The sequence below is a fragment of the Pleurodeles waltl genome, chromosome 1_1, assembly GCF_031143425.1.
Source record: "Pleurodeles waltl isolate 20211129_DDA chromosome 1_1, aPleWal1.hap1.20221129, whole genome shotgun sequence".
Lineage (NCBI taxonomy): Eukaryota > Metazoa > Chordata > Amphibia > Caudata > Salamandridae > Pleurodeles > Pleurodeles waltl.
The window spans coordinates 608,129,659-608,418,016 of NC_090436.1; positions in this window are offsets into that span (position 1 = coordinate 608,129,659).

Below are 288,358 nucleotides of genomic sequence, written 5' to 3' on the forward strand. Positions count from 1 at the left end.
GTTGAATGGTCTTTAACTGACATAAAACATTGCATGGAAACAGGACTAAAGAAGTATAAAGAAACATGCAAACAGTTACATGGCGTGAAGAAAGTAAGCCTCAAGGTAGGGGATGTTGTGAAAGTTAAAAAGAAAAGGATGAATTGTAAAAAAAGGTGAGAATATTCGGAACCTTTGAGAGTGATCAAAATCTTGTGTAATTCAGTATTGCTAAGCAATGGGAAAGTATGGCATGCTAAGAGGTTGGCATTTTTAAGGGAGATTACAGGAGAAGTGACAAAATGGAGAGTAGGAAGAAATCTGTGAATTATGAATGGGTGGATGAAGTACTAATGGAAGAAGGTGGGAGTGACAGACAAAAGAGCAACCATTTACAGAGAAGTGATACAGGTCAAGGGATTAGCAATAACATTAGGAGTTATAGCACTACAGATGAGGCACCCTGGGATGAAAATGAGATAATCACCAGCACTAGGAATGCGATCAGACAGAAAATAACTAGGTCAGGAAGGTTGAGTGTGAAGCCCAAACATTATGATGAGTTTGTTTCAGTAACAAATACCATAGATTAATCTAATATTTTAGGGATTCCTTGTCCCTTTTCTAATTAAGTGGTTCACTTCACTTTATATTAAAAAAACAAATGTAAGTAAATGTTTTCCTAATCCTTAGGAATGTTAGTTTTATTTGTTTTATTCTTTCTAAAAGGGTGGAGATGTGTTTTGTTCTACTTGATCGTGTATTGTTGTTTTATTATACATGTTGCTCGTTGTTTTATTATACATGTAGCTTTAAAAATTAGAATGTTAAGACATTAGAATGAGTGAACTCACAGATGTCATGATGCCTGATATGGAATGCTGTGTGGGAGTCGGGTGTTAAGGTTGAGCTGAACAGTTGGGTTTAGGCTGGTGCCAGGGGTTTGAGCTTTATAAGATCAAATCCTATTTTGAAAGTAATCTTTCCGGAGTGTTATTTGAACACAAGATAAAACACTCATATATCGTGATTTTACATAATGCTCTTTACAATAAATGTCATAATTCTACATCTATCAGTGGAACCTCAGCTCTTCATGATTAATTAGAACAGTAATGACTCTGCTTTATCTTGCAGTCCAAAACCCTGGCATAAGATATTTGCAATAAAACGTTGCAGGCACTTTATGATGCTATGAAACCATGTAAGGTTACATTAGCGTAGATCTTAACTAGGAATATGTGTGGTGATGATGTGGCTAAAAGCCATCCCATTGGTTTTCAAGTCCCGGTAGGTGATGGAAAAGGTTCCAGTTTTCTTTTGCTTTTTATAAGGGGTGGAGTATGGGAGGTGCTACCTGGAAATTGTTTCATGTTACTTGCAATTCAGTCACTTGGAAGTGTATTCACTAAAGCATTTATGAAATAATGATATAGTAATTAGAGATGGGCATAACCTGTGTAATCTGTTGTAGCGTAATTCAGCCAAATTACAGATAAATTATGGGAGATTACATGGAAGTACATGAGACGCATAACCCAGCATTTAGCATTATTTTCTTATTACAAAATGCACCCTTCTGTCCAAAATGGATCAGAGGATGTGACTGCACTAAAAACAAATAGTGCTAAATGCAGCACAACAGGTACAGCAGCCTCTTACACTTACTAAATTCATTGTTCCTGTGGTAGGACTTATTGTGCCAAAATACTCATATTTAACTCCAGCATCGTAAATGCCTAATTTTCAGTAATTTTGTATCGAAAGAGTAATGTGAAATTACCAAAATTACTCAGATTACTTGAGCATAATAAAAATTTCGCCCAGGCCAAATAGTAATAAAGGAGTACTCTTATATTTTTATATGCCTTTGGGAATCAGCACAAAACATCAAACTCCCTATTTCTAAAAGTGGGAAGAGGGCACATTCCTTTCCATTTGTTCTGTTTGTGAATATTCCATGAATATTCCCACTTTAGATGTTTTTAGGTGTAAGAGTACATAGAAGTGTATTACAGAACTAGCCTTATGTGCATTAGTGAATTGCCCCATAGTATTTAGCGGCGGGGCCTGGCTCTTATAAGAGGGAAAGGAGGTTAGTCAATGTTCTCCCTGCCTGCTCAGCTAGGAAGCATTCAATCCTGTGACCATGGCATTTATGATAGAGTTTCAAATGGCTGTTGAAATGGTATGTTAGAATGTTGTGTGAATGTATGTTTTTTTTATTGTGCCTTTCTGTGGTAGATGTGGGTTTGTACTGTGTGGAATAATGATCTTGTTTCAATTTACAGAGCCTACACCTCTTTGAATTGTTGATGAGAATATCGGTGTGTTGAGGGGCTGCTTCCTTCTCCACTCACAAAACTCTACTACAGTTCAGATCAATTGGTTCCCTTCTCTTATATCTTCTCTTTTCCCATGGAGTACTACGGTGCAGTGGTGGCTGCCATATATGTAAAGTGGCGGTGCAGCAATAAAAACATAATAATAAACAAGCATTTTCAATGCAATGGGTCTCGCGTTTGCTCATGTTAGAGCTGATCGCGTTGTAAACTCCAAACCCGACTTTTCACCTATCGGGCAAAAGGGCATTTATGTACATAACCCGAAAAAGTGAATTTAACTATGTAAAGCGCTCGACTTCTGCCAAGTGAAATCGCGCTCGTAAATTAGAGAAAAAGAAGTCCACGAGCCCGATGGAAAACAGCGAGCCTCGCATGTTTTCTGTACTTGGTCGTGACGTTGACAGGGCTCCGAGCCCTTTTCTAAACACTAAAGCGTCTCGCTGTGATACGCATGCGCGAGCGCATGCAACGCAGGCTCGACCCTAAAAAACGGGCACTTGCCTTATTTACTTGCCAGAACGTCCTCCTCTCTCCAGTGTCTTCTGTTTTCAAAGCTCCGGACCCAGGAAACTGCACTAACTAATCCTAGCGCTGCACTCATGCTGTTAAACAGCATAAGACATGCATCAGGATTGAAGGGAGCGGGCTCTCAGCGCTCTCGGGAGCGCTGGAGGCTTGTGCTTTCTCCAACCCCGCTGTTATAAGCCAGCTGGGTTGGAGAAGTTTAAAGTGCACATGAGTATGGCTCTTAAGTGTGCCTGTTTTGCTGTGATCTGTGTAGTGTCCTGCTGGACACGTTCTAGTGTTTTGGCCAGCCTCTCTGCTGAGGGCTGGCCTCCCACATACACCCCACACCCACCCAGCACAGGCGTCACCGGTCAGGTGACCCTGGCAATAAAAGGGGCCGGGCGCACGTGCCCAGGGCCAGTTTCACCCACTAAGAAAGCGAGTCCGTGTGTCTCATTTTTAGTAGCATGAGGGCCTAGGGCCCCAACACAACATTGGCGACGAGGATGTCTGCCCCACGCGTGAGCCGGCTGCAGCTGTTGCGCTGCGAGGAGGGAAATGCATGAAGTGTTCCCTTACTTTACATCTGTAAAGCACCTCACTGCAGCACCCACCTGCCACAAATCCCGAAAGGCAGAACGCAGCCGAGAACACCGCCGACACCCTGCCTGGCATGAGGTGAGCCCTGTGGATGCCAGTGTGGCACCACCACGGCGGGAGAAATCTGAAAAGGGGGTAAAGACTGCTGCGCGCTGTCCCCGCTCTCCCGCTGGGATAAGGGAGACCGAGCAGCAGTGTGAAAAGGAACGTAGCTCTTAGGCTACCGCCATAAAGTCACAGCACGGTGGACCGCAGCACTGCCAAGACGGCTGCGGCCGTGAAAAGAGGAGCGCGACGGTGCTGACATGCACCAGCCAAGTGAAGCACCTAGAGCTGCCCCCCAGCAACACGGGTCGCAGCATCAGGGAAGGCTGCCGCGGCCGGGACAACGTGCCGGGATGGTGCTGTTGCGCACCGAAAGCACACTGGAAAATGCCCAAGGCCCCCGCCCCATACTTTCCCAGTAACACGACCCGCAGCGTTAAGGGAGGCTGCTGAGGCCACGGAAGGCAAAGGTGCTGCAGCGCACCCAGAAAACCCATAAAACAATAGCCGGGACCGGCCGCCCCTGCCCCACCCCCAAGAAGGTAATGCAGCCTGCTAAAAGTAAAAAGAAGTGCCCAGGGCCGCCTCCCCCTTCACAGAGCAGCGTGCAATTTTGCCTGCCTCTGCCCACGAGGCTAATGTTTGCTCAAAGAAAGAAGCAAAGTGCCCAGAGCCGCCCTCCTGCTGCTGCGTGGTCAAAGAGCACATCGGTGCACACACGCACCGAAAACAGATTGAAATACAAGGTGCAGACACGCACCAAGGGCAAGGAAAATTGCCCAGGGCCGCGCCCCCACCTCATAGAAAGGAACAAAGAATTGAGGTGCTGACACGCACCTAGAGAAAACAGTGCCCGGGGCCCCCAAACCACCCACAGAAACTTCGAGCTGCCTGCCTCTCTCAACGAGGCTGTGCAAGAAAAAAAAAAAACTTTTACAAGGAAAAAAGAAGACAGAAAAGTGGTGGAAAAAGAAAAGACACTTACCTGCAGCTTCTGCAGCCCCCTCCAGAGCCCCCTCCAGCCTGGATCCTCTCCGGTGTCTGTCTCCAACAACCGAGGCACAAGAGGAAGAAAGAGTGTCTTTCAAGCATGAAAGAAGTGCACTACTGACATCCAGTGGCCAAAGGTGGCACTGCAACCTATTTTCTATTTTAAAGGAAAACAAGATTGGATGAAGGCAAGTCTACAGCAGCACTTTCAGAGAGTGACTGCACAAGACCAAGATCGCGCCCCTTGACGGAAACGGCGCAGAAGAAGGAAACGGCGAGGAAGGACGCAACGCGAACGACGCTGCAAAAGGGAAGGCGAAGACTGCAGCTGTCCCCGCCCACCTGCAACAGTGAGGAATGGACGTAAGTGCCACGTGAGGTATCGAAGAGAGCGCGCATGGTCGGCGCAGCCACTGGCGGCCATCCACTCCCATCGCCGAAAGAACGCCACGTCTCAGCAGTGATGGAAATCACCGCAGGACAAGAAAAAGGACATGCCAGGCGCTAACAAAACGCCCAGAAAAAGAGACTATGTCACATGCGCAGAGAGCTGCGCCAGAGAACGTGACGACTAAGACAACGCCCGCGAAATTGGAGAGAGCACCCGAGATCGTGACGTAACGCGCGGGACAAGAGGCCGTGCCAGCCGGCTTTTCAGCAACACAAGACGGCCACCGTTGGCCCATCACACAGAAGGTCATCAGAAGCGGCCAACCCTGCAAAGCACACGCAGGTTCAAGCAAGACCCAGTGCCAAGAAAGCACTGCCTTGAGGCGCAAGCACTGCGCCCTCAAGTGAAGAGGAAGCGGAAAAGAAAGTGACCCTATGTCACTGCCCTGCAACGGGCCAGTGACTCAGCAAGGAGTGTCCTCCCACACACTGCCTCAAGACGGAGTCGGCAGAGACTCGCAACAGGCAAGAGGAGAGTCGCACAAGGAGTGTCCTCCCCCACACTGCCTCAAGACTGAGTCGGCAGTGACTCACAACAGGCAAGAGGAGAGTTGCACACCCTGAGTGGCACGACGCCACCACTGCAACACGGGGATGAGCCCCTAGTCCTTCGGCAGGACAGGACCTTCGAAAGGTCCACACGAAAGGAAGACAAGTGGCCAGACGCCACAACAAAGGAGAAGAAAGCGTGGCGTAGCACCACGCTATGAAGGAGGAAGAAAGGAGACTGTGTGACATCACCTGTCACACTGCAACACCTGACGACCATAGAAGAACAAGAACGGAAGATCAACAGGGTGGAGAGATGGAGGACTCCCACAACAAAGGAAGAGTGCACACACGGACAAGACAGCCACCGGGGTGCGATGACGTCACTGGAGACAGCTCGGCGGGAGTGCCAAATGTAAGACGCCATGCGCGAACCGCGTACTTACCCCACACGTCAAAGGTGACCATCCAAGCCACCTGTCATCGGCTGTTTGAAGCAGATGGCACCACTGCTAGCTAGCATCTGCACTTGAGCAAAAGAAAGACTGCACTCGCTGTGACGAAGTTACTCCAATCACCCTTACTCCAGCAACATCACTTGTCGTCCAGGTCTCCCAATGGCAAATGTCATCATTGCCATGTGCATCACGGTATCCATCAAAGGAGCAGTTAAACAACCAGAATGGAGTCCTACACCTCTGCTTTAATGCTCTGAAGAACTATTCAACCAATGACCAACTGCTCGCCCTATCGGTATATCCTGCTCTCGGTGACAAGAGCAAGTTGTGACCCAGATCCATCTACACCTGTAATTGCACGAGCGACTAGGCAGTGGCTCCTAGGAGGTCTTGCAGCTGCCCTATGTGGCACACAAGCAGCCCCAGCGCAGATCACAAGCAGTCCCGTGACAACCCAGACAAGGGTCCTCTCAAGCTTGAGAGAGGACTGGACATTGCCCCACCGATGAAGTCAAAGAGACAAAAAGGGCTGTGCAATGGAGACTCCCAACAGGTCACAGCACACCAAGACTGTCTTCAGTGAATTAACATGACACCAACTAGACACCCTCCTGGCAACGTGATAGACAATTGCCCTGAGTCCGTCTGAGAGCCCGCATGCACCTGATCCATGTCGGCAAGCGCCCTGACCACGGAACATCCACCCTTGTGGTTGCACGAATGATTTGACCATGGCTCCTGTCGGAGAGCCTGCAGCGGCCGGCAGATGGCCCACACGCAGCCCAGCACAGTCCATGCCGATCCCGTGGCAAACCCATCGAAAAGGCCTTGAGGAAGTTCCATAGTGAAGAATCCAAAACCGAGAGGTGGCCTGGAAGCAACTCTGCCATCAGAGGGTCAGAACATACAAGGGCTTCAGAGGAGGACCTCACAACATCCAAGATGTCATCCGTCTTCAAGGGATTGGCCTTCGTGAAGCTAGGATGTCTTGGCAAGCAGAATCACAGTGGACTCCACCAACGCTCGTGATGCACCCAATTTGGGTGATGCACCCAATTCGAATGATACGCCCTGTTTGAACAAACTGAACTGTAAACACCACCAGCCTCGCCACGAGTGCCCACAGGACTGAAGCACGGTGCATCAGTGGACATTTGTCCAACCATCTGACTGTCAGAGTCCGGATTTCTTCCACACTGTGTTCGTGCCCGGCTGTGACTGGTTAAATCATGAACTCGTGCAGAAGGATCCGGGTGCTCCCAGCTGCACCTGCCCACGGCAATCCTGCGGCCTGCCTTCTCGAGGCCGAGAGACTGATGGTGGTGTGTTTGTTACTGTGTTTTTCTCTTGCAGGTTGGACTTTGTTTTTGTTCCTCAAAGTTTTGGAGGAATGTAGTGTCCTGCTGGACACGTTCTAGTGTTTTGGCCAGCCTCTCTGCTGAGGGCTGGCCTCCCACATACACCCCACACCCACCCAGCACAGGCGTCACCGGTCAGGTGACCCTGGCAATAAAAGGGGCCGGGCGCACGTGCCCAGGGCCAGTTTCACCCACTAAGAAAGCGAGTCCGTGTGTCTCATTTTTAGTAGCATGAGGGCCTAGGGCCCCAATACAACAATCTGTTGTCATGTGTGAGAAGTATCATTAGAACATTGGAATGCTTGGGGCTCCATTGAAAACAATGGAGTGCTGCGGGCTTTTACTGGCCGGTAAAAGCCCGCAGCGCCAACATTCCAATGTTCGCTTTGTTCACAGCAACAGCTGTGAACAAAGCCTCACGGAGCCCGAGGGGATTTTAATCCCCTCGGGCTCCGTGAACATTTTTTTTTTTAACAGAACATTCTGCCCTGTGTGGCAGAATGTTCTAATAGCCTTAGAACCCGCCGTAGCGGGCTCTACCGGCTATTAAAGTCTCTCTCCCTTGTTAAATGCCCTCGCCTTCGGCTCGGGCATTTAACGCGGGGAGCGGGACTTTAATAGCCGGTAGAGCCCACTACGGCGGGTTCTAAGGCTATTATAGACCCCCGTGCATATCATGCACGCCTGAGTCAATACAAGCGATCCAGTAATTGGACAGTGGGATACGCTGTTTCTGCACGATTCCTGGTTGTGAGTAAGAGAGACATGAGGTGAGATCTAGACTACGCAGCCTTGATATTTAGTAACCACAACACTTGATGGCAGCCGCCGCAGATTTTATGAGCAAAACCTTGGGCTCCTACGCTTTTTTTAAACAACTTAATCCCTGATAAACATTGAGATCGTACCATTGATAAATTTCAGCATATGGCTATTGACGAAGCCGCATGCGTATCTAATATTATTTATTGTGAGGTGTCAAACGATTAAACAAATTCGACGTTACTGTCCATGCTGCGAATAAACGAAACAAGTAGGTCTTCAGACGAAACATTTCGCATTAGCTTCAGTCACGCGCCAGCGGGGGTGCCCACAGCTGATTCTAGACTGTGTGGAGACTTCTGAAGAGTGTGCAAGCCGGCTGCTTCTGCGCCAGAGAGATACGGAGGCGTGATGATTAAAAACCAAACAGGAAAATGCAACTTTTAAAATCTATTTGAAGCTGACAAGTGGAGATCAACAACGTTCAACAAACTTTAATTTTAGTCTCCATAAATACACATAAACGACGCTTCCCATATATATTTATTTCTATAAGGCCTGTTTGCTATAAGGCACACTCAGTAATGTATGTACAGTAACATGACAACTGAATAATTGAGTGCTAAACGTTGCACTTCTTTCTTTTAGCGAGGACCACAATATGCAATTTGAAAAACAGTTTGCTCCAACAGAAAAGGAACAAAGGGCAAATTAGCTAACATTTGGGATCATCGCAAATATTGTCAAATTGAATGAAGCCAGAATATACCCGATATATTGTTCTGAAATGTTCAGGATGACACAATGTGCACATAAATAGGCATGTTAAACGTGACAACAGTGCAATGTTTGGCTGTTGTAAAGTGTACAGGTTTGCATGCTCCGCTCACAAACTTTCTGAGGCAGGACGTGAAAGAACCCCTGGGGCTTAACATTGCCACCATGCATCTTGGTGCTCAATGACCTCTACTGATTCTCAGGAGAGGCTATTTATGAGTTTCTCACAGCAGTGCCATCGTACATCTGGTGCGTTGCTTGAAAGGAATGTCTTGGAATTCCAGGAATAATGGTCACAACCACCACCAAACACATGGTGAGAACGCTTCAGGCCCATTTCTGTAGTTTCTCTTCTTTCAACAGACCTTTTTAGGAGTTCTGAAAGATAAAGGGAGTCAAGGTAAACACTTTAAATTACTCAACAGTGTAACCTATTTGGTCACACATTAAGGGGCACGTTTACAAGCCCCTACTGCCACCTTGCGCCACCCTAGCTTTTTTTTTTTTTACGTTAAGGTGGCATTAAGGAGCCCCTATCCCGCGCCATATTTACAAAGTGGCACAATGCATTCATTGTGCCACTTCGTAACCTCTTGTGCCACATTATGCCTGCGCCAGGCATAATGTATGCAAGGGGGGCATTCCCCAGCAGGGAGGCCTGAAAAAATTGAGCAGTGAAATTTACAAGATTTCAGTGTGCCACTTTTTCTGTCATTTTTACAGACACTCCTGTATTGGCCTATGGGCCTCCCTGTGCTTTGTTGCACTAGTGCCAACATTTTTGGAGCTCGTGCAGCAAAGTGCCACAACAGCACCAAAACTTTTGATGCTGTTGTGGTGATAACCGCCATGGTGTACCGTATTGTAAATATGGATTTAACCATGGTGTTGTTAGGGGGACACGGGGAACGCAAGAATAGTGCCTTATCGGGACTGAAGTACCACCTTCTTGTAAATATGCTCCTAAATCTCGGAGTTGGAAATTAAAGTAAAAAGGTTTATTACAAATTTAAGGCCAAACTTATGTAAATGACTGCCAAATGCATGTTATATAAGTACAGAATCACCAAAGGTGAAGTAAAGTGTCGAATTAGGTTAATTCGTACAGCCATAAGGCATACATGAGTCTCAGTTGCAGCAATACAAAAGATGAGAAACACAATCTGATGGTCAGTATACAGGTCAATCATCTCTTGTTTAATCAATTAAAAATAAAGTTCATCTAAATGCTCTAACTAAGATATAGGGGAAATCCTAATTATCTCTCTGGGAATATAGGAAGATGGGAATAATTGGAAAGTGTCAGAGTAACAGAAACCTCAGTAGAAGTTCTGATAGAGAGGTGTGCGTAGCATAAAACCACTTAACCATATTAGAAATAAAGAGGTCTGTACCTCCTTAAGTCTCAGGAGAATCCTCTCTCGCCAAAAGGTAAAGGGGTCTGCTGCTGTTTAACTAAATGAATATCAACTTAGACCTCATAGAACCTTCGAGAATCCACGTCATCAACACCAGTAGTTTTCCATCTTCAGTGCTCAATTGGAATTAGCATCTTTCATCAGACTTTCATCTCACGAAACATACATCAGGACAACCTTGGATATCTCCCAGATCCTGGTGCACACAGGGGAGTTATTCTTCGTCAGTTTGTTAGCGCTCCTTGTCGTTGCCAACATATACTCACATACCCTGCTATCTCAAATACACAACATGCCTTTCATCAATTGTAGACTCGTGCAGACGCACCTGCTATTTTAGAATAATACAACATGAGCAAAACTCCACGATGAGGGTTAAGCATAGAAAAAACAACATTTCAGACCTTCAGTTGAGCTAACTTAGTGGACGATTCAATGCACAATTGAGATACTTGCATTTTCCTTCATAGATGTAACACAATTATGAATAACTGTGATTATACATCTTTCAATCATAATACCATAATCCAGGTACATAAATATAAATGCACACAGGTGTTATATTTCAACCGATTAAAGTCATTATTAAAACATTCATATAAAATTATTACTTTTCTACTTGTGAATGTACCTTGAATAATATGATTCTGATACACCACATGATATTAATAACATTAAAACACACAATATATGTTTTTTGATTACACATTTTGTGCCACTCCTGCAGCGCATAATGACACAGTCAAAGTTATGGATTCTCAATACTCCTCTAATGACGAATCCATGGACTCAAATCACAAAAATGCTAAAACCCCTCAAGTGAGACTGGCTAAAACCTTGTCTTTTTCATCATTTTCCATCTAGATTCTTCCAGACACTTCATATCATCATAATATTTACACTGATTTGCTCCAAATCAGCATCCCCTCTCTTTCTCTTCTTTACCTGTCCAACCTTCATCCTCTGGAAGATTATGAACCCCACAAACAGAATTATTGCACATATGGCAATAACCAAAAAACTCAGCTTCCTAGGTTTCCAAACCATCTGCCTACAGCAGCAAATCCATCTCCAATAGCCTCCCAGGCACCTGTTACTTTCAACTCCTTCAAATCCTTAGTCAACTCAGAAATGTTCTGAATATATACCTCCAAGTCCTTACTTTAGTCTGTGATTTAAGAACAGCATTGGTGATCCTTTAGTATCTGCCTCTGCCCTTTTTTGTGAGTAAAAGATCAAATTCAAGACTGTTCAGCAAAACCATAGATCTTATCCCTACCATCTTTGTATTCACAAACAATAAGGAATTAGCTGTATTAGATGCCAATTCATCCTCTATGGTAGACAGCTTCCTAATCGTCAAATCATTCAAGATCATTCCCATAGGCGGGATCAATGCACCAAAAATATTTCCTATTACCTCTCCAGCACTAATACCTCTGCTAGTTCTAGGTTTTGTATCCCACACAGGATCATTCAAATGCTTCTCCAGGAATCACAGGATCCTTACACTCTAAATAGAATTCATTCTTTCCTCTTACATCAAAGGTATGTTCACATTCACTCTCTATGAATAGTGGCTCCAAATAACTTTGATCAATGTGAATTTGCAGCTTTCCCTTGTGTTGCCAATCTAGGGTTAACACTGGTGTATTTCCTTTCACTTGGTGTTCAGTTTCCTCTCTTTTCCACTTATGGTGTTTCTTAAGATCTTTATCAGTTCTGATTTGGACTCAAAATCTCTCCTTCTATCCTCCACTAAATTAAAAAATGTATTCTCCACACCAGTCATTGAACGAGTCAAACTGTGTCTGTGTGTATACGCAGTGTCTAATACCTTCAGAGATACAAAATAGCTTCCTGTTATTTCTGCACCTTTAAAATAAGGATTTCTTTTAGATGTTTAAACATGGGAACTTCTAAAAGGACTAAATCATAACATAAAAAATAATATTGAAAACTATCCTGCTATAAAATATACTCAACAGGAGACTACAAGAAACTTGATATGTCAAAGGAGTTTGATGGTAAGTGATGCCCTTTGAAAGGGAACCAGGTAATTGCATACAAAATAGCAATACCTTGCGCCCATAATATCAATGTATTCATAAAGCAATCTTAAATATGTGTTTGCAGAATAATCTCCTCTGGAATCATCTATGTGCAAAGCGTCATCCTCTAATCTATATAAATCCCTACTTCTAGGACTCAATGTTTGCGGGGGAACACTAGAGAATACCTCATTTGTTGCAGATGGTGTAGGAAAAAATACCCCTATCAATAAAATAACTACAAGGAAACAAGCAATAATGCACCTAATATGTATCTATATCTGCAGGTCTGGTTAGCGTCCATGATTTCTCTAAAATCAGATCTTAAAGGTGAAACAGAGCAGCAACAGTTCTACCTGTGCAAAGCGGCAAAACAAAGTCCAAGTGATAAACACCAGCAGATATATTGATCTGAGTTCTCAGTATCCTCAGGAATCTTCTGAGGTACACATTCTTTCAGCAGATTCCATTTTCCCCTCTCTTTCTTCTAGGCCAATGGTCTCCAGCTTCCACTCAATTCCTTATAGCACTGGGTCCTTCATCAAGGTCTGAATCTGAAGTTAGCTCATTTGCCACTACAGGATGAGACTCTCCTGTTTTGGATTCAATTGTAAAAATCTCCAAACTCTCCTTAGGCCAAACGTGCTATTTTAGACTCTGTTTGTTCCCTGACAGCTTGAATAACCTGCTCTTGTTGTCTCTCTGTTACCGCCAGTACTTGCTGTCACATTTAGGGGATATTCAACTCTGTGAGGATAAGAAGCATGGTGTAGGAAAGTACCATCTTCCTTGGCATGTTTCTCCCATTTTTACTTGTATGTCAGTATGTTTTTGCCTGTCTCACTGGGATCCTGCTGGTCAGGACCCTAGTGCTCATAGTTTATGGCTTAATGTGTGTGTCTATATAGTGCTTGACTGTTTCACTGAGGCTCTGCTAATCAGAACCTCAGTGGTTATGCTCTCTCTGTTTTTAAATCTGTCACTGTAGGCTAGTGACTTAATTTGCTAATTTCAATTGGCACACTGGACTCCCCTTATAAGTCGCTAGTATATGGTACCTAGGTACCCAGGGTATTGGGGTTCCAGGAGATCCATATGGGCTGCAGCATTTCTTTTGCCACCCATAGGGAGCTCAGACAAACCCTTCCACAGGCCTGCCATTTCAGCCTGCGTGAAATAAAACACACGTTATTTCACAGCCATTTTCACTGCACTTAAGTAACTTATAAGTCATCTATATGTCTAACCTTCACTTGCTGAAGGTTAGGTGCAAAGTTACTAAGTGTGAGGGCACCCGTGCACTAGCAAAGGTGCCCCCACATAGTTCAGGGCCATTTCCTGGGACCTTGTGAGTGCAGGGACGCCATTACACGTGTGCACTACACATAGGTCAATACCTAAATGTAGCTTCACAATGGTAACTCCAAATATGGCCATGTAACATGTCTAAGATCATGGAATTGTCCCCCCATTCCAAATCTGGTATTGGGAAGCCAATTCCATGCATCCTGGGGGCTGCACTATGGACTCCCAGTACTGCCAAACCAGCTCTCTGAGGCCTGCACTGTAGCTACAGCTGCTGCCACCTCACATCAGGATTCTACCCTCCTGGGGTCTGAGCAGCTCAGTCCCAGGAAGGCAGAAGAAAGCATTTCCTCTGAGAGCAGGGTGTTACACCCTCTCCCTTTGGAAATAAGTGTAACATGCTGGGGAGGGGTAGCCTCCCCCAGCCTCTGGAAATGCTTTGAAGGGCACAGATGGTGCCCTCCTTGCATAAGCCAGTCTACACTGGTGCAGGGACCCCTTGTCCCCTGCTCTAGCATGAAACTGGACAAAGGAATGTGGAGTGACCACTCCCCTGTCCATCACCATCCGAGGGGTGGTGCCCAGAGCTCATCCAGTGTGTCCAGGCTGCAGCCATCTTGCTATGCAAGGTGTGGGGGCACTCTGGAGGGCTCTGAGTGGCCAGCACCAGCAGGTGACGTCAGAGACCCCTACTGATAGGTCCTTACCTGATAAGGTAGCCAATCCCCCTCTCAGGGCTATTTAGGGTCTCTCCTGTGGGTTCTCTTCAGATTCTACTTACAAGTTTCCAGCAGGAATCCTCTGCAACTACTACTTCATCCTCTGACCTCGGATCAACCGCAGCCTGCTCCAGGAACTGCTGTAACAGCAACAAAGTATCCACAAGGGACACTTTTCTTCTGCAACTTCAGCTCCTGCCAGCAACTGCAACAGTTTCCACGGTGTGCACGCTCTGAGGACTCCCTGTCTTCATCCTGCACCAGAAGGATCAAAGAAATCTCCTGTGGGGTGACAGAGTCACCCCCCTGCCCATGCAGGCACCTTCTAAGACTACGACAGGTACTCCTGGACTCCTCTCACAGCGACCAGTGTGCTCCTAGAACCACAGAGGGTGGACTCCATTGACATAGACTGTCCAGAGGTCCTGCTGACACAATTTGGAGGAGGTAAGACCTTGCCTTCTCTGAGAGCGACAGTACCCCTTTGCACCGCATCTTCTTCAGCTCCTGGGGCCCCTGCGCACTATTTGAAAACTTCCTTCATGCACAGCCTAGCCCAGGCCCCAGCACTCCATCCTGTGATGCTCAACTCAGTGAGTTGTTCCCCGGAGGCATGGGACCTTCTTTTGTTGTGCTGCACCAACTGCATTTTTCACCTCATTTGTCCCCGTGACCTGGGACTCCTGCGGGTGCCGTCTGGCATCCTGAGGGTTCTCTAAAATGCTGAGAGCCCCCTCTTCCTCTTCACACAGAGTTTGATTCAAAATGCACAATTGTCATAACCAAGGCTTGTTTGCGACTTCCAACAAGAAATCACATCTGCATCCATCTTCACGTCGTGGGACATCCTTTGCATCATGCAGAAACCCACTGGCATCTTCCTAGGGTGCATTCCTGCAGTCTTCGTCCAACCGGGGACTCTTCTTTTGCACCCTCTTCTGGGTTGGCAGGGGCTCCTGTCCTTCCTGGAACTTCTTTCGACTTCTGGACTTGGTCCCCTTCCTTTGCACGTCTTCAGGTCCAGGAATCCAGCAGTAGTTGTTTGCAGACTTGGTTGATTACTGCAATAATCCATATCACAAGGTATGATGTGTCCTAAGAAAACTTGCAGTACTTTACTCCTGCTTCTCTGGGCTCTGGGGTGGGGTAATTTACTTATTCTTACTCTCCCAGCGATTCTGCACACACTACACTTGTCTAGGGGGGAATTTGTGATTCTCATTCCACTTTCTTGGTATATGGTTTGTGTTGCACCTAGACCTATTTTCTCCCATTGCATTCTATAGAATTTCCTATTGTTTGCACTGTCCTATGTCTAATTACTTGCCTTATTTTGGTGTCTAGTGTATATATTGTGTACAATACTGACCTCCAGAAGGATATTTTGGTACTGTGTCACCCAAATAAACTACCTTTATGTTTGATAACACTGAGTATTGTCTTTACTTGTGCATAAGTACTGTGTAACTGTAAGTAGTATTGCATGAGCTTTGCATGTCTCCTAGTTCAGCCTAAATTGCTCTGCTATAGCTACCTCTATCAGCCTAAGCTGCTAGAACACTACTACTTCACTAATAAGTGATAACTGGATCTGGTATAAAGTGTAAGTATCCAAGGTACCCATTACAAACCAGGCCAGCCTCCTACACATGGATCCAATTAGGGAGTCCGCCACATTTAACTGCTGTTGTGGTTACCAAGATTATTTGATTGTCCCACACCAACAAGGCTCCACACATGTCTTCCTTACGTGTTTTTTCACCAAGACCCAGGTCACCGGGACTGAGGTCATGGCACTGTTCCTGATGTGGAGGGGCTGTAGCTGCTCCAACTTGATGAGACAAAGAACACACCAGCTAGCCCTTCACAGTAGTCAAGGGCTATATAATCTGTAATGATCACAAGTGCATTTGCAGGAATAGCTGGCAATCTCATTGCCCTTACCATGATGATCTCATGGGGAGACATTCCTGTCTTCCAATCAGGCACACTGCCAAGACTCATCGACACGTGTGGCAAATTATTAGGTAATTTCAAAGATCTTGATACACACACTTTTGCCAGCCTGGATTTCAGCATCTATTCACCTGCTCAACAAGACCCAAAGTCTCAGGTCTAAAGCTGCAGTGTAGTCTCTGTTCCACTTGCAGTGCTGCACACAACGACCTCAGGACCTCATTATTAAAATGAGTCCTGCAATCTGATTCCAGAGAAGTTGGGAAGCCAAACCTGGGTATAAGCTCGCTCAACAACAGTTTTGATACAGTGAGACTGTCATTTCTTCTGGTCGGGTAAGCTTCAATCCAATGTGAGAAGGTGCATACAATGACCACAACATATGTCAACCTGTTAAACACAGGCATCTCGATAAAGTCCAACTGCATTCTGCTGAAAGGTCTTCTTGATCTCGCTTTGTGACTATGGGCTATATGTACAAACCAAAAAAATTGCAAATCCTTAATTGTGAATCCATGCAAGGGAGGAGTCTAACAAGCATGCACAGCAGAGGCTAACCAAGCTGAGAGGAGAAACTGCAGCCATAGCCAGCCAAACAAAGAAAATAAACACAGCAGAGAGAAAGAGGAAGCTAAAATGTGCTGAGGAGTTGGAAGTCCTTACGAGGAGCGCTGTCTGTACCACAATGTCTTATTTAGGAGGTCATCAATGACAGTAACTGATTCCCAAAAAAAAAGATTTGGCTTGAAATATAGTCCAAAATAAATACTATAGGAGTCAGCCACCGCTCAATTGAGGAAATATGTAAAAGGTAGTATGACCTCAGGACACGGATCAAAGAAAAGGTGGTGAAGCGAATGAAAGAATAACGTGGAACAGGTGGCGGCCCATCCACAGTACCACCACCCACAGCAATTGAGAGCACAGTAGAGACCACACTTGAGCAAGAGGCTGTCGTGGGTATAGGGGTGCTTTCCAGCTCAGCACCAGGAACCTCAAAAAGTAACTGGCACATATTACCTTTTTACACACCTCAGGGCACAACTCCATGCACCACAGAGTCCAACAGCATGCATCAGTCAGTAATACTCCAAATTACAAGTCCAGTGCAAGTATAGTACATTATGGGTAATGTAGTCCAGTAGTCAGCTCAGGAATGAAATGTGACCTTATTGTGTAAAACATCATATAGGTATTCACAATGTGTTGCATATGTCCCACAGATCTCCCTCAGTTACATTTTGAGGTACCCAGTGTGGAGGGAGTGGATGATGCCAACATGGCAGCAGAGGAGCCAGTCCCCATAGACACAGAAGAGACCAACAGACCACCCCATATTTGCACTGAGACACTGTCCACAGAGCCTATTGCAATGAACAACAAGGATGTATCTCTGCCTCCTAGTCCATAGACACAGTCAACTGTGAGCCATCCGCAGCAAGTTTGAGGGTGTGAGCACAGATGGCGTTGTGAGCTGTGTGATGCTAATGAGGAGGATGGCAACACACAATTGTTCCTGGGTCTAGAAGCATCTCTTCTGCACAATCATCACCTGCAAAACAAACACTTGATGAACAGGAACCTTCATCACATGCAGCGGACCTTAACACATGGCTATGACAGCATGGGGAGACATATGGCCACCATGAATGGCAACATAGTCAGCCTCACCACTGCTATTCAGGTGCTATGTAGGGAAATGGTGGTGGAGCCTGCCCATCAAAGGCGCCATGAGGGCAGTGCTGCTGCATGGATGGATTGCTTTAGTCAATCCGTGGGCCGTTTGGCACCTACAACCACATGCCTGTTGCGATGCACTGTCACACTCCAGGTGGAGTTGGGACATTTTGTTGGTGATGTGGCTAGGGGTCTTGGGTACATTAGCTCAGCTGTTGAGCTGCTACAGACCTCCCAGGCAGCAAGCGGCAATGAAGACACCCAGCAGGACAGTGAGGAAATATAAAGCATGAGCAGCATATCAACCACTGATGCCCTCATACTGCAGCATAGCAGTAGCCGCCACACATTTGGAGACCATCCAGGAACAGGCCATAGTGCTCATTGTAGCAGGAGGGTCTGATGGACACATCTTTGAAATTTGGAATTTATACATGGCTATAATGTGTTGGGTAATGTAACCTCAAATCCTTGCTTAGTATTTTACTTGCCACTTGTTTCACATATGTCTCATTTTGTGTTTGGCAGAAGGATTATCTGAGACTAAAGGATGCTTAATTTGGATAACTTGGCTATATGTGTTTCATTTACGTGAGGCCATTGTTACTTATCACTTACTTTGCAAAGTAATGGGTTGCAATGTGATCCCATCACCGTCATCCCTCTAGTGCTAATCTACCATCCCCATGCTGATCCCATGGAGTGCACCTTCACGTTTGTGCAGGCACCGTAATCGGGATTTGAGCATGCCAAATGTTCTTTCGATGACAACTCTGGTGCACCAATGTGCTATGTTACAGCCCCTCTAATTCTGGTCTGTGGGGGCTAGGTATGGGGTCAGAATCCATGGCCTCATCACATATGCACTGTCACCTGTGGACAAAAATTGTAATTGTGAGCATGGCATGATCTGGTTATGCACAGACACAGATATGCAATTTAAGTTTACATCTACACATCACCTACTAAATATCCATCAACAAACTACTCACGCTCCAATTGTTGGTGTATTCCACTGAGAACGAAGATATATGCGTCATGTGTGCTCCCTGGATATTTTGCCACTATATCTGTGATGACATAATGGGCATTGCATACCACCTGGATGTTCAGTGAATGAGTACTTTTCCTATTACGAAACACATATTCTAAATGTGCAGGAGGACAGATGGGAACATGTGTCCCATTCATGCACACTAATACATGGGGGAAGTTGGCTATCATATAAAAGTTCAGTTTGGTGTTGTGCATTTTCTCTGCATTCCTGGAATGGAAATGTAGTTAGGTATGTGTGAGAGCATGGCATCTAGGAACCTTCTGAGGAGATATGACAAGTCACTTTGTGAACCCCACCAGCGACAGCAATCACCCCCTGGTAGCTACCCGAGTGTAGGAGGCTGGACTGGCTTGTAGTGAGTACCAAGGGGTACTTGCACCTTGCACCAGGCCCAGTTATCCCTTATTAGTGTATAGGGTGTCTAGCAGCTTAGGCTGATAGATAAGGGTAGCTTAGCAGAGCAGCTTAGGCTGAACTAGGAGACGTGTGAAGCTACTACAGTACCACTTAGTGTCATATGCACAATATCATAAGAAAACACAATACACAGTTATACTAAAAATAAAGGTACTTTATTTTTATGACAATATGCCAAAGTATCTTAGAGTGTACCCTCAGTAAGAGGATAGGAAATATACACAAGATATATATACACAATAGCAAAAATATGCAGTGTAGTCTTAGAAAACAGTGCAAACAATGTATAGTTACAATAGGATGCAATGGGGAAACATAGGGATAGGGGCAACACAAACCATATACTCCAAAAGTGGAATGTGAACCACGAATGGACCCCAAACCTATGTGACCTTGTAGAGGGTCGCTGGGACTATTAGAAAATAGTGAGAGTTAGAAAAATAACCCTCCCCAAGACCCTGAAAAGTGAGTGCAAAGTGCACCAAAGTTCCCCTAAGGACAAAATAGTCGTGTTAGAGGGAGAATGCAAGGAAAACACAAATCAGCAATGCAACAACGATGGATTCCTGTCTGAAGGTACCTGTGGAACAAGGGGACCAAGTCCAAAAGTCACAAGCAGCTCGGAGATGGGCAGATGCCCAAGAAATGCCAGCGGTTGGTGCAAAGAAGCTCTTTCTAGGCTGAAGAACTGTGAATACTGCAGGAACGACAAGGGCTAGAGACTTCCCCTTTGGAGGATGGATCCCCCACGCCTTGGAGAGTCGTGCAGAAGTGTTTTCCCGCCGGATGGACGCCAACAAGCCTTGCTACACGCAAATCGTGCGTTTGGCGTTTTTGGACGCTGCTGGGGCCCAGGAGGGACCAGAAGGTCGCAAATTGGACCTGCAGAGAGAGGGGACGTCGAGCAAGACAAGGAGCCCTCACTGAAGCAGGTAGCACCCGGAGAAGTGCCAGAAACAGGCACTACGAGGATGCGTGAAACGGTGCTCGCCGAAGTTGCACAAAGGAGTCCCACGTCGCCGGAGACCAACTTAGAAAGTCGTGCAATGCAGGTTAGAGTGCCGTGGACCCAGGCTTGGCTGTGCACAAAGGATTTCCGCCGGAAGTGCACAGGGGCCGGAGAAGCTTGCAAAGTCGCGGTTCCCAGCAATGCAGCCCAGCGAGGTGAGGCAAGGACTTACCTCCACCAAACTTGGGCTGAAGAGTCACTGGACTGTGGGGGTCACTTGGACGGTGTCGCTGGATTCGAGGGACCTCGCTCGTCGTGCTGAGAGGAGACCCAAGGGACCGGAGATGCAGCTTTTTGGTGCCTGCGGTTGCAGGGGGAAGATTCCGTCGACCCACGGGAGATTTCTTCGGAGCTTCTGGTGCAGAGAGGAGGCAGGCTACCCCCACAGCATGCACAAGCAGGAAAACAGTCGAGAAGGCGGCAGGATCAGCGTTACAGAGTTGCAGTAGTCGTCTTTGCTACTATGTTGCAGGTTTGCAGGCTTCCAGCGCGGTCAGCGGTCGATTCCTTATCAGAAGGTGAAGAGGGAGATGCAGAGGAACTCGGCTGAGCTCATGCATTCGTTATCTAAAGTTTCCCCAGAGACAGAGACCCTAAATAGCCAGAAAAGAGGGTTTGGCTACCTAGGAGAGAGGAAAGGCTACTAACACCTGAAGGAGCCTATCACAAGGAGTCTCTGACGTCACCTGGTGGCACTGGCCACTCAGAGCAGTCCAGTGTGCCAGCAGCACCTCTGTTTCCAAGATGGCAGAGGTCTGGAGCACACTGGAGGAGCTCTGGACACCTCCCAGGGGAGGTGCAGGTCAGGGGAGTGGTCACTCCCCTTTCCTTTGTCCAGTTTCGCGCCAGAGCAGGGGCTAAGGGGTCCCTGAACCGGTGTAGACTGGCTTATGCAGAATTGGGCACCTCTGTGCCCAACAAAGCATTTCCAGAGGCTGGGGGAGGCTACTCCTCCCCTGCCTTCACACCATTTTCCAAAGGGAGAGGGTGTCACACCCTCTCTCAGAGGAAGTTCTTTGTTCTGCCATCCTGGGCCAGGCCTGGCTGGACCCCAGGAGGGCAGCTGCCTGTCTGAGGGGTTGGCAGCAGCAGCAGCTGCAGAGAAACCCCAGGAAGGGCAGTCTGGCAGTACCAGGGTCTGTGCTACAGACCACTGGGATCATGGAATTGTCCCAACAATGCCAGGATGGCATAGAGGGGGCAATTCCATGATCATAGACATGTTACATGGCCATATTCGGAGTTACCATGGTGAAGCTACATATAGGTAGTGACCTATATGTAGTGCACGCGTGTAATGGTGTCCCCGCACTCACAAAGTTCAGTGAATTGGCTCTGAACAATGTGGGGGCACCTTGGCTAGTGCCAGGGTGCCCTCACACTAAGCAACTTTGCACCTAACCTTTACCAGGTAAAGGTTAGACATATAGGTGACTTATAAGTTACTTAAGTGCAGTGTAAAATGGCTGTGAAATAACGTGGACGTTATTTCACTCAGGCTGCAGTGGCAGGCCTGTGTAAGAATTGTCAGAGCTCCCTATGGGTGGCAAAAGAAATGCTGCAGCCCATAGGGATCTCCTGGAACCCCAATACCCTGGGTACCTCAGTACCATATACTAGGGGATTATAAGGGTGTTCCAGTAAGCCAATGTAAATTGGTAAAAATGGTCACTAGCCTGTCAGTGACAATTTGGAAAGAAATGAGAGAGCATAACCACTGAGGTTCTGATTAGCAGAGCCTCAGTGAGACAGTTAGTCACTACACAGGTAACACATACAGGCACACTTATGAGCACTGGGGCCCTGGGTTACCAGGGTCCCAGTGACACATACAACTAAAACAACATATATACAGTGAAAAATGGGGGTAACATGCCAGGCAAGATGGTACTTTCCTACACAACCCCCCCCCAAACGAAGGACAATAAGACTAGCCATTACCTGATGAGTCTTCATTGTCTAAGTGGAAATATCTGGAGAGTCCATCTGCATTGGAGTGGCTACTCCCAGGTCTATGTTCCACTGTATAGTCCATTCCCTGTAGGGATATGGACCACCTCAACAATTTAGGATTTTCACCTTTCATTTGTTTTAGCCAAAGTAGAGGTTTGTGGTCTGTCTGAACAATGAAGTGAGTGCCAAACAGGTATGGCCTCAACTTCTTCAGAGCCCAGACCACAGCAAAGGCCTCCCTCTCAATGGCAGACCAACGCTTTTCTCTAGGGGTCAACCTTCTACTAATAAAAGCAACAGGTTGATCCTGGCCCTCAGAATTAAGTTGTGATAGGACTGCCCCTACTCCTAATTCAGATGCATCAGTTTGGACATAGAATTTTTTAGAGTAACAAGGGCTTTTCAGGACAGGTGCAGAGCACATGGCCTGCTTCAGCTCCTCAAAAGCTTTCTGACAGTTTGCTGTCCATAATACCTTTTTAGGCATTTTCTTGGATGTGAGGTCATTAAGAGGGGCTGCAATGGAGCCATAGTTCTTAATGAACCTCCTGTAATACCCAGTGAGGCCTAGGAAGGCTCTCACCTGAGTCTGAGTGGTAGGGGGAATCCAATCAATAATAGTTTGGATTTTCCCCTGAAGTGGTGCAATCTGTTCCCCACCAACAAGGTGTCCCAGATAAACCACTTTACCCTGCCCTATCTGGCACTTTGAAGCCTTGATAGTGAGGCCTGCCTTTTGCAGGGCCTCCAAAACTTTCCAAAGGTGGACCAGGTGATCATCCCAGCTGGAGCTAAAGACAGCTATATCATCCAAATATGCTGCACTGAAAGCTTCCAGCCCTTGCAGGACTGTGTTCACCAACCTCTGAAAAGTGGCAGGTGCATTTTTCAAACCAAAAGGCATTACAGTAAACTGGTAATGTCCTCCAATGGTAGAAAATGCAGTCTTAGGTTTAGCATCTTCTGACATTTTGATCTGCCAATACCCTGCAGTCAAATCAAAAGTGCTTAGATACTTGGCAGATGCCAGTGTATCTATTAGCTCATCTGCCCTGGGTATAGGGTGAGCATCTGTTTTGGTTACCAAGTTGAGACCTCTATAGTCTACACAAAACCTCATTTCCTTCTTTCCATCTTTAGAATTGGGTTTTGGTACCAGTACCACAGGAGAAGCCCATGGACTGTCAGAGTGCTCAACCACTCCTAGTTCCAACATCTTCTGAACTTCTTGCTTTATGCAGTCCCTGACATGGTCAGGCTGCCTATAGATCTTACTTTTGACAGGTAAACTGTCTCCAGTATCTATAGTGTGCTCACACCAAGAAGTGGTGCCTGGCACAATGGAGAAGAGTTCTGAAAATTGTCCTAGGAGATTTATGCAATTATCTTTCTGCTCAGCAGTAAGACAATCAGCCAAAACTACCCCTTCCACAAGAGCATCTTGTTCTGTGGAAGAGAAGAGATCAGGTAGAGGATCACTGTCTTCTTCCTGTCCCTCATCTGTTGCCATGAGCAGGGTGAGATCAGCCCTGTCATAGTAGGGTTTCAGGCGGTTGACATGGAGCACCCTAAGGGGACTCCTGGCAGTGCCTAAGTCAACCAAGTAGGTGACTTCACCCTTCTTTTCAACAATTGTGTGTGGACCACTCCATTTATCTTGGAGTGCTCTTGGGGCCACAGGCTCCAAGACCCACACTTTCTGCCCTGGTTGGTACTGAACCAAAACAGCCTTCTGATCATGCCATTGCTTCTGGAGCTCTTGGCTGGCCTGAAGGTTTTTACTGGCCTTTTTCATGTACTCAGCCATCCTTGATCTGAGGCCAAGTACATAGTCCACAATATCCTGCTTAGGAGCTTTTAAAGGTTGTTCCCAACCCTCCTTTACAAGTGTGAGTGGACCCCTAACAGGGTGTCCAAAAAGAAGTTCAAAGGGGCTGAAGCCCACTCCTTTCTGGGGTACCTCCCTGTAGGCAAAAAGGAGGCATGGTAGAAGGATATCCCATCTCCTGCGGAGTTTTTCAGGGAGTCCCATAATCATGCCTTTGAGAGTTTTATTAAATCTCTCCACCAGTCCATTTGTTTGTGGATGATAGGGTGTTGTGAACTTGTAAGTTACACCACACTCCTTCCACATGGCCTTTAAGTATGCAGACATGAAATTGCTTCCTCTGTCTGATACTACTTCCTTTGGGAAGCCCACCCTGGAAAATATTCCCAGGAGGGCCTTTGCCACTGCAGGAGCTGTAGTGGTCCTTAAAGGAATAGCTTCAGGATATCTTGTGGCATGGTCCACTACCACCAAGATAAACCTATTGCCTGAAGCAGTAGGAGGGTCAAGGGGGCCAACTATGTCAACCCCTACCCTTTCAAAGGGAACCCCAACCACAGGCAGTGGGATAAGGGGTGCCTTTGGAGTGCCACCTGTCTTGCCACTGGCTTGACAGGTTTCACAGGACTTACAAAAATCTTTTGTGTCCTCAGACATCCTAGGCCAATGAAACAGTGGTACCAATCTGTCCCAAGTTTTCATTTGACCCAGGTGTCCAGCTAAGGGAATGTCATGTGCCAGTGTTAGGAGGAACTTTCTGTACTCCTGAGGAATCACTAATCTCCTGGCAGCTCCAGGTTTAGGATCCCTTTGCTCAGTGTACAAGAGGTTGTCCTCCCAGTAAACTCTGTGTGAGTCACTGACATCCCCATTAGCCTGTTTGACAGCTTGCTGTCTGAGACCCTCTAATGTGGGACAGGTTTGCTGTGCCACACTCAGCTCCTCTCTGGCAGGCCCCCCTTCACCCAAAAGCTCAGCAGTGTCTGCTTCCAGCTCCTCTGGTGTAGGTTCTGCACAGGGAGGGAATTCTTCTTCCTCAGAAGTAGAATCCACTGTAGAGGGAGGGATAGTAGGAAGTGGTTTGCTTCTACTAGCCCTAGCTTTAGGGAGCACTTGGTCCATTGTTCCAGGATCCAAGCTTCCCTGTCCTTTTTGCTTTTTGGCCTGAGCCCTTGTCAAAGCAAAAATATGCCCTGGGATGCCCAGCATTGCTGCATGGGCCTCCAACTCCACATCTGACCAAGCTGATGTCTCCAAATCGTTCCCTAATAGACAGTCTACAGGTAAATCTGAAGCTACCACAACTTTCTTTGGACCAGATACCCCCCCCCAGTTGAGATTTACAACAGCCATGGGGTGGCTTTGTGTTATGTTGTGAGCATCGGTTACTTGGTACTGGTGTCCAAGTATGTGTTGTTCAGGGTGCACCAGTTTCTCAATCACCATTGTGACACTGGCACCTGTGTCCCTGTAGGCCTGGACCTCAACACCATTTATTAGGGTTAGTTGCTTGTACTTCTCCAAGTTATGGGGGCAAGCAACCAAAGTGGCTAAGTCAATAGCCCCTTCAGAGACTAAAGTAGCCTCTGTGGTCTCCCTAATCAGACCAACCCCAACTAAATTACCAAAAGTGAGCCCAGCTACTCCCTTGGATTGGCTATTAGTAGGTTTGCTCCCACCACCACTGCTATTAGTAGGGACACTAGGTGTAGCAGTAGGGGTTGTAGTGGTAGGAGCTGTGGTGCCTTTCTTTGGACAACTGGGATCTGTTGTCCAATGGCCTTTTATCTTACATAAATAGCACCATGGTTTCCTTTCCTTGTTCTGATTAGAGGAAGGTTTGGGCCCACCACCCCCACCAGAGTGTTTTTGTGGGCCTGATGAAGACTCATTTTTAGATTTGTCCCCACCCTTGTCAGAAGACTTACCATCCTTCTTTTTGTTGCCATCTTTGTCACCCCCTGTATGAACTTTTCTGTTCACTCTTGTTCTGACCCATTTGTCTGCCTTCTTTCCCAATTCTTGGGGAGAGGTCAGATCAGAGTCCACCAAGTACTGGTGCAACAAATCAGACACACAATTATTAAGAATATGCTCTCTCAGGATTAAGTTATACAGGCTGTCATAATCAGTAACTTTACTGCCATGTAACCACCCCTCCAAGGCCTTCACTGCCTGGTCAATGAAATCAACCCAGTCTTGTGAAGACTCCTTTTTGGTATCTCTGAACTTGATCCTGTACTGTTCAGTGGTTAAGCCATAACCATCCAGGAGTGCATTCTTAAGAACTTGGAAATTGTTAGCATCATTTTCTTTTACAGTAAGGAGCCTATCCCTACCTTTTCCTGTAAATGATAGCCATAGGATAGCAGCCCACTGCCTTTGAGGGACATCCTGTACAGCACAGGCCCTCTCAAGTGCAGCAAACCACTTGTTAATGTCATCCCCCTCCTTGTAAGGGGGAACTATCTTATGCAGATTCCTGGAATCATGCTCTTTTGCAGGATGACTATGGGGAATACTGCTGCTGCCACCATGGGTATCTAAACCCATCTTCTGTCTTTCCCTCTCTATTTCTAAAGACTGTCTATCCAAATCCAGCTGTTGCTTCTTGAGCTTCAGTCTGGTTTGCTCCACTCTCAATCTATTGAGCTCCCTTTCTAACAATCTGTCATCAGGGTGGGTGGGAGGGACATTTCTAGATACAGAGGTATGATGGGAATGAACAGAAGGAGACCTGTCCCTTACAGAGGGCACCCTAACAGCTTGGCTACCAGTATAATGTGAGAGCACATCATCAGTATGATGTGATTCAACCTCTGTACCAACTATGCTAGACTGTCTAGTAATGGGCAGGCTGAGAAGTTTCTTTCCTGAACCTTTTCCTGGGGGAGTCCCTGGATCAGATTGAGAACCATTAGCTACTTTTTCTACAGATTGGGCACTTATGGCCTTATCTTGTACTCTAAGCATATTAATTAACAGTTCTAAAGAAGGATTCTTCCCTACACTCAAACCTCTCTCTATGCAGAGACTCCTTGCTCCTTTCCAGCTAAGGTGATCATATGCAAGTTTGGACAGTTCAACTTTTTGGCCTGTGCCAGACATTTTTTAGAGAGAGTTAAAGTGATAGACAAAGAGAAAAAAGTTTTCAGAACTTTTTGGAAAGACAGAAAAAAAACTTTTTAAACTTTTAAGAACTTTTTGAAAGTTTAGAAGTACTTTTCAGCACTTAGAAAAGAGTGAAAAGAGGAAATGCAAAACTTTTTGGCTATGTGTATATACACTGACCTTGTTTTGTATATTTTTCTCTTATGAAAAGTACAATGACAAGAGTGGTAAGTAGTCTCAAAGCACTTATCCCACCACTGCACAACCAATGTAGGAGGCTGGACTGGCTTGTAGTGAGTACCAAGGGGTACTTGCACCTTGCACCAGGCCCAGTTATCCCTTATTAGTGTATAGGGTGTCTAGCAGCTTAGGCTGATAGATAAGGGTAGCTTAGCAGAGCAGCTTAGGCTGAACTAGGAGACGTGTGAAGCTACTACAGTACCACTTAGTGTCATATGCACAATATCATAAGAAAACACAATACACAGTTATACTAAAAATAAAGGTACTTTATTTTTATGACAATATGCCAAAGTATCTTAGAGTGTACCCTCAGTAAGAGGATAGGAAATATACACAAGATATATATACACAATAGCAAAAATATGCAGTGTAGTCTTAGAAAACAGTGCAAACAATGTATAGTTACAATAGGATGCAATGGGGAAACATAGGGATAGGGGCAACACAAACCATATACTCCAAAAGTGGAATGTGAACCACGAATGGACCCCAAACCTATGTGACCTTGTAGAGGGTCGCTGGGACTATTAGAAAATAGTGAGAGTTAGAAAAATAACCCTCCCCAAGACCCTGAAAAGTGAGTGCAAAGTGCACCAAAGTTCCCCTAAGGACAAAATAGTCGTGTTAGAGGGAGAATGCAAGGAAAACACAAATCAGCAATGCAACAACGATGGATTCCTGTCTGAAGGTACCTGTGGAACAAGGGGACCAAGTCCAAAAGTCACAAGCAGCTCGGAGATGGGCAGATGCCCAAGAAATGCCAGCGGTTGGTGCAAAGAAGCTCTTTCTAGGCTGAAGAACTGTGAATACTGCAGGAACGACAAGGGCTAGAGACTTCCCCTTTGGAGGATGGATCCCCCACGCCTTGGAGAGTCGTGCAGAAGTGTTTTCCCGCCGGATGGACGCCAACAAGCCTTGCTACACGCAAATCGTGCGTTTGGCGTTTTTGGACGCTGCTGGGGCCCAGGAGGGACCAGAAGGTCGCAAATTGGACCTGCAGAGAGAGGGGACGTCGAGCAAGACAAGGAGCCCTCACTGAAGCAGGTAGCACCCGGAGAAGTGCCAGAAACAGGCACTACGAGGATGCGTGAAACGGTGCTCGCCGAAGTTGCACAAAGGAGTCCCACGTCGCCGGAGACCAACTTAGAAAGTCGTGCAATGCAGGTTAGAGTGCCGTGGACCCAGGCTTGGCTGTGCACAAAGGATTTCCGCCGGAAGTGCACAGGGGCCGGAGAAGCTTGCAAAGTCGCGGTTCCCAGCAATGCAGCCCAGCGAGGTGAGGCAAGGACTTACCTCCACCAAACTTGGGCTGAAGAGTCACTGGACTGTGGGGGTCACTTGGACGGTGTCGCTGGATTCGAGGGACCTCGCTCGTCGTGCTGAGAGGAGACCCAAGGGACCGGAGATGCAGCTTTTTGGTGCCTGCGGTTGCAGGGGGAAGATTCCGTCGACCCACGGGAGATTTCTTCGGAGCTTCTGGTGCAGAGAGGAGGCAGGCTACCCCCACAGCATGCACAAGCAGGAAAACAGTCGAGAAGGCGGCAGGATCAGCGTTACAGAGTTGCAGTAGTCGTCTTTGCTACTATGTTGCAGGTTTGCAGGCTTCCAGCGCGGTCAGCGGTCGATTCCTTATCAGAAGGTGAAGAGGGAGATGCAGAGGAACTCGGCTGAGCTCATGCATTCGTTATCTAAAGTTTCCCCAGAGACAGAGACCCTAAATAGCCAGAAAAGAGGGTTTGGCTACCTAGGAGAGAGGAAAGGCTACTAACACCTGAAGGAGCCTATCACAAGGAGTCTCTGACGTCACCTGGTGGCACTGGCCACTCAGAGCAGTCCAGTGTGCCAGCAGCACCTCTGTTTCCAAGATGGCAGAGGTCTGGAGCACACTGGAGGAGCTCTGGACACCTCCCAGGGGAGGTGCAGGTCAGGGGAGTGGTCACTCCCCTTTCCTTTGTCCAGTTTCGCGCCAGAGCAGGGGCTAAGGGGTCCCTGAACCGGTGTAGACTGGCTTATGCAGAATTGGGCACCTCTGTGCCCAACAAAGCATTTCCAGAGGCTGGGGGAGGCTACTCCTCCCCTGCCTTCACACCATTTTCCAAAGGGAGAGGGTGTCACACCCTCTCTCAGAGGAAGTTCTTTGTTCTGCCATCCTGGGCCAGGCCTGGCTGGACCCCAGGAGGGCAGCTGCCTGTCTGAGGGGTTGGCAGCAGCAGCAGCTGCAGAGAAACCCCAGGAAGGGCAGTCTGGCAGTACCAGGGTCTGTGCTACAGACCACTGGGATCATGGAATTGTCCCAACAATGCCAGGATGGCATAGAGGGGGCAATTCCATGATCATAGACATGTTACATGGCCATATTCGGAGTTACCATGGTGAAGCTACATATAGGTAGTGACCTATATGTAGTGCACGCGTGTAATGGTGTCCCCGCACTCACAAAGTTCAGTGAATTGGCTCTGAACAATGTGGGGGCACCTTGGCTAGTGCCAGGGTGCCCTCACACTAAGCAACTTTGCACCTAACCTTTACCAGGTAAAGGTTAGACATATAGGTGACTTATAAGTTACTTAAGTGCAGTGTAAAATGGCTGTGAAATAACGTGGACGTTATTTCACTCAGGCTGCAGTGGCAGGCCTGTGTAAGAATTGTCAGAGCTCCCTATGGGTGGCAAAAGAAATGCTGCAGCCCATAGGGATCTCCTGGAACCCCAATACCCTGGGTACCTCAGTACCATATACTAGGGGATTATAAGGGTGTTCCAGTAAGCCAATGTAAATTGGTAAAAATGGTCACTAGCCTGTCAGTGACAATTTGGAAAGAAATGAGAGAGCATAACCACTGAGGTTCTGATTAGCAGAGCCTCAGTGAGACAGTTAGTCACTACACAGGTAACACATACAGGCACACTTATGAGCACTGGGGCCCTGGGTTACCAGGGTCCCAGTGACACATACAACTAAAACAACATATATACAGTGAAAAATGGGGGTAACATGCCAGGCAAGATGGTACTTTCCTACACCGAGGCCAAAAGGTGCAGTGAGCACAAGACTTGCACATGTGTGAGGATGGAGCAGCTGTGCAGGGTACGGCTTTTTAGCTGAAGTTTGAGCATTTCCATCAGCTCTAAGATGACCGTGCTACTCAGCCTGTATCTCTTATGTATTTCCTCATCTGTCTGTTGAAATATGGACTGCCTGGTTCTCTAGATCCTCTCCTTTCTCCGCCTCCTCCTCCTCCTCCGCTGTGCAGCCTGCAATCACCTCCTCAATGAAATCAAGTAAAGTGCAACCATTGCCGAAAACCCTGATGCATACTGGGGATGTTTTTATAGTTTGAATCTACTTACCACTCGAATGGAATCAGTGCTAAAGTGCATGTGCCAACAGGCCTTTTTGGGAGTAATTGCTAATTGTGACACCCTTGTACATCTGGTTTGTGACACGCAAAAATCGATTTCCTATTTGAGATTTGCAAAACCTAGGCACAATATTTTGCGAGGCGCTGATCGATCACATTGCTACTTGTGGTTACCAAATGGCATTGGTAGATACCGGCAAGCCAATTATTCAGTTGCAAATAGGTTTGTGACCAAATAGCGACTCACAAAATGTACATTCAGGTGGCCCTTACTGTTACTGCAGTTCTCTTTCCCACATTGTTCTGCTGGCATACACCACATCTGTGGTACAACGCTTTAGCCATCAATCTGAATTTGGGATTAAACCATGTCTGCCTAAACAACCTCACTATAACATCTCTATCAACAAGTGCTGGACCATGGAAATGCCTAGCCATTGGAGGTAATAAACTATTTGGCAACACCAGTCTTCCATCCAGTGAAACTCAAATATCATCATTTCATCAGCATATTTACTCCCCAATGTTACATGACCATTTCCACTACGGTTTGCAGGGCACTTGACCACTGCACCCTGTTCCGGAAATTGTAATGTTTCAACAAGATTCCTTACTTGTTTGCCATTCCAGAATAGGGACCCAGAAGACGTCATGAACCCCCTTTGGTACCATAATTGACTGAAGTCATGAACAAATCCAAAGCAGTACTGACCATTGGTAAAAATTGTCACCTTCAGCTATTCTGAAATCAGCGTGCCCTACTAGGAGCAATCAATTCAGCCTCCTGTGCAGAAAATATCCCTTGAAGCCATGAAGCTTCAACACCTCCTGAAACTGTGCAGACTGCACAGGCTGCTCTCAGACTTCCTCCCATGAGCCATCAATATATCATACTAAATCAGATTCAGGTAGTGGCTCATTTTGTATATATGATCTCAGTTTGGTGCATAGATCATTGACATTGAGACAATCATGACCCACTTCACATTCATCCTTTTCATGATCAGGTACAGGTAGCAAGGTGGCAGGATTTAGAGCACCACAGGACTTGACAGTCACATTTTCCACCACCATAATCACTTCTTCATACTTGATAAGGTGGCTAATTGTCAAATGCTAGGTTCTAGGCCTTGTCAATAGTAACTCCATTGAATGGGGAACAAAAGCATTTAACAGGTGACCCATGAATATATTTTCTTACCTCTGGATGCTGACACTGACGTCTGCCACAACTTTAAGGCAACCTGGCAGCGTAGAAGCTACAGGACTAAGAGTAGCAGAAAAGTAGGCCACAGGTCCTCTGGTGTTTCCATTTAATTGTGTAAGCAATGGGAGAATGTAGTCCTTCCTCTCACTGCAGAAAAGTGCAAATTACTTATTATAATCAGGCATACCGAGTGCTGGGGCATGACAGTAATTTTCTCTGAGTTCGAGGAAGGCGATCAAGCAACCGTTATCCCAGGGTACTGGATCAGCACATCCTTTTGTGTAAGCCTCTGCAAAGGCTTGCCCGTTAGGGACAAGTTGGATATCCATTGAGGACAGTAGCCCACCATTTCCACAAACATCCTGACCTCTCTGAGTAATTGGTGGATGCATTTTCATGATTACCAAAATTCTTGCTTGTGACACTTTCCATGATCCTTTCTCAATGTGATGCCCGAGATACTGAACTTCCTTCTGACAGTACTGCAGCTTTCCTGGGGATACGTTATGTCTATTCTCAGCTAGGTGGTTCAACAAAGCAGTAGTATCTTGCTTGCAGCCTTCTCGAGCATTCAACGCCACAAGAAGGTCATCGATGTATTGGATTAGGACTGAGTTTCAAGGCATGACCAAGGGTTCCAGATTCTTCTTAAGAATCTTGTTAAAAATGGAGGGGCTCTTCTGTGGGACTCGGCACCATGACAAAACACAATTTCCAAACCGAAATGCGAAGAGGAACTGACTTTCCTCATGCAACAGTTTCAAAAAGAAAGCCTGTCACAAATCAGTGACAGTGATCCTCTTGGCCTCATGTGGAATCTGAAAAAATATCACAGCTGGATTCTGTACCACAAGACAAGAAGTAACAACAAAGTTGTTCACCTTTCACAGGTGATTATAATGCGGTATTTCCCATTCGGCTTCTGTAAGCCCATAATGGGTGAATTGCAAGGACTTTCAATAATTTCCTAAAAAATGCCATGCTGAATTATTGACTTAACTACTGGAGTCATCAAAGCAATCGTTTCAGGTGCTAAAATGTAGTGGGTGTTCTCAGACACACAGTATTTGCTTTCACTGTGATTCAAACAGTTTCAACACCCTTGATCTTTCTGATATCCTTTCCTGAGAAATCGTACACCTCAGACCTGACTGTCTCTTTGAGATCTGGTGGCAAATCATCAATAGTTAACAGGGTAACAATGTGGTGTTAGATTCAACACTCGCCAATTCAAAGGCAACATCCTCATCATAAGTTTGCATCTCTGTTCCTGTCAGCGTACAATAGATGATGCAGTTCACTTGCAAAGGAGATCCCTTCCTGGTAGACTCACCAGGTTAGAATCACAAATCACTATTTTGTTTCTTCAATGTTTCTTGGGTCATCATTAGTTTATTTGCTACTCCTTTAACTTGTATCATTTTTCCAGAGAAGGGTAGGTTTGGAAATTTTACTGTTCTCAAAGTAGAATGGGTAGCACTAGTGCCAATCAAAAATGATACGGGGTAGCCATTCACTTCACCATCTATGAATGGGCCTCTCTGGTCTACCTCAAAGGCTGCACCAAGTGTGCCATCTTCCTCCCCCCTCAGGCACAGTAAGGCAAACTGATTAGAGCCATAATTCTCAACTATCTCAAACATAGGAACATAGGATTATTGTCTTGAAAAACATCATTCACATTCACTTTTAGGACCAGATTAGAACTTAGGGGGTCATTCTGACCCCGGCGGTCTCAGACCGCCGGGGCCAGGGTCGGCGGGAGCACCGCCGACAGACCGGCGGTGCCCCGCAGGGCATTCTGACCGCGGCGGTTCGGCCGCGGTCAGACTAGGAAAACCAGCGGTCTCCTGCCGGTTTTCCGCTGCCCTACAGAATCCTCCATGGCGGCGGAGCACGCTCCGCCGCCATGGGGATTCTGACACCCCCTACCGCCATCCTGTTCCTGGCGGGTCTCCCGCCAGGAACAGGATGGTGGTAGGGGGTGCCGCGGGCTCCTGGGGGCCCCACTTTGTATTTCAGTGTCTGCTTTGCAGACACTGAAATACGCGACGGGTGCCACTGCACCCGTCGCACCTTCCCACTACGCCGGCTGAATTCTGAGCCGGCGTCCTCGTGGGAAGGTTGATTTGCCCTGGGCTGGCGGGCGGCCTTTTGGCGGTCGCCCGCCAGCCCAGGGCAAATCCCAAAATACCCTCAGCGGTCTTTCGACCGCGGAGTGGTATTTTAGTGGGGGAAGTCTGGCGGGCAGCCTCCGCCGCCCGCCGGACTTAGAATCACCCCCTTAGTCTGTGCCATTCGCATTTTCTGTGTCATCAGGGTTTGTGGAATCTGCATCACTGGAGCTTGTGGTATAATAAAATTCTGCCCTCTCTGTCTTTGCACTTTTTGCATCCATATGGGATTATTATTCTGTGGTTGTGCAAATCCTGAATTCTAGAGCTGATTCTCTGGGTTACATTGAGATTCCCTCTTCCAATGTCCCGACTTGTTACAAAAATGACATGGAGTTGCCTTCTTAAAGCTATTCACATCGATTCCTATATTAGGGTCAATGGGAACACCTCAGCCTCTACCCTTTATTAGATTGTCTCCCTGTTGATACACTATTTGCATAGCACCAACATTCCCCATGAATGGCTGGACCTGAGTACTTTTCTGAGCAGCCTTCACCTGGGCATTCTTCAACTTCTCCTTCAACTTCTTCTGTTTCATCTTAATTTCATCACTGCAATACTTTGCATACCTCAAAATCTCGTCAACTGATTTATTCTGCAAACAGAACAAATGCTGTTGAATCATCATTTTAATCCCAGGATTCAATCCTGCCACAAACCTTGACACAAAATGCCCCATTTCTTTGGTGTTCAAATGCCTCTATTCCACTATACTGCTAGAAAGCCTGCAACAATCTCTCGTAGTAGGCATGAATCAACTCTTTGGGTTCCTGGGTTGTTGTGTTGATTTTGATCCAATATTTTGGGGCGGCACCTTTGACTTCAAGAATGTCATCACCTGCTGACATTTTTTTCATCATCAACGGTGAAGGGCCTTTCGTCAGTAGACTTCTTAGTGGTTCTGACTCAGGCTATTGACAGCTATTTTACAGTCTGCTCACAAATCACTCGGAACCACAGGGCTAAACAGAGTATTCATATCAAACTACATCACCTGTGAAATTTTCACAAAACTCTCAACTTTCTTGTACCACTTAACCAGCTTTTTTCCTCAGCTCTGGAAAGTCGTTAGTTAATGATGGAAGATCACTTCTATTCCAACGCACATGTATATAACCTCCACCTGGCACGTCCCTCAACAGGAAATTTTTAGCGCCCACCTCTCTCTCTACAGGAGGTGGTACTCCTGTTGGTTTCTTTGGTTCTTCTTTCTCACCCACCAAGCTTCCTACTTATCCAACTCATTCCATTTCTCAATGTTTTCAATCAATTCCTTAATTTGTATTTTCATCCCTGAAAGTCTCATACAAGTTATGTCTTCCTCATTGAAGCGCACACAATAGCTTGCCTGCAAAACTTTGGTCTTATTCAAGCCTACCTCGTATCCTTGAGTTAACTAAGATAATTTGTCATAAACCTGTCCTGAACGTCTAGTAACATCCTTACACATGAACACAAGTTCATTTTCATGATAAGTATCCAAATGAATCATTGCAAGTTATCATCTCATCCAATTTTAATTTTAATTTTGCCATATCCACAAGGTTCTGAATTGTTCCCTGACTCACTTCAGTACTCACACTTTCCCTTGAAGGAGTATCAGCATTAAAAGCATTCATTCACTCATCTGTTTCCTTAGCACTAAGACTCTGTGTCACTACAGGGATTTTAGAGATATTTCCATTTCCATGGGCACCGCCATTAGAATTTAAAGGCAGCTCACATACATGTGTTCCAGAAGTTGGCATTCTCTGATGTGTACCTAAGGAACCACACCCTGAAAAATTTAAAGTCGAATCAGCATTTGCCATACATTGAGATCTTGTGTGTGGTAAAACTAAATGAACAAATCCTCTTGCATCACGACTTGCTGCAGCACTATCTGATCCACCTACTGCACTTGGGACAGCCAAATTATAAGTTGTTTTTCCTCAACCATCAGGCTTGTACATAGAGGCCACAGGACCAATAGTAAATGGGAGTAGTAAGAGCATCGACAGAATTTGGGGTGACAGAATCAGCCGGAACGTGACTTCCTGAACCCCTATCCCCTTGGTTCATAATGTATATTGGCCAGAGTAACCCCCACAGGACCAGGAGTCACATTCACCAGAGCAATAGCTAATCCAACCTCTTTACCACTAGTAGTGCCGTTTCCACCTTCCTCCTGAGTCTCATTGTCTGGAGGTGGGTGTTCTGACAGTAGCATATCTAGAAGGCTCACACCAGAATCACTGTCACTAACCTCACTCATATCATCTGGTTCCTTCCGCTTTCCCTAGTTTTGTTTGTAGTCTCTTTTCTTTTCCTTCTCTCCCTCAAATGCTTCCCTCATCAAAGTTGGATACAATCTGACGCATTAAGATCCACTCAGTGCTTAATTTGAGCTGGTGATTTCTGGTCGTTGGCACCGGCACTTAGTTGTCAACATTGTCTCTTGTGACGGCCTGACATCAAATCAACTGTTTAGTACTTCAACGTATATGGAAAATGATTAATAGCAGTCACCCAAATAACTCAGCTTTGGGGGCCTGCAAAAGTCTGAGTTGTTACACTGGTAGGAGTTTGAGGGTTAATAGTTTTGTTGGTACTGTCACTGCCAAGGGCAATGGGGTTGTGCAAGCAGTAGTGGCCTCCTGACGACGGCCCTGGCACTTACATTTTTACAAATTAAGCACAGGATCCACTATACCAATTGCCTCACATTCACACAAAGATAGATTCAGTTGAGCTATCATAGTAGATGATTCAATGCTCATTTGGGTTGTATAGTTATACATGCATTTTCCTTCATAGATGTGCCTAGTAATGAATAACTTTGATTATACATCTTTCAATCATAATACCATAATTCAGATACATGAATATAAATGCATATATGTGTTATATTTCAACCAATTAAAGTTATTAAAACATGTATTTAAAAAAGAATTACCTTTCTACTCGTGAATGCATCTTGAATAATATGATTTCAATGCACCACTTGACATTAGTAACATTAAAACACACAATATATTGTTGATTACACAGTTTGTGTCGCTCCTGCAGCGCATAATGGCACAACCAAAGGTATGTGTTCACAATGCATTAGGAGCATTTTATACTTCACTACAGCATTCTGAATAGGTAGGCTTCAAACATTGCAGCAAATGGCATGCAATGGAGGGTTAATGAGACTATTGAGAGCACCCATATCCTCATGATGATCCACATTTTAAATTCCTATGTCTCTGTGAGTCGAATGACAGATTACACCGTCAATGATGAAATAAGCAGTTCCCGTCCCTTCCTCACACTGGATAGTCTAACCATGCCTGGCTACAGCCATGACAACTACATACAATGTGAATTCATCAGCAGGAGGCAAGTCATCAGTAATGAGAGTGAGAACAAAAAACACAACACAAACCATAAAACAGCAAATGTCACACTTGTCAAATACAGAGTGCAGAGGACCTGATGAACCTCATAAATGGTTTCTTTCTATGACTCAAATTCCTTTTTCTTCAGCTCTCTCAAATGTGGCCGTTCTTCAATTGAATGTGGTAGAATTTTTATTTCTCCTCTAATCCTGTGGAAAGAGGCAACAGGGAGGAGTCTCTAATTTCGAGAAACCTCTCTACTTTTGAAAAACCTATCTCCTGGACACTGTTTGAATACCTACGCCAGTTGTGAAGAACTTGCTTTTTGTACTGGTATCCATAATAATCTTTTAGCAGCAAGCCTTCTGGTGCACTTAATTCATAGTCTGGCAAGTGAATTATTTGAATATTTCGAAACTCTTAATGCTTTCTACCTGGAAAATCTAATTCTCATGAATTATTTAATATCAAAGTGGGCCCTGTTGTGATTTCACACCCTCTCCCATTGATCCTGTGTGTAGAACCTTCCTGTAGGTAGCCTGGTCTAATATCTTTGGTCACTCATCATCACGTTGAATTTAGTTGTTTTCCTCTTGATTGTTTAGAGGTTCTCGGCTTTTTGTTATCTGACTCATACGAGCTTCAATTAGAACTTCCCAACAACATTGTCACCTTTTTTAGGGTCGACCACCCAAGCACTCTGGCCTATTGTAATCTCTCACAGGGCTTTTAACCACACCCACTCTTGCTATTCATTCTTTATTGTGCTTGAATTAAATGCTTTCTTTTTATTGGTGCGTTTTGTGAAATCTCCCTCCTTAGTTCCCTCCCAGGAGATTTCACTGAGAGAACATTTTTGTTGGCCATCACAAAACGTCACTCGTCCTCCTATTACAGCATGTGATGGCCCCTCCTCCGGTTTCAGTTTGCCTTTCATCCCAGCCCGATCCTTTCTAGACATTCAGACAAGGAACCAATATTTCTGGCGCTCACGGTGGCTGTGGTGCTTTGAATTGTCTAGTTATGTACTTGCAAATGGTAAAATACAAACATGAAAAGATAGAAAATCAATTTGAACATAACAGATAATGTACATGTTTAAAAAAACATCAATTCCATGGTCTGATAAAACATCGATCAGGAAGATTCCTGATAGAAACTCCTCTGCAAAATAACAAAAGACATTCATAATCACATTCCTCATTTAGAGAGAGCTCCCCGACATTCGGCAGTATTCATTCTCATTTTCTTTTGATGCAGGCTCTATGCTCTTTCTACTATGGGCAGGGACCAGGGCACAGAGATCAAATGGTCGGCGTAGTATCTGTGTATTATGGGGGGTACTTATGACTGAAAGGCACTGCTGCACTGATGATGGCGCTCAGTTAATGGGTTAAAGTGGGCATGATCTTCTTCAGAGGGTGTTCAATGGGTGTAGGACATGAATCAACCTTCATTTTTAGGGTTGAGCGCGCACAAGGGCTCTGGACAATGTTGTAATCTCTATGTGGGCTTCTAACAATGGCCATGTCATGCCCGTCACTTTCATTAGTTTGTGGGCTTGCCCTTTAAAAATAGATTGATTACATTTGTGAAAGGCATGCATTCTTCATGCCTTTTCCGGTGTTTAGCCCTCCTCGAGCGCACTGGTAAACTACTGAAAACACACGAGGCTCTGTGTTGTCAGCTGGTTTCTGGACTACTTTATCTTTTCATTTCCTGCGCAGCGCGATCTCACTGGGCAGAAGTCGAGCACTTTGCATGACATCGACCCTGTTACGTGGATAAATGCACTTTTGCCGGTAAAATGGATAATTGCACTTTTGCCGATAAGTTTCACTGCGAGCGAACTTATGTTTCATTTTCTGTGTCTCCTTCACGCTCATGGCGACCATCGGCTCGCATATGTGAAACTGTTTTACTTTTCAGTCTTTTGTTTATGTGGCAAGAAAAGTCCGGTTTGGAGTTTACAACGCTAATAGCTCTAATGCGAGCAAACGCGAGACCCGTTGCATTACAAATGCTTGTTATGTTCAGTTAAGGCATCTTCATGTGGTTGCAATGAATCATGGTAAGCAATGGGAGCAGCATCTGGCAGACTGATAGTCTTTTGTGATGCCTTTGTAAATATTATTCTTCTTATTTTTTTTTTTTAATCTGTTTTTATTTAGTTTGAAAAACTGCAAACCAACATTAACATACAATAGGTTACAACAAAGCAAGATGTCTTCGATACATAATGGTGCCCGAGGGCGCACACACCAGAGTGCCAGTCAGTGAAGTCATAACAGCTACACTGATCTTATCCTTTATCCCACTAACCCGCCCCACATCCCAACGAGACCAGGCATTAAATAACATAAGCATATAGAAATATATCGACTCCATATTTGGTCGCCACTTGTTCAAGGAGGGAGGCATGTGTCCCAATCCCCCATCACCTCATCGCTACTTGCAGAACCTCCTCCTCACCAGTGAGCCGCTCCAACAGTACACCCCAAGCCGCCACATCAGCAAGTGCCCTCTCATCGCTGCATGTCATGCGCATAGTTGCTCCTTTGCCGCCCCCACTCCGGCAGATCTCTCAGCCAGCCAGGAGTCGTAGGGGTCCGCATACTCATCCAACCAATCGCTACTCTATGCTTGGCCAGTACCAATGCTAGCTGCACCATCTTGTACACAACCACCTTACCTCACAGCTTACGCACCACTCCCAAAAGACAAGTCATTGGAGTTGCCTTCAATTCGAGTTCCGTAGTCTCCGCAATCGCTACTATCACTTCCTGCCAGAAAACGTAAACTGCCCTACAGGACCAGGCCAGGTGCAGGAATGAAGCACCAAGATCACCACAACGATTACAGCATTCTCCTCGGCCTGGGTCAATCTTATTTAGTCTACTGGGTGTGAAATATGTTCTGTGTACAGAGTTAAAATGCAACAGTTTGAACCTGTGATTGCATGACACCGTTCGGACCAACGATAAGGTTGCATCTCATTCAGCGTCCTCTCTGGGCAGCCCCACGTCAGCTACCCCCGCTTTATGTCCCGCGCTTATCGCTCCTGGTTGATCCTCCCACAGTGCTTTATAGAACTGAGTGATCAGGTGCGTTCCCTCGCCCCAATTAATCAATCCATTTAATACCTAAGAGGCCTTGGGGGTCATCGGAAACCCGTCCCAGATTTCACGGGCCACACTTTCAATTTTGGCCTATTGCAGAAACTGGCCAAAACCCAATTCAAACATCCTGAGCATCAGTAAATGAAAGAAATTCACCATTAGGGTATAGGTCACCAGCCACCTTGCAACCTCCCAACCTCCAGGCTTCTACAGACATTGTCCTCGCCATATCCCGAAATGGAGACAGAGCCCATATCCTTAATTCCCTATCAAAGGGAGACCGTCTGAGCAGCTGTTTCACCACCTATTTTCATATCCCAGCAGTAGCCCTTACTAGATATGGCGGGGAGGGATCAGACCTGCCCCTGACATCAGGATATGCGCCAATGACCACCCATCACATACACCAGCATACAACCTCTCTTCCCAATTATCAACCTCTGACATCCATTTGGCTGCACACTGCAGATCTGCTGCATAGTATTAATATCTAATGTTGGGGATCGCCAATCCTCCACCCTCTAGGCCCTTCTACAGGACAGACAGCGCCACCCGGCCCGCCCATACTAGGGAAATCAACAGACTATCCAAGCAATGAAAAAGCTGCGCAGCCAGCAGACACAAGGAGTTCTGTACCAGATAGAGGCACCGGGGCAAAAACACCATCTTTGCTACTGCTGCCCGACCCATAATGGAAAGAGGCAACTTATTCCAGAAAGAAACCAAGCATTCCAGGCCCGTTACTACTCGCTCAACATTTTGCTTATTATACGCATCTACAGAATTAGTGACCCAGATACCCAAGCACCTAAAGCTCTCATCTTCCCAGTGTAACTCAACCCCAGGAAGCTCAACCTGTGGAACCCCAACAAGAGACCCCAATGGGAACAGGAACAATTTTTTCATATTAATCTTGAGACCAGAGACAGCCCCAAAAAGCCCTCAACCTCTGTAGCAGTGCCAGCACCGAGACACGGGGATCCCACACATAAACCAATGCATCATCAGCATACATGTAGATTGCGTGTGTGGCCCAACCCACCAGAATCCCCCAATGCACCATCTCCTCACCAGAGGCTCCACCGCCAGAGCAAACAAACGAGGTGAGAGCGGGCATCCCAGTTGTGTACCCCTGCCAATCTCTCAGGTGTTCGATGTCTCTCCTCCCACACGTACTTGAGTTGTTGGGGCAGTATACAGCAGTCGAACCCAAGCACAAAAGCCGGGGCCAAAGCCCATGCCCTGCAATACCTCCAATAGATATCCCCACTCTACTGTGTCAAAGGCTTCTTCTAAGTCAAGTGACACCAGTGCCAATTCTGTCTCCATTCCTTTAGTCTCATGCAGGACATGTGCCAAGCGACGCAGATTATAGGATGTACTACGACCCGGTATGAACTCGCATTGGTCCTCGTGCACCAGACCCTGAATCACACCCAGTAGCCTAGTGGCCAAGATCTTACAGAGTATCTTGACATCACTATTTAACATAGTCAGCGGGTGATACGAGGAGGGATCCGCAGCATCCCCCCCGGCATGAGCAACAAACACACTATACCCTGATGCATGGTGTCTGGTAACATACCACGCCCCTGCGCCTCCTCATAGACTTCCAGTAACCTCTCCCGTAGTGTGAAGGAAAATGCCTGATACAACTCAACAGGAAAGCCGTAACTGCCAGGAGATTTGGATTTTGCCATTGCAGTCACTGCCTCTCCCACCTTCTCCACAGTGATCGGGAGTTCAAGAGCATCCCTACTCTCCGGGTCCAAACTCAGCAGCCGCATCTGCTCCAAAATCGTTCCCACACCATCCTCCGCCAATACAGTGCCAGCCCTAGATACCCTCTGGAAGTGGGACGCCAATTCCCGTAGAATGCCCTTACACCTGTGAGAAGTTCTCCCTCAGTGTTCCTAATATGCAGTATAGGCGGAGCCTCCACTTCCCGTTTTAAGATCCACACTAAGAGTTTACCAGATTTTTCTTGTCTTCTCAATGCAACCGCTGCCTATACCCTCTCAATGTTGTTCGGCTTAGTGTGTCCCAACAAGCATTAACCTTCTTGTGTAGCCTGAGCTCCTCCCGCCCAACCGTGCTCGCTTTGAGTGGCTGCCGCTGTACCTCCCCCAATTTCACCTCTAGGTCCGTGAGATCCTGCTCTAGCTGTCTGCACACCCCACCCACCATGCTTATGCATTCTCCCCAAATTACTGCCTTCATAGCCTCCCATTCCAGGCCATGAGACTCAGTCGTGTTCCAATTCAAGTCCATATATTGTACTATAGCTGCACCCGCTCTTTCCTGACATCCCTGATCAGTCAGCAAATCCGCAGGCATACACCAACTTCGAGCTGTGCGAGTGACCGCCTCTCCCCATTCCAATTGCAACCGAACCGGCACGTGATCAGTCAGAAACTGACCCAAATGAGTAACATCCAGGACATGCAAGCTGTTGCGAACACCTAACAGAAACCTGTATAGTCAAGTATAAGTAATGTGTTCTGGAGTGACATGTATATTCCATAAATATTATTATTAAGTATAAGCTACAAAAACCTTTATTTCTTTCTGGTGCTGACTGATTCCTCTGTTTCCTTTAAGAGGTACCTGCTGTCGGAAGGAAAGCTGAATGCAGGTAATGGGAAAATGCAAGGTGCGGGCTTTACCCCAACCAGTTAGTGTGTGGGGGGGGGGCGGCGAGGGGTTGCAGTCACATACAATGGACAGTCATGAGAATACTCAGTAAATCATTCTTACATAATTCTTTCAGGTGAACGAAGTCCTAGTTTGTCTGTTTTTAAATTTTTTTTAAGGGTCTTGAAGTATGTTTTGATAGATTTCTTCCATTTTAAGAGTTCATTTTTCTCAATAAAAATGTTGCCCGTTGCCACGGCCCATAATGCCTCCTTTACCCGTGTTTGGATATGAAAAATTGAAGAGGGTCCTCACGCTCCTGGCCTCATGTAATTGCATCCGCTGCACATCTGATAGCGCTTTGTTGCTGCTGGGGGTCCTGCTTCTGTTAAAAGCTTGATTAGAAAGCCCGTTGATGTAGCAGCAGAGTCTGGGGGTTATTACAACTTTGGAGGAGGTGTTAATCCGTCCCAAAAGTGATGGTAAAGTGACGGATATACCACCAGCCGTATTACGAGTCCATTATATCCTATGGAACTCGTAATACGGCTGGTGGTATATCCGTCACTTTACCGTCACTTTTGGGACGGATTAACACCTCCTCCAAAGTTGTAATAACCCCCTCTGTCCCCAATGTGAAATTGGTTATTTCGCCCTTGTTTATTGGTTTGTCTTGTTTCCTTTTGTTTCCACTCAGGTGGTAAAGTATTTCATGTTTCTGAGAGTCATATTTGGGGGGTTATTCTAACTTTGGAGGAGTGTTAATCCGTCCCAAAAGTGACGGTAAAGTGACGGATATACCACCAGCTGTATTACGAGTTCCATAGGATATAATGGACTCGTAATACGGCTGGTGGTAAATCCGTCACTTTTCCGTCACTTTTGGGACGGATTAACACCTCCTCCAAAGTTAGAATAACCCCCTTGGTGTTTTACTACGGTTTTTCATGTGCAGATAAAAGGGTATTTAAATATTGTTCATATTATGTTTTAGTGTAAAATCAAGTCCCAAAAAGTTGTGTATTTGAAATTCGCTTCTGTGCAGGAAGTTAATTATCATTTAAAAAGGGCAATATTTTGGGGCGAAGATGTGTTTTAGCACAGATGTGAATGCTGGTGCTCCATTGTACTCAGTGCTGTTCTGAGGTACAAGCAGTGTTCTTGGAAAGCGTCCTAGATTAGAGATTAACAAGCACGCTGTTTCTTTCAGAGTCATGTGTCTGGGCTTGCTGCCGGAGGTTTAAGGCGAGATTTGGGGTGGTGCTCCAGTGGAACCTGCTGATCCGATTTTCCTTCATAATATTAGTTGCATGTCTACAGAAGTAACTCGTGCCTGTCGCACTTTATTTTCATATCTCCATCAGATTTAATGCGCAAGTGCTGCTTTTCCCACGATTATCTATCTATATGGACTTTTAACCACGCCCACCTCACGCCCATCACTTTCACTCGTTCATGGGCTTACCTTTCATAAATCCTTTGTTAAAATTGGTAAATCTTTATGCTTATCCCTCCTTGGGGCGGTTTTGTCACTGCCTTGAGACCGTCCCTGTTACATGGCTAATTGCACGTTTGTCAATGTGTTTGACTGCGAGTAAACTTCTTTTTCCTTTTGTGTGTCTCCTTCGCGCTCACGCTTATGGCGGCTGTGGCGCTTTGAATGGGCTCGCTTATGTAAACTGTTTTACTTCTCATTTTTTCTTTTGTGTGTCTCCATCGCGCTCATGGTCATGGCGGTCATAGCGTTTTGAAGTGCCTCACTGATATCAACCGTTTTACTTAAAAATGTTCCTTTTGTGTGTCTCCTTTGCACTCATGCTCATGGCAGCCATGGCGCTTTGACCAGGCTCGCTTATGTTAACTGTTTTACTTTTCATTTTCAATATATATGGTAAGAAAAGTGCAGTTAGGAATTTACAGCGCCAATATGTCTAACTCGAGCAAACGTGAGACCCATTGCATTACAAATGCTTGTTTCCCTCTGTGTTGTCTTTTATTATAAAATTGTCATATAATGGTGTATAAAGTTAGTGATTTTTTCCCAAAATATGATAGCTTTTTAGTTATCACAGTGCACTATATATATATCATTTAGGTTCATTCAGTTTCTTATTCAAGTGATGTAAATGGAGACAGGGCACAGTCGCTGTTTGCTTGCTGACACCAAGTGGATGCCACAAACAGCAAACGTGCTGTGGAATCATCTGAAACGTTAGTTCTGTAGCAATTACAAATAAACCCTGTTCATCTCAGTGTCAGTGAGAAGAAGATGATGACCTTGGCACCTGGCCCATACTGTCCCTCTGAATGCCTGATGACTGCTGGGAAATTGGACAGACATGCACTGGGAACAAAACCAAAAGCAGCAGCCTTACAACTAACACCAAGCCGCCACAGAAAACAAGCAAATATTAGAACTGAGTTTGACACCTGAAGGTCTGCAAAGGAGGAAATGAGGACTTAGCCAATGATTCATGGGATGAGACTAAGCCCTGCTGAGAAGACAGAGTTTGAAGAACTGCGCTTGTTTCAGAAATGCCAGCAGGTATTCTGGCACCGTTTACTGGCGAATATGCCCCCTTGTTTTGCTTAACAATCCATTTTCAGAGGGGCTCCCCCATTTGACCTTTCCATGCTGTACCTACAGAACCCTACACTTGCTGATACACTGGGGATATCACAAGGGCATTCCAGAGCATACACATGAAGAGATGCCCAGGGCCATGGGCAACAATGGATTGTAGAGGGGCGTGAACCCTGAGAGAGTTACCAGCCATGAGTGAACTGGTGGACCAAATTCTGACAACAGGAAAGGGGAAGTCAGAATGCCTACTCTCCAGCATAAAACAAAATCATAATCACAACATCATTCTCTACCATACATCATCACAGAGAGGTTTTCAAGACCTTGAAATGATTGTGGAGTTTCAGGTGCTCTTATGGTCTTTAGTGGGTGCTCTACCTCCTAACCAACGGGTTGCCTGAGCGCGTTTGCAAACATGTTATTGCAAGACAGTAGGGCTATTATATTGTACTACAACAAGGACCTGTGAAAACCCATTCAAATTAAGACCAAGCTGAGAGACTACTGCTAGCCCATGTACTAACATTGTGAAACAAGTGAAATTAAAAATCCTTTTTAAAGGTAAAAGTAGATTTTAAGTTATAGTTTTGAAAATGCCACTTTTAGAAATTTGGCATTTTCCTGCCCTAAACTATTTGGTGCCTGCAGCCTACCTGGGTCAGATGATTGGGAGTAGTTGGCAGTTGGACTTTGTTTATATCTCCCAGAAAGTGACACAACGGGGGGATTAGGTGTACCTGGATAGACCATCAACTGACAAGAAGGGGGGCGGCGTTGGGCACAGTCCCACTTGCACTGAAAAGGCTGTGCGCTGCCTTCAGAGAAAGCACTTGTCACCCCTGCATTGTTCATGCAGCCCGCTTGGAACCAGAACAGGGGAAGAAGGAAACTTCAAGCAGTTCAGGGGGACGTCTATAGAAACAATTTCTACCTCAAATAAGGTACCATGTTTAAAATGAGAACCCTCAGATCTGCTCTTCAATACACCTCTGGACCTGTGGAAGGACTGCTGTGCTGCTCTGCCAGAAAGACTGCTGTTCTGTTGCCCTGCTGCCCTGTTACCTGCTGCCCTCCTGCCTGGGTGAAAGGACTGGGAAATCATCGTGAGCCCAGGACCACCAAAGGGATTCCAAGGACTAGTTGACTGGCCTCCTGATCAGAACCTCAGGGAGAAAAAAGGCTCCAACAACCTTGAACCCAGCACCTGGTCTCTGTCTGCTGTGAGTCTGAAACCCTAAGTGGTGAATCCCCAGTCCTGAACCCTTGGAGGTGGGCCTAAAGGTGTTCTGCCAACCCAACTGTGGTCCTACGGGAACCACCACTCATGATGCATCATAGACGCAGAATTTCACCTGCAGTCTTCTCTGAACTGCAGCTGTGCAATGCATCCTTGACGCAGGCCTTTGCATCGCAAGTTCTTTGTCAACATCATCCTCAACATTGACGCAGGACTGCACAGCACAGTGCCACAGCTTTCTGAGAACTACTGGTGTCAGACACATCTTCACCTTAGGACTTTGCATTGCAAGTCCCTCATCGACAGTATCTTCAATGATGACACAGGATCTCGCATCACAGCCTCACAACTCCTCGCAACTGCCTCTGCTGAACGCATCCAAGACGTGGGATCTTGTAATGCTCTGCAACCAGGATTTAAGGTACTTTGTTAAGTGGGTCTAACCTGGTCCCTCTATCTGGTCTATGCTCCATCACGGTCAGCCTAGACATGTAGTGTGGTCCCAGACCGGCACAACCTGATAACCACAGTTGCCACTTTGTGCTTTTAAGGACTGTTTTTTACATAAAACTTTAAAATTGCATATCTCTGGTTGTACCAATTGGATTGTTGATGCTTTGGTGTCAAATAATTTATTAACATTTACTGTATTTTTCCTAATTGGTGTGGGACTTTTCTTGAGTTGTGTTTTCATTTAATAAGTGTTTGTGTGCTATATAAATACTTTACACATTGCCTTTAGGTTGAGCCTGACTGCTTTTGTGCCAAGCTACCAGAGTGTTAAGTACAGGTTAATTAGTGACTTTTTCAGTTTATCCTGACATGGATTGTGGCTGTTGCTTGATGAGGGTTAACACCCATGTCAACCCAATTTCTCACAATTTATCTGCTAAATGTTAGATTTCTACCCACATATTGCGCAGCAATCAATGACTGAGATTTGGCCGAAGGATAGCTTGCTTCCATTTATTTCTCTAGCCATAGTAAATGGATACAGTATTGCTCACCACAAAGCCCCAACAGCTAGGTGGTGGTGTCACTTTCATCTACCCGTCCTGCTTTTCATGCACTCTCACTAAAATGTCATTTTCTGAAGCTGAAGGGATCCTGTTCCCCATCTATGTTCACCCATCCTGCTCACTTACCGGGGCCCTTATATACTTCCTTTCTAGTCCTTCCCGACCAATCATAGAGAACTTTGCGGACATTCTTGGCCAACATGTTATTAGATATTTGGAATGCTTGGAGATTTTTACTTACACATGGAAACTAATTTGGATGAACCAGTGACCCGTTTGGTTGAATGGCTTCTCCTTATGAACCAGGTGCAATTAATAAGTCACCAGCACATTCTGCTTGTTACATCGTAGACCTTCCTGTTGGCAATAACCAAGCAGTTTCTAGCCTACCTTCACTTCCTCTTAGCTGGACAGACTACACTGCTATCCCTTTAATCTTCATAGTTTCTCCTCTAACCCCCTTCTATCTGGCAACATGAAGGTGACCAAATCTTGGAGTAAAGGTGCTGAAGAAGTATTTAACAATACCCTACACAATACACCTTTCACACCCTTAGGGAACATTGCCAGGGACACTATAAAATGTAATATTTGGATCTCACAGATACTTTGTAAAAAACCCAGCCTGAAGGCTCACAAACTGACCTTTTTCCTTCCCCAGTGCACCCTGGGTTGATAAGACATTAACAAAGCTCAAAGCTAACTACAAACATATTGAATACCAGTGGCACTTCAACTACAACCAGATGACCAAACATGAATACAAACCAGCTCTTAAGATCTAGCACAAATTGATTCATAAAGTTCAATCCAGCTTTTTTGATTTAGTTTCCTCAAACTACTACCAAAAGGAAATTTTAGCCGCTGGTTAGTCCTTACCTCTGTCAATCAATCAATCAATCAATCAAGGGTACTTGTAGAGCACAAGCTTTCCACCCATGGAGTCTCCAGGCACTGGGGGGTGCTGCTGACCTCATCAGGTAATCAAAGAGCCAAGTTGTGAGCTGTTTTTTGAAGTCCTTCAGGGAAGGGGAGGTGCACAGGTGGATGAGGAGTTCGTTCCAGGATCTGGCAGCGAGGTGGGGAAAAGAGCTCTCTTCGTAACATTTGCGGCAGATGCATGGAACGTGGGCCTGGGACGCTGAGCGGAGGTCTCAGGTTGGTAGGTGGAAAGAGGTGGTTGTTGATGTAGGAGGGTTGGGTGATCTGTTGCTTCATGACCAGATGAGTATCCAGGATGATTCAGAGGTTACATGCATGGTTGTTGTGTGTGGGTGGGGGACTGAGGGCGGTGGGCCACAACGTGTCGTTCCAAGGGGAGATGAGGATTTCTGTTTTATTTGAGTTTAGCTATAGATAGTTGGTCCTCATCCAGGAGGCAATGTCAGTAATAGTGTTCTAGAAGTTGAATTGTGCAGTACTGTCTGAGAGGGAGAGGATGAGCTGGGTGTTGTCAGTGTAGGAGACGATGCTGAGCCTGAGGGTGCATGTGATGTCTGCCAGTGGAGTCATGTAGATACTGAAGAGGGTAGGGCTGAGGGAGGAGCACTGAAGGATGCTGCAGATGACGTCTTTGGGTGTGGAAACATAGGGACATAGGGAGGGAAGAGGATCCTCTGGATTTGGTTGGAGAGGAAGGAGACAATCTAACTGAGTGTGTCATTTTGTATGCCGATGTTGTTGAGTCTGGAGATAAATGTGTGGCATGAGACGGTGTTGAAGGCCGCGGATAAGTTGAGGAGGATGAGTTCTGCTATGGCTCCTTGATCAAGGAGGCGCTTGATGTCATCTGTCACTGTGATCAATATGGTTGAGGGTCTGTGAGTGGGCAAGAATCTGGATAGGGATGGGTCGAGCAGATTGGGTGTTCAAGGTAGTCCATGGGCTGGCGGTTGATGACCTTTTACAAGACCTTGATGGAGAACGGGAGGAGGGAGATGGGGTGGTAATTCTTGAGCTCGCTGGGGTCGGATGAGGGCTTCTTCAGGAGGGGCTTGATTGACCTTGGGGTGCTACCAGGATCCGGGGATGATGGTTGTGAAGATAGATGTGTTGAGGAGTTCTGTGAGTGTGGCTCTGATAGCTTCTTCTCCTAGGTTGTAGATGCGGTGCGAGTAGGAGTCTGCGGGGGATCTGGAGTTGATGGCCATGGAGTGATGAAGTCTGGGATGGAGTTGCAGAATCTGTGGTGGGGCCAGGGGGCCTGTAGGTGAAAGTTTCTTTGATGGTGGTTTGGCATCATGTTTGATCTGGGATTTCCATGGTCAGTGTAGTGTCTTCGTCTGTGGTGGAGCAGTGCATCTGATCCTACCACCATTTCCATTTGTAGGTCTCTTTCCTTGTTGCTTTTCCCCAAAAAAATTCTTCAAAAGGACATTATCCAGAGGTTATCCAGTTACCAAGATACAAATCTTTTAATTAAAATACACAGTGAAGCTTCCAAAAACACTACATCATGATGGAAGCTCTGCCGGTAGGTTTGACTTATATATGGTGTTTCCGAGATAAAGTTCTTCCTACTGCTCTCATATTACTGAGCCTTTCGGTGGCATTTGATGTGTTATCACACTCCTACCCTAATGGACTACATGGCCTACACGGAGATCAGTGGTTCAACTTGGAACTGGATCTTCTACTTTTCGTCTAACTGAGCCTCAACAGTATCTCGCTATCCCTTCCAGTTTCCTAGACTCATGCTCTCACATTGAGTCCCTTGGGGTTCTTCTTCTTTGCACCTTATACTCTTTACTATTTACATGCCCCCCTTGCTAAACTTGCTAATTTTTGTGGCATCCAAAATGTGTCAATCACCAATAACACCCAACTAATCGTGACATTCTGAATCCAATTTTTGTCTGCAAGTGAACTTAAAGGAGTGCCTTTATGCTGTAGTACAGTGAATTACCTGTGCCCCAGCCATGCACATTGCTGTCATAACTGATGACATTTCAGATGTCGCACCGATGTTATCAATTATGTCATAGAACTTGCCATGAGTGATGTAATATGTGAAGCAGTAAACAGTGCATGGAGAGGGCATCAGTTATAGTTTCTCCAGTTAACTATAATTGGGGAATTTCAGTGGTTTATTGAGTTTGTAATGTAACTTTTTAACTGACAGTTTTACCGAGCTACAACTCCACTTTAACCTATAGTTCTTTCAGTGAATTTCTCAGGTTTTTTGTAAATGTAAATCAAGATATTAATATCACACCTAACAATAACTTCCATTTGCCCTTAGTTTTTTCAGTGAATTTCTAATTTTTTTTAATGTAACTATTAATGTAAATATTTTATTACTATACCTAACTAGTCCTACCACGTGCCATTAGCAGCCTTTGCCTGTGTGCAGAGTGAGTTTGGCCATAGGGCTGGGCACAGTGCACAACTCCTGTGGGCAGTCAATATCCTGGGTGCGGCCAACCCCTGTGGGTGCCCCTCTGACCTGCCATACATGGATTTTGGTTTTGAACAATGTGGGTTGAACAGCAGGGCCTGGTCAACAGCCAGGCCCTGTGAATAAACCTCGGCAAGCTGCAGCCACCCGTCGCACACTGCCTTGGGCTGTGTGCAATGTGGGTTTGGCTACAGAGCCAGGCCTACAGCCAGGCCCTGTGCCCAAACCCCCACGGGCAGCCAAGAACCCATTGCTGGCCAACCCCCATAGTCTTGAGGTGCCCCAAGGCCCACCCCCTTTTTTCTAGTGCTGCAGTACTGTGATACTACTGCAAAATGTATAAGAGTTGCTCTGAGCCCCGCTGTAGAACTGAAGTACCTCACCACCACAGAATTAAAATCTTTGTAATTTGACCCCAGGGTGTGTTCTTCTGCAAATCCCCACAAGGGCCAGGGAGCCAGGGTACCTGCTCTTTTATTCCGTATTTTTTTGTTTTATCCATCATCATAGGGACTGAGTCCCTGAGTCATAAAAAGGCAACCACACTTTTCATATTGCGGAAAGCAACTCAAATCACATGTTTTGATCTCATGCTATGGGAGCACTGCCCCAGCCAATCATATTGCATGTTTTCTGCTTGCAATACAATACTAATCTGCAGAACTACCACAAAGTTTTATATATATATATAGATATATATATACATATGTATGTATATATATATCTATATATATATAAATATAAAAAATATATAGACATATATATATCTGTTACATATCTATCTTTTTTCTATATAAAGATAGTGATAGATAGATACATAACAAATACCGCTCAGTCTATATGTAAAACAGGAAGAAACATGAGCCACTCCAGAGCAGAATTTGCTTAATTTGATTTATTCTGGGAGGCAGGGGACACAACACATTTCAACCCTGACAGGTCTTGTGCACATGACCATTCCATAAGCAAAGTGCACTTTAAACCATATGAAAAACACAAAAGACATACTCACTAGCTAATCTGTGATATCACCCAAAATGCAAAATAATGTTCAATGCGTCAAAAGTCATGCTTGTTGTTACTGTGATAACGAGTTACATGTGTTTATTATGTTTGTTGAATAGTGTTGGTAGTTACAAATCATTTATAATTTAACACACTTGATTTTAAAAAAGGAAGGAGATCAGATTCCATTTATAGAACTAGAAGAAAGACTTTCTTATTTTGGCATGTGTTGTTCACATCAGCTCTTTTAAGAAATCCTTACAGTTTCACCCTTGCCTCCATGTTGTTTAGTCATTACTATTCCCGATCAAGCTGTAAAATATATAGGCCCTCATTACAACAATGACGGAAACTGCCGCCTACCGCCACAGCGACGGGCGCCAACGTACCGCCTACGTGGTTACCAGCCATCTACGCGTATCATGACCGCCGGCAGTATACCGCCAGAATGCTGATGGTACACCGCCGACGGTCATGGTGGCGCACGGCGGTAAGGCAGCGCTGCTAACAGCAGCACCGCCACCCCAGCAAAACACTGCTGACTGTATCATGAGCAATGATACGGCCTGGCGGTGTTTTGCTGGCGGACGCTGCTGCTGACAGCAGCGCAGCGGACCGTCTCCAGCCGGAGGACCCCCTGCAAGCAGGTAAGTCGGGTTCTCCGACAGGAGAGGGGGTGGGGGTTTTGTGTGTATGTGGGGGTGTGTGTATGTTTTAGAATGTGTGCATGCGTGTGTGAGTCATGTTGAATGTGTGCGTGAATGAGTGATTGTGAGTGTTTTGTGTTTTGAATGCATGTGTGTGACACAGTATGTTGGTGTGTGTTGCAGTGTGTTGATATGTATGTGTGCATGCATGGGTGGTGGTGGGTATGCGTGTGTGCATGTGTGAATATGGGTGCACGTGCAGGTGTGTATATGTGTGGGGGGCAGGGAAGGGAGGGTGGGGGAGGGCATTGGGGAGGGGGGTGGAGGCATTGGAGACCTCTATCAGTGCCAGGAAAGGAATTCCCTGGCACTGATAGTGACTACCGCCATGGTCTTCATGGCGGTAAGTTTGGCATGAAAACCATGGCGGTAGGCCGGGTCGTAATCCCGAGGGTGGGATTGTGACGGCCGCCAGGCTGGAGACTGAAGTCTCCAGTCCAGCAGCTGTTACCACCCTGGCAGTCCGTGTGTTAAAGTGGCGGTCTTTGATGGCTGTGACCGCCAGTGAAAAAATCAATTTTTTTTATTGCCGGCCTGTTGGTGGTACTAACGGCGCATTAACACTGACCGCCAGGGTTGTAATGAGGGCCATAGTGTATATAGAGTTTTCCTTAGTAATTGGCTTTCCTTAAACGTTTCTTGGTCCAGCTCCAGTACTTTAATAATTTCCTAAAATCAAAGATACAATTGTAAACAGTAACAAAACGTTCATTGATGGTGCTCAATTTAAACATTGTTAAACAATTATCTTTAACATTTATGCATACACAATTTGTTCCTTAGAAGAAGTAACTAAGGTCTCTGAAGATGTACCTAATATTTTACCATGATATTTACAAAGGTACAATGAGTAGCTCGCTGAGGTTCATCCTTCTTGGGGCAAGGCATCCTGCTTCCAATATGTACCTGGCAAGTGGTATCACCTCCCTTTGGAATCTTGTGAGTATAGTCAATCCCAAAGAACTTTACTGTTGTCCATATGCTATAATGACAGTCTCTCAAAATGTTGTGCTGTGCTATAACTAACATCATAATTGGTTATAGCTCTCATGTGCTAAAGAATATGTTTTTATGTGGGGTACTGAGGTGCCTGTGTTAGAAAGCAGTGAGTGAGACCAATGTGAAAAAAGACTAAAACCCCAACCAAAACCCAAGGTCTGGAATTCCATTTCCCTGCACTTTTGAGCTGTCTCCTCTGAAACCTCCCTATGTAAATGTAATGGGTTCTATGTCTACATGGGATGGATATTGGAATAATGCTATAGGCCCCGGGTTTTGGTTGGATAATTTCTTTATTGTTAGGGTTTTCCAGTTCCTTTTTAGCACTTTACTGGGTTTTCTTGGTTGCTTGTTAGTGAAGTCACCAGGGCTCTTTTCTTTCTTTTAGGTGTTTCTGTTGGAGGTCTCAACCCAGTCTGTCCATGGGTGGAATAGGGGCTGTTCTTCTCTCCCGTGATGATGGACTGGTTTCCCCAAAACAGAAAGAATGGAACAATAGGTAAGTGCAGAGGTAGATTTACGGGGTTTTAAGATGGTTAGTAGGGGTAGTGGGAGGAGGGGGGGTGCAGGGTTGTGGTTGGGTATTTTATATTTCTAGTGAATTCACCTTCCCGTGAGTATTCTCTCTCTCTCTTTCTTTCTTTTAGGGTCTCTCTCTCTCTCTCTCTCTCTCTCTCTCTCTCTCTCTCTCTGTGTCTCTTTACAGCTGGGGGAGGTGTTTTAACACAGTTGTTTGTGGTATTAATTGATTCTAGGGCTCAAAGTACATCCCCTTCTTTGCAGCACCTTTCCCTACTTCTCCCTCCAGCCCCCGTAGACTTTCCCCTACCCGGGAACCAATTTGGCAGAAAAGAAAGCTTAAGGTACGATCGTACCTGAGAATGCCACGCCCCTCCTGGGACGTGGCGGGCCCCTCCGTGGTTCCCCGGCTTCTCCTCGAAGTTCTTCTGCCGCCGGTACAGTGGTTCTCCGTCCTCTGGCTCCCTCGGGTTCCCGTCGCGGGCTTCCTGGAAATCTTCGTCTTGCGGCAATAGCGGCATCTCCTTCCTCGCGGTCCTCGATGGCAGGGTTCCTTCCTGCTTCTCCGACGACGTAGTCCGGGGTCCGTCGTCAATTTCAGGCTCTCCTTCGGCACATCCCGCGTCTGACGTCAGTCCGTCAACGTTGTTTCTCTCTTGAGTGCCCCGGGGGTATGTGATTGTCGGCTCGGGGCGATGAAGAGTAACCGAGGCGGTAGACGCCCGGTTACAGTAAAATTATCAAAACCTGGCTATTGTCTCTGTTTCTTAAATAATCCTCAGCTCATCCACTGAACTCTACTGGCTTTAGCACCAGGATACTCAGTTTTGCGCAGCTATCTGCACAAATTATTAATTCACTTATTGTTGAAAGTGCATCCACTAGTGTTGCCAATGCACTTTTATCACTGTTGAATGGAGACTGCCATTTTGCTGCAAACAAAAGATAAATGTCCTTGGTACACAGGGAGTTTCATACCTATCATCGTGGGACATTTGATTATTTGCTTTTCCAGGACCGCCATGACTCAGATGATAGTCCTATGAAGGAAAGAGCAATGACACCCTTAAATTAGGGAAGGCTGTATTAGCTGTCACCTAGCGGTCCTATGACAAATGGAAGCTGTACTAAAAGGGGGGCAGTGTAGTTTAATGCTTATATGTGAATGCAAAGTGAAAGGTAACTCTCTTTAGCAATTGATATTGTTTATCTATTAGAATATTTTTAATGGTATTATTCCGCACCACCTTGTTGGTAGACAATCACATAGTGTGCATGTGGAGATAATTTCACCTATATATGAAATGTGATGGGTTACCTTATAGGATATGATGTTTTATACCAATGTGGATTTCTGCCGATTATTAGTGGGTCACGTACAGCTGCAGCACAGCTATTTATAGTGGTACGGCAAGTAGGATAACATGCCCCCTCCAAAGCAGTTGGTAAAGCAAAGCATACCCATGGTAATTGTGTTTTTAGAGGAGTTTCCTATGGTTAGGAGTTCATGAAGCAGCAAAGGTGATGCCCAGATATGTAAAGGAATAAACCCTTTCTATTAGTTCCCCTTCCAGGTAAAATAATTTGACTCCGGATTTCATGGATTGGGAATTTCAGGCCATGAGCTTCCTTTTATGTTTGATGTATATTAGTCATTCATTTAGCATGTTTTTGCCCTGCAAAGACACAGAGTGGTTCAACTTACATAAGGTCCTAAGTGTACTGGTTGGGGAGCTCTAGAGCACATTGTCCAAACTAATTGTCCAAACTAATGGCGCTTAACTAGCCCCTGCAATAGATCCTTGAATCTATCCTTCAGCAGGATGCATCGATGATGAAGCCTATGCCCCCTTACTTGTTTCTGCTAGTGAAGTACAGCTGAGCCTGCTCTCAAGTTTCTAACCTGCCCCTGCTCTCAATCAGCAGAAAGCAACATTGAGATTGAGTTGCGGCCCCCCTGTACATTGCTCCGCTGCAGTCAGGCTTGTTAACCTCAAGAGCCTGGACTGTAAATACTGACATAGGATATGTTGATGCCCAAGTCCCCATGAGGTCCATGATGGACTCACCTTGAGGTGGAGCCGGGGGATGGGGGGCATGGTTTGATTTGCTGATCAGCCTCATCTGCTGCTCCTGATTTTAGGCAGCAGGCCTGCTGGACCCAGCCATGGTAGGTGATTACTGATGCAACCAGTTTTCTTGGTTGTCACAGACCCATTGAGGGGGCATGACGTGATGTTCTTGGTGGTGCTAAGGGCCTGTGTGCTGCAGATGGGATGCTGCTTTCTGGAACTGGCACTGTAGCATGATCTGGGGGTGCCTAGGGGAAAGTGAGATATCTCTTGCTGCAAAGAGCTAGTGATTCATGGGACAGGTGAGGAGATGACTGGTCCCACATAGCCCACTATAGTTTGGCCCTCATTTCTTCCTTCCACATGTACGTCTGGGTTACTTACCCATCACTATAGCACCAAACGAAGAATCTGTCAGTGATGTGTGGCTACTCCCAAAGGGGACATTTACTGGCAGGCATCTGGTCACAGTTGGCTCCTTAAGGAGGCTGGTGGTAGGAAAGTGGAGGCCCGACTGACAATAGAGATCATTCAGTGGCTCCTAGCACCCTGAAGTACATGGAATGCTTCCTCATTGAGATCTACTCTCAAATTGGTTCCATCAAGACTAACCTTATGGAATACATTCAGGAAATACACAGTAAAATCACTGGGCTAGGCACCAGAATCAACGACGTAGAGTGCACCACCACCATTCTCACAAAAGACCAGGAGTTTCCCTTGCAAAACATTCTGTCACTGAAAGAACAGAACATTGAGCTCAAAATGATACAGGAAAACTTAGAAAACAGAAGCTGGAGAAACAATATCCGGATCGTAGGGACACCCAAGGAAATGGAAGGCGATGATATCCAGGGGTTCAGGTAGGATTTCCTACAGACCATCAGAGGTTCTCCAGATGTTCATCCCATTAGGTTGGGCTGCATGCATAGTGTGACTGCTGTGTCCACTACAATAGACATCATCACTTTTTCAAGGAAAATGAACACCTCATGAGGATTGCCAGAGAGAAATGGGATGTGAACTTCAGGAGATGTACCATACAACTGTTTCAAGACCTCCCCATCATGACTCTGAAAAAGTGCATACACTTCTGTCCAGTAACTGATTACCTTAACAATCTCTGCTTGAGGTATCTATGGGGCCATTCTTTAGGCTAACATTTCAATGAAATGGAAAACATAAGGCTATGCGCTCCCTTAACAGCCATAGTGCTCCTAGGTCGCCTTGCCAAGGAAGACAACACAATACACAGACATAGAACAGAATGCCCCTATAGGATGGCAGAAACTATGTCCTGAAGGGTGGACAATCAGGCACATGCCCAGGTCCTAATATCATCCTTACAAAAGCAGTGCAGAGGACCATGATGATGTTATCTCCCACCTGTAGAAGATGGGCAGAGGCAAAAAGACAGACTGTAGCAGAAAGTCTCCGAAGGTGGCTGGACCTTAGGAGATTGCTCAGTGTGCAGCTCATAACCCACCATGTCAGCAGCTGAAAGGGACGTAGGAGCTGGGATTGAGAGAGGGGAGCAGGTAAGCACTTTCATATAAATTATTCTAGGCATTTAAAGTTTAACCCCTGAACAATGGCCTGCTTTCTTTCCCCTTGAGGTTTCTCCCTTCCAGTGTTGTAGGTTTCCTAGTTGCGAGTGTAGGAAAATGGAGTATTATGTAGTGAGGTTGGTTAGGTCTCACTATGCAATACTCACACAATGCCCCAAACTGGGACCTTTGGATTCACAATAATAAATCCCTAGCTCAGTCCTTTTAGTGTGGCACAGAGCAGTCAGGCTGTATTAGAGGAACATGTATTAAGGATTTTAGAGTATCAACATGGATGATAAGTAATTGATACAACTCGAAAGGAATCCAACACCAATTTATAAAAGTATAGCAGGTTTTTACATAAATTTAGACACCAAGACAAACACAATCTGTTCCGTATAACTGGAGTTATGGATTTTAAAATGAAAAATAAATGAGTGCACCTCACCACTTTCAAACTTTAACATTGCAGCCAATAGAGTAAACAGGTAGTGACAAATGAACACTTGGAGATTGAGTCCATTGCACATTAGAAACCACTGGGAGTCAAGGTGATACGGATCCCAGGGTTCAGCAGTTAGTACACTTTCACCTAGCTCTTAGATGCAGAGTTGTTCCGTTATCCTTGGTGCTAAAAACAGGAAATTGGGTTGCTGAAAAACACATGTGAAACTCGGTCATTTACAGGTCGAGTTCAGCGGAACCCACTGGAGATTAAGCTGAGGAGGGTCCCTGGACCAAGGTTTACCAGGCAGTAAAACGTTACCTGTCTTGTAGGGCCAAGGTGCAGAGTGGTCCTGCTGTCCTTGGTGCTGGATGAGGGAGTTGCAGGTGCTGGCTTTACCACGTAGGCAGTGCAGGAGAGGAAACAGATGCAAAAGCTTGACAATGGGGCCACTGAGATGGGCAGTTGAAAGTACTACGTGGTTCCCTCAAGGCGCAATGTCGCAATGTCGAGAAAAGGTGGTGATATCCTGGCTATCCACCAACAAGCCTTGGAATCAGCAAACACCATGTATAGAGACTTTGATGTGCTGGAGTTCAGGGGAAAACAGTAGCAGCCTCAAACTTGCTGGAAGACAAGACTACATTTCTCGCAATGTACTGGACCATCTGCTTTTGGGTGATGCCTTAGGTTCTCAAATAGGTTCATTTACAATTTGGAACCAGTCTCTGACCCAAAATGAGTCACAGTTGTGCAGTTGCAGAGTGGTTGCCACAAGTGCAGAGTTTCACACCCTTTCTTTGTGCAGGTCCTGAAGTCACAGGCTAGGGTTTCTCCTTTGTCCTTGTGTGCAAGTTGAATCAGATCTGAGCTTCTGGTGTCTGGGGTTCCCCTAATTCCTAGATTTTAGGGGCATTTGGGGTGTGGGTGCAAGTGGCCAATTGGCTACTAGCTCCAACAGCTAATCCGTCCCTGAAGTGACCACATCCTGGGGTTCGTGTCATCTTTTTCTACATAGAACCCTATATTTTGCAACTTTTCAAAATGCTAGAACCCATCCTTGACTGTGCACCAGGTAGCCTATCTCAGAGCTGTTGCCTGCCTTCTGAGGGAGTATTCACTTTTCCCTCCTGCGTGGGTGCAAATGTGCCTGACGGTCAGAGGGATAGCTTTGTCCTCATCTGGTGACAGCCTACTTGCATATCAGAGATGGACTCTTTCAAGCTCAACACCTTGATGTGCCACGTCACTAGCCATCTAGCCAGCGGGGGAGGTGACACCTTAGTTTCTCACTTCTGGGAGTGTTCACACTTCCTTTTAGGGAGTCAGAATCCTGTCTTGGTGGCAGCAGCTGAAGGGTGTCAGCCCGGCACAAGAAATGCTAGGGCAACCAGCTGGGCAACCTCTAAGATAGCCACATGGGTGCATGTCACATCAAATCCGACTTCGGATTTGAGTCGGGTTTAATTAGACAAGTTGTTTCATACCAAACATGACATACTTTAACAGGAGATGCCCAGGTGCCAGTCCATGTTCACCAATGTCCCTCTGATGACTTGTAGTACCCTTTAATGGCAAAGGCAACTATAGAAGCATATAAGCTTGCACTTACAAGCCCACACCTTTAGTATAATGCACCCTGCCTCCTGGGCTTAGGAAGCCTACTTCAGGGTGACTAGCATATATTTAAAAGCAGTGCAGTGACCTTTCCACACATGGTGAGGGCAAAGTTGATTTGGAGCAGTTTACACTTTTCCTGCAGTCTGCAATGGCAGGCCCTGGGTCCACTGGTAACCTTTACTAGGGACTTATAAGGGGGTTCAAGTCCTTGCCAATTGGGGATACCAATTTACAGTCATCATGTTTTAGGGAGAAAGCACTGGAACTGGGACCTGGTTAGCAGGCTCCAGTGCACTTTCAGAGTCATAACCATTAGCACTGGGGCAACAAGTGCGAGAGTGACTATACAATAAAGGGCACTTTTCTACAGTGATTAAACAGTTCTGGTTGGTTTGCTGTTCAGAGTTTGTTCGTGTTTTTTGCGAGGAGAGTGCAGGCAAATGGGGTGTTACGGAAAGCTGTTTTATGAGACACACCATCAATGGGTTCAAAGACCTGCTTTTTCAAGTTAATTTCCCGAAATGTCAGTGGATTGAGCTCTTTCAATGAGCAGTGGCAAGTCTAAAGCTACCTTAATAAAAGAGACTCCTTCTCAGGAGTGATCAATTGCACATACAGCACACCAGTTCAGGGCCTCACACAAAGGGGAGGTAGCCGGAGTGGCTATGCTCTGTAAAGCTCACATACTTAAGGGGGAGGTGAAGGTCAACAGAGATACGAAAGAATGATGTATTAAAATCCAGATACTCCATCATGAAATTCCCTCTAAACTCTTGAACATATACGTCTTACTGGACACCTGTCGATATTTAAATCCTTACTTACAAAACTTCTCATTTTACTCCCCTGTGAATGCCACATACTCCCATACAGACCGCATTTTGATTTCATACTCATTAATATGTTAATACGCACCTTCAAAGATGTGATTCTGAATGCGACATCTCAATCTCAGAGCATACACAGATAAAATACCCTGAGGGGAACACTGCGCCCCATCCCTGGAGAACTCTAGGTAGCATATGAAATTGAGCACATTGAGAGATCTGATGAGTAGGTCATCCTTAGAATCAACATTCAATCAATATATTAGTTAAACTCTCTACCCAACCTGCCATTGCATACTATAAGGGACCCTTTCAAGGATGCTTGTCAGGTAATTAACAACATAGAATTAGACAGAATCAAAGTTAGTGGACAACAGACTCACTGCTGAGATCAAATCCCTTGAGTAGTAGGCAAACTAACCCCCACTTGGAGGTCCCAACGACAAAGGTTAGCTCAAGTCGCACAGAATGTATCAGGCAGAGGGGACCTTGCTCAAATCAAATCATCTCATCTATGATATGATAATAAGATGGGATTCCGATTGTCAAGAAAAATAGACCTTCAAAGGGCTAAGATGCATATTACCAAGGCAAAAAAGAGGTCTGGGTCTTGGTCAATAAAAGCAAGAGACAAACAGGAAGCCTTTTAAATCTTCTATAAGTCCTTGTATGAGATGAGATGGAAGAGGAACGTCTAGCTTACATAGTTGGCTACCTTGTAAACTGTAATTCGACACGCCTCACCCCTGATCAGAGGGATTTCTTCATGTCCCCCATAGACATCTCAGATTTAGGACAAGCACTAAAATCTATGCTGTTAAGGAAGTTCCCAGCTCCAGATTGTAGAGCTCAACAAAACATTCTTGACTCTGGTGGGTGAACCCATGAGAACATTTTTCAATTTGTTCACAGAATCCACAGACCTTTCCCCCACTATGGGTTTGAAATAATATTAATTCACAAACCAGGCACGTACCCTGCACAGTGCATGTTCTACAGGCCTATAGTGCTCCTCAACACAAATGTAGAGCTTTTCACCAAACTAGTGACAATGCACCTAGAGCCTCTCTTGCCCCTCCTAATAAACCCTGACAGAGTTTGGTTAATTTGCTCTAGACAGGATTTTGATAATATCAAGAGCCTAGGCCACCGAATTGAAAAAGTGCAAAAGAAAATTATTCCAACTTTTAGCATTTTATTCTATGCCAAAAAAGAATTTGACCAGCTCAGCTGAGTGATCCTAGAAGTGGTCTTATACAAATGATGGAAGGATCTGAAAATGAAGGCCTGGATCTTTGCAGGATACAAAACCTCTACAGCTTCAGTTAGGGTTAATGGCATCACTCCTCTACTTTTTACCTATACAGGGGAACCAGGCGTGGATTTCTTTTCTCCCTCAAGCTCTTTTGGTTGAACATCTGGCCATCCATATCAGAGCCACAAGAGGGGTGAGTGGTGTTTCTGTTAGTGCCGAATCACACAACGCCTGCTTCTCACCTTGCCCAAACCCTTCAGATCCCTGGGTCTGTTTCACTTTTAAGGCCAAGAAATAAAAATCACAAATATTGAATATCACGCTCCCAGATGCAGGAGTCACAAACTTTGGAGTCTCACCTGCTTCCATTCGTCCCTGTAGGTCCATCCATTACTTGAATCTTAATAGCGCTACCCACGTAGAGAAATGGACTAATGCCACTCTGCATGTCTTGGCTGGGGCAGATCAATGTCATCAAATGAATATACTTCCCAAGACAACTTACCTATTTCAATCCCTCCCAACACCCGTTCCTCTTTGGAACATACATTCTCTGCAAATGAGCAATAGAATTCATACCATTGATGATTGTTTATTTATTTTTCTAAAATACGAAGTTTATATTAAAACAAAAAAAAACAGATATACGTTTTTTCATTTGTGTTCAGAAAAGTACTTTTAATTGTGTATGTCTTTGTAGCATTGAAGATTAGCACTCTGGCTTTATAGGAATCGTGTAATGTTTATGTTTTTTGAATGTTTATGTTAGAAGAGTTGATATGTCCTGTTAGTCTTTGGCTATGGCTTGAGTCCTTTTATGATATAGAATAAACTAACTAGAGCATACTTGGTGATGGTCTGTTTGTGTTATTACCAGAGACTACAATTGTTAACAATAATTACATTTTTAATTGTTTAATTATTAATATTTAGAAATATATTTAAAAACTATTTAACAGTAATACTGGAACACTATGGGCCTGTGTCAAAAAAGTAAAATTACACATTTATATTTGCTAACATCTATACTTACTCCGACACTTACAGACAACTTTCTAAAGTTTTGATACGCACCATTCACTATATTTACCAGGAAAAATTATAGACTGTTAATATCTATAGGAAATAATAATAGAATTATTTAAATATATAGCATAAATTAATTGAGTATATTAACTATGATATAATATGACACAAAGTTTCAAAACAGCAACTCATAAAATGAAATGTGTTTTAAATAATACATTATTTTAAATATAGTTATTTATTTCATAATATGACTTTTAAAACAATCATTTAAAAAAATTACCTGCCAACACTGATATTTTCATTTGTATTTACTATTTAGTAAATAAGGTTAAAATGTATTTAATGAATTTAAATAATGATGTATTAAAAAGTTTAGAAGTGACATCTAGTTTTTAAAACAAGTTTATTATTAAATTTAATTTAAAAAAACGTATATTGGGGTCAACACTATGGGCCTGATTCAGACCTTGGCGGACAGCGGAGGCCGTCCGCCAAGGTCCCGCCGACAAATGACCGCACCGCGGTCAAAAGACCGCGGCGGCCATTCAAACATTTCCGCTGGGCCGGCGGGCGCTCTCCAAAAGAGCGCCCGCCGGCCCAGCGGAAATGCCCCTGCAACGTGGATGCCGGCTCAGAATTGAGCCGGCGTAGTTGCAGGGGTGCGACGGGTGCAGTTGCACCCGTCGCGTATTTCAGTGTCTGCAAAGCAGACACTGAAATACTTTGTGGGGCCCTCTTACGGGGGCCCCTGCAGTGCCCATGCCATTGGCATGGGCACTGCAGGGGCCCCCAGGGGTTTCCCGCCATGAACAGGATGGCGGTAGGGGGTGTCTGAATCCCCATGGCGGCGGAGCGCGCTCCGCCGCCATGGAGGATTCAATCGGGCAGCGGGAGACCGCCGGTTTACCCTTTCTGACCGCGGCTGAACCGCCGCGGTCAGAATGCCCTTGGGAGCACCGCCAGCCTGTTGGCGGTGCTCCCGTGGTCGGTGACCCTGGCGGTCACCGGCCGCCAGGGTCAGAATGACCCCCTATATATATATATATATATATAGTGCTCAAATCTCTTTATTTTCAGTAAAATGATGATAATAGTTTAATTTAATAAACAAAAGTGTAAAAGATAAGATAAGAAAGGTTTATAGTGGGATCCTATTAAACTGGCAGGCAATTTTTGGTTGTTCTGATTTTCAATACGTAAACCTGTGAATATTTATTTGTCTTTTCATGAAAATTTGCCTGGTCTTCCTCTCAATCCTCTCAAAATGTTTGTATTGACATCATCTTTTTCAAATAAGTTATTACTTTTTCCTGAAAGCAATTGGAAGCATTACCAGTACAGAACTGCACGGAATCACAAAAATAATATTATCACACCGTCCAGCCCAGACATGACATTTACAAGCAATCAGTCCACTAGATTTTTGCTTGCATGGCAAGAAAATAATTAATATTCAGCTAAAACCTACCCACGCACAGAGTTACTCATTTGTGAAAGATTCTGAAAAAAATCAAAGCCTGTTTTGTCAATTTTCATAAACATAACCAACTGCAAAAAAGCTTCATTGAATTGTATATCACATCTATACTGGAACAACACAAGACACCAATACAGCGCTGGCTGTGCATTGATAGAGCTGACTGATGGTGCCCTATGATTAGTTTTTCAAACATCTGATGATATGTTCTTTTAGCATTCAGAACAAATGAAATATGGTGGTCTTTTTAAGCCCTTCAAACTTTTGGTGATTCCAGTTTCTGCACATTACACATGGCACCTGTTTTTGTTCATGGTCTTGGTCTATGGAACAGTGACTTGATGAGTTCAGACTACACACTTCTGTGTTACAATAATAGGAATCAAAACTACTCATATTATCTTCTATGTCTTGCACTGACGGCTTTACCATAGATTGACTGTATTGCTCTATTTTTCTGCACATACTTTTATGTTTTGCTTTCTCTTTTCTGCCGGTGTATAAGTAATTGTTTACTTTACCATCTAGCAATTGCCTTACCTGATTGCTGTGAAACATATTTACAAATCTGAGTCTATCAGAGATAGTAAAGAAATTTACTATGACATGAACTCCACAGTCATCCAAATTATTTTGCTTCAGGCAGTCTGCACTCTGAATCCAAGACCACTCTGCTTTATGGAATTCTGTAGATGGAAAGAACATTTGTATGCCATAAAGCACTCTTTGAAGGACATTACAGTACAGTTTGTATTAATTATCCTGTGAATCCATTATTGTCACTGTTTATGTCTACCACACCTAACAACAATGTAATCCTTGTCCATGCAAGACTAAGGTGGTCATTCTAACCCTGGCGGTAAAAACCGCCAGGGCGAATGACCACGGGAGCACCGCCAACAGCCTGGCGGTGCCCCTTAGGGCATTCTGACCGCGGCGCTTTGGCCGCGGTCAGTGCAGGAAAACCGGCAGTCTCCCGCCGGTTTTCCGCTGCCTGTCAGAATCCTCCAAGGCGGCGCAGCATGCTGCGCCGCCTTGGGGATTCTGACACCCCCTACCGCCATCCTGTTCCTGGCGGTTCGCCCGCCAGGAACAGGATGGCGGTAGGGGGTGTTGCGGGGCCCCTGGGGGCCCCTGCAGTGCCCATGCCAATGGCATGGGCACTGCAGGGGCCCCCGTAAGAGGGCCCGCTTGTATTTCACTGTCTGCATAGCAGACAGTGAAATACGCGACGGGTGCAGTAGCACCCGTCGCACCTTCCCACTCCACCGGCTCGATTACGAGCCGGCTTCATGGTGGGAAGGTCGTTTTCCCCTGGGTTGGCGGGCGGCCTTTTGAAGGCCGCCCGCCAGCCCAGGGGAAAACTCAAAATACCCGCCGCGGTCTTCTGACCGCGGTACGGTATTTTGGCGGCTCCCGCCAGGCGCGCGGTGACCGCGCCCGGCGGGAGTCAGAATGACCCCCTAAATCTGTGTTCATTGTAAATAGTAAGATATTAAAGTTAATAATTGGAGCTGAATCAGCACATTTTATAACAAGAGTTGTATATATAAAGGCACCTGTGTATGCTCAATGGGCAGAGTCAGCAAAGCTCTAAATGCTCCCTTATTTGTGAACATTCAAAGCCATAGTGACCCCTCAGAAACTCATAGACATAGAAAGATTGTAAGTGGAACAATCAAAGTAAAAACCTGTCAGAAGATAACTCCTTCCACTCTGTAGCATTTTTAGTATCTTCTTCGTACTTTCACAAATGTTATTAGATGAAGTTTTGTGTTGAAATGCTGGAAACCTGTTAGTATAAATTCAACTTGCATACTGAAATATTTGTTCATACAAACATTTTTTGCATATTAGTCCCTAAAAGACTGTGACCATAGCATTGTGAATTTTTCATGTTGATCATTCCACTCTTCAACACATTCTGAATTTAACAATTGGTCAATGTAACAATTTAACACTTTTATATTGGGTTTGCATCCAACACTGCATATAGTTTCACAAACATAGCTACATATAAATTGGCAAGATTAAAGATTGTCTCACAGGAAATTAACGATGCAGCCTTGGGGCCTTGTGAGGCCATGCTTATCCATTTATTTACTAAATCCATCAAATCTTTTGATCACGCAAAAACCACAAGATCTGGATGAATAGTTACATGCCTGATGAAATCAAATTGTTCTGCCTGTTGTAGCATACTAAGGCCCATATTTATACTTTTTTTGCGCTGCGTTTGCGTCATTTTTTGACGCAAAAGCGGTGCAAACTTACAAAATACAAGTGTAAATACGATGCAAATGCGGCACTAAAAAAAGTATAAATATGGGCCTAAATATCTAATCTTTACCAATTTTTGGTTGACAGCTTTCGAATGTGTCATATTTTGCACCTCATTCAAATTTCTAGTACAAGTTACTGCTGTTCTTGCATCGTCCCTGCTGCAGATGCCTCACTATGAATTTTGGAATAAATCTTCCTAGGTGCTTGAGTGCACTTTTGCCTGCATTCTTGGAGTAAGGAGTGCACAGATGATATAAAAGGATGCCTTGATTTTGCATTTCCATGTGTGGTTGGTTGATTAACAGATCACAATTCTGGTCAATATTATAGTATGGTCTTCCCCATAACTTGAAGAATATTAGCAAAGAAATCTTGATAAAGATGATAGTGCTTTAGAAAATGTTAGTTCTTTAGCATGAGGCTAAATAGATTTTGTGATACAGAGAAAAGGTTTTTTAGATTTTAATAAGGAAGATGCCCAACCATTTTAAATTGCATGTTATATGCATTACTATTACTAAACTAGAGCATTTGTAAAAAAAAAAGGTTGTTACACCTGTTTTGTACATGAACATACATACGCTTTCCCTTTGCTATTTGGATATTTCAATGTAAAATATCTGTAAAAGTAATATTGGAATGCCTATGTTCAGTAAATTCACTGAAAACAACTTGAAGCAATCAAAATACAAACGAATGAAGAGATACCTCATACTGTTATTCTTTCCACTGTTTGACGTCCTGTAATGCTGCAAAGTTCCATACTACCCCACCTTTTAGAAACCATAAGTAACACGTAACAAAAGTATCAGAACAATTGCATGAAGGAAATCATCTCCATCAGAGGAGATTGTTCACAGTGTTGCACTTCCTCAAAGCTGACTGTGGAAGTGGAATGCTCTCTACTGTGGATGTAGAGTGTGCTCTACACCCTTCTGGGCCCACACCAAATACCATACTAAGGTTTAAAGTAACTGATGGGGACGAAGAAATTAGCCAAAATACGGCTAAAATTTGTTTTTTGTTTTGGAAACATGGTTAAACAGTGCTGCAGAAGGAAGCACTTGGTCTTTCCCCTGCAAAATGGCATCAGCAAAGGGTTTGCAGTGCCAAAACCCCATCTTCTCAGCCTTCAGGAACAGGGAGACTAACACAGTTTTGGCATTTTACTGGGATATACCCAATTTTTCCTATTTTTTGTGCTTTCAACCTTTTTCCAGTTAGTTATATGGGTATAAAAACAATGTTGGATCCCGGAAATCTATACATTTTTTAAAAGTAGGCAATATTCTGACTTCAGTAAGGGGTCATTTGGGTAGATCCTTCAAGGTTTTTGTATAGAAAAAATAACAGTTAAGATCAAATAAAATATTCAAATTGAGTTTTAAAAAACATCAATTTTTGCATATGTTTTCATGTGTAATTTGTTCCAGCTATGTCAAATTTATGAAAGCTATATAGTGTTATGTCTGCTAGACCCTTCTGGTTGTGGGGATATTTAGGACGTGTAGGTTAACCAAGAACCCAAAGTATCCAGAGCCAATAAATGAGCCGCACCTTGCAATGGGCTTTCAATGTGAACCAGGTATATTACAATTCATTTGGTGAAATATAAGGAGTGAAAAATAGGTATCAAGGAATCCTATGTATTTCCGAAATGGGAACAAGATATGGAGTTTAGAAGCAGTGGTTATTTGCACATATTTGAATTGGGGGTACTCTTACTGGCATGTGAATTACAGGGCATTTTTCAAAATTACTTCTTTCTTGCACACTGTCTTACATTTGGAAGACACAAATGCAGAGAAAAACAATTGGGAAAAACACTTGTTCTGCTATTCTGTGTTCCCTCAAGTCTCCTGATCAAAATGATACCTCACTTGCATGAGGAAGCCTAGTGCCAACGACAGGAAACACCCCAAAACGCAATGTGGACACATTACATTTTTATATTGAAAACTAACGTTTTTTGCAAAGTGCCTAGCTGTGGATTTTGGGCTCTAGCTCAGTCAGCAGTTAGGGAAACCTAGCAAAACTGTACATTTCTAAAATCTAGACACCTAGAGAAATCCAGGATGGTGTGACTTGTGGTGCTCTCACTAGGTTCTGTCACCCAGAATCCTTTGCAAAACTCAAAATTAGGCTAAAAGAACACATTTCCTCATATTTTGGTGATGTAAAGTTCTAGAATCCGAGGGGAACCACAAACTTCCTTCCACCAAGTATTTCCCCAAGTCTTTTGATGAAAATGGTACCTCACTTGTGTGGATAGGCCTAGTGCAGAAGGGGTTCACAATCAACTATGGTTAAAGCAGTCATATAACACGGTGCCAGTGACACAGAAACACTCTGGGTCATATTTACAAGCTCCTTGCGACACCTTAGTGCCACCGTAGCATCATTTTTTGATGCTAAGGTGGCTTTTCTGCTGCGCCAAATTTACAAAGTGGCACAATGCCTGCAGTGTGCCATTTTGTGACTCCTTGCACCACATTATGGGGCCCATTACGAGTTTGGCGGTCTGAGGACCGCCATGTTGGCGGTGGTGGTTAGACCGCCAACACGCTGGCGGAGAGGACTGCCAAATTATGAGACTGACAGTGATGTCAACGGAATACAGCCAAAGCATGCCAGCACTGCCACTGCGGTCAGACCACCACGGACAATTGGAGCCACCAACAGGCCGGCGAAGACCATGTTTCTGTCAGACTCATTATGAGGTTTTACACCGTCAACATTTCCACTGTGGGTTGGACCACCACGGAAACCCAAGTTGAAATGAACTGGATAAGAGGAGACACTGACCTCCAGGAAGCCATTCTTGTCTGGAGCCGCCACGGAACCACAATAAGATGCCATCCCGCCGCTCCTGCTCACCAAAAGATAACGGAATCATCGCTGACGAGAATGTCAGCAACTGTAAGTACACACATTCACCTGTTACATTTGTATATTGGCAAATTTTTCTACAGACACATAACATTCCATAGGGAGGGGGGTGTGAGGGCTTCTCCACACGTAAAAGTACAGTGACACAAACACTCACATACAGCAACAAATACACCCACACATACACAGCACGCACACTGCAGTCAGCACACACACACTACACATAGCTACAAATGGCAAAACAGCACAGGCCTAGTCTCAAACAATCCCATACAACATACCAACATATCACAACTACGCCACAACTGCACATTCATAACCACATTGTCAAATAATCACAACCAACACTGGCCAGGGACTAATCACACATACAACGCAATGTACAATAAACTGGGAATGAACACACACAATAACAACCTCATACAACTTAGCAATCAACACTCACATCACACACACAGTACATCGAACCTATCATAACATGCACAATACACGCACATTCACACAAAGCACACAAAGCCACACACTACAACAAGAAACACATGTCAACACAAATACAACGCAATACCATGACAACAACATGTCAGCAACATACACATGCCCATCACACAATACACACTATGGGCCTGATTCTAACTTTGGAGGACGGTGTTAAACCGTCCCAAAAGTGGCGGATATACCACCTACCGTATTACGAGTCCATTATATCCTATGGAACTCGTAATACGGTAGGTGGTATATCCGCCACTTTTGGGACGGTTTAACACCGTCCTCCAAAGTTAGAATCAGGCCCTTTATCCCTGGGGGACAAAAACACTGCACACAACATCACTCACTGCCCAAACAACATAGGAAGCACAAGCACTACACACACACACACAAACACTGGGTCACAACCAATGTCAGCCAGGAACAACTCAAACCTAGAAAAGTAAATGCAGGGCAAAGATGTAACCAGAAAACCAAAAACTGGTTGGTCACAATATATTTCTAATAGTTTCAAAACAGAGAAAAGTGCAAGGCCATTGGCCAGTCCATATGAAAAAATGTCAATTGCACCAAAGGCACAAAGTGGTGCTGCAACTTGACTTCTGACTGCCATGTAACCTCCACAGGTAGGGGCATCAAGGGGGAAGACAGGCACCTCAGGAACTTTTGGTGGGTGGTAACGGAGGGAGGGTGTGGGCTTAGGCTGGGTCAGGGGGGTAAGGGTTGAGGCTTGTGGGGTTTGGTTTTGGCTTGCGGGAGGGTTAAGTCTTCTTGGAAGGGTTTTACTTCTTGGCGGGGGAGGGGCATGGGTATTTCCAGGGGGGCAGGGAGGCTTTGGAAGTGGAAGGGATGTCCTTGGGGAGGGAAACTGCTCTTTTGGGGATGTCACAGGGAGAGAACAGTAGGGAATATGTTAAACTCATAGAGGAAAGCTTTCTTGGACACACAGGATGGTCATAACAAGAGGGTTTGGGTGTGAAGGTAGAGGGAGTGTTTGTCAGAGGTGTTAGTGTGGATGTCTTGGGTGTGTGTTTGTGGGAGGTATACTTGAGGGTGGTAGGTGTCTGTTGGGTAGGTGAGTGAGGGCTTTTATGTGTCTTGGGCTAAGGGTTTGCAGGTGCTGGGGATGCCATGGTGGGTGGGTGGCTGTCTGCAGGTAAGATAGATATGCTGCACGTAGGCGTGTCTGTGGTTGTGGTGTCCGTGGGTGTGGTGACTGGGGTGGATGTCTGAGGGTCTGCTGTGGTGGTGTCTGTAGTTAGGGTAGGTGGGGTGGCTGTAGAACTGAATGTTGGTGTAGTGTCTGTGGTGTGTCAGGTGTTGTGTCTGTGATGCTAGGGGTGGTTTCAGGGCAGCTAGTGGCTGTTGCTGTGTATGCAGGTGGATGTTGCTTGTGTGTATGCCGGTGGTGTCTTGTAGTGCTTATGTTTGTCTGTACTACCCTTGGATGTTGAGTTGGATGCATGCCTGTCTGTTCGTGTGCTGTGGCTGGGTCGGAGAAGGGGGGAATTGGATTGGGAAGAGGGAGGGGTGGTAGGCAAAGAGTGACTGGCTGCCGTCAGTGTGCAGACCAGAGCCTAAAAAGATCTCTGTAGGCCAGCCATTGCACACTGAATGCCCTCCAGGAACGCATTACTCTGTTGTTATATGAGTTGCCAGTCCCTGGATGACATTCATGATGGTCGACCTACCCACAGAGATTAAACTCAGGAGGCCATTAGCCTCCTCACTGAGGGCAGCAGGGCTAACAAGGGCTGGGGCAGAGGTGCCTGCAGCGAAGGAGACAGAGGTGATAGAAAGGGGGCTGGCAGACAGAGATGTTGCTGGGGTAGTCCCAAATGGCCCCTACACCGCCAGGGAGGGGGCATGGAAGAGTGGTCCAAGGATGATGTACAGGGTCTGGTCTCCCCATGGCACTCCCCTCACCCTCCTGGCCACTGGGTCCCTCGTTGTCAGTGTTCTCATGATTAACGGTCCCTGGGCCATCAGCTACCCCGTCTCCTTCGCCTGTTGATGCTGATGCTGCAAAACATAAAGGCGGTCATTCTGACTTTGGCGGGCGGCGGAGGCCGCCCGCCAAAGTCCCGCCGTCAGAATACCGCTGCGCAGTCAGAAGACCGCCGCGGTGATTCTGAGTTTCCCGCTGGGCTGGCGGGCGACCGCCAGAAGGCCGCCCGCCAGCCCAGCGGGAAACCCCCTTCCATGAGGATGACGGCTCCGAATGGAGCCGGCGGAGTGGAAGGGGTGCGACGGGTGTAGTTGCACCCGTCGCGATTTTCAGTGTCTGCTTGGCAGAAACTGCAAATCTTGGTGGGGCCCTGTTAGGGGGCCCCTGCAGTGCCCATGCCAGTGGCATGGGCACTGCAGGGGCCCCCAGGGGCCCCGCGACACCTGTTACCGCCAGCCAGGTTCTGGCGGTCAAAACCGCCAGAGCCAGGCTGGCGGTAAGGGGGTCGGAATCCCCATGGCGGCACTGCCTGCAGCGCCGCCATGGAGGATTCCCCAGGGCAGCGGGAAACCGGCGGGACACCGCCGGTTTTCCGTTTCTGACCGCAGCTGTACCGCCGCGGTCAGAATGCCCATGGGAGCACCGCCAGCCTGTTGGCGGTGCTCCCGCGGTCGTTGGCCCTGGCGGTCCATGACCGCCAGGGTCAGAATGACCCCCAAAGTGAGGTATGGTTATCACATTCCCTACTTACCACTTCTATCATACTTTACTTATCAGCAACATTACATCCAGTTGACCAAAACCCCCAGGTTGTACCAGTTAAGTGCTAACATCATGTCACAACAAGATACAATGTATGTCCCTTTATAAAAACATTTTACGCTTTGGATAAACTGCCTATCTCACACCTACAATACCATGATATCAGCAAACCTATCACACTGACCATTCCATGACAAAGTAACTTTGCCACATGCTACAGGGTCCATATCCACAGCAACATAGTCAAGCAACAATCAAACAATATTTCAGAAATGTGACATTGATGTCCACAATTGAAATAAACAAACTCAACACATACTAAGAAATGAGCCTCATGTCATGTACGAGGCAATGAAACAAATTGTATAGTATACTCTGGACAGCCTGGTGTACACAAGCCATAACCACTTCATGTCACATAGTTAACAACATGCAAAATGAGTATATGTAATCATGCAACTCCTCTAATTGCCACATTCTAATTCTTTTTAGATTAAAGAGTCTAAACACGTCATCTACACATGTATCAATAGTGATGATTGAAAGAATTGCAAATACATTGTGGACCAAGGTATCTAAGTCATTGTCCTCCTGAGAAAAAAGATTATCAGTCATATAAGGGCCTAATATGCTCAGAGCATTTACCCACACACAACAACAGCTAGTACATCTTTTGTTTCTAGTCAATGGACCACTATCATGTGTATGAAGGTGACATTCAGATTTACCTAATCATGCAATCTGTCCATCAATAGGCCAATGATTGATTGGGTGGCAACATCACTATCCACACATCAGATATGACTACTCTTCCATCTGTCTGTGAAAAAGTTCTGAGAGACAAACCACATCTGATGCTACCATGACAGGTATACCCACCATGGTATACACATATAATGCCACACACATGTGTATGTGAACTAAAACACCTGCACCACATTGGTTTTGATTTTAACGGTGAATACTATTGCTTTGACTTTGCTTTTTCTCAACAGTGTGGCTAAGTAAAATGCTGGATAGCAACTTACCATCTACTGATTATGAAAAGGATACTAACATTTATTGTCCTGACACCAATGTATGTGATACAATAGGAGATTACCAATACCTCCATGGTTCCCAACTTGTAGGCTGTCCACTCAGAAGAGACATTTCAAAGTTCTATGTACATCCCTCTTTTACCAAGGGGGTTCACCTTGTAACAGTTCTGAATAAGTGAAACAAGTATGTCATGTGAAATGTCAGATGGACAGCACAGCCTCACATGATGCTGTCACTCACCTGTAACCTTTTGAAAAGTAGGAAGTACTTCAAATTGTCTGACTCAATGTTGCACATATACATAGATCAAGGAACATTGCAATGGACAGTGAGCAGGACATTGACAACTTACCATCATGATTCTGGGATTCTTGATCTGTAGTTGGGAACAAACTACCATCAGGGTATGAAAAGATGTATCATGGTACACATGTGACACTGTCACATGTGCATCATCATAAGCTTTTGTACAGAGGAGAAAATATAAGTGAGTAATATGTCCCTACACACATTAGAATATGCACACCTGTGTTCCATTGTTAGGAACTGTACATCAATGTGTTGACTGGAGATCTTTGACCCTTTGCACTTTTGTCAGAGCTAACAATCTGTCACATCAAACACTAACCTGCTAAAGGAGTGAAATAGTGTTAGGTCTGTTCTTACTTCCGTGTGGCTGCTGTGCTGCACTTAAACTCCCATCCAACTCCGGGTAGGCCACCGCCAATATGTAGACCATTATCGGAGGTCAAAGTCCAACGGACAGTGCTTAAATTGTGCTTGTAGTTTCTGCACTTAATTTTGAGGGCCGGCACTTATTTTTCTGCATCAAGCATTTATTGTGAGCAAAAAACACATATGGGATGGAGGAAGAGAAAAATGAAAAAGCGTCACAATGGGAGAAAGCATAAATCTGCAAGAATGAGCTGAAGGGGCAGGGAGTGGCTTTAAATGGATTAAAGAGGCCAAAGATGGTTTCAGGATTAGGCTGCCTCAGTATTAAGTGTACGCACATTTAATTGCAGCAGCCGCATGTTTAAGAGGAGGGCTTTGGGCACCAGCACTTTTTTATTTACAAATTAAGCACTGCCCATGTACACCCTGTCCTCGTTGGGAGGACATCCCCAGATAGGCCTCTACGGTCTTCTGGGCCCAGTGTCTCAGGCCCTCCCACCTCTTCGTACAGTGAGTGCTCCGCCGGCTGTGGACCCCCAGGTTCTGCACTTTCTTGGTGATGGCGCGCCATATCCCCTTCTTTGATGGGTGTTGACCTGCATGGATTACACAGACAAGAATAGAATGTCATTTCCACATGCACCATTCCAGAACAAGCACGGTGAAAGACAAGTTAGTGCACATAGCCACACACAGACTGTCGTCAACACCCCCTTCAATGATAGATGAACATATGCAGTCAGGCCATGTGTGATGTTGGAACAGGTACACAACATGCATGTCCAGCAACAGGTGTCAGCTTGTTACATATGACCAGACCACATGCATATCTGAAAAGATTGTCTTCCTGGCAAAGTTTGTCTTACCACCTTCAGTGATTATGCATTATAGTCAGTAAGTGGGTCAGGGAACATACATCACATACTCTCTACTGTGTCTAAGTACTCAAATTCTTTCAAAACACATATGCACATCCCCATCTACCCATGCATAGCATCACAACCCTTCATTCTTCCACATTTCCTGGACAGAACCACAAACTTAACCCATCATCCATTGCTTGCCCTTACAAAGGATACATGGGGAAATATATATAAGTGAACATAGTGCATTTACCTGTTTCTCTGATGCACCATAGAGCTGTTCATACAGGGGTAGGACGTCCTCCACCAGCTTGCCAAGCTCTTCCGGGGAGAAGGCAGGGGCCCTATCACCTGTAGAGCGTGGCATGATTGTGTCACAGTGTCCTTTCCTCGGGATCTGCACGCCGCCGAACAACAGGCCCACCTTCCGGCGTCACCAACTAAGAAAGCTATTATAGCACAGACCTATGGTGAAGCCAGTCGGGGGAAGGGAATTAGGGTTGGGAACAGCAGGAAGAGAGATCTGAAAAGGAAAAATGGTTAAGCATGTATGTGTATACTTGTTCATAACAGCATTAAATTCAATTATACATTTAGACAAAGGTGTCTCCGTGAATGTAAGTGTTGAGTTCCTTATGGAATAAACAAAGGTGTCTTATTGGATGCAAGAGTTGAGTCCCTTATGGAATAAACAAAGGCGTCTCCGTGTGTGCAAGAGTTGAGACCCTAATGGAATAGACAAAGGCGTCTCCGTGAATGCAAGAGTTGAGACCATTATGGAATAGACAAAGGCGTCTCCGTGAATGCAAGAGTTGAGACCCTTATGGAATAGACAAAGGCATCTCCGTGAATGCAAGTGTTGAGACCCTTATGGAATAGACAAAGGAGTCTCTGTGTGTGCAAGAGTTGAGACCCTTATGGAATAGACATAGGCATCTCCGTGGATGCAAGTGTTGATACCCTTATGGATTAAACAAAGGCATCTCCATGAATGCAAGAGTTGAGACCCTTATGGAATAGACAAAGGCGTCTCCGTGTGTGCAAATGTTGAGACCCTTATGGAATAGACAAAGGCATCTCCGCGTGTGCAAGAGTTGAGACCCTTGTGGAATAAACAAAGGTGTCTCCGTGAATGCAAGAGTTGAGACCCTTATGGAATAGACAAAGGCGTTTCCGTGTGTGCAAGTGTTGAGACCCTTATGGAAAAGACAAAGGCGTCTCCGTGTGTGCAAGAGTTGAGACCCTTATGGAATAAATAAATGCGTCTCCGTGAATGCAAGAGTTGAGACCCTTATGGAATAGACAAAGGTGTCTTCGTGAATGCAAGAGTTGAGACCCTTATGGAATAGACAAAGTCGCCTCCGTGAATGGAAGTGTTGAGACCCTTATGGAATAGACAAAGGCATCTCCATGAATGCAAGTGTTGAGACCCTTATGGAATATACAAAGGCTTCTCCGTGAATGCAAGAGTTGAGACCCTTATGGAATAGACAAAGGTGTCTCCGTGAATGCAAGAGTTGAGACCCTTATGGAATAGACAAAGGCATCTCTGTGAATGCAAGAGTTGAGACCCTTATGGAATAGACAAAGGCGTCTCTGTGTGTGCAAGAGTTGAGACCCTTATGGAATAGACATAGGCATCTCCGTGGATGCAAGTGTTGATACCCTTATGGAATAAACAAAGGCATCTCCATGAATGCAAGAGTTGAGACCCTTATGGAATAGACAAAGGCGTCTCCGTGTGTGCAAATGTTGAGACCCTTATGGAATAGACAAAGGCATCTCCGCGTGTGCAAGAGTTGAGACCCTTGTGGAATAAACAAAGGTGTCTCCGTGAATGCAAGAGTTGAGACCCTTATGGAATAGACAAAGGCGTTTCCGTGTGTGCAAGTGTTGAGACCCTTATGGAAAAGACAAAGGCGTCTCCGTGTGTGCAAGAGTTGAGACCCTTATGGAATAAACAAATGCGTCTCCGTGAATGCAAGAGTTGAGACCCTTATGGAATAGACAAAGGTGTCTCCGTGAATGCAAGAGTTGAGACCCTTATGGAATAGACAAAGTCGCCTCCGTGAATGGAAGTGTTGAGACCCTTATGGAATAGACAAAGGCATCTCCATGAATGCAAGTGTTGAGACCCTTATGGAATATACAAAGGCTTCTCCGTGAATGCAAGAGTTGAGACCCTTATGGAATAGACAAAGGTGTCTCCGTGAATGCAAGAGTTGAGACCCTTATGGAATAGACAAAGGCATCTCTGTGAATGCATGAGTTGAGACCCTTATGGAATAGACAAAGGCGTCTCTGTGTGTGCAAGAGTTGAGACCCTTATGGAATAGACAAAGGCATCTCCATGGATGCAAGTGTTGAGACCCTTATGGAATAGGCTAAGGCATCTCCGCAAATGCAAGTGTTGGTAGAATCATGATACTTCAGGATGTCATTAGCATTAGACAAAACTGGGCGTTTCTCTTCTCTGAATCATGAAACAAGAACAATTGGTAGAATCATGATACTTCAGGATGTTGTGAGCATTAAACAAAACTGGGTTTGGCCCTTCTCTGAATCATGGAACAAGAACAATTAGTAAAATCATGATAATTCAGGATGTCATGAGCATTAAACAAACTGGGTGTGGCCCTTCTCTGAATCATGGAACTAGAACAATTAGTAAAATCATGGTACTTCAGGATGTCGTGAGCATTAAACAAAACTGGGCGTGGCCCTTCTCTGAATCATGGAACAAAAATGAACTGAGACCTCTGAACCTTGAGAAGGCAAGAGCTTGGACCTTGGACATACTCTGAACATCAATCATGCAACTACTATGCATTCATAAACATAAAACGTTTGGTCTCAGTCTAGAAATTCGCAAAAACTTAAATATGTATCTCACATATCATCAAAGACTTAAATGTGTCTCTCACATATTATGCTTCCAAAAACAATGAAACTATGATTTGCTTATCTTTGAGATGTTTTCACATTTGCCACTTAGGCCTGAAAGTTTTACTCATGTAAACTGAAGCGCCTTGATTATTGGACCATGGGCGCTTTACTCATATGAACTGAAGCACTTTGACTGCTGTGTGAAGGGCGCTATACTTCCAATGAACTGAAGCGCTTTGAATGTCGTGCCAAGTGCGCTTTACTCCTGTGAACCGAAGCACTTTGAATACCATGCCAAGTACGCTTTACTCCTGTGAACTGAAGCGCTTTAAATGTCGTTCCAAGGGCGCTTTACTCCTGGGAACTGACGTGCTTTGAATGCTGTGCCAAGGGCGCTTTATTCTTGTGAACTGAAGCACTTTGATTGCTGTACCAAGGGCACTTTACTCCTGTGAACTGAAGCGCTTTGAATGTTGTGCCAAGTGCGCTTTACTCCTGTGAACTGAAGCGTTTTGAATACCATGCCAAGTGCGCTTTACTCCTGTGAACTGAAGCGCTTTGAGTATCGTGCCAAGTGTGCTTTACTCCTGTGCACTGAAGCATTTTGAATACCATGCCAAGTGCGCTTTACTCCTTTTAACTAAAGCGCTTTGAATACCATGCCAAGTGAGCTTTACTTCTGTGAACTGGAGCGCTTTAAATGTTGTGCCTGGGGCGCTTTACCAGTGTGGCCTGAAACGCTTTGCTCGTTATGCTAAGGGGGCGATTTACCTTTTGGAATTAACGACTTCCTTCAAACTTGGATTCAGCAAGGCCTTACCACTAAGAGTACGACCTACTCGTTTTTGAATGCACCATGGAAACAAGGATACTTCGGTTGGATGACACTCTGCCATTCAGGAACTCTGCTCTTCTCCAGAGAAATCCCCATGAGGTCTGGCTGCATCGAAGTTTTCAAAATAGTGAGCAACTTGCTTGGGTGTGGCTGGGCTTTATAGGCCTGCCACACCCCAAGATGGCTGCTGCCTCTAAAAACATGGGAATTGTAGTCCCTTCATGGAATACCACTGATAAGTGCATCTAGTCCACCAATGACCTGAACCTGCAGCTCTCTGAGCTTTGTCACAGGGCAGACAACGTTGATGGCCACCTTTGGAGCAAGAGGGGATGACAAGTGGTGCGCTGAAAGCGCTGCAGAGCTGTGCAGCGGAGTTTCGGACGGGACCTGGAGCGCGCATGGTTCTATTTCTGACATCACACCCCTCTCCCAAGCGCAGACCAGGGCCCGGTTTACCAGGATGGAGGAGGTGAAATCGTCGCACCAAACGTTGTGCACGGACATTTTTCTCAGGTTCCCATGAGTCATTTTCCGGTCCGTATTCCTTCCAGGACACTAAATACCAAAGGGAAGATCTATGATATCCGGGGTTTAGGATAGATCGTACCTCATACTCCCAATGACCTTGGCCTAATGGAGGAGCAGGTTTCAGAAGTGAAGTGTGAAACATTTTATGAATTTTTAAGGACGATGGGAACTTCAGTGTGTATGTTACAGGGTTCACCTGTCGAAGCACTTCATAGGCCCTTATGAATTTTGGATGGAACATATTTTCACTCTTGACCACAACTTCTGGTGTGGTTTGAGCAGGAGCCGGCAGCCTGACAGGTAAAATGTGGGGACGGCGTCCACAGTAGCAATAGAAAAGAGCTGAGTCTATAGAAGAATGGTGGGAGTTGTTGTGAACCAGCTCTGCTACAGCTTGAATCTTTTTCTTAGTCATTAGTACGCTATTAGCTTTGGGTTCGAACAACAACAGAGAAACTGGTAGTGATCTTGATGATCTAAGTAGTTCGTTGACTAAGCATTGATTGAGATATTCTCGTAAAACTTGGTTCTTTTTCTCATAGAAGACATCAGTATATTCTGAATACTGTTTTGGCAGGTGGCTGTGGCAACAGAATGTTGGGGATTTTCCTTTTTGTCTTCTCTTGATAGAAGACACTTATCTAGGCAAGAAGATGAAGAAGGATGTAAAACCTGGTTGCGCCAATCTATACTTGGATTGTGTAACACTAACCTCAGCGTTCTTGTCATCTTTGCAAACTATTTGTATTCGTGAGGTTTGCATAGTTACGGGGCCTCCTGCCAGTTCACTACCATCAACTGCATGAACAATTTCGGGGACCTTTTTCTTTATACTGGGTATCTGTGAATGTAGTGCTGTTTGTTGATCCACAAAATATTTGATTGTTCCAGACTCTATTAAAACCTGTACAGTTTGGTGTTCTAGGATTCGAAAATATTTGGAAGGCGATTTGTGCAAGAACAGACTGAAGGGATTGTCAATTTGCCCAAGAGATCCCCTTTGTTTTTTTTGGGCACTTTAGTGTTTCCTCTGGCCAAGTGATTTCCACCACTAACTGAGTGAAATGTGATAAACACGTTAACAAGTCATTGTTTCCTTGACGTAATCCTAGTAACTCTTTGTTTTCACTAAAGGAGCTGTCCAAATAGTGGCATTACTAGTCTGGTATGATAAGAAGAATACAATTCTAGATTATGGGTCCGGAAAAGCACAGGGACAACAAGTAAAATGCAATTCCACCTGTGTGAGGAAACACGGAACCTTATCAACCAAATTGTCTGAGAAAAAAACAATTGATTCAGTTAGATCACTTTGCACTTGATTAATTACATGTATGAGGGTATTTTGAGGTGGCCATCTTGATCAGCCGACGTACAGACCAAGAGGAAAGTATAAACTCGTGGGCTCACTATTCTGCCACAGTGTCCTTTCCTCGGGATCTGCACGCCACTGAACAACAGGCCCACCTTCTGGCATCACCAACTCAGAAAACTATTATAGCACAGAGTTATGGTGAAGCCAGTCGGGGGGAAGGGAATTAGGGTAGGGAACAGCAGGGAGAGAGATCTGCAAAGGAAAAATGGTTAAGCATGTATATATATACTTGTTCATAACAGCATTAACATTCAATTATACATTTAGACAAAGGCGTCTCCGTGAATGCAAGTGTTGAAACTCTTTTGGAATAAACAAAGGTGTCTTAGTGGATGCAAGAGTTGAGACCCTTATGGAATAAACAAAGTCATCTCCGTGTGTGCAAGAGTTGAGACCCTTATGGAATAGACAAAGGTGTCTCCGTGTGTGCAAGAGTTGAGACCCTTATGGAATAGACAAAGGCGTCTCCGTGGATTTAAGTGTGGAGACCCTTATGGAATAAACAAAGGCGTCTCCGTGAATGCAAGAGTTGAGACCCTTATGGAATAGACAAAGGCCTCTCCGTGTGTGCAAGTGTTGAGACCCTTATGGAATAAAGAAAGGCGTCTCAGTGAATGCAAGAGTTGAGACCCTTATGGAATAGACAAAGGCGTCTCCGTGTGTGCAAGAGTTGAGACCCTTATGGAATAGACAAAGGCGTCTCCGTGAATGCAAAAGTTGAGACCTTTATGGAATAGACAAAGTCATCTCCGTGAATGCAAGTGTTGAGACCCTTATGGAATAGACAAAGGCGTCTCCTTGAATGCAAGTGTTGAGACCCTCATGGAATAAACAAAGGCGTCTCCGTGAATGCAAGAGTTGAGACCCTTATGGAATAGACAAAGGCGTCTCCGTGAATGCAAGAGTTGAGACCCTTATGGAATAGACAAAGGCGTCTCCGTGTGTGCAAGAGTTGAGACCCTTATGGAATAGACAAAGGCATCTCCATGGATGCAAGTGTTGAGACCCTTATGGAATGGACTAAGGCATCTCCGTGAATGCAAGTATTGGTAGAATCATGATACTTCAGGATGTCATGAGCGTTAGACAAAACTGGGCGTGGCCCTTCCCTGAATCATGGAACAAGAACAATTAGTAAAATCATGATACTTCAGGATGTCGTGAGCATTAAACAAAACTGGGCGTGGCCCTTCTCTGAATCATGGAACAAGAACGAACTGAGACCTCTGAACCTTGAGAAGGAAGGAGCTTGGACCTTGGACATACTCTGAACATAAATCATGCAACTACTATGCATTCATAAACATAAAACATTTGGTCTCAGTCTAGAAATTTGCAAAGACTTAAATATATATCTCACATATCATCAAAGATTTAAATGTGTCTCTCACATATTATGCTTCCAAAAACAATGAAACTATCTTTGAGATGTTTTCTCATTTGCCACTTCGGCCTGAAAGTTTTACTCATGTAAACTGAAGCGCCTTGATTATTGGACCAAGGGCGCTTTACTCATATGAACTGAAGCGCTTTGACTGCTGTGCGAAGGGCGCTTTACTTCCAGTGAACTGAAGCGCTTTGAATGTCGTGCCAAGTGCGCTTTACTCCTGTGAACTGAAGCGTTTTGAATATCATGCCAAGTGCGCTTTACTCCTGTGAAGTAAAGTGCTTTGAGTATCGTGTCAAGTGCGCTTTACTCCTGTGAACTGAAGCGTTTTGAATACCATGCCAAGTGCTCTTTACTCCTGTGAACTGGAGCGCTTTAAATGTCGTGCCCGGGGCGCTTTACCAGTGTGGCCTGAAACGCTTTGCTCGTTATGCTAAGGGGGCGCTTTACCTTTTAGAATGAACAACTTAGATTCAGCAAGGCATTACCACTACGAGTACGACCTACTTGTTTTTTAATGCACCATGGAAACAAGGATACTTCGGTTGGATGACACTCTGCCATTCAGGAACTCTGCTCTTCTCCAGAGAAATCCGCACAAGGTCTGGCTGCATCGAAGTCTTCAAAATAGTGAGCAACGTGCTTGGGTGTGGCTGGGCTTTATAGGCCTGCCACACCCCAAGATGGCTGCTGCCTCTAAAAACATGGGAATTGTAGTCCCCTCATGGAATACCACTGATAAGTGCATCTTGTCCACCAATGACCTGAACCTGCAGCTCTATGAGCTTTGCCACAGGGCAGATGACATGGATTGCCACCTTTGGAGCAAGAGGGGTGACAAGTGGTGTGCAGAAAGCGCAGCAGAGCCGCGCAGCGGAGTTTCGGGCGGGACCTGAACCGAGCATGGTTTTATTCCTGACAGAATGGTCCCAGGAACAGTACACAGCAGTTCAAGTCGTAGAGGTCTTGCTGGCATCAGTGTCAGGAGTCAAATAAGAGATGAAATATGAGATGGCGGTCACGTCCGCCCTGTAAAATACCGTCACCGTCAGCAGACATTGTTATTAGTGCAAGACCTCCAAAGGCAGCAATGTGTTTCAAACTAGCAATGCCCACCAACTTCCGCCGGCAGAGTTAAGTGATTTCCTAATGTCCGGTACAGTAGGTCAGGCAGCTGCCATTTTAAGGCTCATAGCTGACTATTAAAGTTAGATCAAAGTTGTGTCACAAGCTGTGAGACAGATTTACAACATTGTGTTCACTGCTGGCTTTGAGCAAACATGTAGAAAAATGCAGGATTATGTACAGGTTGTAAACTTGATGAGTTAATACTAACGTGACTTTAGTGGCATAGTCAGCACACCAATGGTTTTGTGTCTCTGACACGTCATCCTGTGCAATCCATACCCTCAACCATCCTAATGGCTTGATTTTGGTAATACCTTATTTGTATCTAGCAGTCACTATGTTTCCTCATTTCAGACCAATGTGCATGTGTATCAAGACTGACATAGGTGAGTTGAATGCCTACTGATACCTGTCTATTGTAAGTGGAAGGTTCCATGACTGGGAGTATTTGTACAGAACTCTGTCGGTATTATGGCGTATGGTAAGTGGGAAGGTATGGTTTGGGCATTTGATAAGGCTTTAGCTGATGATACAGTGAACCAATCTGTTTGCCCATTTGGATAGTGAAAGACTGACATGTCTCTTACTTCTTTAAGGTGCTAGTTAGTCACACCTATGGTGTCATTAAGGTGAGCAGGAGTACTTTATTGTCTGATCATTTGCATTTTCCCCAACCTATATGTAGGAATGCAAAATGTACCCTGATTAAACAGTACATGAGAGATGGGACGTTAAAAAGTTACTACTTTGTGCATATATTTTATGTGCAAGAGGTATTACAGTTAACAGTTACATAAAGCTGAAAAATTACTCTCACACATGATCTGTGGTTTAGTAGTATTTAATAAGGAGTGCGCATTCATATGTGGGAATTGGATCAAATCAAATGCTTATAAACAGTGAAGGGTTCAGTCATGGTGGATGAAATCATCAGGGTAGCTGCAACAACATTTGGATTCTCAAGTCTAGTGTTCTTGTACCATTGGAAAATGGAGATTGGTTGTAGGACAGTCTACAGGGTATCAGTAACAAACGAGAGGAAACAGTCAGTAGAGGTTCACTTCCTGGCATTAGCCTGCTCCTCCTAGATGTTTAGGTAGATGTCCACATTTGCGGGGGGTTTATCAGCTACAGAGGCAGAAGTTCACCTGGCAGGGATTCCTTTCCACTGGCAGCCACATATGTTGAAAGGGAAGATGTCAGATTGCTAGTGGAAGGGGCTAGCTGTTGAGGACATAACCGACACAGGGTGGTATTCATGTCTCTCAGCACCCCTGCAATGGCAGCCAAATGGGCATTTTGTGCCTCCCACTGCAGCATCACGTCCTGGTGGTTGTCCCTCTGCAGCTGCTTGATCTCCCCCATCATGGCACATACCTGGCCCATCACGCCTTAGGATTGCTGGTAAGCTCCCAAGACTTGGAAGATGGTGTCCTGGTGTCACAGTGCCCTTTCCTCGGGTTCTGCACGCTGCTGAACAAAGGCCCACCTCCCGGCATCACCAACTCAGAAGGCTATTATAGCACAGAGTTATCATGAAGCCAAGCAGGGGGAAGGGAATTAGGGTAGGTAATGGTGGACGAGAAGGTAAAGATGTTTAAAAAATTAGGGAAATTAAATTGGTGATGAAGTGTGAGTGCTCTGATGTGAGTGGATGACTGGTGGTGTCTAATGTGTGGGGTACTTATTGATGTGTGTGTGTTGTGCAGGTGAGTGATGTGTGCAATGTGAAGTGTGTAGAGGTGCCTAATCTATGGATACTGATATTTGAGTGTTTCATTTTCTGAGCTGTGTATGGTGTTCTGGTTGCAAATGATTGTGGGGTTTGAAGGCATGTGTTTTATAGTGCAGTGTGTAGGTGTGTCAGATGTGTGGATGTGTGTCAGGTGTGGGTTTTTCAAATTATCCAATGTGATGTGGTGTATTACTATGGTGACCGCTGAGGTTCATACCGCCATTGGTTTACTGCCATGGAAGAACCGCTAGTGTGATTTTTTGGTGGGCTGGCGATGCTGGTGGTGGGACCGCCTGTTTCTCACCCTTCAGATTCCTGGTGGTGTTGTGATCCTGGCTGTCTTTTTGTGGGCTTGGCTGTATCACTTGTAATATGGCGGTCTGTATGAGCGCCAACATGGTGGTCTTTTGGCAGCCGCCACCACACCAGTCTTACCGTCAGACCGCCTAACTCGAAATGAGGCCGCATGCCTGTGTGAGGCATAATGTATTCAAGGGGGGCGTTCTGCTGCAGGGAGGCCCGAGCAAATGGCACAGTAAAATTTACATTTCACTGCACAGTTTTATCTGTCATTTTTTATGCCTGCGCAGAGCAGGCGTTAAAATAATATATCAATTATATTCAGTGGGCGTCCCAGGGCTGTGAGGCACAAATGTCAAAATTTTGGACGCTAGTGTAGCAAAGCGCAACAATAGCGTAAAACGTTTTGACGCTATTGTGCTAACGACCGCCATGGTGCGCCGTATTGTAAATACGGGGGTGCAAGAAAAGTGGGGCCTCATCTATGATATTCCACTTTCTTGTAAATATGCCCTTTTGTTTTAGTATCTCAGCCATTTAAGACTTAAGGTCATAGTCACTTTTAAGTTACAATATCATGAAGATCTAGTTCCTCATTTAAATGATTTATTTGAAACAGAATTTTACTTTAACAAAAGGTGAATTGAAATGATTTAAGAAAGTTCCATGTGCAGAAGGACAGTAAGTAAGCTACATATACTCTGCAAATATCTACACATAACAATCATGTATTCCTGTCTTTAATTTTTAAACAATATATTTCTGGTTGAATGTGTTTCTATATAGCACACCTCATGCAAATTGCAAGTGGCTGCTTCAGAGCAAGCAGTATACAAAATTGTGAGTAGAAGAAAAGGGTAAGTTGAAAGACAATAGGAGGTGGAATCAGAATTTCCTAACAGTTGAATACCGCACTGAGAGACATTCATTCTCTCAGTAGAGAGGTGCAGTTGAAATAGGACTGTTTCTTCAGCTTTTTCTTGCAGGTATGTGGTTTCTGTGATTTCCTTCATTGCTATTGTACCCCCATTCCAAATGAAGTAACTGCCACAGGCTGTCACAGAGCATTCCTAATATTCAAACCTAACTTTGTTTGCCTTGCGCCTCATTGCAATGGCTTGCTTGTTTTCCGAGTAGCATCTAACAACAATGCAGCTAACTGAATTTTATTTAAGCATATTCATTGTGGCATAAATATCACAGAACTCAAAACTTACCTTTTAGACAGTTGTGTTTCTCTGAACCATATTTTCTGGTGATTGTTTCCTCCAGAAATCCATCGGTACTGATCTCTTGAACAATCATTCTCCTGATGACTATTAAGAGGCACGAAGATGTAAACTCCACCTCTTTTAGGAGATGAACCATGCATGATTAGCTTATCAGAAATTCATGCATTTGACACAGTTTCAATCATATCTGTAACCTGCTGATAGCTAAGTTCATGTTGCATCTCTTTTTAAAATGGTTTGTTTGCCATTTTTACAGTTACTAAAGAGCATAGTTCCAGTACAATTTAGTTTGTGAGACACAAGCCTGGATATCAAATTAGAATCTTCCGTTGGCTAAGATTACACTGCAAGTAATTTCCTGGGATGGAATTTCCTGGAAATCAACTTTCTGGGAAGGACACTGGGGGTGGCTTGAATCCTGTAGTACAGTACCGATACAACATATTGTCATTTTGCAGTAGGCAGGATGCATGTACTGTAAATACCTTTTTTCCAGTATCATTATAAAGCCAACAGATGGAGGAACAAGAATATATACTGTCACAAGCCTTCATCAGCTAATGAAGGGTTTATATACAGTGGCTGATATAAACGACAGCCACCTAACATCTAGCTTATTCATGTAAAAAATCACTATCACCATTTCCTACCTAGAACAAAAAGCCAAATGCTGTCCCAAATATATTAAACAGGCAATTATTGCACATAATCCTACAAGTAGAAAACAGCTATGCCCATTTTCCTTCAGCTGTTAATAAAATACTCCATAGTGTCTGTCAAAGACAATCAAAACAGGATCTATACCTCTTTTGATGAGATTCTCAAAGTATTTCAGACATTCTATACTAAGTTAAACACTCCCTCAATCACCACTACAGTGATCACTTGCTTAGACTTTCTAAATGCTTTGCCCAGTAAACAAATCTCACAATCAGACCAGCAGAAATTGGCAGCTCTGTTCTCCGCAATGGAAATTTTTACTACACACTGTCAACATCAGGACAGTGCGCGCTCTACGGACAACGTAAATGCAAAAACCCAGTCCTTATGCAAAGGCAAATTTCATGCATTGTGTCCCTATGCAGTATGTTAACTTTTTGCATTGCAGAGCTTCTATCTTGTAAAGTCATTAATGCTGTTTTGTAATTCATTGTTCATTTGCAAGGCTTGTTTGCAGGACTACAGGGTGTGGTCCTTTATTCTGAGACCTTCTAGAAGTCTTTCTTGCAGTATGGTTGGGTGTGGCTCGTGGGCGGGGCTTGGCTCTATATAAGGGAGCCAGCCCAGCTCCACGTGCTCACTATTCAAAGGTCCCGGTGCAGAGCAGCAGCATTTTCCAGAGTTCCTGTCCCGGAGGCCTATCCAGTCATTTGCAGGCCTGCCCTTGTTTATTTGGTGATCTTCCAGCAGGGCGGTAAGGCGGAGGTCGGGTTAGGTCCCAGACTCCGTTTCCAATGACACTCAAGTTTTGGGCCTAAACTTGACATCGCATGTGCGATTGTTTTCATGGCATATGTATCGTGAACTCTGAATAGGCAACAGTGTGCGCAATTCATTCCTAGCATTTACTTCTTGGCATTAAGGTCGGCAGTGAGCGCGATCATTTCATGGCATTTGTATTGTGAATTCCTAATCTGCAACAGTGTGCGCGATTCATTCCTAGCATTTACTTCTTACCATTCAGATCAGCAGTGCGTGCGATCATTTCATGGCATTTGTATCATGAATTCCGAATCAACAACAGTGTGAGCGATTCATTTCTAGCATTTATTTCTTGGCATTCAGATCAGCAGTGCGCACGATCATTTCATGGCATTTGTATCATGAAGTCTGAATCGGCAACAGTGTGCACAATTCAATCTTGGCATTTACTTCTTGGCATTCAGATCGGCAGAGCGTTCGATCACTTCATGGCATTTGGTTCTTGATAATCGAATCGGCAACAGTGTGCGTGATTCATTCCAGGCATTTAACCTTTGAAATACAGATCGGCAGAGTGCGCAATCATTTCTAGACATTGAAATCTAGAAGTGCAAGTTTGATTAAGGTGCATAATATTTCCTGAACTTTTAGGCCCATTTTCCTTATAAACATGGAAGCAGAAATATATGCAAAAATGAAAGGCTGACTAACCAGTGATAATATCTGACTTTTCTCCCATGCCATTAAAAAATCCTCCAGCTCACTCTCACTGGCTTCCACAGCCATTGCCTTGGACGCGGAAAAAGCATTTAATAAAGTCTCCTGGCCCTTCTTCAAGGCCGTTTTACAGTGACATAAATTTGGACTGGTATTTATAACTACAATTATAGCCTTGTACCATAGTCTGATTGCCAGGATAAGGATTAATAGTGCAACCTCTTCACAATTCCTGCTTCAAGAAGGTACTCATCTGGGATGTTTCTTATCACCACATCTTTTTCTGTTAGCAATTAACCCTTTACTTTTGCTAATCATTGAGAATAAGGCCATCCCAAGTATTCCTTTTGGAGACAAATTCCATAAGATGGCATCCTACGTTGACAATATCTTGATCTTTACTGAACAACCTGGCACAGCCATCACTGCTCTCCTATCCGATATTAACATGTATCCACAACATTCAGGTTACTCCCTGAATAAAGAGAAAACTGAGATACTCCCTTTAAACGTTTATTGCCATCCCACTACAGTGGGCTAATCTAGCCTTCATTGGAAACACTCCATCAGGTATTTTGGGGTTTGGTTTAGCAATAATCTTCCTGACTCAATTTCTGTAAATGAACATAGAACCCTAAATAGAATAAAAGAATTACTGTGCACATGGTCGCCAAAACATATATCTTGGTGGGGAAGATTGGACCTGAGGCGGCTCCTCCCTGAGGGTGGAGGAGTGTCGCTCCCACCTCTGCCAGCAGCGGCAGCTGCAAAAACCTTTACAAGGAAAAGATAATAAACAGTGTTTATTATCTTTTCCTTGTAAAGGGGGCGCGCAATGGGGGTGACTAGTAGTGAGGGGGAGTACTCGGCACTCCCCCTCAGAGCGCATGTGTGTTTGGCCGTCTGTCTCGGGCTGGTCAAACACACATGCGCACAGGGCTCTCTCCAGCCCAGCAACAAGAGAGAGCCTGCACAGGCTCCCAATCTGCCTAGCAGCGGCCTGGCTGGGCACTCCCAGCCAATCCAGATGCTCCCAGCCAATCCAGATGCTGCACTGAGCAGCGTCAGGATTGGCCACAAGGCAGACTGGGAGCCTGTGCCTGCCTGCATGCCAAGTGCATGGGCAGTGCAGGGCCCCCCCTGGGCCCCCCTGCACCTGTTCTCCTCCAGCCTTTTCATGGCGATGTTACTGCCATGGAATCGCTGGTGGAGAACTAAGTTGTAATTCCCAGGGCAGTGCTGCTTGCAGCACTGCCCTGGTGGATTGGGATCACCATGACCACCAGACCGCTGGGATGACTAATCCTGACGGTGCTGGCGGTCTGGCCGTGGCACAACTTCTGTGGTCGTAATATATTGTTTGGACTGTCGCATTGTCATGAGACCTCCAGGTTCATAATGAGGCCCTTAGACTCATCACCCCCATGTTTAAAAATATTTATGCCCATTTTCTCAACACACATCATTACACTACTGTGGCAGGTGTATGCAACAACCTTTTTACATCCATCATCCCGCATGTAGAAACCATTATGGACATACTGTTATCGCAAGAGGGCTATGCAAAATACCATGCCTGGAGTATGTAGCAGCTAATTACCACCTACAAGCCCCCATTTAAACATTATCTATTCCCTTTTCCTAACAGGACCATTATAATATAGTGGAAAATGTGTTCAACAGCTGTTTAAAACTCATTATTTCCTGTGAGCAAACTAGCTATTAACATTTCCTTACAGTAATCATGAAAATACAGTGGTAGGGGTATGTAAAAGCAATTTAACACATGTCATTCCTGATGTAGAAAGTCCCTATTCCTATTTCCTACCTTGAATAATCCTAATACATTTCCAAATATTTTTAATGGGCACTTAATGCCCATAATCCCCACATGCAGAAAACAGCTATGCCCATTTACCTTCAACACTAAGTAACAGTTCCAAGTATATGTACCAGCCATTTAACCTCCATCCTCCCCATGTACAAAATATGTATGACAGTTTCTTCAGCACACATCACTATACTACAGTGACAGGTATATATTATATCTATTTAACACCGGTCATCCTCATGTAGAAATCATTATTGCCATTACCATTTCCTCATAATAATAAAGATCATACAGTGGCAGGCATAGCTAAAAACAATTTAATGCCCATCATCCCCTATGTAGAAAACCCCTATTCCCATTTCCTATATGGAACAATCCTAATACAGTCCCAAATATATTCACTGATCATCTAACCCTAACAATACCCCATGCAGAACACAGTTATGCCCATTGTCCTTCAACATTTACTAAAACACAGTGCCAGGTATATGTATCAGCCATTTAATGCCCATCATTCCTGATGTGAAAAGCCCCTGTCCCCATTACCTACCTGGAACAATACTAATACAGTTCATAAACATATTCAACAGCAATAGAACACCCATAATACCTCATGCCGACCAAAGCTATGCCCATTGTCCTTCAATTTTTACTAAATAACAGTACCAGGTATACGTAATAGCCATTTAACCCGCATCATCCTCATGTAAAATTAACAGTCATTTCTAATTACATTTTAATGGAATACTTCATTCAATAATCTTTCTTTCGTAATGTATATTGAGTGTCTAGGACCATTGTAAATATCTGCACTGCAGCTGTATGTGACCCACCAATGTAACAGTTAAATCAGCATATAATCGTCAGAAATCCACATTGGTTTAAAACCTGATATTCTGCAAGGTATCCCATCTCATTTTGTATATATGTGAAAATATCTCCAGATGCACACTATATGATTATCTACTCACAATATAGTGCTAAATAAAACCATTAAAACATATCCTGATAGGGGGGCGTGGTCTGGCCGTGGAGAGAAATGGCCGCCTGAATCCAGAGCTCCGTGCACCGGATTGTGCCGGGGGAGGATTGAGGGGCCACTGAACACCAGGAGTGTTTCCCTCCCCTCCTGAACGGTCAGCGGGAGTTCCCAGACCCATTGGTCACCTATGAGGGGTGGGAGTGCCAACAGAGCACCGCGGCCCTCAGCAACACTGGGCGCGCTGCCTCGATTTCAGCCTCGCTGGGAAGGAGAGCGACGTTGGCGGGCCCGCTGCGGCGCATCGCGTTTGAACGCGGACTAGCAGGCCGGACCCGCCCATACCCTCTGAGCTCCTACGGGGCCCACTCATACTCCCCCCAAGCTCCTAGGGGGCCCACAGGAGACAGTGGCACGAGGTTGGGACGGCGCAGGCTGACCACCTTCTCTCCCCCCTCCTGGGCAAGATCAAGGTTTTCGCTTGCAAATGGCCACAATTTACCACCCTCTGGAGGTTGGACTCAGCAACGAGACGTGAAGAGTCCCAAACACGCTAGCGGGGGCGCGCTCATACAGTGCACAATGTTTACCACTCGGCCCCCCCATCCGCGTAGCCCGCATAATCAACCTATCGCCTCCGGGTCCGCTGGGACAGGGAGAAGAGCCTTTCTCATGCAGCTGATGGCAGAGCTTCCGTGGTGGTAACGAAGGACTGGGTCCGGTCACGTAGATCCACTGGCCCTCCCCGCAGCAGCTATGGGTCCGCGACCCCCTCTTCATAGTGGGGAATTCTTCTGGAGGTGAGGCCTGGCACCCGCATGAGGAGAGTACCGCCTGTCTGCACAAATGGCTGGCAACTACACAGACTTGGACCAACACCTCAAGACTGTTGAAGGCCACCGTGCGACGCTGCCGGAGCGGGACTCAGACCTGCAGTTCCTCTGGGCAAAGATCACAGACTTAGAGGATAGGAGTCGGAGAGACAACGTCTGTTTTTTTGGAATACCAAGCATGAGGAAGGTGCAGATGTCAGGGCTTTCCTCAAAGACGTCCTACCTGAACTCACAGGCCTTGTCTTTTCCCTGCCGTTGAAGTTTCAAAGGACCCACAGAATCAGTCCTCCGCATAAAGCTAACGCGGGAAAGCCACGCCCCATCATCACATGCTTTCTACACCACAAGCAGGCCCCTCAAATCATATCTGCTGCCAGAACTCAGGGCCTGTATTCTCTAGAGGGTCATGAGATATGGGTGGCTGCAGACTTCTCAAGAGAAACTAACGAGAAACAGAAAGCTGTTTTGGCCCTCCGACCACAACTGAGGAACATGAACATCAAATTTGGCCTATTTGAGCCTTCTCATATGTGGATCATACAGGATGGTAGATCCAGAGACTTCCTCGAACCAGCAGACCTCTGTTCCTTTCTGGAAGGCCTTACTACCCAACATATGGACCATGTTCCCACTCACCAAAAGCCAAGCTCTCCTGACCTAGGAGACCCTCCCTCCAATTCTGACCCTAACAAACATCTTGCTTATGCTGCAATGCAGAAGAGGGGTAGGACCTATGATCGCTCACAGAAATCACAGGAAGGCCGAGAACACGCTCTCCAGGCTGTGATTGCTCTCACCCAGGATCAAGGCAGAGACAAATCCCCCTCGCCCTTGAAACCAACGCCCCTTACAGATCGACCGCAATGAAGAACTTTTGAAGCAGTCAGGGTCTCTCACCTAGTCGCCCGGAGCGTGCACTCATCCACTGGACGGCTAAGTACCCTGTCCATCTCTTCCACATGAGCCTACTTTTGCCATAACTAGAGCTGACGGCTCTGTTCTTGTTATTGTTGATTTTGTTCTTACCTCTGTATACATGGATGCCATGACAAATTATATTTTGGGCATACTCTGCCCTTTCTTCGATACGGCCATTGTAAGGGGCTCTGTGGGTATTGCGTATACCTCATGTGTTTCTGGTTAAAAGTTGCCCTGGACATGTTGCACGTTACATTATCCAAGATATTATGGAACTGTTGTTAGGAATGTGATTGTGGGAATAGACCCCATCATGGGATACAATCTGAACATTTGCATCTAACTGTTATGCTTGTCCACGACTCTTCCCGGTCGCAGACCGCTGGAGGGTACCCTGCAGAGTACAGACCTGCAGTCCTCTCGCTTCCACACTCCCATATACTCGTTCGCTGCTCTGAGACGGGCTCCCAGGCGTCCCCCCTTCCACCACCCTTTCACCCTAGATCCCCAATCTGGTTACCCCCAGCACCCCATACACAAACCTCGACCTGAGGTCATGTCTGTGCCTCCCCCTGCGGGATATTCACTTGGACACGGGGACATTATAGGTCTCTTTTCGGAGATTTTAGCCCCGGCGCAATGGATGCCCCTTCCCTCCATACCTGCAACAGACTGTGACCCATCCATTCCAATTGCTTTCCCGGTTCTCTACCCACACCCCCTGCTCCCCACCACACCACACCCCCGTACCTCCTGCCATGCTTTGAACATCCTGGCTTACACTGACTACCACTGGCTGTTTGTCGCCACCCCCCCCCCCCCCCCACTGTGCACTTCGCTGATGCGCGGAACGCACAGGTTATGACCCGCAGTTTAATAGGACCCAAAGTAACTAGGTGTTTCCTTCGATTCCCATTGGACCCCGGCTACATTCACTCTCCCATGTGTTTGCTTACCCTTACACCTCCTCTCTACCCTACCCTACTTAGTCCTTTACTCTACTCTCCCTTATTCTATTTTATTCTATCCTGTTCTCTCCTATTTTTACTTTATTTCACTCCTCGAATTCCTTTCTGTCTCTCCCTTCTTGCCTTCTTGACTGATTCGCTTTCCCTACTCCTTTCCACTGACCGAGGGTCCCCGCCAAAGCCCCCCCCTCTGCTCCCTTCCTGAATTGTTCTACTGATACTGCGCCTTCACTCTCTGAGGTACTGGAATAGAGGGGACCAAACGTCCCAGGGACCCGACAGATTTGGCTTTAGTATGGGGACGACTGTCCCGTTGACGGTCCTCTCATGGAACGTTCATAGCCTAACGTACTACATCAAGAGACAGAAAGTTCTATCCCATTTACGGTCCAAGAAAGCGAACATCACTCTCTTAGAGGAAATGCACCTCTCCCCATCAGAATTGGAGAAATTGTGCAGAGATTGGGTAGGTAAGGTGCTCTTCAGTGGGGCTCTGTCCGTACACTCTGGGGCGCTCGGTTCTGGGAGAAAATGTGGGGTGGCGATTCTCATCCGCCGATCCTTACAATTCAGACTGCTCAAAACGTGGCCTGACCCAGAAGGGCGATACGTCCTCGCCAAGCTCAAACTAGGTGCTTACACAATCTGTGTTGGCTCTATTTATGCCCCTACGAGCTCGAAACGCCTTTTCTTCCTCTCTCTAAATCGGTTGCTGACGAAGATTGGAGCCTCCCAGTACTCACTTGGTGGGGGATTGGAACCTGGTGCGCGATGCTATCCTGGATTGGTACGGGCGGCCTTGATGTAGGCAAATAACGCGGACAGGGCACTCCTTGAGGACGTCCTCTCGGATCATGGGCTGGTGGATCATTGGTGCCTTTCCCACCCAGTAGACTGTGAATACACTTATGTCTCACTGGTCCATGGGACCCAATCCAGACTGGATTACTTCCTTACCACCCACCGACTGCTCCAAACGATCAGGGAGTCCCAGATCTTACCAGCTGCGTTGTCAGACCACTCCCCGGTCATGTTGGCTTTTGAGCTGGGCTTGGCGTTCCCGGGGCGCAAGCCATGGCATTTCAACACCGACAGATACCGAACAACACAGGGGAAGGAACAACTTTGTTTTCACGTCGCTACTTACCTGATCAAAAACAAGGGCTCGGTTTCCTCCCCGCAACTATTATGGGCTGCGGCAAAGGCAACGATAAGGGGCCAACTCATGAGAGACGCTGCCATTGCCAATGCCCAGAGACACACCCGCCAGCAGGCCCTGGAAGACTGTATAGCCCAGACTACCTTTGAATGTACAGGAGACCTCTCTCTTCCCACCCGCCGCCTCCTGGAACAGGCCAAAATGGAACTAAATGCTCTCTTCACCTCTCAAGCAGAATATGCATTGCAGCGGTTGAAGGGACACCATTATGAGCAAGGAGATAAGGCAGGGCGTTTATTGGCTGCTCAGCTCCGCCAAAGGGAAGCGGTATTAGCCATCCCGGCCCTACGTAGCCCTGATGGCATGACTCTCACACATCCCCAGCCGATAGCGGATGAGTTTGTTTGATTTTATCAGACCCTTTACACTCCCAAAACAGTGAACGACCATGATAAACTGGCCACATTCTTTGAGAAGGCACGTATGCCTTGGCTCTCAGAGGCAGACAGGGCACTCTTAGAGGGGTAAATCAGCAGGGAAGAGATTACACAAGCAATTTCTAAACTCCCTTACCATAAGGCTCCTGGGGAAGATGGGTTCTCTGCAGAATTCTATAAATGGACAGGAGAAGAAACAGTGGATTCTCTATACGCGGCATTCCGCGGGGCAGATCAAACAGGCTCCTTGAATCCTCTTTCCAATAAAGCTTCCATAGCAATCTTACCCAAACTGGGGAAGGACCCTCTCCTTTGTGGCAGTTACCGTCCCATCTCCCTCCTTAACGGGGACATCAAAATACTGTCGGGAATCCTGGAGAAGAGCCTCAAGAAGGTCATAACATCTCTCATTCATCATACGCAAGTGGGTTTCGTACCAAGCCGCTCCTCTAGGAATCATCTACGCACCCTACTACTACAAGCCCTTTGCACTGCACGAGACTCCCGTGAAGAGGCTTTTGCCCTGTCCCTGGATGCAGGGAAGGCATTCGATAGAATAGAATGGTGGTACCTTTTCAAAACTCAAAAGCGGTTTGAGCTCGGGGACAGTTTTATTAATAAGGTACACCTGTTGTATGGCTCACCGACTGCACAGGTCAATTGGGGAGGTTTTCTGTCTGGCGTCTTCTCCATCAGGCGAGGGACCTGACAATGTTGCCCTCTATCGCTGTTACTATTTCTCCTAGCTGTGGAACCCTTGGGGGCAACGATCCACATGTCACGCCTCTTTACCGGAGTACCCATGCCTGGCGGTAGCTCTACCATCTACCTGTACGGCAACAATATCCTGCTAACTCTTTCAGACGCAGCTAAGTCACTGCTGACGCTCAGATCAATTTTAGCTGACTTTGAAACACTCTCCGATTACAAGATAAACTGGGATAAAAGCGAAGCACTACCTCTATCCCCGTGACAGTAAGCGCGATCATACAGGACTTCCTGGTTAAGTGGAAGCAGTCCGTCTTCAATATCTAGGTATCTATATCAATAGGGGCCTGGAACATATGGTGGCAGACAACTTAGACTCACTACCTGCAAGCACAAAAAAAGGGACTTCAACATATGGTCGCACCTAGTTCTCTCTGTGGGGTAGAGCACAGGTGGTACGCATGGTGATCTTACCAAGGTTCTAGTAGGTCTTAGAATGTTGCCTTTACAGATCCCCCTGACTCTCCTCAGAGAGGTGAACCATTACATACGAGCCTTTGTTTGGGGATCTATGCGTCCTAGGTTACCCAGGACTGCATTACTAGCTTGGCTGGAATTCAGTGGGCAAGGTCTACCGTCGGTGGAACATTATGCCCTTGCGCTGTACCTATTGCAACTCGTTTTCCTGCTACCGGGAGCTCACGACCCCCCAATGTGGGTGGAGGCAGAACAAACGATCTTGCATGCCCTAAAAGAAAACGGGAGCACACTGCCTTGCATTCAAGCGGAAAATAGCCCCAAGGCATCATGGTAAATGCAGTCATTTAAATATAAATAGCAAGAATTTTTCAAAAAATGATTCACCCTAAGTAGGTGCAGCAAGTGGCGCATCGCTGTAGAAAGTCCTTCACCCAAGGTAGGTGCAGCGAGTGCCGTATCTCTAGACACGTGTTTCTGGCTTTCGGCCGTCATCAGCAGAGAGCGTATGTAACTGAAGGGGTCGCTTGAAATGCCGCCAAACGTCTTCACAGGTTTTTGTACCACTCAGTAGGCGCACAGGTGCATCGCCAATGCTCGTCAGCAAGAGGCTCACAGGAGTCTTCATTTAGACATCCAAAAAGAAAAAGGGAGCACACTGCCTTGCATTCAAGCGGAAAATAGCCCCCAGGCATCATGGTAAATGCAGTCATTTAAGTATAAATAGCGAGAATTTTTCAAAAAATTATTCACCCTAAGTAGGTGCAGCAAGTGCCGTATCGCTGTAGAAAGTCCTTCACCTAAGGTAGGTGCAGCGAGTGCCGTATCTCTGGACACGTGTTTCTGGCTTTCGGCCGTCATCAGCAGAGAGCGTATGTAACTGAAGGGGTCGCTTGAAATGCCGCCAAACGTCTTCACAGGTTTTTGTACCACTCAGTAGGCGCACAGGTGCATCGCCAGTGCTCGTCAGCAAGAGGCTCACGGGAGCCCTCATTTAGACATCCAAAAAGAAAAAGGGCCCTACCTGGACTCAATGTGCTCCATAGTGCAAGAGATACCCTGACTCGGCGTATTAACCCCATGATCCAAGCAATTCGGAATTCCTGGAGACAGGCGCATCGTTTGCTGGTGGTAGATCCCATGATCCATGACCATGCTCCACTTTGGGGTAATGTGGGATTCACAATAGGGTGGAATGCAATAAACTGGGAGGAGTAGCAATCGAAAGGTCTCCTACGTATTGATCAACTCCTAGCCAATGGACAATTGAAACTGTTTACGTCTCTCCGGGAAGAATTTGACCTGCCCGCCAATCACTCGTGGCGTTTCCTACAGATCCAACACTGCTTCCGACGCCGCATGGGGGTATGTCCCTGTCAGCTCCACTGCTCCCCAGTACTCAGCTACTTAGAAACATGGGGTCTCTTTCGGGGAGTTGTGTCTAGCATTCATACCCTGCTGAATCGCCACCTGTTCTCCCTCCCCCTCTTGGTCTCCCTCAAAGCTAAATGGCAGGTGCGACTACAGACAGAATACGAGCTGGAGGACTGGGCTGCCCTGATTGAGGCGAGAGATTGTGGGACATGGGAGGCTCTCTTGAAATTCAGTCTTTTCAAGACCCTGCATGAATGGTACTGGACACCCCAGAAGCTGCAGTCTGCAGGATTACTGCCTCATGCCTCCTGCTGGCATTGTCCCCATCCTCGCTGTGACCTACTTCATATACTGCACGATTGTCCATCCATCCAACCTTAATGGCAGTCAGTGGGGAACACCCCCAGAGACACTCTACCTCTGATGTCTTCTCTTACCCCCCCCCCCCCCTTACTACATGATACAAGTGACATACAAGGTCTTATCCACCCACAAACATGCCTACTGCACACAGCACTAGCAACGGCCAAACTATGTATCCTAAGACAATGGCGCACAGTCACACCCTCCACCCATGATGAATGGATCTCAGCAATGTTCCAAGCTGCCGCCCATAAGTGACTTATTTACAGTCTCCAACACAAGACGGACACATTCCTCCGGACTTGGGCCCCTTTCCTCTCTATACCGGATGACTGAACGTTCACATGGTTCCCTGATAAAGGGCACAATACAGCAATCCTCATGCGTGGTGGTCACACACACAGTACCCATATCCTCTTCTGTCCATAATTGCATCCATGACCATGATCAAGATCAATACCACATACTTATTGGAGGATCCTCCCTCAACCCCCCCATACTTTTGTCCTTCCACTCACATTGAAGCACTCCTACCCCCTGCCCCTCTCTGCACCCCTCTGTCATCTGCGTTCACGCTTGCACATGCGCTTATGTTTCTACTATCATCTTTGCTCTCTGCTTTCCCCCTCCTTCTCCTCCTGCCTCCCCTCCTCATCTCTCATCTCCTCGTCCTCCTCATACGCATAAGTATGGATCCTGACTTTGTCACCATTGTTTTTGTCATTATAGTTAGTATCTACCCTCCTCCTTGTTTCTTGGACCGATTTCGGTTTCCTATGATTCTAGATCCCCCCTCCACCTTTCCCCCCTCCCCTTCTCGCTTCCTTTCTTCTATTCTTATCTTTCCTGCTATTACTTCTCCTTCTCTCGTATTCACTTATCTACGTTCCCTTATTCTATTCTGTTTATCATCACTCACCCTTGGTCTCGGATCTTAGCTTTCGCAGATTCACGACCCCACATTATTCTCTTATACATACATGCTTTTAATACATACCTTCTTCTACCCCCTTCCAGAGAATTAGGGTACCCACGAATGGCTGAGAACTATATCTATACATCACCTTGCCTCCGAAATGCCCCTTCTATCTCACCATTACCACCGCCCTGTGAAGACCCAGATTGGGTAGATGGAAGATAGGATGGATAAGTTCCCCCTAGGTCTTCCTATGGTCCCGCATCAAACACTGCTTCTATGTGGGGGAGCCTGCTAAGCGACATAAACTGATATAGCCAAGGGCATCCGCGTTAAACTAGGTTTTTCGACATAGAACATGGAATGTAATGTATTCTTGACCACTCCTAATCACCATTGTATCCAAGTATGTATGTTTAGATATTTCTGTGCCACCAGGATTGCCTATCTTACTGCATGGTATGGTTGTAAATAATGTTTCATTGATTTCTTGAATAAAGAATTACAACACAAAACATATCCTGATAGATAAACAGTAACAATTGCTGAGGAGAGTTAACTTTCACTTTTCCCATGTGGGCTAAAACACATCCTGATAGGTAACAACTAACAATTGCTGAAGAGAGTTAACTTCCACTTTCACATTTAAGCATTAAACTACACTGCCACCGGTGGACAGTTAAGAGGATGCAGCCCATAATCCCATCTTCCCCTCATCCCCAATGATCCTTTTAGTACGCCCCACAATTGTTCCTCTAAGTCAAGGGTTTCCACTTGTGGAACCAGCTGAGGCTGAGGCTGAGGCTGAGGCTGCAGAAACCCAGTGATTCATCCACCTTTAAGTGGTGAGGGGAACACCAGAGCACCTTGAATTTATGGTGGAACTACAGGCCTTGTCCAAGAGATATCCACTGTGAGTCATTGTGCATTATGGAATGAAGATCAGGCCCAAAGCCTAAGCACGCCACTTTAGTGTGTGAGGGCACAGTATCTTTTTAGTCAGTAGTATATGAGTGTTACCAACCAATCTAGAAATAGCTGAAATCTCAGAACATCAGAAATGATGCATAACCATAGCATAGTTATACATTGGAGTAGGCAGTGCTTTTTTTTACATTGTCCTCTGCTAAGAGGAAGGGTACACTGCTCACTCATATCTTCATCTCACTCTTCTTGATTGCAAATTGTTCCCACTGCACCAAACTGTAAATGACCCCACATGTCTTTACTCTGGATCCTAAACTGCACTGCACTGTTTCCTGCTCCTCAAAATGTGATCCATAACCATTTAGTACGTCTGCTCTTCCATGCCAACTGTATTAAAAACAGGTTTTCCTATTGTACCCTGTTCACATTTTCAACCGTTGAAAGATACTAGTTTACTTGCTTTCACCAGAAACAAATCCTCTGAGCATCACACAGTTAGGGAAGACCATTATGGTAGGTTTAGTGACATTTAGGGTTGATCAAATGTGGTATGTTTTCTATTTCAGCGCAGAATGATTGATCAGAAAAATAGGATGGCATGTGCCATGCTTTCTTTGCATTCTTCTGAAATGTTTACTGTATCTGTTGTTTAGCTTCCCTATTTGTCAATAGAATGTGATTCCCGCTATACAAACGAACTGGGTAGCCTCTATCAGGTAAGAGACAAGATAGTCATGGAATGGTTCTCATTGGAATAGTCATGGAATATAAAGGTTGGAGTCTCTATTATTTAACTTGGAGATGGAGTACTCGCACGCTACAGTTTCATTTGAGCCCAATACATTGTTTGTACAAAGAAGGTGGTGTGTTCTCCAGATATTTCTGATGAATTTGGGTACTTCTAATGCGGGAGCTCATTGTTAAGACTGTATGTGAGTTCACTTAGTATTGCTATAGTCGTGAGGCGCACAGCAGTCATCCATCCAAAAAGTCTGACAACTGATATGGGTTTTTCCAGTTAAACACAGGACGCTCATGCAGTGTAAGCAGTGTAAGCAAAATGGGGCTAGTTATGAGAAAACATGACCAAGTTAAACATAAGACCCACACCGAACTACGCTGGTATTGCAAAACCATTTAAATAAAAATAATCTAACAGGAAGAAAATGGAATCTCCAACACATAAATATTAAAGAATCATATCCCCAAAATAAGTGGGATCCTTCTCCAAAATGGAGCGCATTTGAACACACCATGTAGTTACAACTAGTACAAGTGATGGCCATCATTAGAGATAACCTACACTGATGATGGCACCAGCAAGATCTACTGGTCTAGGTATTAAAACTCCCTCTGCAAAATCACAGATTATTGTGTTAAAAAAGCTGACTGTATTGGCTACTCCCGATTACATTATGTGATGGCGGTAGTCATAGGTAACTAGTCCCTGTCCGTCACACACTTCTGATCGAATTGCAGAGAATGTACACTGAGTTGAGGCACTCATCATAATTCTTACATCTCATAAATTAAGTAGGGCCACTCAAGAGTGTTATTCCTGCCACTCCCCCATGGAGTGAATATATTTATAGTATCGGGTAATCTGCCACACTGTATGACATGTGTGCTTTTGGCAAACATTAACAGGGAGGTGGTGAGAAAGATTACATACAACATGCGAAACCCTGAGTTGGCGTCCGCTACATTTACACACACAAAATTGGACAATTGGACCAATTATTTTTTTAATGGATGCAAAGTGTTAGAAAACTTAAAAAACAAAGAGAAAACTAATCAGTTTCTGTGTGTCCACCCTTCAGGGGCCATTCATAACGTTTGAAGGCAATAATTATTCTGGACATGAAGCCCGTTCTATGCCTGTCTATGAAGGACATGAGGACATTCTAAAGTATACACATAAAGGTGTGCCCAGGGCAACGGGCAGTAAAGGATTGTGCAAGGTCGTGAATCCTGAGAGAAGTCCCACCTCATGGGCCATGTGTGAACTGCCACACGAAGATCTGACAGCAGATAAGGGGAAGGCAGAATGGCTGCTCCCCAGGTGAAAACCACAACAACATCACCATAGCATCATGCTCTGCCTGCATCGTCATGAGGGAGAGAGGTTTTCAAGCAAATGATTGTGGGATTTTCGGTTACCTTACGCTCCGTGCTTGATGAAGTGCACTCCTTCAAACCATTAGGATGCATAAGCAGATCCGAACATGTTGCTGGAAGGCAGCAGTTTCTCAAACGAACTGGCTCGCGGAAAATACTGAAAGGCATCCAACTCTCCAGCCAGTCTTGACTCTGTCTGCTGGCGTTTGTCTTGGCAAACTAGCATCATCTAACAGAATAGTGAATAAAGAAATTAATAAATAAGCAGAAGCAATGGAGCAAGCCTGAAGTGCAAAGTCAAGGTCAACAGTGTCCATTGTGCCGATCGGGGCAGAAGTTTCACTCCTGTTTGGGGCATGTGCTTGCCATGAGTCTAGGAGAAAGGCACTAATGGCTGCTGTTCAATGCTAGAAGGCGAATGGCTTGCTGGGACACTGCTAATGTCTAGAACACATTTTGGGTTGTGGCAAAAGAAGAAGCGGATTGAAGGGACACCTGACTGGCAGGAGCAGTTTGTTCATAGGAGGATATGCTGGGGCTGAATCATGTTTTCTGCAGTCTGTTTTGTGCATATACTGACGCACATGTGTAACTGTGCTTTGCAAGACTGAAATTTCGTGAGCTAGTCTCTGCGTGAAAGCCATATATTGAATGCCACGGAAGCAGACATTCTACGGTGACTGGACATCTGCTAATGACGTTTGCCAGAGGTGGGTAGTGTTTGAGTATCAGGCATTACAATTTTGCACTTTGGATGCACTGGGCATGAATTGAGGTACGACTTCCTGTATGTTTTTACATTTTTTAATTCACAAGTACTGTGTCAATGCCAGACTACATTTTCAGAGGAAGTGAAGATGTGAACACTGATCTTTTCTTAACAATTGCATGCCAAGTGCTAAATTATCTATAACATTGACCCCGTGGCCAATATTGTACTAAAGGGCTGTGCTCGGCGTGACTTGGGGTATATCTGAACGTTTCAGTTTTACAACTATTCTAACTTAAAACGTGTAAGCCAATAGGACAGAGGAGTCGGACAAAAAAGATACTAATGTAAGAAAGTGCTATAGTGTATCTGGCCATTTATTTCAATGGTCATAGGATTGGTGTTCAACGGTGGAAAATTCCATGGGGTGAAGCACTGCTGAATTTCCAGTTTAGAAAACACAAAAAGTCCCCGTTTTCATTTTTAAATGGTGATACCTACTTTAAGGCTTAGAAAGACGTTGCAGACAGTTCAGTAACCAGGACAACCAGCTGTAATCAGCAAGACCAGACCCACACAGGGGCATGAGGTTATAAATCTCCTGGAGTATCTGTGATTGAGAAGGGCAGACATGAGCACCCAAGGAACTACTGAAGTTACAGAAAATTGTGTCTGGAGCCACGTGACTCATACGGTGCTTGCTCTTCAACTTCGCCTTTGCATTGTCTTTTTTGGCCATTTGAGATGAAGGGATATCATGGAATCTGGACATTCGTGGTTCCTGGAGGCATCCTCCACACAGATCCTTCAGGGAGCTGGCCATCATTGCAATGGTCTGGCAGCTCCTCTTTCCACTGGGCAGTCCAACTAATGCTCCACACAGCACAAGGGCCTCCAGTAAACAAGCCCTGTCCGAAATCTGAAGGAAAGCAACTACCATCTACTTTTCAGCTGCTGGCAATGAGTCTGCCTATCATTGATGTGAAGAATCCACTTAATGTCCACTTAATGTTCAGACCACGTAAGGTAATTGGATCAAGTGTGCCGTTATTAATCAAACTTTGGCGGCCAGAGTGAAAAGCCTGACCCCAAAAAAGTATATGGCAGGTGATAAAAATCATACAGGCCGAGGCAACAGTTTTTTAAGGCATGTTTCAGCCCAGTGTTGAAGCTTGTGTTTTGCTATCTTTGAACAACATGCTTAGTTCAACGTGTGGCTTGAGCCTTCTATGTTGCTACACAGTGTCATGTCAGTGTGCATGTCAGGTGTGAAGTTTTGGCCAGCGAGTTTCGCCCTCTGTAAGGATGAAGAAGGACTAACTCGGATGCAATTCCAATGCTCTCTTCTGGTCCCTTTGTAATGGCTGTGGTCCAGTATTTCTTTTTTCCAGGTCGTTTAGGGCTTAACCCATGGAGCCAGCATGAAGCGTAAGAGTCTGTTGAACTGGGGCAGATGAGCTATTAAGTTCATACTTGGACGTGTTTTTACTAAATATTTTCATTTGTTGCGTTCATTTGGCCAACTAATGACCAGATGAGTTTAGCGTGACAACAGAGACCTATATTTCTACTCACTGAGGACGATAAGAACTGTACACTGTTTTATCTGAAGTTGGTTGTCAAGCACTACATCAGCTGCCGCAGTATGTGCTGTTCTTCCTTCATGGCATTATATTTTGTACTCCATGCGTTACGATTGGGGTCAGTAAGGAGCTGTTATTGTGTCATTGTCCGTTTCGTGCAAGGTTTTGCTGGTGTGGTTAGCAATACGGATCTCATTGCTGTTTCTTTCTCATATTCCAAATACGTGGGAGAGGGGTTGAAAGAATGTTGGGGGGCATATCTAACAATTTTTCACACAGTGCAACAATTCACCTTTCTGTGCTGCACTGCAAGAAAGGGAAAGGGCAGGAATGTGTCGCATTTAACATTGTCCAGTGCATTCCTATCATTTCCCAGCGCTATTGCACTTTTGGCAGCCTAGTGTAAACGCAGGCACCCTTGGGTCATGTTACACGGGGCCTGCGTTACAGGCATGGTTGCTTTTGAGCAGGAAGAGGCACCTTCTAGCACAAAAACAATCCATAAAGTCATTTTCCTCTTTCTATGTGTGCAGCAGAATGCAGCAAACCTAGAAAGAGGAATCAACAAGGAGAAATACATATATTTCTCCTCCTTGCACCTCTGGTGGGAGGCCTACAATTCTGATTCATTTCCTGGTCTACCGATGTTGGTAAACCTGGGAATGTGTCATAATCTAGGGTGGATGCATGGGAACACCCACACTCCACCCATGGAACGCCTTCAGGCCGCACAGTAAAGCAAAGCAGCTATTTGCGCTGACTTGCATTACTCTACATTTATTAAGCCACATAGGGCCACGCAAGGTGGCCTTGTGTGGCTGGATAAATCTCATCTAGGTTTTTTGTCGCCCTTGCACCCTCTTGCGTGGCACAAGGATGACGCAAACTTTGTTTAATCTAGCCCTTCATTTCTTTTTGTTATCGCAAGATTTGGTTTCTGGGTGATTATGGTTGGAAAATCTGTTACTATTTCCCATTTTGAGGTTCACCAAGTGTGAGAGAGCCGGGTCGAAAAGTACATGTTGCTATTTTGCATTGCAAGATTTCCTGTGCATCAGGGTTTGGAAGGGGTGTATGTTTTTTGAGTGCATAAGCACGGTTGAAAGTTACCGATTACTGTGTGTTTTTGCAAGATTAACTGAATGACAGAGAAGGGTTGAAAGACATTCTGTGCCCCTGTAAGTGGATGAGCTGTTTAAAGATACTTGCTTGCACAATTGTCTGAGTATGAGTTAACACTATTACTGTGTATTTAAATGGCCCTATGCCTGTCTGTTGGTATAGCAGTTTTAGGATAATATTGTACTGTGAATATTTGCAATTCCTTAGTTGCATTGCACATTCTGTAGGTGTGTTCTAATCTAAATATATAGTTTTGTATTGGGCTTTGCATTGATTTGATTTGGTGGCGCAGAAGATGTTGTGGGATATTTTACGCTCTGTGTTTCATTTCTGCCCTGCCCAGCAAGTGTGATTATGTTGCATCAATGCTACATAATAAGGGAATGCTGGGAGCTGGTCTGAGGAGAAGGATAAGCTGAGCTCCTGACGGTGTGCCATGGACCTGTCCTAAGACCCATCCAGAACCTACTCTTATATGTTTATGCATGTAACTTCAAACTTAATAAGAGTCATGCTTGGTTCTTGTGCCTTTGTATTTTCCACAGATGTAAAACTCACCCACACGACAGTGGCTGACAAATGAGAATGTGAGGTTTGAAGGCATGCACCATGAGTTTAATATGTATTTCAACTCTGCAACAAAGTTTTCTGTCAGTTTTCTGAAATGTGATGCTGGGGCATTGCCAGAGCATGGACCTCCCATATGTGTCATGCTTGAGCTCCTGTGCCAGACTGCCACTGGCAGCCTTCAGGAGTAATTTTTATGGGACATGGAGTTGTGAATCCAGTGGAGGACCCTCCTGGGAGTGTGTGGTGATGCCAGAGGGGATCAAAGCCACCCCCAGATGTGCGAGACCGACCACCTCATCTCAGTGCAGGGGGGAGCCGAAATCCAAAGTGGCTGCAGAATACCGCTGACACCGGGGGGAAGGGTATGAGGAGGAGCCTACGGCGATCCCCTCATCTGTCACCAAGGACTGAGCTTTGACCTGGCTCAACTGTGGGTGCCATCGAGGAGGACTGAGTGCTTTTAATGCCTGACTGCAGGTACAGGCACTGGGACGGGCTAAAGAGTTACACAGGTGAGGACTGCCACTTGCACCTGGGAAGCTGGCTGGCTTGCTTGAGGGCCAAGGTGCATCTGGAAGGTTGCAGCAGCCCGCCACACTGGAGGAAGCAAGAGCAGCTCCGTGGGTCTGCTGGTGGTTGTGAGTGGGCAGGGGCGACCATGAACATGAGGAATCAGAACCACTATCTGCACACAGTGGATTGTGAACCGTGCCCTGGAGGGCCCAGCGGTTTTGGACTGGGTGGAGTCTGTGGCCTCTCTTTGATGAGGTAGAGGTAGAGAAATGGCTGACTGAGGATGGGGGCTCCTGGCACACGGTTCTGGAGACTGGGAAGCCCAACCCCTTGGGCAGTGAATTTCTGAAATAACTATACTGAGCCCCTGTCTTGGTGTCAACCAGTGTGGTGGATGGGGCCGCATGACCAACCCCTCTTTGAGAATCCCAGAATGTGGTATCTCAAAAGAGATCGAGACCTGAGACTTAGATGGCTTTCTTCTGTATCTATTTAAGCATCTGCTACAGGAAAATGTCCTGGACAGTCTACAGCTGGACACATACAGTCTTTTTGACATTCCAGCAAAAAGAAATTTACTTCCAGACGTCCACACCTGGGATCATTTTGTCAAGGAAAAGGAGGCCATCATGTCAGCAGCCTGTCCACAGGAACCTGTGGTCTTCAAGGGCAGCTCATGAACACTCTTCAAGGATCTTTGAGTGCAAACAGTGGCATGGCAAAGGGAGTTCAAAGACGTTATGCCCCACCTCAAAAAAGAGGAAATATAATATTGATGGGGAGACCCTTTTTGCTTAAGCTTTATGTATAAAGGAACTCCACACATGGTCAGGGAGAGCCAAGAGGTGAAAGAGGCACAAAGCCTTTCAACAGACACTGATCAGCATTTCGATGCCTGCTTACAAGCACAGACCAGCATGTGGGGGGCATGGCGCACTCCAAGATCCAACAGGTCCCCCAGTGAACTGATAATAGGCGGGTGCACCCCGAGACTTGTTACTTGGACTGGCAGAGCGTGGTGGGCCCTGTCCACTCCGCACCTCTTCTTGCAGGGAAAGTAAACGCCATGTTTGGAATGCAACATAGCACTGTAGATGAGGGTCAGGTTCCTCGACATTCCTTGGTTTCACCTGCCATTACTGCATCACTGCCCAATGAACTAGTGGGGCAAGAGAGAGAGACACTGCTATGCTATATACTCCCCAAACGTGCAAATTATGCTATATATTCCCAAGATATGCAAACCCTGACAGTAATTACCTTAAACACACAAGGCCTTAATTCCCCTATCAAAAGATAGGACTTGTTGCAGAGGCTGAAAGGCAAGGATATTGATGAAATTATGTGTTAGACCTGACAGCCTTAGGTTGGTCTTCCACCAAATGTTTTGCCTGCTTTGCCTCATTTTTGCTGATCTGCTTTTGTTGGTCTTAGGACTCTGGGCACTTTACCACTGCTAATCACTGCGAAAGCCCATATGCTAACTCCTCTAAAACATGGTAATCTTTGTGTATCCACAATTGGCATACTTCATTTACGTGTAAGTCCCTAGTAAAGTGCACTAACTGTGTTCAGGGCCTGTAAATTAAACACTACTAATAATTGTGCCACCTCCTTAAGTAGCCCTTTAAACATGTCTAAGACCTGCCACTGCAGAGCCTGTGTGTGCAGTTTGCCTTCTGTGTTGACTTGCTATTTAAAACCCCTTGCCAAGCCTTTAACTCCCCTTATATAAAACATAAGACATCCCTAAGGTAGGCCCTGGGTATCCCACAGGGTAGGGTGCTGTGCAAGTAGAAGGCAGGTCATGTGCTACTTTACATGCCCTGGTAGGGAAAATCTCCCAAATTCGTTTTCCACTACTGTGAGGCCTACCCCTCTCATAGGACAGCATTGGGGATTTCTTAATACATTTATTAAGTGTAATTCCTGATTGAAAAGGAGTAGGACAGTCAAGTTGGGCACCTATGGACTTGTAATTATAAATCCTCTTTAATGATAAAGTTGGATTTAAGAGTACAACTTTAAAAATGCCACTTTTAGAAAGTCGGCATTTTTCTGCTGTTAAGCAGGGGCGGCTATTCCATTAGGACAGAGGAGCGTTGCTCCCTGCCAGCAGCAGCAGCTGCAAAACCTATAAAAGAAATTGATAATAAACTTTGGAGCGGCGCGGCCTGCACTCAGGTACATTTATTTACTTTTTAATTGTATTAAAATTTCCCCTCTCCAGGCCCCTCTGCTGTCTCCCCTGTGCGCGCTGCCCCACCCCATGTGGGAACCGCAGGCCGCAACTGCTGTAAAGCCCTGTGAGCGTGCTGCCTGCCTCCAATACGTGTCTGGGTTTGGTGACAGCTGGGCTTCATGCATTACCTCTAGACAGTCACACACAAAGGGAGCTGCATTGTGCCTTTTACATCCTGATGGCCCATAACCAGGCTGATCAGCCTTCCTGAGCCAGATGGGATGGAGGAGCTGACACTTACACCTGAATAAGGATGTACCTGTCTCCACACAGAGATCTGAATAACCTCTTTTGTTGTGTCTGGAGCCACGGCAGGGAAGGGAAGCCCTACATGCACTTCAAAGCTCCTCTTTGAAGTCACTCCCACTTCAAAGGCTCCACTGGGTATAAGAACTGGATTTCTGACCCTAACAAACCAGTAAACTTCTGGACCTGAGGATACTCTCCCAAGAAGATGGACTGCTGTGCTGCTGAAACCACTGCCACTGGAACTATGCTGGACTTTGCAGAACTCCTGCTTTGTTGTGCCTTTCCTGCTGCCTTCCTTTCCTGGGAGTGAGAAGGACTCGATCTGCATCTCTTCATCCCCAGAACCAAATGACTCCAAGGGATTGTTGGCTTGATTCCTGTTCTGGAAGTCTCAAGGCCATCATAAACTCCCCTCCATACTGATTCAACTACTTGACTCTGCCAATGTGAGTCCCGACCTGCCATGAGGTGCCAATCCAGTCCTGGGCCTTGAGAGTGGACTGTGCAGTTGTTTTTCTCCTAAAATTGTCACGAGGCCGTTGTGCCACTTGGAACTGACGCAGTGTCCTTCGACGCCGACACAGTGTGGATTCGATGATGACCCGGGACCAGACTCTGAGGCTCGTCGACGCAGCACCAATCTGACGAAATCGCTGCGTGGCCGATGATGACTCATCACCTGCATTGAAAGGGGGTTTGATGCGGGACCTGACAGCGAGCTTCAATGACGACGCATCTACCCAACTGCATGGATTGGAATCGACACATTGAGTTTTCAGCGCTGATACTTGCTTCATCCAAGGTCATTTTTTGCAAAACTAATGCCCACAATCGCACATTTTTCTATTGGACACCTCCTAATTGGAGGTGTTTTTAATGCGATCCTCAGAGTGGAAGAGGATGGAGCCCAATGCAACAAACCTGCCCCACACACCAACCTCCCTGCCACAAGGAATAGCAGATATCAACCTGGTGGACATGTGGCAACACTACCATCCAGGTTATTGTGATGTTATGTTCTTCTCCCACATTCGCAGGACGTATACATGAAAATACTATTTCCTGGCATCATGTGACTTACTACAGGCCTGCCATGTCTCTGATATGGAGCCTAAAATATTGCCAGATCACCTGGCAGTCATGATTCAATTTACAGTAGAAGTCACACAACCATCATTGAATAGATAATGACAGTTTAGAGAGATGGCACTTAGAGGCCTGTGATGCGGGGGGAAAATCCAGGATGCCATAGCACATTACTTTCAGGAAAATACCACACCGGAGGTCAGTTGGGATACAATTTGGGATGCTGATAAAGCGGTCACATGGGGAGAGTTGATTGCCCACACAGCCACATTTGAATGGATGAACAAGCAGAAAAGACTATTTCCTGACATCATGTGACTTACTACAGGCCTGCCATGTCTCTTATATGGAGCCTAAAATATTGTCAGATCACCCGGCAGTCAAGATTGAATTCACAGTAGCAGTCACACAACTGCCATTCAATAGATAATGACAGGTTAGAGAGGTGGCACTTAGAGGCCATGTGATGTGGGGAAACAATCCGGGATGCCATAGCACATTACTTTCAGGAAAATATCACACCGGAGGTCAGTTGGGATACAATTTGGGATGCTGATAAAGTGGTCACAAGGGGAGAGTTGATTGCCCACACAGCCACATTTGAATGGATGAACAAGCAGAAAAAAGAGACCTAGAGATTAAAATAAAATGAAATGATTTGAGCCTCAACACAGAGTTAACACTTCCCTTAGAACATATAGGGCCCTCTATAAGCCAGGGGGAGCTGAAGAAAGCGGTGCTGCGCGAGTCGCCCAAGAAATTCTTCTATATTAACCAGAAGTATTACGAGAAAGTTGACAAAGCTGACAGGCTTTTGGCCTACAAGCTCAAACAACTATATACTTGAAATCAAATTAAAGCAATTAAAGCTGAGGAAGTGAAGATCAACACTAACAGAAAATATATTCTTTTTGTTTTCACAGAATACCACCATCCTCTGTTTACGGAACCAGGCCTTAACCGGTTCTGTGCCTAGGACGTAATGGTTACGTCCTGAGGCACAGTGCTGCTGTGCCCAGGACGTAACCATTACGTCCTGGTCACAGAGCCCAGAGGGAGCGCTAGCGCTCCCTCTGTGGGGTTCCCCACCACCCCCCCAAGTCAGGGATGGAAGGGGAAGCCCTTCCCCTTCCACCCCCAACCCCCCCCACCCCCCTGTGACATCAGCGCGCGAGCGCGCGCTGATTTGTCACAGGGTCTCCCCCATCGCGCTGGAGATTGAAAGAGAAATGCTTTGCATTTCTAAGCATTTCTCTTTCAATCACGTGAGGGAGGCCCGGAGAGGCTTCAAAGGGAAGGAAATGTATTTCCTTCCCTTTGAAGTCTCTCCCAGCGTTTCAAAAGCCGGATTGCTTGCAATCCGGCTTTTGAACCCCCACTAGACACCAGGGTTATTTTATTTTTTTTTTTTTAAACGGACATAAGGGAGCGACCCCTTGGGCAAGGGTCGCTCCCAGGGGGGGCATTTTTTTGGGAAGGCCTTTTCTGCCCCCCCGGGGGCAGATCGACCTATTATTAGGCCGATCTGCCCCCAGGGGGGGGCAGAAACCTCTAGGCACCAGGGATCATTTTTTTTTTCTTTTTGTTTAGTTTTGGTTCTTTTTTTAGGTGGGGAGCGACCCCTTAGGCAAGGGTCGCTCCCCTAGGGGGCAAATCATATTTAGGCCATTTCTGCCCCCCGTGGGGGCAGATTGCCCTATTTTGATGAGGCCAATCTGCCCTCAAGTGGGGCAGAAACCACTAGACACCAGGGATTTTGTTTTTTTTTAAATGGACATAAGGGAGCGACCCCTTGGGCAAGGGTCGCTTCCAGGAGGGGCATTTTTTGGGAAGGCCTTTTCTGCCCCCCCCTGGGGGCAGATTGGCCTATTATTAGGCCGATCTGCCGCCAGGGGGGGCAGAAAGGAGGGCCCCCATAGGGGCCCCTGGGATATTTTTTTTTTTTCTTTTGTTTTCGTTTATGTTTTTGATTTAGGTGTGGGGAGTGACCCCTTAGGCAAGGGTCACTCCCCTAGGGGGGAAATTACATTTAGGCCATTTCTGCCCCCCTTGGGGGCAGAATGGCCTATTTTTATGAGGCCAATCTGCCCCCAAGGGGGACAGAAACCACTAGACACCAGGGAGTTTTGTTTTTTTTACGTGAATTTCACGCAAGGGGAGCGACCCCTTCGGCAAGGGTCGCTCCCCTGGAGGGGAAAATTGTATTTAGGCCATTGGCCGATTTTTGCTATGCCAAACTGCCCCCAAGGGGGCAGAAACCACTAGGCACCGGGGATTTTTTTTTTGGCGCCAATGTCACACAGGGGGAGCGACCCCGTAGGCAAGGGTCGCTCCGGGGGGGGGTTCGGGGAGTTGGGGGGGCAAATTTATTTTAGGCCATTTCTGCCCCCCTGGGGGCCGGCTGAGCTAGAGGCCAAAATCCACAGGTAGGCACTGTTTTCTATGAAAAAATGTGATGTGTCCACGTTGTGTTTTGGGCCATTTCCTGTCGTGGGCGCTAGGCCTACCCACACAAGTGAGGTATCATTTTTATCAGGAGACTTGGGGGAACGCTGGGTGGAAGGAAATTTGTGGCTCCTCTCAGATTCCAGAACCTTCTGTCACCGAAATGTGAGGAAAACGTGTTTTTTTAGCCAAATTTTGAGGTTTGCAAAGGATTCTGGGTAACAGAACCTGGTCAGAGCCCCACAAGTCACCCCATCTTGGATTCCCCTGAGTTTCTAGTTTTCAAAAATGCACTGGTTTGCTAGGTTTCCCCAGGTGCCGGCTGAGCTAGAGGCCAAAATCCACAGGTAGGCACTGTTTTCTATGAAAAAATGTGATGTGTCCACGTTGTGTTTTGGGCCATTTCCTGTGGCGGGCGCTAGGCCTACCCACACAAGTGAGGTATCATTTTTATCGGGAGACTTGGGGGAACGCTGGGTGGAAGGAAATGTGTGGCTCCTCTCAGATTCCAGAACTTTCTGTCACCGAAATTTGAGGAAAATTTGTTTTTTTAGCCAAATTTTGAGGTTTGAAAAGGATTCTGGGTAACAGAACCTGGTCAGAGCCCCACAAGTCACCCCATCTTGGATTCCCCTAGGTCTCTAGTTTTAAAAAATGCACAGGTTTGGTAGGTTTCCCTAAGTGCCGTCTGTGCTAGAGGCCAAAATCTACAGGTAGGCACTTTGCAAAAAACACCTCTGTTTTCTTTCAAAAAATGTGATGTGTCCACGTTGCATTTTGGGGCATTTCCTGTCGCCAGCGCTAGGCCTACCCACACAAGTGAGGTATCATTTTTATCGGGAGACTTGGGGGAACGCTGGGTGGAAAGAAATTTGTGGCTCCTCTCTGATTCCAGAACTTTCTGTCACCAAAATGTGAGGAAAATGTGTTTTTTTAGCCAAATTTTGAGGTTTGCAAAGGATTCTGGGTAACAGAACCTGGTCAGAGCCCCACAAGTCACCCCATCTTGGATTCCCCTAGGTCTCTAGTTTTCAAAACTGCACAGGTTTGGTAGGTTTCCCTAGGTGCCGGCTGAGCTAGAGGCCAAAATCTACAGGTAGGCACTTTGCAAAAAACACCTCTGTTTTCTTTCAAAAAATGTGATGTGTCCACGTTGCATTTTGGGGCATTTCCTGTCACATTGGTTTCACACCCATTTCTGTCACTGACTGGAAGGAGGCTGAACGTACAAAAAATTGTAAAAATGGGGTATGTCCCAGTAAAATGCCAAATTTGTGTTGAAAAATTAGGTTTTCTGATTCAAGTCTGCCTGTTCCTGAAAGCTGGGAAGCTGGTGATTTTAGCACCGCAAACCCTTTGTTGATGCCATTTTCAGGGAAAAAACCACAAGCCTTCTTCTGCAGCCACTTTTTCCAATTTTTTTAAAAAAAACGAAATTTTCACTGTATTTTGGCTAATTTCTTGGCCTCCTTCAAGGGAAGCCACAAAGTCTGGGTACCTCTAGAATCCCTAGGATGTTGGAAAAAAGGACGCAAATTTGGCTTGGCTAGCTTATGTGGACAAAAAGTTATGAGGGCCTACGCGCGAACTGCCCCAAATAGCCAAAAAAAGGCTCGGCACAGGAGGGGGGAAAAGGCCTGGCAGCGTAGGGGTTAAGTCAGATGCCCAGAATGAATACCTGGAGGGTTTTGAGTGCCCCTTGAGGAGGGCTATTATCCTAAGCTCGGGAGAGTATGTCCAAGGGGGAGGTATTAAGTAGGATAAAATACTTACCACGCCAGAAAGCGCTGGGACCAGATGGCTTTCCAGCAACTTTGCACAAGACCTACAAGGGCTTTTTATCAGTGTGAATGGCCGCAGTCTTTACCTATATTCTTCACACAGGTACAGTTAAGCATTCAATGCTAAAATTCAGGCTGACGCGGATTGTGAAACCAGATAAGGATCCCTTGCTCTGCTCCTCGTAAAGGCCAATCACCTTATTGAAAACTGACATTAAAAAATCACGCCAAACCTACTGACCAGAGTACAAGAGTTTTGCCCCAATATTATTTCACAACAATGGAGTGGGTTCATAAAGGTGTGACATGCTAGGGACAGGGTCCAAATGAGCGGCCCTCCTGATAGAGACAGCTGAACGATAAAAGCAATTGATGATCCTTCTTTCACTGCATGCGAACAAGGCCTTCAATAGTAGTAATAGAGCATTTATGTTCAAAACATATTCAAAGAACTCTACGTGGCACACAAATGTCAAAATGGATTATGGCTAACTAGAAATCACCTGAGACGAGAATAAGGACAAACAGGGAACAGTCATCGAAAAAAAAGAAATTTACCTTTGTTTATTGGTATTTTTCAAATGCATTACATCTCTTGTTCAGGGGCAATGCCCCCTAATGCTTGGTACATGCAAGAAGTCCAACATTTCTACTAGTTCCTGATTGATATTACAGCTGTAGCACAACCCTTTCGGGTTTACTTATTGCATCTAATATATATTCAGAAAACAGGTCTGCATTCGTATAGTCCTGCAGCAACTACTTTGCATCAGCAATCGATCATTCAATATTATCCTTAATACTACCATTCAAACAATAAACTCAACTAAAAACATTGAACAAAACTCTGGACGGATATTTCAATGCAGTGGTATAAAGAGGTATTCAAGACTTGCCGGGTTATCTGAATTGGGAAATCATTATCATCATCATGATCCCTCATCCTCTCCAGTATTGGAGTAGAGTTCCCTCTGACTGGCTATAGGCGTTGTTCAGTGTTTACCTGTTCAGTCAGTATATGTGTAGTGGCGCCACAACAGTAGCCTTCGTCTATCTACCTCCGGTGATGGGTACATGTAGTAGTCTCTGCTGTATGATATGAATTGCATCACTTCCCAATATCTCATCAACTCGGGGGTGGGGCCCACTCCTAGCAGGGCATACCCTCCTCAACCTCCAGTTTTCCGCCCACCCCCACCTCTGTGTCTCCCCCGTCTCCAGCACCTCGGCCCACAAGGGGGCAATAGGGTGCGCACGCACTCCCTGTGCCTCCTCCCTCCGCAGCACATGAAGTTCAGCTTGTGCCCATTTTGATACATCTTGTTTCCAGTCCACCAGGACCAGACCCATATGAGACCTAAAGGCCATGGCTATCTGGCATCTGAGCAGTACTAGGGCTAGGTTCAAAAACCCTCTGACAACCCTCCTGGAGGTGGGTCTAGAGAACAGCCCCAGTAGGCAGAGGGAAGGATCCAGCACCAGTTGCCCATCCAGGACTCTCCCCAAAGCTCCCAAGGCCTCCTGCCATCACTGTTGTATCCTGGGGCACTCCCACATCATGTGGTCGAAATCTGAGTCTTAAACATTGCACCTGGGGTTTTACCTGGGCTCGCCGCCATATATTACCCTGAGTCTGTGTGGGGTGAGATATGTTCCGTGCATTTAATTATATTGGATGTATCGAAGACGTGCGTTATGGGATACCCTGCGAGGTTGTGCCAGCACCCTCTGCCACTCTGGGGGTGATTCTAATTCTGGCGGGCGGCGGAGGCCGCCCGCCAGAATTCCGCCCCCATAATACCGCTCCGCGGTCAGAAGACCGCGGAGGGTATTATGAGTTTTTCCCTGGGCTGGCGGGCGGTCTCCAAAAGACCGCCCGCCAGCCCAGGGAAAAACTCCCTTCCCACGAGGATGCCGGCTCGTAATCGAGCCAGCGGAGTGGGAAGGTGCGACGGGTGCAGTAGCACCCGTCGCGTATTTCAGTGTCTGCAAGGCAGACACTGAAATACCTTGCGGGGCCCTCTTACGGGGGCCCCTGCCGTGCCCATGCCATTGGCATGGGCACGGCAGGGGCCCCCAGGGGCCCCGCGACCCCCCCTACCGCCATCCTGTTCATGGCGGCTTTCCCGCCATGAACAGGATGGCGGTAGGGGGGGTCAGAATCCCCCATGGCGGCGCAGCAAGCTGCGCCGCCATGGGGGATTCTGAGGGCAGCGGTAAACCGGCGGGAGACCGCCGGTTTACCCTTTCTGACCGCGGCCAAAGCGCCGCGGTCAGAATGCCCTGCGGGGCACCGCCGGCCTGTCGGCGGTGCTCCCGCCGACCAGGGCCTCTGTGTCCATCATCTCCTTGCCCAATTTCCCTTCCCATTTAGCTCTCAACGTTTGCAAGGACTTCAGAGTCAGCTCGCTATGGGCTCTATAGAGCCAGGTAACCGAGTGAGCGCCATCAACTATTGTCAATAAGAGCTGGAATACTTTGTGCACCTCTGGTTCTACATTCACTGTGAGCCATAAGCCACTTATAGCGTGTATCAGAGTCAGGTATGTAAGAAATTGCCCCCTGGCACTTCACTCTCCTCAATCAGATCCATGAATGGCAGTAGGACCCATCTCGAAAACAATCCCCCAATGTCGTCACCTCCTCCTCCGTCCAGGTCCTCATTTGGCTCTTTGAGAAGGTGCGAGTCTGTGTCCCAAAGGGTACACCTGTCAGTTGTATTTTGTGGGAATAGGTGACAGTAACGCTCGTACGTCTCAGGCACTGCTGCCAGCAGGACAGGGCCAACGTTAGCATGACGTTCCGTGCCGGTAGTGTGAACTTGGGGCTGAGAATCTTAGCCAGCAACATATCTCTTCAGACATCGCCCAGGATGTGGCCAAGTCCAACCGATTCCCGTCTGCAAGCCATCTAGGTATCTACTGAAGCTGACTCGCCAGGTAATATAGTTCAAAGTCTGGTACCCCCAATCCACCTCTATCAGTGGGGCAGCGGAGAGTGTAAAGAGATGTTCGTTATTGCCCCCCATCCCAGAGGAGCTCCCTGAGGAGTGCATCTAATTCTTTAAACCAGCTCAATGGTATATTCACTGGGAGGTTAGTAAAGTAGTACAGAAGAAGGGGCAGCATAATTATTTTGTACAATGATTCCTGAGCCATCATGAAAAGCTTAAGGGAGTGCCAGAATGCCACGCATGATCGCAAAGACCGAAGGGTTTTACCCAGGTTGTCGTCTCAGAGGTCTCACAAGTATTTGAACGTAAGGGGGAACCATGGGACATCAGGAGGGCAGGTGGAAGGACGGTCCGCATCTGCGACCAGTGAGAAGACACATGTTCTTTTCCTGTTCACCATGAGACCCAAAGGCCCCCCAAATTCCTCAAGTAAATTTAGTGCCCAAGGGATCCTGGATGTTCCATCTCGTACATAAATTAATAGGTCATCCGCTTAAAGCGAGATAACATGATCAACAGATCCCCACTGCACTCCTCTACCGTGCCTTCCATGCAGAACCGAGCCGCTAGAGGTTCGATAGCAAGTGCGAACAACAAGGATGAGAGAGGCCTTGTCCAGTGCCCCAAAATATTGTTTAGGTGTCCGATATTGTCCTGCCCGTCTGCACTCTCGCCACTGGGAGACAGTACAATAGTTTGACCCATCGCACCCATCTCTCCCTCAGACCCATCCGTATCATTAGCACTCGCAAGTAATCCTATCTCAGTGAATCAAATGCCTTCTCCAGGTCCACTGATGAGAACATGGCTGTAGGGTGCTGTTCGTCGTGGGAGATATGCAAGAGTGAAAATAGACGCCTAAGGTTCAGAGATATATTGCACACAGGTATAAAACCATTCTGGTCCTCATGTATGAGGAGAGGGACGTGTAGAAGCAGTTGGTTAGCCACAACCTTTCTCAATATCTTAAAATCGCAGTTCAACATGGACAGAGGTCGGAAGTCAGCCACTGAGGTCTCGTTCGATTTAGTTTTGGGGAGGGGGACCACTAGTGCCTTCCTCGTCGTCCCAGGGAGTATGCCCCTGTTGTATGCCTCAGTGTAAAGCTCAACCAATAGGGGTGCAAGGAATCTGTGTATGTTTTATAAAACTCCAAAGGAAGTCCGTCCCTGCCCGGTGTTTTGCCCGCTGTCAACTGTGTAATAGCAGTCTTTACCTCCTCCAGAGTTATTGGTCCCTGTCTATCTGTGTAAGAGTTTGCAGTGGGAATGTTTGTAAGTGGCGTCCCAGTGACTGCGGCAAGTCGTCTTCAGGCTGTCTCTAAAGGGACATATAGTACGTTTTGAATGCCTCGTTTATGTCTGACGGGGAGCGCTGGAGGAGCCAAAATGGCGGCCGGGAAGGACGCCTAGATAGCGAGCTCCGTCCCGGACTCACCATAAATATCCTGCAGGGCGCCCCCCCTGGAATTTTATCATCGTCGCGGAGGTCGTGTACTGCCCCCCCTCAGGCTGAGGGCTGTCGGGCGAGGAGGACACCCGGAAAAACGGGATTGAACGGCCAAGACCGCCCCGGGGAGCGAGGTGAGGAGCCGGGAGCTTTCAAAATGGCGCCGCCCGGCACGAGCAGAGCTGCGGCTGTCGAACTGGCTCTCCTCTCCCCCAAGGGGTCAGGGCGCTGAGCCGGCGTGCCGCTACCGGAGATGGGGATCGCCTGCGACACCCAGGGTGCGGAGGGGCGGGGTGTGCCCCCTCTGCTCTGCTCCCCCTCCCTGGACAAGGTGTCGCCGTGCTGCTGGACCCACCGGGGTGATTCGAAAACCACACGGCGCACCTGGCACGAGGGGCGGCGCCGCGAATAAGACGCGGAGGTGCCCCTGGGCTGGGGCTTTGGATCTATCCACGAGGCAACCAAACATGAGGCACGAGATGTGCGGAGGGGCCAGCGCTGCCCTGGCTCGGCCCTTACACCTTGGAAGCAGTGTGGCCCCCACCTGGAGGAGGGAGCCGAGGTTCTGTCGGGCACGGTGGGTCCTGGATTTTTGTGGCAGGTGAGACGCAGCGGCTGGGGGCGGCGTGGGCCCCTCTTCTCCCCCCCCCCCCCAGCCCTCCCCTTGCTGGAGGCATTTACTGTGGTGTCGCTGCCTGGTAGAGGGGCAAGTCCACGCCCTGCTGAGCGCAGCACCGTGATCTGGGAGGCCCAACCCGGGCGGCTCTACGAGTCCAGGAGCGAATCCGACCCGCGGGGAGCGGAGGGATCACACGCCAGTTAAACTAGCGGCACGCCGGGACGGAGAACACCGGTGGATGCCCAACCTCGGACCTTGGCCGTCGGGAGCGGAGGGGAACGTGGATCCGGCCGATGACCGGTCTCCCTGGCCTGGGCACCTGTGCGGCTGTGGCCTGTCTCTGCCGATGCCCCCTCTGGGTGACTGAACTATCAGAGTAGCAGGAGCGAAATCCTGACCCCAAGGAGGACGCACTATCAGAATCCGGTACTACTCGCCATGGTGCCGCCGGCTGCACTGGCGGCCCCCCTGCATTGGCTAGCGAACAGAGGCATGCTCTGATCAGTGGGAAAAAAAAAGGGAAGAATAAACCGCGCTCATACTCCACCAACTAACGCGGTGCCTGGAGAGTAAGGGAGCGAAAACTGTGCCAAGGGAACACAGAGTAGGGGCAAACTACTGGGAGATCAAAACAAAACTGTGCAAAGCACCACCGCACCCCGCACAGCTTTAATCAGGCAGGCACAATGGCAGGCAGGCTTAAATCATCCAAGAACCAAGACCGGAATGCCCAGAGCGTAGCGCCCTGTGACCAGCAGCCAAACCTGTCTCTACAAACTTTAGAAAGCACACTCTTGTCACACTCCGCACAATTTGAGAAAGTACTCCAAGCGATCATGGACACTAAATCCTCCCTGGAAAATAGAATAGACGCAGTCTCCCAAGATCTAAGTATACTCCGAGTGGACCACCGCAATCTGTATGAAAGAGTGAAATCGGCAGAAGAGGCGATATCCGAACTGACTCCCGTGGCCCAAGATAACCAACAACAAATACAGCGCCTAAATGCTGAAGTGAAGGCACTCCGGCGGAGATCGGAGGAAGCGGAGAGTAGATCGCGCCGCAACAATATTCGCTTTCTGGGGTTCCCTGAAAATATGAGGCAACCGAACTTGGAGCTACTCCTGGAGCAATGGCTAATCAAGGAAGTACTAAAATGGGCTCCGTCCAAGTTCTTCTCCATAGAAAGGGTACACAGAATCCCGGGCAAACCTCCGGCCCCAGGCCAGCCACCCAGACCACTGATTACCAGATTTTTAAATCACAGGGATCGAGATGCAATTTTGCAACAGTTCCGCAATAAAGGCCTATATAAATACGAGGACTCAACTATTAATGCATACCCAGACTTCACACAGGAGGTGCAAAATCAATGCAACACCTACGCTAAAATCAAACAGCGCCTGCGGGAACATGGCATCAAATATGCTCTGCTGTTCCCTGCCAAATTACGAGTGGTGTCGGAGGACCGCACCCACATCTTCACTTCCCCTGAGGATGCCTGGACATGGTTGCACGCCAAGGGCCTGGCGCGCCCCCGGGAGGACGCCGAGGAATGGATAACCCCTGCACAGAGGAAACGAACTAAGAGACACACCAAGAGTCAACCCAATGATCGACAGGCAGCCGAAGAAAGGGCGAAAGTGCTGAAGAAAACACCTCTGCTGATGCAAAGCAAATTTGGAGGACCCAGGTCGACTCCCTAGATCAACTTGGACTCCGACACGGCCAGCTCTGACTCTACAATAACAGGGGTGGGGAAAGGACCGATAGTTACCCCCAGATCTGCAGACGAACTTTAACTATACTCCACCGATCCACCTTTCCACCAACACAAATAGCGGCCGTGCTCGGATGTCACCGGGGGCCTTTGAGAGGGAACGGCCCCGGAGAACTGGACACTAACAACAGCGTGTATCTTTTGCACAATTCATCCCCCCCGCCTTCTGGGGCGCGCGCATGGGAGAGTGGGGGGGACGGGCAAACAGGGGGGGCAGTGGGAGAAACTCCCTTTATCTCTCTCTGTCCTACACAACGGGGGGCGCCCAACGTTATTAGCAGATTAAGGGGGTGATTCTGACCCCGGCGGTACTAGACCGCCGGGGCCAGGGTCGGCGGGAGCACCGCCAACAGGCTGGCGGTGCCCCGCAGGGCATTCTGACCGCGGCGGTTCAGCCGCGGTCAGAAGAGGAAAACCGGCGGTCTCCCGCCGGATTTCCGCTGCCCTTCTGAATCCTCCATGGCGGCGCAGCTCGCTGCGCCGCCATGGGGATTCAGACACCCCATACCGCCATCCTGTTCCTGGCGGTTCGCCCGCCAGGAACAGGATGGCGGTATGGGGTGTTGTGGGGCCCCTGGGGGCCACTGCAGTGCCCATGCCAATGACATGGGCACTGCAGGGGCCCCCGTAAGCGGGCCCCACTTTGAATTTCACTGTCTGCATTGCAGACAGTGAAATTCGCGACGGGTGCAACTGCACCCGTCGCACCTTCCCACTCCGCCGGCTCAGTTCTGAGCCGGCGTCCTCGTGGGAAGGGTTTTTGCACTGGGCTGGCGGGCGGCCTTTTGGCGGTCGCCCGCCAGCCCAGTGCAAAAGCCAAAGTACCCTCAGCGGTCTTGCGACCGCGGAGCGGTATTTTGGAGGGGGGAAGTCTGGCGGGCGGCCTCCGCCGCCCGCCAGACTTAGAATGACCCCCTAAGTCTGCGGAAAGATGTGAGCCCCGTAAAAGAGCCACATCTGGTTGCCAATATCACACCACCAAGGATATCCAGTTGGATACAGGTTTTTTCACACTGTTATGGGTTAAGTAGTTTCACACAAATTTTTTGTAGGGTTAAGGTTGCAGTTGGGGAGGGAGGGAGTTGTAAGTTAGTAATAAAGCACACGACAGATCCACTCAAAAGGATGGGCTCACTGTCGCAAATGGAATCTTCATTAATAGACACAGCAGTGGGGGTGGCTGAGCATGGGACGGAGGCAATCGACAGACATGCACGAATAGGCGCATCTCATAAACTCACATGGCACCACACACGAAATGTAAAATAAATCAATATGTTATTGTAACATGGAATGTGAGGGGAATGGGAGCGCCGAGTAAACGTCCCGGGTGTACACACGCCTTAAACGCATGAGAGCACACATTGCTATCATACGAGAGACACACATGCTGGAGCCTGATCTGCAGGCACTGCAGGCACTGCGTGCAAAGTGGGGTGGGCAGGTAATAGGCACAACATACTCTGCCTTCGCGAGGGGTGTGTTGATGTGGATAGCAAGCGGGGTCCCATTCCTCCAAACAGCACACAGAATAGACCAAGGCGGAAGATTTGTGGTGGTGGAGGGCCAAGTAGATGGCAGACAGCTGACAATAGTTGGCATATACGCCCCAAACTGTGGGACCGCAGGCTTCCTGAGCACACTCACGCCATCCTTATTGACCAACCCCTCGGCTCCGGCCATCTGGGGGGGAGACTTCAATAGCACACCAAACACAATACTTGACAGGTCATGCGCTCCAACCAGCCAGACAGCAAAAAGAAACACCACAAGTTTATTACAGACATGGGCGGGGGATATGAGATTATATGACTTATGGCACATGGGTCACCCGCAGCAGAGGGAATACTCATTCTACTCAGCACCACACAAAACTCATTCTAGAATAGATATAATATGGGGCACTCGGGACATAGGAGCATCGGTGAATGGGTCGGAATACCTAGCAAGGACATTGTCGGATCACTCACCACTGAAAGTGTCACTGGACTGGGGTAGGAGGCGACAGGCGATTCCCATGTGGCGCCTGCAGGTAGACGCTTTACAAGACCAGGCATTCGTGGAAATTCTAAAAACCACATTGAATCAGTACTGGGAAACAAATGACTCAACAGCAAACTCACGGGCAGCCGAATGGGACGCTTATAAAGTGGTGATACGAGGACAATGCATGTCCAACACGTGGGGAGTGAGACGCACCCTACAGGCGGAAGTAGGTAAATTAGAACAGGAGCTCAGGGTAGCAGAGATAGCGGTAGCACGCAACGAAATCCCCTACACAGCGCTAAAAGAAGCGCGCTCAAACTACAACGAAGTAGACAGCAGACTCCGATGTCATGATTATAATTACCACCTATCGCGCTTCCACACAGAAGGCGACAGATCGGGCAGATTGGTGGCGTGGCTGCTACGGGAGGACAAACAGCATTCCCCCATCGGGACCATACGGATAGACACACACACCACGGTAAACACGCAACTCGAAATAAATGAAACATTCCGTGAATATTACACAAAGCTGTACACTAAACGCTCCTCGTGCACGTCACTGCAACTCGAGTCCTTCCTGGGAGACTCACTGTTACCACAATTATCCCCAGCAGACAGGGACTCCCTTGAAACCACCGTGACAGCGGGTGAAATAGATTTAGCCCTGACGCAAATGCCCAGGAACAAAGCACCTGGCACAGATGGCCTCCAGATAGAGTACTATACTACCTACTCCTCTCGCCTAAAGCCTCATCTACTGAGGGTGTTCGAGGAGGCCTGGGCCAACGAACAGCTTCCCCCATCTCAGAGGGAGGCTATGATAGTGGTTCTCCCCAAACAGGGTCGTGACCCCACTGACGTTAAATCTTATAGACCACTCTCGCTCCTAAACTTAGACTGCAAAATATTAGGTAAAATATTGGCTAACCGACTAGCTCCCATTATACATACCCCAATACATGATGATCAAAACGGCTTCATCCCGAAACGCAACACCTTTTTAAACATCCGCAGACTGCTGAGCATAATGGGCGATACCCCCCCCGAGGCACTTGAAGAGATGGTGCTGTCACTAGACATTGAAAAAGCGTTTGACATGCTAGAATGGGACTTCCTACTGGCCACAATGCGGCAAATGGGAATAGGCCCCAACTATATTCGTTGGGTCCGGACACTCTACTCTAACCCCCAAGCTAGAGTGAAAACGGGGGAGTCATATTGGATAGCTTTCCAATCTCCAGGGGCACGAGGCAGGGATGCCCCCTATCTCCGCTATTGTTCGCTATAGCAATGGAACCACTAGCAGCGAGAATACGCTCGATGAAGGACAGCTGGGGGATAGTCAGGAACGGGCTTCACCACGCAATCTCGCTATACGCTGACAATGCCCTTGTCTATATCCGTAAAAGTAGCGAGGTGCTACCAGCAGTAATGTCATTGCTGACCGAATTTGGAAGCATATCCGGCTTAGTGGTAAACTGGGATAAGTCGTGCGCATTCCCGTTGGCCAGGTGGCCAGCGGCGAGACAGGAGACTGCCCCGCCGGGCCGACTGAAATGGTGTTTTGAAACGTTCAAATATCTCGGGGTAAACATATACCACAACACAGAAGACTTGAGAGACGGGAACCTGGGGAGAGCACTAGCTTCCATAAAGGGCTCTTTACGATTCTGGAACAGACTACCGCTCTCGCCCCCAGGCAGGGTGGCGGTTGCGAATATGCTAATACTACCGAGGCTATTATATTAATTTGCGGCTTTACCAATCATTATTCCAAGGAGCTTTTTCAGTAATCTGAACACAGCGCTTCTACAACTTATATGGGGTGGGGGCAGAGCGCGGGTGGCACTAGCCTCATTGCAATGCCCAGCGGACGTGGGTGGTCTGGGAGCTCCTAATTTTGAACTGTACTGGGCGGCTGCCCAACTGCAGTGGCTACAGAACTGGATCCACAGACCAACGCCGGCAGAATCTGAATGGTTGGAGTCCTGGTTAAAAGGGACTCCACTGATAACGTGGTTGTCAATTAAACACCCTAAAAGTGATTTGGTCAACCCACTGCTAGCAGTGGCCCACGCATGCTGGGGCAAATACGTCCAAAAAGACCACAAGACACTCCCTTACTCCCCGTATATCCCACTGGATCTCCTTCCTGGATGGCATAAAGCTGCAACGCACCAGACGTCTGTGTGGACAGAGACGGGCATACAGTTAGTGGGTGATTGCTTTGAGGATGGTAAACTAATGTCATTTGAAGCCATGCAGGCTCTCTCAGAAGTAAACCCCGGCCAATTTCTGTCATACCACGCCATATGCCTGGTAATCAAAAAAGCGTGGGGCGCAGGAACCCTAGAACTGAAGATCTCCCCCATTATACACCATATCCTACAATACGATGCCCATACAAAAGTAGTATCGAGCCTATACAAGCTCCTCAACAACCCCCCTGAGCCGCATATGGAGAGGGCCAGGGAGAGGTGGAACTCGGTCCTGCCGGACCCAATACCACAGGAGAACTGGCCGAAAGTCCTGCAACATACTCGAGGAGTGTCGAGGAACCCTAGATTCCGCTACACCCAGTTTAACTTTACACACCAAACATACTTATCCCCAGCCAGGTTGGGGTGTATGTTTACCGGCTCAGAGCCGATACGCCCCAGATGCAAAGCCCCACGGGCGCACTTCTACCACATGGTCTGGGAATGCCCTCAAGTACAAAAGGTATGGAGCGAGGTGGTGCTAGTGATTTCAGAATTGACAGGACTGGGACTGACAGTGGCTCCCAAGTCATGCCTCCTGGGGCTGAGGGCAAGAACTAGACACTTACACAAATTTGCTGATCTAGCGTGCCTGATGTATAAAAGATTGATAGCAATGCACTGGAAAGCGCCTAGAGCACGTGATCAGAAATCATGGCATACAACTACATTGCGTTGGGCCCGCACAGAATATCAAGTACTGAGGAAACTAGCACGGGAGGGGAAACAACATACAGGCTGCGACACCTGGGAAGCATTGGTGTCCAAACTCAAAGCTAAAAATGATGACAAACCCCCATGAAGTGGGCGCTCCCCCCCCGCATAACATACTGAGCAGTAACACGCCTGCGCACCCCGAGTCGGAGTCGCCCCCCTCTCCCCGGATGTGCAACTACTTATAGACACACAAGCGTAATGATCCATGCCCTAGCTCCCCAGCTGCCCACTGGTGCTAGCACCCCAGCCCATACATGCGGAAAGCACATTTTCACACACCCCGCACACCATTACCGTACAAACATAAAGGCACCATCATTCATCACAAAAGGAGGACCCAGTGGAACACAGCCCATGCCAGTAGGCACATGCGTGATTTCCCAATACCACAACACAGGCGCAGGAGCCCGACTGATGCGGAATACACTAATATTGTTTTCAGGTGGATCGATGTGTGCTCAAGTAGAGGGGGTTAGATGTTTGATTGTTACCAACTCAGATAAATATGATCCTGTTGTAAAATAGGACAAGTATATAATATGTATCTGGAATGCAAAACCAATAAAAATTATTTTAAAAAAAAATAAAATGTCTGACGGGGAGCGCATATGTCCCCCATCCGCCCCACGGATGTTCGTGATCGCGGTGCACTCCCTTCCCGGGCATACCAGCCATGCTAACATTCTGTGGGATTTACCCTCCTCGTCATGCACCGACGCCAAGTACTTCTGATAGTTATGACAGCTCATCCTTTACTGAGTCTGACTATATGTCTCTTTTGCTTTAAGGAGTCGTTGTTGTGCCTCCTGATCTGCGCCTTGTTCATTGTCTCCATCATGTATTTTCCTCTCTAGTCAGTTTAGTTCACGCTCAAGGGTTCGTCTGATCCGACTGTCCCATACAGTGTCCCCGTGTCGCTACTTTTAAGGTCTCCCTCTCTGTGTGTCGGGTTGTAGTAGATCCATTGCTAATGCTAATGTGTTCCAGTAAGTGGGACCTAAGAGCATCTCTATAAGACAAGTCCTCTAGTGTCATCGGCTGGAGTCTCCATGTCGGAATGGTAAGCAGAAACGGGCTGTGGTCTGACAATGTTTGCCCTAAGTATTTGGAATGTACGACCTCGGGACTAAGGGTTCCAGTGCATACCAACTGGTCAATTCTGGTATGCAGCTGGTGAAGGCCCGAGTTGTAGGAGCAGTCTTTGTCATAAGGTTGCTGTGCCCGCCAGATGTTCTCCAAACCCCAGAGTGTTACCCACTCGTTAAGTCCCTTTGTCATTCTATGTGCTACCGCCCCAGGCAATGGGGGAATAGAGAAGTCCATGTCAGTATCCAGAACACAGTTAATGCCCCCCCCAACTAATAGCTGTCCCCCGAGAATCTAGCCAAGCGCCCGAGAGTGTCTGCAAAAATGGAGCCTGCTCCTTGTTGGGGGCATACACACAGCCCAACGTGACATGTCGACCATGCAACCTGCCCTCCACTAGGACGTATCGGCCTTCCTGATCTATATCTGCGGCCATGTCCTCAAATGGGACCCCAGCCCTCGCCAATATCAATGTGTCCCGTGCAAATGCTGAGTATGTGGTGGCAAATAACTGCCCTCTCCATCTGCGTCGCAGACTGTCCACCTCTTGTGCAGTGATATGTGTTTCTTGAAGTAATGCTATGTGCACCCCTCTTCTTTTTAAATATGCCAGGATTTTGTGGCGCCTAGTGATAGTCCCCATCCCTTGGATATTCCATGTTACAAGCTTGTAGACCGCCATCGAGGGAAATCTGGATCAGGGAGGGGCACGCATTCTCCCCAATAATAGCAGCCTATCATCCGCCCCTCTCGTCCCCTAACCACCAGGGTCTGTATCGAATCAGCAATATTCAACCTCCTTCGTGCAGCTAAAACATTCAACAACAATCCACAACCCCCAGTTCCCAGGGTAATACCGCAACCATTGCTATCAAAAAAACAATTTACTCGGACCACACATCAGGCTATCCCGCTTTCCTCATTAATGTTCATTCTTTGAATGGAACACAGAAGTTAGAGCATGCTCCCACCATACAAGGTCTGCAGGTGAACACTCAGGAGTTTAAACTGGCCCTGTGTGCGGAGAGTGTTGTCTAGTTTTTAACTAATCTTACAACCTCCTTACTAACACTCGAAGGAAAGCTGGCTGCTTTGTCAACTGCTTGAAGGTTCAAGGTAAACCTAACAAAGTCTAACGGATTCAGTTTAGTAGGGCAACATCAGGAGGCCCATGCAGCGCTCGAGCATAACAGCTTTCTGTGGTCTAGCTATCCCCTCCTATACCTAGACCTTCATTCAACTCAGACATCAACACAGCTATGTAGAGCCAGCATTCCCCCACCTTTACAGACTTTATTCAAGTACCATTATAGGTGAGGGAAGCTTGAAATCTCCCGGCTTGGGCAAATGACGTGCATTAAAGTTAACTCCTTACCCTGTATCCTCTACATTTTACAGTGCCTCCCGCTGTGTATGCATGACCCCACCCTAGACTATATACAAAAAAACATGCTTTCATTTCTGTGGAAGAAACACTCCCCTAGAGTCCCACGAGCCACACTATTGAAGCCTGTTGCCCAGGGAGGATTGGAGCTCCCCAATATTAAAACCTACGTCCAATAAGCCCAGACACACCCTACATTGTAATTAAATCATAACAGCTCTCAAAAGGGTTGAATTCATGTAGAATAGACCTTCTAAAAAATCCCCCTACACTGACTGCAGCAGCTCCCTCTCAGGGTGAGGAACCAGATTCTCCACCCTCTCCTCCACAGTAGTACTTTTAGAACACGGAGACCTGGTGGTACAGAGAAAGGGCTCTACAACCTTTTCCTCCCCAATGTCCCCTATCACCATAACCCAGATTTCCATCCAGGCCTTCAGGACCTCAGATTTACAACATGGGAAACTGTGCACCCTCATACACTAGGATAGGCTTACCTATAGGGGAGAAACGTTACATATGAGGAACTTTGGGAAAACTGGAATCATGACAGACAAGACCAGTACCGAATCACACAACTGTTACATTGGGTGGGTTCCCTCGAGATGGCCCCATTGTCCAGGAGGGAAAAGACACCTACGGAAAGCTTATTTGAAAACAAAATACTACGAAAGGTATCACCTGGTTCCAACGCTCCGTACTGTACTTATATCTGACTCATAAGCACAAAATTATTACATAGTGGGAGCGAGAGTTGGGGAAAGAGATTTCAGAGGAGGCTTGGGTCAACATTTGGCACAGAGCCACGCATGCCTCAATTAGAGTAACTCAAGAGAATGCATTGAAAGTGCTGATGCGTTGGTACCTCTCTGCCACCCAGCCACAATCCATCATGGGGAGCTCGGGCTTTGCTGGAAGGGTTGTGGTAGTCAGCTCCCTCTTGATACCTTCGTAATACAGCCAGATGACGACATCATTTTTAGGTTCAGCCTGCAAGCGATTTGACCTCTTGTAAGTCTTGTTGGCTTTCAACCACGCCCACCTCACGCCCATCACTTTCACTCATTTGTGGGCTTGCCTTTCAAAAATCATTTATAATAATTGGTAAATGCTTTAGGTGTGTCCCACTTTGGGGAGGTTTTGTTACCGCCTTGCAGACTGAACCTGTTGCATGAATAATTGCACAATTGCCAATATGTTTGGCTGAGCAAACTTATTTTTGTCTTTTGTGTGTCTCCTTCGCGCTCATGCTCATGGGGGCCATGGCACTTTGAATCGGCTCGCTCATGTCAACTGTTTTACTTCTCATTTTCAATTTATGTGTCAAGAAACGTCCAGTTAGGAATTTACAACGCGAATAGCTCTAACTCGAGCAAATGCGAGACCCATTGCATTGCAAATGCTTGTTCTACTAACAACTCCCATGGGTAAAGCTCATTTTGCAGCTTCTCACAGCAGCTGGATTGGCATTAGCACAGGTTTGGAAACAGCACACTGCATTGCCCATACATATGTGGAGAAGTAAGATCTGGTCCATTTATGCCATGGAAAAAGTTTAATCCATTAGATATGACAAACAGGCGTAATTTGACAAAGTCTGGAAACCATTCAAGATTTACATGACAAGGGATTGGGGACGGTAGGGAGATTATTTGACAAAACGGCCGCCCGAACTCATCTGCATGGCAGGACTGTGTATGGACCTGCCAGAGGCCTCGGACTCACCTCACAAGGCCAACCCAGAGTTAGCCACACGGGTGGAATGAACACCGGGATGGGGTGGGGCCAACTACGAGGACAGTATACTGTAATGGAATTTGACTGTGGCTAGGCGGTGAAGGCAGTAACAAGATTCATGCATGGTTTGTTGCGATGGGCTTTCTTTTATTTCGAGAGCCTAATGGATCTCACTAGTGCGGTACAAAATTAATAAATAAAGGCCCATATTTATACTTTTTGACGCTAAACTGCGCTAACGCAGTTTAGCGTCAAAAAGTTTTGCGCCGGCTAACGCCATTCTGAAGCGCCATGCGGGCGCCGTATTTATTGAATGGCGTTAGCCGGCGCAAGCAGACCGGCGCTGCCTGGTGTGCGCGAGAAAAACCACGTACACCAGGCAGCGCCGGCGTAGGGGGAAAATGGCGCATGGGCGTCTTAAAATGGGGCAAGTCAGGTTACGTCGAAAAAATCGTCGTAACCCGACTTGCGCCATTTATTTTCGACGCCCATCCCCCATCAACATGACTCCTATCATTGTAAAGATAGGAGTCATGCCCCCTTGCCCAATGGCCATGCCCAGGGGACTTCTGTCCCCTGGGCATGGTCATTGGGCATAGTGGCATGTAGGGGGGCACAAATCAGGCCCCCCTATGCCCAAAAAAATTATTTAAAAAAAATAAAAAAAAACTTACCTGAATGTCCCTGGGGTGGGTCCCTCCAGCCTTGGGTGTCCTCCTGGGGTGGGCAAGGGTGGCAGGGGGGGTCCCTGGGGGCAGGGGAGGGCACTCTGGGCTCATTTTGAGCCCACTTGTCCCTTAACGCCATGCCTGACCCAGGCGTTAAAAAGCGGCGCAAATGCGCCGTTTTTAGCCACGCCCACTCCCGGGCGTCTCTTTTGCCCGGGAGTATAAATACCACGTAAAGGCCTGGGAGTCATTTTTTAGACGGGAACGCCTCCCTTGCATATCATTAACGCAAGGAAGGGGTTCACGCTAAAAAATGACGCACATTCCGGGAACTTTGGCGCTATTCGCCTCTAACGCCATAGTATAAATATGGCGTTAGTTGGCGTTAGTTTAGCGTCGAATTTGCGTCGAAAAAAACAACGCAAATTCGGCGCAAACGGAGTATAAATACGGCCCAAAGTGTTAAAAAACAGAAATGTGGTGCACTGCCAGTGTGGCACGAGATAATACATGTGCAGGTTTTACTTTTCACTCATGTCTTGCAGCCTCCCTTCTACCTAACTAGACAGCTTTCTAATTGCTGCTTTTTAAACATATTGTAAGCCTATGCCACAAAATTAAAAGAAAGAAAACGAAAATATGCCACCACCTAAACCTGGTCGGCAGATGCTTGCAATACAAATTGTAAATGTAAAACACATTAACTGATGCGGCTGTTTTGCTAGTTATGTTGTTTTAGAAATGAGCTTCTCATTTGTGCCTTCCATTGTGTTTTTAATATTATGAAGAAGGCAAGAACAAATCACGACACAACCAAACAATCAAATCACAGGCAGCTACAATGTTACAATCACACTTAAACGCTCACAGAACCTTTAAGAAGTGGGCAAAATAAATAACAAACATTTAAGGTTATTATGAAAAAAACAACATAAAAAGTACACTTTGAACCAGATTTTTCGCTGATGACAAAAAAACTTTTTAGGAGGATATGAACAACGTGCACAGACTTCGTAGAGTCATTCAAAGAGGAGGTACATCTAGAGTCTGTGCAATGGGATTAGTTGTAGCTTGACCTTCACATGAATGACCAATTGCTTGTTCTCCAGCTTACCCTGCTGGGTTCTGGAATATTGATGTGCTCACACTCGACACATCTGGTTGAAAATAATAAAAGCTTGTTGCAAAAAAAAGAGAAGTTAGACAATGGAACTAAATCACCTGCAGCATGTGCTGCTGCTCCTTCATGTCATTGTGCGTTGTACTCCATGTATTATGATTGGGGTCAGTAATGTGCTGTTATTGTGTCCTTGTTGGTTTTAAGCAGGGTTCTGCTGGTGTGATTAGCAGTAAATAAGTAAGGTAAAATGGGCTCACCCATTGCTATATGCTATATGATTGGGTAGGCGAAAATACAATATGAATTCTTCATTTACATACCGGATAATACATTACTCATTGTCCTTTGTTTGCCCAAATTAATTACTAAATGGAAGGCTCGGCGTCTTTCATCCAGTAATTAATAAGTGTAAAGGAGCAAAAACAGGTAATGAGAGTTTATAAGACCAATGAATGAAACCCAGTGAGCGGAAGCCCATGTATGTATGTATATTATGGATAATTCTTTTTGTAAAAACAATAGTCTCACAAGGCAGCTAAACAGATCTCAAAGACCAGACCTAATAACTGAGATCATCAACTCGGTGATACTCATTTTAAATCTCAGACGTGTAATAGCTGAAGTAGTTACAACAGATTTGAGCCTTTGACCTACAGGTTGTTCCTGATTTTCACAAACGAAACATTAACCTGTGGTCCTATCTAATAGCTGCAGCCAGTGTCAGAGCGCATCAGCTGGTTAACTAGGTCAGTGGTTAAATAATCCTCGGCAAGAAATCACTCCATGTTTAAGCAGGTGTCAGCATCCAATCCTGATGAAATAGCTCATGTTGTTATTATAGTGCACTGGGGTTGATTCATCTTGAGTTCGTGTCTGTTTAGCAGAGATCCAAGTGTATGCTGTGTTCATATCTTTTTTTTGCAGAGTGTGTCTTGCGGGTTACAAACTCAGCTAGATCTGCACCTCTTGCTCTCACCAGCATGCAATGAGCAGCACATCATTTTTAACCTGCTGCAGGGTTAATTTAAACTTTATTTCTTCTGCGGGCCATAAAATGAGAACCGTTTATGGCATTGATAAGCATAAAACCTATTAGCATTGAGAAATAATTATGTTTCTATAATATGCTATAAAGTGACAAATGGGTATAATTATTCAAATCTACCTACACCTATTTAATATATAGTTCTCGTGTAAGAGACCCTTCAATGCTCTGAATTTGGGGCCCCTGGGAATTTCATTTCTAGTTACTCTAAGCATGCTTTCTTTGCAAGTATCGAACTGTGAGTTTTGACTCTCTGAATTGTAACAAGTTTCCATGTAGATCCTCTGGATCCCAATTCGAAAAGCAGGATCACAACCATGGTCCTAGCACTGGGAGTCGTTGTAAGACATGGGCAAAATGGGCAATTACCTAGGACCCCCACCCTACAAGGGGACCTTGTATGAGCAAATTTTTCTCTATCTTACTTCTGTGAATTTCTTGTTCTCAACCTTTGATATATAATTCAATGTTATTTGGCATCATAGGACTTGAATTAAGAGAAAATAAGGAATACAATTCAAAGTTGTTCTGAAAAGGGGCCCCAAAATATTTCTTACCCGGGGCCCAAAAAATACTCAAGATAACACTGCAAGCACTCTCAAAGCTTATAGGTCTGGCTTTTTTAAAATATTTGTAAATGCTGCTTCACTGATAGACGAGTTAGTATATTTGTGTGCATAGGTGAGCATGAATGTGGGAAAGATTCAGTGGATGGATGAGACATTACATGGATAAATGGGCAATTACTTAGATTGAGGAAACACTCGTCCACCTAACCATTTGAACATTAATGCTGTCAAATAATCCCAGCTCTCATTTCTTTCATGCATTCATGAAGCCATCTATCCATGCACTTATTAACCCATTCATCCAGCAACTCATCTATGCGCTCATTTGTCTGCATTGTTTTTTATGTTGATATGGTGGTGTGCATTACGTTGTGTGTGTTTGTATGATAGTCCCCATGAGATGTTGTGTGTGCATTTTAACTGCGTGATATGTGATGGTACGTGTGTGTTTGGAATGATGGGCAAATGCTTTTGTAATGGTACTGACTCAATAGTCTGTGGCGGGCAAAGGCTGTTACTGTGTTGGTCTACTGGGATGTGCATAGTCTAGTATTCTGTATTGGTATGGTGCCTACTAGTCTTCTGCTCTTTGTGTTTGAAAGTCTGAGGGCCTCATTTACAAGCCCTTTGTGCCACTGCTGCATATTTTTTTTTTTTTAAGCAACAGTGTTGCTAGCAGAGCATTTCACTGCTCCATATTTACAAACTAATGCATTGGGCCCAATGTTTCATTTTGCAAAGCCCTGCATCAGATTATATCTGCACCACGTATAAAGTATGCAGAGTTGGCAATCCCAGACAAAAAGTCACTCAGAACTGACACAGTGAAATTTACATTTCACTGCATCATTCTGCGACCTCATTTGTCAGAATTTTACTACCTGCTCACAGCAGGCATAAAATTGGCCCAGGGCTTTTTCCAATGGGAGCCTTATCACATTGCTGGAGTGGCATCATTTTTATGATGCTTCTCCAGCAATGCATAAGTCTAGCACCAAAAGATGCATCAGAATTTCTGACATATCTGAAAACGTGTGCCATGAAGTTGTGTATTGTAAATGCAGCGCATCCATGGCATTTTTAGGGGATCTTAGGGAAGCACAAGAAATTCCACATATTGATACCTATGTGTCAGATACTTGTAAATGAGGCCCTGAGTTTTGTCACAAGTGACACTGTGATTACAGTGACACGTGTGGGCTGGGTGGCAAGCAGGGCTGGTGCGTGCCAAAAATGTTTCTTCCATCCTTAGTGACGGGTCCGGTAGCACTGGGGGTGCCTGCTGGTGCCCCCTGGACCATGCCAATCCCCTTAGCCCGACGGGCCCAACGTCTTGGCATCCCCGAACAGCAGTAGTTGCTTCCGTATGGCAGTCTGTCTTTAGTTTGTGATGTCTCTAGGCAGTGACACATGCAGGAAATGGGTGGTTGTAGGCGCTGGAAAGCACCAAGCATGTTACTCCCTTCTCCTTCTGTTAAAGGGGTGGTTGTGTTGTCGATGAGTCCATGGGCTCAGCAGCTGTGCCCACACAACAGCTGCCTGGACCTGGTGTACAGAGGGTGTCAATGTCAGCAGGTGGACTTATTTGCCCCGGTGCTTGTGTACATTTACAATTCGTCTTCCATTCACAGTCGAGGTGATCAAGTCAAATGCTTTATGTCATGAATGATGGGGCAACAAGCAAATGTTGAGGAACGTGGGCTGCATAACACGTTAACTGTCACACTTTACATCCAGCGGCCTTTCATCCCCTTTCTCTGTGTAGGTTGCATTATGTTTATTGTTTACTATGAACAGTGAAAGCGCCATTGCTCATAAAACCTAAGGAACAATGCCATAAAACACGTCTCATGGCCAGCGCGCTTCAGAGTCACTTAACAATGTATCGCTGTGGGTTTGCCCTTGACATCACTTAGGAGGGTTTTCAGCGTCGCTGGTGCTTTTTGATGCCAAATGTTCCCCATCAGTATAATTGTATGAATTTGTTATGCTCGAGAGGGAACGGCTCAGCCGCTGTGGGTATTGCCTTCGAGGGAGGCGATTGGGCTGCATGACTAAACGCTGCAGTGGTAAATGGATTTCTTTTCCATTTGTGCTTTTATTAATAAAGATACAAGCTCGCCGCACCCCCTTTAATTCCGCGTCCCCTTGCAGCAAGCTTTGAAGCTGCAGACACTTCGTACCGAGCGCTGACTAGACGCTGCCCCATTACAGCTTCACTTGCCATTAATGCCAAGTGCATTTATCAGCAGCCTAAAATATGCGTAATGGCACAATTGATGAGCAATAAGACTAATTGCATACACGGGCAAGATCGTTTGCCCTTTCAGAGTAATCAGAGTAACAATACAATAGGAGAACAAAAGTAAATCCCAGAAAAACGCGAAGAAAGCCTGCCTAACAATGCGAGTAATAGAGTCATTTTTCTTCATAAAATGGCGGAGCGCAAATGTGGCTCGGTGATTTACGATCCTTGCAAGTTTATAACAAAACAAAAGGTGGCGAGCCAATGAGGCTGCACTTCGCGACACACTCATCAACATTCCGTGGAAGTGTTCACTAGTCTCAAGCAATAAAGCCCTCGTCTGAAAACGCAAACCTGAATCACATATTGAAACTCCCAGGGAATAGAATGTGGAGAGATTTACAAATGGTGGCCTCTGCGTGTACGTTTCTACAAGTGTTGAGCACTTTGAGGGAAGTTCAGTGCCCCCCCATTAATACTGTTTGTAAAGTCCAGTCTGTAAATGTATTCAAGGGAACACATTAACTGTATTCATAATGGCCTGTTTTAACATTGGTGGCGCCCTGTGCAACAACCTTTATTGGCACACCACCCAGTGACCTTCCTCTTCAGGGACTCCCTCACTGTTGCCCTTCAGTTGTGCCTCTCATCTTTTCTTAATCCCTCTGTTACCTTTATTTTATGGTGCTCCTCATCCCAGTATAGTGTCACAGCACTTAGATCAGAACCATATTATACAGAGTAGTCAAACAAGAGTGTAAATCGATGTATTGGAAATGTTACTTGAGATAATAAGGACAACAAGGTGCAGGAGCCACATGTCCTGTGCCGGATTACCAAATGGGCAAAGTAGGCACTGACCTATGGGCCCCACTCCTTTTAGGGGCCCTGCAACAACGGATCAAAATAAAATGTATTTGATCTTGAAAGAAAATTACAATCAAGCTTTCTTAAATTGTTTCCAAAAGACAGAAAAAATCAATCAACTCAAAGAAACACAAACTTTCCATTAAAGACTCTATAGATAAAATACTGTATTAATGTAATGTACCCATTAACAACGTAAAGTACATAAATGATAGACATCAGATTCACATAACAGTTTGTGTCTTAAAAAACTAATCTTCTGTCAGCTTTCAGTTTGTAAAACAAATTTGGTGCAAACTATGTATGTGTAATGTTTAGTTTTGTGTAGTAAAATTGGTTTATTAAAATTGTTGGTTGGTAAAATTTAAAATGTATTGGGAGATAATTTGCGAGTGGGACCCCGAACTTTCGCCTGCCTAGGGGTCTCCACAGGATTTAATCCGGCACTGCAGGTCATCCATACTGGTTGGCATTATGTGTTAAGAGTGCTTGGGCTGGAGAAATCAAGGGCAACATTTACTACATGTTATTGCAGCGCAGTAACCAAAGTTGCTGAATTGCATAAAAAGGAGAGAGCACAACAGCGCCATTTCTACGAAGATATTGTATTGTTGCTCTCTCATCTAGTGCTGGCGTACCTTAGGCTGCCTTGCACAAATGCACACACCTAGGCAGCATAGTGCAAGGGTGTGTGCATGATGCCAAGCAAAGATTTTACCATGGAAGGGTATCATTCCAGCACAAAATTCTATGCTTTGATAAAGTTAACACTTTACCACTCTGTATGTGTACCGTATGGTAGAGCACACAGGCAAATTTGAAAATGTTTGGAGAAAATACATTGTTTTTCCAACTTTATGCCTGCCTCAAGAAGGCATACTTATTTGACGCAAATCTCTTTCTACCCCAGTTACTAAGAAGTAGCATCAAAATCCATGGGTTGGTACATTGAAATGTCCATGTACCACCCATGGTATGTCTTCTTGATGCAAAATAGTGCATAGTGCTACTTTGTGTTACTCTGGATCTACTATTGAATGCGATTCAGGATTTATTCTGGAAAGAAAACCCCAAACTATTACTTTTCACCAGGTTGTGGCTTTTTTGTGCAGCAAACTGGGAGCAAACTGTTAGTAAACTCGTGATTTGAAATGTTACACAATGATTGGTGGTGTCATACTAATAAAATTGTATTACCATGCTAAATAATTATTTTTAGCAACCTGAGAGCATTGAAAAATTGAGGATTATCAATAAGGCGTTAGACCTATGCCTTGCAATTTGCATGCAGTGTTTTGATGCCAGTTCATGCCATATCAAAAGTATTGAACTCCAAGTAACAAGAGGAATCTGTGACAAAAGCAGAAGCCCACTGAGCTATTTACAGAACAAATATGTGAGTGGCATGTTACAGGTTGTGCTTTGCAGCAGGAGCATTAATCTTCTATGCCACTTTATCATGAATCAAAAGCGTGACTAGACAAATTAAAGATCTCTCAGTTAAGTGCATTAACCACCAGAGTTATGCCTTTTAATTATGCCATGAAAAGTGCCAGGCACACAAAGATCTCTGCAGGATGCTCTTATATTGCCTCAGCTGGTCAATCAAAGGGTGCACCCTGGAGCTTGGTGACCTGAACAGCAGCACTGGTCAGACAATCCTAAAGATGGCACTGGTAATCACGAAGAATACAGCACACATAGAAAGAGGAAACAACAAGGAGAAACAAAGATATTTTTCCTCAGTGTGCCTGCCCTGGGGAGGCATACAGTTTTGACGCATTCCCAAGTTTACAAATTCTTGTAAATCTCTGAATGCGTCAAAACCCATGGGTTTTGCTTGGGAACACCCACCACAATGCCCATGGTATGCCTCCCTGACGCAGTGTAAGACAACGCAGCGACTTATACTGGGTTGCCTTACACCATGTCTACAAGGCCATGAAAAGCCATGCAAAGTGGCTTTGCATGGTCTTGTATATATGGGACTGCACTATGTGCCGCCGGTGTGTCACAAACAGTGATGCACTAGGGGCGCATGGGGCTTGTAAATATGCCCCATAGTTTAAAACTGATGTCATTTCTGTTGGTTTAGTTATTTGCATTTCCATTTCTTCAAATGGCAAACTGCATGTCAGATAGGTATTACCTCTCCTGTGGAACAAATGTATGTGTTAGTTGTGCACCCAATGATTTGAATCAATTGCAGGGGTGGCTCCCCCATAGGGGCGGAGGAGCATCGACCCCTGCCAGCAGTGTCAGCTGCAAACCTTTTTCCCAAAAAATAAACTATGTGTATGAAAGTTTTTTGGGAAACAGGGGCCTGGCCACAGGGGTGACGAGTGTGAGGGGTAGTGCTCAGCACTTCCGCTCAGAGTGCATGATTGTTTGGTCGGCCGTCTCGGGTTGGCCAAACACACATGTGCACAGGGCTCTCTCCAGCCCAGCAACACAAATGCTGGGCTGGAGAGAGCCTGCACAGGCACCCAGTCTGCCTGGGTGCGCCCTGTCTGGGTGCTCCCAGCCAATCCTAACGCTGCTCTAAGCAGTGTCAGGATTGGTGCAGGGCAGGCTGGGAGCCTGTTCCTGCGTGCAGCGAGACAGGAGGAGGCAAAGGAGCTGCACGGGAGAGGAGGGAAGTGTTTTAAAAAAATATAATTAACTTTTTAATTTAATTTAATCGCCCCTGTGTGTGCCGCCCCGACCCACCCCTTTCAATCAGTACGAGCTGCAATTGCACGCTTTCTCATGCTTGTTTTGCATGATCTGTCATTAGGGAAAAGTAGTGATACTGGATTATTCTGCTGACCAAGGTAGTATATTATATCATTGGTTCCCTTTAATTACAGCCTGTTAACCTTATGCCTTTTTGGACAATATATGTGAAAAAATGAGCTGCAACATAAAGATTTGGGAGTCAATTTTTCCCAATTTTTTGTGGCAAGAGAACCCTGCAACCCTCACCCCACCCTGGAGATAGATTGTCTCACCTGCAACAGTCACAGATTGATCCAGTGTTGGACTGGAATAAGAAAACCCTGATTTTGGTGCTCAGTGCAAACCTCAAACCTTCCTGTTCAACCTGGCCAGAAATCTCAGACTGAACTTTTAATTAGAGAAAAGACTTTACAACTCCTTGGCCATACAGGGTCACTAATAACAAATTCTTGAAAACTACTGGTCCAGTAACTTGAAAATAAGGAATACCAATGTCTGCATGTGAACCAAAACCCCAGTGGACTAATTTACCAAAACCTCCAATACACAACAACATGATCAGTCACACAATCATCCTGTCCTGGGTCATCAGACCGCTCATCTGAGCCAGTCTATGACCGGCCTTAGGACCTTTGGCAAGGGCTAAGGGGCAGATGAGAGAGATAACTGGCATACATGAAATTCAAATGTGAACCTCCTCACTGAAACCATAGCCAAAGAGTTTAAAAGCCTCTGAATTAGCAGGCCAACGTTCAGTTGGACCAACCAATTGTCCGCAGGTTGGGAAGTCTGAGAGAAAAATGCCAATCATTGCATTAGTGTTGTAGGTTAAGAAGTTGTTCAAGGTCACCAGATCCGAGATTTTGTTCTTGCTCATAGAACTGGTCCCAGAGAGGACAGAATCCTTGTCAAAGTATCTTTATTGACCAACATGGAATGTTCCTTTTAAAAGAAATTGACCTTTATTGACCTGGAGCTCTCTGCACCAGGAATATAAAAATGGAGCTGAAAGGAATTCTGACTTAAAACATTGGATCGTCTGGGTGAACCATGGCCCATATTTATACTTTTTGACGCAAAACTGCGCTAACGCAGTTTTGCGTCAAAAAAATTAGCGCCGGCTAACGCCATTCTGAAGCGCCATGCGGGCGCCGTATTTATTGAATGACGTTAGCCGGCGTTAGCCGCCGGTGCCGTCTGGTGTGCGTTAAAAAAAACGACGTACACCAGGCAGCGCCGGCGTAGGGGAAAATGGAGCTTGGGCGTCAAGAAATGGGGCAAGTCAGGTTGAGGCAATTTTTGCGCCTCAACCCGATTTGCGCCATTTTTTTTTCACTCCCAACCCCCATAGAAATGACTCCTGTCTTTGCTAAGACAGGAGTCATGCCCCCTTGCCCAATGGCCATGCCCAGGGGACTTCTGTCCCCTGGGCATGGTCATTGGGCATAGTGGCATGTAGGGGGGCACAAATCAGGCACCCCATGCCACAAAAAAAAATAAAAAAAATACTTACCTGAACTTACCTTAATGTCCCTGGGATGGGTCCCTCCATCCTTGGGTGTCCTCCTGGGGTGGGCAAGGGTTACAGGGGGGGTCCCTGGGGGCATGGGAGGGTACCTCTGGGCTCCTTCAGAGCCCCCAGGTCCCTTAACGCCTGCCTTTTGCAGGCGCTAAAAAACGGCGCAAAAGCGGCCGTACGTCATTTTTTTTGACCCGCCCACTCCCGAGCGTGATTTTTGCCCGGGAGTATAAATCCGACGCATATGCCTCGGAGTCGATTTTTTAGACATGAACGCCTACCTTGCATCTCATTAACGCAAAGTAGGTGTCCACGCTAAAAAATGACGCTAACTCCATGGACTTTGGCGCTAGACGCGTCTAACGCCAAAGTATAAATATGGAGTTAGTTTTGCGTCGAAATTGCGTAAAAAAACCGACGCAATTCCGGCGCAAACGGAGTATAAATATGCCCTCATGTGTTTCTCTTATTACAGCTCGGAAGCACTCCGCTGGATTACTTGTCCCTCACATGAACAGGTGCAAGGAGTTGCAGGTGGCCCAAGTGCAGAGGGAAATACTATTGACACTGAAATTAACCTATCAGCTACAGTTCCCTGGACTAAAAGTTCTGGGAGACAGAGAGGGGCACGCTGCTGGTTAGGTTGTAGAAGAGTGCACACCCTCATGGTTGTGTCCTGGTGTTGGACTGATGCAGCGCGCTGAAAAGGCACTTCCCATTGTAGCAAACCTACGGTAAAAATTAATTCAGACAATTGCTTTTTATTGCTGAATGTCAGGACATGAATCAAGAAATGCCTAAGCCGTGCGCTCCGTGTCAGCAGCAAAGAATGACACGGAATTATGTAATATATTACTTTCATTAAAAATTGGATGTTAAATGGTCTCATGGAAGATCTAGCTGTTATCCCAAAATTACTTTTCTATTTCCTGCTAGGGTTTTAGCTGCAATGAAGGATTTGCATTTTATCTAAGACTCCGTGGAAGTGATTAAACAGAACACAGCGGAAAACATACAGAACAAGTGAGGAAGCTGTTTTGACACTCAAATGCTCTTGAGTCTGCTGAAAAATAGAGAAAATGAGATCTATGGATTAGTGACAAGCTACAAAAGAGTACTCGTTTGCCAAGTATAATCGTATCTCTCTCTGGCGAAGTTTGTGGTTTCTTTAATTAACCCCCTCTTGTTTTGCACTGGAAAGTTTAAGACTGTAGGTAAGATGCTGCTAAGAAGCTGACTAAGGAAAGCGCCTAGGTTCTTTATTAGAAGCCACGCGGTCTGCTGCGAGGCTTGGTCCATCACCAAAGTTTACCGGTAGATTAACCACTATCCACATAATTGATCATTTCTGAATGGCAGAGACGGTACAGTATATCTGTTCTACTCATGACTAAAATCTCATCGTTTAAAACTTTAAAACAGTTCAGTTTATAAGTTATTTGTGGATGAGTGATTGAAAAGTGGTGTTTTCTTTGCGGATGTGACACATCATATCTTTCAAAGCGATCTGAGAGCGGCAAACATACTGTCGAAATGGAAGACGGCTTTTCAACATAACGCCAGAAAAAAAAGCAACGCTCGGAATAGCATTGAAAAGGTAATTGATATTCTTACATTAAATTCATACATTCATCAGTTTCTGATCGGCGGCAGCTCATTATCTAAAGAATCGGAGGCAGTTACTGTCAACCTAAAAACAGAACTCTTTTTAACGAGTGTTCTTAACGTCTTTTTGGAACAAGCTGATTGTTTGTTACTAGGCAGAGCCAATTTGTTTTTCTAAAGCAATTTACGAGTAAGTAATTTACAGCGAAAAGGACCTGATGTTCCTTTGAGCATCAAAGACCCACCAAAGGCACCATAGACAAATATATTTTCAAAATCAGTAGTAAGTTCCTCGGAAGGGAAGGGCAAGCGATATTCCCTCCACCTATAAAATAATTCACCAAACACCTTAAGGCCTCAAAACACCCTCTTTTGCACTGAGTTTGGGCCCTGACGGGCAAGCAGCTTTAGGGTATTCCACAAATGAAAACCACAATCTTACAAGAGCAAGTCCAGGAGCAAACTTGCATAACAACCAAGCACACCATTTCTAGTGTAGCGCCCAAAGAAGATTGTTATCCAGTGGTGCCTTATTGCACATTTTAAATCCCGCTTTGCCTCTGTTTTGGCAACAATTCCAGAGGCCTCAAAGACAGGTAAGAGGCCCCATCTGGTCTTCCAGGAACTAATGCTGGATAATTTCTAGGCAACAATGCAGTTTTAGAATACCACCCTAGTACTAAAGTTTGTTAGTGTATGATTTCTAGCTCAAAGAAATGCATTTATTCATCTGATCATTGCGAATGTTAGGCCCTTTGTCACAATGTTTCCCCTTCCTATTTTGAACACAGTATATCAGGCAGAAGAGAAAATTGTCCAAAATGTCGAACGTGGTCGCTGTTGACTGACCATTTCTAAAAAAGAGAGGTTTTTTTAAGGCTTAATATGACATGTGAAATAGACCTCTCACTTATGTCATAGAAGTGAATACAAAAATTGTGTAAACGCTGCTAGTCTTTTACCAGAAGTCCAGGGCATCAATTATCAATCACTTCAAACCTTTTGTATCCCTAAACATTCTTAGAAAAGGCTCCAAAAATAATATTATTCACACTGTGAAACAGCTACAATCTGATAAAAAATGAGCAATTTTGCTTACTCTTCATGCAGTTTCTATATGCAAACATTCTCTAAAATGAGACTCCAAGATACATTGATATTTGTGTGGGACATTGGCGGGTCACTAGGTTCCACGTGTTGTCATTCTTCACTATTGTTTCACCAACTGAATACTTTTTTTTTTTCTTCATAATGAAGATTTCGATGTACCGACGCCTCTGAACAGGGTGTTCTCTATACCTGCTTTGAGGATAGATGGACCATTTGCAGGACAGGTGAAAACATGGATAGGATACAGGGATGAATATATTTGCTTGTAGAAAGGGAAGCCGGAAGATTTGTTGGATTTTTCATTATTGTCTGGCTTATTGAAATCCAGACTTTAAATTCTGGGAGCATTATATCATTAATAAGAGACATGCCCTTCACTGAAAAATCACATAGATAACTGCTTCATTATATAATCACAGTTTATTTAAACTAAATTCAGCTCCAGAACAACAAGTGTTTACCCAAAATATGGTTTAACCTTTGGTATGGCCACTTTTGCAGAATTCTTTGTGTCTGCAATCAAATTGTATATGGCCGATCTGCCATCATGACTATCCACTATGATGTGATCGATTGTGAATTCAGATGTATGTGCTTCTGCCTAGCAATATGCCCACCTGTTTTACAATTGTTATCTTCATGGTGGCTAAAGTGAAGACAATTATTGCTCACTCTTTGAGGGTGATCTCTAGGTGCCACTGCAAGAACTTTTCTTGTTTAAATTGAGCCATAGCAAAGATAAGAGTTACTGAATTTAGGGAACACATCAAATATACCTGCTATCACATGTTGGGATAGGAAGTTATGTTCTTGTCTGTTTTGCCGTCAGTTGTTTTCCAATATACCAGGCCAGGATATTCAAAAGTGGCACTCCTACGATATGTGTAAGAATGCTACCTCTAACATCATATTCTGGTAGGAGATTTAGGGGTCTGAGCTACTGAGTTTTCTTGGAGTGTAATATACATGAGGCAGGAATTTAAGATTTAAATATACATTTCATGAATGCAAATTTATTTTGATGGAATGTCTCTCTCCATAGTCCATCTGTATGAGGGCGATCAAGGCCCCTTTACCACTTTAGCTTAGCCTGCTGACTATGAAGTGGTTTCTCATTCTCTAAAGTTCTGTAGACGAACTGTATCTTCTCTGTGAACAGGAGTCCAGGATCCATGTACAAATTTCAGGATAACCAATAATTTATGTATTTTAGCTTCATTTAAATTAATTGTATGGGAATTAATCTTTTGTGAATATCCTGGCAACTGTTAACATGTTTTCTCATCCTTCACAGGAGTCAAAATGCTTCACCTAGGTCAACCAACCTTTTGACCCAGTAAAGAGTGTGTTTAACATACACAATCATTTCAAACCTACCCCAACACATTTTAAACACCATGACTAGTGTGGCTACAAAAGGAAAACTCAAATCAATAAAAGTTTCAATGCTTTATTTTACATCCACAAAGCTAAGGTCACAATCTGTGCGGAAAATCAAATTGCAAAGATAAATCAACACTATTGGTGGCTTAAAATAGCGAAACAAGTTTAATCTACTTAGCATCAACACCATTAAGCATGCAAGAAGAACAATAAATATCATTATAGTTACAATCTGAGAAACAGAAACATATCTCAAATCAGACTGTTGACTTTGACAAAGCAAATTAAGCAGAGTTCAATAATCAGGGTTGGACATGAGTTATCCCTACAACTAACAAAATAAGGACATGCATGTTGGGAACGGGCTAACACACGCGGACAAAAGACAAAAAGAGGCACATTTTTTTTTAGAAAACAATCTAACTCTGGGTAAGAGAAACTAACTAGAAAAATAAAATAGGAAGGTGTCAGCATTCTAGCTTCTAGTAGAAAAAGGGCATGTCAAGGGAAATAACATTAACAGGGAGATATATCTCTCCTAGGGTCAGCATTCAAAGGATCTTCATCAGAAAAACATATAGATCATCAGCAAAGTCCGTTAGAAGCACGATCAGGGTAGGTGCAGAACACAAGCTGCTCATAGAACAGTTCTCGGGGACAAGAGAACAACTAACTAAAACATACAAAATCCATCCCTTTTTTATTTTTTATTTTTTTTATTTTAATTTTATTTAATATTTCAGAGGGGAGGACTATACAAAAGAAGACATAATATATCCACGAAAAAAAGAAACAAGGAAGAAGAAAGAGGGCCTGGAAGAAGACAGTTATATACATCGCATATCAAAGCAGCTAACATCCTCTACAATATGTCTTGATTTTCCAGCCATTTAGTCAGAGGTGCCCAAATTCGTTCCCGCCTATGCCTCTTCTTATGACCCTTTAGTTTGTAGAGACTTAATTCAATATTATAGATGGCAAGTAATCTAGAACACCATCCCTCAAACGTAGGGGGTTCTTTTTTAATCCAGTCTGTAGCAATACAAAGACGATATATTGCCATTGTTAAAAATAAAAATCGCCTTATTTTATACAGTGCAGGCTCCACACTTTCAGATGAATCAGTAACCCCAAGTACTACCAGCATAACAGTTACCTGAACATTGCAACCCGTAATCTTCTTGAGGAATACCTCTATCTCATTCAAAATTCCCCGCAGCATTGGACATGCATAAAACATATGCGTTATCTCAGCTTCAGCTTCCCCGCAATGAGTACAAATTCCAGAGGATTTCCCCCACTTTTACAACTTTGCAGGTGTGTAATATAGGTCCATAAATGTCTTGTAGTGCTGGGTTTTCAGATTAGCTGAGAGAAGTGTTGTATCAGCCATAACTAAAGATTGGTCCATCCATTCCCCAGCCAAACCAAACCGTACAGTCCATCGCTCATTCTGATGTACCATATCATCTGATTGTAACTCAGTTAGTAAAGTATATATCTTGCCAATCTTTGCGCCACGTTTAACAGCCTCAACTATTGGAATCTCCGTCATTCCTGACCTATCGTACTTCTGAGAGTGAAAAAAGTTTCGTATTTGCAAAAACTTAAAGAAATGGGTCCTAGGTAAACCGTATTGGGACTGCAACTCCATAAAAGATTTACATCCAGATTTACAATACAAGTCTCCAACTTTATTTATTCCCCTAGAACGCCAAAACGCTAGTATGGGATCCCTAAAGATTTGATTCGGAATAGCCGAAAAATTCATTGGTGTGTAAGCCGTAATCTTTCCCAATCCCATACTCCGTTTTACCTGAGCCCAAACCTTGAAGGCGGCTAAGAAAGGCTTAAATTTTACTTTTTTAAAATAGCTTGGTTCCTCAAATTTCGATAACCATCCACTTGCCTCCCCACCCGCCATGATAACATAGATAGGGGATTGATTTACTTCTACATCTCCTCTGGAGCTTCCCCTTATAAGTTCGTTGAAGACAACAAGCATAATAGTACAGTGTGAAATTAGGGACTGACCAGCCACCTAGGTCCTTGGGAAGTGTCATATACTTCATTGCCCTTCTCGTTTTAGCATATCCCCACAAGAAGTTATTCCCCATTTTTTCCAATCTCTTAAACCACTTTTTGGTAACCTCGAGGGGAATAGCCCAAAATAAGTATAGAATTTTCGGAAGAACCATCATTTTCAATACATTGCAGCGACCCTCTAATGATAAGTGCAAATTATGCATTCTATCTAAATCCTTCTTTATTCTGCTTAACAGTGGAAGAAAATTAATTTCCACCAGACGACTAACCACAGGAGGGATTTTAACCCCCAGATACACCGCTTCAGATACCAGCCGCCTGTCTATTAACGAAACATGCTCAGAACATACTATCTGTGTCTCATCAGAATTCAGCTTATGGGGGTCATTCGGGCCGGGGACGGAGGAAGCACCGCCAACAGGCTGGCGGTGCTTCAGGGGCAATTCTGACCGCGGCGGTAAAGCCGCGGTCAGAAAAGGGAAACCGGCGGTTTCCCGCCGGTTTTCCCCTGCCCCAGGGAATCCTCCACAGCGGCGCTGCAAGCAGCGCCGCCATGGGGATTCCGACCCCCTTCCCGCCAGCCTGTTCCTGGCGGTTTACACTGCCACGAAGAGGCTGGCGGGAACGGGTGTCGTGGGGCCCCTGGGGGCCCCTGCAGTGCCCATGCCACTGGCATGGGCACTGCAGGGGCCCCCTAACAGGACCCCATTAAGATTTTCAGTGTCTGCAAAGCAGACACTGAAAATCGCGACGGGTGCCACTGCACCTGTCGCACACCAGCAACTCCGCCGGCTCCATTCGGAGCCGGCTTCATCGTTGCTGGGGCTTTCCCGCTGGGCGGGCGGGCGGCCTTTTGGCGGTCGCCCGTCTGCCCAGCGGGAAAGTCAAAATGACCGCTGCGGTCATTTGACCACGGTACGGTCTTTTGGCGGTCTCCGCCGGGGTCGGAATGACCCCCTATATCCAGAGTATCTTCCAAACTCTCTTGCCTCCATTTCTACTGCCTTAATAGCTTCCTCCGGGTTGCTTGTCACTATAGCTACATCATCAGCATACGCGAACACCTTATATGCTTCTCCATGAAATAATAAAGGTTTAATATTTTTGCATTCTTCTAATCTTAGCAAGAAAGAATCAATGTATAAAGCAAAGAGCAAGGGGGAGCAGGGACATCCCTGTCTGGTCCCCCTTGAAATTGAAATAATACCTGATTCCAAACCTGCAATGCATATTCTAGCTTTTGGAGCTACATATAAGGCTTTTATGGCTGTGATATACCCACTCCCTATGCCCTTCCACCGCATAGTTTCCCATAAAAACTTCCATGATACACGGTCAAATGCCTTCTCGGCATCTAAAAGTAATAGCCCAAGAGTTGTTTGATGCAAATCTGCAAGATCAAACATGGATACTATTCTTCTTATATGATCAATGGTGGCACATGATCTGTCTGCGGTATACAAAAAATACTATGCATGTCCCTTTTTATATCTGCTAAAAAAAACTTATAGAATTCGAGTGGTATAGCATCCGTCCCAGCGGCTTTCCCTGTTGCCAGGGAACTCACTGCCCCAATTATCTCTTCAATCTGAATTGGTGCATCTAATATAATTTGTTCCTCAGGAGAGAGCCTTGTGCTTTTTAATTCCCCCAAAAATCCGCTGACCTCTTTTTGAAGCTGTTCAGAGTAAATTATATCCTCTCTATACAAATCCTGATAATAGCCCTTGAAAACCTCTAGAATTCCTTCTAACTCTGCATGTTTCTGCCCGTTACTATCAGTTATATTCAAAATATTTTGCTTAACAGCCCCTTGTCTAACCCGCCTAGCTAGGACTTTTCCTGTTGTTTCGCCATATTCATAATGTTCAGATCGATGACTTTGATAATCAGCTGCAACTGTTTTGTTCAAGTAAGCATTTATTTTAGCCTTAAGAATCATCGTCTGGGTTTGTGTGAAAGTAACATCTTCCTTACTAACAATTTTAAGGGCTAATTCCCTTTCTTTTGTTATTAACCTTTGCTGAAGCTCTGCAATTTCCTTCCCCCTAGCTGTCTGCACTCCCAAACTATAACTGAGGGTTTCACCCCTTACAGCAGCTTTAAATGAGTCCCATACCATCCCAGGATCTGCCGTATTCCTGTTAATTAAAAAAAATTGGTGAATCCAAACTCTCATGTAGGATATATATCCTGGGTCAACCAACAATTTCCTATCAAATGTCCACATGCGCCGTGGACTAGATGGCCCCCTTACTACTATAGACAAGATTAACGGATTATGATCTGATAAAAATCTGGGCTTACATTCTATTCCAACCCTTCGAATTAAACTTTGTGAAATAAAAAAGTAATCCAACCTTACTTATTTTGCGTGTGGGAAAGAGTAATAGGTATACCCTGGATTTGGAGTTTTAGTATTTTCCCAAACGTCCGTCAACCCATGATCCATCACTAACCTCCTTAAAGCTTTCCATACTTTGGGCTTTCGGCCCTGATATAAGCTCTGAGCACCCACACTATTACTACCTACCTCTAAGTGAATATTTAAATCACCACATACAATTATTGGTAAGGGCCATCCGGCTTATTCTACATTCAATGTATCCAGAGGCTCAACCTCGTCAAAAACTGATCCATATATAGTGCAAAGAGTAAATTTAAATGTGTTCACAGAGAGCTCTGCGAGAGCCCAGCGCCCATCGCTGCTTGCTCGAGATCGACAAACATGAACATTACTCATTCTAGGGGATATCGCCACACCACGTGTCGCCACCTCCTGCCGGGTACAAACCAGAGGCGTTAACCCAAGCTCTCGCAAGAGCTCACGCTTGCTCCACGAAATGTGTGTTTCTTGTAAGCAGTATAAATCCGATTTAATTAGTTTAAGCCCAGCTGCCACTCTTTTCCTTTTTTGAGGGCTATTAAGACCGCAAATATTTACCGTACATATCCTTAATCTATTTGCCATATCGCTCAATTTGTTGTACCAATCTCGCATCACTGCTTCTTCCTCTGAGCAAACCTACTTGTTGACTTTGAGCCATATTAATCCTCCTCTTCTGACATGTCTTCATTAACTTATTCCGAACATTCCTACCTATATTAGCACCCCTCTCCCCACCACCCCTCCCCCACCCACCCCCCCTTGCCACCCAACCCTACTACCAACCGCACCCCCTGCCCACCTACACCCCCCATTCCCTTACCCTTACCCTTACGCCCAGTTTATGGAAAGTATGGGATCCCAGTATCCCTAATGATGGTAGAACATCCGCTCCGACCGTCCCACCCAGTGCCTGTTTTTAGAATCTTTCTCTCTTTTTTCCTTTTCTTTATCTCCATCTCTATCTATAATCGTGAGGGGGGGAGCACAAAGGGGTTATTTACCACCACCTCATCTTCTCAACTCTCAACTCCTTACCCTTTCTGCTTTCCCCACCCCCTACCTTAATCAAAGAACTCTACCTTAAGAACCCGGACCACTGAGTCCACCCATAAAAGCTCTTGCTTTCACCTCTGACGTGAAGTACTGGGTCCTATTATCCATTACTTCTTTCAATTTAGCTGGGTTTAATAAAAAAGCCTGTGCCCCCTTATTTTGGAGTGGTTGAATTAACTGACGGAGCCTCCATCTTTTTTCAACAGTAGTGTGGCAAAAATCTGGCCTCACAAAAAAATCGCATCCCTTAGCCTTACTTCTAGAATTGGGTCGGGCACGATCATATATGGCCTGTCTTGCCTGAAAATTAAGCAGAGAGATTAACATTGCTCTGGGTCTCCCACTTCCTCCTACTGAGTTTAACCCTGCTCTACTAAAGGGAAATCGGTGGGCTCTTTGAATCTCTCTATCCCAATCCCACTGATGTAGGTCCGGAAAGGCCTCCTTAAAAAGTGTGACCATAAAGCTATGTGTATCTGATCCTTCAAGTCCCTCTGGTATACCCAGTACGCGCAAATTATTTCTCCTTAGTCTGTCCTCCAAATCTGTCAATTTCCACTGAGTATCCTCAAGTTGTTTCTCCATAGCTTCTCGAGTCACTTGGTGAGATCCGGCCTCATCCTCCAGATGGGAAATACGAGTCTCCACTTCTTCCATCCGTGTAGCAAACTCCGAACATGTCTTCGCCACCCGACGAATTTGGATTTGCATCTTTCGGCAAGCTAATTGAGTCCTACGGCTTTCAGATTTAGATTCTTCTTGATGTTTCATAATACTTTGATATATGGTTTCCAGCGACACAGGATTAGGCTGTTTTTCAACATTGTCATATATAGTTAAGTCATCCTTAGAATACTCCCACTGAAGACCCTGAAGACCCTTAGTATCCAGCGAGTTAATAGAGTGCTTGTTAGGTCCTACTTGCTGGCTTCTCTTCCTCTGTTTTTTCCTAACCATGGCATTCTTGCTACTTTCATGTGTTTCCTTCCCCAGTGCCAAGGAGGACACCTCAGAATCAAACTCTGAAGAAGTCTTATCCGCCTCTAAGTCCAGCTGCTCATTGCTTGACCAGCTTGAATGATCCGATAATGAAAAAAACTTATCTCCTTGCATTGTCTCATTATCACGTAACACCATAGGCCCCTGCTTTAACAAACTTATTCCGGCAAGATGTGACGACTCTCCGTTACTGCCAATAAATTTTTGTTGTGGTTGTTGTTGACCTCCCACATCTACCTGTGGCAGTATCATATCATCTTGAAAGTTCTTCCTCTGCTCCACCTGACTCCCAGCAAGCTGCTTTTCTAAGGCCGCCACGTCTAAAACATCACTCTGCCTCCCCCCTTCTTCCTGTGGGGGGGTCCTTCCGCATCCACCATCTCAATGGTTGCTAATTGATCAGCCACCACCGCAACGGAGGGGGTATCTATACCCCCGCCAGTATATCCTTCCCTCTCTCAAGAAACCTGTCCAACGAGGCGTTCTTAATTTTAGAGACAATCTTTTCCCCCGAGCCATGCTTTGTATCCATTGTTGCCACCTGCCGAGTTGACGAACTGACCCTTAACGGTTTACCCCGTCCAGACAAAGTCATATTTTTCGCCCCCTTTGGCGGCATTTTTACTTTCTTCACTTTCTGAAGCACAAATGCGTTATGGTAGTATATACCCAATGCCAAGCGTCTGTAATAAAAAAAGATTCTGACCGTTTTCTGGAGCCACGTCTGAAGCTTTCCCCAATTAGCATCCGGGAGCGCAAACCAGCCGTCGCCCTCAGGCAGAAACAGGAGCGAACCAGAACGCATTCCTCGAAGGCGGTGTATAATCCTTTGACTCCAACAGCAATATCCACACTGTTTTATTGCCCTCGAGCAGGACCAGGAGCAGAGCCAGCTAGAGCACTTCCCATGAAGGTGGTGTGTAATCCTTAGTTAGCAACAATATCCACGATTTTGTCTTTTCCAAAAGTAACAAACCGCCGTTGTAAAGTATCCAGTACGACCGCCAGAAATGAAGCCGCTACATTGTATCTGGCGCGAGGACACGAGAGGACGCCATCGCCGCCAAGAGAGCCTCCAGCTCACAGGAAAGCTTCCGCCGCACTGGAGGGTTCTGGCCGGAGCAGACGTTCGCGGCCGAATTACGCGGCCGTCATCTTGCTTTCCTCTCTCGATTACAAAATCCATCCCTATAGTAAAGTACACAACATCTCCGATTTGACAGTTGAGTGGCCCCACATCACGCAAATGGGACAATATCCAATGAGAGTCTAAACACAAATCAGAGTTTCAACTTTACAAAGTTTTCCCGGGTTTGGTCTGAAGTCATCTCCTTCTGTGTGACTCCAGCAGTCAATTACAATTTTCTATCAGTTGCAACAATGTGAATTCTTCCTAGAGTATACAATGGATTACCATGTGAAAGCATGTGTCGATAGAAACAATTTATTTCACGTTTAGTCCACAGGCCTAAATGTTCTGGAACCAAGGTCATTTGGAAAGAAGTTTTGTAAATTAAACAAAGGAACCCGTTACTGTTCATAACAACATCCTAATGGAAAAATTCATGTTAGAAAAAGAAGATTGATTCATCACTCGACATGACTGCAAATACGAGGTCTGCTAACACAAGAAATATAATGCATTAATATATTTGTTAATAAAACACATACTATGCAAAAGTATAAATTCAGCATTAATCATATATCATCAGACCCTATCGCTTCTAAGTCTTTCAGCTCATTTTTCAGATGTGTGATGTTAGAGATAAACCTCCTTATCTCCTTACTATTGTCAGTTATGTAAATGCACTAATGCTGCACATGGAAAATTTTACAGACTTCACCCTCCTTTGCAAATAATATGTCTAACGCAAGACGATTTTGTGAAGCCATTGATCTCACAGCAACCATATCTGAGCATTGCTTCAGCATAATCAGTAGACAATTTATCTACTATTGTTGACAACTTCCTAATCCTGATATCATTCAAGATCACACCAACTGATGGAATGATTGCACCAAATATATCACAAATAATCTCTGCTGCATTAGCTCCTCTTTTAACTCTGGAATTCAGTTTTTCTTTCCATACTGGATTGTCAAAATTGTCTACATGATAGATTGTAGGAAAAACTACCACTCGATAACAGGTACCAGACCAGCCTTTTGGCAGCTTGTAATAGACATTCTTTCCACAAATGAAATAAACACCTAGTATGGCAGGATCCTGTCTATTTAGCATGAAATGACAAACACTTTAAAACAGAAATACATGTATACATTCAATAATACCTTCTTTCTATACTGGATTGTCAAAATTGTCTACATGATAGTTTTTAGGAAAACCTACCACTAGGTAACATGTACCATACCAGCCTTTTGGCAGCTTGTAATAGACATTCTCTCCACAAATGAAATAAACACCTGGTATGGCAGGATCCTGTCTATTTAGCATGGAATTCCAAACACTTTTAAACAAAAGTACATGTCAACATTCAGTAATACCTACAAAATGTGTGTCCGTCTTTGACTGAGGTCTATATATACATAGCTTTCCTGCATGTTGCCAGTCTAATGCTAAGTGTCTTTGTGTGTCACTGCCTGAAATGCGTGCAGCTTCTTTCTGCCAATCCTGTAAAGCTACTCCTTTTTCTATTTTGGTTTTCATTGCTTTTCTTCTGTCATCTACTTGACAAATGAACTCTTTCTCTACTGATGTAAGAATACAGTTTACATTGTTTTTAAGAGCATATTCAGTTCCAAATGTCAGGGTCGATTCAAAGAAACCTCCTATATTGTCAATGTTTTTCACTTTAGGAATAGGACCCAGATGCTGATTTATAGGCACAAAAGATAACACAAAATCAATATTTGAATACAAATGTTATATATACTCCTGGTTATACACTCAAGTTCGTAACAGACTGCAAGACATTCCGTATGTTAGTGTCAAGCTGTGATATGTGATCCCTTCCTGTATTGATGAAGGGATCTGTGTGAAAACATAACAATCACACACCTTTATTGTCTTGATGTATTCATACATTAACCTGTAGTATACATTTGAAGACAAATCTCCCTTTGAGTCATCAAGGTGAAGTAATCTCTCATCCTCATACAGGGGATCTTGTTCTGTATGCAAATCTTCCAACACTGGTGTAATTGTGCTCTTATCTTTGTCTTTTACCGGCAGACTCAATCCAAATATCAACAAAACACTCAATCATGCATTCTATTGCTAATCCTACACACGCATACCTACATTTACTCAGTTTACCTTGATCGAAACTCATAGTTTGTCTAGAATCAGACCAAGATATCAAATTCAAAAATAAAAAAAATAAAAATAAATTCAACAGTGGCTTTCAGTTATCGACAGCGTTCTTTTCTTTAGTTGAGCAAAACAAAAATAAATCAAAAATATCTTCTCAAAGTCTTTTTACAGTTATTTACAAAGTTCTTCATCTTCTAGAAAGTTCATCAAGTTTTCTTCTACTTACAAATGTTCAAAATCACTACTAAAAGTTGAAATGTCTCAGATAATAAACCATTTGGTAATCACTGATTATCACTCCCAGCAAATAATGTCTCTGCTCATCAAGCGGCAATGAGATTTCAAAGTTCAGTTCTAAAGCAATCTCAAGTTCCAAAATAATCAGTTGAATCCAAATTGTCAGCACAAAAGACAACAAACTCCTTCTCCCATTCATTAGCTGTGTAGTAAGTCTATTCAGGAGCGGAATATTTTTGACTTTGTACTCTTTCTTTTGGACCTCTTTGCTGTATGATTTTCACTGTCACTTTGGTCAGATTCTTTAGTCACTTCAGCTATAGTTGAAGGCACATTTACTTCTGGGTCTGGACTTTTTGTGGTCCATTGGTCTCCAATCACAATTCTCTTTTCAGGCACAACTGGGGTTTTAAAGTTCACTGAGATGGCAGGAGTCGACTGACTATGGCTTGACACTCCTGCACCTTCTCTTGTCTTTGATGCATTCATATTTGCAACACTCTGTGCATGTAGTGTGACAGAAACTTGTCCAGTACTCACAGTTTAGATAACCTTGACCCCTTTTCTCACCCTGTCGAGCCCAAGAGGAACAGGCACTGTAGCTTCAGGAGGACTTGGAACTTTGCATAGCACAATTCACAATCAGTTGTAGTCACCAAGATAACATGCAAAGGTTTTTCCAGCACAGCTATAGGCATGACTTTCTGACATGCTTCTTCACCAAAACCCAGTTATCTGGACTCAAGTCATGGCACTGTTCTTGTGGTGGATGAGCAGTTACTTCTTCAACCTCATGAGACAAAGAGCCAACTACATTAGCTAGTCCTTTGCAATAATTTGGTACCAAGTAATCTGTAAAGTTCACAAGTGCATTTGCAGGCACAGCTGACAACCTCATAGCAAGCACATAATTATTTCATGAGGGGACAGTCCTGTCTTTCTGTGGTGTGTGTTGCACATGCTCATCAGAACAAGAGGCAATGCTTCCAGCCATTTCAATGTTGTAGATGCACACATTTTAGCCAGTCAAAACTTAAAAGTTCCATTCATTTGCTTGATTAATCCAGAGGCTTCTGATCTGCAACTGCAGTGCAATCTTTGCTCAATTTGTAATGCAGCAAGCAATTTTATGATCGCATTATTGGAATGAGATCCTTGGTCTGATTCCAAAGAAGTTGGAAATCTGAATTGAGGAATCAATTTAATCAAAAGCAGCTTTGCAGCTGTAAGGCTATCATTTCTATGGGCTGGGTAAGCTTCGATCCAATGCAAGAACACACACACCATCATCAAAACATACCTCAATCCATTTGCAAGCAGGCATTTCATTGAAATCAAGTTCCATTCTGTTGAAAGGACCTCCTGATTTACCTATGTGGCTCAGATTAACCACAGTGTGTTTCCCTATATTCATCTTTTGGCAAGTTACACATCTGTAACACACTGTTTCTGCAACCACTCTGAATCTGGGGTTGTGCCAGGTTTACCTGACACCTACGGCTGCAACAGATGTTAAGCAGCCGGGCAATGGAGCAGCTATAGGATCAAGTATGGCTCACAAATATGCCACAGGTCTGTTGTTACCTACGTGTAACTGCATCAAAACAGAAAGTGCACAACCATCTCTTTCACAACAGAACAAAAAAAAAAAACATTTGTTGTAATCAGGCATTCCAAGAGATGGGGTTTGGCACAGGCTTCCTTTCAGCTCTGAGAAGGTTTTCATGCACATGTCATCAAATGGTACCGGATCAGACACCTCCTTGTTTGTCAATTTCAGTGAAAGTTTGGACAAAAGGGAAACATTCAGAATTCACTGGTGGCAGTTGCCAACCATTCCCAGAAACATTCTGACATCTCTCTGTGTTAATGGTGGGTTCATTTGCATGATTACTCACATTCTCTCTTGGGACACCTTCTTTGCACCTTTCTGTATGTGGTGACTTAAGAATTTCACCTCCTTTTGACGGTACTGCAGTTTTGCGGGGGAAATTTTCTGATCGTTCTCACCTAAATGGTTTAACAGAGCAATGGTATCTTTCCTACTAGCTTCACATGTGTTTGATGCAACCATCAAATCATCGATGTACTGCACTAAAACTGAACGAAAAGGCATTTTAAGGGACTCCAAACTCTTTTTCAAAAGCTGATTATAAATTGAAGGTGACTCTGTATACCCTTGAAGCATACAACACCATGAGAAAACACGGCTTCTGAATTTAAATGCGAATAAAAATTAGGTACCCTCATGGAGCGGAATGGAGAAAAATGCCTGACACAAGTCAATGGCAGAAATTCCAGGATTCGATACCACAGGACAAAATGGAATGACAATCTCGTTCACCTTCCTCAAATCCTGAAATTTTTTGCATTTTTTATTTGGCTTCCGCAGTCCTAAAATAGAAGAATTGCATGGACTTCCCAGAATCTCTTTTAGAACACATTGTTCAATGAAATCTTAAATATGGAGTTATTCCAGCAATTACTTCTGGAGTCATGCTATAAGGCAGTCTCCTCAAATACACTGCATTTGGCTTTACTGTAATTTTCACTGGCTCAACTCATCGTATGAGTCCAATTTGCTTTCTTGAAAATCCAAAATATTTGCAATTAGTGTCTCTTGCAAACTCCTCGGTTAAATCGTTAACTGTCATAATTGGAAACAATTAAATGAGTGGATACAACTCTTCAGTTTTGCAGGGCATTTCATCATTACTAGTTGTCTGGTTTGCTATTCTCTTGTGAATGCAGCTTAAAGAACAATTTAGCTTACACAATAAATCACACCCTAACAAGCTCTTAGGACTTGAATCACAAACTACACATTGGTGGTGGTCCTCAAATGACCCTATTTTGACTGGGATATGTTCTGTAATTGGGTTAGTTAACTGCTGATTTGCTACACGTATAACCTGAATTATTTTTGCTGACAAAGGCACCTTTGCTACTTCTGTGGTTCTGACAATGGAATGTGCAACTCCAGTGTCAACAAGGAATGGAACATCATGTCCCATATTGCTGACATTTACATAGGGACCATGTTGATCTACCTCTAAGAATGCTGCTAACATGTACTCCTCATCATCAGAACTGTCACTGTTATATGTTTCTGAAAACTCATCACTCAAATCAATTAAGGGAAATTGTGTTACGAACTAATTTACATTTACATTTGCTCTCTGATTCATGTTTTGCTGAGCAACCATCACTTGCTGTTGTGTCATTGGGGCTTGTGAAATCTGCATTTGCTGCCGAACTTTAATCTGTTGGGGGACCTGCATCTGTTGGGAGGCCTGCATTTGCTGTAATCCAAGAGGAGCAGCTACATTTTGTATTCTGTGCCTCTGGATTCTCTGAATTTGAACTTGACCACTGTCAACAGTCTGAGCAACACCACCATTTTGGAGTAAATTCACATTATTATGGAGACACTCGCTTCCAGTGCCCAAAGTTGCCACACACACGACATGGTTGCATTTTCTTCATTGACTGCTCATTAATCAAATTACCACTGTGATCTATTGATCTATCTGAACACTGTGTCCTCTACCTCTAAACTGAGGCACGTTGTTAACCTGCTGTTGAACCCCTTGCATTCAACTACGGTTAACCATCATATGCTGGCTCTGATTTCCTGTCTGAGCAGATTTAATTTTCAATACTATCAATTGTTCTTTCAACTTTTTCTGTATCAAGTCAATTTCACCATTGTAGTACCTTGTGTACTGTAGTACTTCATCAATTGGTTTATTCTGCCAACAAATTAAATGCTTCTGAATCATGTTGCCAATGTCAGGTTTCAATCCTTGCACAAATCAAAGCAAAAATGACTCATGTCTTTTGGCTCAATAGTTTCTGAACCACTATGCTGTTTGAAAGCCTGCAGCAATCTTTCATAATAGGCATGAATCAACTCCTTCATTTTCTGTGCTGTCATGTCAATCAGCATCTTTTGGAGAAACTTTATTTTTCAGAAATTCAATCACTTTATAATACCCTTTCATCACCTCTTCAGATGGCACACTTGTAACTGGATCTCTCTGCGGTTCACGACTGGCTTCTCCCTCAAACTTGGGTATGACAATTGCTGCTCCACGGGACATGTACATAACCTCCACCTGGAATCTCCCTCATCTGCAACATTTTTACATTGTCATTGGCTTGATTTGCTCCAGCCAGGAAGAAATTCTGCTTTGCTTTCTTTTGGTCTCTTTTCTTTGCTCATCTGCCTTCACATTTATATAAAGCTCCCCATGTTTGAATGTTCGTAATTAATTCCTTAATGTGTATTCTCATGTCAGGTGATCTCATGTTTGCAATGTCTTTGGTACTGGACTCTAACCTGTAATCCCTTCTTAAGGGCTTTGACTTTTCTAAATTCACATCATACTTTTCAGTAAGTTATACTAATTTGCCATGTCTGTCCTACACATAGTGTAACATCTTTGCACATTAAGCAAATTCATCTCAATTAGCTCATTTAATTCTAATTTTAATCTGGGCATATTCATTGTTCTGTCTTTCTCTAGGGTCTCTTCTGACACTACTACTTGATGTACCAGTTGCTCCTCTTTGAATCAGAGTGACTAACCACTAAGTTAACTGCTGCACTGAAAAACCTTGCAAACTAGTATTGCTTCTCTGGGTCATATTTTGCGGGGTACTGCAGTGCACACTGGCAATCTGATCTGGTATGGGCATGCTAGGAAGTGGAGTTCCCTATGGAGATCTCACATCAACTATCGGTCCTGCTTGATTTAACGTCTGGTAAGGATCTGCAATTCGTGTAGGGGTCAAAGCTGGAACATCCAAATTGTTTGAATGTATTGATCTCTGCATATCGCATGGTGACAGCCCTGCAGATACATGATTTGTTATCTGGGTATTACTTCCGGGGTTACCTGAAACATAAAATGCAATAACTGGGCCTAAGGTCACAGGAACTGTCAGTGCATCGGGGTATACATGGGTGTAGTCTGGTGCTGACTAACATTTTGCACAGGTACTGTCATCTTAGGTATAGATACCTTTTGATTCACAGGAGGGTTTGGCATTTCCTGATTCATGACTGGGCTTGTAATGTTCTGTAGTAACAACTGGAACTTGAAAAAAAATTGCAGGCACCTGAGTCACTGAATTCACAGGTGTACTTGGAGCTTCCTGAACCAGGCTTTGTGCAACTGGAGCTGTTGGAACATTTAGGGCTACATTCTGCACTTCTTCCTCAACTGAATAATATGGTGGGGGACAATTCAATAAAAGCTGATGTAGGAAAATGGCTCCCTGTTGCAGTTACCCTCCACTTTTTGCCTGATATTGATGCTGACTTGATTGAGAAGTGTGCTGGGACCCTGCTAACCAGGCCCCAGCACCAGTGTTCTTTCACTAAAAATGTACCATTGTTTCCACAATTGGCACACCCCTGGCACACAGATAAGTCCCTTGTAAAAGGTACCAGTGGTACCAAGGGCCCTGTGACCAGGGAAGGTCCCTAATGAGATGGTGGTGGAACTCAACCTCACCCCTTACCTGCATATAAGGATGTCAGAGTTAAGGACTCTCTGTAAACTAAAAAAGATAAAAACTGGGTTCAACCCTACCAAAGTAAAGCTCCAGGAGCTTTTGGCAGAGTTCAAAAGGGTCCAACCCTCTGAGGATAATCCTTCAGATGGGGAAGGTAGTGAACAGGAGGATGAATTACCCCCCCCCCCCTGTCCTAAATAGGGAGAACAGCGTCCCTCAAACCCTGACTCCTCAAATCATAGTCAGAGAGACTGGTTATTCCACAGGGGAGACCAGTACCTCTGTGTCAGAGTCACCAGATCCTCGGGGTCTGTGCACGTTCCCAACACGTCCACCACTGAACAGCTCCAAGTCTCTGATAGATACATCACAGAGACTGAGAGAGTTCAAGAGGGGAAGAGGGGATTAGGAAGGGAACAGCTGGGAAGGAGACCTGTAGTAAGAAAAAGGTTAGAACACACAATATGAAAATTATATCTCCTGAAATCAATACTAGACTATGATTCTAAGCCTAGTCACTCTGAAAACATGAACAATCTAAGAGTTAAGTTTAAAATGACTAAGTTTCAAGATGGCCGGCTACCTGTAAGGGAATCAAGATGAATTAAATGAAAACTTTATTATTCAAGTACTTTCCTTTACATGAGAATCAGAAAAAACATTCTGACTAAATTTTAAACCAGTCATATAAATCCTGTTTTAAGAATGTAAACTAGGACCATACAATATTGCATCTAGAAACTCTGGCCTTCTGTGTACTCTTAAAATGTTTCAACACAAATTGCGCATATTGCAGATATATATAGATATATATATATATCTATATATATATAGTAAACACCATAAAAGGATTGTGCACCATGAATAACACAATATGGATTCAGGAAATAAATCACATAACTTGTCAACTCGAATATTACATAATAAATATCTTAGAATAGTGGCATACAATAAACAACATGAAATAAACTCGAGGAGAGAATCGTGCGTCTTGCCGATTCGAGTGTCACCATGTAAAATACCAAGAAATGGTAGCACGCAATGAATATCAAAGTCAAATCATCATTAATCGAATCGCGCATCTTGCTGATTCGTAAAACACGATGTAAATGTCAAGAAGTAACAGCTCACAATAATTAACAAGATCAAAGTACAATGAAACGAATCGCGCTTCTTTTGCCGATTCTTAAGCCACCATGTAAATGTCAAGAAATGGTAGCGCGCAATGAACAAGTTAAATCCTCATGAAACGAGTTGCGCGTCTTGCCAATTCGTAAAACATCATGTAAATGTCAAGAAATAGTAGCGCGCAATGGACAACAATGTTTAAACACCATAAAACGAATCGCGCGTCTTGCCGATTCTTAAGCCACCATACCAATGTCAAGAAATGGTAGCACGCAATGAATAACAAAGTTAAAACTTTATGAAACAAATCACACGTCTTGCCTATTTGTAAACTACCATACAAATGTCAAGAAATGGTAGCGCGCAAGTAATCTGTTACTCATTTAAGAATTAAACCAAGAATATGAAAATTCTCGATAACGGTGTCGGAACAGTCCAACCACCGTATTACCGCCTGGAACAATGATCCCCAGTGAAGGATGAAGGGCAGAAGACTGGAAGATCCAAACAGGCCGCCGGGACAGGAGCTCAGGAAGAAGCTGCTGCTCTGCACCGGGACCTCTGAATAGTGAGCACTGGGAGTTGGGTGGTTCTCTTTTATAGAGTCTTGGCCCAGCCCAGAACCATGCCCAGGCATGTTGCAGGGAAAATTTCTGGAAGGCCCTGGAAAGGGGCCACACCCTTACACTGAAAACCTGCAGCAATACATTGCAAAGGAACAGTATTTGTAAGCATATTAAAAATAAGTTTTCAGGATTGAACTCTGCAATGCAAAAGGTTAAACCACAACATATCAGCACAATGCATAAATTACGTTGTTTTGAGAGTGCTGGGTTTTTGCATTTTTGTCACCAATAGAGCGTGTACTGCTCTGGTGTTGACACTCTGGAAGCATTGAGGGCAGACTCAATGAAGATGACCTCCTGTTAGCCAGGATGGCGAAAAGATTGGCTTTGGAGAAACAGCTTCTAGCCATAGAAAGGGAAAGACAAGAGATTGGTTTAGCTCCCATCAATGGTGGCAGCAACTTAAATAGGGTCAGAGAGAGTATTGACACCCTAAAAATCCTCAAAGGGATTGTAACAAAATATGAAGATGGTGATGACATCACCAAGTGGTTCACAGCTTTTGAGAGGGCTTGTGCAACCAGAAAAGTAAACAGATCTCACTGGGGAGCTCTCATTTGGGAAATGTTCACTGTAAAGTGTAGGGATAGACTCCTCACACTCTCTGGTAAAGATTCAGAACCTTATGACCTCATGAAAGCTACCCTGGTTGAGGGCTTTGGATTCTCCACTGAGGAGTACAGGATTAGGTTCAGCGGGGGTCAATAATCGTCAAGCCTGACCTGGGTTGATTTTGTAGACTACTCAGTGAAAACACTGGATGGTTGGGTAACTGGAAATGAAGTGCATGACTATGTTGGGCTTTATAATTTGTTTATGAAAGAACACATTTTAAGTAACTGCTTCAATGAAAAGGTTTCTTCAATATCTGGCAGACGTAGGTCCAATTTCTCCCCAAGAATTGGGAAAGAAGGCAGACCACTGGGTCAAGACTAGGGTAACCAAAACTTCCACTGGGGGTGACCAAAAGAAAGGTATTGCAAAGCCTCCCCAGGAGAAAGTGGGTAACACTAGAAACAAAGAAAAAGAGTCCCTTGTAGGCCCCTAAAAACCAGACCAGGTGGGTGGGCCCCAAGACACAACCCAAAACAAAGGTGGGTACCAGGGAAAGAACTGGGATGCCACTAAGGAATGGTGCCAACACTGTAGACAGACAGGGCAACACACCAAAGACACTTCTTGTCCCAAAAACAAACCCCCTAGCACAATCCCAGGGGTGACCAGTGTAGCCATTGGGGATGACTCCTCAGATAAGGAGGTCTTCATAGCCTTCAACTGGAAAAAGGGCCCAACAGGTGAGTTGGAGATTCCAAAGGGAAGTAGACACTTCCACAACCTACTGGTGAATGGAATTCCAGCCACTGCCCTGAGAGACACTTGTGCCAGTCCCACTATTGTGCATGACAGGCTGGTGTTCTCAAACCAGAATATCCCAGGTGAGACTGTCAGAGTAAGAGTTAGCCGAGACAGGGTCACTGATAGGCCTGTGGCTTTTGTGTCCACAGAAGTGGGTGGGACTTTTAGCTGGAGAAGGATGGTAGTCAGTACAGACCCCCCCCCTCTTGATTTTCTCCTTGGAAATGACTACCCAGAGGTTAGTCAGAGCCCAAGAGAGGAACTGGTCCAGTGCCAGGCCTCTCCCAAGGATTCTGGAGGGGCTGCCCCTGCAGTAACTGCAAGTAGGCCCCAAAAGAAAAAGAAAAGAAAACATAGCAGGAAAGGTGGACAAACTTTAGCCAAGGCTCCACCAAGCCAAGGAGATTCTGTTCCAGTATGGGAGAACTCCGAAAGTGGCCCTGGTAAAGTCCAACCTGACCCACAGGAAGTCCTGGCTAGTCAGGTAACTGTTAAGCATGAGTGGGTAAGAAGTCCTGGCTAGTCAAGTATCTGTTAAGCATGAATGGGTAACTCAGCTAACAGAAGAAAGAGTGGAAGAAGGGTTTTTACTACAAGATGTAGTAACCCCCCACTCTAACACAGCAGACACGCACCCTGAACCCAAAGAAGCCTGTAACTTAACCCCTTCCCTTGTAGGTGAAGAGCTAAAGGTGTGGTTCTTGGCACTGACAGCGGTCAGTGGCCTCTGCTGGGTGTTAGCCGTTATGGCTGCACTATCCTTGGCATGGTGGTCTGACCCCATGCCAAATAGCAAGTTAGGCCCCCTGATCCTGTTGGTCATGGTGGGGTTACTCCAGCTATGGGTAACCTCTTTCGGTAAGCTAGGGGTGACCCTGGCTAAGATAAGATTAGCAGAGGTGGATACCTCTAACCCCAAAATAGAGAAAATGGGTGAAGATATTAAAAATTCAGACAAGAGGCAATTCAGACTAGGTCCTATCACTGTGGAAGTAGGTCAGTTCCCCCTAGGGAATGACCTGAACAGGAGGATGTGAGGCAGAGTAGCCCCTGCAACAAACCAGCCTCTTTTCCTTACTCTTCCTCGCCTGATAGACTAGGAAGACTCTCCCAGCTTTGGCTGAGTCTCCTGGCCTGTAGGCTGGGTGGGGGGCTTGTGAAGGAAAATGGCTTCCTGTTGCAGTACCCCCCACGTTTTGCCTGATACTGATACTGACTTGACTGAGAAGTATGCTGGGACCCTGCTAACCAGGCCCCAGCACCTGTGTTCTTTCACTAAAAATGTACCTTTGTTTCCACAATTGGCACACCCCTGGCACACAGATAAGTCCCTTGTAAAAGGTACCAGTGGTACCAAGGGCCCGGTGACCAGGGAAGGTCCCTAAGGGCTGCAGCATGTGTTGTGCCACCCTAAGGGGCCCTTCACCTAACACAGGCACACTGCCATGCATATTATGTGTGTTGGTGGGGAGAAAAAGGCAAAGTCGACATGGCATCCCCCTCAGGATGCCATGCGCACAAAATATTGCCTCTGGCATAGGTAAGCCACCACTCTAGCAGACCTTACAGCCCTAAGGCAGGGTGCACTATACCACAGGTGAGGGCATAGCTGCATGAGCAATATGTCCCTACAGTGTCTAAGTCCATTCATAGACATTGTAAGTACAGTATGGCCATATTAAGTATATGGTCTGGGAGTTTGTCAAAAACGACGTCCACAGCTCCATTATGGCTACACTAAATACTGGGAAGTTTGGTATCAAACTTCTCAGAATAATAAACCCACACTGATGCCAGTGTTGGATTTATTACAAAATGCTCACAGAGGGCATCTTAGAAGATGTCCCCTGTAATGTACCCAATCCTTCAGTGCAGGACTGACTGGCCAGTGTCAGCCTGCCATTGAGACGAGTTTCTGCCCCCCTAGGGTGAGAGCCTTTGTGCTATCTGAGGACAGAAACAAAGCCTGCACTGGGTAGAGGTGCTTCTCACCTCCCCCTGCAGGAACTGTAACACCTGGTGGTGCGCCTCAAAGGCCCATGCCTTTTGTTACAGCACCTCAGGGCATCCCAGCTAGTGGAGATGCTGGCCTCTCTGGACACAGCCCCAACTTTTGGCGGCAAGTTCAGAGGAGATAATGAGAAAAACAAGGAAAAGTCACCCATTAGTCAGGACAGCCCCTAAGGTGCCCTGACCTGAGGTGACCCCCTGCCTTTAGAAATTCTCCATCTTGGTTTCGGAGGATTCCCCCAATAGGATTAGGTATGTGCCCCCTCCCCTCAGGGAGGAGGCACAAAGATGGTGTAGCCACACTTCAGGACAGTAGCCATTGGCTGCTGCCCTCCTGACCTAAACACACCCCTAAATTCAGTATTTGGGGGTGACCCAGAACCAGGAAATCAGATTCTTGCAACCTGCAACAAGAAGAAGGACTGCTGACCTGAAAGCCCTGCAGAGACGACGGAGACGACAACTGCTTTGGCCCCAGCCCTACCGGCCTGTCTCCCGACTCAAAGAAAACTGCAACAGTGACGCATCTGACAGAGACCAGAGACCTCTGAAGCCTCAGAGGACTGCCCTGAAACCCGAAGGACTAAGAAACTCCAGAGAACAGTGGCACTATTCACCCACAGCAACATTTTTGCAACAGAGAAGCAACTTTTAAAGAACTCACTCTTCCCGCCAGAAGCGTGAGACTTCACCCTCTGCACTTGACGCCCCCGGCTCGAGCTCCAGAGAACCAACACTACAGGGAGGACTCCCAGGCAACTGCGACCCCATGAGTAGCCCGAGACGACCCCCCTGGGCACCCACAGCGACGCATGCAGAGAGAATCCAAAGGCTCCCCCTGACCGCGACTGCCTGTAACAAGGAATCCAACGCCTGGACCAAGCACTGCACCCGCAGCCCCCAGGACCAGAAGGAAACGAACTTGAGTGCAGGAGTGTCCACCAGGTGACCCTCTGCCTAGCCCAGTAAGTGGCTGGCGTGAGAAGCCCCCCTGTGCCCTGCCTGAACCGCTAGAGTGACCCCCCCCGAATCCCTCCATTGATTTCTATGACAAACCTGATTCCTGCTTTGCACACTGCACCCGGCCGCCCCTATGCCGCTAAGGGTGTGTTTTGTGTGCATATTTGTGTCCCCCCCAGTGCTCTACAAAACCCCCCTGGTCTGCCCTCCGAAGACACGGGTACTTACCTGCTGGCAGACTGGAACCGGAGCACCCATGTTCTTCATAGGCGCCTATGTGTTTTGGCCTCCTCTTTGACCTCTGCACCTGACCGGCCCTGTGCTGCTGGTGTGGTAACTTTGGAGTTGCCTAGAACCCCCAACAGTGGGTTGCCTATGCCCAGGAACTTGAGCTTTTAATTGCCTTACTTACCTGAAAAACTAACCATTACTTACCTCCCCCAGGAACTGTTGGTTTTTGCACTGTGTCCACTTTTAAAATAGTTAATTGCCATTTTAACTAAAAGTGTGTATGTTACTGCTCTAATTCAAAGTTCCTAACTTACCCGTGTGGAGTACCTTGCATTTTATGTATTTACTTCAAATCTTGAACTTGTGGTTCTAAAAATAAATTAAGAACATATATTTTGCTACATAATAACTATTGGCCTGGAGTTCAGTCTTTGAGTGTGTGTTCCTCATTTATTGCCTGCGTGTGTACAACAAATGCTTAACACTACCCTCTGATAAGCCTACTACTCGACCACACTATCACAAAATAGAGCATTAGAATGATCTAATTGTGCCACAATCTTACCTCTAAGGGGAACCCTTGGACTCTGTGCACACTATCTCTTACTTTGAGATAGTATATACAGAGCCAACTTCCTACAGCCGATTTATAAACTCATCTTCTAAGTCACTTTCATGTGTAGCTGTTTTGTGACCCTCATCCACTGTCTGCTCTGCTTTCTCTGTCTGCTTCCTTTCCGTTTTAGGTTTTGTACTCTGTTAGAAATGGGGTCTCTAGTTTGCAGTGGTTTGCACTCTGTCCAAGTAGGGACCCTCACTCTGGTCAGGGCAAGGGAGCCACACAGCTAGGATAAGCACTGCTCACCCCCTTGGTAGCTTAGCTCAAGCAGTCACCCTTATCTCAGCGGCAATGTGTAAAGTATTTCTACACACACACAGTAACATAGTGAAAACACCACAAAAGCGCTCAACAACAGTTGAGATAAATAGCCAATATTTATCTGATTTAAACAAGACCAAAACAACAAAAATACAACATACACCAGTAAAGATATCACTTTTAAAAGGTGGCAACAAGGCTTAATCCAGAGGAATTAATGATTGTCTCTTTTTAATATACAGTACTTGGGATGTGTAAAAAACAAAGACGATGTGGGGTGCAGAAGAGGTGAGGTGCCGGAAAACAAAGCAATGAGTCGGTTCCTTACTGGCAGGGAAGGTAATGCATTGTTTTTTTACTTGAAGGGGAGGTGATGCGTCGGTGCTCTCCCCACAGGAAAGATGATGCATTGATTCCCAGTCACGCAGTCTCGGTTCCTTGCTGCGGTGTGGGGTCAATAAGAAAAAGATGCCCAGGGACAATGCATGGGAAAATCCAGATGTGCAGTGGAAGAGATGCTGCATCGGTCCTGCAGGCTCTGTGTCAATTCTTCTACTGCAAGGAAGATGATGCATCGATTCTTCAGCCGCAAGGCAGGCACTGCATCAATTCTTCAGCCTCAAGGCAGGCACTGCATTGATTCTTCTGCCACAAGCCCGACGTTGCACCGATTTTCAGCCATGGTGATCCGATGCATGGATTTTCTTCCTCGGGACACCAGTTTCTACTTCCAAGGGCAAGGGCCCAGGGACTGGATTTGGCAGCACTTGGCAAGTCAGGACTCTTAGTAGAAGAGTCCAGGCAGGGCACTGGGACTGGATTTGGCACCACTTGGCAAGTCAGGACCCTCTGCAGAAGAGTCCAGGCACTGGCAGGTGAGGTATTTGATATCCCTGAGACTTCTGACAAGAGGCAAGCTCAGTTCAAGTCCTTTGTCAAACCTTGGAAAGCAGGATGTATAAAGCAAAGTCCAGTCCTTTCACTCCCAGGACAGAAGCAGCAACCAGAAGGCCAGCACACAAAAGCAACAGGCAGAGTGTCAGTTCCTTCTATAGACTCCAGCACTTCTCCCTGCCAGAATGTCATCAGTCCAGAAGTGTTCTGAAGTGGTGCTCTCAGGGGCCCAATACTTATACTCATGTCTGCCTTTGAAGTAGGCAAACGTCAAAGGACAGTCTTTGTAGTACACAAGACCCTGCCTTTCCTTCCCTGGCTCAGACACATTCCAGAGTGTTGGAGACTGCTTTGTGCAGGGACAGGCACAGCTCTATTCAGGTGCAAGTGTCAGCTCCTCTCACCACTCTAGCCCAGGAGGACCCATCAGGATATGCAGGGCACACTTCAGCTCTCTTTGTGTGGTTGTCTAGAGTGAATTTACAAACAGCCCAACTGTCATCCTGACACAAACGTGTATTCCACAGCCAGACAGAGGCACAGAAAATGGCCAATTTTTAAAAGTGGCATTTTCAAACTTATGATTTAAAAAAACAACTTCACCAAAAGATGTATTTTTAAATTGTGAGTCCAGGGATCACAACCTCCATATCTTTATCTGTTCCCAATGGAATAGTACAAGATATTTCAAGGCAATTCCCATGTTAACCTTTGGGAGAGGTAGGCCTTGCAATGGTGAAAAACAAATTTAGCAGTAATTCACTATTAGGACATATAAACACACCAGTACATGTCCTACCTCTTAAATACACTGCACCCTGCCCATGGGGCTGCCGAGGGCTTACCTTAGGGGTGACTTTCATGTAGTAAAAGAGATGTTTATTGGCCTGACAAGTGGGTACACTTGCCAGGTCCAACTGGCAGTTCCAAAATGCCCACACAGACACTGCAGTGGCAGGCCCGAGACATGTTTACAGGGCTACTCATGTGGTTGGCACAATCAGTGCTGCAGACCCACTAGTAGCATTTGATTTACAGGCCCTGGGCACCTCTAGTGCACTTTAATAGAGACATACTAGTAAATCAAACATGCCGATTATGGATAAACCAATTACCAGTCTACTGTAGACAGAGAACACTTCCACTTTAGCACTAGTCAGCAGTGATAAAGTGCCCAGAGTCCTAGGCCCTCATTACAACCCTGGCGGTCGGTGTTAAAGCGGCGGTAAAACCGCAAACAGGCCGGCGTTAAAAAAAATGGAATCACGACCGTGGCGGAAACCGCCAACATAGACAGCCACTTTAACACTCCGACCACCACGGTGGTACAAACAAACACCGTGGCGGTAACCGCCAACAGACAGGCGGAACCCAATGTACCGCCCACATTATTACAAACACCTTTTCCGGGGCGGATTCACTGCGAACAAAAACACGGCGGAAACAGGACATGGAAGGGAAAGCGCTCACCTCTACACACCCCAGGAACTAGGACGCCATGGAACCCGAACTCCAGATTCTCCCAGCCTTTGTCTTCCTGCTCCTATACCACGAACATCAAAGATGGCGGCGAAGACCACGGTGAGTACTGCACCTACGACACAGGGGAGGTGGGAGGGGAAAAAGAGTGACACACACACGCAACACGCAACACCCCCACCCCCACCCACTACAACACACACACAAGTACATGTTGATACATTACATTTACAATCCCCCCGGAAGAACACAAGGACAAAAGGAAATGAGTTGAACGTTTGTAATCTATTAAAATACAGTAATCAAAAAAAAATATAGACACTATAAACAAATATAGACACCAAGAATACAAGTCCAAGGTATTCCACCATTAAAGTCCGTGGACCACTGGGCCCAAAATGCTTGGGCGAGGCCCACACAAGATACCCGATCAAAACTGAGAGAACACTGCTGGGGCATTAGATAGAAATACTACAGGCACTTCAGGGGGAATGGAACGGGGGGCACCTCAGCCAGATGAGTGCACAACGCCAGATCCACGAGGGGGCTCCATGCCCACTGCTTTATCCTGGGGAGTGCAAAGCCACAGTCTCACAAGTCTTTACAGTGGGTGGGTTGCCCACTGATTTATCCTGGGGAGTGCAAAGCCACAGTCTCACAAGTCTTTACAGTGGGTGGGTTGCCCACTGCTTTATCCTGGGGAATGCAAAGCCACAGTCTATCAAGTGGATAACAGTCTCCACCGGTTCTGGAGGGGGCTTTGTGCCCAGAGTGCTTCATCCTGCCAAGGACTGAGGTAGTGGATGCCTTCCTCCACTGGTTCTGGAGGGGGCTTTGTGCCCAGAGTGCTTCATCCTGCCAAGGACTGAGGTAGTGGATGCATTTCTCCACTGGTTCTGGAGGGGGCTTTGTGCTCAGAGTGCTTCATCCTGCTCGTGGCGGCCTCAGTACCGTCGGAGCTTTTGGCGCTCATTGGCCTGCGGTGCTTGTGGCGACGGTGTCCTGTGCAGTGGTGCTTGTGGTGGCGGTGTCCTTGGCAGCGGTGCTTGTGGCAGCGGAGTCCTTGGCAGCGATGCTTGTGGCGGCGGTGTCCTTGGCAGCAGTGCTTGTGGCAGCAGAGTCCTTGGCAGCGGTGCTTGTGGTGGTGGTGTCCTTGGCAGCAGTGCTTGTGGCGGTTTTGTCCGCCGTGCAGGTTTTCGGCGACTTGCCTGTTTTTCTGTGCCCCCTCCCCACCTTGGATGGTGGAGCAGCTGCCTTCCCACTCCCAACTGTACTCCTGGGAGAGGCTTTGGTGGTAGATGTTTTGCCTCTCTCCCACCAGGCACTGGCCAACTTTTTATGCTTTTGAGGTGGGGGACTGTCCGTGGTCTGGCTCCTTGGCACACTGGCTGCCCTGCTGCCGGGCACACTCCAGAAGCACGTTACTGCTGGCACCACTGTTCCCGCAGATGTTGTGGCTGAGGTGCTGGGTTGGGACCTGGAAAGGAGGGCCCTAGGGGACTGAAGGGGAGGGGGTGGTGAGGTGAAGAGGTTAAGGTTGGACAGGAAAAGATTTTTGGACACACTGGGACGGGTAGATGGAGGGGGTTTGGGAGTGGAGGAAGAGGTAGTGGTTGTAGGAGGTGTACGTGTGCTGACTTTGGGTGAAGGTGCATGGGCTGGAGGCTGTCGTGAGGTGGATGGCTGTTGGGTGGGTGTGTGGCTGCGTTTGTGTACCTTGGGAGCTGGCCTCACAAACGCACTGGAAGAGGACACAGGGGACGTGTGAATGGTAGTGGGGGTGGTGACTGCACGTGAGCGGGGTCTGGTGATAGGTGTGCTGGTGATGGACGTAGTGGCTGAAGATGCAGTGCATGCATGTGTGAGTGGAGATGAGACAGGGATGGAGGAGGGAGACGAGGAGGAGGGGGACACAGTGGATGCAGTGGATGTTGGTATGTGTGCATGGGTATGAGGCGTGTGTGAGTGCCTGTGGGATGTGTGGTGCTTATGTTTGCCTAAGCTTCCCTTGTGTGTTGAGGTGTGTGCATGCTGGTCAGATGGTGTGCTTGGGATAGGCTGAGGTACAGGTGTTTGGGTCTGGGTGGAGGAAGTTGGAGGGGGGAGGCTGGACACAGGGACAATGGCTGCCATCAGTGCTGAGGCCAGAGTCTGAAAAGCTCGCTGTTGGGCTGCCTGACTAGAATGAATGCCCTCCAGGTATGCATTGGTCTGTTGCAACTGCCTCTCTACACCCTGGATGGCATTCAAAATGGTAGACTTCCCAACAGTGAGGGACCTGAGGAGGTCAATGGCCTCCTCACTCAGGGCAGCAGGGCTGACAGGGGCAGGGGCTGAGGTGCCTGGGGCAAAGGAGATGCCCACCCTCCTGGGTGAGCAGCCACAGGGCACACGCTGAGGGGCTGTTGGGAGGGCGGTGCTGGTAGGGGGGGTGGCGGCTGTACCTGTAGATGCGGTGGGCACAGAGGGGCCTGCCATCGCAAGGGAGCTCCCATCAGAGGAGGAGTCCGTGTCGCTGGTTTCAGCTCCTGTCCCTGCCGTGGAGCTCCCCTCGCTGTCCGTTCCACTGGTGACTTCTGACTCTGTTGTGTCGCCCTCCCGGGCCATGTGGGATGCAGCTCCCTCCTGCTCCGGTGCCACTGCTCCTCCGCCTGATGATGCTAATGCACACAAGAACAGGGAGACCACAAAAAGGGGGGGAAGACAGAAGAAAGACATGTTGAGTGCATGCAATACCGCTACAGTTGGCGGACACTACAGACACAGAAGCCCCCTGCACTATGCCGTGCACTTTGAGTTCCCTAATTAATCACAGGGACATGGGGTACAAGGCCTATGCCCGATTGCTGCACACATGGAAGTCACAGGAGCCTGACTAGGCGTCACTGTCATTGGCCCCCATCCCTACGTTTGCCATGATGCACAAGCACTCACCGTCATTTCATGCACGCCTCATTCTCCCCCCCCCATCTTTCATCCACACAACTCCACACAGGCATTGCCCATTCGGCATGCTCACAGTGCACTTACCAGTTTGTCTGGAGGACCGTAGAGTAGCGTGTACTGGGGGAGGACCCCATCCACTAGTTTCTCCAACTCCTCCGTGCTGAAGGCAGGGGCCCTTTCCCCAGACACATTAGTCATTGTCTCTTCTGTACTGAGGTCACAGCAGCACTTGCAGTGTAGGTCCTCTCCTGTAGAAGATGAGGTATCAAGTGATTGAACAGACAGAAAATGGCGGTCACGTCTGCGGCGGTGCATACCGTCACTGCCGGCGTACATCGTCATTGGCTCCTGGGACCCATAGGGTCCAATGTTAACCAATGCAGGATTGCGCAGCGGTCTTCGACCGCCTACTGCGACGGTGTACAACGCCAGCGCAGTTACCTCATATCCCCTTGTCCCACATTACAGGTCAGGCAGCCACCATTTCAGGGGGCCACATGGCATTAATTTTAACTGTGTCACACATATCTAGGCCTTGCATACACACTAATACACACACATAGCAGTTTAAAAAAATTGTGGAATCAAAATGCGTTTATGTACCTCAGTGTTGGTTGACTTTCTGCTCGCTGTTCTCCTCCATAGAGCACGTCCGCTGGGGCAGGTGAGGAGATGGCGGCATCCTCCGGTGTACAGACCGCTGGTAGACCTGTCGACAATGGAGGAGCGACATTTAATTGTCACCTACAGACTTGATCGTACCACAATCCTGGAACTGTGTGCCCAGTTGGAGCCAGACCTGATGTCAGCTATCCACCATCCCACAGGAATCCCCCCTCTAGTGCAGGTGCTGTCAGTACTCCATTTCCTGGCAAGTGGGTCTTTTCAAACTACAGTGGCCATAGCATCAGGGATGTCCCAGCCTATGTTCTCCAATGTGTTGTCCAGAGTGTTGTCTGCCCTGCTGAAACACATGCGCAGCTACATCGTGTTCCCTCAGGTGGAGGATTTGCCTTCAGTGAAAGGTGGCTTCTATGCCCTGGGACATATCCCCAACATCATTGGGGCCATTGATGGGACACATGTGGCCTTGGTCCCCCCCGCAGGAGTGAACAGGTGTACAGAAACCGGAAGAGTTACCTTTCAATAAATGTGCAGATGGTGTGTTTGGCCGACCAGTACATCTCCCATGTGAATGCCAAGTTTCCAGGCTCAGTGCATGACGCTTACATTCTGAGGAATAGCAGCATCCCGTATGTGATGGGGCAACTCCAGAGGCACTGTGTGTGGCTATTAGGTGAGGACATGGACCCCATACAGTGTGACTAGGTGTCTGGGTCTGGGGATAACCCTATGGGTTAGTGTGTGTCTAACAGTTGTCCCTTGACATTTGCAGGTGACTCTGGTTACCCAAACCTGTCATGGCTACTGACCCCAGTGAGGAATCCCAGGACAAGGGCAGAGGAACGCTACAATGAGGCACATGGGCGAACTAGGAGGATTATAGAAAGAACCTTCGGCCTCCTAAAGGCCAGGTTCCGGGGCCTCCATTTGACAGGTGGTTCCCTATTCTACTCACCAAAGAAGTTGTGCCAGGTAATCGTGGCCTGCTGTATGCTTCACAACTTGGCTTTGCGACGACAGGTGCCTTTTCTGCAGGAGGATGGCCCAGATGGAGGTGTTTTGGCAGCTGTGGAGCCTGTGGACAGTGAAGATGAGGAAGCAGAAGAAGAGGACATAGACAACAGAAACACAGTGATTCATCAATACTTCCAGTGAGACACAGGTAAGAAGACATCACTGCTCGCTCCATCTGATACCCTTGTTCTACCTCTCTTCTGTCTGTCACTTTCACCCAGTGTATGGACCCTGAGTTGTCACTTTCCCTTTCAATTTCACAGAAGTGGGTCCCACTATGTGACATCTGCTTTGTTTCCGCATGGACTAGAGCTGTGTGACATAGGTATGTTGACAATACATAGGATATAGCATTTTTCCACAGTTATTGCAAATACACATTTTTGAAAACACAGACTGACTCCAGATTGTTTTGTGATTTCAGGGTGTTTATTTAAGTGCTAAATATTGGAGGGGGTTGTAAAATGGTCAGGGGTGATGGTGGAGGAATGTCCATGGCAGAGTCCAGTCTATTAGTCTCACAGGTGCATTGTCCAAAGGGGCATAGGAAGTGCAGCTGCGGCAGTTTAAGGATGGACAGGGTGACAAAGAGGGACAAAAGGATGACAATCAGGGTGGTCTCATTTCTTGGCAGGGGTCTTGGCATTGTTCTCTGTCTTTGTATTGGATCTCAGGGACAGTTTCCGGGGTGGTTCTCCATCTGCAGGGGGTGGGGTGCTGGTGTCGTGGTCCTGTGGCGGTGCCTCCTGTCCACCAGCGCAGGGGGCGGTGGTGGGCAGTTCATCGTCGGGCTAGTGTCAGGGGCCCCTTGTTGTGCCACAGTGTCCCTCCTGGTGTTGACGAGTTCCTTCAGCACCCCTACAATGGTGCCCAGGGTGGTATTGATGGATTTGAGTTCCTCCCTGAACCCCACATACTGATCCTCCTGCAGCCGCTGGGTCTCCTGAAACTTGGCCAGTACTGTTGCCTTCGTCTCCTGGGAATGGTGGTAGGCTCCCATGATGTTGGAGAGGGCCTCGTAGAGAGTGGGTTCCCTGGGCCTGGCCTCCCCCTGTCGCACAACAGCCCTCCCAGTTCCCCTGTGTTCCTGGGTCTCTGTCCCCTGAACCTTGTGCCCACTACCACTGCCCCCAGGTCCCTGGTGTTGTTGGGGTGGTGGGTTAGCCTGGGTTCCCTGTAGTGGTGGCCACACTGCTGCTTGACGTGTCCTGGGACAGAGGTATGGGCCCGCTGGGTGGGTGCTGTGCTGGTGTTTCTAGAGGGGGGACGCTCTGTAGTGGCCTGTGACTGTGTGAGGGGAACCGACTGTCCCGAGCTCCCAGATGGGCCGGGCTGGTCATCTTGATCTAGTTGGACAGAGCTGCTGTCATCACTGTGGGCCTCTTCTGTGGGTGGAGTGGACATGTAGGGACCCTCCTGTCCGGTGACATTGGGTAGGGGTCCTGCAGAGGTGTAAAGGCATGATTATTGCATCTGTGTGTGCCATGGTGTGCAATGGGTGGGTGACCCTGTACCCCAGTGCTTGCATTCTTGTGTGGGACCTTGTGTGATAATTGTTTAGGGGGGTGTGTGGGTATGTGCAGTGGCCATGCATTGGTGATGGGTGTCAATGCTTTGGTGTTGCATGCAGGGCTTGGTGTTGGAATGTGTGGTTTGTGATAGTGGGACATCTGTGAGGAGTTGGAGTGATGGGGGTGAGGGCGAGGGTGGTGGTATGTGATAGCATGCAGGTAGGGTGGGGGATGAAGTAGTGAAAGATTTGCCTTACCAGAGTCCATTCCTCCAGCTACTCCTGCGAGGCCCTCAGGATGCAGTATAGCCAAGACCTGCTCCTCCCATGTTGTTAGTTCTGGGGGAGGAGGTGGGGGTCCGCCGCCAGTCCTGTGTACTGCAATCTGGTGTCTTGAGACCACGGGACGCACCTTCCCCCATAGGTCGTTCCACCTCTTCCTGATGTCATCCCGTGTTCTTGGGAGCTGTCCCACTGTGTTGACCCTGTCCACTATTCTGCACCATAGCTCCATCTTCTTAGCTATGGTGGTGTGCTGCACCTGTGATCCGAATAGCTGTGGCTCTACTCGGATGATTTCCTCCACCATGACCCTGAGTTCCTCCCCAGAAAACCTGGGGTGTCTTTGCGGTGCCATGGGGTGGTGTGGGTGATGTGTGGGGGGGTGTGATTTGTAATGTGTGGGGTGATGATTAGGGGTGTGTGGTGTTTTGTGCGTGGTTGTTGTATGAGTGATGGTGTTGAGTGCCTCTGGATGCTAGTTTGTAGATGTGGTGTCTCTCTCTGGCCTTCAGTCGCAATTGTGGTTCTAGGGGTTTGTGGGTGATGTGGGTGTGTGTTTTATATTGTATTGAGTGTGTGGGAGTGGTGTGTGTATGTGTATCAAGTGTGTGTATTTGGAATTGTCCAATGTGGTTGTGTTTTGTAAGTGTGTGTGTATTTTGAGCGCGGCGGTGTGTACTGCCAATGGAATACCGCAGTTGAAAGACCGCCGCGTGGATTCGTGGGTCGTGATAGTGTGGGCGTATTCCTGTTGGCGTGGCGGTGTCGGTTTTGTTATTGCCAATTTATCACTGACCTTTGGTGTGGCAGACTTGTGTGGGTGTCTACATTTTGGCAGATTCCGAACTGCGGGTCATAATAGCTGTGGCAGAATTCCGCGGCCGCGGCGGTGTGTTGGCGGTCTTCTGCACGGCGGTAAGCAGCTTTTACCGCTAATGTTGTAATGACCCCCCTAAACCCAGCAAAAACAAAGATCAGCACAGGAATAAAACAGGAGGCCAAAAGCCAAAATGACAAGGGAAACCATGCCAAGAGCTGACTGGTCTAACATACTGCCATCACCTTCCTCTGTGATAGCTGGAAACATTTTCACCCCATCTAAGATCTCTACTCTTCACATTTTCTGATCTGCAAAATGCTGATTTTCTCATTCTTTTTTCAAATTTGCCATTTTTTGTGTAGCAACAAGTTCCCAATAGCAAATGCTTCAAATTGTCAAGGTCTTGGAGGAAGCTTTAATTTGCCCAATATTCTCCTCAAATCTTCTAAAATTCTCATATTAAACTCTTTCATTAAATTCTGTAACAAGGGAAATTAAAACAAACCAAACTCTGTAATTCAATTCTGTAACAAGGGAAAGCAAAGGAACCTTCTCAGTGATCTTCCACCACTGTTTAACCCAAATTCATGCTGAAACTCCTCTGGCTTCTGACACTTTGTATGCTGGTGTTCCTTCGAGTGCTACCTATTCACCCTTCCGAACTAGAATAAAAACATCACCTCTCAGCGCATTTCTTAAATGTTTGAAAAACCTCAATTTCACACAATTTCAATTAATAATGCAAATTTCTATAAAACCAGGAAGTAAACTGAATACCACAATCCTTCTTGCATGCTGTTCTCAACCAATGACAATGGATTATTTTCCACCAATACGAGCGCGGCATTCTCACCACCCAACCAATCTCAACGTGCTACAAACGATGTCACACTCACTTCACTCAGCATCTGCAGTCGCTTAGCAATTGTCTCACAATTACTCACACAAGCACTAAATGCAAAGTATTGGAAGCACTCCACAAACCAAAAACCTGTCTTCACACTATGGGCAGGGCTCAAACACTTTGAAAGCTTTTGCAATCATACACAAGTGAAACTTCTCACTCTGGTTGATGCGGATCCTGCTCAGGTCTTCGGGATTCACCCAACACCAACCAACAACTCACACTCACTCAGGGAACAAACTACTTGTACTCTTGATGACCTCTCATGACCAGTACCTCACTGCAGACAATAAATTAAACAAGTGTCTTCTACACTTGTGCGTTACCTGCGGGTCTTAGGCCTCGATGGCCACTTTAACAACATTAACTCCAGACAATTTTTGAGAAAAAAGTGCCACAATCAGTTCGAGTACGACAACTCCGCAAATACCTCACAACATCACACTTCACTGTAATTTGTAGCAAAAAGCATTGCAAGCACAAAATCCTACTTATATTTTCACTGCACTACACTTGCAGACATGACGCTGGAATTTCATCAACCTCTCAAGCTAATTATGGAACAACTTTCAGGGTGGGCAATTTTTGAACTGAACAATAACATGTACCTCATACTGAACAAAAATCTGGCTACCTCGCATGGAAAGTAACTGTTCCTCTACTACCAGAATTGTTAACACATTTTCTCACCCTTCATAGGAATCAAAATGCTTCACTGAGGTCGACACACCTTTTGACCCAGTAGAGTGTGGTTAATCATAAGCAGTCATTTTAAACTGACCCCAACAAATTTCAAACACCATGACTAATGTGGCCACAGAAAGAAAACTCGAAGCAGTGAAAGTTTCAAGGCATTATTTTACATCCAGAAAGCTAACATCACATAAATCAAATTGTAAAGCTAAATCAACACAATTGGTTGCTAAAAATGGCAAAACAAGTTTAACCTACTTAGCATCAACACCATTAAGTATTTGTGAAGAACAGTACATATCATTAAAGTTACAATCTGAGAAGCAGAAACATATCGCAAATCAGTCTGTGTTGACATTTGACAAATCAAATTAAACAGAGTTCAAAAATTAGGGTTGGAGATTAGCTATCCCTACAACTAACCTAATAAGGACATGTATGTGTGGGAACGGGCTAACATGAGGACAAAAGACAAAAAGAGACAAAAAATAATTTAGAAAACAGCCTTTCTCAGGCTAGAGAAACTAACTAGAAAAATAAAATAGGTAGGTATCAATATGCTAGCTTCTATTAGAAAACAGCATGTCAAGGGAAATAACACAAAAGGGAGGTATACCTCTCCTAGGGCCAGCATTCAAGGGATCTTCATCAGCAAAGCATGTAGATCATAAGCAAAGTCTGTTAGAAGCACCATTAGGGTAAGTCCAGCCCTATAGTGAAGTACACAAACCTCTCTTATTTGACAAGTCAGTGGTCCCACATCACACAAAAGGGGCACTATCCAATCAGAGTCTAAAAATGAATCACAGTTGCAACACTGCAAAGTCTTCTCAGGTTTGGTCTGAAGTCATCTCCTTCTTCTGTGTGAATCCAACAGTGAATTACAATTTTCTATCAGTTGCAACAATACAAATTCTTACCAGGGCATACACTGGACTCACCCTCTTCCCATGTGAAAGCACATGTCAGTAGAAACAATTTATTTCATACTTAGTCCACAGGCCTAAATGTTCTGGAACCAAGGTCATTTAGAAACAAGTCTTCTAAAAAAACAGAAACCCTCTACTTTTCATAAGAACAACCCAATGGAAAAAATTCATGTTAGAAAAAGTAGAATGATTCATCACTTTATATGACAGCAAATACGAGGTCTGCAGGCCTAGTTATGCTAACACAAGAAATATAATGCTTTCATATATTTGCTAATAAAACACATCGCATACAAACTTATAAATTCAGCATTAATATATCAGAATGTGTAAAAACATTTAATTATAAATTGCAACTTTGTTAAGGCATCACGGTAAATATGACAGAATTGTATTTATTTTTATGAGCATGTAACTTTAAACTCATAAATCACACATTAAGCATTAGAGAACAAAATTTGTTTCTCTGATATCAATTAACCTACCTAGAGTCTAAAATATAATTTAAAATTAGTTAAATATTATTAGCAGATTGTTAAATCTGGTCGGCACAATGGTTACCACCACAAATGGAAACATGAGCACTTCAAAAATATGCGTCAGTGCAGCTTTTCAATGGTAAGCTTTTAAACAGGAATGAAACCTTCTGCTGATGTCTGGGTCAATAAAACATTTCTAAAATCTGCTCTCCAACACAACCTAGCTGCCCAATCTAGCCACTCCATGCCTACACTCATTAGCTAGCACAGTTTTGAAATCTTTTCTTGACTTAGACATGAAAATCACCAGGGCAAATTCAAAGTTACCAGAACAAACGTCTGTTATAACTATAATTTTATCTTCTCTTCCCGTAAGTGTATTTCAAGTCGCTTGATTGAAAGTCTTGTAAAAAAACAGTTTTGTAAATCCGTGAGTACCCGTAGACATTCTTAGCTTGGATGAGTCAATAGATGTTAATATGTAAGTTCATCCAATATAAAATTGTGTTCCGCCCATAACTAGGAGAGGCTAAGGCAGACAGAAAGTCCTATGCTCTGCTTGAGTCAAAGGACCAGAAGACTGTACATCTTGATACAATTCCTTTACGTGGCTGCCTAAGTTGTTGATATGTTTTTGTCACATCCTTAACAACAGCCATTGGGCAGTCACAGCTTCCCAGCCACTCCATGGCCCTCCTGCTGACAGCTCCACCCGCATTTATGAGCCTGATTGCGACAGCTCGCCCGCATTCCTGAGCCTGATTTTGACAGCTCTGTCAACATTCCTGACCCTGATTGCATCTGCTGACGCCCCTGCTGATTCCTCCTTTGTGCCACTGCTGCTCCCATCCTACAGCCTTCCCTCCCGGCCCCTGCCACCTCCCATAGCATATAATGGAGGCCGCAGTGAGGTCTTGGTGACAGGTGCCTGACCCATTGGGCCAGTCACAGCTCCCCAGCCGCTCCAGGGCCCTCTTGCCTGCCGCTGACAGCTCCGCCCGCCTTGCTGAACCTGATTGCAACAGCTCTGCCCGCATTCCTGAGCTTGATTGTGACAGTTCCACCTGCATTCCTGAGCCTGATTGTGACAGCTCTGCTCGCATTCCTGGGCCTGATTGCATGTGCTAACATCCCGGCCAACACCTCATTTGCGCCACTGCTCCTCCCACCCTCTCACCTTCCTACCTCTAACCCCACCCCTCCCACCTCCCAAGACATATAATGGAGGCAGCAGCATGGGCGTGCAGCTGGTGCACTGAAGATGTGCCAAAAAAAAGCCTATCTGTGCCCGTCTGTGCCTGGACCGTGCCCAGTGGCAGGACCCCTGACCCTACCACCCCCCACTGCTTCACCACCAAGGAGCTCCAGGCCCTGAACATCGGACACCCCATCAACATCTGCCTCACGGCCTACCCATGCTCAGCCAAAAGACCCCTCACCTGCCTACACTACTTTTGATCCTGCAACGTAGGCCCACCTGCGCACACTAACTCCTGCACTGCACCCACCGAAGACTACGAACAAGTAAGCACCACTTTAGTGCATCCTCCTAAACGTCTGCTCCTTAGACACGCCACAGAATTCTGGCACACCATCACCACCCGTGACCTGGATGTTGCCTTCATCACCGTGGCTAACACCCTTCTCAAACCCCGACATCGCCACCCCCTGGGGCTACAGATGATACACTCAGGCCGCACCAACAAACATGATGGGGGAAACCCAACACCCCTCATGGAGCACCTCAACTTCTGACTCCAGGTGCCAACCCTCGCATGTAGACGCCCAAGACCAAGTCCAGCATTCTGCGACTCCATCACCAACCTCATTGCACCCCTCACTATCACCTCCCCCACTACGTCCTACTTGGCGATCTCAATTTCCACCTTAATGACCCCAACTACACCATCACCAGTTCCCTCAGAGAACCTCAGCAACACCGGCCTCACCCAACTGGTCACCAAACAGACACCAAACAAAGTCGGACACACACTGGACAACCCCACTTCTAGTGACAGAATCAAGTTCACAATGTGAGTAAACTCACCTGGACCGACGATGTCATCGTCCACTTTACCATCTTCAATTCCCAACACACCTTCTCCAAGCACCTTAGCACCCCCACCAAAACTGGGGCAAGTTAACCAAGACCCTATTGGCACAGGTCCTAGGCACCACCCAACCTCAGCCCACGGCAGACCTTGACCTCAACCTGGCTGTTCAAAACTTCACCACCTGGATCACCAAATCCACCGACAGAGTCACCCCACTGAAACCAGCTAACATCTCCATGCCAGTGAGATGGGACGCTCCTGGGCTCAGAAGCTCCAAACATGACTGCCACCAACTCGGAAACAATGGCGCGTGACCAAGGACCCATCTGATAGAGCTGCCTACAAGGCAGCCCTCATCAACTACCACCTTCACAAAGCAGCAAAAAGAGCAGCAATCACTGCCTGCTTTGACACCACAGCCAACCACATGCAGGAACTCTTCAGAATCATCAAAGAATTCTCTAACCCGATAGCCACAGAGACCACCATCCACCTATCCCACCCATCCCAGGAACACCGTCTCAGACTACGTCCATAGCAAGTTCAGCCCATATACAACAATTTCGACCACCAACCCTCCACACCTCCAGCCTAGACAACACGTCTCAAGCAGCGAGCACCAGCCACACGATAACCTCTAGGTCCCTGATAACCTCACAGACCACCACAGCCATCATGTCATCTAACCACTGCCCCTTGCCCCCACTGGCTTTTCAACCTTGGGGCCAACACTGTTAGCATGGAACTAACCTACATCCTCAACTCCATCCCCACTGCAACATTCCCAGATGAATGGGAGCATGCAGAGGTCAGACTCCTCCTAAAGAAACCCTCCGCCGACCCCAGCGACCTCAAAAACTACAGACCTGCTCCCCTTTGAAGCCAAAGTGGTCGAGAAAGCCATCAACCAACAGCTCACCAACAACCCCAAATGAAACCACCTTCTTGACGCTTCACAATCAGTATTTTGGGCTGACCACAGTACAGAGACTACACTGATCACCGCCATGGATGACATCAAGATCCTCCTCGACGGAAGAGAATTGACAGCTCTGATCCTTCTGGACTTCACTGCAGCGTTCGATACAATCTCCCACCACATTCTCCTCAACAGATTCCACAACATAAGCATTCAACAAAACATCATTAAGTGGGTCACCTCTTTCCTCTCAAGCTCCACGCAGAGCATCCGCCTGCCTCCCTTCACTTCTGCATCCAAGAACATCACATCACCAAGAAGGATCCTCCCTCAACCCAACCCTGTTCAACATCTACATGACGCCCTCGCAGACATAGTCAGATCCTACGGACTCAATATAGTCTCCAACACTGACAACATTCAACAAATCCTCTCACTCACCGAAAACCCCCACAACGCCAAAGCCACCTTCTGCAATGCCATGACAAATGTACCAACCAACAGAAGTCCTGTTTTTGGGAAGAACACCTCCGTATGGGACCACAGCTGGCAGCCATCAGAACTCGGACCAATGCCCTCTCCATCAGACCATGCACAAAACCTCAGCACCATCCTCAACTGTCAACTATCCATGAATCGACAAGTAAACTCAGTCGCCTGCTTCTACATCCTCTGTATGCTCCACTGTATCTTCAAATGGATCCCTACTGACACCAGAAAGACAGTCATGCATGCCCTGGTCACCAGCCTCCTCGACTATGGCAACACTCTCTTCGTCAGAGTGTCCTCCCAGGAACATAAACGATTCCAGACTCTACAGAACACTGCAGCAGGACTCTTCCTCAACCTCCCCAAGCACTCAGGCATCACCCCACACTTCAGGAACCTCCAGTGGCTCCCCGTCCAGTAGAGATACCTATTCAAAATCCTCACACTCTCATACAAGGCTCTCCACAACCTAGGGCCATCCTACATCAACCATCAACCATCAACTGAGCTTCTGTGCCCCAGCAAGACAACTACGCTTGGCCTTGCTAAACTTCACATACACACCCTGCATCCATTGCAGCTGAAAGAGGAGGTCGCTCCTTCCCCTACACAGAAACCAAGTCCTAGAACAGCCTGCCCCTCCACCTCTGAGCAGCTCCTTCCCTGGCAGACTTCAGAAGGAGACTCTGCACCTATCAGTGCCCAGATACCTTTAGGGGTGATAGTGTAGTGCTTTACAAATGCTATGCTATGAATTCTATGATCAAATAAATTTGAACTTTGTCAGGAAATAGGCAAGCAGTTCCCTTGATTCTCTCCATCAATCCAAAAGAGTTGTTTGATTCTGAATAAGTCTTTTGCTGCTTTTTTGATTCTGAATTAGTCTCTTTCAATTCTTATATAATGAAATACATTGATGTTATACTTATCAGGTATGAGTAGCATCCTTCCCTATTTCTAAAGCATAAGGTATGATTATCTTCCCTAGTCTTAAATGTCATCCTAGTGCAGATAATACCCCTTTAAACTTTTTTTAGGAAACTGCACTAATGAACTTTTCTCTTAGTAAGTCTTCAGTTCATACCTACCCACATTATCATCATATTCAGTCAGCCTTTCTGCCCAGTATTGAGTGATATCAGCTTTTAATTCCTTGATTACATTACATCCAATTTTACAACGCAGACTCATTCCTTCAGTGAGTCCGTTAGCACAGTTCCTGTGTGATCCACACACCTGAAGAGTCCAATGTGTGCTCAACGATGCTTTGTTTTAATGTATATGCCCCTTTAGGAATACATTTTTTTCTCCTGGGAGATATGGGTAGGTAGTTAGAAACTGATCTTCTGAAGATCGACCTCTAGATGTCACAGACTGGTTGATCTGCAAGCCCAGGTACCTGAAGCCATTTAAGATGGGAGCAGAGTCAATTGGCCTGTGGCAATCACACAAAGTATTGCCACCACACTTCACCATTAGGGAATGGCAGCAAACAGCAGTTGCCTCTTTCATGCCTCTAGAGCCCAGGATCCTCCTTACTGCAATATAGATTAATACCTTACTAGATAAAGAGAGGACATTGATCTGGGGCAACACATCTCCATTGGTGTTGTGACACTCAGAGGATGCTGCTGAGTCCTCCGGCTTTGCACCATGACAGCTAAAACATCTATTATGGGAACTCTGATATTTATCAACTGGCCTTAAGACCCTCAGATTGGAGATCTTTGAGTACCGTAGGTGATTGTCTGCTAGAGCAGCTGAGGTTACCTTGTCTCCCATGGTGGACGGCGGGTCTCACTCCCAACTCTCAGTCTGGCTCTTTGTGTCGCCTTTTGCCTAAGTTTGTTCCAGAATAATTTGTCACCATATTGCTGCAACATGCAAAGCCTTGTTAAAAAGCTGTCACCTGTCTTGCTCTGCTTTACACCCTTGTCCATACATGTTCTGATATTCTTTCTGTTACAAGTATTTTTTAACATCACATAACTGTGTCAATAGTACACTGATGGATTTCTCGGAGCGTGGTACATTAATTATGAGATCTTGTGAGGATACTGGAACATACTATGCTCTCAGAGGGCTTGGGTATTTCAGAAGACCGTAAAAAAGTGCACAAGGTAGCATTTTAGACTTGTGCACCTCTACAGAACATTTGTAGCCGACCTTGTCTTGTTGTGCAAGGACATTTCTTGTTTTCACACATTTGTTGTTAACACAATCATACTTGCAAGAGTACAGCACACACGCCGTCTGAAAAAGAGGTGTAAGAAATTCATGGGTCATACTTTTTTTTAGATTGAGCATAGAAGCGCGCTGCTTTTCCAGCGTGTTGGTATGTATCTGGGCTTTTAACTATCACTATCACTTGTTTGTGGGCTTGCCCTTCAAAAATCCTTTATTATCATTGGTGAATGGCTTACATTTGTCCCTCCTTTGGGAGGTTTTGTTACTGCCTTCGCCATCACCCCTGTTACATGGCTAATTGCACTTTTGCCAGTGAGGGAACTCTTTTCCCCTTTTTTGTATCTCTTAATGCTGATGCTAATGGCGGCCGTGAATCGGCTCGCTTATGTGAAACTGTTTTACTTTTAATTTTCAATTTATGTGGCAAGAAAAGTCCGGGTAGGAGTTTACAACGCCAATAGCTCTAACTCGAGCAAATGCGAGACCCGTTGCATTGCAAATGCTTGTTTTCCTTTCCGTCACCGCTGGTTTTACTCCAATGGCGTAAATCTGGCAGTGTGTCCGACTCAAAACCAGGCAGGCGGGCTGAGAGTTTTGGAAAGGACTCCATTGCCGGTGTGAGGAAGGACCCTCTCCACCAAACTCAAAACCGGGACCTGTATTTTAAATACATTCGCCCATCGATATATCTAACATATTTAACTTTTAACTTGCATCAGAAATCATTAAATCAATTTGGTACAGTTGAAAATTATAATGTGTCAAAAAAACGAATAAAAACATGAAAGCTGTGTGCTTCACACAGCAACATTGAAACGACCGCCACGTGAGCATGGTGAGAACAACATTTTGTTCAAGACATAATTATGATGCAGAATATAGGAGATTCCGTCTTCCTGTTGGGTAGGCTATGTCCAACCACCTCTCCCAAATATCAATCCTGGAGCAGAGGGTTTTGCCAGCTGGTTATGAATTTCATTTGCAGTCAGCGCTGCAGGATTACTTTTCAGAGAGATTGAACCGCTCTCTGAAATCGAAAGAGATAAAGTTATCAACCTTGCAACCCACATCAGCATCGCTCGATGTTTGGAGAAGGCGTTTTTTTTTTTTTTCACTGGACTTTAATTATTTTCCTGTGAATGTGGATTTGTTCAAATGACATGGTGTCTTCATTTTAAGAGCTTTTTTCGCAGGGTGACAGCGGTGCAAGGAGCAATTCCTTTCCCTGGAACTACTAATGAGGTAGCAGAAAGTACGGGCCTCGAGACTGACTGCCAGGGCGAAGACACATTGTGATTGCTTTCTCTGGTTTTCAGCTTTTATCTTTTTGCTTTAAAGCAGAGAGAACTTGTTGAATTATCACAGTAAACGTGTTGAGTTAAAGTGCAGACAGACAGGAAAAACTGTAACATATGCTGAGACAGGAAAACAGCAGGCTTTCCTCCACATATTTTTCGATGCACCTCAAGCGGTTACCCTGCATTGGTTGCAGATTTCTGATAACACTGAAGCAGGATTTTATTTTGATAAATATCCTTTTCGTATTTGTAGTTTGTATCAATAACTTTACTCATATTTAAAGGGGCATCAAAGCACTTTGACAAATGCAGCCAACCCAGGTCAAACAAGATTACTTTAGAAGCCATCCCAGAGTCATTGGATGATCGTCCAACTACTGTAGAAGTCATTTTCACATCATCAGACATCATCAAGCTCTTGAAGTCATCAGCAGAGTTTAGTAACATGAGCCTGGTGATTTGTGGATGACTTGAAAATGAGTATCTGATGACTTCACAAAGTGTGAATTTGTTTGATGACTTCAGGATCATTTAAAAATGAGGATCTGATTACTCCACAAGATGGGATTTTTCCTGATGATCAGAGGATGAGCACTTGATTGCTTCTCAAGATGAGTTGTTTCTGATGATTTGAGGATGATTTAAAGATGAATGTCTGATTACTTCATAGGCACCAACAGGATTAAACTGGCCCTGGTGATTTGAGGAGGACTTACTCATTACTTCAAGAGCCTTTCTCTGTTTTGGTTTTATTTTTGTTAGAAACATTAAGCTTTATTCTTAATTTCACAACTATTTGTTGATTAGTGAACAATGAACACCATTTAGCAATTTCATAAATTTCCTTTTACATGCAGATAAGCATACAATGTTTATGGAGAACTTTAGAAAGGTCAGTCACAAGTTAACATTTTTATTGACTTCTAGTTTACTTTTAAACTGATTTTATAATGGTTAAAAGCAAGCACCCTGTGTTAAATTAGCAAGATGTATTATCAATAAAGATGTACTTTGAGCCTTATATGCAGGGTCATTAGATTTAGGTGGCATGTGGCATGAAAAGGCATATTATGCTTTTTGATCTGTGCTATGCTTAAGCAAAACACCTTCACCCAGGAGGCTGGGCCATTTAGTCATGAGAATCTTACGCAACTTTCTAAGGTCTGCATCATTATCAGTTCTGTATAATTTTTTGTGTGGATACATGGAGTGTATGTTGAAGATTGGATTGATGATTGGAGTCCAGAGGCCCAGGAAAATATAAGAGCTACCAAACAGCTTTGCCTGCATGGGAAAGTTAGTGTGAAATAGGGGGCAATGGGCTTGTAGTTGAAATAGTGTTTTGGGGGTGTCATATTCCTGTTAATTGTTTGAACATAGAGGAGCATTCATTAGTGTAAAGGCTCACAAAAAGGTAAACCGATGTAATGTCAACTCCTTTCTCTGACTTGTGCATTTGAAACTTCCATTTTTCAAACTGAGCAAAATATTGTAGATATGTTTCGAAGGGCTGATCAACTAAGTTAACAAGGCTCCTGTGTTGGATTTCTTTTCATAATGCATCACATCTTATTGCTAGACATAATAGGGTGTTTATTATCTTGCTAGGGTAGCCTTTAATGGTCACTCCAAGTAAGGTCTGGTGGGTGAATATACCAATATTTACAGTTTGAGTTTAAACCTTTTTTTAGCACGCCACTGTGGAGATTATGAAGTTAGTCTTTGACACATCCAGGAAATGAAAAATGTTCATTAATATCACAATTTATTCAAAATTGAAGATATATCTCCATTCTAATCGAATGCCATAAAAGCAGAAACACATTTTTTCAAGAATTGTTAGGCAATCTACCAAACATCCCAACATGAATAGTAAAAAAACAGATGAATCTTCAACAGTCCCACTGAGAGATAAAATAATCACGCCTTCTTAGCATACATGTTGGATTTCCCAAACTACTAACTACATCCCTTCAATGCACCAACCGCTTTATGGTCCACACAAACCATTCACGTACAACACACAACACTTTCATACCGCCGGACATGGGCCCATTCCAACCAATCAGTGCACTCACATCAACTTACCACCGCCAGACAAGGCCCCATCACATTTATAAGCCACAGGATGGACTACGTTTGACTACATTTTGCCACCTGTTAAGTAACCGCCTCAACAATGACATGGTCAATCCTTTTTGGGTATTTAGGAATGCGATCAGCAAAGTTGCTCCTGCAGCCTTCACACATCCTCCAGAACATATGAAGTGGGGGCTGCTGCTTCTGTAGCATAAGTGAGACTTTCAATCACAGCCAACTGAAAGTCAAGGAAAGACATGCGTCTTCCTGTGGTTGTCTGATGCTAAACAACATACGCATTGTATGTTGCCATCAGATCATGTGAGCAAACAGTTTCTTGTACCAAGTGCGAGTTTTACGACTCACACTGTATGGTTGACAAACCTGGTTGTTCTTGTCCACTCCACCCATGTACTTATTGTAATCAAGTATGCAGGTGGGCTTGTGGACTTTGGCCATCTGATCCAAACCAGTGATGGGGGAAGTGCTCTCATCCTCAAACGCAGTGAGCACATACACATCACGCCTAGTCGAGAACTTAACTGCGAGCATTTCGTGAAACGCATTGCAGTACTCTGGGATTTCTGGAGCTTCTTGCAAATAAGCTCCTGAGGTTATCCTTTGCCGTGACAAAGAACTGTACGCAGGTCACAGTGCAAGCTTTGTAAAGCTCACTGAACGGCTCTACTCCTTTATAGAAATTGTCCACATAAAGGTTATGACCTTTGTGAAGGAGTGGCTGGATAAGCTACCATACAATTTTTCCTGTGACCGCAAGCATGGGAGGGCAACATACAGGGTTTAGCATGGAGTCCTTCCCTGTATACACTCTCAAGCTGTACACATAGCCAGCAGAGCTCTGGCACAGCATGTACAGCTTGATGCCATAGCAATCTCTTTTGCTCACAATGCACTGCCTGAACAGTAAGCACCCTTTGTACAGGATCAAGTTGTCATTGACTGCTATGTTCTTTCCAGGAGTATAAATCTCTAGACACCTGGCACTCAAATGTTCCACAACAGGCCGCATTATGAACAACTTGTCATGACCAGGAAGGTCTCAGGGCAATCCAGCAGAATTGTAATTGAAATGTAGCATGCTCTGCAATAGAAAAAACAATCTATGTTCATGTACATTGCAAAGATGGGGGTTACCCAAACTGTGCAAGTCAAGCAACAGGACTGCAAGGTTGGTTTCGCACTAACCCAATTTTTCATATATGTGTGGTTTCCCCAGGGGCTGTGATAGGTCCCCAGGGAGACCACACATGTAAAAAAAAGGGATCTATATATATAAAGAGAGAGAGATAGTCTCACTTTCCACATATCTATATCTATCTATCTATAAATATATATATATATATATTTTTTTTTTTGTTCTTTTTTTTCTAGATGTGTGGTTTCCCTGGGGGTCAATCATGACCCCCACAAAAAGCAAACATCGATAAAAAAAAATAGCCCCCACAGGAGGTCGGCCCGTGTATTGGCAGGCCGACCCCCTGACAATTTCACATTTAAAAAAATAACTAATTTTACTATCCCTGAGGGGGGGGGGGGTGCAATCGTGCCCCAAGGGAAAAAACTAAAATGCCACAAAAATTAATAAAATCTAATGAATTTTTAAAGTATTCAATAAAAATAGAGCCCTTTTCAGTGATCCTTCCCACAAACCTGGGGGGGGTGGCATCTAACCCCACCCTCCACACCCCCAGAAACCAACCCCACTGGACACGGGAGCAGACCTTACCTGCTCTCAATGGCCGCTCTGGGGGGGTTTTGTGAGGTCGGCATGCCTCGCTGCATGCTGATGTCACAGATGGGCAGAAGGGAGGGTGGGGGGAGATGCAGAAGTTATTCCACATCTCCTCAGGGCTCTAAAAAATTTTTTAGTGCTCACTGGTGACAGGCAGTTGTCATGATATGCACAGGGAGGGAGTGCGTGTAACGGGCATTGCCCATCATGTGCACTAATTGGGTTAATCACAATTATTGTCAGGGTGAATCACAAAAGTCACTAAATACACCTGTGTTCATACCCCTGGTATCTATGACATAAAAACAGCCAGGCTTCTCTTAGAAGCAATGTATAAAGTATTTCTGCAGTACTCAAATAGTAATAATGTGAAAATGCAACAAATGACAAATCTCAAACCAATTTAGAAAAATTGTGTATATTTAAAACTGAAATGATGCCAAAATTACAAAAACCCGATGAAAATAACCTGAGTTATGAATTTTTAAAGTTTGCAATAAAAATAGAGCAAAAAAGCATAAAGCGCCAACTGGAGGCAGCATGTCATGCTACTAGCTGGATCTACAGAGGGGGGTCATTGATGACAGTTTCTGTATTGGTCTTAGTGAAGTCCATTTGCATTTGCATGGAGACTTGGGATGGTTGTTGTTGACGCAAGGAAAACTACTCAGTGTGTCAGGTCAGGTGAAACTGACTGGCTCTTCGTTGATGGTGACTTTAGTTTCAGTGGCGTCCTATATCAGCCTCTGGTTTGTTTGGGGCAAAGTCTCGAAAAATTTTACAAATGTCTAGCTTTGCAGTTTTTGGAGACTTTAACACCAGCCAAGGTTCCAGGACCTTTAGGGGCACCGCCTGGGGCTTAATACTCACTCAAGCAGAGGCCAGCAGCAGGGTCCAGGGCAGTTCCAGTTGGAACTGGTCAGCCAGAAAAGCAGATAATGTGCAGAATATGGCCTATGGAAGCTTGTTGTGACTTAATAGCTCACACAGGAGGTCAGTCAAACGACCCTTGGAGCCACTTCTGAGATCCTGGATTCTAGGCAAACAGGGCCAATCTTTCTTCATGATTACAACAGCAGGGCAGTCCTTCTTCTGTGTCTCCACAGGTCCAGGAGTGTTGTGATTTCTGCTTCTGAGAGTGCCACATTTATACCCAGTAGCGGCCTGTAGGTGAGGGTCATTCCTTTGTCAACCCTAGAAATGGTTCCTGTTAGTTCTTCTCTTTTCCCTAGGCTTGGCTCCAATCTGTCTAGTGAAACAAATGGCAGGCAGGCCCAGGATTGAGGGGCTGGATATGGGTCCCAAGCTACCCTTTGAAGCTCTGGAAGGGGCTAGTGTCAAGCATTAACCTCTTGGGTGCCTTGGACGAGATGATCTCGTCCAAGGCTACAGTTCCCCTGTGCCTTGGACGAGATCATCTCGTCCTAGGCACAGGGGAACTTGGGGGCGTGCTAGCGTGCCCCCCGTGTACCCCCCCTCCCCCCCCAGGCGGGGATGGAAGGGGAAGACCTTCCCCTTCCACCCCCGCCCCCCCCCCACGGCAATCTGATGACGTCAGCGCGCGCACAGCGCGCTGACGTCATCTAGTGTTGCCGGGCGCGCTGGAAGCCATTTGCTTCCAGCGCGTCTACCGAGGAGGACGCAAAAAGTAAGTCCTCTTCGTTTTTGGGGGTCGGGGGGTGGTGGAAACAGACACGGGGGGAAAGGAAAGGGTTTTTCCTTTCCCCCGGTGCCTGCCCGCGATCGTGGAGCAGGAATCTCCACTAGCCACCAGGGATTTACTGTGTTCAATATTTTGGGGGCGACCCCTTGGGCAAGGGTCGCCCCCCCCGGGGGCAATTATTTTTAGTATTTCGCCCCCCCCGGGGGCAGATCCACCGTTTTTTTGGCGGATCTGCCCCCAGGGGGGGGCGAAAACCACTAGACACCAGGGATAGTGTTATTTTGCCATTATTTTGGGGGCGACGCCTTGGGCAAGGGTCGCCCCCCCCGGGGGCAATTTTTTTTTGTATTTCGCCCCCCCCCTGGGGGCAGATCCGCCGATTTTTCGGCGGATCTGCCCCCAGGGGGGGGCGAAAACCACTAGACACCAGGGAAAATTTATTATATTGATTATTTTGGGGGCGACCCCTTGGGCAAGGGTCGCCCTCCCCCGGGGGCAATTTTATTTTGTATTTCGCCCCCCCCTGGGGCAGATCTGCCGAATTTTCGGCGGATCTGCCCCCGGGGGGGCGAAAACCACTAGACACCAGGGATTTTATATTTTGTGTATATTTTGGGGGCGACCCCTTGGGCCAGGGTGGCCCCCCCGGGGAATTTTTATTTGTATTTAGCCCCCCCCCCCCGGGGGGCAGATCCGCTGATTTTTTGGCAGATCTGCCCCCGAGGGGGGTTGAAAACCACTAGACACCAGGGATTTATTTTTATTGTAAAGTTTTTTTTGGGGGGCGACCCTTTGGGCAAGGGGCGTCCCACTGGGAGACAAATTTTTTAGTATTTGCCCCCCCCCTCCCCCCCCGGGGGCAGATTGCCAATTTTTGGGCTGATCTGCCGCCGGGGGGGGGGGCGGGGGGGCAAAATCCACTAGACACCAGGGATTTTGTTTTTGTTGTTTATTTTGGGGGCAACCCCTTGGGCAAGGGTCTCTCCCCTGGGGATTTTTTTTTTTTCTGTTTCGGCCCCCCCGATGGCAGACCAGTCATTTTTTGGACGATCTGGCCCCGGGGGGGTGGAAGCACACTAGGCGCCAGGGATTGTGTGGTGTGTGTGTAATTTTGTAGGCCCATCTGCCCCCAAGGAGGGCAGAAACCACCAATACGGCAGGGATTTTTTTGTTTTGTGCTGGGGGTGCCCCCTTTGGGAAGGGTTGCCCCCTAAAAGGGGGCACAGAGGTGTTGCCCATTTCGGCTAATTTTTTTACGCCCATCTACCCCCGAGGGGGGGCAGGATCCACTTAGGTACCAGGGACAACTTCTAAGTTCTTGGTGGTGGGGTGTTTGTCAACTGGCAAAGTATTTGTATTTGTGATTATAACAATTTATTTCTTCTTTTTCTTCTAGTTCAACGCTTTTGCTTCCTTTGCTGTGGATCTTAGCGGTTTTGGCAGTAGTTGTCCAGTGGTTTGCATAGCTGCATGTTTTAGGTAAGTGAAAGCAATTTACTCCAAAGGAGTATTGTTGACATGCATGAATGACATGTTTGTAGGTGGTGTACTAAATGCAGTATTGTGTGTTTGACATTGTCCTTAGATTTGAGCACAGTGATGTTTGTGTTGTCATATGTCTAATTTGCTTTTTTCTTTTTTCTTTTTAGTGGGATATCATTGGTGATTGCTGTGTCTGTGCAGAGTAGTTGCTTGGTGAGTAGCTATTTCAGGCAACTGAGTGGTATAGTTTTTTGTAGTACATAACTCTTTGTGATAAAGCTACACTTTGTTTATTACTTATTTTAGTGCTAGTTGTTGTTGGCAATCCATTTGTTGTTAGGATCATGGCTAGCCGCAAAGTGACCGCTCAGCAGGTTGTTCGCATGCTCTTTGAGTCGTCTTCAGACCATGATTACGACACTGACTCTGCATCTGAGGCAGAGGAGGAAGCAGGAGATTCTGGAAGTGAGTTTTCTGTCCAAGAGTATTCTTCTGATGAGGAAGCTACTCTCAGTGCAGATGAAGGGCCTGAGTTAGAGGAGGACATTGATGTGCCAAGAGTGCAGCAGCCTGGGGCTGAAGGGTTTCCCATTAGAAGACCTGACACCTGGATTGCCCCAAACATGGAGCAGCCACAGTTACCTGCATTTACTAGTCTCCCAGGGTGTAGAGTTAATACGGAAAACTTTCTGCCTGTCCATTTCTTTCACTTGTTTATGGACGATGTATTTTTGGAAGAGATTGTGGAGCAGACAAATGTGTATGCAGAGCAATATTTGCGGGACAACGCTGCCAGACTTAAGCCTCAGTCTAGAGCTACTCATTGGGTTCCCACATATCTGGAAGAGATGAAAAGGTTTTTAGGTTTGTCTTTTTTGATGGGGTTGATCAGGAAGCCGTCACTGGCTTCTTATTGGTCTACTAGTCCCTTGATGGCAACTGCTATATTTCCTGCAACTATGACACGTAATCGGTATTTGCTTCTTCTTCGTATGCTGCATTTTGTAGACAATGCTTTAGCCTTGCCACGAGATCACCCTGATTGTGACCGCCTTTTTAAGATTAGGCCTGTCCTTGATCATTTTGTGGATCGGTTTTCAGAGGTCTATGTTCCAGGCAAAGAGATAAGTGTGGACGAGTCTTTGGTCCTTTTCAAGGGGCGTTTAGTTTTTAAGCAGTACATCCCTAGTAAGAGGGCACGGTATGGGATTAAATTGTATCTGCTGTCAGAAAGCAGTACAGGATATGTTTATAATTTCCGGGTCTACACTGGTAGGGATTCCAGTATTGACCCTCCTGGTTGTCCGGCCACTTTTGGAGTTAGCGAAAAAATTGTGTGGGAACTTGCTAGACGGCTGTTTAACAAAGGTCACCATTTGTACGTAGATAATTTCTACACTGGAGTGCAGTTGTTCAAGGAGTTGTTTAGGGTGGACACTGTTGCTTGTGGCACAATCCGTTCTAACCGCAAAGGCTATCCAAGGGAGCTTGTCTGTAAAAAACTTGAGAGGGGACAGTGCAGTGCCTTGCGGAATAATGAGCTGTAAAGCTATGAAATTTTAAGACAGGAGGGATGTGTACATGCTATCGACCATCCATGATGAGAGTACTTCCCCTGTGGCTGTTTGGGGTCAGGTTGCGGAAGTGCGCAAACCTGCGTGCGTTTTGGACTACAATAGGCACATGGGTGGTGTTGATAGAGTAGATCAGAGGTTGGAACCTTACACTGCTCTTCGTAAGTCGTATGTGTGGTATAAAAAGTTGGCCCTACATTTATTTCATTTGGCAACTTTTAATGCCTTTATTGTATACAAGGATTGTTCACCTGAGTCAAGGATGACTTTTGTTAAATTTCAGGAGTCGGTGATAGAAAGCCTTATTGTGGTGGAACCGGCAAGAGTTCCTAGAGTAGAAGTGGTGGAGGATGTGGCTAGATTGAAAGATCAGCACTTTCCAGATCACATTCCTCCCAAAAAAGACATGCCCACAAAGAAATGTAGAGTATGTGCCCGGAGATCAATCCGGAGGGAGAGCCGGATGTACTGCCCCGAATGCCCTTCAAAGCCTGGGCTGTGTGTGCCCAGCTGTTTTAGAAGTTACCACACAAGGAAAAACTTTTGGGAAATACCGTGAGCGTAAGCTGTCTGTTTTATATTTTCATATGTTTCACGGTTGGCATCTGTCGTGTATTTAGTTTGAGGTTTTGTGTTTGTAGTTTTGTGCCTATTTTATAATTAGTAGTTTATTTGTTGTTTATAAATAAAAAAAAGTGATTTCGGTGTGCGTGGGGTGGCGCTTGGCGGGCGGTGTGCATGGGGTGGCGCTTGGCTGGCGGTGTGCGTGGGGTGGCGCTTGGCTGGCGGTGTGCGTGGGGTGGCGCTTGGCTGGCGGTGTGCATGGGGTGTCGCTTGGCTGGCGGTGTGCGTGGGGTGGCGCTTGGCTGGCGGTGTGCGTGGGGTGGCGCTTGGCTGGCGGTGTGCGTGGGGTGGCGCTTGGCTGGCGGTGTGCGTGGGGTGGCGCTTGGCTGGCGGTGCCAGCCAAACGGCAGTCCACACTCCCATCAGCTGGTGTGATTCTTGTATCAGGCATGTGGCGTATGTAAGTGATGGGCCCTTGAGTGGCGCGGTCTGTCGATGTGAGTGTTGTAATGTGCTGGGCCCGTGGCTGGCGGTGTGAATGGTCTTGTGCGTGTCATGTATGAAAGGTGTGTGAATGGACTGTAAAGCGGTTGGTGCCTTGTCAAGGCTTTACAGCTCACGAGCTGTGAGTCATTGGTTCAATTTTTTGCCTTTCAGATATTAGCAGTGCATTTCATTTTTGTGAAATCTCTTGTTAATAAAATTTGATCCACTGAACCATCACTCACCCTCGTGCCAAATCCAACCAGTATGTGTTGTAAAAAATGACAAAACCTGCTCCGCTGTAATCAGGCGTCGCAGCACACCTGTGACACGCTAGGTGCCTCGGGTGGGACCCCGATGATGAAGCATGCCACCAACTTGGTTGGTGGGTGAGGGGTCTTCTTCACATAACCTAAGTGTGTTTCTTTTCACTATTTTAGTGTTTGGCACATCACGGACGTATGTGCACACATCAAAATGATATATTGCAAAAATACCTATCCCTTCTATCTCTTCAGGTTTTGGGCCTTATTCTGTTGCAGGCACCTGGCCCACCCACACAAGTGAGGTATCATTTTTATCGGGAGACTTGGGGGAATGCTGGGTGGAAGGAAATTTGTGGCTCCTCTCAGATTCCAGAACTTTCTGCCACAGAAATGAGAGGAAAAAGTGTTTTTTTGGCCAAATTTTGAGGTTTGCAAAGGATTCTGGGTAACAGAACCTGGTCCAAGCCCCGCAAGTCACCCCTCCTTGGATTCCCCTAGGTCTCTAGTTTTCAGAAATGCACAGGTTTGGTAGGTTTCCCTAGGTGCCGGCTGAGCTACAGGCCAAAATCCACAGGTAGGCACTGTTTTCTTCCAAAATTTTGGTTGTGTCCACGTTGCGCTTTGGGGCGTTTCCTGTCGCGGGCGCTAGGCCTACCCACGCAAGTGAGGTATCATTTTTATCGGGAGACGTGGGGGAATGCTGGGTGGAAGGAAATTTGTGGCTCCTCTCAGATTCCAGAACTTTCTGCCACAGAAATGTGAGGAACATGTGTTTTTTTAGCCAAATTTTGAGGTTTGCAAAGGATTCTGGGTAACAGAACCTGGTCCGAGCCACACAAGTCACCCCTCCTTGGATTCCCCTAGGTCTCTAGTTTTCAGAAATGCACAGGTTTGGTAGGTTTCCCCAGGTGGCGGCTGAGCTAGAGGCCAAAATCTACAGGTAGTCACTTTGCTAAAAACAGCTCTGTTTTCTGTGATGTGTCCACGTTGTGTTTTGGGGCATATCCTGTCGCGGGCGTTAGGCCTACCCACACAAGTGAGGTATCATTTTTATCGGGAGACTTGGGGGAACATAGAATAGCAAAACAAGTGTTATTGCCCCTTGTCTTTCTCTACATTTATTCCTTCCAAATATAGGGGTGTGTGTAAAAAAGACATCTATTTGAGAAATTCCATGTAATTCACGTGCTACTATGGTCACCCCGGAATTCAGAGATGTGCAAATAACCACTGCTCCTCAACACCTTATCTTGTGCCCTTTTTGGAAATGCAAAGGTTTTCTTGATAGCTATTTTTTACTCCTTATATTTCAGCAAATGAATTACTGTATACCCGGTATAGAATGAAAACGCACTGCAGGGTGCAGCTCATTTATTGGCTCTGGGTTCCTCGGGTTCTTGATGAACCTACAAACCCTATATATCCCCGCAACCAGAGGAGTCCAGCAGACGTAACGGTATATTGCTTTCGATAATCTGACATTGCAGGGAAAAGTTACAGAGTAAAAAGTAGAGAAAAATTGATGTTTTTTTCACCTCAATTTCAATATTTTTCTTTTTCAGCTGTTATTTTCTGTAGGAAACCCTTGTAGGATCTACACAAATGACCCCTTGCTGAATTCAGAATTGTGTCTACTTTTCATAAATGTTTAGGTTTCTGGGATCCAGCATTGGTTTCATGACCATTCCTGTCACTGACTGGAAGGAGGCTGAAAGCACAAAAAATTGCACAAATGGGGTATGCCCCAGTAAAATGCCAAAATTGTGTTGAAAAATTGGGTTTTCTGATTCAAGTCTGCCTGTTCCTGAAAGCTGGGAAGCTGCTGAGTTTAGCACCGCAAACCCTTTGTTGATGCCATTTTCAGGGGAAAAACCACAAGCCTTCTTCTGCAGCCCCTTTTTCCAATTTTTTTGAAAAAAACGAAATTTTCACTGTATTTTGGCCAATTTCTTGGCCTCCTTCAGGGGAACCCACAAAGTCTGGGTACCTTTAGAATCCCTAGGATGTTGGAAAAAAAGGACGCAAATTTGGCTTGGTTAGCTTATGTGGACAAAAAGTTATGAGGGCCTAAGCGCGAACTGCCCCAAATAGGCAAAAAAAGGCCTGGCACAGGAGGGGGAAAAGGCCTGGCAGCGAAGGGGTTAACCTGTTTGTCTGTTCATCCCACTGAGACACAATGTTGTGCCCAATTCTGCCTAAACGTTGCGTGCCTCCCACTTAAATACACACGATCAGCACTGCAACGTCCCAAGGGCAAGGGGATGGATGGGAGAAGGAGAGAGAGACTGGAGTTGCAGGGCTAGATACGGATGGCTAGTGATGGTTCTTGAAGAGCCGGTCTTTCCGATGATAAATTACACATCAGTGAAATAACGAATATCTCATAACCCATGTATACACTACTGTTAAACTATGATGTGCAAGCTAGATATACCTGTTGGGGGTCCCCGTTCCTTTTTGGATGGCTCTCCCTCGCTCTAGGAATTTTTTGAAACAATGTTGATTACCTGTAATTAAATAAGAGCCTTAAACCTCCTATACTGTCTATAACTACTCCCACTGTGATCCCAGATTAGTCCCTCATCATCTCAATTAAGCCTACCTAGATGTTCCATGTTCAGTGGATATCTTGCATGTTTCACCTTGATGAGATTTCCCAAGATGGTGACTCACTCGACTCTTAGACATTTACATAGGCAACAATAATAAGAACAAACTCTCAGGGAAATAGATTCTCCAGCTATTCATGGGTCAATCATTGTACTGTGCTAGTATTGCGAGGAACGCAATTCAGTGTTTAAATCACACTAAAAACATATGGTAAATATTAAGGACTATGGTTCCCATTGTATTACTAAGAAAACATAGGGTTAATCAATAGCATTCAACTTCATGAATAATCAGCTTATCACTGTTACATCACAGCGTAATTTTGAGCATGGCAAAGACAAGCTTCAACTTCGTTTAAGTGGCAAACACAGATTGTTCCGCATCACCAGCAACAATTTGAAATAATGCAAATGGCACTTGGAACTCAGCAATAATAACCATATTACCAGTACATTTTATTGCTAAAAACAATAGAAATTCCACATTAAACTCAGCGATAATAAACGTATTCACAGTACATCATGTTCATAATAATTGTTCAATAGAAACCCCGGTCTGTGGAATAATGCAAGCAACTACAATAAGCGTTATATCAATCGGCGAACATTCCAATGACCTTAGAACCCAAAGATATCCCCTTTTAGGCGCATCATATCCTGGAACATTTGGTTATCGAGTTTCAAGTCAGCAAGTATCACGTTTTAGCAACAAATGTTCTTAAATCGCACACAGCACGTTACTGCCTTTTTAAGGGTTAATTCCCTTGGTCTCTTCTTCTTCCAGAAGCGGCATCCAAGATGCTGGACAGAAAAGAACGTGAAGATCAAAAACGGAGGTGAAGAGATTCCTTCTCTGCAGCCCGTGACCTTACAGCAAGCAATTCACTCAGGCCGGGTGTGGTTTAAATACGTGCTGCATCCATCCACACCCAGACTGAGTCATATGGAGCCACACTCAGTCTAAGTCATAGGGATGTTGGAGGCTTGTGTAACATGTGTTCCCAAATGAGCATTGGCCTCCATAAAGCATTAGTTCCAGCAAGCATTGGTCTCTGCAAACAACCATTGCTCTCTATAAACATGCATTGGTCCCTGCAAAGGCAAATGATCAACTCAGAAGTGTTTTACTGGGGCATATCCGGGTTTGCTGGCCCAACAGTTAGGTACACCCTTCAAGGCCATCATGTTCAGGATAGGAACACCATTACCTGAACCCAAGCCCCCTTTGTCTCCTGCCTGGAATGACTATAAATCACACCAGTGAAGAGCCATTAACAGTCATGTGACCCTGAGCATTGGCAGAAGGACATGTTTGGTTTAGGCAGAAAAATGTATACATTATAAAAGTATACAAAAAAGTGATGGATGGAATACTTGAATTAATCTCAGCCACTGGAAATTACTTGGAGCCTCATCCCATTGCATCTTTTTTTGCACACCATGCCATCTCAGTTTGGACCCAGCCATATGCAAATCATTTTGACCCAACTCCAGTGGGAACAGCCTAGCCTGAACTGCCAGACTAGCTCCTCCCTGAACTGGCACATAAGTAATTTAGGGCCAGTTTCATCCTAATAAGGGCTTATCAGCCAGATGTAGCTTGGTTCCAGAGATACCAGCTGCACAAGACCCATGTCTGGGCATACCTGCCATACTTAGGGTGACATGCAAAAGTATACAAAAAAGTGAAGGACTTAATGCTTGAGTTAAACTTGGTAATTTCTCAGTGCCGCATCCCAGCTCATTGTTATTTTGCACACTGTACCACCTATGTTTGGACCCAGCCATATGCATATCAGTCTTGTCCCTTGTCCAATGGGAACAATCGAACCCTAACTGCCAGGTCCATCCTCCCTGAATCAGAACACTAGTAACTTAAGGGTGGTTTCGCCCTAGTTGGGGTTCATAAGTCAGGCATAGCTATCGGGTAAGTCTCCTATATCTCGTGGAGACTAAATTAAAAGTTTTGTTTATTGTAAAGTGTGAAGAGAAGAGTTTGGCTAGGACTGAACAAAATACTGTTCTCTGAGCCAACACAATGGAAGCAGGGTAAGGTTTCTTTCACCACCTTGTCTCCTTCACAATGAAATACAATTCCTTTCTAATAATAAAAGAGGAGGATGCTTGATAGGAAGTTTTAGAAGGGCAGGGTGATGCATACTAATGTAAATTGGAAAAAAGCAATGTCTCTGGTATACACGAAAATATCTTGAGTTCACAAGGAAGGATGGGGCAAAAGGGTCAAATGGACTGACTGATTCATTAACATGCTCTCAGGGCAGCAATCAAATGGTGCATGTACATGGTGCCAGTATGGCTAGTATCTGAGCCATGCAGTGCCTAAAGTTGGTCTCTCTGGTTTTCGTCCACTTCTGGGGACATGACAGGGGCCTATTACTCAACTCCTTGCCCTCAATATTGGCCTCCTTCAGATCAGCAAGAAAAGGTGGAATCTGGACCTTTTAGTGACTGTGCAGTTTTTGCCTAGATTGTTAACCTTGATTGTCCTACCACTTCTTTCTGTGTTCCTGAAGTTTATTGGACAGCAGTAGTCAACATCCCTATTCTAAAAAGGTGCATAGCTACTGCTCCTGTCATTGAATTCCACTGTTGTCCATTTGTCTACATTTTACTCATATGACAGCATCTCTCTTTAGCACTAAGGGCCAGATGTAGCAAAGGTTTTTACCCATTCTGTGTCTATGGGAAAAAGTGTTTTTACATATGGCCCTAAGTGCCGGGTGGATTACTGTTCATGTTCCAATTACCATCCCCTTATGGCGTAGAGGCACACCTTACACCTCTGCCTCCCTGGATAGACTCGTCCTGTGTAGCTACCCATATGTTTAATTCACCCCTTCCCTAATTGCACTAACTATAACTATAAAATAAATCCTGCAGTTCAAATTATAATACATCAGGTAATCACAATTATTTTTTTGTGTGTCCCTTTCTCCCACACCTTTTCATGCTGCTAGTTTCTGCACCTCTACCTCTCACATCTCCTCTTCCTGCTAGGCCAAGCATTCTCTCTCCTCCTTATCACACTGTTGACACCCCAAGACATGAAAAGGGAAATTGTGTGTAAGTTTAAGTTTTGGTATTCATGAAGTACGAGTTCATATTGAGTTGACGTCTATGGAGACTCTGGAATCGGGGCAGAGAACTCCTCATGTAAAAAGATGGACCTGCACTACCTTTTCATGTGTGGAGATTTCCGCCCTGACTGCTCGGGGACAGGGAATTACTGTACAGCATTACAAGGTCCTTCCATTTTTATGCAGCCCATTCCATGTATGATTGAATTTTGCAGCTGAATTCTCCCTTGACTTCATCACTTCCTCTTGAAGTTAAAGTACCTTTAATTACCACCTGGCCTTATGTCAGGAGGCCTCAAATTTAGAAAGTAGTATTTTAGAAGAAAATGAGGAAGCTGATGTTGATTTGCAATTGTAAATTGGGTGTTTTTACCAACATAACTACACAGGTGTTGAGTCCAGTAGCCATGTTGGATGCCTTTGTTTGCTTCATAAACAAAATCTCCAAGTTAGAATTTTGCACTAAAGAGATTACAACTGCACCACCAGTGGCTGCTGCATATGTCAAGGGGGGTGGGGGGACGGGGTAAGACGACAGAGGAAGCAACATTTAAAAAAAAAACGAAGAAACTTACTGTTTCCCTCGCACTGTCCATCTCCCACCGCCGTCGCCTGCTATCTCGCTCCTCCACCACAGGCTCCCCAGCAATCCTGGCTCTACTTACATGCTAAACATAGCATGTAAGCAGTGTTGGGACTGGTCTTTAGTGCTCTGAGTGCTGCTCAGACACAACCCTGGGGTCTTTGCTTTTTCTCCAGCCCGGCTGTGTATACATCCAGGTTGGAGAAACCTAAGTGCACATGTGTGTTTGACTGGCCTCAGACAGCTGGCCAAACACATGTGCATTTAGTGAGCTCTCCCCTCCTCCCCTCTCTCACTTCCCGTGGCCCAGCCCCACCCCTCCCTGTACACTCTTTTGGTTGAGCCAGCAGATACAAATGCTGAAAAATAAAACAATAACAAGCTATTGGTTTATTTTTCATCTGCTGGCTCAGCCAGGAGGCGACGCCCCTCCGCCACTGAAAAGGAGCTCCCCCTGAACTGCACTTGTAATATCTTCTACTGCTTGCTTTGTGCACTAGAAATTTCAGAAAGCTGCTGATCTCATTCCCACACAGTGTTGAGACGAGTCCTAAAAGGCACAGTAATAATCCATTTATCAGCTAAATAAAACAGTGAAGCGGGACCCACCAGTCTGTATCTGAGCCTTTTCCTTTTTTAACTGACATGTCAATGGCAAAGGATCGGGTAACGTACTAGTAGAAGACAAGACAAGACAGATAGAGTTAACATGTATTCAAAATTCAGCCATCAGCTGAAATCATTTGCGCAAGTCAAATAATCTGACTGGATGAATGAAACAGAGACGTGTATGGGACAACTGTTTTCACACTAGGTGCTTCGGGGTAGGCTGGGTAGATATTAGTTACAGCATGAGTTTGATCTCAGTGCTGGTGATAATGATTTTTGTAGTCCTGCTAGTGATTTTTACTCTTGACTGTCATGCATTATGATTCTTTTTTCCATTCGTTCCATTTTCAAATCGTATCACTGTCTGTCACATCTCCGTATCAATTTACAGTGTAATCTCTGTTTATTTCTTTATTGTATTTATTGCGTGTGACATGGAAATCCAGGGGTGGGAAAAACACAAAACTCATGCAGCAATTATCAAAACAGGTAGACCTTGCGAGGTTTGCAGAACTCCATATGATGAAAGAAACAATGGAGATCCATTCAAGCTTAAACTCCCAGAATGTTGTTCCCCTATGATGCATGCCTAAAATGTGTCAGAATTGTCAGAAGTTGCATAACACCGCATGTTAGGTGCTGGACATGAGAGACCACTCTATTTCAGAGCATTCTCCTAACAAAAGGCTAAATAAACAGGGCACAAGGCCTTGAGATTAATAGGTTGTTTTGCTGTAAACTAGTAAAGAAAGCTTTGGGAGGCTCAAACTTGATCAATCTTGTAGATTCCATGCAGAAGTCTAACAATCATGTTCTGCAGCATTTGGTGCTTGTGAATCAGAGTAGCAGACTTCCCAAATTTTTGGGTGGTTGCCATCATAAAGGCCTGCTTCAAGGCAGGGCGAGGAGGAAGATTCATCTGCAACAGGGATCCACCCCAATTTTCCCCATCCCTCCCTCTCTTTCACTCTCTCACCATCTGGGATACCAACAGACCACAAAGGTGGTGACGTAAGGAGGTGATGGCAAACAGGGGTAAAGTGAGGGTGGGTAAGTGAGGCAAGAGTGGGGTGTGGTAAATCTTGTTGCATTAGCCGTACTAGCAGGTAGCAACCAGCATCGAAGAGAAGGGCTTGAAACCAGCATCTTTGATACTACCCCACATCCAGCACTTTAGCCAAATAACCAAATAACCTCCTGTAGAGCTCCCAGGCCCCAAGGAAAAGTGGACCGACATAAGTCAAAGTAAAGAAGCTAAAATGACTAAAAGGAAAATCCTGTCTCAGAAAAAAGCCCAGGCAGATGTACCCACCTCAATGCCTACACCACCATCAATCACCCCCAGCCTCCCTCATATCTACCACATTTGGGGCTGACGATCTGGGGGTGAAGGGCAAGTAGAACACCTATGGTTAAAACTTCTGCCTCAAATGGATTGATAAGGCAGTTCCCCCACAAAAAATCTCTGTCTATCTGGCCTCTGAGCCAGTCACAGGAGTATGAGACCACCACTTCCCCCACAGCAGCTTCACTCCCTCCCGCTAGGAGGGAAAAGAGGAAAAACATGACAGACCGAGAACTGGGAAATCACTTGTACCACTTCCTCTCCACAATTGAGGCCCAAATTGAAGATACATTGGCTCAAACTCCACTATTCACCAGAGAACATTTGGATAATGTCACCTACTCAACTTAGGTCCCTGCACCCTCTGCTGCTAGCCCCACATTGATCTCTATCAGTGCGTTGCAGGACACCATTGCCAGGGTGCTCCTCTGGCAGTCACAGAAGATGGAACTGCAAATGGACTCAATACAATTACTAGCTACCCACCTAGCCAACCTAGGGTCCAAAATATGCTCTCTGGAGGGCCTGCTAGGGGGCTCCAGGGAGAACCAAACATGCCCCTGCTGACCTATAATAGATAAATTAACTTCCCTACTAGAGATGCTAGACATTTTGGTGAAAAGCTCAAATAGCAATGCTCAGAGGGACAGAACAAATAACCAGAAAACAACTCTAAAAATTAACGGTCGTGCTAATACATCAGACTGCCACGCCACATCAGTAAAGGTCACTTCGGCACCATCTGGATTAGAAAGGGAGACTTACACTTCACCTAAACCCTCCTTGTGCTTTGGAGAAGAGTTGCCCTTTCTGAGCCTGCAAAATTGCTATGCATCTGGGAACATCATATCTCACAAGGCTCCTGATATTTTGGCCCCTCCTCCTCCTCGGGCAAATACCATTCTCTCTAGGAGAGCGAAAAAGAGTTTGAAAAAGCAGTTAAGGGAACAGCACCCAGGGCTTGGCCCATAAAAGCCTTTTCACATATTTATTCCACAAATAACAGCCAGCACTGGGGCCCCACATGGAAAGATCCTAAATGAGAGCAACCAAGAAGTAAAACAAAGTGATCGCTGGATTGATGATGGATGCAGAGACAGTGGCTACACTAGGCAGAGCCAATCAAACAGCAGCCTGACTGAACAGGGAAACAAGGTGCCACAGCTGAACACAGCCAATTATGTTGAACAGCGCAACAGCCTTATTAGTCCCTGTAAAACAGACAGCAGTCATACTGCTTGCACTCTGAATCAACAAATAAGCCAGCAGTAAAGCCAAGAGACTAGGGGGTTATCATTGAACCCATCCATCTCAGCATCAGTTTTCAACATTAGCAGACACCAAAATAGACAAATGACCAATATCACCCCACAGATCCCACCTGCCACTGAGCATCCTTCAGATAACAAAAGATGTGTTCCAGCCAATATTCAGCCCTCAGAGCCCCTTCTCCTAAAATACCTAGAGCCTAGCATGAGTAAAGTTCATACCCACATCTGCAAGTGGAAACATGGAAGCCACCTTAACAACCTGGAAGATAACCTAACATAAAGATGCCATCCTGGGTGAAAAGACTGGGGAATTGAGCTCCTAAAGCTGCTGTCACCAAAATATCCACATATGCTATTGCCTTGTATGCTATCTATAAAAACTAAGAGCACATTGATACTGGTGGTAACCATGACACATCACCAAGATTGCCCAAGAATGCAACATCACCTAATAATATCATGCTCGCAAAATGAGAGGAAGGTGAGCTATGACAGAATTAGCAATGAACACACCGACTCAGGGGGGTTCGCAGATTCCCTAACTCGGGGTCTGGTACATCATTGATAGAACCCCAACAGCCCATCGACATAGATCTGCAAAGACAAATATCGTGTCTCACCTCACAATAACATAATTGAATGTGTCTGGCTTCAAGACAATAAGCACAAGCAAGCAAGCTCAAGCCTACCAAGATGAAAGCGACCTTCTTTGCCTGCAGGAGACTTTGGCACTTACACCATTAATGATGCAAGAAGTTCATGAAATCTTCAAACTGGCCTCTTGTCCAGTGTCTTTGGCCACCTTTCAGGTGGCCTGTCCATTATTGTTAAACACATGTGTGAGCAAGAGGTCACCCTACTGAAGCTCAACACTTTGGTCCTCAAAGCAGTTTTGATCACAGGAATAAAAATCAAGCACAAAACAGCACCTCTGCTGCTCCTAAATTTGCTATCTCAAAGCACCAAAAACACCTGATCGCACCTATGGTGAGACACCTCCTTGACAGCTTGGAAGACCTTCTTTTCATGGATTCCCAACTCATTAAAACTTCCTGGTGAGCAACCTCAACATCCGTGGGCTACGCAATATAAGTGAGCCTCTTGCATACTCTAAAGAACGAGACAGGTTGAAAGACAACTCAAAAATTGACCTCTCTACATACCAGAGCCCTTTTGAGGCAACTTGCCACCTTTGAGATTGTTAACAGACCAGAAAGCAATCACAATGCTCTGAGCCTTACTCTTGAGCTAACAACATCTAAGCAGACAGAAGCAATAACGTTGTCTCCTCAACAGGGGTGGAATCAGCAAAGCTCATAAGGAGAATCAAGTGGAGATGTAATGCAACGGTCACCACCTGGTTAGGGAAGCAGGACACAGAGAAAATCAATAACTGCCCATCGAGTACATTCCCAGCATGGGACATCCTCATAGGAGACCTGAGAGTCTCCCTGCTAGACCATGACAACACGCCGGTCCATACAAGGAATGACTGGCAGGAGAGGCCACAACATCAGTACTGCAAAATAACTATCTCCACTCGAATATCCTTACGGAGGTCCCTGCATGCAAACAAACACAACCCCACAGCAAAGGCAGCTGACACACTTACAAAATTACACAAGCTGCACAAAAAAAGGGCATTCAAAAGAATGGCATGGACCAAAAGAAATGGATAAAGATCTTCAAACACTAAAGGAAAAGAAACAGGCTCACCTCTGAGAATACATCAGAAATTTAAAAAACATCAAATGCTCAAGGGAATATGGAGTATTGGAGGTAGCCTGAATAAGTTATGTAGAGGAGCTATATACAGACCAGCTCTCATTTCTCAGTCAAGTAGTCATGCTGGGTGTTATAGACCCAAACCAAGGCTCCACCCCCAAACTAACCTCTGCAGCCTTGGTCAGTAAAATCATCGGGCTAATGAAAAAAGATAGAGCACATGGCCCAAACGGCCTCCCAGTCAGCATATTTAAATGTGCCCCAGTAGCATGGTCAAGGCTACTAGCCCCTCTTTTTCATTACACCTTCCTAGTCGATCAAGTGCCAGATGCAAGAAGGGGGTCTGTTTTGTGTCCCATATTCAAGAAAAGGGACCAGACAAAACCTTCAAACTATCACCTAGTAGTGCTCCTGGACCTAGAGACAAACGTTTTTATGTTAGACATTGAGTCTGTAGTTGGCAGAGGTATATGTACCCTGTATCTAAGAACTCCCTCTTGCTCTGAATTTACCTGGGGGTTGAGTCCACCCTGGTGGCATTGTACTTCCACGGTGGGGAGAGGAAGCTGGTGATGATGCATGACACTTTAAGGTGTGTGAGGCTTCCTCTTCTTCCTAGGAAAGAGGAAAGTAACTCCCTGTAGCTCACCTTAGTGGAGGTATTCCCGGTATATGACTAGAGAGGAGAACCAGAATAGACTCTTTCCAACTCTTACAGTTACACTTGGTTATGTTTTTTATAAAGTATTTGTGCAACACTTATTTACAGTAACACAGTAAATAAAAACACAAAAAGACGCAACACCAGCTTAGAAAAAATAGATAATATTGAACTCAGTAAAACAAGACAAAAACAACAAAAATCTAATCAATAGAAGTTGAGATTGCATTTTTAAAGGTTAAATGTGAAGGCAGTGCTTAGAAGTCTATAGCGGTAAGAAGGTTACTTGAAGTGATGAGGGACTGTTGCAAATCCAAAATGAAGGCCGACCGCAATGGAGGGGAGGCCGGCTACAGAACCCACACAGGGTCTGAAGAACAGTGCCTTTGTTGAAGCAACGCCTCGACGGCGAGAACATGATACGGCAATATTTGCGCCTCACTTGGGGCGATGTGTCCCTTTTTGAAGTTTGTAGCTGCAGAACGCATTTCTTAAGCCCAGGACTGGAGGGGGGCAACTCAGCCAAGAGTAGGACTCACAGATGGCAGAGTCCAGCACCAGAAGATTTGCAAGCAGTCCTTGATTTCCCTTAGAATGCAGAAGAACACGAGGCAAGCAAGTAAATGCTAGGAAACTCGTGAGTTGAAAGATGCAAAGAACAAGTCCAGTCCATTTTACTGCAGAACAGAAGCAGCAGGCCAACTCAGCAAAGCAAACAGTAAAGTGGCAGTCCCTCCTACAGAACACAGCAGCAGTAGGCCAACACAGCAATGCAGTTGCAGAGTGTCAGTCCCCACAGGCAGCACAGCAGTCCTTCTTCCAGTCAGAGAGTCCTTGGTTCCAGTGGAGATCTGATTTGGTGTGGTTTGGGGTCCAGTATTAATACTTTGGTGCTGTGGTTCTGGAAGTTGGGAGAAATTTCCAAGACTTCCTTTGACATTCACAAAGTCCCTGTCCTGCCCTCTCTGGCTCCAGACACTCTACATTGGGTTATTCAACCCTTTGTGTGGGGAGTGGCACAGTCCTAGTCAGGAGTAAGTGAGGCAGTGCTAAACTCTGCCTCCCCCATGAAGCCAATTAATAGTCCATCAGCCTGGTGATGGGCCATCAGGATGCAAATGTCACACCCAAGCTCCCTTTGTGTGTGACTGTGTAGAGGGAATGCACAAAGCCCAGCTGTCAACAACCCCAGACATGTATTCAGAGACAGGCAGAGGCACAGAATGGTTAAAGTAAGAAAATGCCAACTATATAAAAGTGGTATTTTCAGGCAATTCAACTTTAAATTTGATTTTAAATTCTGAATTCAGGGACACCAAACTCCATGTTTCTATTTTTTCCCATTTGGAAGTTACAGAGATGTTTTGCGGTAATTCCAAAGCTGTCCTATGAGAGAGATAGTCCTTGTAATAGTGAAAACGAATTTAAGAATTTTTCACTATCTGCACGTTAAACCTAAAAATGCATGTCCAACTTTTTAAATACAATGCACCCGGCCTTTGAGCCTGGCTAGGGCCTACCTTCTGGATGACTTACAGGTAATAAAAAAGCATTTGCAATGCAATAGGTCTCACTTTTGCTTGAGTTAGAGCTATTCGTTTTGTAAATGCATCACTAGACTTTTCTTAATTCATAAATTGGTCAACCATGCCTCATAATTTGGTCCTTTCTGTCACATAATTTCAGTGGTCCTGCATATAACTAAAGTACTTCCATTTGCCTCTTCCTCTATCTGCAGCAATAAATGAAAGCATTGCCATTATTTATTATATTTAATTATATTATTATTATGCCCCCCAAGGAAAGAAGGCTATTGACACTCACAAAGGCAGAACAATTCTGATGCTTTCACATTCATTCACTTTACGGTTGTAAAAGGGGCAGGGATATAACCATTAGGTAATCCTATGGCTTGATTTGGTTTATAAATTCACATTTTGTTTTATGCAGAATGCTGGTTGGAGAAATGTATCCGACTTCCGTGATGACGGTAAAATAACCTGTGTGAAAATCCATGCTTCGATGTGAGCAAATGGTAAACTAGCCACATTTAAATGTAATTTCAAAACATTACCATGATGTTCACACAATGTCAAGGTAGATGGGAGCAACTCAGCATTTGCACATGGTGGTTTCATGGCAAAAGGAACCTTGCTACGCATGTCCCTGACATGGAGAAACTGCCATTTGTTTGGGACAACAAGTGCAGACAATTTTTCTTGCAGATAACTGACTTTTGAAGGCTTGGTGTCAAGCCACACAGAGCATCAAAGATAACTGCATGTGGCCATCAGCAAGATATTGAGTAGCCCTTAGCTGATAAAAGGCCCATAAACCAGGAGACAGCCACACCGACAGAGGCAGATGGTGCCCGGGGAAGGAGAAAATGCACGTGAGCGTGTACTAGATAAAAGCTAATGCTTATTTGGGTTGAACCTTTGACCTCGCTATATTCTCACTTCAGACATTTTAAGCTGTTGCTTCAATTAAAATAAGAAAGATGACCACGTGAAATTCTACTAAATGAGACAAAAATGCACGAACGTTGTTTTCAAAGATGCATTATAAATGATACATATCACAAGCATAACAAGCAGCGGTGCAGGAAGGGGGGCAGCAATGAATGGAGGGATGAAAGGGGTGCAAGCGAGGAGGCAACCGATGGCCAACAAAAAGGATCACTCAGTGAAGTCTGCTTGGAGGAGTGAGAGAGGCTGTAACAGGAGGAAGCATTAACGTAATGTGATGGCCAACTAAAATGTCCTATTAGTGAAATCGCCTGGAAGGGAACTAAGCACGAAAGAGAGGGATATTTAGAAAAATGCACCAATTAAAAAGAAGCATTTAAGACAAGCATAACAAAGAACAAATGGCAAGGGTGGGCGTGGTTAAAAGCCCATTGATTGAATACAACATGTCTTGCAGACAGCGCTGCGCGCTACCTAAACTCGACCTAAAAAGCACTGGTCTGCAGTGATAAAATGCCCAGAATCCTAAAAAGTAGCAAAAAAGGAGTCAGAAAAAAAGGAGGAGGAAGGCAAAAAGTCTGGGGATGACCCTGCAGAAAGAGCCAGAAAGAGTCATTTCCAACACTTTGCTTGAATCCTACTCAAACAATTGGTGGCCTGTGCAGTAGAACATGAAGTCTTGCCTTTTTTTCAGACAGGTTTCCAGGCGGCTGCATCTACAGTCATTCACATTACAGGGCTATCATTCTTGAGCTATCAAGTAGCACTGAGAAACCAGTCTCCACTTTTCTGCTGCTTTACAGATTACAGTGCAGCATCTGACAGGGTTGACTGGCCTACATTATGAAGAAAACTGGAAGTGTGAGGTGTTCTCCCAACACTACTAGGGGCAATAGTTTCATTGTAAGCAGGGACCTGGGTCGAGTGAAAACAGGACCCAGTACCCTCACCCCCAAAATCTACACCTACTGTGGTCCAAAGCAGGAATGTGTTCTCGCTCCTCTTCCTTTTCTATTTAAACTATACACAGCTGATTTGGGGAAAGCCATGGAAGGAAGCTGTCTTGTTGCCCCCAAACTTGGCCCAACCAAACTCCACCTCATCCAAAACGCTGACAACATTCTGATAATGGATCATACCAAAGCAGGCATTCCATGGTCCCTGAAAAGTCTAAAAGTCTACAACGAGGAAACCCACCTTAGAGTAAATCAGAAGATAAAATGTGTTATCTATAGAAACAAGAAATATCTCACCTGGAACTTAGGCAGTAAGACCATCAACACAGCCAGGAAATACAACTACCTGAGAGTCTGTTTTTCTGAAAATTCTAAACACAAGACATATGTAAACTCCTTGAAGAAGAAAGGTGCAGCAATCGCTTATGGCATTAATGAATTGAACATGACAATAAGTAGCGCCTCACCTGCTCCCATACTTTGGGTCATGAATGCAATCCTTTTATCTGCTTTACAGCATGGGCACCAAGCCTTCCCCGGGGCCTGTGCCCCTGCCTTGGAGTTCATTCATTGTACAGGGCAGAAGAAAATATTTCAACAGCCACGCAACATCCATCGGGCAAGACTAAGGATCTGATTTGGAGTTTGACGAATGGGAATCATAATACGGCAGACAGGATGTCCGTCATGTTTGTGACAGAGTAACCCGTCCTCCAAACTCTAAATCAGGCCCTGAGATTGGAATTTGGCTATGTGAAACAATCTTTAGACGGTAAAGCCGCCACACTGAAATATTATGTCAGGGTCCTGAAGGTGCATGGTACCTCATTAAAGCTCACTTGAAAGGCATTTTTTAGACTTTGGGATACCCATCGCACCAGTATCTGCAGGACCCCATTGTGGCCCTTCAAACTGAAGAAACACAGACTGGAATAAGGCAGTAAACAGGCATGTAAGAGTAATCTCAAGGGACCAGGACTTAACTTCACTAAATACCTCAGCTATTCTACACCCATTGAATAACTCCTATCTTGTGGGAAAGCCACAACCATATCTGTTGGAAACCATAAACAGACCCACACAGCGATTCTGTATATGCGACTATTAGGTTTACCAGTTACAGATTTTAAACCTGCACGGCCCCATCATGGTGGAGTAAGGGACTGCAGGTTGTGCAGCCATAGACATGATTCATGGCTGTATCTGCTGTACTGTTGCCCCAAATTAGACACACGTAGAAGCTAATTGCAGAAGCCAATCTTTGTGGCCTTAGGAGCTTGCACCTGCCTGGAAGCACCCACACACTGCTTTCCTCAATCTGGGCCATGGGTCCTGTTGCAGTGCAGGAACTTTGTTAATGGAACTCAGGGCCCTGCTGCAGCTGCAAATCACTGACACGTACAATCCTAATTCAGCCCAAAAGCTGATAACGGATTACTGCATCCAAAAGGACTGAACTGTGCCATTAGGGAGGCTAAGGTGTCCTTAGCCTAGCAAGAGTGCCAGTGCAAGGGCACAAGGAGGGTTAAGCATCACAACTTTCTACCAGTGTGGCTTTTAGTGGGGGACCGATTAGTAAGTTTAACAGCTCTGCTTTCTTACTGTGAAAATCCTCCCTCCCAATTCCACCCTCAAAACTGCAGCAGTAACCATTATATGCACATAGCAATGCACTTTGCGAAGACTTAACTTATAGGGTCAAAGGGGCTCAATGGTGACGTTTGGCCATATTCTTTAATTTTAGGAATGGTTTCTAGCATTTCTCTGCACTTCACAAAGCACTTTGATATTGCAATTTATGCTGCTCTCACTTTTTAACGCTTTTTGCACAAACGTGGTCTGGAAGAATGAAATCTGATAACCTCTGATAAGCTCCTTGTGCAGAGAATGCTGTGAGTTAGGAGCAGCTTGTATTTTACCAATGTATTGGAGATTACACAATACATAATATCAATATTTTTTAGCTATATTGTTTTATAGCTAATTAACTTTTTTAATATTTACCATTTCTGCTTGCTATTTTGTTATGATATTTTCATCTTACTGCACGGATACATATATTGTTATGGCTATTATTGACTAAACAAGTAAATTTGACAGTGACAACATTTTTAAATACCTGGTAATGTTATGTAACATAGACAGCTGCTGTGCTAAGCCGAACCTAAAACTCTCAAATACATAAACGTAATTTTGAGTAATACTCTTTAAATAAACCAGTCTTTTCCATAGTAACTATATACTTGTATGTGCATATATTAGAAAGGACTGGCAGGTAAAGGACTGATCATGCTTGTTCATGCTGAACCACAGTAGCAATCAAACACTAGGAGTGGTGGACTGGAGGAGCACGGGGCATGGAAGCAAGTCTTTAATCACCAGGATTCACACTAATAAGGACGGGTGATTAAGAAAAACCTGGTGTTTAATATCCAGATCCCACAGAGGAGCAAACTGAAAAGCTTAGACTGGAGTGAATAAACGTAATCACTTTTTCCTAAACACTTTGGAAGTCAATCCGAAGAGCTCAATTAAAGAGACTTGTTAGAAATGGGGTCTTTCGTTGACAGTCAGGTTACCCCCTGTTCAAGCAAGGACCCTCACTTTAGTCAGGGTAAAAGAGAATCACCCTCAGCTAACCCCTGCTTACCCCCTTGGTAGCTGGCAGAGCAGTAGGCGTAACTTCAGAGTGCTAGGTGTAAAGTATTTGTATCAACACACATACTAACTTAATGAAAACACTACAAAATGACACAACAGAGGTTTAGAAAAATAGGAAATATTTATCTAAATAAAACAAGACCAAAACAACAAAAATCCACAATACACAAATCCAGTTATCAATTAAAAATCAAAAAGAGACTTTAAGTAGTTTCAAACACACACTAACACTGTTAGCTTGAAAATGTACTTTTGGTGCGGCAAAAATTACCCAGCACTGGGGAGTGTGCGTCAAAAAGGGCTTGCGATGCGTCGATTCAACTCATGCGCGGGACCTTGCATCGTTTCTTTTTCTGTCGGGTTGGGCGCGTCGTTTCTTAGCTCCGCAGGAGAGTGATGTGTCGATCCGGCCAGCACTCTCGGGTCCGGGCAGGCCTTGCATTGTTTTTACACGCCCAGTGGTACTTGCATAGAAAATCCAGCCGCACGATGATCCGAAAACCACGCAGCGCAGGTTGCGATCTCCCAGCCTCCGTCAGCGATGCTGCGCGTCGTTTTTCCTGCTCCGTGCGTCAATTCTTCGGTCGTGTTTCCAGCGAGCATCGATTTTCAGATGCGGAGCTGGCGGCGCGTCGTTTCTTCAGCCACGGAGTCACGTCAATCTTTTTCCCGCACAGCGCTCTGTGCGTGGATTTCCTTTACTGTAGGCTGCCAGCTTCTCCTTTCAGGGTCCCAGGAACTGGATGGGCACCACAGGGCAGGGTAGGAATCTCTTCAGAGACTCCAGGTGCTGGCAGAGAGAAGTCTTTGCTTTCCCTGAGACTTCAAACAACAGGAGTCAAGCTCTAAATCAAGCCCTTGGAGAGTTGTTCTTCTCAAGATGGAAGGCACACAAATTCCAGTCTTTGCCCTCTTACTCTGGCAGACGCAGCAACTACAGGATAGCTCCCAAAGCACAGTCACAGGCAGGGCAGCTCTTCTTCCTCAGCTCTTCAGCTCTTCTCCAGGCAGAGGTTCCTCTTGTTTCCAGAAGGGTTTTCTAAATTCTGCGGTTTTGGGTGCCCTTCTGTAAGGAAATGCTTCCTTGGCATGGTTACCCCCTAACCTTTTGCCTTTGCTGATGCTAGGTTTTGATTAAAAGTGTGCTGGGACCCTGCTAACCAGGCCCCAGAACCAGTGTTCTTTCCCTAAACTGTACCCTTGCTTCCACAATTGGCACAGCCCTGACACTCAGATAAGTCCCTTGTAACTGGTACCCCTGGTACCAAGGGCCATGATGCCAGGGAAGGTCTCTAAGGGCTGCAGCATGTCTTATGCCACCCTGGGGACCCATCACTCAGCACATGCACACTGCCTCACAGCTTGTGTGTGCTGGTGGGGAGAAAATGACTAAGTTGACATGGCAATCCCCTCAGTATGCCATGCCAACCTCACACTGCCTGTGGCATAGGTAAGTCACCCCTTTAGCAGGCCTTATAGCCCTAAGGCAGGGTGCACTATACCACAGGTGAGGGCATTTGTGCATGAGCACTATTATCCTACAGTGTCTAAGCAAAACCTTAGACATTGTAAGTGCAGGGTAGTCATAAGAGTATATGGTCTGGGAGTTTGTCAAACATGAACTCCACAGTTCCATACTGGCTACACTGAAAACTGGGAAGTTTGGTATCAAACTTCTCAGCACAATAAATGCACACTGATGCCAATGTACAATTTATTGTAACATACACCCAGAGGGCATCTTAGAGATGCCCTCTGAATACCAATCCGACTTCTAGCGTAGGCTGACCAGTTTCTACCAGCCTGCCACACACCAGACATGTTTCTGGCCACATGGGCAGAGTGCCTTTGTCACTTTGTGGCCAGGAACAAAGCCTGTACTGGGTGGAGGTGCTTCCCACCTCCCCCTGCAGGATCTGTAACACCTGGCGGTGAGCCTCAAAGGCTCACCCCTTTTGTTACAGCACCCCAGGGCATCCCAGCTAGTGGAGATGCCTGCCCCTCCCGCCACTGCCCCCACTTGGCAGCAAGGCTGGAGGAGATAATGAGAAAAACAAGGAGAAGTCACCCACCAGTCAGAACAGCCCCTAAGGTGTCCTGAGCTGAGGTGACCCCTGCCTTTAGAAATCCTCCATCTTGAGTTTGGAGGACACCTCCAATAGGATTAAGGATGTGCCCCGCTCCCCATAAGGGAGGAGGCGCAAAGAGGGTGTAGCCACCCTCAATGACAGTTGCCATTGGCTACTGCCCTCCCAGACCCAAACACACCCCTAAGTTCAGTATTTAGCGGCACCCCAGATCCCAGGAAATTAGATTCCTGCAACCTGAAGAAACCAGAAGGATTGCTGACCTGCAAGCCTGCAGAGAAGACGGACGACGACAACTGCTTTGGCCCCAGCTCACCGGCCTGTCTCCAACTTCGAAAACCTGCAACCAGCGACGCATCCGACAGGGACCAGTGACCTCTGAATTCTCAGAGGACTGCCCTGAACTAAAGGACCAAGAAACTCCTGTGAGCAGCAGCCCTGCCAGAAGCGTGAGACTTCACACTCTGTACCCGACGCCCCCGGCTCGAGATCCAGAGAACAAACACCACAGGGAGGACTCCCCGGCGGCTGCGAGCCCATGAGTAGCCAGAGCTGACCCCCCTGAACCCCTACAGCGACTCCTGCAGAGAGAATCCAGAGGCTCCCCCTGACCGCGAATGCCTGTAACAAGGGACCCGACGCCTGGAACCAGCACTGCACCCACAGCCCCCAGGACCTGAAGGAACCGAACCTCAGTGCAGGAGTGACCCCCAGATGACCCTCTGCCTAGCCCAGGTAGTGGCTGTCCCGAGAAGCCCCCCTGTGCCCTGCCTGCACCGCTACAGTGACCCCCGGGTCCCTCCATTGATTCCTATCTGAAACCTGACACCTGCTTTGCACACTGCACCCGGCCGCCACTGTGCCGCTGAGGGTGTGTTTTGTGTGCCTACCTGTGTCTCCCCCAGTGCTCTACAAAACACCCCTGGTCTGCCCCGAGGATGCAGGTACTTACCTGCTGGCAGACTGTAACTGGAGCACCCCTGTTCTCCATAGGCGCCTATGTGTTTTGGGCACCTGTTTCACCTGTGCACCTGACCGGTCCTGAGCTGCTGGTGTGGTAACTTTGGGGTTGCCTTGAACCCCCAACGGTGGGCTGCCTATGCCCCAGAACTGAGACCTGTAAGTGTGTTACTTACCTCACAAACTAACCTTTACTTACCTCCCCCAGGAACTGTTGATTTTTGCAGTGTCCACTTTGAAAATAGCTCATTGCCATTTTTACAAAGACTGTATATGTTATTGCTTTTATTCAAAGTTCCTAAAGTATCTAAGTGAAGTACCTTGCATTTACAGTGTTTTCTGTAAATCTTGAACCTGTGGTTCTTAAAATAAACTAAGAAAACATATTTTTCTATATAAAAACCTATTGGCCTGGAGTAAGTCTTTGAGTGTGTGCTCCTCATTTATTGCCTGTGTGTGTACAACAAATGCTTAACACTACCCTCTGATAAGCCTACTGCTCGACCACACTACCACAAAATAGAGCATTAGAATTATCTAATTTTGCCACTATATTACCTCTAAGGAGAACCCTTGGACTCTGTGCACCCTATTTTTTACTTTGAAATAGTATATACAGAGCCAACTTCCTACACCTTCTTATACCCAATTTATCCTTTGAAGAAGGCCTACTTCAAAGTAATGTCTCTTTTGAATGTGAAATCCTGGCTTGCCCAGGCCAGGCCGCAGACACTCACCAGGGGGTTGGAGACTGCATCGTGTGAGGGCAGGCACAGCCCTTTCAGGTGTTAGTGACCACTCCTCCCCTCCCTCCTAGCACAGATGGTTCATCAGGAAATGAAGACTACACCCCAGCTCCCTTTATGTCACTGTCTAGTGTGAGGTGCAACCCGCTTAACTGTCAAACTGACCCAGACAGGGAATCCACAAACAGGCAGAGTCACAGAAATGGTATAAGCAAGAAAATGCTCACTTTCTAAAAGTGGCATTTTCAAACACACAATCTTAAAATCAACTTTACTAAAAAACTGTATTTTAAAATTGTGAGCTCAGAGACCCCAAACTCCACATGTTCATCTTCTCCCAAAGGGAATCTACACTTTAATCAGATTTGAAGGTAGCCCCCATTTTAACGTATGAGAGGGACAGGCCTTGCAACAGTGAAAAACTAATTTAGCAATATTTTACTGTCAGAACACTTAAAATACATTACTATATGTCCTACCTTAACCATACACTGCACCCTGCCGTTGGGGCTACCTAGGGCCTACCTTGGGGGTGTCTGACATGTAAGAAAAGGGAAGGGTTAGGCCTGGCAAGTGGATACACTTGTCAAGTCGAATCTACAGTTAAAACTGCACACACAGACACCGCAATGGCAGGTCTGAGACATGATTACAGAGCTACTTATGTGGGTGGCACAACCAGTGCTGCATGCCCACTAGTAGCATTTGATTTACAGGCCCTAGCATCTCTAGTGCACGTTACTAGGGACTTATTAGTAAACCAAATTTGCCAATCATGGGTAAACCAATTACATACACATTTTGTAAAGGAGCACTTGCACTTTAGCACTGGTTAGCAGTGGTAAAGTGCCCATAGTAACAAAAACAGCAAAATCAGAGTCCAGCACACATCAACAACCTGGGGAACAGAGGCAAAAAGTTAAGGCAGACCACGGCAAGGATGAAAAGTCTAACATGTGTCCCCCCCTGCTAAAAGTGGGGAGCAACTACCCAACCTCATAGGAGTTTGCATCACTGAGGCAGAAGAACCTGGACAGACCATCAGCATTGGCGTGCTCTGCACCAGGACGGTTTTCCACCGTAAAGCCATCACTTGTAGGGAAATGGACCACCTTAACAGTTTTTGGTTCTCACCTCTCATCTGCATCAACCATCTGAGGGGCTTGTGGTCGGTCTGAACTCGGAAGTGAGTCCCAAACAAGTAGGGTCTTAGATTCTTCAGTGCCCAGACCACAGCAAACGCTTCAGGTTCTATGGCACTCCACCTATGTTCCCTGGGTAGTAACCTCCTGCTAATAAAGGCTACGGGTTGAGCTGCGAGAGTACTGCTCCAATACCATGCTCTGAGGCGTCTGTTTGCACAACAAACTCCTTGGAGAAGTCAGGTGCCTTCAGCACAGGTGCTGTGCACCTGGCAGCCTTCAGGGCATCAAAAGCATTCTGGCAAGCCTCTGTCCAGATCACTTTCTTGGGTTGCTTCTTAGAAGTCAACTCAGTTAAGGGGGTACCAATGGTACCAAATCCCTTAACAAACCTCCTGTAATTTTCTGTGAGACTTAAAAAGACTCTCACTTCAGTCTGGGTCTTTGGAGGCTCCCAAGCCAGAATCATGTCAATCTTAGGCTGTAGGGGTGCCACCTGGCACTCCCCACCTGGTGTCCTCAGTACACCACAGAAACCTGCCCTATTTGGCACTTGCTCGCCTTAATAGTGAGGCCTGCCTTCTGCAGGGCCTCTAACACTCTCCAGAGGTGTTGCAGGTGTTTCTCCCATGTGGAACTAAACACAGCAATGTCATACAGGTAGGCGGCACTGGACTCATCTAGCCCAGCCAACACCTGGTTGACCAACCTCTGAAAGGTGGAAGGGGCATTCTTCATCCCAAATGGCATCACCTTAAATTGAAAGTGTCTATATGGGGTAGAGAATGCTGACCTCTCCTTGGCTCCCTCAGTTAAGGCAATCTGCCAGTTCCCAGATGTTAAATCAAACGTACAGAGGTACTTGGCAGCTCCCAACCGGTCAATGAGCTCATCAGCTTGGGGGATGGGCTGTGTGTCAGTCTTGCTGACCGCATTGAGTCCCCGGCAGTCCACACAAAACCTGAGGTCTGGAGTGGCACCAGGTGCAGCAGCCTTTGGGACCCACACCACTGGGCTGGCCCAAAGACTGCTGGAGTGCTCAATAACCCCTAGGGCAAGCATTTTGGATACCTCACCCTTAATGTATGCCCTGACCCTGTCAGTCACGCTGTAAACCTTCTGTTGAATAGGTGTACTGTCCCCGGTGTCCACATCATGTGTGCACAAGTGTGTGACTCCTGGGACCAGGAAAAACAGTGAGGAAAACTGTCCCAACACGTGGCGACAGTCACCTTGCTGCTCCTCAGTCAGGGAGGGGGAGAGGATCACTCCCTCCACTGACCCATCTTTTTCTCCTGCAGGCAGGAGGTCAGGAAGAGGCTCACTCTCCTCCTCTACCCCATCATCTGTCGCAAGAAGCATGGACAGTTCAGTGCGCTCAAAGTGAGGTTTGAGGTGGTTTACATGCAGGACCCTTAAAGGGTTCCTTGGAGAACGCAAGTCCAACAGGTAGGTGACTTCGCTCTTGTGCTCCACCTCCTCAAATGGCCCAGTCCACTTATCCTGGAGTGCCCTAGGCTCCACTGGTGCCATCGCCCACACTTTTTGTCCAGGTTGAAACTCGACCAGAGTGGCATTCTGGCCATACTAGCGTTTCATGTCCTCCTGGCTTGCTTCCAGGTTCTCCTGTGCGAGACTCTTGAAACAGGCAGTCTGGTTTCTCAAGGCCAGCATGTAACTGAATACATCCTGGGGGGGTTTACAAGGATCTTTCTCCAAAGCTTCCTTAACCAAACTCAAACGTCCCCTCACAGGGTAGCCATAAATCAGCTCAAAGGGACTAAACCCAAGTCCCTTTTGAGGCACCTCCCTGTAGGCGAACAGAAGGCATGGCAAGAGGATGTCCCACTTCCACCTCAAGGGCTCTGACAGGCCCATGATCATGCCTTTCAAGGTGCGGTTGAATCTCTCAACCAGACCATTACTTTGAGGGTGGTAAGGGGTGGTGAACTTGTAGGTTACCCCACACTCCTTCCACAAAGTCTTCATATATGTGGATATGAAGATGGTACCCCTATCAGATACCACTTCCTCGGGGAACCCCATGCGTGTAAAAAACCCCATCAAAGCACAACCCACCACAGTGGAAGTGACTGATCTCAAAGGAATGGCTTCTGGGTACCTGGTGGCATGGTCCACCAAGACCAGGATAAACCTGTTCTCCATGGCTGTCTTGGGATCCAGAGGTCCCGCTATGTCAATGCCTACCCTCTCAAAGGGAGTACTGACAACAGGCAGAGGCTGGAGGGGAGCCTTACATTTCCTCCCAGTCTTGCCACTTGCCTGAGAAGTCTGACAAGACCTGCAATGTGCATCTGAGTGCCTGCGCATTAGGGGCCAGTAAAAGTGGGTGACAAGCCTCTCAAAGGTCTTGTCCTGGCCCCCAAATGTCCAGCTAAAGGAACATCATGAGCCAACCCCAGTAGGAACGCCCTGAAGCACAGGGGTACCACCAGCACACAGGCTGACCCAGGCTCAGAAACCTTAGGCTCGCTATACAGGAGGCCATCCTCCCAATAAATCAGGTGTGATCCTGGCTCCTTGCCAGCCTCCTGGTCTGCAGCCTGCTGCCGCAAACCCTCCAAAGTAGGGTATGTCTTCTGTGCTGCACAGAATGCTTCCCTGGTGGGCCCCCTTTTCTGCTGCCACTGTGACAGCTCAGGAACCTCCCCCAGTTCAGACACCTGTTTCCTGTAGGCTCCGGGGTGTCACCCTCAGGCTCTGCCTCCTCCGGGACTGTGGGAATTTCTGGGGCTGGTTTCCCATGCCCCCTGCCCTTCCTCTTCTTGGCGGTCCCCTGGGCCACTGATTCAGGCTCCAGGGGCTCTTGATTACCCTGACGGGGGTTGCCATTGACCAGGTGGATAGGCGAACCCACCCAGGCAGACCCAACATCTCCAAGTGAGACCTGTGTTCCACCTCCTTCCAAGGGGAATCCTACAGGTCATTGCCTAGCAAACAATCAACAGGCATGGTTGGACTCACAGCTACCTTCAAGGAACCTGAGACCAACCCCCATTCAAAGGGAACCTGCGCCACTCTGCACAGGCACTCTGAGTTGTCCACTGCAACTACTTGGTGAAGTACCCGGGATCTATCTGCTCTTCAGACACCAGCTGACTTCTCACTGTAGTCACACCTGCTCCTGTGTCTCTCAGATCCTCCACCCTCTGTCCATTAATGGTCACCGACTGCCTGTACTTCTTAGTGTTTTCAGGCACTAGGGTTCTCTTGATCATTTCACTGTCCCCTAGTGAGACAAGGGTCATCTCAGCTGGTTCCCACCCACCTGAAACCAACTCCTCCCCAAGCGCTACACTGGCCAAACCCTGGGGCGGCGCACCAGAGGATGCCGGTGTACTTTTGGGGTATTTGGGGTCCCCCCTCACATGACCCACCTGGTCACATGCATAGCACTTACGTGGGGGACCACCTGCCACTGGCTTCCCTTTGGAGAACCATGGCTTCTTTTCACTGGCAGGTTGGGAATCCTTACCCTGGGAATCAGTTTGGGGCCCTTTAGAAAACTCCCCCTGTTTGCCCTTACCCACCCTTTCTTCTGAGAGGGACCCTGCCCACCCTTGACGTGGTCTCCCCATATCTCTTTTGGACCCTGGTGCCCTCCCAGCGGTCCGCTTCCTGCGCAAGCTTCCTGGGGTCAGTCAGCTTGCTAGCAATCAGGTGCTGGTACAGCTCTGGAAAAAATAAACTGTACAAGTGCTCCCAAGCATATATATTGTAAAGCCCCTCATACGTAGTTACCTTACTGCCCTTTACCCAACCATCCAGTGACCTGCAATAAGAATCAACACATTCCAACCATTTTTGGGATTCCTTCTTCTTGTAGGACCTAAACTTATCCTTGTACTGCTCAGGGTTAAGACCATACCCTGTAAGCAAGGCATCCTTCATGCTAGAGTAGGTGAGATTCTGAGCATCCCCTAGGGCTGTCAGTGTATCCCTCCCCTCTACCTCAAAGTGCTTCCACAGACCCACCCCCCAATGAGCTTCAGGGACCAGATTCATGTGGAGAGCAGACTCATACCCCTTGAATCACAAGTATATGTAATTCTCCCTCTTGTAATCCTTATCTTTAGGAATGTGTACCCTCCTTTCAAGCTGTACTGTGATGTGGCTGCCACCATCCCTACTAGACTGGCTCCTCTGAACCAGCTCCCTCAAGCTGAGCTCATGAGCCAACAGCAACTTTTTCTCTTCAATGACCATCCTCATTTTCTCCATCTCCCTCTGGTGCTCCCTCTCTGCCTGTCTGTCCTGTAATTCCTCAGGGGTCAGACTCTTAGATGAGACACTGCTACCTGCCCTGGAGACCCTCTCCTTGGACATAACAGGCCCACCCACAATACTATTGTGTATGGACTGCACTTCCTCCTCCTCATCTTCCTCACCCTCTGTGTGCCCTTCAGTGCTCTTGGCTGTCACCCAGGCCCTTGGCACCTTTTGCAGCTCTTCCTTCTTGAATGAGCTCTTAATGGGACAGTCAAAGCTTTTACAGAACTCTTTTAACTGGGCCCTGGTATAGCTATCCAATTTCTCCAGGTCAAAGGTAGCTCTAACTGATGCATCCCCAGATTGGGACATGATGAAAAGTCAACAAAAGTGCAAAGTTCCAAAAAGCAGAAAAGTTCCCAAATGAAGTTCAAAAGTCAATCAAAGATTACCACACAAATGGATGTAGGGAAAAATCCAAGCAAAAGAGAAAAATCAAAGATCACCAAACAAGCAGTATGTGGTCACATACAGTGGTCTTCACTCAAAATAGTAGTGAACACTATGGCCCTCAATTCAACCTCGGCGGTCTTTTCCAAAGACCGCAGAGATTCAGCCGGGCCGAAGACCGCCAGTGTTGGCGGTCTTCCGCCAACCATATTATGACTGCTGGCGACCCTCGGCCCTTTTTTGGACGGAAAGCCGCCAGCAGCCATACGACTCAGTATTCGGTGTGGCGGTGTTCTGGTGACGGGGTTCTGGCGGCGGAGCAGCCCCCATGGATCCCGTTCCCTCCCAGAGGCTCACCGAAACAGGTAAGGTGATCGTCCGTTAGGGGAGGGGGTGGGGGAGTGTTAGGTGGTGTGTCAGTGCATGGGGGTGTGTGTGTGAGCGTGTAGAGGGGATGTGTGAGTGCGTGTATGTATGGGGGTGTAATGTGTGTAGGGGAAATGTTACGTGTATGTATGTGTGCCTGTGTGCATCTATGTGCGCGTGTATGTGTGTGAGTGGTGTGAGCGTGCGTGAAGGGGCAATGGGGGTGGCCTATGGGAGTCGGGGGTGGGGACGGTGGTGGGTAGGGGGTTCTACTACCTTTGGGGGGTGGTAGAGGGGTTGTGGGTGTTGGGGGTGGACCCAGGAGAAGGGGAGGAGGCAGGGGGGAGACCCCAATCAGTGCCAGGGAACGAATTCCCTGGCACTGATAGTGCCTACCTCCATGGATTTTGTGGTGGTTGAAAACCCCACGAAATCCGTGGTGGTATGTGGGGTCCTGGTACCGCCGGCAGACTAGTGATGGCTGCCGGGCTGGAGACTGTTGTCTCCAGCCTGGCGGTCATTACCGCTGTGATGGACGGTGCGGGACATTGGCGGTTTGGCATATGCCAAACCGCCAATGTCATAATGGGGCGGTAAAGACCGCCGGCCTGTTTGCGGTCTTACCGAAATTTTTGCACCGTCCGCCAGGGTCGTAATGAAGGCCTTAATCACTGTATGTAAAGTACAAATACAAGTCCAAATCCCAACCGCTGATCACCAATGTTAGAAATGGGGTCTTTGGTTGACAGTCAGGTTACCCCCTGTTCAGGCAAGCACCCTCACTCTAGTCAGGGTAAAAGGCAATCACCCTCAGCTAACCCCTGCTTACCCCTCTTGGTAGCTTGGCAGAGCAGTAGGCTTAACTTCAGAGTGCTAGGTGGAAAGTATTTGTACCAACACACACAGTAACTTAATGAAAAGACTACAAAATTACACAACACAGGTTTAGAAAAATAGGAAATATTCATCTAAACAAACAAGACCAAAACAACAAAAATCCACAATACACAAGTCCAGTTATCAATTAAAAATCAAAAACAGTCTTTAAGTAGTTTCAAACACACATTAACACTGTTAGCGTGAAAATGTACCTTGGGTGCGTCACAAATAATCCCGCACTGGCGAGTGTGCGTCAAAAAGGGCTTGCGTTGCTTAGATTCCACTCATGAGTGGGACCTTGCGTCGTTTCTCCTTCCGCCGGGTCGGGCGCTTCGTTTCTTCTCTCTGCAGGAGAGCGATGCGTCGATCCGGTCAGCACTCTCCGGTCCGGGCAGGCCTTGCGTTGTTTTTACACGCCTAGCGGTACTTGCGTCGGAAATCCAGCCGCACGATGATCCGAAAACCACGCAGCACGTTGCGACCTCCCAGCCCCCATCAGCGATGCTGCGCATCGTTTCTCCTGCTCCGTTCGTCGATTCTTTTGTTGCGTTTCCGGCAAGCGTCGATTTTCAGCAGCGGAGCTGGTGGCACATCGTTTCTTCAGCCTCAGATCGGAGTTTTTTTTGTTCTTCAAATCTGTTTATTGGACATAGTAAAGATTGTCAGAGCAGTTGCCCACCAGGGCAGGCAGTTATGTACACATATATAAACTTATACAGTGCAATACACATATAGATGTACTATGAAAAACATAACAATTAACTGTGTCACTTAATATCGATTATTGAGGTTATATTTTGTGTGGGGCGGAGAGGCTTCCCTGTGTCCGGTCTAAGGGACGTGTTGATGTATTTATTTGTTTATGGGGTGCACGTTAGTTACCAATTTCGTACTCCAAGATATATTGGGGAAGTTTGCCAGGCGGGGGTGGTTCTAGCCTTGACGTGACCGGTCCATTTATGAGCAGGCAACATCTTAATCATTGTCCCTCATGCACGGTATCCGCTGCTACCTGATAACGTATGGGGGGTAAGTCACACAGGTTACCCCGACAAGACGCAAGAAACTCAAGGGTAGGAGGGGACTATTTTTCTATTCAATACACATAAGGATCAAGGTGGGTGGGTGTCATTCTTAGCCTCCATGCTTACAATAAAAGCTTCCCATATTTCAGAGCCTCCCTCGGCCAGCCCTCTGTACTGTAATTGGGGCAGTGCTTCAGCCTCCGCATCAGAGCATTGTAGCAGATCGCGCAGCCAATTGGCATATCCCGGAGCGTGTGGAGCCTTCCAATGAGTTGCTATCAAGCGCTTAAACACTATGAAGGCCAGGTCAATAAATCTGTGTAGCTATTTGTCCCCTTTGGCACGGCGGCGCAGACCCAACAGACAAGACTCGGGTTCCATATTCAGAGTATGATCAATGATATTGGCTATAGTGTCAGTGACACATTGCCAGGCTGTGGCTAATGGGGGACATTTCCACACCATATGGTAGTAGTCTACTGATGGCTGCGTGCATCTGGGACACAGCGGGTCCGATCCAGGCTATATCCGTTTTATGCGGGATGGGGACAAATAAGAGTGATGCATGTAGTTAAACTGGGTGTAGCGGAGTCTGGTGTTGCGAGAGACATGTCTGACAGCAGACAACGCAGCCGTTTAGAGACGGGGGAAGGGAGTACCTCATCCCATTGGGCTTTAGATCGCGTTTGTTCGGGGCAAATCCTAGCTAATAGTGTTGAGTATAATCTTGATATTGCACCCCTTGTACTTCCATCTGAGAGGATCAGTGTAAGTAGTTGTGATTCTTGCGGTTCAGCACTACCCTGTTCCCATGTGACACCCAGCAAGTATTTCATTGCACAGTATGATAGGAAGGCGCTGGCCTGAATCCCTGCGTTTTCCATAAGCTCACCAAAAGACCTCAGTGTGGAGCCCACGTAGAACTCTCCTGTGTTCACCAGACCCACTCCGCACCACTGGGACACGTCATGATGCTCTGAGTTTGGGCCCTAGGTAGTTGTGTCAGTGGGATCAAAGGAGAATATAACGTCGGGGAACCTCTGCCATGTACATATTGCATCCAACACGATTTGGCAACATCTAGTAAAATGGAGCCGTGTGGTGAATGGCGTGACCCGACCAACAGCCAAGTTAGCACCTAAAGCAGTGCTAGTGTTTTCATTATCACTGTACGTTCTGCTGAGGGGTCTCACCAAGCCATGAGGCAGGCCACTGCGAATGGGTGGCTGCGTAATACAGTTCGAGATTGGGCATGCCCAGTCCTCCCTCCTTCTGTGGGTATTGTGTTATGGACAGTGCTACTTTACGTCTGTCCCTGCCCCATAACAAGTCAGTCATTATTGACTGCAGGGACTTGAAGAATGAGCGAGGAAGGACAATCGGAAGTGCTGTGAAGTAATATGGAAATCTCGTGGAGGATGAGCATTTTTGCGATGGCCACATGTCCCACAGGTGACAAAGGAAGAGCCACCCAGAATGGTAAAGAGCCATGGACTGAGCGAAGAACCCTGTCTATATTGCCTTCTCTTAGGTCATCTACGTAATGGTATATCTGCATACCCAAATACTTAAAAGTGGAGTGACAACATGGTAGTTGATAATTTGGTAGGAGCGAGCGAGGCTCAGATGGTACAGGGGAAAGAGGGAAAAATCAAGATTTAGACCAATTGACCCGTAGGCCGGAGATGGTTGCTTAGGTGTTGAATTTCTCCATCACCCCAGCCAAGGAGGTAGCATGGTCTTGCAACTATATCAGGGCGTCGTCTGCATACAAAGAAATAATGTGATGTGTGTTAAGTTCCGGGATGCCCTATAGATGTGCCCGCATGCGTAGTCTGACAGCCAGCGGTTCCATGGCTATTGCAAAAAGCAGGGTAGACAGCGGTCAGCCCTGTCGGGTGCCTCTACCTATTGGGAAGGATTCAGAGATGACTTGCCCAGTTTTGACACGGCCGTGGGTTTAGCATACAATGTCTTGATCCATTTATTGAATCCTGCGCCAAATCCCATCGTGTCTAGCGTTCCGATAAGAAAGTCCCAGCTCAGCGTATCAAACGCCTTTTCTATATCTAGCCGCAGGGCCACCGCACAAGGGGGAGACTCTGGGTTGTTGTTGTGTATTATACGAAGTAGTCTCCTGATATTTAGGAAGGTGTTTCTGCCTGGTATGAACCCCGATTGATCCTCATGGATTAGTTGTGATAAAAAGGTCTGTTGGCTAACATTTTCCCCAACAACTTGCAGTCTGAGTTAAGCAAGGAGATGAGAGAGGGTGGTATGATTGAACGTCAAGAGGATCGTGGCCAAGTTTTGGGAGCACCACTCGCTCATTGAGTCCGGCAATTGCACCCGATCATATGCTTCATTGAACACTTGAAGCAATGGTTGTAAAAGGTGATTAGCCTGGGATGTCAAGTACTCCACTGGTAGGCTATCTGACCCATGTGCCTTGTTACGGGCCATCTTTGACAGCGTTGGCAAATTTCCTCTATACTGATTGGGCATCTAGTGCATCCGCCTGTGCGGTCTGCAGGCATCTCTGGGGGCGGACATTAAAAAGTCAATCATTTGCTCTGTAGGTGAAGGGGGGGCGAGTATAAGGTCTGATAGTAAGTATAAAAGGCATCATTAATTTCCACTTGAGAACTGACTATCGTCCCTGAGATTAAACAGATTGCTCCTATGGGCGAGGGCTGAGAAGTCTGTCGCACAAGCCAGGCTAGCAAGCGGCCCGCCCTATCTCCCCCCGCATACTGACGTGTCATATAATGTCTATAGTCACGTTTACTCAATCTGGCATCGGCCTCTCTATGACTGGCCCTCAACGAGTGTAGCTCTTCCACTGGCATCTCATTTCCAGCTACTGCAATCTCCGCTTCTCGCAGCTTGGACTCCAAACCTGCCATCTCTCAAACCAATACCCGACGAACTCCCACTGAGGCAGCCATGCAGTGTCCCGCACCACCACCTTATGGGTATCCGACTCAGTTGCGCAATGGGACATTGAATTATCATTTAGGGAGAAATAAGTGGATAAGCACTGGGCAAGTTCAGCACAGATGCGGGGTCAGACAGTGCTTCTACCTGCAGGCGCCATGTAGGAATCCGTGTGCGTGGTCGACCCCAACCCAAAACTGCATGCAGTGGGCTACGATCCGATATGGTGCGAGCCATATAATCCGACGCATGTATCTTGTGTACCACTGCCGGCAAGGTGAGGAGCATGTCTATCCTGGTGTGTCAACTGTGGACAGGGGAATAGAAGGAGTATTCGCACTGCGTTGGGTGCCCTAATCGCCAAACATCACACAAGCCGTTCTTCAACATCCAGGCTTCCAGATCACGCGAGATCCGGCTACTCGTGGCGGTCTGAAGTGGTGAGAAGGAACTATCCATGTGAATATCTGGGACACAGTTAAAGTCCCCACCCCAAATGCTAATCCCAGCTGGATCTCGGAGTAGCCCCGCTGACAATGTGTGTAGAAAGCTGTGTTGATTGGTATTGGGAGTATATAGTGCCACTATTGACAGTGGTGAACCATCCAGGCTGCTCTCAGACACCACATATCGGCCATCGGGATAAATCTGCGTGTGAGCGACCACATAAGGCACCCTTGGGGTGATCCAGATTGCTACCCCACAGGTGAAGGACGAGGTCATAGTGCCAAACAACTGCCCCCTCCAATTTACGCATGTTTTTTCTAGAGTGGCGTCTGACAGGTGTGTTTCTTGAAACATGGCAAAATGCACCCGGTGTAATTTCAAATTGCGTTTATGCGCTGTCGCCTGCGCGGTGTCGCCATCCCCCTCACATTCCATGTAAGCACGTTATACCTTGGCATGTGTGTATGTCCTTGTGTGGTCATGGAAATGCAGAGAGGGTAGCTGGTGAGGGAGCACAAGGGGACCCAGCTCATGATGACCCCAAGGAGTACCCAAGACATCCCACCCCGGCATATTCACCCCCAGGAGTCTACTGCGTACTCCCTGCCTTTCCTGATGATTGTGATAAGTGGCAGTGATGGAACAAACCCATGGAAGAACAATGGGAGAACCCCGGTTGAAAATAACGAAAAAACAACAATAGTAAACAATAGCACTGAATATGCAAGAACAAAACAGAACCTGCAAGCAGGCATAAGGTTGAACAGGTCCATATGGAATAGGGTGTGGATGATGTAGGCCAGATCTGGGAGTCCAAGCTCCCAGCCCTGCGGATGGACACACTTGACCCACTGCCCAGTACCCCAGCGGGGGAGGCCTTGGATGTGTGCCATGTATCCATCACCTCACGCCCACCGGATCGACGATGACACCCGCGACCAGTCGCATGGGAAACCGAGGGCCTCGGCTCATCATGGGCCATATAAATGTTAGGGCGAGTAGCACAGTTCAAATGTCATCAGCCGAGTGCGGAATGAGAAGCGGACCCAGGAGGGAGTCCGCAGAATCAGAGTGGGCCTCTTGTTCAGGTTCAGTGTCTGCTTGATCTGACATCACCGCAGGGGGGTTGGCCACAAATCACATTGTCTCCCGTAGCAAACAAGAGCGCTCTTCCACCACTTGCTCCGGAGTGGGCTTGATCCCCAAGTGCGGCCGCCGCTTGCGTTTCACCGTGGGGGACGACCAACACTCCTCCGCAATCTCCGACCGTACGGACCGGGCCAGGCCCTTGGCATGGAGCCAGGTCAAAGCATCTTCTGGAGAGGCAAAGATATGCACTTTGGAACCGTCCTGTACACAAAGTTTGGCAGGAAACAGGAGCGCATATTTAATGTTGTGTTTGCGGAGGCGCTCTTTTACCTGGTAGTAGGAACCACGTCTCTTCTGAACCTCCGTGGTGAAGTCCGGATAGGCCGTGATCGATGCATTTTCAAATTGCAGATGGCCTGCTTTGCAAAACAGCTGTAATATTAGGTCCCTGTCCCAGTAATTGAGTATTCTGGCTATCATGGGGCGAAGATGGGCTCCCGGTGGCGGTGGTCTGCCTGGGACTCTGTGGGCCCGTTCAATCAAGAAGAATTTCGGGATTTTGTCCCACAAGACGGTCTCTGTGAGCCACTTTTCTACAAACAATTCTGCATTAGGGCCCTCGGCTCGCTCCGGGAACCCTACCAAGTGAATGTTGTTCCGTCTCGATCTGCCCTCCGCATCTTCGGCCCTGCGCTTCAGCCCATCCACCTCCATCGACAGATGGAGCATCTTCTCCTGTAGTGCTCTAACCGCGGGGTCAATTCAACCAGATCTTTTTCCACATCTGTGACCCGGTCCGCCAGCGCACGATGGTCGGTCCGGAGTAAGTTGACATCCGTTATCACTTCACCAATTTTAGATTCCAGTGTGGTTTTTGTGTCCATGATGGCCTGCAACACCCTCTCAAACTGCGAAGTGTGGTTGTGCAGAGTAACTTACATCTGCTGCAACGTCTGGAAGGTCGTGTCCTGCTCTTTAGGTGGGGCGTCAGGCGCATCCATGGTCCCCGTAGGCGCTCTCAGTGTCTTTGGCTTGGCCATTCGACCTCTTCGATCTTGGGGATGGTCCCAGGGGGGCCGTCCATCCGGGTCCACCTCAAGTACGTCACCCCAGAGGAACGGTGCAGGGGGGAGGTCTTACAACGCCGAGGCTAGCGACCTCTACAGTGATATCGGGGCCCATCACCGTACAGCATGAACTTTGCTCCTCTGGACCCCCATCAGGCAGGTAATGGCCAAAGCAGACCCGGGGATGTGCTCCATGCCGACAATTGTGGGGCCATATGGGTGTTGCCAGGTGCTTTTCTGTTGCACCACTTATGTAGGGGACCGACCCTGCCAATCCTTAATCTTGGAGAATGCTGTGTCCCACAATCCAGGGCCAAGCGGCACGGAGTCGCATGCCCCCAAGGCAGGGCCCAAGTATCACCACAGCAGCCCATGAATCCTGTTCACGCTGTCCCGTCTCCGCAGCGCGGCACCTCCGTGCTGCGATACTCCTCTCTTTCAGCGGCGCCCGCTGGTCCTTTCAAGGGGAAGCACCCGACCACGGGTCCCGGGCCGAGCGGTACTGGAATGGTGTGGCCCGATATGTGCCGCCAATATGCCGCTCCAGGTGTTCGGTGCTCGTGCGCGTCCGCACACGGCACCGCGCAGCCCAGTCTGTTTTGGGGCGCAGAGCACAGCCTGCCTCCCCGCATCGATGTCAGGTACTCCTACTGGTGGCGGCCTTACTGCCACGGACCATGAGTCAGCTTGTGCGCTCCTCTGGTCTTGCACCCATCCGGCCGAGGTCGGAGATCCACTGGGAAAGACCAGGGATCACTGTTCTACAGGAGATTTTAATCGGCGGGGAGCAGAGCTGCAGATTATGCTGCCGCTTTGGTTGCCATCTTGGCCACGCCCCCGCAGATCAGAGTTGCGTCGATCTTTTCCCCACACAGCGCTCTGTGCATGGATTTCCTTTTCTTTAGGCTGCCAGCTTCGCCTTTCAGGGTCCCAGGAACTGGATGGGCACCACAGGACAGGGTAGGAGTCTCTCCAGAGACTCAAGGTGCTGGCAGAGAGAAGTCTTTGCTGTTCCTGAGACTTCAAACAACAGGAGGCAAGCTCTAAATCAAGCCCTTGGAGAGTTCTTCTCAAGATGGAATGCACACAAAGTCCAGTCTTTGCCCTCTTACTCTGGCAGAAGCAGCAACTGCAGGATAGCTCCACAAAGCACAGTCACAGACAGGGCAGCTCTTATTCCTCAGCTCTTCAGCTCTTCTCCAGGCAGAGGTTCCTCTTGTTTCCAGAAGGGTTTTCTAAAGTCTTAGGTTTTGGGTGCCCTTCTTATACCCAATTTCTCCCTTGAAGTAGGCCTACTTCAAAGTAAAGTCTCTTTTGAATGTGAAATCCTTCCTTGCCCAGGCCAGGCCCCAGACACTCACAAGGGGGTTGGAGACTGCATTGTGTGAGGGCAGGCACAGCCCTTTTGGGTGTGAGTGACTACACCTCCCCTCCCTCCTAACACAGATGGCTCATCAGGAAATGCAGACTACACCCCAGCTCCCTTTGTGTCACTGTCTAGTGTGAGGTGCAACCCACCCAATTGTCAAACTGACCCAGACAGGGAATCCAGAAACTGGCAGAGTCACAGAAATGGTATAAGCAAGAAAATGCTCACTTTCTAAAAGTGGCATTTTCAAACATACAATTTTAAACTCAACTTTACTATAAGATGTATTTTTTAATTGTGAGCTCAGAGACCCCAAACTCCACATGTCCACCCGCTCCCAAAGGGAATCTACACTTCAGATTTAAAGGTAGCCCCCATGTTAACCTATGAGAGGGACAGGCCTTGCAACAGTGAAAAACGAATTTAGCAATATTTCACTGTCAGGACATATAAAACACATTACTATATGTCCTACCTTAACCATACACTGCACCCTGCCCTTGGGGCTACTTAGGGCCTACCTTAGGGGTGTCTGACATGTAAGAAAAGGGAAGGTTTAGGCCTGGCAAGTGGGTACACTTGTCAAGTCGAATCTACAGTTAAAACTGCACACACAGACACTATGTGGGTGGCACAACCAGTGCCGCAGGCTCACTAGTAGCATTTGATTTACAGGCCGTGGCATCTCTAGTGCACTTTACTAGGGACTTACTAGTAAACCAAATATGCCAATCATGGGTAAACTAATTACATACACATTTTGTAAAGGAGCACTTGCACTTTAGCACTGGTTAGCAGTGGTAAAGTGCCCATAGTAACAAAAACAGAAAAATTAGAGTCCAGCACACATCAACAACCTGGGGAACAGGGGCAAAAAGTTAAGGGAGACCACGTCAAGGATGAAAAGTCTAAGAAGACTCAGTAACAATCCTTCTATCTCAGTAGAATTAGTGAACCGGAATGATCATGAAAAATGCTAAAAACGGTATAAAATAGTACAATCACGGACCCCACCTACATGTGAAAAATACATAACCCTTAGCTAAGAACAAATTCATTAAACAATAGCAAACAAAATAGAACAAGAGGCCTTAGGGTTGTTTCTCAGAGTCCATTACAGAGAGAAACAAAGGAAGGTATTACAAATGAGAGCTTCATCGATGGTTGTGTTGACATTTCTGTCCTCTATAGGCGAATAATTAGGACCACCATCAGGACGCTGTGTGGGCCTAAATTATTAGGAATTCTTAAAACCTCAAATGCATAAGTCAAGCGAAAAGGGAAATCTACTTAAATTTATAAACCACAACAGTTTCCAAGAACGATGAAAAAGCAAGTCGCTAGAAATAACACCAAAAGCGTGCCTTATGTAGTAGTTCCTGGTAGAATAGATCGCAATCTCAGTCATAGTAGTCCCCAGTCAAATAGGATATGTAAATACTGAAAGCACTCAGTCACAATGGTACTGGTTTCCTGAGAAACTGGTACTGTTGTTGGCTCTGTATGCCGTGAATTTCTCTTGAGTTTTTTTATGCTATGGGGCAATGGGGCATTTGATAAAAATAAGCTGCTGATATTTGAACTTGAAACATACGTTTGATTGTGTTCGAGTTGGCGATCTGCCCCCTCCTCCTTCTTGACCTACACTAGGAGACGTTCATGGCATGGGCAAAGTGAGCTTTGGGCAAGGTCCCCCACCATTAAAGGAACCCCCTCGTTAACTTTTCTGTGCAGTCCCCCATGGTCTAGAGTTATAAAATAACCAGTTAGTTCACTTACTTTTTTTGAGCAAGTCCAGGCTATCTGGCCAGTTCGAGACCTACCTGCGAGACATGGGGATGTAAAGAATATATCTATTGTATTCTGGTGTGATTTAGCAAGCACTCTAACCTTTCTATGTGCAAAGGCCCAGTCCTGCTGCAGCAGGCCTTAACTGTTAATCAGCATGTGCCACTGTGCAGTAAGGAGTGGCATGGTGTGGTCCTTTTGTAACTGAACGTTCTTGTGGAGCTACTGTTTCCAGGAGATGTTATAACAGCATGCTGGCTCCTGAGTCTGAACATCTGTCACTTACAGCACAGGTAGTGCAGTAAACAAAAGCACCCATCAGCACCATATGCCTAAATGGGTTGGACAGACTAGCTACAGTGTAAAATTTCGGTAGAAGACTTGGTTGGACCACTAGAAGTTCTGCGTTTCTAGCTGGTAGGCCACATTTCAATGTGCAGTACAGAACTGCATTATATGCTCGGTCCATGACTGCACCATCCACATGGAGCAGCTGCTGGGCCGGGGCCTGTGCCTTACAAAGCAGGGACTGAAGTGCAGTAAACAAAATAAAAACACCCTTCGTGTGCACAGACCCAAAAGGTGAGACACTAGTCCACTGCAAAACATGAGTGGGCTTTAGGCTTCTAATATTTATGTTTCTCTGGTGCTGGCCAACCAGAGAGGTACTATTTGCTACAGGCTTGGGATATAGGTTGTCCAAGGAAGAGGGTTATCAATGATCTGGCAAAAATCACCACGTGTGTGAATGCGCTGAAAAAAGATAACAAGTTCATAGTTGTTCTGAGCAAGGGGACCCAAAATATGTTTGGCCCGAGGCCCTCAAAGATCCTTAAAATATATTTGCTTTGCGTTCATTGCACCCCATTGCTTGCCCTCTTCCCCTCTCTCTCCCTGCCTCTACTTTTGCTTTTCCTTCCACCAAACGTTTCCTATATTTCATCTCATTTGCTCATCCTTAGTTCATTTTACCGCCTGTGTCATAGTTAATGAACTTTGTGAAGTGTGTCTATACGTTTTCTGTGTCAATGTAGTATATACAACTGTATGATAAATAAAATAATGAATATTGGCAAGCCTAGCACTGAAATAGAAAAATACACTTTAAAATGACCAACAAAAATGCAATAGCGTCCTCTGGTATTCAGTTGATATATACTTTTCTCATACATATTCATCTTGGAAACCACAGGGGGTTTAATTATTTGATAATTCAATGGGCTCAGCCTTAATTTCTGGTTCCATCAAATGTTAATTGAATAATAGTCCCAAATGTCCTATGGGACTGCACTCTCCCAGAAACTATACTGCTAATTACCAAGATTTAAAGGGTTGATGGATTGCTGACGTTTGGTTGACCGTTGAGTTTCTCGTTGACTTTCAGTGAATATTATTTCAATGTGCCAATGTATGTGTAAGGTATTCCACTTATTTAGTTCTGTGCCCGGGCTTTTACTGTGTGGATCACTGTATGCTTGTTTTTCACAAAGTCTAGGTTTATTTATAGGTTGATCTGCGTACAGTTATAAATATATACTGTTATCAGCAGTGCAAATAATAGTGCTGAGTGGTATTCATTCTGAAACATTCCTTTACATTACTACACAGTGGTACTGGGAGTTGGAGTGGGTTTTAATTGGTGGGTTTGCAAACAAGGAGAATGCCACACTTTTTTGCTGACCTGTCCCTGAATTTATCAGTGACATCGTGACTATAACCTGAAGTCGGCAAATCTTTGTGGCTCTGTACAGTTTTTTAAAATAACTATTTGCCAGCTTTGCTAATTAGAAAGCTGATGAAGAATAAACAAACACAAAAAACGACCCTGCACAATACAAAAACGTTCCTACTGCTGCACTTAGGAAAACCACAGACACTTATCTTGTCAAAGCAGTGCAGCCAGGGGTGGCTAGCTTTGAACAATTGGAGGTGGGGCTCACATTTCACACGATGGGGCGGAACTATCTTTAGTTCCAATACAAGAAAATAATGATACATTGTGCATTTTAAACATACTGGTCAAACCCAATATGATTACAACAAACATACTTTAGTGGATTTAACATTGTTTACAGTCTAGATTTTTGGTAGATCTTTAGAAAGGGGAATACGTGATTTGACAACTAAAGAGCAGCATCTACAGATTTCAGTACAACTTACTTGAGAACCAGTTTTCCAAAGTTATTTCAAGACGACAACCCTTTTGCTAGTTCTCCAAATATTTCTTCTGTGAAATGCCAATGAGCTCATGAAATATTTTTAATTGCATCTTGAGAAAAAAGCTCCTGTCTTACTATTGACCAATATTAATCTTTTGCTATCCTAACCCAAAAGAAATATTTATTAACACTTCACATTGAGCAGTTCTAATATGAGATGACTGAGGTACATCCATGAAGAAAGCCACTAGGCCAAAGACGTGGCAAAAAAGGTAAAAGCCTTGAGATAACTTTGCAACAAGAGGCCATTCTACAAAAAAGAGAAATTATGCCTCTTAATAGCTTATGTTACAATAACAAAAAGCATGCTGTTGATTCTGTTCTGACATCTCCTGAATATAAAGTGCAGAATCTACTAAGGTTTCAATGTTGTTTTTACATCCCGTAGTGGTGATTTATGTTATAAAATGCCACATTAGTTACAAATTTCTCCCAAATTCCTTTGAGAAGGATAACAATATTCTCTATAAATGTTGTTATGAAGCATGTACACTAAGGATAGCAATTACCATTGGATGGGTAGAGAAAGAGACACTCTTGAATGGGACACAAGAGAGAGACCAAGTAGACAACATGGTTATCAATTGTCATTATAGCACTGGAGTAAGTAGGGTACAAATTAGTTTTTTCATTGTGCAATACTTTTTAATTGGCACAATATTGTATAATATTAGAGTTATACTGCCTTTGACTCAACCAGGATTAGTTTGACAACAGAATAAGGTTCCTCAAGTTGCTGCCAAACTACAGTAGTTTGAAGAGGCTTGAGAAAGTGATGCAATCTACATAAGGATAGTGCTGGTGTACTGCCTCTGCATTGACACCATCCCAGAAAAAATCATACAAGGACTATATCAAAGCGAATTCTACATTTGTTTTACAATGTACTTTGAGAAACCGATAATAACTGCATTAGCTTCATGTGAAAGAGGTTTGCCGTGGGCTATATATAAATTATATGTTCAGGCTTCATATGCTAAACTGTTTCTCAGTCTACTCATCGGTCAGGCTCAAGACATTAGAGCTATACCTCCAGTGGCAATGCTCCCAACCCATCATTTCAGCTCAATTTCTTCTAAAATTGCTATCAACCCTGCATTTAGTGCTTGAGGGCAGCCACTAGGTACACTGAAAACCTGCAAGGTATGTGTTGCGTTGTTGCTTATAAAGTTCAACAAACAAAACAGCATCTTTGTGCTGAACTAAGAACATCAAAAAAGATATGACGATAATTAATGAAAACATTGAATTTCAATATCCTTTTTAAACATAAAATGACCCTCTGTTTTTCTCATGTCAAGACAGAGTGCATTCCAAATGGAAGAAGCAACACAATAGAAGGAACATCTGCCATTGTCCCACCCATGCCAAGCATTTTATCACTTAGGTGAGTGATAGCAGGAGCGAAGTATAAAATGAAGAGACACCTTAGACTTTGAAACAAATAAAAAATGATGGACTGGGATGGGGCCCGAACATATTTATCAGAGATCCATCCATCACTTTTTTTGTATTTTTCATTGTAAGGTCTTTAGTGTGAAGGGTATGTCCAGACATCAGTCCTGTGCTTACTGTGCCACTGGAACCATTCTGTACACAACTGAGGAGCCCAATTACTCTGAAACTAGCCTTGAGTTGCTTGTTTTCCAGTTCAGAAAAGCCCTGGCTTGGCAGTTATAGTTGAACAGTTCCTATCAATAGGATCCAGGTTGATGAGCATCTGGTTGAGTCTAATCTGAGGCGGCATGGTGAACAAAAAAATAGTGGACTGGGGTGCGGACCTAGTAATTACTTGGAAGCAAACATATAAGCTGCATGGGGTCTGTTTTATAATAGGCTCTATGGGTGAAGCAGAGCGTGTTACCATGAAACCTTCTAGAAATGGGCAGTCAGCGTAAGACAAGCTGCTATATTTTGAGTGTTTAAAAGCTTTCTAAATAGTTGCCTCAAGAAACACAATGTAGCCCATATTGACACATTTCAATGTAGCAATGATGGTAGCATTAACAATAAAAAGAAGATTTTTCTTCAAGATCCTAATTTGGAAGTAAAAGAAAGGCAGAGTAGGATGAGACTAGCCAAAACCTCTTCATTGTAATCTTTTCTGATATCATTCATTAAAGTCACACGGGCAATATCAGTGCTTTAACTAGGCTTTAAACTCACCTGGGTAACATCTAGTAACTGGGGGCTCTTAAAATATTTAGAAGTCCATTGAGCAATCTCACCAATTGCAGTGACTGCTAGCAAAGGAAAGATGAGCCTATAACTAGCTTCTACTCTAGGGTTCAAGTTTGACTTCTTTAAAACCATGTCTTCCATTCACTAGGGACAGTGACAGATGAAAACAGGGGCTAAGGCTGAAGGTAAAAACAGTTGTAATGATTTGATAGCCCTGACTACAAATATATTATCTGTGGAGCCCAACTTTGGAGGTAAGCAAGGATAAAACCTTTCCACTTCTTTAATCGTTGGCAGAGCTGTGAGAAAAGTGACAAAAGAAGGAAGGCTTGCAATTATGCTGCATAAGACACAATGAAACTGGAAGCTGGGCAATACAATTATAAATATCCTTGATCTTTGCATCTTGTGCATGGCACTCTGCCAGATTATTGAACTGTTTTTATTGGCTTTAGGACTCTGCACACTTCACTTCTGTTTACCAGTTGTAAAGTGTTGTGCCCTTCTTGAAAACACACTGAAATTGGCATACACCTAATTGACCCATTTAATTTATTTATAAGTCCCAGATATTTGGTCCTACTGTACCCAGGGCCTGCAAATGAAATGCTGGATTGCAGCACTCATTGTACCACCCACTACTGTAGCACTGTAAAGCATGTCTCCAGGCCACTGTAACCTGGCTGTGCAGTTTTTAAACTGCCAATCTGATCTCTCAAAATCACACTTTGAACAACCTATACCTTTGTTTTAGAATATTTATAAGTCACCCATATGGAAGGCCTTATTGCCCAATGAGTTGGGGTGCATGATATTTAAAAGTAGGAATTAAGGTAACACATGTTCTTACAGTGAAAATGCCCAAACATCTATTTCATTGTGTAGGAAAACACTAAGTTACATTTATACCACCATATAATGGTCATTTCCAGTGGAAAGCAGCTAAAAATAAAATTCAAGGACTCCTTAATAGTTAATAGTTATTCTAAATCTAATGTAATGGCCAAATCGAATTTCGAATTTGTTGGAAAAGGCCTAAACCTCTGGAGGTATTTAATTGTGACCTGAATGTGGATAGCTCCCCTGTGGTGACGTTTGGATTGCTCTCAGACAGAGAGCGAAGGGTTTGGGGAGGGGTTGGCCTTCTCTTGGCAGGCTGTTCCAAGGAGTAGTTATACTTCAAATAAACCTACTGTGTCCTCCTAGTCAGCTTGACTACAAACACCGTGGGTGGGGGAGTTGTCCCCAAACTGGTTTGGAGAGACCACATGGGAGCGATTGCCCATGAGCAATAGCCACACCTCTGGGTGTGTCCAGGGAGCTCTGACTAAGGGGAGAAAGATGCTGCCATCTTGGATTTAGGTGGGGAGGGCCATTGTGGGATAGCATATGGTAAAACACACTGGAAGTGCAGTAAAAGTGGGCAGGGTCACCTCTGGAAACTCTTACCTAATTGGCTATGGTATGGCCAGTGGTTGCCCCTGAGCACAGGCTGGCACTTGGCTAAATGTAGCATCCCCAGTACCCTCATTCAACCTCTTTGACTTGAGGAGAATCAGAAGATTGGCTACTCTGTTGTCTGAAGAACCTGAAGGAAAACTGGTCCTTCTTGCCTTGAACCTTGCACCGGGAAGTGACTCCATCAGTCAGTTAGTTGACTTTCTGTTTGAGCAACAGGGCTAGAACAAGCTTCTAGAGGCTTCTTTCTGCTTTCCAGCTGACCACTCCCAACTGAGTCTGATTTGGTCCCCTCTGCTGGCCTCTGGGAGTGACCCCTGATCCCCAGGTACTCTCCAGAAGGTCCTGGACCCTCGAATGTGCTAAGACTGTGCTCCTTTGTGCCTACCTGAAATCTTCACTGGACTTGATGCTGAGCATTGACATGATAACCTTGCTCAACGGTTTCACCGTATTTGACACCTTGCAGTACCCGATTAATGACTTTCCTGTACTTAGCGCTGAGCAATACTTGATCAACAGTATTAAACCTCTTCTTCCAGTTTAACAGTAAGCTTTATTACCTCCACCAAAATGGCAGGGTAGATGGAGCTCTCTTTCTGATGGTGAACTCAGGACTCCTCACTGTTGCCCAGGATTCCATGACATATTGAACATTCCTTCTTAGGCATTCCATCACCAGATGATATAGGTGTAATGAACATCACAGGAACAAACCATAACACAATTTCCCCTTATAAAGAATAATGGAAAACAGGGAAAAATATGGCATCAGACATATGCTCAAAAAAGAAACAACTTACGCTACAATTATTGGGTGAATGCAGAAAAAGAGAAATACATGGCGCACATACACTTTGCAAGATCACTTGCAAACAAAACATTTTAAATAAGAAGTTTTTTTTCTGTAAGAAAGACTATGATCCACATCATATTCTGAAAACTTGGATTTTAACCCACCATTTGAGTTCAACAAAATATTTTCTCCCACATGACACTGCTGAATAAATTTTGCCGAGTGTGGTATGCTCGAAACTTCACCACGCTCTAATACAACTACACTTCCCAAATCTTTAGCACTCTTAAAAGGTCCCCTGAAATTCGATCTTCCCTTAGGTACCCATCCAGGATTTGTTTATAAACACCTCTTCCCCACACACCACTTTCTTTGACACACACCCAACTTCATCCTAACATTCCTTATAACACCTTTGATAATTAATTACTTTGTTGATATCCCTCACTGCCAATTTTGTCTTACAATTTTATCCCAAAGGAGTGAGTTTAGTTCCTGAAAATCTCCCTTTTAAACATTTTAAAAGTGAGGTATTTGTGACCCCAAACAGAGTGGTCCGGTGTGCCCACAGCTTAACACGTAACACCCAATAGAGTGACATGCTCTTCTCCACTGCAACCCGCTCTTTTAAACTGGCATCAGTAGTCATAAATATTCTCTTGTCTGTGTCTAAATGTCCCAACATAGACATTTTGCTAGTGTCAGATTTGACCTCAGAGAAAGCCATATCACAGTCTTAAGTCCAAAAAATGTAACTCCATTCTTCAGTAATGATCTCAAAGTAACACTTTACTCACAACATTTGGCACAAACTTGGAGTACTACTCTGCTAAGCCTAGAGATGATCTAACGTGATCCTTGTGTACAGGAGATGGTGCCTTAACAATAGACTCTGTTAAGTCCAATTTTGGTCTAACTCCCTCACCAGATATTGTGTGATCAAAGTATGACACTGTCCCAACCCTAAATCAACAATTTTCTTTCTTCAAAGTGTTGCTCGATTGTGGATTTACCTTAAAGTGACGAAAGACAAGAGGCATTTGGCAAAACAGCAACAGTTGGTTTAATTAAACGCAGAGGCCTGGAGAACAGTGAAGAGCTGGGGTCTGATGGCTGTCTCTCAGGGTTACAGAGTTCTGAGGGCCATTATATAGGGCCATTATATACAGTTCTTGAAAGGTCATAAAACAATTTTATACATTCTTTGGAGAAAGGAGTACGGGCCTAGTCACGGTGCAAATATCTGAGCATCTGATAAAGTACACAGGTGGGTCTCGACCTTGCATGGACATATTGTGGACCAGATGGTAACATATCCAGATGTCCGGCTTGGTTAGCTTGTGATCACTGTGTGTTGTGTGTGTGTTGTGTTGTGATTAGCTGAGAGTTCCTAGCTCCATGTGGCATCTAACTTTTATGGTGTTTTGGGAGTGTGCACCCCATCGCCCAAATGTGTTTTATTGGGGGCCATTCTCCTACAACTATTGTGGCTTCGCTGCCTATCTGGGAAATCGATCTGGGCTTTTCTTGTTCATGTGTTTGTCTATGGGCTACATGTGACCCCACCTGTGATCTGTCAATCAGTTGCTTAAGGCCAAGGTCGCATGGCTTGCCTGACCACGTATTTCTGTCTCGGGGTTGATGAGGAGGTCACATTGGGTGGAATCGACAACAGTGTTGCAAGTTCATTGTTATTCGCACATATATCATCATGTACATTGTCGTTGTTTCTATCAATGTCAACATTCCCCCCATAGTTGAATTTTCAAATACCTTATCCTCACCACACTTCATGACAGTCACATTGTTTGAGGTTTTGCGTGTTTCTTTTGTGTCTATTCTTATTTCCCTAGTTACTTCCATTCTACCTAATTTGAGGACTGTGTTTTTACAGCAGGAAACACTAATTTGTAGGAAACAACATAAAAAAGCACAAGAATGGGGATCGGCAGCAATGACATGCACAGTCTGGTCACCCACTGGGGGAACCAGGAAAACCAATCAAATAACCAGCCCTGCATCTCCCTCCTTCTTCATTTTGGCTTGTAGATGATGCAGTGCTTGGATGGCAAAAGTTAGTGTTCCATTTTTCAGGTCTTTACAGGGGATAAAGGTACAGCAGGATGCACTGATCTTGGTGCACACCCCACTCTCCATTGCGGTCATCATGTCCAACACATACCAATGTCGCATCACCACACGCCTCATGGTGATGCAACATTGGCTTTTTATTCTTCCTCAATGGTATGTGACTCGGCAGAGTTCTAGCTATGGATGGATGCAGCCATATCCACATTAAACAGGGGGCATACAATGGTACAAAAATACATACCATTTGGAATTTTGCAGGTCTTGAGATGGCTTCCTAGGGAAACATCTGCGGTCTTTTGGCGATCAGGAATGTTTTTGCTCTGGCAAAGTGCTGCAGTACCCTGGGTGTTCTTGCTTTTGGAGAAAGACTTTGTGGAAGAATGTCTATAAAAATTGTCCAAAACAGTCCATGGTCTTTATCTTATATACTTGGGTTTTGTTGGGGTTTTGGAAGTTGCTGCCAAAGAGGTGAGGGGCTGCTGTAATGGTGGTGTACTTGTGGTTTGGTTTGCAGACCTGTTAGATAAGAGTTGTAGGTTGTAGGTTAGCTTTAGAAAAACATACATAATTATTCAGTCTCCTGAAATTCCACGTATTTTGTGTAAACTTATTTTGAAGGTGGTTCCAGTTGGGGCAGCTATGCTTAGGGAGTGGTGACTGTTTTAGCTATTGATCATTTGAGATTTCTTTTGAGGCCCATATGGTCCTCTCCGCTTGTCATTGCAGATGAGAGTGTCTATGGGGTGATCTTCTTGGGATTATTCCTTTTTCCTAATTATTTTCTCTAACCTGTGTGTGTGCTTTACCAATGCGGATGGAACCTTTTGATGTGCACATGCATGGAACTAGGAGAAAGGAAGGGGGCTTGTTATAATTTGGGGTTGCTAGTAATCACAACGTGCTCCGAGGGTACATGTATGTCCCTCTAGTCCCTTCATGTGGAGTGCAATGAGGGACAAGGTGTCTTGGCTACGCCCTTTTTCTAGAAACTCGGTTTTGGGCTACTTTTTTGCAGGTCATTGGCCGCCTCCCTAGTTCTTTATGTGAAGCTGTTTTTATTGAGGTGTACCGGAAGGGGTCGGAGAGGTGCTCCATAGCCCCTGTGTGATTTTGATGCAGACTGGGATGCGGTCTATTTCCTCCTCAGCTGGTGTGTGGGAGTCCTTGTGTAATCTGATTACCAGGCTGGATGCAAAGGTTAGGGTATCCACGCACCCCTCATGTGGCTGTGATGGTCATTTACATGATCCCTTTTCCTCCTGGCACCCCTTCTCTACCCTGGATCCATGGGTCTGGGACCAGGGACTTCTACCCGGCAGCACACTAACCTCACTGTTTTGGAGGGACATGATCAGACAAGCAGTCTTTGGACGATTGGAAGTATTTTGGGGAGAGGAGGAGGCAGATCATTGACTTGCTGTGGGAGTCAGGTGCATGGCCAGGGCTCGTCGAGGTTTGCCTGATGCGGATAATGAACTGGGACAGCTGATTGCTCTGATGAAGTTCTCTACTGAGTTGGGGACATGGTATGGCTTCGTGATCTATCAGATTTGTGCAAGGACTTTGGAGTTTTATGGGGACACCATTATCCCAAGTGCGCGGGAAACCTGGCTCCTGCCACTAGAACATTACTTCGTTTTGGAACTAAAAGGGGTCTCCATTGGCCTGTAGGCTACTGATTTTGGAGGTGCTGCAGTTGCGACTACGCATCATGAGGGAACTTTGGTCCCAGGATAAGTGTCCTTGAACGGGGACAATTTGGTCTGGTTACTGGAACCTGTCCCAATTGGACCTGGATGTGGGGACCTGGATGCTTGCTTTTATTTGCAGTTTGGAGGGCTGCCCTCCCCCTTTGTTAGACTACCTTCGTCCTGGGGCATGGCCAGCGAACCCCACCCTGGGGCACCAGCAGCAGAGTGGGGCTGGGGCCCCCTGCAGGCACTCGAATGGTGAATCTAGTGTGGATTCCTGATCAACAGAATATATAGAAGCCCTGAGTTTTTCCTGAATGGAAGTAAAGACCTTAGATTTCTCCCAATATTGTCACTAGTCTTTACTTTGAAATGGGTTTTGAAGTGGGTATGATTGGAATGCATTATTGGGGATTTTGGCCTACCTCCATATTTGGATTTTGCAATTGTATGAGGACATTGTCCTCACAGACAGTCACTCCTCCCTGCTGTGGTTGGGTTCACTGCCTGCTGTTGCCATATGTTCAGCCACCCACCTGGTATCTTCTGGCATGTCGTTGTGTGGTGGCTGCTTGATTTCCCTGTGGCTGAATGTAGGATGTGTTTGGGTTGACCTGGGCTTGATTTTGTGGATGGGGATTTTTGCGGGGACTGGCCTAGGCTTATCTCTCTTTGCTCATGATATGCCTTTAGGCTGTATTGATCAGCCATGTGGCCTATTTTGTGGTAATAGTAGCACTCTCTGAGTTCTGGCTGCTGCCAGCCTCCCTGACCTCTGCCGTTAGAACTGGGTGGAATCTCTCTAGGCTTCTGAGGTGGAACTCCCTTGCTGCCAATATGGCTCCCTCAAGGATGGCCTTCTTCAATTTATGTTGGACCAGCTTAGGGGTGTCTCTTTGGGCTTGCTCCTGCCTCTCTCTGTCCTTTTCCTGTTTCTCTCTCTAGTCGTGTAATATGTGGACCTGTATTTCTCAGCATGGTTTGGTGTCTAACCCTACTACACTGTCCAGTCCACTGTGTATTTTGTGGGCAGCCCCTTTTTAGGATGTTGTGAATGAACGCAACCTGGGAGCTGGTGTCAGTCCATGGCTGTCCTGTCTCTTGTCCCCATTGTTCCCTCATTCTGTCTTAAAATGCAGTCATGGTTTCCCCATGCTTCATGCTCTCCTACATCCAGGCAGTCAGGCAGAATTTCCCTCAGGGCCGTCCATATCTTTTGTCTAAAAGAATTTAATGCTGCCCCACCATTCTCGGTGTTAGTCAGTGTGAATGCGGGGATGTGGGCCCAGGAAAACATTGTGTTAATCTGCTCTCTGATGTGTCTGCTGAGCAGACTCTTAACATCGCCTATTGCTAGGTTTAATCCTGTGGTGTTTTTCTCAAAACATCAGATCCATTTTGCTGCCCCATCCATCAATGGGGGGAGTTTGGTCTTGAGCCCTTCTTTATCCATCTGCATCCTTGGCACATACATGGTCCCTGACCTGCCCTTCTGTGACAACAGACATATTTTGGCTTGTAGCAGCTCTGCTGGCTTTTTGTCAATGCAGCACTCTCATCTTTGAGGTTTTCTGCATGTAGAGGAAGTTCCATTTGGGATCTTCCCCTCCATGCTGGATGCAGCCTTCAAAGACAGCCATGTCCTCTGGTTTGAAGGATCCCTCCTCTGGCCCAGGTCTATCTTGCTGACCCTTCCTTTCGGTCCAGCGGGTGGCAAAATGGTCTCACAAATGCCTTACCTTGTGCTCTAGACACTGTTTCTCTTGGGGCCAGTTTGTCTGACTGGTGTGTTTGGCGGGAGCAACGGACATCTTGGCTGCTGCTCTCCTCGTGCATGCATAAAGGTACCATTCTGCTTCTCCTATGTCTTAATTGGGTCTGGACCAGGCTACTCTGATTTCTTTTTTCACGGTCAGCTCCTCTCCTATGCTGATGGCCTGGTGGGGTTTAGGCCTCCCTTCTGGTTCTACTTTGTACTCCACTTCGCATTGAGCCCGGGGCCTTGCACCACTCTCCTCTGAGGGAGGGTAGGCTGTTCTGTTCTCCCTTTGTGCTTCCCACACAAGAGCTCTTTCTCTCTCCTCAATCCGTGCCTTTCTTCTAACTTCCATCTGGGTTGCCTCTTTCTCTATGTGTTGTGCGCAGTTCTCCTTGGTGAGAACATGCCCTCAAGCTCACTTTCTGTCATCTTTTCTATGGACACACCTTGGGGAGTGTCTCCTGTGGATCCCCCTTCATGTCGGACACTGGAAGGCTGGGAACTACCGTCCCCCACAGCTGGCGATGTCACTGTCCAGGACTGCTATAAACCTCCCAGTCACTGGAGAGCACTCTATCGAATGGGTTGGAGTATAGACTCCCCACACTGGTGGGGTTCAAATGAATGAACGTGACGGATGGAGGTTGAAATTTGGAGAACCCTAGCACCAACCTCTTATGGGGCTGGAATTATCTGGGCCTACCAGTCTGGCGACCCCCAGCCTTGAATCCAGCGGCTTGCTGCCCAGTATAACCAGCAGATTGGTCTAACCTAGGGCAGGAACAATCGGGATGGCAGGTATCAGAGATCTGACCTCCTTACCTACATATGTTAGGGGAGGTGCTAAAGCTTTGCTTTCTGGTTCTGGTTGGCTACAGGTCAGGGCCACCTCAAAGAAGGCCAATAGTTTGAATAGTGCCTCCCTTTTAGCCTTCTTTCATCCTACAAATTTGGTCTGAATGTGTGTCCTCATGTGTACTGTTATGTTGGTGTTGAAGTTTCCTCCCACTGTTCAAGAGAATGCATGTGCTTTAGTATGTGCGTGTCACTCACTGCAAAACGTATCTATCTTTTTAGCCTGTGTGGTGAATGTAGTTTGCATGTGGCTTCACAGCGACTTCATGATTGGTTGGGAACCTCTCTTAAGTTACTAGTATAGTTCTAACTTTCTTGAGTTTTAACTAATCCTAATCTCTTCTCTAATCATGGGGGACGCTGCCAATAACTGTTGGCTATGAGCTCAATTTAGACAGAGATGCATCAAACAGACATTTCATAATACATAAACAACACATATGAAGGGTCACAACCTGAAAGAAAGTGCAATAGTAAATTCTAAATATTATGAACCATTTTCTAGCAGCGGAGCAGCAGCTATGGAATACAAATTTTTGAGCGACGTATAATGACTTCTTCATTTGCACGTTAAAACATTTAACAAGACATGGCATTTCAGTATGAAATATAATTGCAAATAGTTTATCAGCGCCAACAGCATCAAGAATCCACAATGGAAATACAAGAGAAGAGAGAAAAAAGTGACCGAAAAAATAATGACTTGGTCCAAAAAAAAACAAAGGAAACACTTAGCCTACTCCTAGCTAATGCTGCTCAATGTCAAGGGGAGGCTCTGTGCTGTACACAGGACTAAGGGCCAGATGTAGCAAGCATTTTGCATGGTGCAAACTGCAAAAATCGCAGTTTGCGCCATGCAAAATGCTCATCGCGATGCTCATTCACAATTTGGAAGTCGGTACCGACTCACAAATTATGAATGCGACTCGCAAATAGGAAGGGATATCCCCTTCCTATTTGCGACGCGCATCGCAATGCTAAATTGCTTTGTGACGCGAATGCTGTCGCAAAGCAATTCGCAGTTACCACCAGTGTCACACTGCTGATAACTCATTCACAAAAGGGAAAGGGTCCCTATGGGATCCCCTTCCCCTTTGTGAATGTTGTGAATGTTGCCAAAAAGGTTTTTTCAGAGCAGGCAGTGGTCCAATGGACCACTGCCTACTCTGAAATAACTAAACCAAATGGTTTCGTTATTTTTATTTTTTTGCAACTCGTTTTCCTTTAAGGAAAACGGGCTGCAATTTTTTTTTTTAAACTGCTTTATTTAAAAAGCAGTCACAGACATGGAGGTCTCCTGTCTTCAGCAGGCCACCATCCCTGTGAGTGCAGGGAATCGCTATGGGGTCGCAAAATGCGACCCACCTCATTAATATTAATGAGGTGGGTCTTTGCGACCCCATAGCGATTCGCAGACGGTGTCTGAGACACCGTTCTGCATCAGGATTTGCGATTCGGAAATTGTGAATCGCACCGACTTGCAATTTCAGAATCACAAATTCTGACATTGCTACATCTGGCCCCAAGTGAGCCCAATTGTTTGTCAAAATCAGCTCAGGGATAAAGATAGCAAAAATTTACATGGAGAAGAAGGAACAACCTGACAACTACAGGCCCTCCTTGGCCAAGCACAACCTTTGCCTAATCTCCAAGATCCAAATCCTTCCCTAACATCAAAGTACACTCTGTTTCACACCCAGGGGTGAACACCTCTCACTCCTTTCAGACACCAACAGTGTTTAAGATATTGGTAATGCTGAGAAAACCCTTTTAGACTACAATACAAGATTGAGGTGTTGGCCCTATGTCACACCCAGCCCATATGCATACCGTCTGTGTCATGCCCATTGGACCATGCGGTGAGGCCTTGTCCCTGTGTCACACCCAGGGGTCAAGCGTACCATTGGTGTCATGCCCAGTGGTCCAAGTGGTTCCCTGTATCACACCCAGAGGTCAAGTGTACCATCTGTGTCTTACTCAGCGGTCCAAGCGACTAAACAACACTCCCACATTTCCTAGCCATGCATCAGTTATCACCTTCAAGGCCGCCTTGCGATTACTCATTTGAGTCACATGAAATGTGCAGTATGTCAGATTTCTGTCAGTGGCAGGGTGCTCAGGTTACATTTTTCTGTATCTTCCTAATTTGTAAGGATCAGATGTAGTCTCTTATCCAGCTTTAGGATGGACTTCCACCTGGTGGATTCAGCAGAACTTTCAATCGATTGTGGCATCTGCTCAACTTTGTTGTTGTGCGATTTGAATCCATACAGATGGGGTCCTCTGCTTTCAGCTGTAGTGGGGCTCAAAAAAACAATCTCTCCTGGCTTGCTCGCCAAAATGTTGCTAGAATGTGGATTTACCTTAAAGAAATAAAAGAGAAGAGGCATTTGGCAAAACGGGAACAGTAGGTTTAATTAAACGCAGCAGCTGGGGGAGAAAGCCATCAGACACCAACTCTGTACTGCTCTCTCAGCCGCTGCATTAAATTAAACCAACTATTCCTGTTTTGCCAAATGCCTCTTGTCATTCATTTCTTTTAGGTAAATCTAGAGTCGAGCAAAAAAGTAAGGCCCTCATTTTGACAATGGTGGTAAATGCCGCCTACCGCTGCGGCGACCGCCATCAAAAGCCCGTTGCCACTGCTAACATCCGTCCGCCATAACATGACCAAAGCCCGATTCCTGCCACAAGAAAGGCAGAAATCCGGCTGTGGCTGTACTGGCGGACTGTGTTAAGGTGGCACTGCTACCACCAGCAGCGCCATGTCAGTAGACCGGCGCCAGCTGTGTTATGTCAAATAATACAGCCTGGCGGTGTTCTGCTGGCGGGCGCTGCTGGTGGTAGCAGCGCCCCGTCCCGTCCCCTGCCGGAAGACCCCTTGGATGCAGGTAAGTCAGGTTTCCAACAGTGGAGGGGGTGGGGGGTGTTTGTGTGTGTGTGGGGGTGTGTGCATGAATGTGTGAGTGTGTGCATGAATGCGAATGAGTGTTGTTTGTGGGTGTGTGTGTATGTGTGAGAATGTGTGTATGAATGGAAATGTGAATGCGTGTCAGTATGAATGTGTGTACGGATGTGTGCGTGAATGAATGCATGTGTGTATGAATGCATCAATGCCTGTGTGAGTGAGTGTGTGAATGCGTGGTGTGTGCCTGCGAGTGTGCATGTAAAGGGGGAGGATTGAAAGGGGGGAGCATAGATGGAGGGGGTGGGGATTGTCTGGGGAGTGTTAGGGGGGCGGGTGGGCCTCCTACCAGTGACAGCCAACCCCCCAATGTCATATTGTGGTGGTACCGCCACATTTACACCAACTGCCGGGGTCATTATGACCCCCTAAGTCTCTTATTTCTTAGCCTGGTTTACACATCCTTCGGTGTAACATCATGAGTTGCCTTATCTATGCCATTAACAAGGATGTGATCGTGGAAGAATAAAACATTGTTGAAACCTCTCAGGACTTCTTTCATCAATCTTTGAAAACATGCAGCTACCGAACTTAAGCCTAACAGCATCCTAACAAACCTATAAACTCCAAGTGGCATAAGAAAAGATGAGCGAGGTCTTGAATTTTTATGCAGTAATACCTGATGACATGCTGCAGATAGATCCATGACACTGAAAGTATTGGTTCTGTTAAGCATCAGTAGTGATTCAGCAATGTTCTGTAATGTTAGGCAGTCACTCCATATGCACTGGTTTAGATCCCTAAGATCTTTGTACCTTTGTCTTTGGGTGCCAACACAACAGGCACCAACCACTATGAGGCTACAGTTTCCTCTACCATACCCAACTTCAACAGTCTGTTTAACTCCTTGCTCAATGGTTCAACCATGAAAGTGGGTTCTTCCTTACTTTATGCACAACTGGTTTGGGGTAATTCTTTATCATTATTTTGTGTTTGAAATCCTTGAATATGTCAAGAAATTATCTGATAAAATCTTCATCCTCATTTAAGATTTGCCACTAGTAAAACGCAATATGGAGAATTGGGAATAAATGTAATACCTAGATCCCGCTAATAATGTCATACTGAAAGTTTGCCCCCCGTTTTGCCACATAGGTGGTCATTACAATATTGGCGGTAAAAGCCACTTACCGCCGTGCAGAAGACCGCCAAAACACCACCGCGGCCACGGAATTCCGATACAGCTATTATGACACACATCTCGGAATACGCCGAAATTCAGACACCCACAGAACTCCGCCACACCAAAGGTCAGTGTTAAACTGGCGAAAACAATTCCTCCACCGTCACGCCAACAGAAATACACCCACACTATCACGACCCACGAATCCACGCAGCGGTCTTTCAACCGCGGTATTCCATTGGCGGTACACACCGCCACGCTCAAAATACACACACATCTCCAAAACACCGCCACATTGGACAATTCCAAATACACACACCTGACACACATACAAACACCACTCCCACACACCCAATTCAATATAAAACACACACCCACATCACCCACAAACCCCTATGACCATATGTAAGGAAATGCCTCCTTGGCATGGTTGCCCCCTGACTTTTTGCCTTTGCTGATGCTATGTTTACAATTGAAAGTGTGCTGAGGCCTGCTAACCAGGCCCCAGCACCAGTGTTCTTTCCCTAACCTGTACTTTTGTATCCACAATTGGCAGACCCTGGCATCCAGATAAGTCCCTTGTAACTGGTACTTCTAGTACCAAGGGCCCTGATGCCAAGGAAGGTCTCTAAGGGCTGCAGCATGTCTTATGCCACCCTGGAGACCTCTCACTCAGCACAGACACACTGCTTGCCAGCTTGTGTGTGCTAGTGAGGACAAAACGAGTAAGTCGACATGGCACTCCCCTCAGGGTGCCATGCCAGCCTCTCACTGCCTATGCAGTATAGGTAAGACACCCCTCTAGCAGGCCTTACAGCCCTAAGGCAGGGTGCACTATACCATAGGTGAGGGTACCAGTGCATGAGCCTGGTACCCCTACAGTGTCTAAACAAAACCTTAGACATTGTAAGTGCAGGGTAGCCATAAGAGTATATGGTCTGGGAGTCTGTCAAACACGAACTCCACAGCACCATAATGGCTACACTGAAAACTGGGAAGTTTGGTATCAAACTTCTCAGCACAATAAATGCACACTGATGCCAGTGTACATTTTATTGTAAAATACACCACAGAGGGCACCTTAGAGGTGCCCCCTGAAACTTAACCGACTGTCTGTGTAGGCTGACTAGTTCCAGCAGCCTGCCACACCAGAGACATGTTGCTGGCCCCATGGGGAGAGTGCCTTTGTCACTCTGAGGCCAGTAACAAAGCCTGCACTGGGTGGAGATGCTAACACCTCCCCCAGGCAGGAGCTGTAACACCTGGCGGTGAGCCTCAAAGGCTCACCCCTTTGTCACAGCCCAGCAGGGCACTCCAGCTTAGTGGAGTTGCCCGCCCCCTCCGGCCACGGCCCCCACTTTTGGCGGCAAGGCTGGAGGGAACAAAGAAAGCAACAAGGAGGAGTCACTGGCCAGTCAGGACAGCCCCTAAGGTGTCCTGAGCTGAAGTGACTCTAACTTTTAGAAATCCTCCATCTTGCAGATGGAGGATTCCCCCAATAGGGTTAGGATTGTGACCCCCTCCCCTTGGGAGGAGGCACAAAGAGGGTGTACCCACCCTCAGGGCTAGTAGCCATTGGCTACTAACCCCCCAGACCTAAACACGCCCTTAAATTTAGTATTTAAGGGCTACCCTGAACCCTAGAAAATTAGATTCCTGCAACTACAAGAAGAAGGACTGCCTAGCTGAAAACCCCTGCAGAGGAAGACCAGAAGACGACAACTGCCTTGGCTCCAGAAAATCACCGGCCTGTCTCCTGCCTTCCAAAGATCCTGCTCCAGCGACGCCTTCCAAAGGGACCAGCGACCTCGACATTCTCTGAGGACTGCCCCTGCTTCGAAAAGACAAGAAACTCCCGAGGACAGCGGACCTGCTCCAAGAAAGGCTGCAACTTTGTTTCCAGCAGCCTTGAAAGAACCCTGCAAGCTCCCCGCAAGAAGCGTGAGACTTGCAACACTGCACCCGGCGACCCCGACTCGGCTGGTGGAGATCCGACACCTCAGGAGGGACCCCAGGACTACTCTGATACTGTGAGTACCAAAACCTGTCCCCCCTGAGCCCCCACAGCGCCGCCTGCAGAGGGAATCCCGAGGCTTCCCCTGACCGCGACTCTTTGAATCCAAAGTCCCGACGCCTGGGAGAGACCCTGCACCCGCAGCCCCCAGGACCTGAAGGACCGGACTTTCACTGGAGAAGTGACCCCCAGGAGTCCCTCTCCCTTGCCCAAGTGGAGGTTTCCCCGAGGAACCCCCCCCTTGCCTGCCTGCAGCGCTGAAGAGATCCCGAGATCTCTCATAGACTAACATTGCGAACCCGACGCCTGTTTCTACACTGCACCCGGCCGCCCCCGCGCTGCTGAGGGTGAAATTTCTGTGTGGGCTTGTGTCCCCCCCGGTGCCCTACAAAACCCCCCTGGTCTGCCCTCCGAAGACGCGGGTACTTACCTGCAAGCAGACCGGAACCGGGGCACCCCCTTCTCTCCATTCTAGCCTATGTGTTTTGGGCACCACTTTGAACTCTGCACCTGACCGGCCCTGAGCTGCTGGTGTGGTGACTTTGGGGTTGCTCTGAACCCCCAACGGTGGGCTACCTTGGACCAAGAACTGAACCCTGTAAGTGTCTTACTTACCTGGTAAAACTAACCAAAACTTACCTCCCCTAGGAACTGTGAAAATTGCACTAAGTGTCCACTTTTAAAACAGCTATTTGTCAATAACTTGAAAAGTATACATGCAATTTTTATGATTTAAAGTTCCTAAAGTACTTACCTGCAATACCTTTCAAATGAGATATTACATGTAGAATTTGAACCTGTGGTTCTTAAAATAAACTAAGAAAATATATTTTTCTATACAAAAACCTATTGGCTGGATTTGTCTCTGAGTGTGTGTACCTCATTTATTGTCTATGTGTATGTACAACAAATGCTTAACACTACTCCTTGGATAAGCCTACTGCTCGACCACACTACCACAAAATAGAGCATTAGTATTATCTATTTTTACCACTATTTTACCTCTAAGGGGAACCCTTGGACTCTGTGCATGCTATTCCTTACTTTGAAATAGCACATACAGAGCCAACTTCCTACATTGGTGGATCAGCGGTGGGGTACAAGACTTTGCATTTGCTGGACTACTCAGCCAATACCTGATCACACGACAAATTCCAAAATTGTCATTAGAAATTGATTTTTGCAATTTGAAAAGTTTTCTAAATTCTTAAAAGACCTGCTAGGGCCTTGTGTTAGATCCTGTTTAGCATTTCTTTTAGAGTTTAAAAGTTTGTAAAAGTTTGAATTAGATTCTAGAACCAGTTGTAGATTCTTAAAAAGTATTCCAACTTTTAGAAACAAAATGTCTAGCACAGATGTGACTGTGGTGGAACTCGACACCACACCTTACCTCCATCTTAAGATGAGGGAGCTAAGGTCACTCTGTAAACTAAATAAAATAACAATGGGCCCCAAACCTACCAAAATACAGCTCCAGGAGCTTTTGGCAGAGTTTGAAAAGGCCAACCCCTCTGAAGGTGGCAACTCAGAGGAAGAGGATAGTGACTTGGAGGAAAATTCCCCCCTACCAATCCTATCTAGGGAGAACAGGGTCCCTCAAACCCTGACTCCAAAAATAATAGTCAGAGATGCTGGTTCCCTCACAGGAGAGACCAACACCTCTGAAATCACTGAGGATAGCCCCAGTGAAGAGGACATCCAGTTAGCCAGGATGGCCAAAAGATTGGCTTTGGAAAGACAGATCCTAGCCATAGAGAGGGAAAGACAAGAGATGGGCCTAGGACCCATCAATGGTGGCAGCAACATAAATAGGGTCAGAGATTCTCCTGACATGTTGAAAATCCCCAAAGGGATTGTAACTAAATATGAAGATGGTGATGACATCACCAAATGGTTCACAGCTTTTGAGAGGGCTTGTGTAACCAGAAAAGTGAACAGATCTCACTGGGGTGCTCTCCTTTGGGAAATGTTCACAGGAAAGTGTAGGGATAGACTCCTCACACTCTCTGGACAAGATGCAGAATCTTATGACCTCATGAAGGGTACCCTGATTGAGGGCTTTGGATTCTCCACTGAGGAGTATAGGATTAGATTCAGGGGGGCTCAAAAATCCTCGAGCCAGACCTGGGTTGACTTTGTAGACTACTCAGTGAAAACACTAGATGGTTGGATTCAAGGCAGTGGTGTAAGTAATTATGATGGGCTGTACAATTTATTTGTGAAAGAACACCTGTTAAGTAATTGTTTCAATGATAAACTGCATCAGCATCTGGTAGACCTAGGACCAATTTCTCCCCAAGAATTGGGAAAGAAGGCGGACCATTGGGTCAAGACAAGGGTGTCCAAGACTTCAACAGGGGGTGACCAAAAGAAAGGGGTCACAAAGACTCCCCAGGGGAAGGGTGATGAGACAACCAAAACTAAAAATAGTAAAGAGTCTTCTACAGGCCCCCAAAAACCTGCACAGGAGGGTGGGCCCAGAGCCTCTTCACAAAACAATGGGTACAAGGGTAAAAACTTTGATCCCAAGAAGGCCTGGTGTCATAGCTGTAAACAGCATGGACACCAAACTGGAGACAAGGCCTGTCCCAAGAAAGGTTCCACTCCAAACTCCCATCCAGGTAACACTGGTATGGCTAGTCTCCAAGTGGGATCAACAGTGTGCCCAGAGCAAATCAGGGTCCACACTGAAGCTACTCTAGTTTCTGAGGGTGGGGTGGATTTAGCCACACTAGCTGTCTGGCCGCCTAACATGCAAAAATACAGACAGCAACTCTTAATTAATGGGACTAGAATAGAGGGCCTGAGGGATACAGGTGCCAGTGTCACCATGGTGACAGAGAAACTGGTTTCCCCTGGCCAATACCTGACTGGAAAAACTTACACAGTCACCAACGCTGACAATCAGAGAAAAGTACATCCCATGGCAATGGTTACTTTAGAATGGGGAGGGGTCAATGGCCTGAAACAGGTGGTGGTCTCCTCAAACATCCCAGTGGACTGTCTGCTTGGAAATGACCTGGAGTCCTCAGCATGGGCTGAGGTAGAACTAAAAACCCATGCAGCAATGCTGGGTATCCCTGAACTGGTGTGTGTCAAAACAAGAGCACAGTGCAAGGCACAGGGTGAAAAAGTAGAGCTGGAGTCTGGAAAAATGGCCCAGCCTACCAAGAGAACAGGAAAGTCAGTTGGGAAACCAACTGCAACACAGCAAAAGAAAGGGAACCTCTCTTCTCAGGAAGAAGTTCTGCCCTCTGAGGGAACTGAGCCTTTGGAGCTTGAACCTTATCAGGTTGAGCTCTTAGGCCCAGGGGGACCCTCAAGGGAAGAGCTGTGTAAGGGACAAGAAACCTGTCCCTCTCTTGAAGGCCTTAGGCAGCAAGCTGCTGAAGAGTCCAAAGGCAAGAAAAATGGAACACATAGGGTCTATTGGGAAGATGGACTCCTGTACACTGAGGCCAGAGACCCCAAACCTGGTGCCACTAGGAGAGTGGTAGTGCCTCAGCTGTTCAGAGAGTTCATCCTAACATTGGCCCATGACATTCCCCTTGCTGGACATTTGGGACAAACCAAGACGTGGGAGAGGTTAGTCAACCACTTCTACTGGCCCAATATGTCCAACATGGTTAAGGAGTTTTGCCTCTCCTGCCCCACCTGTCAAGCCAGTGGTAAGACAGGTGGGCACCCAAAGGCCCCCCTCATTCCACTTCCAGTGGTGGGGGTCCCCTTTGAAAGAGTGGGTGTGGACATAGTTGGTCCACTAGAACCTCCCACAGCCTCAGGAAATATGTATATCCTGGTAGTAGTGGATCATGCTACCAGGTATCCTGAAGCTATTCCCCTTAGGTCGACTACTGCCCCTGCAGTAGCCAAGGCCCTCATTGGTATCTTTACCAGAGTGGGTTTCCCTAAGGAGGTGGTGTCTGACAGAGGTACCAACTTCATGTCAGCATACCTAAAGCACATGTGGAATGAGTGTGGAGTGACTTATAAATTCACTACACCATACCATCCACAAACTAATGGCTTGGTTGAGAGATTCAACAAGACATTAAAAGGCATGATCATGGGGCTCCCAGAAAAACTCAAAAGGAGATGGGATGTCCTCTTGCCATGTCTGCTTTTCGCTTACAGAGAGGTGCCACAGAAGGGAGTAGGATTCTCACCCTTTGAACTTCTGTTTGGTCATCCTGTAAGGGGACTACTTGCCCTTGTTAAAGAAGGCTGGGAGAGGCCTCTCCATGAGCCTAAACAGGACATAGTGGACTATGTACTTGGCCTTCGCTCTAGAATGGCAGAGTACATGGAAAAGGCAACCAAAAACCTTGAGGCCAGCCAACAGCTCCAGAAGTTTTGGTATGACCAAAAGGCTGCACTGGTTGAGTTCCAACCAGAGCAGAAAGTCTGGGTTCTGGAGCCTGTGGCTCCCAGGGCACTCCAGGACAAATGGAGTGGCCCTTACCCAGTGCTAGAAAGGAAGAGTCAGGTCACCTACCTGGTGGACCTGGGCACAAGCAGGAGCCCCAAGAGGGTGATCCATGTGAACCGCCTTAAGCTCTTCCATGACAGGGCTGATGTGAATCTGTTGATGGTAACAGATGAGGATCAGGAGGCAGAGAGTGAACCTCTCCCTGATCTTCTGTCATCAGACCCAAAAGATGGCACAGTAGATGGAGTGATCTACTCAGACACCCTCTCTGGCCAACAGCAAGCTGATTGTAGGAGAGTCCTACAACAGTTTCCTGAACTCTTCTCCTTAACCCCTGGTCAGACACACCTGTGTACCCATGATGTGGACACAGGAGACAGCATGCCTGTCAAGAACAAAATCTTTAGACAATCTGACCATGTTAAGGAAAGCATCAAGGTGGAAGTCCACAAGATGCTGGAATTGGGAGTAATTGAGCGCTCTGACAGCCCCTGGGCTAGCCCAGTGGTCTTAGTCCCCAAACCTCACACCAAGGATGGAAAGAAAGAGATGAGGTTTTGTGTGGACTACAGAGGGCTCAATTCTGTCACCAAGACAGATGCTCATCCAATTCCAAGAGCTGATGAGCTCATAGATAAATTAGGTGCTGCCAAATTCTTAAGTACCTTTGACTTGACAGCAGGGTACTGGCAAATAAAAATGGCACCTGGAGCAAAAGAGAAAACAGCATTCTCCACACCTGATGGGCATTATCAGTTTACTGTTATGCCCTTTGGTTTAAAGAATGCCCCTGCCACCTTCCAAAGGTTGGTGAATCAAGTCCTTGCTGGCTTGGAGTCCTTTAGCACAGCCTATCTTGATGATATTGCTGTCTTTAGCTCCACCTGGCAGGATCACCTGGTCCACCTGAAGAAGGTTTTGAAGGCTCTGCAATCTGCAGGCCTCTCTATCAAGGCATCCAAATGCCAGATAGGGCAGGGAACTGTGGTTTACTTGGGCCACCTTGTAGGTGGAGGCCAAGTTCAGCCACTCCAACCCAAGATCCAGACTATTCTGGACTGGGTAGCTCCAAAAACCCAGACTCAAGTCAGGGCATTCCTTGGCTTGACTGGGTATTACAGGAGGTTTGTGAAGGGATATGGATCCATTGTGACAGCCCTCACTGAACTCACCTCCAAGAAAATGCCCAAGAAAGTGAACTGGACTGTGGAATGCCAACAGGCCTTTGACACCCTGAAACAAGCAATGTGCTCAGCACCAGTTCTTAAAGCTCCAGATTATTCTAAGCAGTTCATTGTGCAGACTGATGCCTCTGAACATGGGATAGGGGCAGTTTTGTCCCAAACAAATGATGATGGCCTTGACCAGCCTGTTGCTTTCATTAGCAGGAGGTTACTCCCCAGGGAGCAGCGTTGGAGTGCCATTGAGAGGGAGGCCTTTGCTGTGGTTTGGTCCCTGAAGAAGCTGAGACCATACCTCTTTGGGACTCACTTCCTAGTTCAAACTGACCACAGACCTCTCAAATGGCTGATGCAAATGAAAGGTGAAAATCCTAAACTGTTGAGGTGGTCCATCTCCCTACAGGGAATGGACTTTATAGTGGAACACAGACCTGGAACTGCCCATGCCAATGCAGATGGCCTTTCCAGGTTCTTCCACTCAGAAAATGAAGACTCTCTTGGGAAAGGTTAGTCTCATCCTCTTTCGTTTGGGGGGGGGTTGTGTAAGGAAATGCCTCCTTGGCATGGTTGCCCCCTGACTTTTTGCCTTTGCTGATGCTATGTTTACAATTGAAAGTGTGCTGAGGCCTGCTAACCAGGCCCCAGCACCAGTGTTCTTTCCCTAACCTGTACTTTTGTATCCACAATTGGCAGACCCTGGCATCCAGATAAGTCCCTTGTAACTGGTACTTCTAGTACCAAGGGCCCTGATGCCAAGGAAGGTCTCTAAGGGCTGCAGCATGTCTTATGCCACCCTGGAGACCTCTCACTCAGCACAGACACACTGCTTGCCAGCTTGTGTGTGCTAGTGAGGACAAAACGAGTAAGTCGACATGGCACTCCCCTCAGGGTGCCATGCCAGCCTCTCACTGCCTATGCAGTATAGGTAAGACACCCCTCTAGCAGGCCTTACAGCCCTAAGGCAGGGTGCACTATACCATAGGTGAGGGTACCAGTGCATGAGCCTGGTACCCCTACAGTGTCTAAACAAAACCTTAGACATTGTAAGTGCAGGGTAGCCATAAGAGTATATGGTCTGGGAGTCTGTCAAACACGAACTCCACAGCACCATAATGGCTACACTGAAAACTGGGAAGTTTGGTATCAAACTTCTCAGCACAATAAATGCACACTGATGCCAGTGTACATTTTATTGTAAAATACACCACAGAGGGCACCTTAGAGGTGCCCCCTGAAACTTAACCGACTGTCTGTGTAGGCTGACTAGTTCCAGCAGCCTGCCACACCAGAGACATGTTGCTGGCCCCATGGGGAGAGTGCCTTTGTCACTCTGAGGCCAGTAACAAAGCCTGCACTGGGTGGAGATGCTAACACCTCCCCCAGGCAGGAGCTGTAACACCTGGCGGTGAGCCTCAAAGGCTCACCCCTTTGTCACAGCCCAGCAGGGCACTCCAGCTTAGTGGAGTTGCCCGCCCCCTCCGGCCACGGCCCCCACTTTTGGCGGCAAGGCTGGAGGGAACAAAGAAAGCAACAAGGAGGAGTCACTGGCCAGTCAGGACAGCCCCTAAGGTGTCCTGAGCTGAAGTGACTCTAACTTTTAGAAATCCTCCATCTTGCAGATGGAGGATTCCCCCAATAGGGTTAGGATTGTGACCCCCTCCCCTTGGGAGGAGGCACAAAGAGGGTGTACCCACCCTCAGGGCTAGTAGCCATTGGCTACTAACCCCCCAGACCTAAACACGCCCTTAAATTTAGTATTTAAGGGCTACCCTGAACCCTAGAAAATTAGATTCCTGCAACTACAAGAAGAAGGACTGCCTAGCTGAAAACCCCTGCAGAGGAAGACCAGAAGACGACAACTGCCTTGGCTCCAGAAAATCACCGGCCTGTCTCCTGCCTTCCAAAGATCCTGCTCCAGCGACGCCTTCCAAAGGGACCAGCGACCTCGACATTCTCTGAGGACTGCCCCTGCTTCGAAAAGACAAGAAACTCCCGAGGACAGCGGACCTGCTCCAAGAAAGGCTGCAACTTTTTTTCCAGCAGCCTTGAAAGAACCCTGCAAGCTCCCCGCAAGAAGCGTGAGACTTGCAACACTGCACCCGGCGACCCCGACTCGGCTGGTGGAGATCCGACACCTCAGGAGGGACCCCAGGACTACTCTGATACTGTGAGTACCAAAACCTGTCCCCCCTGAGCCCCCACAGCGCCGCCTGCAGAGGGAATCCCGAGGCTTCCCCTGACCGCGACTCTTTGAATCCAAAGTCCTGACGCCTGGGAGAGACCCTGCACCCGCAGCCCCCAGGACCTGAAGGACCGGACTTTCACTGGAGAAGTGACCCCCAGGAGTCCCTCTCCCTTGCCCAAGTGGAGGTTTCCCCGAGGAACCCCCCCCTTGCCTGCCTGCAGCGCTGAAGAGATCCCGAGATCTCTCATAGACTAACATTGCGAACCCGACGCCTGTTTCTACACTGCACCCGGCCGCCCCCGCGCTGCTGAGGGTGAAATTTCTGTGTGGGCTTGTGTCCCCCCCGGTGCCCTACAAAACCCCCCTGGTCTGCCCTCCGAAGACGCGGGTACTTACCTGCAAGCAGACCGGAACCGGGGCACCCCCTTCTCTCCATTCTAGCCTATGTGTTTTGGGCACCACTTTGAACTCTGCACCTGACCGGCCCTGAGCTGCTGGTGTGGTGACTTTGGGGTTGCTCTGAACCCCCAACGGTGGGCTACCTTGGACCAAGAACTGAACCCTGTAAGTGTCTTACTTACCTGGTAAAACTAACCAAAACTTACCTCCCCTAGGAACTGTGAAAAATGCACCAAGTGTCCACTTTTAAAACAGCTATTTGTCAATAACTTGAAAAGTATACATGCAATTTTTATGATTTAAAGTTCCTAAAGTACTTACCTGCAATACCTTTCAAATGAGATATTACATGTAGAATTTGAACCTGTGGTTCTTAAAATAAACTAAGAAAAGATATTTTTCTATACAAAAACCTATTGGCTGGATTTGTCTCTGAGTGTGTGTACCTCATTTATTGTCTATGTGTATGTACAACAAATGCTTAACACTACTCCTTGGATAAGCCTACTGCTCGACCACACTACCACAAAATAGAGCATTAGTATTATCTATTTTTACCACTATTTTACCTCTAAGGGGAACCCTTGGACTCTGTGCATGCTATTCCTTACTTTGAAATAGCACATACAGAGCCAACTTCCTACACCATAATTCACGAATGAAGGCCAGAGAGACAGAGAGCACACCACTTGAGAACCCCACCACACAGAGGCACACAACACCATCACCCATACAACATTCCACGCACAAAACACCACACACCACTACACATCACCACACACATCAACACTTACACTACCCCACACATCACCCACACCACCCCATGTCACGCCAAAGACACCCCCGGTTTTCCGAGGAGGAGCTCAGGGTCATGGTGGAGGAAATCCTACGGGTAGAGCTACAGCTATTTGGCTCACAGGTGCAACACACCTCCATAGCCAGGAAGATGGAGCTATGGCGCAGAATCGTGGACAGGGTCAACGCTGTGGGACAGCATCCAAGAAATCGTGAGGACATCAGGAAGAGGTGGAATGACCTACGGGGAAAGGTGCGTTCTGTGGTCTCCAGGCACAACATTGCGGTACAGCGGACTGGCGGCGGACCACCACCTCCTCCCCCACAACTAACAACATGGGAGGAGCAAGTCTTGACCATCATGCATCCAGAGGGCCTCGGAGGAGTCGGTGGAGGAATGGACACTGGTAAGTCAAATCTTAACTATCATATCCCCCACCCTACCTGCATGCTATTACACACCCCCACCCTCACCCCCTCCCCTATCACCCCAAATCCTCACTAATGTACTAATAACACAAACCACTCATCCCAACACCAAGCCCTGCATGACACAACTAAGCATGGTCACCCCTCACCAAAGCATGCTCACTGCACATACCCAGAACAACCCCCTAACCATCATCACACAAACCCACACACAGGAATGCTTGCACTGAGGTACACGCACACACACCCATTGCACACCATTACACACACTCATGCAATAATCATGATCTCATATCACTGCAGGACCACTAAGGAACGTCACCACATCGGAGGGTCCAGACATCTCCACTCCACCCACAGAAGAGGCCCACAGTGACGACAGCAGCTCTGCCCTACTGGATCCTGATGACCAGCCCGGACCATCGTGGGCCTCGGGACAGTCGGTTCCCCTTGCACAGGCACAGCCCAACACTGACCTTCCACCCTCTGGTAACACCAGCACAGCACCCACCCAGCGGGCCCATACCTCCGTACCCAGGACACGTCAATCAGCGGTGTGTCCACCACTACAGGGAACCCAGGATAACCCACCACCCCAACAACAACAGGGACCTGGGGGCAGTGGTAGTGGGCACACGGTCCAGGGGACGGAGGCGCAGGAACACAGGGGAACTGGGAGGGCTGCTGTGAGACAGGGGGCGGACAGGCCAAGGGAACCCACTCTCCACGAGGCCCTCTCCTCCATCATGGGAGCATACCACCACTCCCAGGAGACGATGGCGACGGTCCTGGCCAAGTTTCAGGAGACCCAGCGCCTGCAGGAGGAGCAGTATTTGAGGTTCAGGGAGGAACTCAGAACCATCAGCTCCGCCCTGATCACCATCGTAGAGGTGCTGAAGGACATACAAAACACCATGAGGGACACCGTGGCACTCCAAGGGGCCCCTGACACTAGCATGGACGATGAACTGCGCACCACCTCCGCCGGCGCTAGTGGACAGGACGCCCCGCCACAGGACCACCACACCAGCACCCCACCCCCTGCAGACGGACAACCACACGCAAGCGGTTCCTGCGATCCAGGAACAGGACAGAGCAAGATGGCAAGACCCCCGCCAGGAAATGAGACCACCCTGATTGTCCTACCACTGTCCCACTTTGTTACCCTGTCCATACTTTAACTGCCCCAGCTCCACTTCCTATGCCCATATGGGCAGTGCACCTGTGTGACCAATAGACGGGACTCTGCCATGGACATTCCTCCACCATCCCCCATCACCATTATACACCCCCCCTCCATTTTTGAGCACTTAAATAAACATCCTTGAACCACAAAACAATCTGGAGTCAGTCTGTGATTTGGTAAATTTGTATTATCAATGACAGTGTCAAAATGCGTTTTCAATTGTAAAGCCAACATACCTATGTCACACATCACAAGTCCTTGAAGGATGCAAGCAGATGACACACGTTGGTAACCACACCTGTGAAACCGTAATGGAAAGGTACAACTCAGTGACCAAATAGTGCTATAGAATGACAGACATGATAGAGGTAGAAGTGTGAAAGTGAATGTAATGGTAAAAAAGAAATGTTCTCACCTGTATGTCACTGGAAATATTGCTGTATGACTGACTCCCTGTTGTCTATGTCTTCTTCCTCAGCTTCCTCCTCATCACTGTCCACAGGCTCCACAGCTGCCACAACACCGCCATCTGGACCATCCTCCTGCAGAAAAGGCACCTGGCGTCGCAAAGCAAGATTGTGAAGCATCGAGCAGGCGATGATGATCTGGCACACCTTCTTCAGTGAGTAGAATAGGGAACCACCTGTCATATGGAGGCACCTGAACCTGGCCTTCAGGAGGCCGAAGGTGCGTTCGATCACCCTCCTAGTCCGCCCATGGGCCTCATTGTAGCGTTCCTCTGCCCTGGTCCTGGGATTCCTCACTGGGGTCAATAGCCAGGACAGGTTGGGGTAACCAGAGTCCCCTAATAGCCACACACGGTGCCTCTGGAGTTGACCCATCACATACGGAATACGGCTATTCCGCAGGATGTAGGCGTCATGCACAGAGCCAGGGAACATAGCATTTACCTGGTAGATGTACTGGTCTGCCAAACATATCATCTGTACATTCATCGAAAGATAACTCTTACGGTTCCTGTACACCTGTTCACTCCTGTGGGGGGGGGGCAGAGCTACATGGGTGCCATCAATAGCACCTATGATGTTGGGGATATGTCCAAGGGCATAGAAGTCACCTTTAACTGTAGCCAAATCCTCCACCTGAGGGAAAACGATGTAGCTCCTCATGTGTTTCAGCAGGGCAGACAACACTCTGGACAACACGTTGGAAAACATAGGCTGGGACATCCCTGATGCCATGGCCACTGTTGTCTGAAAAGACCCACTTGCAAGGAAATGGAGCACTGACAGCACCTGCACGTCAGGGGGGATTCCAGTGGGATGGCGGATTGGTGACATCAGGTCTGGCTCCAACTGGGTACATAGTTCCTGGATTGTGGCACGGTCAAACCTGTAGGTGATGATTAAATGTCGCTCCTCCATTGTCAACAGGTCCACCAGCGGTCGGTACATCGGAGGATTACGCCATCTTCTCAAATGTCCAAGCTGACGGTGCCTAGGAAGGACAACAGCGACCACAGAGTCAACAAATTTCCAGGTATGTACCCACAGATACACAGAACACGACACCAAACACAAAACTCTTCCTGTATGTGTGTTGAGTGTAGGCCTAGGTATGTGTGACGCAGTAGTAAGTGAAGCCATGTGGGCCCCTGAAATGGCGGCTGCCTGACCTCTAAACTGGGACAATGGGATGTGAGGGATCTGCGCAGGCGTTGTACACCGTCGCGATAGGCGGTCGTAGACCGCGGCGCAATGCTGCATTGGTTAACATTGGACCCTATGGGTCCCAGGAGCCAATGATGAAGTGCGCCGGCGGTGATTATACGCACCGCCGCGGACGTGACCGCCGCGGACGTGACCGCCATTTTCTATCTGTTCAATCACTCGATACCTGATCTGCGACAGGAGAGGACCTACACTGCAAGTGCTGCTGTGCCCTCGGTCTGGAAGAGACAATGGCTGCTGCGTCTGAGGAAAGGGCCCCTGCCTTCACTGCTCAGGAGTTGGAGAAGCTCGTGGACGGGGTCCTCCCCCAGTACACGCTACTCTACGGTCCTCCAGATCAACAGGTAAGTACCAAGGGAGCACGTTGTATGGACTATGCCTGGGTGGAGAGGGCTGGTTGTAAGAAGGAAGGCGGCAGAGTTCAGGGAACATGAAGGACTGTGAATGCATGTGCCACATGGCAAGGGTAGGGATGGGGGCCACTCACATCGATGGGGCAGTTGGTAATGACTTTTCTTCTTCCCCTGTGCCTGTCATGTAGGTCAGCGCCCACCAGAAAAAGGACATTTGGCATGCCATCGCCAAGGACGTCCGGACCCTGGGGGTCCACCAGAGACGGGGCACCCACTGCCGGAAAAGATGGGAGGACATTCGTCGCTGGAGCAAGAAGACGGCGGAGGCTCAGCTTGGGATGGCCTCCCAACGTGGGAGGGGTGCCCGTCGCACCATGACCCCCCTGATATTCAGGATCCTGGCGGTGGCCTACCCGGAGTTGGATGGGCGCTTGAGGGCATCACAGCAGCCACAAGGGGGTGAGTACACTCTCATTCTGGGGACTTTGCGCGCAGTGGAGGGGTCTGGGTGGGGGAGGAGTGATGTAGGTTTCCCTAGGCCAGGGCAACTTACGTAGGCTAGGCCCCTCTGTAATGCAAGCCATGTGCCACTCCACCCCACCTCAGTAGAGGGCCAAGTACAGGGATACATGCCCCTGTGGCATCCATGTGTGCAGATGTCCACCATAGCCATGTAGGCCAGATCCCAGGAGTTGCATCTGTAGTGGCCAAGAGCACGGCGTAGTGCAGGGGGCTGCTGTGTCTGTATTGTCCGCCAACGGTAGTGGTAAGCCATGCACTCAACCTGTCTTTCTTCTGTCGTCCCCCTCCCCTTTTTCTGCTCTCCCTGTTCTTTTGTGCATCAGCATCATCAGGCGGAGGTACAGTGGCACCGGAGCACGAGGGAGCTGCATCCCACATGGCCATGGAGGGCCACACCACGGACTCAGAATACACCAGTGGGACGGAGGGCGAGGGGAGCTTCACGTCAGGCACCGGATCACCAACCAGCGACACGGACTCGTCCGCCGATGGGAGCTCCCTTGTGGTGGCGGCACCATCTGTGCCCCCCACTTCTACAGGTACAGCCGCCACCTCCCCTACCAGCACCGCCCTCCCAGCAGCCCCTCAGCGTTCGCCCCGTGCCCGCTCACCCAGGAGGGTGGGCATCACCTTCACCCCAGGCACCTCAGCCCCTGCCCCTGTCACCCCTGCTGCCCTCACTGAGGAGGCCAAAAAGCACCACTGAACAGGTCAGAGACCGCCATGGCAAAGCACCGCTGAACAGGTCAGAGACCGCCATGGCAAAGCACCGCTGAACAGGGCAAAGCACCACTGCACAAGGAAAACACCGCCATGGTGAAGACTGCTGAACAGGGCAGAGCACCGCTGTACAGGGCAAAGCAACGCTGAACAGGTCAGAGACCGCCATGGCAAAGCACCGCTGCACAAGGAAAACACCGCCACATCAAGCATTGTTATCCCAGGTGCAGCTGGGACAGTGACGGAACAGGAACCGTCACAGGGAGCCTGATGCAGTTTGGGCACCATTTCCCCTCCAGAACCAGTGGAGACATGCATCCACTCCGTCTGTCCTTAGCAGGATGAAGCACTGTGGGCACCAGTCCCCCTCCAGAACCAGTGGAGACATGCATCCACTCCGTCTGTCCTTAACAGGATGAAGCACTCTGGGCACCAGTCCCCCTCCAGATCCACTGGAGACTGACATCCACTCCGTCTGTCCTTAACAGGATGAAGCACTCTGGGCACCAGTCCCCCTCCAGAACCAGTGGAGACTGTTATCCACTTGAGAGACTGTGGCTTTGTACTCCCCAGGATGGTACAGTGGGCAACCCACCCAGCAACCCATCCCACTGTAGAGACTTGAGAGACTGTGGCTTTGCACTCCCCAGGATGGCACAGTGGGCAAACCACCCACTGTAGAGACTTGAGAGACTGTGGCTTTGCACTCCCCAGGATGGTACAGTGGGCAACCCACCCACTGTAGAGACTTGAGAGACTGTGCCTTTGCACTCCCCAGGATGGCACAGTGGGCAACCCACCCACTGTAGAGACTTGAGAGATTGTGGCTTTGCACTCCCCAGGATGGTACAGTGGGCAAACCACCCACTGTAGAGACTTGAGAGACTGTGGCTTTGCACTCCCCAGGATACATCAATGGGCATGGAGCCCTGTCGTGGATCTGGCGTGGTGCGGTAATCCGGCTGAGGTGCCACCCCCCCCTTCCCCCTGAGGTGCCTGTTGTATTTCTATCTGATGCCCCTGCAGTGTTCTCTCCGTTTGTGGACAGGTATCTAGTGTGGGCCTCGCCCATGCATTTTTGGACCAGTGGTGCACGGACATTGATATGTGCATACCTGCACTACTTCTCGTAATGTATATAATTTTGAATGTGTATATATATCTGTATATATTTGGAACTGTATTTTGATACATTACAATGTTTGAACTGATTTCCTTTTGTCTTTGCATTCTTCCGGGGGGGTGTGGGTTGTTACTGTGATGTTTGGAAATGCATTGTGTGTGTGTTGTAATGTGCGAGGGTGGTGGTGGGGGTGTTGCGTGTGTGTGTCCGTGACTTTTGCCTCCCCCCTCCCCTATGTCGTAGGTGCAGTACTCACCGTTGTCTTTGGCGCCGCCGTTGCTGGTGTTCGTAGATGAGCAGGAAGACAAGGGCAGGGAGTATTTGTAATTCCGGCTCCATGGTGTCCTCCTTCCTCGTGGAGTGTGTTGAGGTGAGCGTTTTCCCATTGCAAAAGCTGTTTCCGCCCTGTTTTTATTCACGGTGAATCCGCCCCGGAAAAGGTGGCGGATTGGCGGGTTGTGATACTGTGGGAGGTACATTGTCTTCCGCCTGTCTGTTGGCGGTGACCGCCGCGCTGCTTGTCTGAACCGCTGTGGCGGGCGGTATGTTAAAGTGGCTGTCTATGTTGGCGGTTTCTGCCACGGTCATAATTCCCTTTTTTTGTCTGCCGGCCTGTTTGCGGTATTACCGCAGCTTTACCACCGTCCGGCATGGTTGTAATGACCTCCATAGTCTTTGTCCACTGTCTCACTGCCCTTAAAATTGCTACTCATTACATTGTAACCAATTGAGTCAATTTGAATACCCCCATACCAACAAGGCTTTATATCAGGAAGAAGTAACTTCACATTTTCCTCACCAAAGATGTGCTTCGAGTTTTATCACCAGTAGGTGGGTAAGGGGAACCAGAATTAGGCAAAACTGGCATCTTCTTATTGTCAACTGCTATCTCACACTCGCCCATGACTATAGGACCATCATCCACAGTTTATTTGACATTACCAGCTGGGTCAATGTGCAAAATGGCCTGCTGGGTGGTTTTCACTGCACCAGCTGTTGAAAGTGCAAATGGCCTGCTGGTTGGTTTCAAAGTCATCAACAACTTTATATATTTTGGTATTTTTAAATACTCTTGCCAAATGGCCTCTTTTCATACAGTTTCTGCATATCAAGTTGTGAGTATAACAAATCAGACTATTTGAAAGATGCCCAGGATTCCCACTCATGGAGCATTTCAAAGGGGATCCTTTGAATCCCTCTGATTAGTTGTTTTCCCTTTAGCAGCATAACTACCACCCTTCTGTTTATCATTGCCCACAGGATCTTTGCTAATGGTTACTCTTTCTATAGTATCCGACATTTTAAAACACATATGTTTACACAACCTGAGCTAAGCTCCATTCCTTCCACAGGGTCAATAGCATCTTTTAGTGTTGGAATGTAGTGGCAGATTTTAGAGCCCCTGGTACTTCCTTGCGCCACATTAGCATCATTTTTTTACACTAACGTGGCCCAACGAGGAGAAAAACACTGCACAAAATATACAAAGTGGCACAATGCATGCATTGCACCACTTTGTAACCCCTTGCACTACATAATGCCTGCACCAGGCATAATGTATACAAAGGGGGCATTCCCCTGTTAGGGGGGCTGAGAAAATGGTGCAAAGAAATCAAAAAGATTTCTTTGCGTCGTTTTTTTTACACTTTTAACGCCTGCTCAGAGTAGGCGTTAAAAGGAGGCACACCTTTGATTTCAATGGGCTTTGCAGGATTAGCGTAAAAAAAAATTATGCTAATCCTGCAAAGCTCCCAATTAGCATCAAAAAGTTTGACACTAGTTCCCCAAACTACTGCCATGGTGTGTCGTATCTTAGATACGACGCACACATGGTGGAGTTAGGGAGGCACTAAAGGGGTGCAAGAAAAGTGGTGCTGCACTGGGTGTAGCACCACTTTTCTTAAATCAGGGCCTTAGTGTTTTTCTTGCACTCTAGGGCTGTTGGAACTAACTAATCTATGATTAGAGAATCTGTTAAGTTCACAAGCTCAAAGGTGCATGCTAGACTCTTCAGCAAAGCAACACAGTTGCCTACTTTTTCATCCTTTCTTTGAACTCTGGAAAAAAGCTTGTTTTCTTGCCATTCCAATGTTGATACGAGGTCCAAAACATTTTTCCAACATCAATAAGGACATTTCAAATATAGCTCCAGCTTCACCTTCACCATTGCCAATAAGAGCATCCAAACTTTCGTGAATATTACGACTTTCAGTGCCCACATTATGTAATAGCACCTTGCTGGAGAAATCTTCTCACCTCCTATTGCCATTAATTATGAATCAAACAGCCTTTTCCATTTTTTCCATGGCAATATTGGTTCTTCATTGTCAGAGCGGAATTGAGGAGGTTGTGACATTAATTGCTGCCAGGTTCTTTTGGCTCCTTTGAGTGATTTAATTCCAAAACAAGCAAATTGAACGAAATATTTAAAATGACCAATTAATACAACAAATTAAGGTAAAAAGTTGAAATACCAAGCCAACACAACTACTCAGTACACAGAAAGAAGTCATGTTTTACCGAAAGTCATTAGTTATCTTGAAGAAATTCTGTTGGGGAAACCAAAATGATTGTTACTTGCAATAAATTGGAGTTCAATAAAGTACAATGTGAGGCCCATATTTATACTCCCTTTGCGTCAGATAAGCGTTGTTTTTTAATGCTAATTTGGCGCAAACTTAACACCATATTTATACTTTGACGCTAGACCTGTCTAATGTCAAAATATCCCAGTGTGCACCATTTTCTGGATGCTTGAAACCGCCTTGTGTCAATGAGATGCAAGGTAGGCGTTCCTGTCTAAGAAATGACTTAAACACCCATGCGCCATATTTATCCATCCGCGCAAAAATGGCTCACGGCTGGGAGGCGGAGCGTGAAAATGGTGCAAATCCCGATTTGCGCCAAACTTTAACACCATGGTCAGGGCAGGTGTCAAAATGGGGCAAACACACAACTACTTAAGGAAAACTCCCACAAGCAACATCATAGCTCAAAAAGGAAGACATGGAGGTGATATTCATACAGCATGCACGAAGTCGCAGAGCACAGGAGCAACAGCAACAACTACCACCACACCAACATGGACTCCAAAGGCAACGCAGAAGGCAGGACAGGATATTCAGGGCCAGGACAACCCTTCAGGGCCTCAGGGAACATGACATCATCCAGAGGTACAGACTAAACTGGCAAGCCATACAGCAGCTGCTGAGCCACATTGAGCCACAGTTGGCACCCAGCTTGCAGACACCCAACATCATTCCACTGGAGACCAAGCTGCTAGCTGTACTGCATATGTTGGCAAGTGGCTCTTTTCAAACCACTGTTGCCCTGGTTGCCGGGATCTCACAGCCCTCATTTTCTGCCTTCCTTCCCAAGGTACTTGATGCCATCATCTCATGCACACCCCGCCACTTCAGCTTCCCCAACACACAGCAGAAGCAGCAGGAGACCAAACAGGGGTTCTATCAAATTCATGGCTTCCCGCACGTGCTTGGTGCCATTGACTGCACACATGTTCGGATAGTGCCACCTGCTGCAACTGAGCACCTATACCGCAACAGGAAGCACACACACTCCATCAATGTGCAGGCCATTGTGGATCATCGTGGATTGTTCACCAACATTATGGCAAAGTATCCTGGGAGTGTACATGATTCATTCATCTTCCGCCACAGCACCATCAATCAGCACTTCCATGATGGACGATAAGACAATGGCCTACCTGTTGGTAAGTACAGAAACCTAGTTATTTACACACAGCACAGCAACCCTGTAGGACACCCAACACACACACCACTACAATGACACGTGGCCAGGAAGACACTGAGTTGTGACACTGGTAGTCATGTTTGATATCCTGACCCAATGGGATACACACCTATGGACAAATGACAGATGCAAATAACACGAGATGCCACTCTAGAGCCACACAGGACCAATTTAAAACCACACAGTGACAATGACATGACCTTAATTGGCAATACAACTTGGAAGATGAACCTTTCAATATCACATCAATAGCACTCAATTCCACACCCTTCCAAGCAATACGTCCTGTGTAATGGGTGTGTAATGTGTGTTGCTGCAGATCAAACACCATGAGATACATAGCATGATGACGCTGACTCAAATGAAGGTGACATGGAATCATTGAGGCAGTACCAACATTTCACATAACTCCAGAGGTGACATTACCAGCTAGCAATAAGGAAGTGGACTGTGCTATGAAAACATGTGGATGTGACACTAATGCAAAGTGCACAGTGCTACACATACGGATTGAGACAATTCCCCACATACATAACAGATGTACAGGCAGATGGACCTTCAGACACTAAAACCTTCACCCCCACAACCAAGTTAGCCAGCTTACCTGTAGCAAGTTCAGTAGTGTAGGTACACATTTGCACATAAGCCAACTCAGTGAGTGCAAAAAAATAGGTTGGCATAGAACTTGTCACACATGGGATAATTGTGCATTGTCAATTGTGAACACTTCAGTGCTGCCAACTTATGGAGATGTGTTGTGCATTGTCACCTAGCCAAATCAAAAGGCCTCACTGTTGCATTTCACCTGCAATTATGTATGTTGAATTGGATGGGATGTTCAGCCCATATAGTGCAACCATGTTACCACCACAGTGGAATCAATTGTGTGTGTGGAAGTATCATGTCACCTCCGGTGAAGGCCCACTGACACTTCTTTCACATTACATAACGCATGTGAGATACACACTGAATTGCAAGTTTCCAAATATACCACTGATATCATGTCCATCAGCCAAATACTAGTTTTGATAGTTAAACAAGCCAATGCAGAAATAACATCACAGAAACCTAGGATCTCACACAATACCGCAAACACAGATGAGTCATAGACGACACAAGACAACAACTGCCATGCAAAGTGACAATCACGGTGCAACCACCAACAAAATACTTACCCTAATATTCTCTTTCAGCTGATCAGGGTTACGGGATCCAGCCATGGATCATGACCCCAATTGCCAATGCAAGCACAGCAGCAGAGCGTGCCTATAATGAGGCACATCATAGGACATGCAACATAGTTGAGAGTACTTTGGCATCCTGAAGTCCAGATTCAGGTGCCTGGACATCACCGGAAGCAGCCTCCTATATTCCCCTGAACTTGTCTGCAAGATCATTTTGACCTGTGCCATCCTGCACAACATTTGTGTGAAGAGAAACATTCCCCTCTAAGAACCCGATCAACATATGCCTGAAGAAGAGGATGCTGTCCGTGAAAATGAGGGGGACCATCCAAACACAGCTGTAGGATTGTGTTGGAGACAACACATTGTACAAAACTTCTTCTAACTATAGTCACCATCACCACTTTGTTATCATATGTAATTAAACACCTCACTTCATCACTCAATCATGCCCTGGGTAATTATTTATGCATCACATGATCTCTAGGAATCATAATCAGAGTTTTGTCCCATAGAGCATTGCAGAAATACAAATTTGCATACTGAAAAAGCCAAATCACATTTGATGGGTATGAATGTACAGCAAACATCACACACAGTGTTAATGACAGATATCCTGTCTATTTCACATTTGAAGGGCAACACCAGAGGACCACAGCTATGAGACACATCCATGATGCCAACATGGCCCATTGCAGCATATAACATACAACTAAGACACCATCAATCATAAGGTAAAAAAGTGCTTCATACATGAGGCAGTGGATGTGCAATTGCATTGGTAACAGGAATGTATGACCAGACCCTTGACAGCAGTAAGTGTGACATCAGCTATCGCTGCAAGGAGTATGTGTGACAAGAAGTCCATGTAAGCTGCAAATGAATAGCACAAGTGCCCCAGGTATGACAAGCATTGCTCACAAGACATGCCCTGCGCAGTCCTGCCACTTCCATGTTTAAAGACTCTGCCCATCCTTCAATAGGAGGCCCTGTTAATGGACTATATGTACCCTGAGAATCTTCATCTACACATACCCAGACTCCCATTCTGACTCCTGTGTGCTTCCCTCTTCAGTATGGCATGCCATAGTCATAGTTCATCAGTCTGCATAGACTTCAGGTCCGATAATGCACTGCCTGGTAGTCAGTAGGACCTGTAATCAGCTGTCCATTGCTTCCCATGTGAAAGGTCCAGTTGGCCCTTTGAACTTGATGCTCAACTCCAGGACTTGTGAGAGACAGAAGGTGCACACACCTGTGAGAACTTCCATGCAGACCAGCCCTTTCGACCTGCCCTGCCCTTGCTGCTGCCTGGAACTGCTCAGAGGCTGCCATTTTCTGAATCTCCTTGTTGTGCATTGGTGTACAAATCACTTGTGTACCAGAGCCCTTGGGGGATTGTGTAACATTGCAAACCACAGCACAAACTGTTTTTAGTCCCCACAGTGTTGTTCCTGCTTGTCCCAGTCTGATCACTGTGTATTTCCCTTGTTCATGTTTGTTCCTGACAGAGCCTGCATCCTGTTAGCCAGAATGGATCCAGGCTTTGCGTTAAACATAAAGGTTCCCTGTGGCTACATTTGTCTCATAGTTGCTTTCCATGCCCTCTGTTTCCTCCTGCGGTATTGTGTCTGGTAGGTCTATGATGAATCCTCAAATGTATAGTATAGTTTAGTCAGTTTACTTATCTGTCAACATCAGGACAGTGCACGCTCTACGGGCGACAAAAATGCAAAAACCCAGCCTTTATGCAAGGGCATAATTTATGCATTGTATTTACATGCAGTATGTTAACCTTTTGCATTGCAGACTTCAACCTTGAATAACTGTTCATTTGCAATGTATTGCTGCAGGCTTACTGAGTGTGTTAGGGTGTGGTCCCTTTCTAGGTCCTTCTAGAAGCTTTCCCTGCAGCATGACTGGGTGTGGTTTGTGGGCTGGGCCAGACTCTATATTAGGGAGCCAGCCCAGCTCCACATGCTCACTATTCAGAGGTCCCGGTGCAGAGCAGCAGCAACTTCCTGAGCTCCTGTTACGGAGACTTACCTTGATGTTCCAGGCCTGCCCTGCATCATATTGGTGATCCTTGAGCAGGGTGGTAAGGCAGAGGTCGGGCTGGGCCTCTGACCCCGTTCTCAAAGATTCTTGAGTTTTGGGCCTACTCGTGAAACTTTCAGAGTACGCAAGTCATTGCTCTCATGTAAAACTTGATGTTCAGATTGGCGGCAGCTTGCGCGATCATTTCATGGCATTTGCATGTTCTTGTTCGAATCAGCAGTTTGCGCGATTCATTTCCCGCATCTGAAACTTGATGTTCAGATCGGCGGCAGCTTGCGTGATCATTTTATGGCATTTGCATGTTCTTGTTCAAATCGGACGTGTGTGCGATTCATTTCCCGCATGTAAAACTTGGTGTTCAGATCGGCGGCAGTTTGCGCGATCATTTCATGGCATTTGCATATTCTTGTTCGAATCGGCAGTGTGCACGATTCATTCCCCGCATGTAAAACTTGGTGTTCAGATCTGCAAAAGCTTGCGCAATCATTTCATGGCATTTGCATATTCTTGTTCGAATCAGCAGTGTGCACGATTCATTCCCCGCATGTAAAACTTGGTGTTCAGATCGGCAAAAGCTTGCGCAATCATTTCATGGCATTTGCATATTCTTGTTCGAATCGGCAGTGTGTGCAATTCATTCCCTCTATGTAAAACTTGGTGTTCAGATCGGCAAAAGCTTGCGCGATCATTTCATGGCATTTGCATATTCTTGTTCGAATCGGCAGTGTGCGTGATTCATTTCCTGCATGTAAAACTTGGTGTTCAGATCGGCAAAAGCTTGCACGATCATTTCATGGCATTTGCATGTTCTTGTTCGAATCGGCAGTGTGCGTGATTCATTTCCCGCACGTAAAACTTGGTGTTCAGATCGGCGACACCTTGCGCGATCATTTCTTGGCATTTACATATCCTTGTTCGAATCGGCAGTGTGCACAAATTATTTCCCGCATGTAAATCTTGATGTTCAGATTGGCAACAGTGTGCTCGATCATTTCGTGGCATTTGCATATCCTTGTTAGAATCGACAGTGTGTGCGATTCGTTTCCAACATGTAAAACTTGATGTTCAGATCGGCAACAGTGTGCACAATCATTCCATGGCAACTAAAACTTTGATGTGTAGTGTTTGTTGAAGTGCACCAATTTATCCTGGGCTTCTGGATTTTCTGTGAAGATGCTAAATTCAAAATGTGACATTCTTTGTGCAAATTAAGTTCCTAGTCCAATTCCTATTGTTTTCCTGGAAATTTTTCAGATTGCCTTTGTCCTCATGTTTAAAATGCAATGTTTGTTTTGAAACATTATTCTAGAAGGTTCTTGTATTCCTAGACAGTATGTGACATTTCATAAAAAGTCCATATGAAACATTGTATTAACCATTCTTGATTTTTTCCAGGTACCCAGAGTTCTTGAGGTCTAGTGATAGTCACTTCTTAGGTTATCCATGGTTACAGTATGAGAACGCTTAGAACCATAGTCTAGTGAAAGTCACTGTGATTATATCTTGATATTGTGTTGTTTAACCTTTTGCTTCCCACAGGTCTCCTTCCCAGCTGTTCCCTACCTGATCCCTTTTCCCCCCACTTGGATTCTCTTAGGCTCTGTGATATTTCTATCAGAGTTTTGGAGCTGTCTAGTGGTGGACATGTTGGGAACGTGCACAGGCCCCGAGGATCTGGTCTCCCTGACATTATCGTATTCTGTTCTGGGACATGTATTCAAATTGCCTAATCCAGCCCCCATCCCTTGTCTGGGTTTCATGTATTCATTAGTGCCAAACAGTGACAGTGTGCTATGGCTGTATGCATGGATTTTGTACAGTGCCTACAACACAACAAACAAGGGTTGCTAATGTGTATGTAAGGACAAAACATTTTTATGCCCTGATGGTCCACACACAGATTCCCTTCTGCTGCCACCTTTTGATGGGGCTTGCATGGTGACTAGCTGTGAGATTAAACAGCACAGAGGTACTGATGTTCCCAGTTGCAATGGGAATTTTAGAGCCCACCCTGTATACAAATGTTGTGATGAATGCTCCCTGTTTCCTATTAGTGATCCCTAAAGTTTTTGAGCACACCAAGGTTGCTCTGTCGCCAGCCTTATAAAAGTCCTGCAGTGCCATAGCTGGACTATTCCCATGTGTGTTGTTATTGATCGTTGGCTTTAGGTCAATTCTGCTTTGAAGGATACTCTGTTAATTCAGGGATTGGCTCCACAGACTCATGACTAGACCTGCACGTAACTGTGACAACATGGAGGCCAATACTGACACAGGGTACACATGGCCACACACTTGAACTTGACACCTTTGTGCAATGAACCACTGGAACTATGTGAACACGTGCAGCATGGTCTGCTGGTCGTCCACAGCCACAGGAGAAACATAGGTCATTTACATGACTCAAACTGTGGGGTACAGAACATTTTTAGGATTGAACGTGAGACTCTGTGTCACAAACACTATACCTACCTAGCATGTTCAAATGATGGACTCATGGGTAGAATACACACAGGTGACCATGAAGTGGTATTCAATATTTTATTAATTGTGATGGGTAACATATCTGACATAGCCATTATGAACTGTCCTCCATCTATCCTGTGTATAGTTCGTCATGGGAAATGTTTGGTCCCCAAAGTCAAGGAAGTACACACAGCATAAGACATAACAGATATAACAAACATATATTATGACTGATGTACCTCAATGAATGGCATCTGATGGTTATACACAATTATAACACATTCATACATGCACATTACGCCAAAATGTTCTTGTGACGTTCTCATAGAGGCACAACAACAATTTGAAGAGCCAATTCAAAGACATAAATACACAGGCCATGAGTCTATGTGTTTAGTTGCGTAGCCTTGCTATCCTCTATTGATGCAACTCCTGCTCAAACTAGGAAATACCAATTTTATTCCAAAAGTTTGTGTTGCTGTTGCATCAGTTAAGAGAGCTAATCTGGCACAACAACTTGAGTATTATGGTCCACAGTAGTATGGTCTGCCACATGTGCCCAAACACTAGAACACACACTGCAGGTCATGCCATCCTGTCTTTGTATAGTTATAGGCTGCATGCATGTAAAAAAATGAAAAATCACACATACACAGTTTAAGACAGATTTTTTGACGCAAACGCGTCAAAAAGACGCATATGCGTCAAAATATAAAGCATATGTGTTAAAAAATGACGCTCACACCCATACATCGATTGGTCCCTAGCGTTAATTCCGACACCGCACCCCAGGAAATTGGTTATCCATTAAAAATGTATTGATCCTTGAATGCGGGGGAATTTTAATGCATATGCGTCAAAAAATATTGACACAAACCCCGGAAGCATCATAAAATTACACGCAATATAAAAAAAAATGCCCCGCACTTGAGACAGGAAGTGATGTAATAGGATATCCTGTTTACAGACATGGTACAGTGGGTGTACTTTCACTTTGCAGTCTGTGATTATTCTAGACTGTGTGGCTGTGTCTTGAGTTGTCTCTGGAAATATTGTGCTTTTGTCTCCTGTGTGCTATTGCTATTGTATTCTGTTGTTTTGTAACTGTCTGTGTTAATCTGTGTAAGTATTTTTTTTCATTTATTGTGATTAGATTTGTCTTTGTACTGTTGGGAGTATGTTTGTGGGTATTGTTAGTTGGGGTATTGTTGGGCTGTCTGTGGGTTAGTTAAGTTTCCTTTTCATACCTCCTTTCCCTGTTTTTCCCTCTTTACCCTTTCCTATCCTATTTTGTTTGAGATGTTGGGAAGGCCAAATCTGGGGAGAATGGGTGAGGAGGATCTGTGGGCTTTTGTGTGGCTGGTGTGCCACTTCCTCCCCCTGATGTTGGAGGCTGGGGGCCGTGTGATACAGGGGTGTCACACGGAGGCAAGGAGGCTCAGGTGGGCAAAGGTGCTGTTCCACCTAAGAAGAATCTTCAACAGCCAGCGCAACAACCACCAATTGAAACATCACTGGCCTGACCTGGTGGCCCGAGAGCAGGACCTGCTGGACCACCTGGGTGTGGTGATTGGTGGCCTTGTTGGTGAGTACAAATTTGACTAATGTGTACAGCACAATGCTCTGGAGTAACAGTAGCAGATTTTGTGACATGCTGCATGCATGTTGTGGACATGTGGAATGCAAGTTGAAAAGCTGTGGCCCTGATTTATACTAATTTTGCAACAAATTACCATCATTTGTTAACGCTAAAGCTACACAAACTTACAAAAGGCAACTTTATCTAGTAAATTAGTGCTGCTTTGGCGTCAAGAGATGGTGGTAATGCAGCACAAACAAATGAATGATTCAGGGCCTGTGAGTGTACCAGGAATGGGATGTATTTCACATGCTAATTCAAGGAACCAATGTAGTCCCCAGATTTTTTAAACCATGTCTGAACAGTATTCATGGCCATACGTACAAAGCTCTTCCTAACCTCTGCTAATACCTTAGGCCGATATTTCTACTTTATTTGTGAAGCATTTGCATTATTTCTGGATGCCAAAGTGTAGGACACTTGCTACAATCACATTTTTTGTGCTAATTTCCATAGCTGCAGCGTAAATAAATGAAGCAAATGCAACACAAAAAAAAGACACATCTGGCCCTAAGTTCATTGTGTGTTTACGTCTGGTCAGATAATCTTTCACATGGCCAAACCCAGTTGTGCCAGGATGCTACCAGATTGCAGTAGCACAAAACAGGTTCATCTTGTGGCTTTTCAGAGTAGCCGTTGAAATCCTATCATTGTGTAGCATGGCCCAACAACATTTTTGCCTTGGGCGCAATTGCTGGTACAGAGCTGGTGTAGTTACCATCTGTGTCACTTTATAGCCAAACAATTTTGTAAAGTGAATGGGTCATCATAGGATCACTGCTCTTTGTGAATGCATGGCCACAAACTATTTATTTGCATGATGTTGTGCAAGGGACCACTGACTGCTTCCATTATACAACTTAAGTGATGAAATAGGTTGTTATTTTACTTTTGGTACACCCCTGCTGATAAAGTGCAGCACATGTACAATTATTAACTTCTCAGTATGAAGGCTATCACAGACATGGTGGTGTTCTAAGTTCAGCAGACCAGCATTCCTGTGAGTGCCGCCATTCCCAAGGTGCTTTCAAGTAGAGACCTACCTCATCAAGATTGCAGAAATAGGACATTTACTAACCCATGTTTTAATTATGGGACAGTGTCAATTCGGTTGTATTACCACAGATCATTGAACTTGTCAATTCTAAGTTAATGAATGTGGCAAAGTGTGATTTACAATACCTGATATAGGTACACAGGGCCCAGAGTAACACATTTCAGGTGCACTGACTACACCTGTGCCCATGCATTCTGTCAAGGATGATCAAATTAGACACTGTCAGCATACATCTTTTTGTTGTTTTGAATCAGATAAATGGCCAATCCATGAATAACATAACATTGTCATCAAGTAACACACATTATCCCTGCCATCATGTTGTCATAGGGGGCATATACAGCTCTGGGTACACTGCCAATGTGGGATATGTAACCTATATACAACACTGGCACACATATAATGGACTATTGAAAGCACAATAATTCCTGAATGTAAATCAACCCACATGAGCATCACACAGTAACTCATTGTCCCTTGATGCACAAGCCACAATACCTGAGTCACTGGTATTGCAGTGCACCAGAAATATGGCATTGCATGTTTCTCATAATAATAAATGATGAAATGGAGTACCCTCTAGAATTAATTAAGCACACAATTGAGTATTCATGTTTGGCACCACATGATTGTTAGGGCCAGTGCATGTGTGCATATGTGTGTCTATCACTCACTGGAGTGACAGTGTCAATGCATGTTTGCAGTACTATGTCTGTTGGTGTGTCTACATGCCTGATGTGCAGCTCTGTCATATAAAATGTCACACACAGTAAATTGTTGTTCCAAGTTTTGTACAGTGAGCAGACATTGAGCACATATCACCCTTCCATGTTTTATAGGTGGACTCGCCCCCTATACAATTGGTGAAGTGGCTCGATTTGCAGACCCAGACGTATCCAGTAAGTGTTAATATGTTTGTCCTGTGTTGTGTTTGTAGCTGTTGTGGGATTGGCTCCTGTGTGTTTGACTCATTGCAAGGTATGATGTGCTGGCACGTGAGCTGATATGTGACTTGACTGGAGGTTGACCTATTATTCCATGTTAAAGTTAGACATTCTGCAGCAGAGAGTCATATATTTGGAGTTGAGTGCTGCGCTATAGGCATGGGCAGGTGAACTAGGTGATTTGTTGCTACATGTATGCCAATAATTAATTTGGAGGTGGCCAGTGTCATAATTTAGTCAGCAAGTCATACTCTGATTCACACAGACCAGTGATGCATACGTTTTACACACAGACTTGAGCATCCCTGTTAAGTAATGAACAGGTAGGACTGTATGGGTGACTTTCCGGCAGCATCTAGCTCCACATGTTGTACTCCATTTATGTGGCACTTGAGTGAAATGTCATAGGCGTGCATGCAGATCAAGGCCAGATGGGTGCCTGCATCAATGTGCTTGATTTTGGAAAGGTGTCAGTGAGATCTAATGATGTTGACAATTGTCCGCAATTAGAAAAATAAATGTAGATGTGATTGTCCAATGGTTGACTCAATTCTAGTTGACAGCCCTCTTTACCTGTGGTAGACTGACTAAACCCATGGACAGCTGTCCAAAGCTTCGTGGTTGTCCTTGATGTTTGAAAGTATGTGTTGCATGTCCATTCCTCCTGAGGCACAGGGTTAGGTCTAGAAAATATGTGTACCTACGTGTGATGATCCCAGTGTAGATGACAGACATTTAAATCAAACATTCAGGTGTTCCAAACCACAATGCCCCCTCATGATTACCAACTGCATACCATCCTGGCAGTTCCATATACAAATCACAGGTCTTGTGTGCCTTGATTGTCATCCTGAAGATATATAGCAGTACAAAGATGCACAGATCTTTTAATTAAGTACACACCTTTTTGTGCATTGCTGTGCTGTTAGATAGTTGATGGGTAGGGTGCGTTGGCATGTCATTCCTCAGGGACATTCTATCATCTGTGCTGTGATTTGGACTGTATGTGCTATTTTTGATGAAGTGTTAGAATATCATCTGTAGATGTATCACACAATGATGTCACTAATGTTTGGCTTTCTCTATTTTTACAGCTGCCAACATGAATGCCCAGGAGATACGGGAATTCCAGAGGCGGGCAGTGCGTTACCGCCACATACTCGATATGGAGGCTGGGTTCCGCAATATGGCACGTATATATTGCCATGAGAGAGCCACAGGGGTATGGAGGGCATTTGCCCAAGGGAGGGCGAGCATTGCCCACAACTGCCACCACCACCACAGCTCAGCCCACAGTGGCCCCAGGGATGACAGCCACTGAAGCAGGTCCCTCGACTTCGTCTGCTCCAGGCCCACAAGCAGCACCTCCTGCACCTCCCCCTCCAACCACAGCACCGGCACCACCAACAGCATCTACAAGTGGTACCCACACAACCCCAGCTGCTGTGGTAGACAATCAGGATTTACAGACACTGAAACATGACATGCAAAAAGTGTTGCGAAGGATGGACAGGCTGCAGCAGGAGGTGTCCCGCAATAGCAGGAGACTGCGGGGTATCAAAAAGATCCTAAGGAGGGCAAATGTGTAACTTTTGGATCCTCAGCCATGATTCCCTCCCCTGCCTCCTCTTTCCTCATTCTTTTCTTTAGTGGGTTTAGGGGGCTTAGTGTTAGGTTAGAGTAGGCTGTTCGTTTAGTTAGTATAAGTGGTTTGGGGGTGAAAAAAAGAAATACACAATGAGGTTCCCCTTATGTAGATATAAAAAATATATATTACATATGCAAATTTATGAAACACTTTTCATATCTCAGTCCACGTCACACCAAATAGGTTATTAAATCATCCGATGAATCAAAATGTATTCAAAACTTGTCTTCACATTAGATAGTCATAGATCCAAAGACAATTGCGATTCCAGCCTTATTCAAAACATATCTTCACATTGGATAGTCATAGATCCAAAGACAATTGCAATTCCAGCCAACACATGTTTCGTCTTGGGAAATATTAAATCCCCTACGACTTCTTCAGGGCTTATTTGTCCACAACAAATCAATATCAAGCGGTAATATAAATTACCCAAATGAATATGTGCTCCAAACGTATCTTCAAAAAAAAGGGAGGGTCATCAACTTCCCATAAAGAAACTAAAGCGAACATCAGTCGACAGCAATAAAAAATGTTTCTCTTATTTGTCCACAACAAATCAATATCAAGCGGTGATATAAATTACCCAAATGAATATGTGCTCCAAACGTATCTTTAAAAAAAAGTGGTTTGGGGGTGGAGGGTGTTGTATTATTACATATTTTTTAGTGTGTTGGATGATGTTGGGGTTTATGTGTATAAAAAAAACACACAAAAATTGCAAAAATACAAAAATATACAAAAATATATATATTTGTTTAGGATAAGTTAGTATGTGTTTAGTTTAGTATATGTTGTCCTACGTGTGTCCCGTCATATAAGGGGGGTGGCGGGTTGATGTTTAGAGTGTTTAGTTAAATGTGGTAAGTAAGTTTAGTTTAGGGTAGTTAGGGCCATTTGTGGGTTATGCATTGTTAAGATAGGTTAGGTTAGTTAAGGTGTTTCCCCTAGTTTAAGTTTCCTTTAATACTGTAAAATAAAGTTTTAGGTACTCCTTTACAGTATGTGCCATATGCCTGGGGATCAGGGCCTTTGGATGGATGTACAGTGTCAATTTAGTATTTGCATTGGTGTTCCATCCTACATCATAATCCCATTATTGAGATGGTTATTCCCAATTCCAAATGAGCTGTCACATTGTAAACTTGTGGAGTGCTGTGAATGCCAGAGACACACGGTGAAATATTTCTGCTGGTGCTCATGTGGTAATCAGAGGATGCTGCTAGCATGTTGCACATCTTTTGAGCCACCGGTGAGCATGCGCAAAACCAATGAAGTTTCCAATGTGCTTGATAATATTTAAGAAGTAAAAAAACAAGTAACAATTCTCAAATTTGACCTTTCCTATGTGGGTGTTGTTTCATAGCTTCTTCTATTCACACTTTAACTATTACAAGCACTTTGTATGTCTTCGCACAAGTAATCCATGAATTTGTTAGAATTTGGTTGGTGGGGTCATTCTGCTACTGCAAGGTCTACTCCTTGTCACCATTGTTAAGTGCTCCACTACCAGGGGAAATGTACGGAGGCTTCCAGTTTAACAGTAAGCTTTATTACCTCCACTGCCATGGCAAGCTGGGTAGTGCTCCCGATCTAACAGTGTAATAAGGACTCCCTGCTATTGCCCAGGATACCAGATTACATAAATGTAATGAATAAACATCACTGGAACAAAGCATAGCAGACATCTTCACTGGACTTGATGCCAAGCAGCACCAAAGCAACGTGGACAGCCTTCATCGACAGCTTCACCAGGCCTGATGCTGAGCAGCCTCCCTTCCATTCTGATGCCTTGCACAGCACCTCCCTGTCACCATTGAGCCATTTCTTGGATCAGCCGACTACCGGATGCCTTAAAGACGTGCTACCTCATTAAAGCTTCTAACTGAGAAGGTAACTTTGTGACTGGGCAAACCTGGACCTTGTATCTGAGCTGTGCTCCATCGCGGTGAGCTTCAAATCTTACCCTAGTCCCGGTCCTGCATAACCTGTTGCCCAAAACTGCTGCTTATTGCTTCCTGGCACTCATTTT